The sequence below is a fragment of the Acomys minous genome, assembly GCF_964271855.1.
Source record: "Acomys minous genome assembly, chromosome: 13".
Lineage (NCBI taxonomy): Eukaryota > Metazoa > Chordata > Mammalia > Rodentia > Muridae > Acomys > Acomys minous.
Window position 1 is genome coordinate 60,499,408 of NC_140495.1, and position 282,772 is coordinate 60,782,179.

At 49.2% G+C, this 282,772-nt stretch overlaps 11 protein-coding genes and 1 long non-coding RNA gene across 31 annotated transcripts in view; 5 read left to right on the plus strand and 7 right to left on the minus strand.

Annotated features, from left to right (window-relative positions):
- Positions 1 to 8,944, minus strand: part of FRS3 (fibroblast growth factor receptor substrate 3) — a 15,407-nt gene extending 6,463 nt beyond the window's left edge. Inside the window, exons 1-2 of one of the 4 annotated variants that reach the window (XM_084753009.1) lie at positions 8,772 to 8,944; positions 525 to 668 (exon numbers count right to left, since the gene is read on the minus strand). The gene's annotated coding sequence lies outside the window, so the exon portion shown is untranslated. Of the gene's footprint in view, positions 493 to 524; positions 669 to 2,173; positions 2,254 to 2,351; positions 2,491 to 8,771 lie in introns of those variants that run through there. The other 3 variants (XM_084753007.1, XM_084753008.1, XM_084753006.1) reach the window with 3 other exon arrangements.
- Positions 2,656 to 9,353, plus strand: PRICKLE4 (prickle planar cell polarity protein 4; the record flags this gene model as incomplete). 5 transcript variants are annotated; one of them, XM_084753022.1, is made up of 8 exons in its annotated part: positions 2,656 to 3,047; positions 3,450 to 3,635; positions 5,404 to 5,547; positions 6,491 to 6,598; positions 7,262 to 7,399; positions 7,709 to 7,912; positions 8,383 to 8,587; positions 9,031 to 9,353. In XM_084753022.1, exons 3-8 carry the CDS (start codon positions 5,416 to 5,418, stop codon positions 9,351 to 9,353), a joined length of 1,110 nt encoding a protein of 369 aa, XP_084609148.1. In that variant the 5' UTR covers positions 2,656 to 3,047; positions 3,450 to 3,635; positions 5,404 to 5,415. The 5 variants fall into 5 exon arrangements, with proteins under 5 accessions (XP_084609148.1, XP_084609151.1, XP_084609147.1 ...); XM_084753021.1 differs by having other exon boundaries at positions 2,657 to 3,047; positions 3,450 to 3,631; positions 5,397 to 5,547; XM_084753023.1 differs by having other exon boundaries at positions 2,657 to 3,047; positions 3,454 to 3,631; positions 5,397 to 5,547.
- Positions 9,354 to 9,828: 475 nt separating this feature from the next.
- On the plus strand, positions 9,829 to 11,105 carry TOMM6 (translocase of outer mitochondrial membrane 6). The gene is made up of 3 exons (XM_084753052.1): positions 9,829 to 9,963; positions 10,557 to 10,657; positions 10,840 to 11,105. Exons 1-2 carry the CDS (start codon positions 9,836 to 9,838, stop codon positions 10,651 to 10,653), a joined length of 225 nt encoding a protein of 74 aa, XP_084609178.1. The 5' UTR covers positions 9,829 to 9,835; the 3' UTR covers positions 10,654 to 10,657; positions 10,840 to 11,105.
- Positions 11,106 to 16,857: 5,752 nt separating this feature from the next.
- On the minus strand, positions 16,858 to 74,752 carry USP49 (ubiquitin specific peptidase 49). Of its 11 annotated transcripts, none has more exons than XM_084752992.1 (10): positions 74,500 to 74,640; positions 58,054 to 58,137; positions 56,026 to 56,093; positions 54,017 to 54,089; positions 26,370 to 27,750; positions 23,599 to 23,803; positions 18,860 to 18,968; positions 18,157 to 18,211; positions 18,006 to 18,074; positions 16,858 to 17,243 (listed from the first exon to the last, which is right to left on the minus strand). In XM_084752992.1, the coding sequence occupies exons 5-10, from the start codon at positions 27,720 to 27,722 to the stop codon at positions 16,941 to 16,943; spliced, it is 2,094 nt and encodes a 697-aa protein (XP_084609118.1). In that variant the 5' UTR covers positions 27,723 to 27,750; positions 54,017 to 54,089; positions 56,026 to 56,093; positions 58,054 to 58,137; positions 74,500 to 74,640; the 3' UTR covers positions 16,858 to 16,940. The 11 variants fall into 11 exon arrangements, with proteins under 11 accessions (XP_084609118.1, XP_084609115.1, XP_084609114.1 ...); XM_084752989.1 differs by lacking the exon at positions 58,054 to 58,137 and adding an exon at positions 73,347 to 73,428; XM_084752988.1 differs by lacking the exons at positions 58,054 to 58,137; positions 74,500 to 74,640 and adding exons at positions 73,347 to 73,428; positions 74,096 to 74,255.
- Positions 74,753 to 80,078: 5,326 nt separating this feature from the next.
- Positions 80,079 to 92,191, minus strand: MED20 (mediator complex subunit 20). Of its 2 annotated transcripts, none has more exons than XM_084753033.1 (4): positions 92,109 to 92,191; positions 89,902 to 90,056; positions 83,607 to 83,860; positions 80,079 to 81,349 (listed from the first exon to the last, which is right to left on the minus strand). In XM_084753033.1, the coding sequence occupies exons 1-4, from the start codon at positions 92,165 to 92,167 to the stop codon at positions 81,134 to 81,136; spliced, it is 684 nt and encodes a 227-aa protein (XP_084609159.1). In that variant the 5' UTR covers positions 92,168 to 92,191; the 3' UTR covers positions 80,079 to 81,133. The 2 variants fall into 2 exon arrangements, with proteins under 2 accessions (XP_084609159.1, XP_084609160.1); XM_084753034.1 differs by lacking the exon at positions 92,109 to 92,191 and adding an exon at positions 91,788 to 91,936.
- A 116-nt stretch (positions 92,192 to 92,307) lies between these two features.
- BYSL (bystin like) lies at positions 92,308 to 102,643 on the plus strand (the record flags this gene model as incomplete). The annotated part of the gene is made up of 7 exons (XM_084753015.1): positions 92,308 to 92,572; positions 95,926 to 96,082; positions 99,580 to 99,718; positions 99,997 to 100,130; positions 100,824 to 100,984; positions 101,095 to 101,197; positions 101,672 to 102,643. 7 exons carry the CDS (start codon positions 92,308 to 92,310, stop codon positions 102,015 to 102,017), a joined length of 1,305 nt encoding a protein of 434 aa, XP_084609141.1. The 3' UTR covers positions 102,018 to 102,643.
- Positions 102,644 to 104,031: 1,388 nt separating this feature from the next.
- CCND3 (cyclin D3) lies at positions 104,032 to 110,304 on the minus strand. Its single transcript, XM_084753051.1, has 5 exons — positions 109,938 to 110,304; positions 108,847 to 109,062; positions 106,194 to 106,353; positions 105,557 to 105,693; positions 104,032 to 105,133 (listed from the first exon to the last, which is right to left on the minus strand). The coding sequence occupies exons 1-5, from the start codon at positions 110,133 to 110,135 to the stop codon at positions 104,966 to 104,968; spliced, it is 879 nt and encodes a 292-aa protein (XP_084609177.1). The 5' UTR covers positions 110,136 to 110,304; the 3' UTR covers positions 104,032 to 104,965.
- Positions 110,305 to 113,089: 2,785 nt separating this feature from the next.
- LOC311581086 lies at positions 113,090 to 198,558 on the minus strand. Its single transcript, XR_014773649.1, has 5 exons — positions 198,487 to 198,558; positions 182,400 to 182,548; positions 121,561 to 121,640; positions 118,984 to 119,095; positions 113,090 to 113,225 (listed from the first exon to the last, which is right to left on the minus strand). It is a non-coding gene; the product is annotated as an uncharacterized lncRNA (long non-coding RNA).
- Positions 198,559 to 201,691: 3,133 nt separating this feature from the next.
- On the minus strand, positions 201,692 to 204,108 carry LOC311582226 (small ribosomal subunit protein uS2-like). The gene is made up of 2 exons (XM_084755148.1): positions 203,200 to 204,108; positions 201,692 to 202,883 (listed from the first exon to the last, which is right to left on the minus strand). Exon 2 carries the CDS (start codon positions 202,627 to 202,629, stop codon positions 202,048 to 202,050), a length of 582 nt encoding a protein of 193 aa, XP_084611274.1. The 5' UTR covers positions 202,630 to 202,883; positions 203,200 to 204,108; the 3' UTR covers positions 201,692 to 202,047.
- Positions 203,028 to 219,168, plus strand: TAF8 (TATA-box binding protein associated factor 8). Its single transcript, XM_084755147.1, has 9 exons — positions 203,028 to 203,115; positions 204,615 to 204,771; positions 205,924 to 206,022; positions 206,321 to 206,383; positions 208,912 to 209,036; positions 212,663 to 212,810; positions 213,473 to 213,615; positions 216,913 to 217,052; positions 217,310 to 219,168. Exons 1-9 carry the CDS (start codon positions 203,074 to 203,076, stop codon positions 217,320 to 217,322), a joined length of 930 nt encoding a protein of 309 aa, XP_084611273.1. The 5' UTR covers positions 203,028 to 203,073; the 3' UTR covers positions 217,323 to 219,168.
- A 22,949-nt stretch (positions 219,169 to 242,117) lies between these two features.
- LOC311581055 (uncharacterized protein C6orf132 homolog) lies at positions 242,118 to 278,372 on the minus strand. Of its 2 annotated transcripts, none has more exons than XM_084752978.1 (5): positions 278,052 to 278,372; positions 267,380 to 267,486; positions 249,585 to 249,654; positions 243,849 to 247,125; positions 242,118 to 243,441 (listed from the first exon to the last, which is right to left on the minus strand). In XM_084752978.1, exons 1-5 carry the CDS (start codon positions 278,194 to 278,196, stop codon positions 243,324 to 243,326), a joined length of 3,717 nt encoding a protein of 1,238 aa, XP_084609104.1. In that variant the 5' UTR covers positions 278,197 to 278,372; the 3' UTR covers positions 242,118 to 243,323. The 2 variants fall into 2 exon arrangements, with proteins under 2 accessions (XP_084609104.1, XP_084609105.1); XM_084752979.1 differs by lacking the exon at positions 278,052 to 278,372 and adding an exon at positions 264,610 to 264,939.
- The window catches only part of CIMIP3 (ciliary microtubule inner protein 3), a gene marked incomplete at its 5' end in the record, with an annotated part of 25,779 nt that continues 21,205 nt past the window's right edge, over positions 278,199 to 282,772 (plus strand). The window contains 2 exons of the mRNA XM_084754336.1: positions 278,199 to 278,395; positions 281,769 to 281,856. Coding sequence (XP_084610462.1) covers positions 278,199 to 278,395; positions 281,769 to 281,856 — 285 coding nt within the window. The remainder of the gene's footprint in view (positions 278,396 to 281,768; positions 281,857 to 282,772) is intronic.

Consider the following 282,772-nt stretch of genomic DNA (forward strand, 5'->3'; position numbering starts at 1 on the left):
CTCAGTGGTAGAGGAGACACTTAAGGAGGAGCCAGAGTCAATTCCCAGCCCTCCAAAACGCAAATAGCTAACAACATGACGAGTTTCCTTCCCAAGGGCCAAAGCAGAGGTAAGAGACCTTTTCCCTTCAGGATACTGGCAATTAGATGACGACATGTCACAACAAACAGGTTTCTGCCTTAATATGGAGAGGACACCATCCAGACCTTTGTGACCTAAGGGAAAGAGACACACACAGACAGATCCCGAACAGCAGTTTTGTTGTTGTTGTTTCGTTTTTAACGCTGGAAATCCAACCCAGCGCTTCATACCTGCTACACAAGTGCTCTCGGCCACTGAGCTACACGCCTAGGCCCCAACCAGCGGTTTTAAGAGGTTTACTTAGCTGCAAAGACATCATGAGGCAGGTGGATTATCCAGGAGCATCTGCTGCTGCTTGTAGAACCCCAGACCACCAGCTTGCTCATTGCGCTCTTCCCACTTTAACTAACTCTTCAAAGCAGACGCCTAGTCACAGATCTTACCTCACCCAGGCCATTGGGGAGCTGACCACGGGAGGGACATGGGAGAGGATTCCCACTTTATTCCCCCTGTCCTTGGTGGGGTGTCATGGCAAAGGGTCTGCAGAGAAGTCAGCCGGATCCCTGTGGGTCACACGTGGGGCTCACCTAGCACAGGAGACAGAAGACCACACATTAATGGAGGCCTATGCCGATCCTGAGCCCCAACTCTCCCCGAAACAGACCTGTTCTTAGTACCCCACCTGAATGTATCTGTGCTAGGCCCTAGTGGGTAGGAGAGACAATCGAACAAACCAAACCAGTGGATGAAAGGACCGCAAATTCTTAGTCCTGAAACAGACTCTGTAGGACCCAAAATGATGCTCTCCAAGATGCCCTGTACCCTCATCGGAAGCCCCTTTGAATCCTGGTATAAGTGCCACTCAGAACTTCACCTAGCTGGGCAGCAGAGGCAGGCAGATCTCTGAGTTCAAGGCTAGCCTGGTCTACAGTGCCAAGGCTACACAGAGAAACCCTGTCTCAAACAAAACAAAAACAAAAAGAAACAAACCCAAACAATGACAAAATAAAAAGCCCCAAAAACTAAACAACATCACCTGGCCTTTGCGGAGAATTTTAACCTAACAAAAAGCTTTCTTCCTCAGAACAATATAACAACATGATGGTACCTCAGTGAGAGCAGCAGTTTATGATTCTAGAAACTGACATTTTAGAATGTTCTGTGGCTATTATCTGGGGGTAGGGGGCCCTGTCTTTCTCCCTCCACCACCTCTAATTCCCACCCCTAGGTTTGTTTGTTTGTTTTGTTTTTTGAGGAAACACCTGTCAACTATGAAAGTTCTAGCTGAAGTAATTTCTAGAAGCAGACATTCATCTGAAAGCTGGACAGACTTTCTGTTCTAATGTCAGACAGGCCAGGAGACAAGAGGCAATTTTTCAGATTATCTGAGCCCTAGGCAGATGAACCAACAAACCAGGACTCTGAAGAAAGCCCTTGAAATCCCACCTTCCTGTTCCAGGAAAACAGTACTTCCCACTGTCCCCCCAAGCCCTGCATCCTTGAACACCCCACACTCCTGTCTAGCTTATTCTTTGGAGGGAGGAAGCAAGATGAAGGACGTTGCGTGCAGGCTAAAAGCAGGTATTGAAAAAAATCACGAGGGGGTGGTGGTGGTGGCTTAACTATCAACAGGGAGTTGGGAGAGGGGTGTGAAGTCAAGAGCTACTGGATGCCAGATGGGTGAGGGGCCCCATTTCCCCGACGCCCCTCTTTTTGAAACATCAAACACGTTTTCATATAATCCATTGAGGGGAATTGCATTGGGTGGGCTAGGGGAGGCTATGTCTGAGGTAGGTAAGGATTGGGGGACAGGCAGTGGATGAAGGTATGATGTCTGAAGATGTACACGAAGCCTTGGGATAGGATGAACTCAAAAAGCATGAAAAGGTTGGGGAATTTCAGGACGATGACTGCGGAAGCCTTTGGGCCACTGAGGGGGAGAACGATGTGACTGTGGGCGTTTCAGAGGGTTGGGAGAGTGAGAGGGTTCGGCCGGATTCTCAAGACCCGAAGGTGTAACAAGGGGGAGGGGAGAGGGTGGGGTCAGGGGAGCGCAAGGCAGAACTGGTTAACAGGAGATATTTCTAGATACCCAGACGGAATGCGGAGGTCGCCGCCGCGCTCCGAGCCTGGATCCCCGCCCCCAACCCCCGGGTCCGCCGCTAGCCGGCCCGCTTGGGGCTTTCTAAGGTAGGAGCGGAGACTGCGGCGCGGCACGACGCGGCCTTTGTAGAGCCGCCGGGTCCCCGCCCCGCCGCACCCCGACTCACATCGCCCCGCGGCCCGGGCGGCGCCGGGCCCCGCTCCCGGGTCCCGCTGCAGCAGCCGCCGCCCGCCCGCAGCTAAGGCCTCCCCGCCCCGCCCCGCCCCGCGCCCGCGGGGTCGGAGGTCGCTGGCTGCACCAACGAGACGCCGCGGGCGGGCCGACCCGAGCCGGGGCGACCGGCACGCAGCCTAGAAGGTCCCTTTGGAGGACTTTGCAGTCGTGGGGGGGGGGGGGGGGGACAGAGAGCATGCGCAGACGCCAGAGGGCGCTCCGGGCCGGTGACTGGGACTCCTGAGGGGCGTGGCCTGCCTCAAGAAGGGGGCGGGGCCGGGGCGCAGAGGTAGGCGCAACCTCAAGCAGAATGGAATCAAGAGAGATAGCAGAGTGGATCTGAGGAGACTGAAGCAGGACAGGACTCGGAATCCTGGAGGGGAAGTGGCGAGGGACCGCTGGGGACAAAGAGGAGGAGCTGGAGAGGCCCGCGGAGGGGGCGGGGCGAGAGACTAAGGACTGTGCGCGGCGTGGCGGTGGTGCATCCCGTCGCAAAAGTCCACGGATGCCCTGAGACCCACGAACGATTCCCTCAGTCTGAAGGACTTGGGCCGTGGCCGACGGCGGGGCGCTGGCGCTTAGCCACGCTGAGACCCTTGCGGACCCCACTCTTAAACCTGCAGCTAGCTAGGGACCCCAGGCGAACTCGGTAAGTGCACGTTGAACCTCCACCTTGCGGGGGTGGGGTGGGGGACCGGCAAAGTTCTAGGAAAACTTTGTGTTATGCCGAGAGGCCACTTGGTGAAAACTACACTCTCCTCTCCTGTCCCTCTGGTTCAGGGACATCTTCCCATGTCTCCTGCTGTCCAGTCCCTAGGGCCTCTCGGGCACATCCTTCTAAGAACAGGTGTTGGTTGTTTGGGGAGGTCGACAGTCGCCCTAACCCTGGTTGCATCTAAGGGGAGAGACCGGAACCAGTGTTGGGCTGGGAGGAACCAGCATGTTAAGATGGGGTCCAATGGTAGATGGAGGTGCCTTAGGTTGCCCTGGAGTGGGGGGCAGGAAGAGTGTTGGGCAGGGGTGTGTTTTGTGATAGTTATTCCTGTACTAGGCAGTTCCATGCACACTAGAACTAATCTGGAGCCCCAGAACCGCTCCCCCCATGTCTTGTTGCAAGGAGCAGAAACGGTGCTGCTAAGGAGTGTGGCTGTTCCTAGCTCTGTGTGTGGACAGTCCATCCTGGCCACCTTCCACAGGAAACCTGATCTGAGGGACAGAGCAGGAAGGAAGCAGGTGGGTGTGGAGCCAGGAAGGAGGGAAGGGTGGCACTGAATATTTGAAGGGGGACCAAGGGGGGGTGCTTGGAGTTGAGAGGACTCTGATGGTTATAAGCTAAACCTGTATGCCACCCCAAAACCCAATGATTTACTGTTGCTCCTTCTGAGCCCAGCCGCTGTCAGACGCCATCGCAGCTCTGCTCTGAGGTAGGCTACCTCCCAAAACTTCCTTAGCCTTCTAGTTTGATTACTAGTCAGAGATTTGTTTGTTTGTTTTCAGCTGTAAAACAGGTTAGGAGAAGCTGCTTCAGTGGGTTGTAAGAATGAGCCATATTATGGAACATTCTAGAACATTTACTGACACTGAGTAAACATAAAACTTTGCTCTGGCTATCCCCATCCCACACAGCCCTACCCTTCGCCTTCAGTGCATGTGCACGGACCCTGTTCTTTCTGGTTACATTTCTTCTGGCTCCCAAGCCTGTGACCTCATTGAGAGCAGGGCTCATCTTTTCTCTACTTCAGTAGTTAGTCCCACTCAAAACCACTATGATCCCATCTCGACTGTGGCTGAGAGGGGCACTGGGACTAGCCACTAAAATTGCTGCTGGAAAGCTAGGTGTGGTGGCACATGCCTTGGATCTCAGCACTTTGGAGGTAGGGGCATGAGGATCAGGAGTTCAAGGCCAGCCTTGGCTCTGTGAGACCCTGTCTCAAAAAAAAAAAAAAAATGCTGCTATAAAGGCAGGTAATATAGTTTAGTGGAAGAGGGTTTACCTGGTTGGTGGGAGGCTATGGGGTCCAGTAGAGACAGAGTGAATGAGTGAACACAAAATTTTCCTGTACCCTTGAGGTGTTTCAATTAGATGAGGAAACACGGGGTGCTAAGTTGGGGCCACTGACTATGCTTCCTTTAAGAACTCAGGGAAGAGGCCAGGTGGTGGTGGCGCACGCCTTTAATCCCAGCACTCGGGAGGCAGAGGCAGGCGGATCTCTGTGAGTTCGAGGCCAGCCTGGTCTACAAAGCAAGTCCAGGACAGCCAAGGCTACACAGAGAAACCCTGTCTCAAAACAACAACAACAACAAAGAACTCAGGGTACAGGCCTAAGAAGCTGAGGAGGATTTAGCTTCTCTGAGGTGAGGAGGCCTTTAACCAGGTCCCCAAATGACCTGGCTGGAAATGTGCAGGCTGAGTAGGGTTTGGTGAGGAGACAGGTCCAGGAGAAGGGTGCACTGAGAGATGTGGGAAAACTGAGGTGAGTAGGAGGGTCCAAGTTGCCCAGAGGCTCATGGGAGATCAAAATCATTTCTTCCACTGCTGCCTTTTCTTCTACTCCATCCCAGCTTTGTAAGGCCCAAGAATTTGAACTCGGTAAACTGAGGGGCTAAAAAAATCTGACTTTGCCATTTATCAGCTTTTGTTGTTGTTGTTGTTGTTTTGGAGGGGGAGGTTCAAGACAGGGTCTCTCTGTGTAGCCTTGGCTGTCCTGGACCCACTTGGTAGACCGGGCTGGCTTTGAACTCACAGCGATCCACCTGCCTCTGCCTCCCGAGTGATTAAAAGTGTGCAGCACCATGCCCAGCCCGTTTTATCAGCTGTTTGACCTTGGGTATATATCATGCTCTCTGAGCCGCAGTCTGGCCATCTGCAAGATGGGGACAGTGTTACCCTAAGTCAGCTGTTGGCGAGACTGTGAGATGGCGTTTGTAAAGCACTTTGCACTGCCTGGCATACCGGGAAGGCTTACTGAATGAAGTGTACTGGTTTTGTCTTTTGCAGGCAGCAGAGACTGTCACCAATGTCGGCTCAGAATTCTGACTGGTCCCTCCCACAGGACAGTCCTGTCTTCAAGGAGCCAGATCTACCAGTCAACTCGGACGGTGACTTGGGCCACCAGCCAGTGGAAGGCTATGAGGACCCCTCTGCTCAGGTTGTAGGGGACCACCATAGCCTCACCTCCTTCCCCTCTCACCAGCCAGGAGATAATTTGCATTTCCCTATTAAAACAAAACCTCTGTTAGCCTGGTGTGATGGTGCGCACCTTTAGTTTCAGCACTCAGTGGCAGTGGCCACGCGAAGCTCTGTGAACACGAGGCCGGCCTGGTCTGTATATTGATAGTCAAGTTCCAGAACACCGGGGGCTACAGAGAGAGAGACCCTATCTCAGTCACACCCCCCAAACTTTGCTTATTTAGTGTGTGTGTATGTGTGTCTGTGCGTGCTCGAGTGTGTATATGAGTGCAAGCATGTGTACGTGGGTGTTTGTGTGCAGCAACCCGTGTGGAGGTCAGAGGGACAACCTGTGGCAGTCAGCTCTCTTCTTCCACCATGTGAGTCCCAGGGGTCACACTTAGGCTTAGCGATAAGTGGCTTTACCTGCTGAGCCATCTTGCTGTCCCCTGCCTTCCCCCACTTTGAGATAAGATCTTGCTGTGCAGCCCCGAACCTTCGCCCTCCTCCCTCAGCCTCCCCATGGGTGAGATTATAGGGATCCAAGGGCCTTCAGCTTTGTCACTTAGTAGATCTTCTTTCTTCTCAGGACTTGGGGGGGGTTTGACTTGAAAGGCATTCCCGTAAACATATAGCACCTCTCTCCTAGGTCTGGTGTGAGTTGTCAGAGTACAGGGACTTTGGCCCCAGGGAGAGAGTGACTGGGAGAGCTTCCACTGTGTGGAAGTGGTGCTGGGGTTCCTTCCAGGGGGACCACAGGTCGGCATGGCCCTTCTGTGGTTGCTCAGTGGAGGACTGGAAGGGTTTCCGTCTAGTGGAGAGGGGGTGCTGGGGAGTTGTAGGTTGGAGGAGAGCTGATCAGGGCAGGGAAGAGAAAGGGGGAAACCTAGCCTCCCTTCTTTTCCTCCGGTGTCTCTCCTCAGGTTCCTACGTGCTCCAACTTGGGACCACCTTGCCTGGATATCAACCAAGTTTCCAACTGGCCTGGGTGTCGGGCCCTCCTGCAACAGCTTCCTCCACAGGACAGTGATGTGGGTTTCCTCTCTGATCCCCGCCCCCCCCCCATTTTCTTCCCTCCCTCTCCCCACATTGTTACTGTGTGGAAAGAATCTTAGCCTAGACTTCAGGGGGTATGACTGAAAAGCCCAGCTCTGCCACTAGCTGGTGGAAGTCACCCCCTGATCCCCCAGCCCCCCAGCCCCCTACACTCCCCCCTAGTCTCCACACCTAACGCCAGGTAGACCAGTATCTGCTCTGCGATCACAACGCTTAGCTCAAGAGCAAATGGGAGGATAGACGTGAGCGCGGTTGAGGCCAAGAATGGAATGCACAAATGTGAAAGATGACTGCCTGGTGTTTATTGCGGCCCCGCCTAAAGGTTTACCAATCACTCGGGGAGGCAAGACAGCTCACAAAGCAGAGAAAACACAGCACTGAAGGCGGTTCTGAGGTCTAGTGTAATGCGAACAAGAGCCAAGCTGTCTGGTGACAGTACAAAGTGCTGTGGGTCCCTGAGCAATGGCCACTTCCACCTAAGGCATTTAGCTGCGTTCTCCTGCCTCTTTTTCGAGCACATAAGCCATTCTTTCCCAAGGTTCTACCTCGCTACGGCCAGCATCTAAGCTTTAGAGGACTTTTCAATCCTAGTAGTGTTCTCACCTGAGGTCTGGGTGCATGGGGACCTTTTTCGGCAGGAGCGCTACTGTCTGGCCCTAGGGGAGGAGGAACTGGCCCAACTTCGACTCTTCTGTGCCCAGCGGAAGCAGAAATCCCTGGGCCAGGGGGTGGCCTGCCTGCTACCTCCCCAGCTTGAAGGACACACCTGTGAGAAGGTAGGGAGCAGGGCTCCCCTCTCCGTTCCTGAACCTCCCCCTTTCTCTACCCTTTTGCGGGCTCACTTCTGTGGAAGGGGGCTTTGGGGACTTTAGTGGAGAAGGGGTTTCAGGATCTCGGTGATTTAAAAGTAAATGTTAGAGAAAAATGGGAGGCAGGTTTTGGGGGGGGTTGGTGGCATCTCTGGTGGAGGTGGGCTTGCGGCCACGGTACGAGACTGGTCAGATTGGGGGTCGTGCTTGGGAAGAACTGGGAGATGGGCTATAGAGGGTTCAGATTCTGACCAGCTCAGCGCCTCTGCTTGGCAGTGCAAGAAGCTGCTGAATCCAGGAGAGTACGGAGTGTTCGCAGCCAGGGCTGGTGAGCAGAGCTTCTGGCACCGGCCCTGCTTTGCCTGCCAGGCCTGTGGCCAAGCCCTGGTAAACTTCATCTACTTCTACCACGACGGCCACCTGTACTGTGGCCGTCATCACGCAGAGCTGTTACGACCTCGGTGTCCGGCTTGTGACCAGGTACAGCACTAAGAAAAGACACTAAGGGGAATGCTTCCCTGGGGGACCTGCTGCCTTTATTTATCTCTGCTCCGTCCCCCCCACTCCGCTCCCCCCCCCATAAGCAGAGGCCCTTAAATTAGTTTGGACTCAGCGTTTCTGGATTCCTGAGTAGATATTTAATCTCAACATTATGCCAGATCGTCAATGCTGTGCTTTCCCATGCTAGGGGACCTTAACGTCAACCTGAAAACTCAGGGGTCCGACCTGTGCCACCTGCTACGCGCAGGATCCGGCTCAAAAACCAGCCACCCTCCCTGAATCCAAGAGTGACAAAGTACTTCAAATCGTAATGCCTGTGGGCATCTGTTAGCGTTAAAGGGGTATAAGGCATGGTTATTGAATGAGTGAGTGAGTGAGTGAATGAATGAATGAATGAACGAACGAACGAAGAAACGAACCAATCACTCGTTTCCCTTTCCCTCACCCAGCTGATCTTCTCCCAGCGCTGCACTGAGGCAGAGGGACGGCGCTGGCACGAGAACCACTTCTGCTGCCAAGACTGCGCCGGGCCCCTGGGTGGGGGGCGTTATGCCCTGCCGGGGGGCAGCCCATGCTGCCCGAATTGCTTCGAGAGCCGCTACAGAAGTGCAGGCTGTAGCTCAGTAGAGGCAACGGAAGGGCAAGCGTCCCTCGGTAAAGGAGGGGACAGTGCAGATCTAAAGGGGAGGGGGCGGCGCCTTAGGCTTAGCATAGAAGGGGGTAATTTCTCGGGTCGGAACTCCTCGCCCCATTCCCACGCTGCCCTGCCCGCTCCAGCAACGCCCCGTCCTCCCAACCGCAACCCCCAGACGCGAGCTTTGGGGCCCGCAGCTCTCACCGCGCGTCCCTGGCCTGCGCTCTCCAAAGGCCTCCTGAACCCACCCGGCGGGGCTGCGGCGCTGGACTCACTCCCGGGCGGGGGGGACGCGGTCGCCCACTGGTGGATGGAGGCGGGGGCCCCAGGGGCAGACTGGCGGCAGCGGTGGCGCGCACGGCACAGCCCGGGGCGGGGCGGGAGGCTGCACGCAACCCTGGCCCGCCTCTTGAACTGGGACTTGGGGGCTCTGAGATGGGCATTTCTGACCGGTTCGGAACAGGGGGAGAAGGATCGGATCCAAGCGTTGACTGGAACCGTGCCTCCTCGGATGACAAGATCATCTCCGGAGCTGCGCTTCCCTCTGCAGTCGCCAGCCTCACCCTGGAAACCCCGAGTGGGGCGTACAATAGGCAGGCTAGAGACGGCCCACCGAGACCCAGAAATCTCAAAGAGGACAGCCCCTGCCCGACCTGCTCTTCTTCCTCTGAGTCGGAACCCGAAGGCTTTTTCTTCGGCCAGCGCCTTCCAGGTCCCTGGAAGACCCCCGAAAACCTCCAAGCAGACGTTAGAGACATCTCCAGGAAGCACTGCACCATTTGTTAGTGGTGCGGTCCGGAGATCGGGGTAGTGGAAAGGGGGGACCTGGGAAGGGGCATAACAAGGCTGTCCCGTGTAAAGACCCAAGACTGAAGGCAGTCGGGCACGAGGGACAGTCCCATTCGCACTGCACGCTGTCTGATATGCAGGAAACTTTCTTGGGGGTACACCACTGCATAGAGCCTCCAGAGTGAGCTATCCCCTATCCCCAAGGGCTGTGCTAGCCCAGCAGCCAGGCACCTTGCTTAAACTAACGGAGTGGTAGCGTAGCACAGGTAACCAACACCAGGTGCCGGGAGGTGGGGCCAGGAGCAGGGGCTCCACCTCCGGCCTGGGTTTCAAGCTTTCCGAACTCATGGACCCGGTAAGGGGCGTGCCTTCTCGCTCCTCCCTCTGGCTGGCGGAAGTGTGGGATCGGAAGTTGCGCGATCGACTTGCGCCAACCCGATCTGCCGCTCACAGCCAGTGTGGATGTGTTTGGTGCTGGTATGGCTTCCAGCGGGGTGACTGTGAGTGCCGCCGGCTCGGCCAACGAGGCCCCCGAGGTTCCCGACAACGTGGGAGACTGGCTCCGCGGCGTCTACCGCTTCGCCACAGATCGGAACGACTTCCGGAGGTAATCGAGCCTGGCGCCTCTCCGGTCCTCACAAACGTGTGTTTCCCTACCTGGTGAATCTGGCGTGCGCAGGGGTTTTGTCGCATTGAGAACGTAATAGTCTCGTGGTGGCTTTTTGTGTTTTGTGAGCCGTCTGTCGCGGGGCTTCCAAGGTATTCGCCCTGGGCTGCAGCGATGGCTCAGCAGGTGAAGGCATTTGCCGCCAAGCCTGAGGACTTAGTTCGATCCCTGGGACCAGCAAGGTAGAAGGCGAGATCAACTTCTGCGGGTTGTACTCAGACCTCCACACGTGCACGCGCGCGCACATGCATACAAATAAATGAATGTAATATTTTTAGAAAGCCACCTTAACCCAGAAGGCAGGGAAGAGGTGCCAACGCATAAACTGGCGTTTCAGCCCCGGCAGAGTGCTAAGTCGGCATTTGCTTGTGTTAGAAATAGGTGTGAACTTCAATTTCTCATAGGCTTATTAGGAGACAGCACTGTACCAGATGTCCATCAGAACTTCCGGAAGTGGTGCCTTCTGGAAATTTCCAATGGAATCGGACGAAACTCAATGACCTTAGGGTTAATGAAATTTATTCTCTACCTAGGAACTTAATCCTCAATTTGGGGCTCTTTGCTGCGGGAGTTTGGCTGGCCAGGAACTTGAGCGACATTGATTTGATGGCACCTCAGCCGGGGGTGTAGCCAAGCAGGTGACTTCCTCTTTCCCTATTTCGTGAGTCCTAAAGGACAAGGGCAGCAGTACGTTCTATCAGCTAGGCAGAGCAAGTAGAGAAGAGTCTTGGTGTAAACCCTTGCCCCTGGGTTTCTTGGTGCAAGCAGTTCCTCTGTGTTTTCTCACTGCTAATGCCACCTGTTATCTGGTTACAGGTAATGGAACTCCTGTGTGCTCAGATTTTCCAAAGACAGCCTACTGTCTATGACCACAAGATACTACTCCGGGTGGCATGTGAAGTTGACTCCCTCTCCTTGCCTGACCCTCCACCCCCTGGTCAGCCCCCAGCTTCAGCTGAAATGTTGCTTCTGCACAGACGTGTGCAGTTCCCAACTTTTTGTAGAGGGTGACCTTTGCCGTTGTTCTGAAGAGGAGTAGGAATTGTTCTTTAAAAATATTTCAAATAAAGCCTACACACAAAGACAGGTGTTTTATTCTTTTAATAAGAAATTTCTTACAAAAACAAGGTGTAAAAAGTCAGTTTACAAAAATCAAAAAACATGATTTGTATTTCACACTCAAGACACAGACATGAACCCCAAACATGGATTGCAATGGAGATGACTTGCCTCATTTTAAAAGGAAAAGGGGCATGGAGACAGAACCACCTACCCCACAGGGATGCAGACATGCCTCATCGCCGATTCTTGGGGTTTCTACTGTTGAGTGAGCAGGCCTGGAGGAAGGAGGTGTTGTTGTTTGGCATTTTAGTTTGCCAGGTGGGTTTTCTAGGCACCTGGGAGGCATTGTTATTGGAACAGTGAGATTTGGTGGCAGAAGAGGGCCGCAATGTGTGAGTGGAGGCAAAGGTGTCGGTGGGCACAAGGAAGCAGCTTCCTTCACAAAGAAAGATGTTCCCTATCCCCAGATTGATGCTGATGCCACCGTCCGGTGTTCTTCCTGTGTGTGAAGGGCTCCTGTGGCCATGGAGACAAGCTCCCCATCGTTCAGTCAGTTTACCAGGTGTTTAGAAACTGCTTTTATGTGCTGGGCCCAGTTGGAAGTAGTCGTGGATTACAGAGCACAAGTACGGAAGGATCGCTGTACCTGGGCCACAGCTGCGTCACTGTTACAGATGTTACAGTTAGCTCACTAAAGGTGAACAGGACAAAGCAGCCTTCCTGGACCTGCTGGCATATATCTCACTCAGTCAGTCTCTGGGGCCTCATTGCAGAAAACTGTCAGAAAATAATTTATTTGGCATGGGGAGGTAATTAAATGATTTCTTTAAAAGACAGGGTCTCTATAGCCCAGTGTGGCCTCAAACTTAACGACATAGTTGAAGATGGCCCTGAACTGCTTACCCTGCTGCCTCCATGAGTCAGGGTTAGGATTCTAGGCTTTACATGTCTGATACTCTGAGAAGTTCAATTCAGAGATTACCAAGAAGACAGGCTGGGCCTGATGGCACACCCTTAATCCCAGAGGCATGTGGTCTCTGAGGCCAACCTGGTCTAGTGGGCTAGCCAAGGCTACACAGTGAGCCTGCCTTCAAGAGGGATGGGGAAGCAAAGGGAGACAGGGTCATGAATGTAAGGATAAGGCTTAGCTTTGAAACCATTACTCCCACAGCCCCAAAAAGTGACTTGGGAGCAGCTTTTTAAGCTTTATGATAGCTGTAGAGCCCCACATGCCCTTGGCTAAGCTTAGGAAATAGCAGCCTGAGTTTTGCAGGAATGAAACCTTAAAATGTGCTATGTGACTTTATAGCTGAGAGTTCTATTTAATGAAAAAGATTTCCTAAGTTAAAAACCAGATCTAGCCACGTGTGGTGGCGCACACCTTTAATTCCAGCACTTGAGGCAGAGGCAGGAGAATCTCTTGAGTGCGAAACCAGCCTGGTCCACAAAGGGAGTCCAGGACAGCCAGGGCTACACAGAGAAACCCTGACATGAAAAACAAACAAACAAACAAAAAGACCCAGGATCTATAAGAATTAATTCATGATAGTTCAAAGCATAATTGAAATGACTTTTCATTCAAAGTTTAAGGTTTCATTTCAAGTAACTTTACTGTCGCTTTTGAAGCCATAGTGCTGGTTTGGCAGTTTCATTTGACCTAGTTTAGTGGAGTTGGGCGGAACCCAGGCCCCACGCCGGCTAGCTGAGTGCTCTAGCAGTGAGCCCATTTCCCCAGCAGCTAGTTGTGTTTTAAATGAAACATGTCAAGCTAAGTATGGACAGAGTCCACAAAAGTGACCACTTACTTCGCAGCCCCTAAGCCGTGGTGTAGTTAGAGCAGGTACAAATGAGGAGGAGATGAACCCTACTGTCTGGAGAAGGCGCTTCCCACTGACAAGAGCCATCCGTGAGACCCACACTTAGCAGGTAAAAACTCAAGTGCCCCTAGAAAATTTTGCCCCAGAGATAGGACTCTTCACCTGACTAGTTCAGGAACTAGGCCGAGGGACCAGTTGCCAAGGCTGTTTGGATGGTAAGCTTTGGTGAAGTCTCACAAACCAACAGAAACGTAAGGTTGGAGTGAAAGAACCAGCTGCAACCAGTCTGGCTGAACAGACTGAGGCTACTTTCCACAGCCACTTAGCACCGTCCCAGTTGGCATCTACCCAGAAAGTGGTGAGGGTGGCGCTGACAGAGGCATCCTTTTTACATCATTGACTCTGCATATTACACAGTGTACTGGCTTCTCATAGCATCTGAGGGTGTGCAGGTCAGGGATTGTTTCTTACACTGCTTCCTGAAGGTTTGTGCAGGAGAACCCTGGAACTAATGAAGATTCGTTGCCATCGGTTACCGAGCTTCAGTCGTGATTTAGATGAAGGCTTTTCGGATAATTTGTGCTCGCCTAACTAACTGGAAACGCTCCTACTGCTGCAACCCCAGATGGAGATGTGACACACATGCAGGAGAGGCGCCTTCCAGAAAGGGCCAGCCTGAATGTTTGATGTACACAAGGGGCAATGGACAACAGTGCTGTGCCTTGAAAGAGCTGTTTGATGGGTGATTACAAATACAATTTTGGACATTAGAACTCTAGAACTTGCTGGTAAGAACAATTTGCATTCATACACAGATAGGAATGCTCTAAAAATCTGATAGCACATATCCTTTAAACACTACAGACCCACCTGCCATGACATAACAGAAAAGAACCCTTCCCCTTTTCAATCTCATGCAAACCATAATTAAGTACAAGGCACCAAATTTTATGAATTGTATAAAATTAGTTCACAAAGCTTTATCAGTAAAACAAATTTCAGATCTCTCTTTTTGCCCACTCCCCCAGATTTCCCCCCCCCCCCCCCCCCCCCCCAGTTTTCATTCTGCGTTACTACTGACCTCCCGGCTTACTCTGGGGCACTGCCAGCCACTCCACCTCATTGGCTCATCCCCTGAATGTGGATGGAGCTGAAGGCAGAGAGAGCCAGCATAGGGAATTCATACAATCATGGACTCTAGAAGCCTTGCCATTGTGAACAAAAATAAACTCTGCTACTGAGTCCATAGGACACATTAACACTTCTACAGTTTCCAATTTGATTCATGACGTTTTAAGAGACATCTAGAAGTTCTTTACCACGTGGCACTGTCCTCCCCTCTCAGCCAGAGGGGCTGGATTAAAGCTGGCAAGAGCTCTGCCTGCTATTTGATGAGAGCTGCAGTTCCTGGCGCCTAGGGTATCCCTGCTGTTTTTGCATTAGTACTGGTGCAAGCATGAGGGCCAGGCCAGACTGAGGTAAGAAGTCATTTTTGAGGGCTGGAGTGTATTCATCTTGGCTGGCTACAGCAGTAAGTAAACACACCAGCCAATGACAAAGGGTTCACAGCCTGAGACTGCCGCTGGGAAAGCAGCACCTGGTGTTTGACCTGGAGTCAGTTAGTCAGTCTGTCTGTTCTTTCTTTTCTCTGTGATGCAGCCGACACAGCGCTCTGCTTTGGCTGTGCACTGACTGACACCAGAGGCAGAGGACAGCACAGCACAGCAGCCCCAGCACTGCACAGCTCTTCTGTAACAAAGATCTTAAGCACCACTCCCTAACTCATGCTACTTCTTCTGGTGCCTGAGGTGCTGTCTGTGGTTGCAGTGGCACCTCATGAGGGTGGCTCAGTAGAGACAGCTGGTTTCAGTTCCATCTTAATTTAAGTGATTTTATCATCCTCCTCTGTGGGTGTTCAGCACTGGCTTTATAAAAGTCCCTTATTTGCTTACCAGTCCTGCTGATAGCTGCTATAAAACTATTTTTTAAAACTGACTTAGAATCTTTTAGTATTCCTTTTAAGTGTTTATACTAATTAATGTGTTTCCCCTCTGGACAGACACATCTGTATTCTCTGCCTACAAATTCTCGTTCTAGAAAAAACAACAGGGTTTAAGATGAGGCACAATCCAGTCTTGTTTCCTTTTTTACTCTCAACAGTTATTTTTGTTTTTCAGACAGGGTCTCACAATGCAGTCTCAAACTCATGGTCCTGCTGCCTGAGCACTCAGTGACTGCTGGCCTGACAGAGGTGGACCACCACATGTGGCTTTGTTTGTTTGTTTTGTTTTTGTTTTTGTTTTTTTTTTTTAGACAGGGTTTCTCTGTGTAGCCTTGGCTGTCCTGGACTCCCATTGTAGACCAGGCTGGCCTCCGACTCACAGAGATCCACCTGCCTCTGCCTCCCTAAGTGCTGGGATTAAAGGCGTGCGCCACCACCGCCCGGCTCTGGCTTTGTTTTTGAATGGGCTTTCCTACCATGGTAACAAATCACCATCATGCCACCTTAGTAATGTGGACTTCAGGGGTATAGCTTTACATCAAAACCTCAGACAATGTGGGCAACCGGGACACTTTAAAACAGTGTCCAGGAGAGGAGGAGGCCAAGCATGGCCCACAAAAAAGCCTGCAATAGACAATAAAAACAAAACAGCACAAAAATGCCATACGTTATCGCTTCCAAATAAAAGCTAAATATCACAGAAACCTCACAGTGTTGTAAAAAAGCAAGTTTAAATCTAGCATGCCATCCCTGCCAGGGTGAGCCATTTTCTGCCTGATTTCTTCCATGTCTTGGTGATGTCTGGCAGGCCTACAGAGGAGTCCACCTCAAACGAGGGCAGCAGTAAATGCTACACATACGCCTGGGAAATGCGCTGCCTCCCTCAGCCTCACTGTCCCTGTTCCCCACCCTTTCAACTCCCTTCAAGTGACAACTGTGCTACCTGAATTCAAACATTAACATGAGCTACTTAATCAAAAGAGCATTCATAGGGGAGGCTGTGGGGCACTGCAGAAAGAAAGAGGCTTTACTATATGCTCAATAGAAGGAAGGCTCTGGGCACTCACACTCCATTTAGAAATGGAGCGAATTTTAAAGATGTGTTTTTACTAATACTAGAGTAAAAGACAGGGTCTTGCTCTATTCCTCATGGATAAGCGGTCAGTGAGCATAAACAGTAGACTGGGAACAGAACAGGCAAGGGCCATGAGCAGGAACTGGACACGTGCCAATCCCTTAGGGAGGCAAAAGCTCCCCAACCTTGCGGACACCGGTGTTCTAGGTGCAGGATAGTAGCTGCATGCCATACAAGGTGAGACCCTAGGGGCAGCAGGTGACAGACAGGCCCCACCCACCTTTACTGCATCCTGAGAAGACTTCCACAACTGACCCAAAAACCAATCCAAACCAAACCCTGACTGCATCACAGACCTGAGCCAGGGTCCTGCTCGAGAGCTGGGGAAGTCAGCAGTGTCCATGACTTAACAAGCGCAGACTGTGCACTGGTCTCTGCGTCCTTCTATGACTGACTCTTCTTCAAAAGGAAGAGCGGCCCTTGCCTCAGTCTCACCGTGTGATGAGATGACAGCAGCAGCTCGGGAGAAGCCGGCTGTGAAAGCCTTCCCATTTGGCATGGGGAAAACTGCTCCGTGCCCCTCACTCCACTCTTCAACTGCTCTCCTGAGAAAGGAAATCTGCAGGCTGTGATCCTTGATGGTTACCTTTTTGTGTGAATAAATCCTATGACTTCCACTTTGGAGCCAGGCCTTCCCACCAGCTGCCAGCCCAGGGCCCGCCTCGGTGCTCTGTGCAGTGCTGCAGGGAGGTTCTCTCATGACAGAGAAGACAGGCACGGTTGCTCTCCTGGCTGGCTGACTACTTAACCCTCTCTCCTCTACCCAGACCCCTCCACTATCCAGAAGCAACCGACAGAAGACTCTTCATAGAAGTTACTCCTTTAGATTGGTTTTATGAAAGGAGGCAATTTCCATGTTTTCAAAAGGAAGTGACTACCAATTTTTTTGACGAGGCAGGAATCAGGGCATTGTTTTCCCTGACCCAGTGAGGCAAACCCAGTAATCCGTTACTGTGGCAAGCCTTATTTCCCACAAGGAAAAGTGGAAGGCCATTTTGATGCCTGCCTCCGAGTCAGGGAAATGTGTATGTTCTGCGTTCATCCTTGCTGCTGGACTGCACCTGAGCTCGGAGATGGGGTTCTGAGAGTTTTGTACTGCCCTGAACTGTTCTTCGAGTGTAAAAAAGAATGTAGGCCTGGGTTTTGCATACTTCCTCGACACTGCATACATCCAATTTTGAGTCATTGCAGTGGACCCAAAAACCTAGGAAGCCAAAGGAGAGAAAGACAATGACAACTTGATTTACATTTTTAGACAGCTACAGCTAGGAGATCCCAGGGAGAGGACAGTGGGGGAAACAGATGGACAAGTGAAGGACACCAGGCTCCCCAGAACCACTGCCGCTCAGCCCACCACAGACCACCGCAAGTACTCTTGCCTACAGTATCGACTGACCAGTATCGGTTTCTTCTAACGCCTCCTGCGAGGCAGCCAGGACATGAGGGTTAAGCACGGGCAGAAGGGAAGAGAAAGGGAAGTAGAGGGGGTTGATAGCAGTGCTTGTCTGTAGGCTTGGGCCACATCAGTGCAGCAGCTGGAGACTGCCCTGGGGGAGGGCTGAGGCTCTCCTGGAGGGGCCCTGACACCCACACTCCTCAAGGGAAGGGAGTGAGTAAGGACACAGAAAGTGCCCTAAATGTCCTCAGAGTTACTGAAGTGAGGCTAGACAGTTGTGATGTACCTGTCACCGTGAAGCCCCATCCTTTCTGCATCACTGAGAAGGCAGCTGAGCTCAGCAGTTATCACCGCCATAGCACTGATCTAAGTGCTTAGATATGGGGGCTCCGGTCATTCCAGCATAACCTCATATCCTTACTAAACTCCACCCTTCATAATGCTTCTCGCTGAGTGCTAATGTGTTTGTCCCTAGCTGACGCAGGGGGATGGAAATAATGGAAAGCAGTAAGATGTGAACAAACCAACCCCTGTCCCTGGCCCCGACCCCACAGAGTAAAGCGCACGCACCTCCCTCTGTGTTGTAGCAATAGGCTGTGTAGTGTCCTGAGCCAAACCCTTTCCCGTGATGCATGACCACTGCGGAGAGATCATAGGCAAAGGTCTCTTTGTCAAGAGAGGAGAGCATGTCCCTGCAGCAGTAAGGTTCCATGGTTAATACCTGGTCAAAGACGACATGGACCCCAATCTTCTCCCGATGGTTACGGCCAGACCACCTACAACATAGAAATGGATTTCTTGCTTGTGAAGGCTGGTACAAAACAGTTAAAAAGGGAACTGAGAAAATAGCTTTGGTTTTCGCTTTTACTTTCTACTAATCAAAATCCACGTGGATATCTGCCATGAAAGTTCCATGGAGTATTCGAACCCACAAACCCTTAAAGAAGCAATTTAGAGCCCAGCCATGGTGGCAATTGCCTTTAATCCCAACACTCAGGAGGCAGAGGCAGGTGATTCTCTGAGTTCGAGGCCAGCAGGGTCTATGGAGCAAATTTCAGGACAGCCAAGGCTACACAGAAAAACCATGTCTTGATGGCCTCCCAAGAAAAGAAAGGAAAAAAAGCAGTAGTTTAGGCATGGCCTCTGTACAGTCTACTGACTGCCCCTTTCACTGGTTATTTTATACTGCATCCTTAAGATGAATTTGCATAAACAAGGCTGGGAGAGTACTGGCGGGCATTGCTGCAAGCTAGGAACGAGACAGGGCGAGAGCGCTCAAGCCCTGGCTGCTGGCTCTAACATCAGCTTGTCTTCCTGGGCAAGCATGACTCTCCATGGCAAGTGCGAGGCCCACAGGAGCAGCTTCCCTTTCCCAAAGCCACATCTGTCCTCCAAGCCCTTGATTCACCGATGCCAAAGCTCACCTGAATCTTTTAAGGTGTAGCCGAAGGACCTGAGGTAGTCTGTAGATCATTAACTGCTTTCTAGCTTCACTCAGAACAAGGGGTTTGGGGTTGGATTTTCGACGTTTGCCTACATGGTTTGAAAAGGTATAAGACAGAGGTGGTGAGGAACGTCGTCTACAGTCAGAAATTAGGTGATAACCTGACACATCCGAAACAACTCTGCATCCCCAGCCTCACGGGCCTGATGCAGTGGCTCTGCAGTTGTGGCTAAGATGAAAGGAGTAACGGGACCCTGAGGAAACTCTGAGAGTGGCAGCTTTGCACTGACAGTGAAGCCGAGGGGCCGGCGTGCTAGCCTTGGCGTCTTCCAGACTTCTTTTATGTGGCAGTCAGCTACTGGGCTCTTACAAACAGCCAAACCTGATCCCGACACAGGTGCTTTCAAATGTTTGCCATCAGCAACTTCCAGGAGTGGTGTGGGCTCAGGATAGTACATTCCAGGTGCCGTGGCTTTTTTATAGACTGTAATAGGTGGCTGCTATCACAGCGCACACACCGAGGTGAGCACACCAGGACCCCATGCTTTCACGTTCCTATCATTTAAATGATCGTGCACTGTAAGTCTGAACGGCGTTTCCTTTACACCAGTGAGTCCTAGCCGCACTTCCCACGAACAACCATCTGTATATCAAGTGAATACGTTATGCAACACTCTGAGGCCCAGCTCCCTCACCAGGAGATATATTTTTGTTTTGAACGTTATACATATTTGGGGCTTAGGAAAAAGATAATAAATTATAATTAATAAAGAGCAGACAATGAAAGCAGATTTTGTCCCACATGTTTTGCTTATGGTATACACAAATGTTTAAAAGATAAACATTGGTCATTGTGATGGTTAATCTTGGCTGTTCCCCTTGATATACCTGGGAAGAGGGAACCTAATTAAGGAACTGCATACATCAGACTGTCCTGCGACCATGTGAATCTCCTTGAGAGCATAGCCCACTGTGGGCTGCAGTACCCACAGGCAACTAACTGGCCTAGGTGGTATAAGAAAGGTAATTGATGGGGCTGGAGAGATGGTTCAGTGGTTAAGAGCACTGTCTGTTCTTCCAAAGGTCCTGAGTTCAATTCCCAGCAACCACATGGTGGCTCACAACCATCTATAATGTGATCTCATGCCTTCTTCTGGTGTGCAGGTGTACATGCAGGCAGAACATTGTATATATAATAAATAAATAAATCTTAAAAAAATAAGAAAGAAAGGTAACTGATTTGAGCCTGGAAGCAAGCCAGTAAGAAGCTTTCCTCCACGGTTTCTACTTCAGGCTCTTCCGTGGGTTCCTTCCCTGCTGTCCCTGCTGTCCTTTTATGATGGACAGTAGAACCTGGAAGCCGAAATCATCCCTTCTCCCCAAGCTGCTTTTGGGCACAGTGTTTATCACAGCAACCGAGAGCAAACCAGGACAGTAGTTCTGTGGTTTTGTGCCATAGTTTTTGAAGTGTTTCTTTTTCTTTTCTCTCTTTCCATCTTTCCTTCCTTCCTTTTGTTTTTTGGTTTTGAGAAAGTTTCTCTTTCTTTTTTAAAAATATATTTTATTAATTTATTCATATTACATCTCAATTGTTATCCCATCCCTTGTATCCTCCCATTCCTCCCTCCCTCCCTCCCATTTCCCCCTTACTCCCCTTCCCTATAACTGTGACTGAGGGGGAACTCCTCCCCCTGTATATGCTCATAGGGTATCAAGTCTCTTCTTGGTAGCCTGCTATCCTTCCTCTGAGTGCCACCAGGCCTCCCCATCCAGGGGACGTGGTCAAATATGGGGCACCAAAAGGGTTTCTCTTTATAGCCATGGCTGTCCTGGATCTTACTCTGTAAACCAGTGCCTGCCTTTGTCTCCTGAGTGCTGGGATTAATGGTGTGTGCTACCACTGCCTGGCTGACTGTGTTTCTTATAGGCATGGTGGGAAGGCAGCCAAGTTTATCTAGTCCAAAGGAATAAATGCTGACTCTCATTTTGATTCTAAACTACTGACTTGTAAGTGAAATGGCTCCTCAAAGCCTTAGGAAACAGAAAAGGGGTAAGTCTTACTCTCAATCAGGGACCTCTGAAACACTTATGATTCACTAGAGGTAAACAGAAGGGACACAGCATTCTCGGGCCACCTCTCTAAGCTGTTGCTCAGAGCGCTCAGAACAGAAAGCATGGCATGTGACTTCAAGTCCTGTGTGTGGCATGTGTGTAAACAGCACTCTGTGACAGCGGGACGTGGAGGGTTAGCAGACAGCATCAGAGTGCATATGCTGCTGGAGGACCTTGACCATGACCAGTCATGCCCTGTGGGCTATGCAAAGAAGCATCCAAACAGGGGCGCGCCCTATTCTTCTATTCCTGTTCATCAGACTTTTGCAAAGGGCCGCAGCTCTGCTCAGGAAGCTGGCAATGACCACAGCCTGCAGCAGAGGGAGTATGTGAGCTAAACTCTGGCTTTGTTTCCCTAAAATGAAATTCATAAAGAAACAGAAATCAGTGGCTCAGTTGAGACTGACCAGATTTGTGTCTGTTTAATTAAGGTAAGATACAGAGAGAAAGAAGAGCGGTGCCCCTTAGGCACCCACAAGCACCGAGCCAGGCAACTCAGGCCCGCTGCAGCTTTGCTTCTGCAGTACCAGCATAGAGAAGTCCTGACCAATTAGCACAGTTAACTACCAGAAAAGAGTAACTTCTAGAAAAGCAGAGTATTTCTGGCCTAATCTGTCATATCTAAGAATGACACACGTTGTTAAGGCCCCTTTGTTACAGGTAAAAGGTTCTGGCTGGGCATGGCTGCACACACCTTTAATCCCAGCACTCAGGAGGCAGAGGCAGGTAGATCTCTGCGTTTGAGGCCAATCTGTCTACAGAGCAACTTCCAGGACAGCCAGGCTACATAAGAAAGAGACCCTGTCTCAAACAACAACAACAATAACAACAACAACACAAAAATAAAAAACAAAATAACACCCCTCCAAAAACCCAATGTATATTCCAAATTATTATTATATAATATTATTTTGAATCTAGGTTATTGAATTATCCATAATTTTGTATTTTTCATTTCTAAATCTTTGTCATAAAATCCAGACACTAGGGTTGGAGACATTGCTCAGCACTCAGAGTATTGGCTGCTCCTGCAAGACAACCCAAATTTGGTTCCCAAGGCCCACATGGCAGCTCACAATCAGTTCCAGGAGATTTGAAGCCCTCTTGTGACTTTTTTTTTTTTTTGAGACAGGGTCTCTCTGTGTAGCCTTAACTATCCCGAACTTGCTTTGTAGACCAGGCTGGCCTCAAACTCACAGCGATCCGTCTGCCTCTGCCTCCCGATGCTGGGATTAAAGGCGTGTGCCACCACTGCCCAGCACCTCTTGTGACTTCTAAGAGTACTGGGTGTGCATACAGTGCACAGACACACATACATGCAAATAAATACATCTTTAAACACCAACACCAGCATAAGCTTCCATGTACTTGCTGTGCCCTTGCATCTGAAGAGGCATAGGTACTACTGTGGGGACACAGAATGGCCTGCACACAATGCTCGTGTAATCACACAGAAAGAGACCCAATTTAAAGTAAACCAGTAACACAGAGACACTTCCTTGTGGCTTTCTCTGAACTGCAAACTTTGCAAGCATGTGAAGAAAAAGGCAGAAAATATCTATGAGGCTGTCAGCCATTCACCATGTGCCAAAAGATGTGCGGCATTGGTTTTATGTACCAACGCTAAAAATCACATTGTGTGTGTGTGTGTGTGTGTGTGTGTGTGTGTGTCAGTATGTGTGCAGATGTCTGTTCATGTGCCTGTAGAGGTCAGCTCCTGTTATTCCTCAGGAGACATCCATGTTTATTTTTGTTGTTATTTTATTTGAGACAAGGTCTCTCACGGGCCTGGAGCTTGCTAAGTAGGCCGGGCCGGTGGCCAGCAAGCAACAGGATCCATATGCACCTGCTTCTTCAGGGCTGGGGTTTGCGGCACACACCACCACACCGGCCTCTTTTTATTATGTTATGGGGCTCCACCTCAGTTCCTTTTTGTCTGCAAAGCAAATCCTTTACCACCTGAGAAGTCTTCCTAACCCTATCATACCATCTTTTAGCATACATTTTAGTAGACTTCAGATCTATGGACTCAGTACAAAAACAGACTTTCTCAAATGGCATCTAGCACCTAAATTTATATTAAACAAGAACGTGAGACTACATGTGTGCGCCTAGCGCCCTGTAGCATGATGAAGGTATGTACTAATATTCTCATAGCCCCTGCTTCATGAGCCGCTTTCACACACTTCCCAACTAACTAAGGTTAATGAGAAGTGGTCAAAGGAGGCACAATCCTTAGGCTATTATTGTTAATTAAGAAGTATGAGCATGTACATGCGTGTGTGTGTGTGTGTGTGTGTGTGTGTACAGGTGTGCGTGCTATGGCAAGCAGTTCTCACCACCCACCTTTTTGTGGGTTCTAAGGATTGAATTCAAGTCACTAGGCTTGTGTCGCAAACACCTTTACCCCCTGAGCCAGCTCACGGCCCAGGTCTGTTTTCATATGTGAAATCCATATTAGTTATTTATAGATGGTGAGAAAAAGATCCTGAAGAGATGGTTTAGACCCGTGTAGTGCCATCAGTGTTATTTTTGACTAAAGGGTCAAGAGCAGCTCCTTCAACTGTTTTGCAGTTGCAGGCCCCGCGCCTCTCCATGCATACTCACTGTTACACTGGTCACAAGCGTAGATTCTCCCCTCCAGGGCCTCTGTCTCAGTGAACTTGGCCAGCATCTCGGTGAGCAGGCACTCTGTCTGATTCAAAGGGACAAGCCCCTTTTCTATGCAGTGGTAGCGTTCGGGGAATTCCAGGGACAGATCCCAGAAGGGCTCAATGGTATTGGATTTATAATTGCATGATACACATGTGACCTAGAATGACAAGATTGGTTTGCAGATTATATAGTTTCTATGTTTCCCATATAATTTTGCTTGTTTTATAGAAGACATTTAAATTCACCAACCACTTCCCCCAAAAGGTTAACAAGAACTTAATACCATAACTAAAAGCACCGGAGTATACGATGTGTGCTTGCATTTCTAACTTTATGTAACTAATTAGTTGTAAAGCACCTCTGCTTTCTTCCAATGAATGCTGCCTCATAAGAGACGGCAGGTTACCTCAGAGTTGTTGAAGGAATTGGGCTGAGAAAAACTGGCAGGACACTGTCTGCTCACCCCCAAATTCCTCCCTTTCACTTGTCCTTCCACACAGCAATATACTTTCCCCTTTCCTTTCTCTCTTTCCTTCCTTCCTTCCCCTCTCTTTTCTCCTATACCCCCCCCCTTTCTTATTTTTATTTTCCTCTGACTATGTATTTCCTACTGGCCTGGAACTCATTATAGAGCTCCACTGGCCTTGAACTCTGGTTTCTCTTGCCTCAGCCTCGAAAGTGCTGTCATGTTCACACATACGCACCATCACACCTGGCTTACCCATTTCCTCTGGCATCCAGCCTGCAGAGCCTCAGATGCTGTGCTTAGACCTCCTCTCGCACTGTAGTATTCCCAGATGCCATTTATAGGCAGAAAAAGAGGAGGCCTGCTTCCCTTCCTAGCCTACTCATGATTTTTCAGAATCTTAATAACTGAAGCACGCTACCTCTGCAACTTAGTGTAGAGGCTTTACCCAAGTCTCTTTAAGTTTCCCACCCTTTAGTTTTAAAAATCTATAATAATTCTTTCTGTGCATATTTTTATAAGGCCTGGGAACTTTTGCTTAGGTCTTGACATGGCTAAAGATCCTGAGAGTGAAAGGCAATGGGACATGAAGTCTGTAATCTGACACTTAGGAGGCGGAGGCAGGAGGACCAGAAGTTTGAGATCATCCTTAGCTGTGTTGCTAACTCAAAGGATACTAGGTTACTGGAGACCGTATTTGTGTGTGTGTCTAGGGATGGTGGTGGTGGTATAGTGGTGGTGTGTGTCTGGGTGGTGGTGGTGTGTGTCTGGGGGTGGGGGTGGTGTGTGTCTGGGGGTGGTGGTGGTGGTGATAGTGGTGGTGTGTGTCTGGGGGTGGTGGTGGTGGTGATAGTGGTGGTGTGTGTCTGGGGGGGGGGTGGTGTGTGTCTGGGGGTGGTGGTGTGTGTCTGGGGGTGGGGGTGGTGGTGATAGTGGTGGTGTGTGTCTGGGGGTGGTGGTGGTGTGTGTCTGGGGGGGTGGTGTGTGTCTGGAGGTGGGGGTGGTGGTGATAGTGGTGGTGTGTGTCTGGGGGTGGTGGTGGTGGTGATAGTGGTGGTGTGTGTCTGGGGCGGTGGTGTGTGTCTGGGGGTGGTGGTGGTGGTGATAGTGGTGGTGTGTGTCTGGGGGTGGGGGTGGTGTGTGTCTGGGGGTGGTGGTGTGTGTCTGGGGGTGGGGGTGGTGGTGATAGTGGTGGTGTGTGTCTGGGGGTGGTGGTGGTGTGTGTCTGGGGGTGGTGGTGGTGTGTGTCTGGGGGTGGTGGTGGTGGTGATAGTGGTGGTGTGTGTCTGGGGGTGGTGGTGGTGTGTGTCTGGGGGTGGTGGTGGTGTGTGTCTGGGGGTGGTGGTGGTGTGTGTCTGGGGGTGGTGGTGGTGTGTGTCTGGGGGGATGGTGGTGTGTGTCTGGGGGGTGGTGTGTGTCTGGGGGTGGTGGTGGTGTGTGTCTGGGGGTGGTGGTAGTGTGTGTCTGGGGGGTGTATGTGTCTGGGGTGGTGGTGGTGTGTGTCTGGGGTGGTGGTGGTGTGTGTCTGGGGGGGTGGTGGTGTGTGTCTGGGGGGGTGGTGTGTGTCTGGGGGGGTGGTGTGTGTCTGGGGTGGTGGTGGTGTGTGTCTGGGGTGGTGGTGGTGTGTGTCTGGGGGTGGTGGTGGTGTGTGTCTGGGGGTGGTGTGTGTCTGGGGTGGTGGTGGTGTGTGTCTGGGGTGGTGGTGGTGTGTGTCTGGGGGTGGTGGTGGTGTGTGTCTGGGGGGGGTGGTGTGTGTCTGGGGGGGTGGTGTGTGTCTGGGGTGGTGGTGGTGTGTGTCTGGGGTGGTGGTGGTGTGTGTCTGGGGGTGGTGGTGGTGTGTGTCTGGGGGTGGTGGTGGTGTGTGTCTGGGGGGGTGTGTGTCTGGGGTGGTGGTGTGTGTCTGGGGGGGTGGTGGTGTGTGTCTGGGGTGGTGGTGGTGTGTGTCTGGGGGTGGTGGTTATTGGCAGTGGGAAGGAGGCTTGCTCGGGGCTTTGGCATATTCCCAACTACTTATAGGTAGAAGAGAAGGCTCTTTCAAACGACTTTGGAAACAGTGTTCTACACAAACTGTCCAGTTTTGTAAACTGGACTGATTAAAGATCTGGACAGAGAGAACACCCAAGGTCACCTCCATGTCAACTATAAAGAACCGTCTTCAAACATGCAGAGCCACAGCCAGTACTGGCTAGCCCAGGGATCTGGACACCAGGCTACCACCCGAGCCTTCCCCCCTTGCTGCGGGTAGGCACACACCCACCTGACTGAGCAGCTGCCCGTGAAATATGGTGTTCACCACCTTTAAGACTTGCTTGGTGAGCTTCCTCTGGGAGAAGGGGATGAGGATCCGGCGCGTGGAGCCCTCAGACTCAAGTTCCTGCTGCACCTTGTGCAGCAGTTCACAGAGAAATTCCTGTGCGTCCTGCTGGTCGTAGCCACGGAAGGCAGGGATCAGGCTCCACACGGAGTGGAGCATGGCAAAGGGTGACACCAGCGCCCACTTTCCAGACCACATGACTCGGAAGAGGGTGTGCAGTTCATGGCAGAGGGAAATGTGCTTTGAGCTGGGTTCCTTGTTCTGAATGAGCTCCAGGCTCCTGCTGATGGAGGCTCCGCTGTTCCAGTAGAGGCCCTGAGGTTCACACCCCTGGACCCGGTCACTCCTTACTGACAACTCGGCGGCAGTGGCAGAGCTGCTTGCTGGCCTACCAGAAAGCTGAGCCTTCCCGTTGGTGGCTTGGGGAAACAGGTGCTCGGAGGTGGAAGGGTCGAGGTTCAGGAAACATTCCCGGAACTTCTGGAGGTGGCTGAGCACCTGGAGGATGGAGTTCATGTAGCACGTGTTACCCAGGTTGCGCAGGCCGGTGACACCTGGGGCCACTGCCGGCTGTCGACGCGGCTTGAGGGCGGCCGCGGACGTGCGCCGGGAGGTAGCGAGGGTAGTAGGGCGCACGGCCACGGGCTCGGGAGCGTGCAGGAGCAGGCGCGCACTCTTCCGCGGCGGGGCGCTGGCCAGCTCCTCCAGCAGCCGCCGCTTGACCTGACGCCGCCGTTGGCGCGCTGCCTCCTTCTTGCGCTCCAGCGCCTCCTCCCGCCGTCGCTGCTCCAGCTGCGCGCGGCCCCGGGAGCTCTTCTCGAACCACAGCCGCAGCGTCTTGGCCAGCAGGCGCTGGCGCCGGTACCACAGAGCCGTGAGCATCTGCGGCTGTCCCTGAGGAGTGCGCTGCGGCGGGACCACATCCTCGCCTGCAGCTGTGGACCGCAGCGTGCGCCCACGCCTCGCGGGCAGGTCCTGCTTTTGGCCTTGAACCGCCAGGAGGGAACTTCTCAGCAGCTTCAGGTCTCCTTCGGGGTTGTCATTGAGCACGTAGTCCTTGCACAGGTAGCAGAACACGTAGAGATCCCGGACCTCCATGGCCAGCGGGTGTCCGGTCTCTTCAAAGTGTTTTAGTGCATGGTTTTCAATGTAGCGGCCGCAGGCCACGTGGGAGCACTTCAAGCAGGCCCACGCAGACTCAGTGGTGGCACACTCCAGACAGCACCACTTCTGAGGATTCAGGATGGAGTGGTCCTGGGCCAGCCGTAACCGTCCCACATGTTTGCATCTATCCATGTTTTAGTGCAGTCGCCACTCTCTTAATCTGGCACCACGGAGCCCCCCAAAAGGAAACAAGAAAAAAAAAAGGCAGAATTTCAGCAAAATATTTTCCTAGAAAAAGGGCTGCAACTGGCATTTCTGTACAAATCTTAGTAGTTTTTAAAGTCAAAAATTGTCCCTTTGAAAGTTGAAAGTGGTATTTCAAGTACCACCAGGAGAGACAAGAGCCTCAAAACCAAAGCAACACAACAATCTTAGGTCAATTTCTCTGTGTGTTTCAAAGCAAAGGTATAGAATAAGGGAAAGGCAGAAAAAGAAACTCACAGGACACCTAAGGAGGCCTCAATTTCAGTAACATTGTATAAGCTGGTCTTTCAAAAGAGAGCACATTTGTAGAAAGGATGGCAACACTTACGTCTTTACTGAAAGGCAAACACACAGATGAATCTGATGGGACAAGAATGGTGCGGTTACTGGGACAACAGTGTCCCAGCCAACTACCCACCCAGACACAAGAAACCAGCAAACAGATGCAGCCTCCTCCGCCCCGTGGCCCAGACTGGCCTCAAATTGGTGACGATTGCCCTGCCTCAGTAAATGAGAGCTCTAACATTGCCGTGTGTGTGTGTGTGTGTGTGTGTGTGTGTGTGTGTGTGTGTGTTGTGGTTTTTGTTGGTTTAGTGACAGCATCTCACTATGTTTCCCTGGCTGTCTTGGAACTTGTATGTAGACAAGGCTGGCCTCAAACTCAGAGATCCACTGCCTCTTGAGTGCTGAGATTGAAGGTGTGCACCAACACACCTGGCTATTTTATGTGCGTATGTGTCTGTATGGAGATTTGTGCTCATGCACATGTGTGATCACAGAGGCTAGAAGTCAGATTCCCTGAGCTCTGAGTTTCCCAACTGCTGAGCTGTCTCCAGCCTCAGCTCTCACAAGTGACCTTTGCCCTCTAGTGATTCCTCGCCTTCCGTTTCTGAAAGCAACAAGTGTACACTAGAGCTCTATAGCTAAGCCTGATGCCCTGAGTCCAGTCCCCAGCTTCCGTGCGGTCATGGGAGAGAAGTGTTTCTCCTGACCTCACGTTCCGCCGTATAACCCGATAATGGAGCACACCTTCCCCTGTGCAGCCCTTCCCCCAGCCCAGCTCTGTCGTGGGTACTCACACCTGCCATATGGCAGAGCGCATCCATCCAGGAAAACACGAGGTCTCTTCGCACCTCACCAACCGTCTCAGTTAGGCAGACGAGCTTCTCTAAAGCACTGCCCATCTGATCTCAAGATGACAATCCCCCAAAAGTGATACGAAAGAAAAACAACCACCTTGTCCAATATAAGACGGAGTAAAAGGCATGGCTTTCCCTCCCACACACATCCTGACCACTTTATTTCCGAATGGGCGCAAACCCCAGGAGCAGAATGGGTAATTCATTTTGTATTTTTCTGACATGTCCATCCCGCTCTTCATATTCTCAAAGGTCACAACAATTCTAAGTTTTCACTGGACACATACATCATCTAGTGTGGCCGGTACTCAATACTCCAGATGAGCCTGGAGTGTGGCTGGCAAAGAATGGGCTGCAGCTCAGTGGCTCTGTACTGTTGAGCAGACCAGCTGCTTTGTTCAATGCCCTGCACACCCAGGTTCATGTGCACATGGGAAAGTAGAGCTTTCCCAAATTAGTATAACCAAATTAGTATTTGGTGTTATTTATTTATTTATTTATTTATTTTTGGTTTTTCGAGACAGGGTTTCTCTATGTAGCCTTAGCTGTCCTGGACTCGCTTTGTAGACCAGGCTGCTCATGAACTCACAGCAATCCTCCTGCCTCTGCCTCCTGAGTGCTGGGATTAAAGGTGTGTGCCACCACACCTGGCGATACTTTTATTTTTTATTTTTGAGATTTTATTTATTTAATATTATTAATACAGTGCTCTGTCTGCATGTACACCTACAGGCCAGAAGAGGACATCAGATCTCATAATAGATGGTTGTGAGCCACCATGTGGTTGCTGAGATTGAACTCTGGACCTCTGGAAGAGCAGTTAGTACTCTTAACCTCTGGGCCATCTCTCCAGCCCGATGTTTTTAATTTTTAGTTTGTGTATTCACTCTTTCCTTCCTTCCTCCCTTCCTTTTCTTTTTCTTTTTTTAAAAGCATGGTCTCACTCCCAGATCAGGCTGCCCTTGGACTTGTGGCAATTCTCCTGCCTCAGCTGGTCAAGTGCTGGGATGTCCTAGTTAGGATTAATATTGTTATAATAAGACACCAATACCAAAAGCAACTCGGGGAGGAAAGGGTTTATTTCACACACACTTCTGGGTACCGGCCATCACTGAGGGCAGGAGCTGATGCAGAAGCCATGAGGAGTGCCAGTTACTGGCTTGCTCACTGTTTTCTTACAGAACTCAGGAATACCAGCCCAGGGGTGGTAACACCACCCACAGTAGGCTGGGTCCTCTCATTAATAACACGTCCTACTGGCTTGCTCACAGTCTGATCTTATGGAGGCATTTTCTCAGTTAGGCTTCCTCCTCTCTGATGACTCTAGCTTGTGTCAGGTTGACATAAAGCACATGGGACTGAAGGCCCAACCCACGATGCCACAATCCCACCACCTTATTTTTATGTAAAACAAAACAAAACTGAGCCTGTAGGTGTGCTTTGCTTGGTAACCATGATACTGTAGCTTCAATATCCCCGGTCACCATGGAGGAAGCCAAAGCTGATCAGCTGGGTATAAAACCAGAACCAACGTTTAAAATGATTCCACAATGAATATCCCTAAGTCTTAAATAGGATGCTGGAGAAATCCCAATCTTTGCTTTTTGTTCTGATGAGAAACTTCTAGATTTACAACATGCTTTTGTTTTTGCTTTGTTTTCCGAGACAGGGTTTCTCTGTATAGTTCTGGCTGTCTTGAACTCACTCTGTTGACCAGACTGGCCTCAAACTCACAGAGACCTGCCTGCCTCCTGAGTGCTGGGATTATAGGTGTGCGCACCATGTCCAGCTTAAAAATTGTCTTTTAATTGGATTATTTCAATTATTCTCATACAGAAAATGTCTTAGCAACAACTACATCATCAGAAAATTTCAAAGAATAAAATAGAAAACAAATTAAGGAAATCACTATAGAAAGATCTCTATTTTTATTTTTTATGTTTTTTCCCCCTCAGTTCTTACCGAAGGACCAAGGTATAATCCTGTTTGGTCTTGATAAAAGCAAATGGCATATATCCATTCTAGCCTTCAGAGAGAGAGGAGAGAGAGAGAGAGAGAGAGAGAGAGAGAGAGAGAGGGAGAGAGAGAGAGCGCTGACATTATGGTAACATGCTGACAGCCTTCACTTACATAAAAGAAACTATGTGGCATCATCAACATTTGTGATTCTGCTCGCTGCCATATGCAACAGTGCTGGGTATTTTAACTCCTCCGCTCACTAAATGCACTAGAATTGAGTCTCCACAAAGCCTACGGATTGTAGAGTTGATACAGTAAATTTAAGTGTTGAATGAGGGTTTTAAATTTTATTTTTTTAACTTTTGAGGATCAACAAAGCCAGGTTTATCACTGAGAGTCACACTGGTAAAGACAGGCCCTAAGGCCAGAGGAAGCCAAGTGCCCTTCAGCACCTAGGGAGCCGCCCTAAGCTCATGTGCTCCTTGCTGTCCCTCTTCTCTGAAGTTCAGCCAGCCCATGGGGCCACCTGGAAGGTCCTGGTGCCATTGGGATGGTGCCCCATCTTCTCCCATGCATCCTTCAGCAGTGTGAGCTTCTTAGGCTGGAACCGGCCTCCATAACCATGTCATGGTCAGTTTTCTTCCAGATCCCCACTTCTGGGCTCTTCTTTAGCATTTGTTGCAGAACAATGTGCCTTCGTGGGGGGGGGGGGGGCGGGGCAGTGATGGACCACTTTGTCTTGGTCTGCAGCTTTGCTGAACTGCAGCCCCTGCCTTGCTTTTAGGTTTCTGCATGGGGAACTTGTGCTGTCCCTGTGCCATGTTCCACTGCCCAGGTCATTTGCTTGTTATTACTATTTCATTCTCAAGGAATAGGAGAAAATATAATTTATTATCAACATGTAATAAAGAAAAAGGCGTTTAAGTGGGTATTGTGGTGTATACCTTTAATCCCAGTACCCAGACAGACCTCTGGTCTCTCAAGGTCAGCTTGGCCTACATAGCAAGTTCCAGGGCAGCCAAGGCTGCATAGAGAGACATTCTTCAAAACAAACAAACAAACAAACACAACAACAACAAACTATACCACAAAATAAAAGTAAAAAGTTTTACCTGGACATGGTGGCTCACACCTCTAATCCTAAAACGAGGGAGGCTGGGGCAGGAGGATCACAACAAATTAAGGGCCAGCCTGGGCTACATAGTGAGTTCTAGGCCAACCTCTGTTGACCAGAACAAAGAAAGACCCAGGCAGGCAGCAATGCAAGACTGTAGCTACAGTGAATCCAGCTTCTGTGAGAAGAGTGAATATAGCAAAGGTTGGAGCTCTTGGCTAAGGGGCAGTGTGTGTGTGTGTGTGTGTGTGTGTGTGTGTGCATGAGCACGGGGGTGGGTGGGCTCTGGCTTCTCTTTGCCTGTATTTGCATGGTCAGGCAGTGGGCTAGAGATACCCACAGTCAGAGCACAGCCTGGAGACCCTGGAGGTGCTGAACTCTGAGAGAGATTTAGAAGCCTTGATGAAGAATATTCTTTGATGCGCAGACCTGAGAGGTTTCAAAAGCCCATGCCCTTCCAGTCAGTGTTCTTTCTTCCTCCTTGTGAGATGTAAGGTGAGGTGTAAGCTCTTAGCTGCTGCTCCAGTGACATGCCTGCCTACCTGCTAGCATGCTCCCACCATGGTGGATATGGACAACTGTGGAACTGTAGGAAAGTCCCCAATAAACTCTTTGTCCTCCCAGTTGCCTTGATCATGGCGCTCTGTCACACTAGCAGAAAAGTAACTAAGAGAGCAACTTAGTGTGATCCTGTCTCAAAATAAAAGGTAAAATAGGGCTGAGTATATAAGTCAGTGACAGTACTTGCCCAGCATGGTTAAGGCCCCAGGCTCAATTCCTAAAACCTCAAGAAAAATAATCCCTAACTCTGTGTAGAGAGATGGCAGCTGAGAGCTGGAAACCAGGCTCTATGCAGCATTACATATGTAAACCTGCTTCTTCACGGCTAGTAGTCTAAATAGTTTGCTGGGCCGTGTCCGGAAGTCAGGAGACAGCTTTTGGAAACTGGTTCTTTCCTTTTACTATGGGTTCTGGGGACAGGACTCAGGTGGCCAAGTCTGCATGATAGTACCTTTACCTGTTAAGCCATCCCACTGGCCCAAGTTTTGTGGCTTTCTTTTTTGGATGTGTGTGCATGTATGTACATGATGTGTGTCTATGTATGTGTGCATGCTCATGTACAGCTCCAACATATTTGTGCCATCATGAAGATCAGGGGACAGGTGTCAGCCCTCACCTTCCACGTTGTTTGGGACGGAATCTCTTTGCTGTCCATCATGACGTACGGAGGGCTAACTGGCCGCAGGCTTCTGGGCATCCCCTGTCCCTGCCTCCCATCTTAGTACTCTCTGGTATTACAGATACGTGCCATCATGCCTGGCTTTCCATGAGTTCTAGGAATTCAAGCTCAGATTCCCATGCTTACAGGGCAAACACTTTATCCACTGACACATTTGCCCACCTCTCAGCTGCAGAGCCATCTCTCCAAGCCCAAGATGTAACTTTACAATTACACACGTGTATTGAGCTTGTGGGAATATATGTATGCCTGGTTTGTATGGAGGCCAGAGGACACTTTGTGAGAGAATTTGTCTCCTTTCATCATGTGGGCCTCAAATACCTAACTTAGAGGATCAGGTTTGGTGGCAACTGTCTTTTCCTGTCAAGTCATTTTACCAACCCCTTGAGATATAATTTATATCTTAAAAAAAACACAACAAGTATATATGTAAAGAAATTTTTTTAATGTTAATAAAATTTTAAAAAAAGAAAAAAGAAAAAATGACAAACAAAACCCTCACATATATTATGGGTGTGGGGAGATGGCTCCGTCAGCACTGTGCTTGTGTAAGCATGAGGACCTGAGCTCAGAGCGCCAGCATCCATGAAAAAGCTAAGCATACCGATACATGTTGGTAACTAGCTGTCGCTGGCCAACTGCTGACTCAGTGAGCTCCTAATCCTCTCTTACAAAATAAGGCGGAAGGGCTAGAAAGATGGTTATGAGCACTAGCTGTTCTTATAGAGGACGCAGGTTCAAGTCCTAGCATCTACATGGTAGTCCACAACTCCAGCTCCTGGTGGCCTGATGCCCTCTTCTGGCCTCTAAAGCCTCTGCACACACATGATGTAAAGACATACAAGCAAGCAAAACCTATACACATAAAATAAGTCTAAAAAGTATTTTTAGATAGCCTGTTGAACCTACTAGGTATCTATAATACAAGACTACCATGGTGGCAGTTAGCTGCCAAAAGTATTTAGTTTTGAGACAGGGGCCCTTAATGTAGCCCAGGCTGGCCTTGAACTTGCAGTGATCCTCCTACCTCAGTAGCATGGGCTACTACTCTTGGCCCAAGTGTATTTTCTCTGGAAAAAACAAACAAACAAACAAACAAACAAACAAACAAACCCAAAAACAATGCAAGCTCGAAACTGAAGATGCCAACAACTGTTTCCTTGAGTGCAGCCCAGGTAGTGAAACTGGGAGTCTCCTTCCCATATGGCTAAGGATGGCTTTCCACACACGGCCATTTGTACAGAAGACACATTTACATGTTAATAACTGCTGGCAGAAGCTAGGCATGGTAGCACAGGCCTGTAATCCCAGCACTGAGGGAGGTGGATTGCTATGAGTTCGAGGTTAGCCTGGACTACAAAGTGAGTCCAGGGCAGTGAAGGCTACACAAAGAAACCCTGGCTTAGAGCCTGGAGAGATGGTTCAGAGGTTAGGAGCACTGACTGCTCTTCTAGAGGACCTGAGTTCAATTCCCAGCAACCACATGGTGGCTCACAACCACCTATAATGTGATCTGATGCCCTTTTCAGGCATGCAGGTGGACATACAAGCACAACACTATACATAATAAATAAATAAATCTTTAAAAATAAATAAATAAATAGGTTTTAAAAAAGAATTTACAAAGTGATCCTGTGGAATAGCTGCCAGTGGCTATTCTAAGCCATGGGGACATTGTTAATGCTGTACACACTGCCTACCCTGAGCACACCTAAGTGTATCTGTCAGGAGAGACCCACTGACCTTTGCATGAATTAGCCACAGATTTTAAGCACTTGATTTCAAGAGTAAAGATGACAAATGTCCAAAGAGAGGCAGTCCGATAAACAGGACTACGTGTTAAATGCACACTAAAGAAGAGACCTGGACTTGACATGGAGACTAGTTAGGTAGCTTATTAGGGACTAACCAGAGTTGCTATCAGTCAGGACTGCAGATGTAGAACAGTTGGCAGAGTGCTCGCCTTTCCTGTATGAAGCCCTGGGTTCTATCCCCAGCATCCCTTAAATATATGAAATCCCAGCATTTGGGAGGAGGCAGAAGCAGGAGAGTCAGGGAGTCAAGGCCACCCTTGCTACAAAGTGAGTCTAGGCCAGCCTGGCTACATGAGACCATCTACAAATCTAAACAAAAGCAACAATAAGACTTCAGCCACACATGAAATCCACTAATTGTTTTTTAAAAATGCAGAAGGGGGTGGCTATGTGTGTGATTAAAAATACAGTATGTGAAAAATGGGAAGAATATTGTATTATATGTCATGATTGCTAGCCTAATGCTACCCAGAGAATAAAAAAGAAACTCATAACACGTGTGTCCTGTGGGAAATGTGGGTAGGGATGGGAAGGAGATTGTACCTTTTTCCCCCCTTTTTTTTAAAAAAAAAAGATTTATTTATTAATTGTATATGAGTGTTTTATCTGCAGAAGAGGGCACCAGATCACATTATAGGTGGTTGTGAGCCACCACGTGGTTGCTGGGAGTTGAACTCAGGACCTTTAGAAGAGCAGGCGGTGCTCTTAACCACTGAGCCACCTCTCCAGGCCTGAGATTGTACCGTTTGAAGGAGAAAAAAAAATATTTATTTTCAGAAAGGAGATAGCATTGAGAGACTTGGTAAAACACAAGCTACTCTTGTAGGGAACCTAGGTGCAGTTCCCAGAATCCATGTCAGATGGCTTAAACTGCCTGTAACTCCAGCTCCAGGGGATCCAATGCCTCTGGCTCAGTATACACACTGTACTGGCTGGTTTTGTGTGTCAACTTGACACAAGTCAGAGTCATCAGAGAAGAAGGAGCCTCTGTTGAGGAAATGCCTCCATGAGAGTCAGCTGTAACACATTTTTGTAAAAGGCACTTTTATTCTCGGAGCCTTATCATCTCTGTCTGCTATCCTACGCCTGGTCCTACAAGCTTCTAGCTCTGTACAATCTAACCTAGGCCTAGAATGTTTTCAGCCTCTGGGACTTAATAAGCTCACCATATAAAAACTATTTTAAAAAAATATTTATTATATATACAGTGTTTTGCCTGCATGTACACCTCTATGCCAAGAAGAGGGCACCAGATTTCATTATAGATGGTTGTGAGCCACCATGTGGTTGCTGGGAATTGAACTCAGGACCTTTGGAAGAGCAGCCAGTGCTCTTAACCTCTGAGCCATCTCTCCAGCCCAAGTTCACCCTTTCTTGTTCTTTCTGAACTCATAGCTGGTTGGTTCAACTCAGCTATTCTGGCTCAAACTCCTCTCCCAGCTGACTTATTCAATCTGGCTTCTTCTCTCAGCCTCTAATTGTTTTGTTTGGCCTCACACTAATTCCAGCAATCTTCTAATCTTCTGGCTCCTTCTCTGGTTCATTCTGTCTTTACCTGTGTCAGCTTGTTCTCTCATTCAACCTCTCTCTGTAAAACTCCTGGTAAAACTGCCTCTTCTCTCCCAGCCTTACCCCTTAAATAGCTTACCTTCCTCTCTTTTCTTGTGAAAGTTGGGTGTATCCTATTCTTTTAAATCTTTCTCTGATTTGTCATTTTCTTTTTTTGCCACTCAATTAGACATCACTTTCGAACATGGGTGCTTCCTTCAACAAACTAACTTTACCTTCATTGTTTGGGATTAAAGGCATGTACCACCACGCCTGGGCCTAAGCTTTTCTTTACCTGAAACTTGCTCTATGCCAGGCTGGCTGTCAACTCAGATCTGTTTGCCTCTGTCTCCTGGATTAAAGGTGTGTTTGTGTTCCAGCTAGATCACACAGACCTAGAAGGTCTTTGGATGTGACTTCTTGCCAGAGCAGCCATGAATTAAAATTCCTCTGCACATTTCCTCAATTGGTGGTCAATGGCAGGGGTGGTGGTGGTAAGCCCATGGTGGGTGGTGCCATCCCTGGGTTGATGGTCCTGGGTTCTATAAGAAAGCAGGCTGAGTAATCTGTAGTGTAAGTTTTAGTTTCTTTGTAAACTCAGTTATGTAAGTATGTTTTTGTTTTAATCCTAAGTGTGAGATTTCTGTTTGGGCTTTAGTATGTCCACTAATTATAATTGTCTCCTGTGGGGTGTGGTTTTTGCCAGCTGGTAATGGCCTGCCTCATATGGCAGGGTGAGGTCTAGGGCTCTGAGGGTAGCATATGGCCATTTGGAGGGACCAGAGATGGACAGTGTGGCAGCTTGGAGGTGGATGGAGACAGCTGAACGCAGTGGCTCTGAGGAAACTGCTTGCAGCCTTTACTATTGATGGTATTACCCCAAAGAACCCAACTGACCCTAAACAGCTGGGAGAAGTAAAGGGGTCTGTCTGTGCCCACTCTCCCTACTAATGTTCTTTCTCTCTTAACCAGGGTTAAGGAATTGGTGGAAGGGAGGTAGAGGCTTCAACACTCCCAAATAAAACAGAGTTTAAAAACAAGCGTCAACAACAAGCAATGTGGAGCAAGCCAACCCCCTCCCCCCCATGGCCTCTGAATCAGCTCCTGCCTCCAGCATCCTGCCCTGCTTGAGTTCCTGTCCTGACTTCCTTCAATGATGGACAGTGCTGTGGAAGTATATGTCAAATAAACCCTTTCCTCTCCAACTTGCTTTATGGTCATGGTGTTTCGTTGCAGCAACAGAAATCCTAACTAAGACAGAGACAGACAGACAGACAGACAGACAGACACACACACACATGAACAAAAGTGAACATTCAGGGATTAGCCAGGTGACCACTGTTAAGCACAGAGCAATATCGTTTACCACACTCTCATTAGGAAGCAAACTATCAGGGCAGGCAGTATAATGACAAAAGGCACGCAGTACCTAGGAAACTCTAGTTCTACAAGCTAGTCATTTCAGCAAGGAGCCCTCTCCTCACTCCAGCACCCTGAGCTTTGAGTGGCAAAGTCCAGCCCTCTTCAGCTCACCGCAGAGTTGCAAAACAAGCGAGCCTCCATCAGTGGAGTGTCAGTCATCTGACATTTCATATCCACCACGGTAGCATGGTAATTTCTCTTCTTCCCAGGGGCCAGACCCAAAAGAAGGGAATTTCTGAGGAGACTAATCCTAATGAGATTCTCCTTTCTCTTGTGGGACAGCTCCCAACAATAATTCAGCTTAGATGTCAGCATAGTTTTTCTTAACACCCAACAAACCTGTCTGAAGGAGGGAGAGAGAAAAGGGGGCTTAGGGAGGAGAGCTAGCTGAGGCGAGGCAGGCTCAGCAAAGGAATCGTCACATATTATCTGTATAAGTCGCTCAATCTAACCAAGACCCTGGTAGACTTGGCTAACGGTGAGCCTGTCTCTGAGGCAGGCTTTATCCTGGTGCCTCTACAGAGCCTGGAGTCCTATGGAACCAAGAAACCGGTGCTGTTTCGCTCAGAGAGTGTCATCTAACAAGGTATTCACAGTGAGGTCTTAAGCAATCAGAGAATGTGCTAAAATTAGACACAAGAAAATGTGCTATCTCTTCAAAATAAACTCTAAGGTTTTATCCAATATTTTCTACTTTTCTAAAGTCTTTCAAAGTTATTTAATAGCAACACAGAACAAGGATAGTAAAAGTCCAATTAAGATGTTAAATGCAAACTCCGCGCAGCTGAATTAAAGAGGCTGAGCTAGCCTCAGCTTGACCATCAGCAGGGGATGAACACTGGATCCCTGCACAATGTGCTGTGTGGCAGGAATATAAAAGGGCTTCTTTCAATAAGGTATAGAAGAGCGTCAATGACGTGAACTGTGCATGAACTCTCTCTCATGCCTGTGAGCACAGAGCACAAATCCAGTCAGCATGCTCAAGAGGTGAAGACTGGCCTGGCTCTCACACAAAAGCCAACGCTCCCAGGCAGTGTTCTTCTAGTTCAAGTCCCATGAGTCTCAGCACTCCTGCTGCTGTTTCCACAAAAACAAAAAACAAAACCAAAACATTCTTCCCGCCCTGCTAGCTAGTCTGTACCAAGGCAAACATACAATTTTACTAAGGAAACCAACCAAGGCAATCAACTGCTATTAACTAAGAGCAGCTCACCTCCTCTAGCAGGAACCAGAAAGCAGGATTGGGGGAGGGGCAGGGTATTGTCCTGCATGAGCAAACACAGGCAGAAAGAAGAGGGAGCAGTGCAGTGCTGGCTCGAGACCTCACAGAAGGAAGAACGAGCCTTGGTGCTGCAACATCATCGGTCATCAGAGTAAAAGGCGGGAACACACATGAGCCTTGTTGATTTCAGTCCCCACATCCCTCTTACATTGCCAGCATTACTGACCACATTATAAAATACCAACGAGGCATATTTATAACAAAGATCCAATAATAAGACAAGGTAGTCATTAGATTATTTGTTAATTGCCTAGTCTAGCCCCCAAATCCCAGGCTACAGTGATCCTCTTGTCTCAGCCTTACTGTGTGGACTACTGGTGTGCAGCACTATGCCTAGTTTAATACAGAATGTAACAGTTATGAGGAGGAGTAACTATTCTACAGCTAAACTTTTTGTGTATGAGTCACGTGTTCTCTACACCTGTTGTCCCCGTGAGTTTATTTTTTATATTACTTATCCTAGTTACTATTATCATTACACGTGTATATGGTGCGTGTGGCACCAGGGAAACTTTCTGTAGTCGGTTTTCTCCTTCTACTGGGGGTTCCAGGAACTGAATGCAGGTCCCAGGCTTGCACAGTAAATACTTTCCCCTCTGAGTCATTCCACTGGCCCTCACTCTCACTTTCCTTATTTGTCTGTGGTGCAATGGCTCAAACCCCAGCCCTTGCACATTCTAGACAAGCACTCTACTGTATAGCCTCAGGCCCTGCTTATTGTCTTAAGTCAATGGCTGCTAACAGCCCACACCCAAGGGTAAATAATAGCTTGTTTGAACCAACAAACTGTACAAACATTTTCACTCTATTTATCATTTGAAGAACTTACTACAGCTAATAAGAATTAAAATGCTTTGAGGGAATTACGAATTAGAAACATCCCAGGCCAAGACCATACCAACTTGTTATTCAATTCCAAATAGTCAATCGTGAAAACATATATAAGTAATATTATACTAATGAGCATATTGTCCTCTTGTAATATATATTCATATACACACACAACAGAAACACATATGCATATACATTTATGTATATAAAAATAAATAAGCCATGAATTTATCATCTCAAAAAAAAAAAAAAGAAAGAAAGAAATGAGCTAGGTGTGGTAGCACACACCCTTAATCCCAGGACTTGGGAGGCAGAGGCAAGCTGATCGCTGTAAGTTTGAGGCCCGGGTGGTCTACAAAGTTAGTCTAAGACGGCCAAAACTACACAGAGAAACTCTGTTTCAAAAAACCAAATAAATAAATAAATGTAATAATAATAATAATAATAATAATTTTAAAAAGTGTGATTAGGGAAAATGGCTCAGTGGTTAAGAGTACTTGCTGTTCTTCCAGAGGACCTGGGTTTGACCCAATACCCACATGGTAGATGGTTTACAACCTCCTGTAAATCTAGTCCAGGGGATCTGATGCCCTCTTCTGGCTTCCTCAGGCACCACACACACACATGGAATACAGATATACATGCAAGCAAAACACCCATGTGCATAAAAGAATTAACAAACTAACAAAAATTTTATAAAGAAAATGTGATTACTCACTTCAGAATTTGAATTATTTATTTACTTATGTGTTTGAGACAGGTCTCTTATGTATGTCAGGCCTCCCAAGTGCTGGGACACAAGCATGCCTGGTTTATTGGCCATTTTCTTTTCTCTGAAATATATGTTTACCAGCGATTCAGACAAGAACTTGCCAGAGCTAAGAATCAAAGTGCTTTGTAGGTACAGATATTTAATATTACCAGAAACAAACAGACATTACATAGTCCAAAAGATCAAGCAGCTGTTTTCAGTTGGGTTGTCCTCTCATTAAATGATTGGTATTCCTTACACATCCTGTACATAAGCATTCGGCAGATAGAGGTATTATCAAAGCCTTTTTTTGGTGGCCTGTCCTTTGTTTCAACTATCTTTTCATGCATGAGATTTCTAGTTGCTGTCTTCACATGATGTATTTTATAAAATCACGTTTTACCCCCAATGTAATAGAAATATCTTCTATAACTTACTGAGGTTGTTTACATCTATCAGGCTTTTTTGGTTTGCATGTCTCCTCTGCTGGCCCACTGGACTTGCCCCCTCCCACTACTATGCCACTCAGATCAGGAGAGACAAGTGTGCAAATCTTGCTGGCTCAAACCACGCCCTTTCTACCAACTGTCTTTCTTTCTTTCTTTCTTTCTTTTTTTTTTTTTTTTTTTTTTTTGAGACAGGGTTTCTCTGTCTTGTAGCCTTGACTGTCCTGGACTTGCTTTATAGACCAGGCTGGCCTTGAACTCACAGCGATCCACCTGCCTCTGCCACTTGAATGCTGGGATTAAAGGCGTGCGCCACCACGCCCAGCCTTACCAACTGCTTTCAATGTAATTTTGACTACTTTTGTCTCCATACCTACGAAAGCCCAAAAATTTTTCTTGAAAGTTCAACTGCAGCCGAGTGTGGTGACTCACATCTGTAGTCCCAATACTCAGACAGCCAGGGCTACAGAATTAGTTGTCTGTTTTAGAAAAGAAAAAGAGGGAAGAGGAGAGGGAAAGGGAGAGGAGGGAGGAGGAGAGGAGAGGACCTGGGAGATGACTCAGCTGATAAAGCGCTTTCTGGAGTTTTGATCCCCAACATCTATGTAAAAATAAGCATGGAGGCCTGCTTGTAACCCCAGGCCTCTCCAGAGGTGGCCATAGAGGGTTACGTGGGCAAGCTGGCTGCTGGACTACTGAACTTTAGTTCAGTGAGAGAGCTTGTCTCATAAATAAAGTGGAAAGTGACTAAGGAAAACATCCAGCATTCTCTGGCCTCCGTATGTACATATCTATGTATGCATGCATGTATGCACACACGCACGCATGTGTGTGCGCGTACACATACACATACACACACACACACACACACACACACAGACATTCAAACAAATAAACAAAAACCAGAAGAGATAACTAAACATTTAAAAGCAAGTTTTGCTCCTAACCGGGCGTGGTGGTGCATGCCTCTAATCCCAGCACTTGGGAGGCAGAGGCAGGTGGATTGCTGTGAGTTCCAGGCCAGCCTGGTCTACAAAGTGAGTCCAGGACAGCCAAGGCTGCACAGAGAAACCCTGTCTCGAAAAACAAAAACAAAAACAAAACAAAACAAAAGGAATACAACAGAAAGGACCCAGTGCTGATGAGAGTCTATACAGTTCATATGGAAAACCCTGGTTGGCTATTAAGCCAAATGGAGGCCTATTAGTGTGTGTCAGCTGCACTTGAGTCAGCTAACCCTGAAAGAGAAGCAGAGCCGAGCACCGTGGTGTTCTCTAGTGCACATGTTCTTGCTTGGCGTTCACGGCGTGTCTGTGTGTGTGTGTGTGTGTGTGTGTGTGTGTGTGTGTGTGTGTGTGTGCATGCCATGGTGTGAATGTGGAAGTCAGAGGGCAATGTTCAGGAGTCAGCCTGTCCTTTAACTGTGACGTCCACCAGCGCATTCAGATTAGGGCTCGCATGGCAAGAAGCACTTTATCTAGGGAGCCATCTCAGCAGCTGTGTAGAGGACCTGCACTCCATGATCATGAGGTGGACTGGGGGCCACGGCTGGGAGATACCCAAGTCAGTAGTGCTTGTCGCCCAAGCAAAGACCGAAGTTTGATCCCCAGACACACTTGCGTCCCAGCACTTTGGAGGAGGAGAGGAGAGGATCCCTGGGCCGCACAGCCAGCCAGGCCTGCTCAGACCCTATCTCAAAAACAAGGCAGGCAGCTCAAGGACCAGAGAGAGAACTCTGGCACGCATGCACCGCCCCTCCCCACCCCTGTGACTTCTGAGATTATTAATCTGGCGTCGTCACTGCAGAGCCCCTCTGGTCAAGGTCCTAACTGCCGTGGAATCCCACCTGCCAATCTGGATGAATGAGCTAAGCACAAGTCTTCTGAGAGGATTAAAATCCCCAGGAGCCACTGACAGGTCAAAGCACCCCGAGAACGAAGCCTGGCGTGTGTGCTCGTCCTCACTTTGAAATGGACGAGGCTGCTGGAACACAAGAACCACTATTATTTGGTCTGGTGTGCGGGTAGACAAGTATATTTATTATTATAGCTCAGGGTTTTATTATGTTAAATATGGTTGCTTCTCGGATCAAAAGAATAACAAAGCCAGGCTGATGAGATGGCTCAGAGGGTCAAGGCATGCTGACAGCTGGAACACCTGAGTTCAATCTCTGGGACCCAGGTGACAGAAAGAGAGTCAACTCCTGCAAGTTGTCCTCTGACCTCCTCTTGCCTGTGTCCATGTACACACCCACAAATAATGAAATAAATGCTTTTAAAAAGGAGAAAAAAAGTGGGCCATGGTGACTCACACCTTTGATCCCAGCACTCAGGAGGCAGAGGCACGCAGGTATCTGAATTTGAGGCCAGCCTATTTTACATAGTGAGTTCCAGGACAGCCAGAGTCACAGAATGAGACCCTGTCTTGAAGAGGTTAGAAAGGCGACAGCGGAAGCAGGCCACTGGCTCTGAGTCTAGAGCACGGCCTCCAGAGAGCCTCCCATGGGAGCTGGAGTTTTCTTTTGTACACTATTATTTCCTCACTAAGAGTATGTTTTTGTTGTTGTTGTTGTTGTTCCACAATTATAAAATGTTAATGGAGAATTTTTTTTTGTTAGTGTTTTGAGACAGGGTTTCTCTGTGTAGCCTTGGCTGTCCTGGACTCACTTTGTAGATCAGGCTGGCCTCGAACTCACATCGATCCGCCTGCCTCTGCCTCCCGAGTGCTGGGATTAAAGGCGTGTGCCACCACGCCCGGCCTAATGGAGAAATTTTTAACACTCATTAACAGGCACCAGTGTGATGGTTCGGTCAAGCCAAGCCAGCTCTTTCCTGTTAGCTCTGTGACTGACAAGTGATGTCCTCCAGCCATCAGTTTCCTCAGGAAACAAGGAATATTTCTGTTAGTATACTTGGAATTATCACACTATTCAATTAGTAAACAGGTAAGAAATGCTTCAGGCAATGCCGGGCACCATAGAGCTCAGGTGACAGTCACTTGATCAAGTGACACTCTGCCTCCCATCAGATCAGAGGTTGCTGTGAGCACACTGAGACTGACTAGGCAGCTTCTGCTGAGGTCCTGTTGGCAGACCCTCACACACTCCGCTTCCTACTGCCAGATGATACGGGTAACAGACCAAGTATGTCTGGGGAACTGGTTCCTTTGGGTTGTGGCTAGTTATCTTCAAATGAAACCCAACCACTTAGTTCTATGCCATTGAGTTATGTCTTTCAACTGTCTGCTTGCACTACCCGAGGCTTTGAGAACCTGCAGTGCTGATGAGCTCTGACACGTGCACTCTCTGAAAGCCCCTGCTTCACATGGCCAACTAGCTGCTGGGTGAACAGGGAAAAATCAAGCAGAATTTACTCAAGAAAGACTTTGAAGACATACTGAACTGTAACTTCAAATGGTCCAGCTCCACTGGGGACATAGACTCACAGTGGCAGATCCACCTAGGGGGCCACTGAGCATCTGGAGTCTTTCTTTGTGAAGAAGATGGCAGGTGCAAACTGTGCCAAGTGTGGAATGTGGGGCCTGCGGCTGTAAATCACAGGCTGGGATGTAGAGGATCTGCTGGCTCCTCAGCAGTTGCTGGCCAACGACTGTCATCTTCAACTGCAGAGGATGAGCTGTGACTCTGCATCTGCATTCTTCAATGGGTTACTTATTTTATTGCTAAGGTGACAGTTGGCCACAAGGCAGTTACCCATCTGCCTAAAAATTGAAAGCGGAGAGACTCATACACAGGGGAAAATGTACAACAGATCTGTTCCATTTTGTACTGAGCCATCTGTCACGCCGTCTCCTCTCAACCTTCTAGGTAGCCACCATAACCTTTTAAACACACCCTGAGACCCAGAGTCAGAAAGGGAGGCATTAGGAAGACTGGAACCGGTTCTTCCACCCTGACTGCGCTTCCTGCACAATGCCATGTGGCTCAGGAGCAGCTCAGGTGAGTCTCGAATCTAAGCCATTGTCTACAAGGTCCTGCCTGGCAGTTATGGTCGTGACCTGCAGGTTGAGCACCACTGACCTACCCAGTCTTTTGAGATCACTGTCACGCATGTGCTCTTAGGGGTAGGCCCAAGAGCTCCTAAACACCTTTACAGGCTTTCTCTCCTCGCAGGTCCAAGCCTCTGCCAGCTTTAGATAGCCCACTTATAATATTTTTCTGTGACAGCACTGACTTTATCCTTCTAGGAGTAAGGCAACAGGGCAGAGAAGGGGGAAAGGGACAGTTTCCTCCCGGGTTTGTAGTACTGCAGACCCTGCACTAGACAGGAGGGCCCTGCTTTGAGGTTCAGGCATCTTTGGGCTTCTGCACTATCGCTGCTCACACCCACAGCACTCGTGCCTGGGCACTGAGGTGTGAGAGTGGAGAAGTAGGACTCTCCCCTTCTGACCCGTCAGAACTAGAGGCTGCATGGGCAGCAAGACGGCTCAGTCTGAATGCCTTCTGCAAAGCCTGCCGACCTGAGGCTAATCCCCAGAGCCCACACTGGGGAAAGAGAACTGACTCCTACAAGTTGTCCTCTGACTTCTACAAACACACACCACAGAACAAGTGAGTGTAACACACATACATCAGAGGCTTCAGCCTGAAGCTCTCTGTCACGCCTAGTGCATGGCTGAAGCTGGTGCACTTCTGGGTTTGATTGCCTTGAGTCCACACCAGGGACCTCAAACCCTGCTCTCCTCTCACCCAGCTGCTATGACTAAACCCTCACACCGCTGCTCTGTGCCCTCTGCAGATTTCTGGCTACAATGGGTTGGGAGGCCATGTAGAACATGCTTACTTGGTCTTACCCATTACTAGAACCCTACAGGAACTTTTTTTTTTTTAATTCTCAAAATATAATATAATAGGCCTGAAGAGATGGCTCATCACTTGCTGGTCTTGGAAAGGGCCCAGGTTCAACTCCTAGCACCCATGGCGCCTCCAGCTCCAAGGGAACCAACAGGCACATAGCATGCATGCAGGCAAAACACCTATCTATAAAAAATAAAATAATCTTTTAAAAAGTAAAGCAATATAATAAAAAAAATTTAAACTAATAGTTGAGAGAGACATTTTCTTTTCTTTTCTTTCTTTCTTTTTTTTCTAAGACAGGGCTTCTCTGTGTAGCCTTAGCTGTGCTGGACTTGCTTTGTAGACCAGGCTGGCCTCAACAATGCTCCACCTGCCTCTGCCTCCCTGAGTGCTGGTTTTAAAGGCTTGCGCCACCACTCCCGGCTACAGGGACATTTTCTTTAGTGATGTAGTCAAAATAAATTTCCACTTACACCCTGCAAACAACCCTAGTAAAACTCACTGAGTCACCAAAAACTAAAAAGAGACGAAGCAGGAAGCAGGGCTAGTTAGTTGGAAAGGGGAAAGAAAACTAAGAGGAGTTGGAGGGGCAAGGAGAGAAGCAGGGGTGGTGAAGACGATGAAAATGCACTATGCGCATGTGTAAGAATATCACCATGAGACCATGCTGTTCTCAGTGCTCATAAACCACATGCCATGGATATCACCAACATGTGCCCTGACACACTTACACAGCTGTGCCTATGAGAGTTTACACAACACCACTAGGGGTACATTTATTGGAATTTGGGAGAAATGCATTATGAGCCCCTTTCACACTCCTGTCAGCAGTGCTTCCCTAACAAGTGGCATCTTCAATATGTCTCAGTATGACATTTGATAAATTATATATATGTTTTTAAATTTTGTATGGTTTAATTATGATAAATATTGATCATTTTCTGTTTTATGTGAACTATCAGTTCAAATATTTTTCTACTGGGCTTTGTAAAAATTGATTTGTAAAAAGACTGTTCTAAATGAGCTCGAAGTACTTATTTTCCAAGAGTAAGAGGAGAATGGCCTTTAAATTATATATTTAAAAATAGTTAAGATTAGACTGGGCAATGGTGGCACACACCTTAGTGACAGCACTCAGGAGGGAAAGACAGGTGGATCTCTGAGTTTGAGGACAGCCTGGTTTAGGGAGTAAATTCTAGGACAGCCAGGGCTACACAGAGAAAACTTATCTCAAATAAAACAAAATAAATAAAATAAAATAGAAAAACAAAAACTGGAATATTTTAAATCACCTTAAAAAGATGACAAATTAGCTGGGCGTGTGGCGCACGCCTTTAATCCCAGCACTCAGGAGGCAGAGGCAGGTGGATCCCTGTGAGTTCCAGGCCAGCCTGGTCTACAAAGCAAGTCTAGGACAGCCAAGGCTACACAGGGAAAACTTGTCTCGGAAGAGAGAGAGAGAGGGAGAGGGAGAGAGAATGAATGATGGCAGGTCAGGGGGCACGGTGCACACCTTTAATCCCAGCAACTGGGAAGCAGAGATAGGTGGGTCTCTGTGAGTTCAAGGGCAGCCTGGTCTATAAAGCTACACAGAGAAACCCTGTCTGGAAAAAGAAAAAGAAAAAAAGAGGAAAAAAAGAAAACAGAGAGAAGAGAAAATGAGAATGGCAGGGCTGGGTGTTGCTCAGGTCTTGCTTACTACACAGGGTCTGGCATTCTTCTTAGCACAGCAGAGGGAGGGAGGGAAAGAGAAAGAATGGAGAAGGGGAGAGAGGGAATGTCAAAGTGAATGGAAAAAATATGCACGAATGAATTTTATTTCCTTGATGTCAGGTGAACCAAAGTATCATATTCAAGTCTGGGAATAGTACATATGAAGTACTGAATTAAGGGGAAATGGAATTTTTTTGTTTGTTTGTCTTGGGTTTTTTGGTTTGTTTGTTTTGTTTTGAGACAGAGTCTCTATTGTGTAGCTCTGGCTCTCCTGGAACCAGATATATAGAATGGGATGACCTCAAACTCACAGAGATCCTAATGTCTCTTCTGGGATTAAAGGCTTAGGCTAACCCACCAGGCTGGAAACAGGGATTGGTTTTTTGTTTGTTTATTTGTTTGTTTTTCCATTTTTTTCTGGCTTTTCAAGACAGTTTCCATGTGGGAAATGGGAAGTTTAACAGGAGTGGATTTTGTGTTTAGGTGAAGCTAGAACACCTGCCATGCCTTTTTGACATCATCTAACTATCCCATGATTACACCATAGTCAGTCAACAAGAGCCACTAATTTAAGAAAATGAGCATCAGGCAGGTAGCACACACCTCTCATCCCAGTGCTAGGGGAGGGCTTGAGCTGCAAAATATGTACTTGAATATAGATAAAGTGTCAGGTCCTTTCTAGACTCAGTTCTTGTTTGAGAGCAGATACAAGGGGCAGGGAGATAGCTCCACCCAAAAGTGTCTGCCCAGCAACCCAGAGGGTCTGAGCTGGGTCCTCATCTCCCATGTAAAAGATGGCAAACATGGGGCTGGAGAGATGGCTCCACAGTGAAGAGCACTTGCTGCTCTTACAGAGGACCTGGGTTCAGTTCCCAGCACCCACATGGAGGCTTACAACCACTTGTAACTCCATCTTCAGGGAACTCTAACTAACCAAGGCCAGCCTGGGCTACACAGAAAGTTCCAAGATGAATAGGGATATACAGAGAAAACCTGTCTCAAACACCACACACACAAAGCTGGGCATGGTGGCGCATGCGGAGACAGGTGGATCTCTTGAGTTCAAGGCTGGCTTGGATTACAAAGTAAGTTCCAGGACAGCCAAGGCTACACAGAGGAACCCTGTCTTGGGGAGAAAAAAAAGAAAGAAAAGAAAAGAAAAGAAGCAGCTAGGCATGGTGGTACGGGCTTTTAATCCCAGCATTTGGGAGGCAGAGGCAGGTGGATTTTCTGTGAGTTGAGACCAATCTTGTCTACAAAGTCCAGAATTTTGTCCAGGACAGCCAAGGCTACACAGTGAAACCCTGTAAAACAAAAAGATACTAATATTCCCAAATCATCTGTTGCCTTTAGGTTTTTTTGTTTGTTTGTTTGTTTGTTTTTGGTTTTTTGAGACATGGTTTCTCTGTAGCCTTGGCTGTCCTGGACTCACTTTGTAGACCAGGCTGGCCTCGAAATCACAGTGATCCACCTGCCTCTGTCTCCCAAGTGCTGGGATTAAAGGCATGCACCACTACGCCCGGCCATCTGTTGCCTTTAAAAATAATTATCCAGGGCTGGAGAGATGGCTCAGCAGTTAAGAGCACTGATTGCTCTTCCAGAGGTCATGAGTTTAATTCCCAGCAACCACATGGTGGCTCACAACCATCTATAATGTGATCTGATACCCTCCTCTGGCTTGCAGGTGTACATGTAAGCAGAGCACTGTATACATAATAATAAATAAATAAATCTTTAAAAAAATTATCCAATCATTAATCAAGGAGATGCTCCCACAGACTTGTCTACAGGCGTTATGATGAAGGTGCTTTCTCAGCTGACTGTCCTCTTCCAGATAACTGTAGCTTGTGTCGAGTTGACAAAATACCCAGCTAGGACAGATACCTTCCTAAGGATGTCTCTCAATCCCTCTTCCTGAGCTTTGAGCAGTCAAGTGACACATTCTCTCTCTCTCACCCTCCCTTCCTCCCTTCATCTGTTCTTCTCTTTCAACATTTTTCTAAGACAGAGCTTCTCTGTGTAATAGCCCCAACTGTCCTGGAACTCACTTTGTAGATGAGGCTGGCCTCCACCTCACAGAGATCCACCTGCCTCTGCCTCGCTGAGAGCTGGGATTACAGACGTGCGCCACCGTGCCTGCTGTGGCCACCTCTTTTAAGCAGAAGACAATTGGACATTCCAGTTTTTAAGACATTAAGCCCAGCTAAGAGTAAATCACCTGGCAGGGAGCAATACTGAGTGGACAACAGCAATTTGATTTTTCTGATTAAAAGGCTTCTCAAATACCATCAAGAAAAGGGAGGCCAAATGCTCAATTAAAAAAAAAAAGCTTCTATTAAAGTGTATTTTAAGGTTAAAATAAGCACTAGATAGAGCCTGTGGTCATCCTTATTTTGAGTGTGAGCTCCTCTTTCCATTAGTACTCTTTTGAGATTCTTGACTGGCTGCGCTTAGCTCTGGTCGGATGGTGAGCAGGCTCTGACGCTGTTAGTTAACCTGCGAGTCATTATTGAGTGCCTCAGTCTAATGAGCCAAGGAATCTCTTTCTATTTAAAAGTCTCTAAGGAAATTACAGGGTCTTGAGAGCAGCTTGCCATGTAAAGAAAATCTCATACATGCAAGAACATTTTTCTTCAAATAATAAAAAGCAGTAGAATAAATTGAAAACTATGGCAAAATTGGCACTAATTTTGAAAGTAAATGAAGTCAAATCAGATTCAACAGAAATACTAAGCAGATCCAACTCTATTGCTATACTGGAGTTCCATTAGGATACTAAACTTCCCAAGTCATTTGTTGCCCTTTAAAAATAATTTTTAAAAAGTTACAAAATGTCAACTACAGTATCCTTGAAGCAATCAGGAATGTGAGACACTGAGTCTGTGTGTAAGATTTACAGGGATAGCCAGGCACAGTAGCACATACTACAGAAGGCTATGAGTTCAAGGCTAGCTTAGGCTATGTAATGAGACCCTGAATCTACACACACACACACACACACACACACAGTAACTGCTAACTCAGATTTCCCTGGTGAGAAGGCTATATCTGGGGCAACAAACTCAAACGCTGGAAGGGATATGGGCTCTAGCAAGGTTTTCTTTCTCTCATTTTTTTTCCTGCTTTGTTTGCAGACTCTTCCACAGGGCTGCAACATAGTAGATGTTTGGCTAGTATTATAAAATAAAAAGCTGTATGAGGAGGTGCTTTCCAAAGCAAAGAACATGCCACACAAAGAGGAGGGTCCCTGACTCCGGCCCACATGGGGCTTGCTTACTGCTCCCAGAAACCCTGCAGAGAGGAGTGGTCTCCACATTCCTACAAATGTCTTTAATGGCCAAGATTAATTAAGGAAGAGACAGGTTCGACTACCTACTTCTGCATCCAGTCAGATTCATATATGGAGCCTTCTAAAAACTCACTGCATGCCCAGGAGTGGATAAGGATGGAAAACAAACCATGTTCTTTATTGTTAATAAAATAATGTCAACCTCAAGCTGGACATGGTGCATATGCCTTTAATCGGGAGGCAGCACTCAGGAGGCAGAGGCAGGTGGATCGCTGTGAGTTCAAAGCCAGCCTGGTCTACAAAGCGAGTCCAGGAGAGCTAAGGGTACACAGAGAAATGCAATCTCAAAAAAACAAAAACAAAAGCAAAACAAACTAAACAAAAATATATATATAATGCCAACCTCATCACTCCTGAAAGTCTGAGTAATTCTTGGAACCCCTGTAAGACACTGCTAAAGAATAGAAATGGTGGGCTGGAGAGATGACTCAGCGGTTAGGAGCACTGACTGCTCTTCCAATGGACCAGAGTTCAATTCCCAGCACCCACATGGCAGCTCACAACTGTAACTCCAAGATCTGACACCCTCACACAGACATAACTGCAGGCAAAACACCAAAGCACATAAAATAAAAATACATAAATTTAAATAAAGAATAAAGAAAGCCAAGACATTTGATCAGTATTTCCAGTATTGATCAAATTGCCATTTGAAGAAAAGAAAAACCAACCAGTCTCTCTGACAAGACCCCAGAACAAAAACCACATATCCTATAACACACAATTACAATTTTTCTTTCCCAAAGACAAACAAAAATGATTTAGTTATGGTGACTTTTCTGGGAAATATTTGGCCTTCAGGCCTTATTTAAATTCACACCTTACTCCTAAGTTTGTATTGCAAACCTTACAAGTTTCTATTAACTAAACCACATTGCCCTGGTCAGCAGACAGCAGCAGGCCGACAGCTGAATCCCGAAGCTACCATTTAGAATACAACTTGGTTTTCTGCACCCCACCCCTTCCCCCATGTAGCTTGCGTGAACTTGCTATGTAAATCAGGCTGGCCTCAAGGGCCCTGCCTTCTCAGTGCCAGGATTAAAGGTGTGTGCCACAGCTGGGCTGAATCTGAACTCTTGATCCTTTGTCCTTTAACTCCCAAGTGCTGAGATTACAGGGAGCATGCCACCATGCCTAGTGCTCACCTTAAGATTAATAACAGTATCTGCCTGTCTGTGGGTGACAGAACTAAATGAGATAATGAATAAATCATTTAAAACATTGCCCAACACAAAAATACCAAATGTTGACTTGCTTATTTATTGCCCTAATACAATAGACTTGATGGTCAGAATAGATCAGATGACCCATAACAGTGGAAGAACACCCAGGATACACACCAGGGAACTACAAGAAAAAGATGTCTTTGCTTTCTCAAGTTAGGCAGTTTTCTGCATGACCTAAGCAAGTGGTGACAAGCAATGGGAAAGACATGAGAAAAATTTTCAGGGGCTGGAGAGATGGCTCAGTGGTTAAGAGCAGCAGTTGCTATCTCTACGGAGGATTTGGCTTCTAATCCCAACATCTGAGCTCACAACCACCTGTAACTCCGGTCCCAGGAGCTCCAATGCCCTCTTCTGGCCCCACGAACACCTAACACACACATGGTAAACAGATAGATATGTAGGCAAAACACTTACACAAAAACAAACAAATTTTAAAAACCATTACTTTTTCAAAGGTACAATGCTGTGCGATAAGAAAAAAGAAACCCCAAAACAGGGGAATGGTGCTACACCCCTGTTATCCCAACACTGAGAAGGCGGAATTAGGAGGATCCAGAGTTCAAGGTCACCCTCAACTCTATAGTAAATTCAAGGCCAGCCTGTCTTTAAAAAGAAATTCATGGGGTTGAAGTAATTCTATTGTCTTATTGTTGTGGATTGTTGCTTTGTGTAATATATCACCCCTGCTGTTCCATTAAAAAAAATTCTATACTCTTCCATTATTCAAAAAAAAAAGAAATTCATTCATTCATTCATTCATTCATTCATTCATTCATGAGGACTCTAGCCAGGTGTGGTGGTACAAACCTTTAATCCCAGCACTCAGGGAGGCAGAGGCAGGTGGATCTCTGTGAGTTTTAGGCCAGCCTGGTCTACAGAGTGAGTTCCAGGACAGCCAGGGCTCCACAGAGAAACCCTGTCTTGAAAAAAACAAAAAACAAAAGCAGAGAGAGAGGGCTGGAGAGCTGGCTCAGAGGTTAAGAGCACTGTCTACTCTTCCAGAGGTCCTGAGTTCAATTCCCAGAAACCACATGGTGGCTCACAACCATCTATAATGAGATCTGGTGGGCAGTCTCACACACAGGCAGAACACTATATACATAATAAATAAATCTTAAAAAAAAAAAAACAGAGAGAGAGAGAGAGAGAGAGAGAGAGAGAGATTACCACCTGACACACATCTGCAGTTGCTCAAGTGAACAAGACCCCATGGCGAGGCTGATATCACAGCAGCAGGCAGTATTCAGAGGAAAGGGGGTGGATAATTACTCTTGACAGGCCACGGCAGTGAGCACAGTCTCTAGTCAACCATCAATAAATCTCAAGCCTACCCAAGACTTGTTTTTAGCATTCTTGCAGGTCTCAAGGTCCCATTTTATCTTTAAGTATGACTGTATCTCCTCCTAGTCTCTGGTATTGAAAAATGTGCAGGGTTAAGATGGAAGCTGGGACCAGAACGTCAGAAGATCAGCAAGACACAGTCACAACTAATCACACCCGTAAGATCAAAGACCGGCCATACCATGGTGAGTGCCTCTCATAATCAGATTTTACCACAGCTTTATTCCTTACCCATTAAACAAGTTGTTTCCATCTTCTTCCATAGTATCACATGGTCACTGCTGGGTTGCCTCTTCTCTATCACCTACGAGGGGAAATAACCAGTCAGCATGGGCTGATAGACGGCAAGAGCAAAAGCAGCTTTGTAACATTTATTTGTAAATTTAGAAAAGGATTAGTATATCACAACACACTGAAATCCCTACAACTTTTTGACATTGACATTTAAAAAAAATAGGAAACAGTATGACCCATATTTCAGCCAAGAGCAACCAAAGATTCAGTCATTTACAGGGAGATGAGCCATAAAGGCAAGCATTAAGGGCCTTCTTCTGGGAAAAAACAAACGTCTGTAACGATCACACATTGTCTTTGCATATAACCTGAAACTGTCAGAACTGAAAAATCATGCTAATAAAAGTACTCCAGTGTCAAAGGCTAAGCTTATCTACGCACAAGTGAAATGCAGAATAGTTTAGAGCTGGTGTGAGACGACTCCTTGGTGTTAGCTGGGTTTATGACCTATATGTAAGCAGCAAGTATCTTTAAAGGCAACATATTCTGTACACAAGGATATTGCATTAAGCAAAGACAACTAACTACAGCTTATGAGTCCAATAAATTACACATGTGATCATTTTTTAGCTTTCAGATGCTTTACTTGAAAGTTAATAAAACTTGATTGGTTGTGCTGGCTGCTATGTAACAGGACAGCAAATCCTCTCTTTTATCAGCCTAATGGTGAACACAAGAATTCCTCTCAGAAGAAAGTTTCTTTTCGAAAATATGCACCCTTGATATGGGGCCCCACCTCTCAGGTCCGGTCCCCTTAGAGTGGGTGGTTCCTGGAAGAATGGCTGTCAAGATCCCAGAATGGTTGTCAAGAAAGGGAAATTGCTCTGCATTGTACAAGGCAAAGAATTTGTTGTTTTATCTCTAAAAGGGACTGGGAGAAGAATGTTGAGAGGGACGGAGAAGAAAAGAAGAGCCAGCACAATAGGGCAGAGCTGGGGCTGGGTGGGGGTGAAGAGCTCAGGCCAAGGACAGCTGACAGTTGTCGCATTAATGCAGAGCTGGCTCTCTCCACCTCTATTTTGCCGCCTTTCTTTAGTTAGGTATACAAACCCACAATGCCCTGTGTGAATAGGGCCTTTCTGAAATTCAAAGGCACCATGTTTCACATTTGGGTGCACTTGGTGCAAATCAGTAGCACAGGGCAAGAAAGACTGGGCCCACAAGGCAGAAGAGGTGCAAGACTGTGAAACTCTTGAATGCTTTTAGGAAGAACGTTATCTACTCTACATTATAGGCTGCAGGTCTGAGGCACTTACCCAGACAAACTACACTGACATTGTATAGACAGAGCCTCAAATTCAGACACCATTCCCCTCTCTCATCCAAACAACCTGACTTCCAAAGTAACAACACCCCTCCTCTCAAAAGCTAGTTACAGTTAAAGCCAAGTAATTTTAATTTAACTCTAGATGCTCCCTCCCCCAAACTAAGTAATCACCTCTACACTCAATAGTCCGTTGGATATGTAACCACATGGAATTTATGCTTAACATCCTTACTTGATGCTAGTCTAAAGGCTATGCAGGGCGTGGTGGCATACTCCTTGGATTCGAATGTTTTAGAGGCTGAAGCAGGTGGCTTTCTGAATTCAAGGCCAGTCTGCGCTGTGGTGCTTAGTAGCAAATGCAGGGCTTCCCTCATCAAATAAGCACTCTATCAATAACCTACAGCCTTTATGTTTCATCAGAGAAACAGAGGCTGTAGCTTGGTGATTAAGTGCTTGCCTGGGATGCTCAAGGCCCTCAGTTCAAATCCCACCACCATAAATCTCAAATGAGATCTGACTCTGTATTTCATTATATCCAATAAGACACTAGAAGGAACTGCTCCTCGATAAGGGTTGGTACAAGAGCATGGAAGTGAAAAAGCCTTAGATTTAGAATCAGGGGCTTGAGCCTATTGTCCAGGTTACCCACCTATGAGCCGTGAGACCTCGGACAACTCACCTATGGCTTGGAACCCCTGCACCTCCTCCATTATAATGGATATAACATCAGCTGTGCTCCCAAAGATGCTGCAAAGATCAATAAGAACTGGGTATAAATGCATTATAAACAGACAAGAACTGTACACATGTGATATTATTTTGGTAGAAAAGAACCTGGTACTTAAAAATTCCAGGAGCTCTGAGCAAGCTGGGATCAAAGAGCCAGGTCATCTAGGCAGAATTCAAAGAATTCCAAAATGCGTTTGCCATTTGGTTCTTCATTTTAGTTAAATAATATCTAGTTTAAACCAACAAGCTTCATAGCGGCTAAAGGACATAATTAGATGAGAATTCTAGACTGAGAATTTCTTCTAACTGAAAACTAAAGTAAACTAGAATGAACTAAGGGTGACGCTTAGTAGGAACACACCCATACTCGGTAGGTGTGAGCAGCCGCAGAGCAGCCACAGCCATCACCTTAGCCTGCACCACAGCTCACACTTATCACTTTGGAATTCTAATCTTACTTTTTATACCTCTACATAAAATAAATACTGTTAATTGGGAGAGTCTAACCTTCCAACATATAGTTACACTATTTTTAAAACTAATTCTGCCATCAGGCACTCCTTAGAAATACTAGAAAATGGGCTGGAAAAATGATTTAACAGCTAAGAGCACTCGTGGCTCTTCCAAAGGACTTGGGCTCAAATGTCAACACCCATGTCAGGAGGTTCACATCTACCTGTAACTTCAGCTCCTGGGGCTCCAGTGCCCTTTGTTGGCTCCCAAGGGTACCCCCCATAAACAGATGATATAGATAGATAGATAGATAGATAGATAGATAGATAGATAGATAGATAGATAGATAGATGACACTGGGCTGGAGAGATGACTGTTTAAGAGCAAAGGCTGTTCTTGCAGAAGAGCCAGGTTTGGTTCCTAAGCAACTATGTCAGGTGGCTCAAAGCACCTGTAATCGAGCTCCAGGCAACCCTCTTCTGGAGACCCTCTTCTGGAGACCCTCTTCTGGAGTCTGTGGGCCCACCTAGAAACACACAGACACAGACAAGGACACACACAGAGCTGCAACTTTAACAGGGAGGGGACATGTGGAGATGTCCACTGTAGTCCTACCAGACATCACTGCTGCTGGGGCGGTTCAGACACATTTGCTCTATCAGGTCTCAAAATGAGATAGGTGGCAGTGGCATTTTACAAAGTGGGGTCAGACTTCGTAAATTACTTGCCCCCCCCCCAAGGGAATAGACTGGGGCCAAGCACTTTACTGATGCATTCCAGTAACCAAGGAACATAGTTCACAGCGTGTGCCTACGGTTTGAAGTTACTGAACTAGGAGTTGTCCTTTTCCACAAAGCACTTTTAGAACTGACCAAGCAGAAAACAGTACAGTAGAAGTCTTTTTAATGCTTGATTTAAGCTCCTTAAAATATAAACATCGAGGTGGCGCACGCCTTCAATCCCAGCACTTGGGAGGCAGAGGCTGGCGGAATACTGTGAGTTCGAGGCCAGCCTGGTCTACAAAGTGAGTCCAGGACAGTCAAGGTTACACAGAGAAACCCTGTCTCAAAAAACAAAAACAAAAACAAAAAATAAATAAAAAATAAACATCGGGCCTAGTGTGGTGGCTCATACTGGCACTGCAGCCACTCAGGAAGCTGGGCCAGGGGAGATAGATGCTCCAGTCATGTACAGCCTTGACTACCTGATCTAGAGCCACCCTGAGCCACAGGATAAGACCCTAACTCTGAAAAGCAAAGGGGGAAAATCTTGAAAAATCTCGAAATGTAAAACATATACTTTTGTCAGTTTTAAAATTTACCAAAATAAGCCAGGCACGGTGGGGCATGCCTGTAATCCCAGCATTCAGGGAGGCAGAGGCAGGTAAATCTCTGTGAATTCAGGGCCAGCCTGGAAAGCAAGTCCAGGACAGCCAAGGCTACACAGAGAAACCCTGTCTTAAACCAAACCGAACCAAACCAAACCAAAAAAATCACAAAATAAACTGGGTTGTAGTAGCACATGCCTTTAATCCCAGTACTCAGGGGCAGGTAGGTCTCAGTTTTTGAGATCAGTCTGGTCTACAAAGTGAGTTCCCGGACAGCCAGGGCTACACCAAGAAATGAAATATAATTTAACAAAATAAGTAGATCACAATAAGAAAACTATTACTTAAATTTCACAAACAACAGTAAACTAAGAAACATGCGGTGATATGAGCCATGGATAGATGTAGCTCAGTTGCAGTAGATCCCTGGCCTAGCAGGCCTGAAGCCATGGCTTTAATCTTAGCATTTTGGAGTGGCAGCCACAGAAAGAACACGAGACTCTGTTGTAGCTCTGGACAGAAAAGTAATCACTGGTAAGCCATTTCTACTCTGCAGTATGGACGTTATCTGTGAGTTCAAGTCTAGCCTAGTCTACACAGGGAGTTCCTGACCAATCAGAGCTGCAAACTGTTAAGTCTTTTTTTTTTTTTTAAGTAAAATTATAAAGACTGCAAAGCAAACTAGGGTGGAGGATCTAAGACCACCAGAAGAACTCGGAATGCCTGTGAAAAGGAAGACAGCAGGCAAAACTGAAGAATGGCAAAAACTTCTACCTCTAGACTTCCACTCTGACTCCTGGTGGCCACTAACTGAGGCTGAGAGGTTTTCTCCTCCAGGAAGGTGACTGGAGAGACCCTGGGTTAGACATACCTAGGGCAGCACAGCAACGTCACGGGCAGGAGTGGTGAGAAACGTGCAGGGAGACAATGGTGTTCTAGGACAGCCAGCGCTGCACGGAGAAGCAAAGCAAAGCAAACCCCCAACCCAAAATGTTTATTCTTTCATGCTACTAAGGGGAGAGACTTTATAAAAAATAAAAGAGCTGGGAGATAGCTCAGCTGCTCTTCCAGAGGTCCTGAGTTCAATTCCCAGCAACTGCATGGTGGCTCACAACCGTCTGTAAGAGCATCTGATGGCCTCTTCTGGCCTGCAGGTGTACATTCAGATAAAGCACTCATTTACATAAAATACATAAATAATAAATCTTTAAAAAGAAAAAAAAGATGTCAGATCTTGCTAAATTAGCCTAAAGGTTAAAACAATGTCAGTCAAAATGACAACAGGGGATTGAGACTATCTCAGCTGTAAAGGGCTTGCTTAACATCAATGTACAAGGCCCTAGATTTGATCCCCTAGCACAGGAAAGAAGGGAGGATGGAAACGGAGAGGAATGAGGACAGGAAGGAAGGGTTCCACATATATTTAATGTAACAGAAAAAGCAAATCCGTAATACAGCTAAGAGGAAGAAATGTAGGCAATAACCTGGAATGCTGAGTCCAAGAAGCACAAATAAGGAAAATTTAAGGCTAAAAGTGATGAGTTGGACTACATGAAGTTCAAGGATGTGTATTCAATAAAGAACAACACGGAGTTAACAGAATACACTCAGGTGATATTCTGATGGTGCAACTGTGTATAGCTATGAAGTTTATAGATTATTATAATCATATCATTTCTAGTTTTTATAGGAAACAAAGAACACAGAGGCACCTCACAGAAGGAAAGCAATTCACTGAAGCATGAAGAAAAGCTCCAGCTCACTAGTGCCGTGCAGCTACACTGAGACATCACTCTAGATGGCAAAGGTAGCAATGTAAGTATTAGCAGTTTCAGGAACACCCTGCTTGTGGGATGGAATGTGATACATTCATTCAGCTCTTAACAGCACTTACGCCACCATGGCACTCCTGGGTCTGTATCCCAGAAATTCTAAATGATGTCTGCAGTATTGGGCTCTGCACAATTGCTACTGGTAGTATTGTTTGCAGTAGCCTAGGTACCCATTGCTATGGGGATCTATGTACACCACGGAATACTATGCTACACTTAAGACCAATTAGCTAAGTCTGCATCCAGCACAAATAGACCTTCAAAGAGTAAAAGTGAAAACCAGAGAAAGATGGCATTTCCAGGAGATTCCAAAGTCAAATTCTACAAAAGCAGAGTGAAACCAGATACTTTGTGACTAAAAATAAACACCCCTATTACAAAATATTTTACAAAGATGCATATAGAATTAAGAGTTTATATGAGACACATGACAAAAGAGTCTGTGGGGAAGGAATATAGGAAAGGTGAGCACAGGCCTTTGTCCTCTGCCCAAACCTTGGCAGTGTAAAGGTGCTCGTCTGGGCAGGCAGAGGCAGCTGGATCTCTGTGAGTTTGAGGCCAGCCCAGTCTACATAGTGAGTTCCAGGACAGCCAAGGCTACATAGTAAAAAATCTGTCTCAAAAAAACAAACCAAGACCTTGAGAGATGGCTCAGTGTTAAGAGTGCTGTCTACTGGTTCTGGTGACCTGAGTTCAACTGCCAGCACCCACAAAGCTGTTCACAACTGTCTCTAACTCCTGTTCCAGGGGATCCAACACTCTCACACAGACGTACTTGCAGGCAAAACACGAATGTATATAAAATACAAATAAATTATTTTTAAAAACAAAGCTTCCCAAAACTCAAAAGAAAACCACTTTGCACTCACACATACATTAATTTATGCAATAGAACTATCTAAAAACCTCTCACATGGCAAGAGTTACGTTTAATTCATTTTTCTTTTAATTTAAAAAGTCTGCTTTCGCTGGGCGGTGGTGGCGCACGCCTTTAATCCCAGCACTCGGGAGGCAGAAGCAGGTGGATTGCTGTGAGTTCGAGGCCAGCCTGGTCTACAAAGTGAGTCCAGGAAAGCCAGGGCCACACAAGAGAAACCCTGTCTCAAAAAACAAAAAAGTATGCTTTCATCAGGCATGCAGGGGGAAAGCAAATTACACTACCATACATATGTTTGTATATACATGACTACTAGAGTGAGAAGCTCACATGTGTATGCACACTGTACATTTTTTTTCTGTACAGGGTTCTCTGTGTAGCCTTGACTGTCCTGGACTTGCTTTGTAGACCAGGCTGGCCTCAAATTCACAGAGATCTACCTGCTTCTGCCTCCCTCAATGCTGAGATTAAAGGCATGCGCCACCACCAACCAGCTTTTTTTTTTTTTTAAGATTTATTCATTTTTATGCATACAGTGCTCTGCCTGCATGTTCACCTGCAGGCCACAAGAAGGCATCAGATCATATTATAGATGATTGTGAGCCACCATGTGGTTGCTGGGAATTGAACTCAGGACCTCTGGAAGAGCAGTCAGTGCTCTTAACCTCTGAGCCATCTCTCCAGCCCCTGCCCCCTCCTTTTTTTTTTTTTTTTTTTGAGACAGAGTTTCTCTGTGTCACCTTGTTGTCCTGGACTCATTCTGTACACCAGGCTGGCCTCGAACTCAGAGCGATCCAATTGCCTCTGCCTCAAGTGCTGGGATTAAAGGCGTGCACCACCACCACCCGGCTCCTGTGCTGCACTTTTTATTGTGGGTTTGCAAATGTGTGTGGCCTGAATGTGGATGTGGATATGCATGTGGAGGCCACGGTCAACACCATGTGTCCTCAAACACGGACACATGGTCAATGCAAAGTGACCCTCTACCCCACATCCTCTTAGGACAGAACATGAGGGTTAAAAAACAAACAAAAATCCTGTTACTTTCCCCCTTTTCTCTGATCTTTTTAGACAAGATCTAGCTCTAACCGCCCAGGCTATCTTAAACGTGTGGCTGTCATCTTGCCTCATCCTCCTCAGTGCTGGTACCCGAGGGCAGGCCACCATGTCAGGCTTTGTATTTCTCTTTTTATGTCAAGTGTATGAGTATAGAGCAAATTCCTGTGAAAGTTTAAATTCTAATAAGCATAGTCAAATTTTGCTCCAAGAAGTTTCCCTTCCTGACAGCAGTGTACAAGGTTTTCAGCTTCCCCACAACCGTATCCTAGTGGCTAGCACTGACTTTTAAATCTTTGTCAGTCTTACATGTAAAAGGGTAGTAAATTTTATGTTTCATTTTACATTCATAATTATATTTAAATGCTTAGAAGTACTACTGAGTTTAAAGCTTAGGTAGATTTTACAACTGTAACAGCTGTAGACTAATATGAACTGCTTATAGAAAAAAAAATCAAGGGCCACATTAACAGTATAATTGGGGAGGCTGGTTTTGCTTGACCAACTAGGGATTTCAGCATGGAGTATGCCGTGACATCAACCACAAAGGACACAGGTGTGTAATCAAGACATTCTTAGTTGCTTTCCACTTGGAATACAGTGATAAGCTCACTAGGCTCTGCCGCACATCTGGAACACTTGGTTCTACAGTCATGTATTCACTTTCCTCTTTATGCATTTACCTATTTTTGCCATTCTGACAGTAGAACCCAGGCCTTGTCCATGTTAGGGAAGTGCTGAACTATACACCCCAGCCTTTCCATCTCTTCTTCGCTGGTAATGCCTCTCTGATCAATACACCTTGATGACATTTGATATAGTGTTGCTTACAAATCTGATCTTTTCTAGGTGCTATAAAATACATAGGCGCAATTAGTATCTATGAGCATCCAATAAAATTAACATATAGGTAGCTACAAAGAACATAGAAAAACGAGCAGAGAAGTAAATGCTGGGGCCAGCCAACATGGCTCAACGGAACGTATTTGCCACCAACCCTCATAACTTCCATTTGATCCCTGGAACCCACACAGTGGAAGGAGAGAACCAACCCTCACAAGCTGTCCTCTGACCTCTATGAACAATATGTGGCCCACAACACACAACACTAAATACATTTTAATAAGAAATAAATCAAGAAAGAAAGAAAGGAAGAAAAGTAGATCTTAGCATTGGCTGTCCACATGGATACCCTAGACATTCTGGGAGTCTTCCTTAATGTGGTGGTTTGAATAGGAATGTCCCCCATAGGCTCATATATTTGAATGTTTGGTCATTAGGGAGTGGCATTACTTAAGGAGGACTAAAAGGTATTGCCTTGCAGAAGGAAGTCTGTCACACACCCCTCCCACCCCCGCTTTGGGGTTTCAGGAGCTCTTCCTGCTGCCTTCGAATTCAGATGTAGAACTCTCAGCTATCACATCTGTTTTGTGCCACTGTGTTCCCTAACAGACGATAGTGGGCCTCTGAAACTATCCCAAACTAAACACCTTCCTTTTTTAAGAGTTGCCATGGTCCTGGTGTCTTTCACAGCAACAGAACACTAATAGACCTGAAGAGTTATTTTTCAGCCAGGCGATGGTAGCGCACGCCTTTAATCCCAGTACTTGGGAGGCAGAGGCAGGTGAATCTCTGAGTTCAAGGCCAGCTTGGTCTACAGAGTGAGCCCAGGACAGCCAGGCATACACAGAGAAACCCTTTCTTGGAAAACAAAACAAACAAAAAGGTTGTCCTTTTAAGGGTTTACTTATTTTATTTGTATGTGTACATGCCTTCATAAGCTGTGTGCATTACATGAGTGCAGGTGCCCAAGAAAGCCACACTATGCACTACATTTATGCACCTGCAGAGGACATAAGGGGGCAATGGATCCCCCGGAGCTGGACCTGCAGATGGTTTTGAGTCACCCAAAGGAGGTCTTGAGAGCTGAATTCTGGTGCCCTGTGATGCTTAGGTATCATAGCTAAATGTTATTTTGAATCCCAGCTCACTCTGCCTCTGCCTCCTGAGTGCTGGGATTGCAGGCACACTCTATCTTGCCTTGCTGGGATCTGGAGTTTATAAAAACAAAGCACCAATTCAGACCCACATACTCCTAAGTGCCCACATAAATGAGCCGACCCTTTCACAAGTGCTGATTTGCCGTCAAAGGCCCACGATGACAAACCTATTAGCAATGATGGCTGAAATAAGCCATTCACACATTTTCTTACCCAATTTTCTTCATGACCAGCTCCAGGTAACATTTTTTTTTTTTCAAGGAGAATTGAATTGGCTCTAACAGGGACCTTGACCTTAGTATCCTGATAAATCAGTAGCTATTATTATAAAAATAAGCACCATAATTTATCTGCCATTCTAGAAGGATTTTAGCTCAAAACTGATAAACCAATAAACCTCTACCCATCCTTGCTTTAATTTTCAAATAAAATTTATACTGACAAGATAAACGAATCCTTCAGGCTATTTCAGAGTCAAATGGTCTTGGCTTTTAGCCCCTCCCACACAGGCCTGTGCTGGTGAACACACACAAATGACCCTGCACATCTTCTCCATGTCAGAGACTGAACGGAGGAAGAGACTAGGAGGCAGGAAGGAACAGGACCTAGATGTGACACATGCTAAAACTTAGCAATAATTTATATTTTGGTCACTCAGCTGCCTTTTGAAAAAGCTGATACAAGGGTAGAACCGCCTTTCCTTTGGAAAGCTGGGAGGCAGATACAAGCATCTTCCTAACCCACCAGCAATAGCGCTTGCTGCCCTCCACTCCCTGGCAGTCACTGGCTCAGCGCAAGCAGCACTGCTGGGTGGCTTCAAAAGACAATGCTGGAAGCCTGCTATTCTACTGGGCTGGGAGCAGCAAAGAGCAGTTTCCTGGGCTCTAAACTATGCAGAGTGCCCTGCTAATCCTCCCCAAATCCCACAGCACAGGGGTGGGGGTGGGGAGCTACACACAAACTATCAAACTGAACCGCGGGCAGTAGCGATGGGCTACAGAAGGTCCTAGTGTTCCTATATGTGAGGAGAGGATGATGGAGAGGAGAGAGACACACACAAGCCTTTCAAACCGTGCAAAAATTAGTTTTACCCTGATTCTTCTGATGTGCTTGCCAACATCTGCCCCCTATCATTTGTCAGCCCCCACTCTATGGAAGGCATGGAGTAGCAGGCATTTTCACACAGCGAGGCTGGGAGAGATGCTACCAGAGTGTAAATTACTAATTAGCTCAAAGGAAGACAAAGAGAGAAAATACCTGTCACAGAATGCTGTTTACAACTTGACACATAATAAAAACAACCCTGAACATTTCAGAAGAGCCCTTACTTTCCAGACTTCTATTAACATGTGAATGGAGAAGGAATGGTATTATAGTCTTTAAAAACTGTCCGTGTCTCAGAAACAATAACACATGATAGAAACAATGCTTCCCAAATAATTTGTAATTTTCTCCTCCTTATGAAAGGGAAGTGTTTCTAATTATTACAATCAGCTTTTATAAGGAGCTATATTTCATAGCTCTGATAACAGCTTAAAGAAAGGAAGAAAAGGAAACGACACTCCCAAGTTCTGTGTTTCATGTTTGTCAGAAAGCCCTATCAGCCCTCTGGCTTAAGTATTCACACCCGGAACATCATACAACGCTGGAGGCTGATTGGAGGTGAGATGGGGTCAGTTCATTTCAAGTGAAAACAATGGAAAAGACTCAAAATTTCTGTTGGGAGGTGGTGGCCATGTTACTATTTCTACAGATCACCTCACTGTAAGGCAGACCTATTTGTATGAATCCCAGTCGACGTTCCGGAAACAGCGCCCTGTGTATGTTGTTCCTTTCCAGCTCCTTGAAGCTGCATAAAGATCTTGAAGACAGGGTATCACCTCAAAGATTTCCTGGCACGGCTTAGCAGTTGTTTCTCACACAACCACTGTCAGGCAACATTAGCAGCTACTGTGTCAAGGGTGTGAGTTCCAGGAGGTTCCTGACAGAAAAGCATTCGACAACACATTTTTTTGCTCCTAGCAGGACCCTCCTACCTGTCATTCACAGGTGACAGACTCTTTCCCAGTATCTGCTAAAGAGAGCACACTGTATAACCTTACCACGTCCTCCTAAGAGTTACTTAGGACTAAAACCAGGTAGCTCAGGCTGCCCGGATGTTATGGTACTCCTTCTGCCTCATCTCTTGAGGGTGAGATTCCAGGTTTTGAACCAGTGCCTCTGACTTCTAAATTCAATATTGACAGCACTTCACAATAAGGGATCTAAATGAAATAAAATATATACCCATCTTATTCCCTTTCATTGTTTTCCAAGATTATTTATTTATTTATGGACAGGGTCTCTCTATATCTCACTGGATGTCCTGGAACTTACTTTGTGGACCAGGTTGGTCTCAAACTCACAGAAATCTTCCTGCCTCTGCCTTCTGAATGGGCCATCACACCCGGCCCCTATTTTTTTATGTACATGAGTGCATTTACATGTATGTATGTATGTAGGCATGTATACCACATGCAAGCCTTCCGTGCTAGAAGCCATAAGAAATCATAGGATCCTCTAGAACTGGAGTTATAGGCGATTATGACCAGGACTTACAGAGGTGCTGGGAATTGAACTCAGATCCTCTGCAAGAGCACTAAGTAATTTTTACCATGGATCCATCTCATCAGTACCTTCCCTTCCCTTTCTTTCTTTCTTAAACAAATGCATTTGTATTAATTTTCTCCTATATTACTTGTTTGAAAATACTTAGAAAATGAAGCAAATCAGGTGAAAGAAAAACAAGTAGTCGTTTTAAGTAAAGGCATATAAAATCTCTTCCCACCATTCCTGTAACTTTCCTCAAGACTGAAACACTGTAATAAAAATTCATAGTCATCAAAATATAGGTCACAGTAGTACCCCAGGAGTTAGACTCCCTGGCAGACAGACAGATAGGGAGAGTGACCACAGCTAGGTAATAAAGGTGTCAAATTTCCAAGCTGGCCAGCTTCTTCCTCACCCCCTAGACCTAGCAGCTTTAGTCTCCCCCATCAGGTCCCTGACTAGCTGGACAAACTCAAGGTCACGTTGGGAGGAGTAACTTAACAGTTTCAGACCAACCAACCGTCCTGTCTTCAAACTGACCAGGCCTAGGGGAGGGGAGGAAGACACTGCAGAGGCTTTGAAACCCCATCGCTGAAGAAGAGACCTTCAGCTGTATGCACAGGGCCTAGCTCTCTGTGGAGGGTGGGGGTGGGGTGGGGGGTGCTGCATGTGCTTCCTCACCCTCAGCAATGTCCAGGGTTCTTTTCTTTTGTTTTTCGAGACAGGGTCTCTGTGTAGCTTTGGCTGTCCTAGACTCGCTTTGTAGACCAGGCTGGCCTCAAACTCACAGCGATCCGCCTGCCTCTGCCTCCTGAGTGCTGGGATTAAACGCATGCGCCACCTGGCCAAAGTCCATTTTCAATGCTGATTTTGACTGCAGTGCTTGAGGTTTCTCTGCTGTTACCTGTTGAGCCCAAGCCAGACCCCTGGGCTATATCAGCAGCACAGGCCTAAACCTGCCGAGCTCGGAGGGTGCAGGCACGAGGTTCAAGAGTTCAAGGCAAGTTTCAGCTACGTGAAGCCCCGCTGCAAACAACAAATACCTTAAATCTCAACAGGTGTGGACTGGGACAGGGGCATCTCTGGGTTCAGGCCAGCCAGGGCTACACAGTAAGACACAATCTCAAAAACAAAACCAAAAAGTCACCAACAGAAGCTTCTAGTCACAATTTGCATGCTCAACAGCTAAGGCAGACACTCAGTCTCAGTAGTCTTGGCTTTCTGTCTGTCTACAGAGGCCTTACTGTGCAGCCCAGGCTGGTTTTGAACTTGTGCGTAATCCTTCTGCCTCCGACTACCAAGTGCTGAGACTCCAGGCGTGACCCACCACACTCAGCAAGCTTTGTTTTTAATTTTAATGACTAAATCGATCATTTCACCAAGTGAAAGCAGAGTACTTAGTACATTTTGTTTTGTTTTGTTTTGTTTTTCGAGACAGGGTTTCTCTGTGTTAGCCTTGGCTGTCCTAGACTCACTTTGTAGACCAGGCTGGCCTTGAACTCACAGCGATCCGCCCGCCTCTGCCTCCTGAGTGCTGGGATTAAAGGCGTGCAACCACCACGCCTGGCTCTTAGTACATTTTTTTAGACAGGCATACATTAAAAGGAAAATAGCTATGTTCCGAGCAGATTTTTCTTATGGAGGCATAACTTCCATTTTTCCTCAAATAGCAATAATCTTTGAACTGAGTCAAACTTCAGAAGTGGGCAGGTAATTTGCTATAGGAGGTAGAGAAATAACTCAGCAGTTAAGAGCACTGACTGCTCGTCCAGAGGACCTGGGTTCAATTCCCAGAGCCTCACAACTGTCTGTAACTCCAGTATCCAACACCCTCACACAGCAAGGCACTATAAAATTGTTTTGGGGTTGTTAGTTTTGCAAATTTTGGGGTGAAAATTGAGTAGAAGCATAGGAGAACCTTGCTGTGATACGTTATTAGGCGTCACCCTTGTGATCCTGGTCCTAGGTCCACCACATATAAAGAAAAAGAAAAGGGTGGCATAGGGTGGCAAGCTCCTGGAATCCCAGAGCTGAGGTGACAGAGAGAGGTTAAAAATTCAAGGTTAGCTGAGAGCGGGGAGCACATGCCTTTAATCCCAGTGCTCAGGAGGCAGAGGCAGGGGGATCTCTGAGTTCAGCTTACTCTACAGAATGAGTTCCAGGATAGCCAGAGAAACCTGTCTCATAAAAATGAAGTGGAAGAGCCGGGCGTGGTGGCGCACGCCTTTAATGCCAGCACTCGGGAGGCAGAGGCAGGTGGATTGCTATAAGTTTGAGGCCAGCCTGGTCTACAAAGCGAGTCCAGGATAGCCAAGGCTACACAGAGAAACCCTGTTTCAAAAAAACAAAAAACAAAGCAAAACAACAACAACAAAAAAATCAAGTGTGTGTGTGGGGGGGAAACAAGGTCATCCTTTTTCATACAGACAGTTCCAGAAGACTCTAGGCTGAGCTGAGCTATATGAAACCCTATCTTTAAAAAGGACGAGGAGGAAGAAGTGTTTGAGAACAGAATCACAGATCATTTAGAGATTGGAAAGGCAGCTGGGCATGGAGATGCACACCTTTAATGCCAGCACGTGGGAGGCACAAGACTGAGGAGCTGATGGGTATCAGAGATGAGACAAATGGCTATGTACACGAAGCACTGGGTACTATTCCCATTGTCAAAAATGAAAACAAAACAGCCGGGCGTGGTGGTGCATGTCTTTAATCCCAGCACTCTGGAGCCAGAGGCAGGCGGATCGCTATGGGTTTGAGACCAGCCTGGTCTACAAAGCGAGTCCAGGAGAGCCAACGCTCCACAGAGAGACCCTGTCTTGAAAAACAAACAAACAAACAAACAAACCCCCCCAAAAGAAACAAAATAAAGAATAACATATCACTAAGCTAACAATTGATAAAAATAGCATTTTTGCTAAAAGACTATTAGTGAGCAAATATGTCTTTGTAGAAATAGAGAAGGCACTTCATCTCAAGGGTCCTATATTTCACTACAGTAAACAGTAAGAATCCTGCCTCAGAACAGCTGTGAGAAGTTGGTTTACAACAGGATCTGGCACTAGAGGGTCACACAGCTCATTGATACCTTCCGTTACCAGGGAATAAGCAAGGTTTTCGTTTTTGTTTGTTTGCTGCCTGCTTATTTGTCTTTTGAGACAAGATCTCACCTTATAGCTCAGGCTGGCCTGGAACTTACTACATAGTCCAGGTTAGCCTCAAACTCCTGGAAATCCTCCTGCCTCAACCTCCTAGGTGCTGGGATTACAGAAATGGGTTACCATACCAGCTAGAGCTTTTGTAAGTGCAACAATAAGCACGCTTTTTTTCCCCCTAGTAAAAGACTGAGGCAAGAAGAAATAAATACAAATACATCATTAAGTGTATGCCGATCAGAAAAAAATATAGATTCTCCTGAAAATAGTTAAATGCTAGAAAAGATTACCTCCAGGGTTCCCTGTTGCCCCCTTAAATCTATTTAAAAAAAAAAAGGGATGACTTCTGATCTACCTGGGATGACTTAGGTGAGATAGTGACTAAAACTTCAGATAAAGGTCTCGTCCCATCCAAAGACTCTACAATTAACAACAACAAAACAACAACAACAACAACAACAAAAACGGTATAACCTACTCATCCAAATCTGAAAATATAAATAACTTTTATTCTTTTTTTGGTTGTTTGGTTTTTTGAGACAGGGCTTCTCTGTGTAGCCTTGGCTGTCCTGGACTCGCTTTGTAGACCAGGCTGGCCTCAAACTCACAGTGATCCACCTGCCTCTGCCTCCCAAGTGCTGGGATTACAGGCGTGCGCCACCACGCTCGGCAATAACTTTTATTCTTAGCAAATAAGATCATAACCAGAATGAAAGTTAAGTTCCATTGACAGCTGGGTGTGGTGGCCAGTGCCTCAGAGTTTAGGCAGGAAGACTGCCATAAACTTAAGGCTAGCTTAGACTACACAGAGGTTTCAGACCAGGCTGGGCTACAGTGTGAGGTCGAGTCTTAAAGCAAAACCAGAAAACTAGGCAGAACGCGTCTTTACTCCCAGCACAGGAGAAGCAGAAGAAGGTAGATTGCTATGAGTTCATGCCAGCCTGGTCTATCCAGTCAGTTCCAGGTTAGCTAGGGGCATCCAGGGAGACCCTGCCTCAAAACAAAACAAAAAAAATTAATACCCGGTGAATAAAAGAAAACACTGTCAAAACCTCACATTGGAGTCCGTATGGTAAATCATAATGTCTGAATTAAAAGATGGTCCATCTTCAGCCAGGCATGGTGACCCATCTCTTTAATTCCAGCATAATGGAAGCAGAGGCAGGTGGATCTCCGTGAGCTGAAAGCCAGCCTGGTTAACACAGGAAATTCCAAGCCAACCAGGGCTACTTGAGACCAGTGTCTCATGAACAGAAAAGAGCATTCATTTCCAGTTTTAGGAATGGAGTTGAGGGCTAAGAGTGCAGCTCTTGGTAAGAGTGTCTGCCCAGCATGTGTGACACTCTGGGATTCACTACTAGCACAGAGCAAGGAAAAGAAAGGAAGTGGGGAAGGGAGGAGGAGAAGGGAAAGGGGAGATGGGGGGGCACCAACGTGAAACAAGCATTCACAACAACAGTCAGTGGCTTAGCACACTAGAGCAGAGTAAAAACAAAAGGCAGGACTCAAAGGAGCCCCTCCTTTGAATGAACTTGTAGCTTGTATTTTCAGACAGACATACAGATCGCCTCTAGACCACTGCATCATAAAAATGGCATACCTTAAACAGAGTACCACACAGTTGTTTAAGGCAGTACCTTAAACAGTCCAAACACAGCTACAGAGGCTACAGAGGCATGTGCACGTACCTCACAGAAACAGGCATCTCATATTAAGGCTACTTTTCATTTTCAAAGTTATTAATTTCCAGACTAATCTCAAAATAAGCAGCAAAAATGTTATTAAATTTTTTTTCTGTAAGATGCTGAAATCATTACCTACTTTGAATCTGCCTAGCTGAATTCAGAAAATAAACCATAAGCTTGCCCTTAGCACTGCTAACCCAGAGTTCTGATTTTAAATTATACACACACACACACACACACACACACACACACACACACAGAGGGGGGGGGGAGTTCTGATATCCACAAATCAAAAGCAAACTTTGCTAACCCTTACCAATGCCAGAATCCTAAATTTTACCACGTATGCAAACATCACCAAACAGGAGCAATCTAAAATCACACAATTTTGGAAAAGGAGGCTAGGCTTTTCTTTTTAGAGACAGTACTAGTCCAAGAGGTGGGTATTTGCTTTTACTTCTGTATGCTTGTTTCAGACAGACTCTCATGTAACCCAGGCTGGCCTCGCACTCACTCATGTGCTGCCCCTTCTACCCTGGGAGTACTAGGACAACAGGCAGGCACTCCCAAGCAGTGCTAGGGATCCAACCCAGGCCTTTACAAAGGCTGGGCAAGCACTCTACCAACTGAGCAAATACCCAGTCCCCAAAATAGGGGTTGATGACGACGTCCTGCCTTGCTGAGAACCAAGCCCAGGCCTTGCACATGCTAGACAAGAGCGACACCACCAGCAATACTTGCAACCTCTTCAGGACTTCAAGGGGAAACAGTACCATGTGTATCCAAATGCACACCATTGAAATAACCTTTAGAACAAGACTAACAAGATGGCTCAGTGGTTGAGAGCACTTGACTGGTCCTAGATTCCCAGCACCCACACATAGCTCACAGCTGTCTGTAACTCCAGGTCCTAGGGATCTGACTCCCTCTTCCGCAGCAATCCTCTGCAGGCACCAGGCATGCATGTGGTACACAGAGATACATGCAAGCAAAGCACCCATACATATAAAATAAATTTTTTTTAAATCTCAAAAATAGTTTGTCCCTCCCCAACACCTCCTGAAAGGAAACTCTGTATTATCTTTCAAGTTATTAAATGAAAAGTAAATATTCAATATTCTTAGATAAATGTAACCACTTTAGAATGCAAATCTTTAAAACACACTACCAAGAAAGAATGACCTAAATTTTGTCCCCAAATTCTCATCTTCCCTTTAATCTACAAAATGGCCTTACAGGGCCTGAGGGATGGTTTACTGGGCAAAGGAGCTTGCTGCCAAGCCTGGGGACCTGAGTTCAATCCTCAGTATGCACATCATGGTGGAAGAGAGAACCAACTTCAGCAAGTTGTCCTCCACATACATACAAATAAATACATGTAATTATTTTAATTAAAAATGAGTCTTACAAACCTGAAGGCTGTAAAGAATATGAATATGCCTTTCCAATTTGCAATCATAGAATAAAACATGCAGCGAGGCTGCAATCTTATGGCATTTGTTTTCATAAAAGGTATTCAAAAATGTTTTATGTAATTTAAAACATGAGCCCACCGTTCTGAACTCTGCACAACTCTCCACACTACCTTTCTTTATTACAGTCTTCAAAACTGGGGAGTAAGAAGCTACATCATGAAAAATGTCCCCCACAAAGCTGAAAGCAGCATAGAACTCAATGCCCTCAGAGCCCTGACTCAACCTTCTCCCAACCCCAAACTTCTCTGGTTGGTTACTCCCCTCTCTCTGAAATGATTTCTCCATATTCCTCAGTTGCTGAAAACAATTAAGCAGAAATCTGGCTGATTAATGAAAACAAAAACAGTCATATCTTTCTTCCCCAATGGGGCACTCTTTGATGGAAAAGAAAATGCTGCCGATTAGACACCCTGCCCAGCAGGTATAAAACTGTTTTACCAACCACCCAAACTATCACATTACACAGGCACATTGTAAATAAGCACAACTCAATTTACCCTTTAGCACATTAGTGACTAGTGAAATCAAAAGGGTTTTAGCACCCAAGGCTGGTGATTTTTTTTTTTAATCACACAAGAACAAAATCAAGTAAAAATGGGTCTCATCTTTTCAAAGTGGTCGTGAAAGTGAATTTTCAAGCAATGACTGGATTCCAGACTCCTTGAAGAGAGAAAAGGGTTTCTGGAATTTCCTACTATTAGGGACAAAAGAACTTACAAATTCAATACACATTTCTCTTAACAAAGAACTCGTGTGCTGCACCCCCACCTGGGCCCCTACTTCTCAGGTTTTCCCCTTGTTTCTTGGTCCCCTTTCACTCACCATGGTTCCTTATCTTCTGCACCAAAGGCCCCTACACTGGATTCTTCACTACAGCGTTTGTGCCCTGCCCCTTCCAGACCTCCTGGGGCACATCAGGGCAAGATGGACATTCGGTTCCCACCCCTGTGCAGCCCACTCCAGTTCTACCCCCATCAGGACTCCCCTAATCTCATTTCTCTATCCTGACTCCCCATCCCGTCCTTTAGATCCCAGGGCCCATCTCCTCCTTGCTCATCTTCTCGGGCTGCTTTTCATCCCGTCTTTTCACTCCACTATCTTTACCTCGCTGAACCTCTTTAATAAACAACCCCCAGGTTCCCTGTCCCAGATCACCATCACTCCTTAAACCCCACTTTCCAACGTCCTTTTCAGCTTTTTCTTTTTCTCCCAGAACTGTCCTATTGACGCCCAGCTCTCAGCTTGCTTTCCTTTAGCCCTTCCACTAACGCTCCAATTTCTGACTCCCCCTGGTTATGATCCAGTCTTTCCTGTCTCCCTCACTTTGCAGAATTTACACCCATCACCGGCTGCTGACCCACACCTAGCTGATCCCACCCCAGCGGATGCCAGCCTTTCAGCTCATCTCCAGCTCTGCACTAGTTCACACCCTTGTCACGTCTGGCTCTTAATCACTCTCTCTCTCTCTCTCTCTCTCTCTACTCCCAACTACTACCCGGCTCTGCTCCTTCCTTGTCTTCCACTTGGAACTCTTCTGCCTCTGGTGCACCCCTCACCCCAACACTACCCACCTGCCAAGCCTTGCCTCTTCAGAACCCCTGCTCCTAGCCCTGACCCCGGATCCCTCTTCCCAGCCCCGGGCTTCCTAACCTCATCCCGGGGCCAGCCTGGGTTTCTTTCTCACTCCTCTCCCCGGCTTCTAGCCCTTTCTCCTAATCCTTCTCATCTCCTACTCAGCAACCCCCCCACCCCACCCCAGCCTGCCTTCCCCTCTCTCCCCCCAAGGCTTTCACCTCAGAACCCAGACGTCGCCCACCCCGCCAAAACGCAACGCCCGCGCGCCGGGGCTTGCGCCTTCGCTGTCGCCGCCCGCCGTCCCCGCCCCGAGCGCCCCGGGCCCGCCGGCGTCGCGGCCCCGCCCCCTGCCGCCGCTCCTCCCGCCCGCTAGGCGCGCGCCGCCTTTGTCGCCCCTCACCCGGTGTGTTAGGGGATTTTTTTTTTTCTCCTTTAAAAGGGGAGGGCCGGCATGCCGGGTCCGCGTGTCCCCGCCTCCGAATGTCTGCGCGGGTTCCCAGCCACCGCGGCCCCCCACGCCCCCCGGGCCGCCCCCTCGGCCGCTCCGCCGGCCCTCCGCCCCCTCCCCACCCCCCTCTATTTACCGCCATCATCAGCACGCGCGAGCTGTCACCAGGGCGCAAGACAAGCGAGCAGACCACGCCCCTTACCGCCCATTGGCCCGCCTGCCAGAGCCCCGCCCCCGGGGCCCGCATTGCGCCAACGGCGCACCTCCCGGCCGCGACCCCGGGCCCCCGCGCCCTTTCCGCGGGTTCGCGCCGCAGGAGCCGAGCTTCAGGTCAGCGGCGGTGGCGGGCCGCGTGCGAGGCAGAGACGCGCCGAGCGGCGCGGGAGAGTCGCCGGCAAAGTTTGGTTGAGGCTCAGGAGGGTGCAGAAGAAGGTTTCTAGACAAAGAGACTCTTAAAGGTACAGAGTCTAGTGTCTGGCCCTCCTCCTTAAAGGGCCAGGCGCTCTTCTGACACAAACACACACACACCCCTTTTCCGTCCATGCATCCCCGATTTGTAAAGAAATTCTGCGCGAGTTCCGCGTACTCCGCAGCTTACCTTTAATACTATGTCTCACTGCTCCAAAGAGGCCTTTTCCACTTCCGCGTGTATTTTTTCTTTTGTTTTGTTGTTTTTCACTGTGTAGCGACAGCCATGGAACCTGGGATTTCCCGAGGCAGCATTTGCAAAAGTTACTCTTGGCGCCCAGCGCACACGTGTGGACTTTTGCCACTGATGACCCAGGCGGTATTCAGCTGTTTTAGGAAGATCCTTTTCGACGAGAGAGGGAAAGGATCATCGCCTCCAAATGGGGACTGAGAAATAAATCAGACCTAGGTGGCAGTGGCCCTAAGGACTTCGGAGAGGGATGACGTCCATTGTGAAACAGAAAGACTCTCCCTTGCAAGGTAGGCAAGCTTCCTGGGCACATTGTCCTGACAGACTTGGCGGGGCGGGGGTGGGGGGTGCCTCCAAATAAGATAAACACGGTTACAACACCCAAGACAAGGCTAAGGCAGGTAAAGACATTTTTAAAAGAAAAACAAAATGTGTATTTATCTACAGTGGTTCAAGGCTCTACCTCTGTAAATATGAAGGAAGCAAAAAGGGCAGAATTTAATAAAATCAAATGTGGCAAAACAATCAGGAGGCAGAGGGATGATATTGCACTCTTTCTTTCTTTCTTTCTTTCTTTTTCGAGACAGGGTTTCTCTGTGTATCTTTGGCTGTCCTGGGCTCACTGTGTAGACTAGGCTGGCCCCGAACTCACAGCTATCCATCTGCCTGTGCCTCCCGAGTGCTGGGACTAAAGGCGTATGCCACCACGCCCAGCTTTGCATTCTTATATTCTGTAGATGGCATAGTGAGTTCAGGAAGAGTTTTGATTAAGTAACAAGACCTGTCCCGAATGTAGCATAGGCAGGAGCCTGAGGACTAAGGGCCTGGGATCAGTTCCCATAGTGATGACTATAAGAGCTCTGGGGACTCAAGATCCCTAGAGCCGAGACTTAGTGCTCCCTGCTGTAACCTGTAGTAGCTCTTTTTAAGGAATACTAAGTTGTAACTCCTTAAATGGAGTGAATGTAACAATAAAAACTTTTAAAAAGTGTTTCTCCCCTCTTCCCCAGTTCCTAACAGCTTTCTAGGAGAGGACTGTATCTTATTCAGCCTTCCCTAACAAGGTGCTTTCCTGAGTGAGGATTCACTTAAAATTTGAGGAAGTTGTAGGCTTAGAATAGCTAGGGGCAAGACAGTCCCACCACTGTGAGCACACATTTCATCTTTCCTTCTTGACGTCTGTGCCGCTGGGGAAGGCTCTTAAGCGCCTTTCAGAGGTTCTCTGAGACCCAAACTAGTTTTAAAATATATTGAAAGTAATCGGCCTTTGTTGTTGGAAAGTCACTTGATAAAAAAAGGAGTAAGAGCAAAGCACGATGGTGTAGTGGGTAAAGAGGCTTGCTGCTGAGCCTACATTTCCGGCTCCATCCCCAGGATGCGCATGGTAGAAGAGCGCAGGCTGTCCTGACCGCCCCACCAGAAACACTTAAGTGTAATTTAAGCAGGGGTGTGTGTGTGTGTGTGTAATGCCTCCAAGAGGGTCCAGCACAGGAAGCACTCAGCAGCACCACGCCTGACAACCTGGATTTGACTCCGGAAGTACATGGTGGAAGGAGAGAAGTGATTCCCAGACATTGTCCTCTCACAGCAACATGCATGTGCACAGACACAAATACAAATAAGTGAATACAGGTTTTTTTAAAGGCTTAAAAGGAACAATGAATACAATTGCTGTTCCCTTACTACAAAAGCCAAACCAACTTTAGGAAATTGTATTAACATCCAAGTGTTCTTTGATGGCACCATATAAACACACACAAACACACATGTATGTTTTAACATGCATAGACACACATGCATGCATGCACACACACACATACATATAAAAATGTAATGTTTCACTTCTATCTTGGGTTAAACACGAACAGTTTTTGGTTCTAAGTAGACATCTCCCCAGGTATGGAGGCACACACCTATGCTTCCAACTTAGGTCCAGAGTTTGAGGTCATCCTCAGCTCCATTGAGAGAAGTCAGCCTAGGTAAATAAGATTCTGTCTCAAAAATCAAACCAATTAAAAACCCAGGGAAACCCAAAATTAAATATATTTTGTTGTTTGCTGCTTTTGTGAGGCAAGGAAGATACCTGAGTTGTAGGCCAGCCTGGGGTATGTCATATGTTCTAAATCAACCTGGGCTACAGATTGGTCTGTCTCAAAAACTAACAACAACAAAAACTCAACATTTATCCTAGTCCACAGATGATCTATACAACTGTGTTCATTTACTTGGTTGCAAAAATTACTGTGGAATCACTGTGGGTTGGAGGCCAGGTGTAGAGTACATAACACTGTGTGCTACAACGACATACCTTGTTTCTAAAAACCAAAGCTGGAACAACAGCATCAACCAGACATGTGGCCCGCCCCTTTAATCCAGCACTCAGGATGGGTCTCTGTGAGTGTGAGGTGAGCCCTGCATGCATAGCCAGTTCCAGGCCAGGCAGAGGCACACAGTAAGAGTGTCTTAAAGGCGAGCCCCCCTCCCCCCTGCTACTCAACAATGACTCCATAACCTGCCAGGTTCCCTTTCTCCCTGCAACCCCTCTGGCTCTAATTCTATCAACTTTTGCATCAACTTCTGTGGCCAGATACTACTCATTTGCCTTAGTGGCTAACTTTCCACCTTAAACAGTGCAGTCATCACTATGCTAGGCATGGTGGTATACACCTTTAATCTCAGCACTTGGAGGCAGAGGAGGCAAGCGGATCTCTGTACATTAAAACGCCAGAGACAGGCTGGGCAGATGGCTCAGTGGTTAAGAGCATGGCTGCCCTTGCAGGGGACTTGGATTTGACAGTACCCCCAGGAGTGCTCACAACCATCTGTACCTCCAGTCTCAAGGGATCTGGTGCCCTCTTCTGGACCCTGTGGGTATGCACGTGGTACACAAACATGCAGACAAAAATTTTTTTTAAAAATTAAAAAATATGTCTCTGCTTCCTGAGTGCTGGAGGATTAAAAAAGTGCTAGGCTAAATTTAAATTGTCTTTTTAACAGACTCCAAATAAGGTTCAGTAGAATTTATATTAGCCTTAAAAGTTAGCCTGCATGGGGGCTGGAAAGATGGCTCAGAGGCTAAGAGCAACTGTCTGTTCTTCCAAAGGTCCTGAGTTCAATTCCCAGCAACCACGTGGTGTCTCACAACCATCTATAATGAGATCTGGTGCCCTCTTCTGCCTTTCGAGCAGAGTACTGTATCAACAATAAATATGTAAATCTTTAAAAAAAAAAAAAAAAAAAAGGAAAAACGTTAGCCTGCATGGAGGTAGAGAGACAGCTCAGTGGTTAAAACTGTGTGCTGCTCTTCTAGAGGAACCCAGCTCCCAGCAGCCACGTGAGGTGGCTCCCAACTGCCTAGAACTCCAGCTGCAGGGGATGCAATGCCTCTTTCAGCCTCCTTGGGCACTATATTTACATTTAGACAACCAAACACACACATACAGACACACAATTTTTAAAACATTTACTATGTGATAGGGCTTGGGACTGGGATGTTGGGAAATGAAACAGAATGCAAGAAAACTGAGAATCTTTGCCTTAAAACAGTCAGTCAGTGAAATGCTTGCCTGACACATGAGAATCCACATAAAAAGACAAATGTGGTGGTGCACACCTTTAATCCCAGCACTCAGGAGACAGAGGCAGGCAGATCGCTGTGAGTTCGAGGCCAGCCTGGTTTACAAAGCAATTCCAGGACAGCCAAGGCTACACAGAGAAACCCTGTCTCAAAAAAGCAAAAACAAACAAACAAACAAAAAACAAAACAAAAAGGCAAATGCAGAGGTATACATGTGTAATCTCAACGGATTGCTGTTGCTTGCTGGCTGGCCAGCCTGGTCAATCAGGAGCCCCAGGTCCTAGTATTTATAAAATGGAGCTAAGCATCCCCACGCTGCTTAAATTTATACAACCCCAACTTTCATTCACCTTGAAACTTCACAAATTATGGAAGACAGCTGTGACCCACAGTATCTAAGAAGCCTCGTCCACACTTGCACATGAACGCCTTCTCCCCAGTCAGTTCAGTGCTGCTGTCTGCCAGCAGAGCCATCACCTGCTCCGCTATTAGGAGGTGTTCTGCTTAGCAAGCTTTTTTCAGTCCTGCATTTCCATTAGTAGACAAGGACGAAGCAAAGTCCCCATTCTTTAAGCGTGCTCTCATGTCGCCAGGTTTAAAGACAGTCAAGTCTGAGCTCAAAAGGAAAAGAGCCAAAATGAAGGGAGTGTCGAGGCAGCTCAGTAGTTAAGAGCACTTGCTGCTCTTGCAGAAGACCTGATTTGGTTCCCAGCACCCAAATCTATGACAGACACAGTATCCAGAGGACTTGATGCCCTCTTCTGGCCTCCAAGGGCACTGCACACTCATGCATACCCCACCCCAATTAAAAACAAAATCTTTTTTTTTTTTTTTAAGATTTATTATGTATATAGTGTTCTGCCTGCATGTACACCTGCACACCTGAAGAGGGCACCAGATCTCATTATAGATGGCTGTGAGCCACCATGTGTTTGCTGGGAATTGAACTCAGGACCTTTGGAAAGACATGTAATGCTCTTAACCTCTGAGTAATCTCTTCAGCTCTTAAAAACAAAATCTTAAAAAGGAAAAAAACAAAACAAAACACTGGGAATGTGCAAGTAAGGCAACTACAACCAACAAGATGTTAGATTGTTTTCGCTTCTCTTTATCCTTTATGGACTGACCCCCTTCTTGTGTAGGAGCTGAGGGTCCATATTTACCACACTTAACATCTGTTTTCAGGAACATGTTGCAAAATTCTGCCTTATTCCACAGATGGCTCAAGGCAGCCAATAGAAAGTCCAAAGTGGACAAACTGCAGCAAGACCACATACAGAACAGAAGCCAGAAATGTAATATTTTTGTACATTTTATTGTAGTATCTAAAACACCTCAATTTTTAAAGAGCAAAATTAAAATAAACAGTAACAACAAGAGCAAGGGAAAGTAACAGTGAGCAGTGTGGGTAACCGATCCTACAGCCAGGAAGGTGTGATAAGCTTTCCTGCCAGCCAAACCTAGGAGGTAAGCGTGACCAGGGCCTCGCAGCTGCTGCAGAAACATGCTGTGTCTTCTGAGCACAGACTCTTCACTGGAACACTACACTCCGTACAGCAGCCATTTTCCCAAGCCTGTCTACAGGTACCAAACGTCAGCCTGGTAAATGTCTCTGTACAGGTGTGAGGTAGGTAAGCAATGTCAGGGAGGAAGGTGGTAAGGAAGACATTCTGGGTGACTGAACAGTGAAACATAAGCAGCCGAGTTCCTGCTAACCCTGTAGACTTCATCCTGCTCTGGGGAACTGATTAACTCTGAATTATTAGCTGAGAAAAATAAAATGTGTAGTACGACCCTGTGCTTTTGGTTCTGCTACAGCAGCTTGGCCTGTGGGTTCACATAGTTCAAAACAGAAAGGGAAAATGCCAAGGTTCAAAGCAACACTAGCAGATTCAGTTCTGAAATCACCAACCAATGGATCAGAAAGCAAAAGCAGTCAGGACTGCTACCCAACCTCCAGGAGAGGCCAGCCGCAGCCTCCAGCAAACGTGTTGCTCCATTCAGCACAGGCACACACAGCAGTGTGGCCACTGCAGCCTATACCAAATCCTCAGGACCTGGGGACACACCCAACTCTCATGCTGGCGCGGACAACCCTGTCCTACCTTTCACAGCAGGACAGTTCAGGCTTCTCCATTTTTCCCAAGTACCATTCTTGAGGACAAGCCAAATCCAGTTAAGGCATGAAGTAAAAAACCCAGCTGTGATGGGGTCAGGAGGGGAGTCCAAAGCCCCAGAACACAAGCTACAGCTGCACACCAGCTGGGCCGGGGCCCAGGACCCTCAGTACAGCACCTGCTCCTCTTGGCAATACCCTGGTGACAGCTCAGCAGGCAGGCCACTGCCAGTCACTAACGGATCCCGGCCACTGGCACTTGCTGCTGTTTTCGGATCTTGTTGAAGAGTTCCATGTACTGTATCATGGTATCTGCTGGCCCATAGACAGCATCATGTCTGTTCCCAAATACTGTGGGGGCCCCTGGCGTGTGGCTACCGAGAAAACTCTGTAGGAACTCGTGCAGGAGGCTCCAGCAGTCACTAGCCACCACACAAGGGCCATACTCCACCTGGGACAGAAGAACAGACAGCAAAGGTAAGGACAGAGATGAGGCTGGCTTCTTTCCCTCCTGCCACTGCTACCACTGAAAGTCACAAACTGAAAAGATTAGAGAGTGCTGGCCTTGGAGGTCCCTGAGAAGAAACTGTCACTAGGATTCTTCTCTCTACCTAGGATGCTTCCCAGACTCCCTTTCCTCTGGTTTTTACTTTGTGACACATCTAGCTGTGCAGCTCAGGCTCAAACGCACAGTCCTCTGGCTTCTGTCTCTCAAGAGATGAGACTGTCGGCACGTGCCACCACTACAATCAGCAAGACTCTCAACAGCCAAATCCCTAAGCCAAATGCCTTTCAGGGTAGTTCTAAACTAACTTTAAAAAAGTGTGTGTGTGTGTGTGTGTGCGCGCGCGTGTGCGTGCTTTGCTTGCTTACTAAATAATACATTTTCAAAAGCTTATATCTTGTTTTATTGTTTTTTAAAATCTCAATGCTGGACACATGGTAGGTTATGTATGGACTTTCACTCTAAAGCTGTCTACCACCGTACTCCTCGTATGCCATTTTCAATACCTACATATTTAGGTTCAAAGATAAAGGCTATCAGCCAGTAAAGATGTTTGTCAGCAAGCCTTCAAACCTGAGTTGAATCCCCAGGACTCAGATGGTAGGGAGAGAACCGATGGCTCTCATTTCTACACATGCCATGGCATATGCACACCTATACCCACGATAAGTAAGTGTAGTAACTTTTTTTACTAAAAAACAACTATATCAGCTGGATGTGTTGGTGCACACACCTTTAACCCAGCACTCGGAAAGCAGAGGCAGGCGATCTCTGAGTTCCCTGCTAGCCTGGTCTACAAAGCGAGTCCAGGACACCCAGGGCTACATACAGAAGCCCTGTCTTGGGAAAACAAAAAACAAAAAGGAAGCCGGGCATGGTGGCACACACCTTTAATCCCAGCACTCGGGAGGCAGAGGCAAGCAGATCTCTGTGCGTTCAAGGCCAGCCTGGTCTACAAAGTGAGTCCAGGACAGCCAAGGCTACACAGAGAGACCCTGTCTTGAAAAACAAACAACAACAACAATAAAACAAAACAAAAAAGGAAAAAACAAAAACTAGATGAAGGCATCTCATGCACATTACTTGCCCACCAGAAAGCTGATAGATGCCAAAAGGAAAAGTATAGTTTTATCCCACAGCTCTGGGGACATCTCATAAAACATACTGAGGGACATGCAGGCACACGACTGACAGCCTGCCTCCCAAACAACCCTCAGAAAGCTGTCTATCCGGCCCTTCTTGGGAACGGTGGCTGGGCTCGGTATCCTTGCCCCTCTGCTTTCCTTGACCATGCCTTCAATTTCCCAGTAAGTGAGCCCCCTGAGCTAGACAGCCAGGCATGGTAGCACACACCTGTAATCCCAGCACTCAGGAGGCAGAGGCAAGCGAATCACTGTGAGTTTGAGGCCAGCCTCGTCTACAAAAGTGAGTCCAGAACAGCCAAGGCTATACAGAGAAACCCTGTCTTGAAGGAAAAAAAAAAAAGCTAGATGAACCCTGTAGTTGGTTCCTAGCACCCACATGGACTAACAACTTTATAAAATCTTTGACTCCAATTCTGGGCATCAGATGCCCTCTTCTGGCCTCTGTAGGCACTGCAAGCATGTGTACACAGACAATACATGCAGGGAAAATAAATCTAAAACCAAAAAAATCCCTTAGAGAACCAGGCGGCTCACTCCTATAATCCCAGCAAAGTAAGACCATGCCTCAACACATATGCAAACATACATATTGTTTCTTTTTTTCTTTTTTGAGCCGGGGATATAGCATTGTGTTGGTACACTGCTTGCCTAGCAAGCACAAAGGCCTGGTCTGTATCTTCAGCACCATACAGACCACACATGGTGAAATATACCTGTAATTCAGGAGGTACAGACACAAGATTTAGAGTTCAAGCCAAATGAGACTGTCTTAAATAAATAACCTAAGAAAGAGGCTGGCACACTCCCATAATCTCAGCACTCAGGAGTAGAGGAGAGGACCATCGTTTATTATCCTTGGCTACACAGTAAGTTCAAGGCATGAGACATGAATCTGTCCCACAAACCCCCAACAAAAAAATCAGGCAACCAAAAGATCCCTGTGGTAGAGGCAGAAGAGATACTGAAGAGTCTACGTGAACTAAGGGGCTGGGAACACTTCCAGACTCCTTACTGTGCCATCCATAGCATACCCTGCTCGTCCTTCCCCAAGGTCTTACCTCCACAGAGATGCCACGGGCACTGGGCCCCATTGTGACCGTGCCAACCTTCACCAGGAAGTCACAGTACTGGTAGCGGGTCCCCCGGGTCTCAATCTTGCTGGCCTTGGCACTCTGAAAGAAGCCCTTGAGCTTCACCATGAGCACATCGAAGTTGGTGTCGGCAATAAGGCAAGGGCCGTTTTCAAAGAGGGCAAAGCAGCTCAGTGGGTACTCAGAGTTATGCATCACGTACATCAGCTTCCCAGCCTGGCCTGCAAGGGACAGATGGCCCACTCATCATCAGGACTCCCGTCAACACACCCCAGGATGGTCAAGTGTACCACGCCAGGCTAGCTGGCAGCTTGGTACCCTGGCAGTCTGAGATGGGAAAGGATCCTTAAATGACACTACCCTATTCCACAGAAGCTAGGTAACCAGAAAAGCCAGCCAGATTACAGAGGCTAAACATACCTGAAGAGCACCAGAGGGTTCTGGGGGGGGGGGGGGGGTTAGAACAGTTGTATGGTGAGCTCATAAATGCTACTTTATCATAATGATTGACAATCCATAGAGACTTTTGTTTGTTTTGTTTTTTGAGACAGGGTTTCTCTGTGTAGCCTTGACTGTCCTGGACTTGCTTTGCAAACCAGGCTGGCCTTGAACTCACAGTGATCCACCTGCCTCTGCCTCTCTACTGCTAGGATTAAAGACATGCGCCACCACCGCCCGGCCCATAGAGACTCTTATGTGATAGCATCTATAATAAATAAAACTAAGGGCTGGTGGTGCTTGACAATAGGCACTGGCCTAGCCCCACGCTCCAGCCCTAGCTCCTGAAACAGAAGTAACACCACCTGGTATGCCTCTCTGGCCCTTGCCAATGCCTCCTTTGATTTTTGTGGTTTTTTAATTGTTTTTTTTTTTTTTCAAGACAGGGTTTCTCTGTGTAGCCTTGGCTGTCTTGGAACTCGCTCTGTAGCCCAGGCTGGCCTCTGCCTCCCCGGGGCTGGGAGTAAAGGTGTGCGCCACCACAGCCCAGCCTTTTGCCACCTTTGAAATCTAAATGCTCTTACAGAGGCTTTGGATTAGGGAGCCTGTGAATGGCCAGGCTAAGATGTGGGCCACAGTCAAGCTTAGGGAAGGCCTTTACAAAGCTAGCAGTGCCCCCTGCCGGTCAGGGCAGATGTTTGCCAATGTTGAATGTGCTCCCAAAGGTGGCTTGCTTTCCTTAGTTTGTACTTTCTGGTGCTAGATATGGACTCCAGAGTCTTGCACATGCTCAGTCAGCACTCTCCACTGAACAGAGCCAGCCCACTCACTGATTCTACTGGTGTGCGCTCTCTCTCTCTCTCTCTCCTTTTTGAGATAGGGTTTCTCTGTGTAGCCTTGGATAGAACTCAGAGATCCGCCTGTCTCTGCCTCCAGGGTGCTGGGATTACAGGCTTGTGTCACTGTGCCTTGGGTTTTGTTTTGTTTTTGTTTTTTTAAGATAGGGTCTTACTATGTATCTTTGGAGAGTCTGGAACTCTCTATGTGGACTAGACTAGCCTCAAACTCAGAGATCTACAGGCCTCTGTCTCCAGAGGGCTGAGGTTGAAGGCGTACATATACCAGACACTTGGTTCTAATCTCTTCTTTTTCAAACACTTATTTTTGTGTTTCGGTGTGTGTACACACATCATAGCACTCGTGTGGAGGTTAAAGGGCCACCTCCAGGAAGTCAGTTCTCTCCCTGGGTGGGTCCTAGGATCAAACTGAGGTCATCAGACTTGGCCTCAAGTGCCTTTCCCTGCTGAGGCTTCCTGTCAGCTCTTCTACAAGCTTTCTCCAACGAGGGAGAGCTACAGATGTATTTGTTAACATAGGACTTGACAAAACAATGAAACCAAAATTCCCTTTAATACACTACAAGGGAGAACAGATAAGCACACTTTGAAATACTTTCTATACACCTAAAACTATCTTCAAACCCTGCCTGCTGCCCTCCCCTCCTCCACACACCCTCCTTCTAACCCTGCCTGCTGCCCTCCCCTCCTCCACACACCCTCCTTCTAACTTGACGTCCTTCTCTGTTTTTCCTCATTACTCACTGAGTCTAATCTGTCTATATGTACATTGGTATGGGGCCACCATCTTACTCTTTGACAAGGTCTTTCACTGAACCTAGAGCAAAACTGTCTGGGCCAACAAACCCCAGGAATGACCCTCTTGCCTCCACCTTCTCAGGTCTGGGATTAGTCATTTGCTGCTGCACCCAACTTTTTCTTTCTTCCGCCCCCCCCCCCCCCCCCAGCGTCTCACTATATAGCTCTAGCTAGAACTCTGAACTGGAACTCACTATGTAGACTGGGCTGGCCTCGAACTCACAGAGATCCTGCTTCTGCTTCCCAAGTGCTGGGATTAAAGGCCTATGCCACCAGGCCTAACTGCACCCAACTTTTAAAGTGGATTCTAAGGATCTAAACTCAAACTCTTGAACTGACTAGGCCATCTCCCTAGCCCCTAAAGACTTTTTAAAAAATGTACATGTATTTGTGTTGGGGACAGGCACACGTGTGTGACTCAGAGGGAGCACTTGGGAAAGTCTGTTCTCTCCTCACATCATGGGTTCTGGGGATAAAACTCCCGTTGTCAGACTGTGGCAAGTACTTTTATGTCCTGTCATTGTGCTACCCCCCCCCCAAAAAAAAACTTTTAAAAAGATGGTCAGGAGCCCACCACATAAGACAAAAGTGGCTCCAGCCTGTGATCCCAGCACTGAGGAGCTTAGATGGGGATGCAGGGGAGGAGCTACAGAAGGAAGCCTAGTCTCTGAATAGTAAGTACCACACGGCAGCTCATGAGTACTCAAAGATGCTCAGGCAGTACGACTGCCTCAAGTATACGCATATACACACATGAAATAAAAAGGTAGACAAATAAATGCACACGTCTACTCTGAAAACTGAGTGGGAGCTGGGACGACAGCTCAATGAGGACCTGAGTTTTAGTTCCCAACACCCAGGTAAAAGGCCTGCAAGGCTGTACGTGTCTGTGATTCCAGCACTGGGGGGCAGCCAGGTGGATCCTAAGAGTTCCCTGGCCAATAAGCCATCCAAAATGGCAAGTGTCAGTTCAGTGAGAGACGAGGCACAACCAGGCAGAGAACCACAGACCTCACATCCAGTGTCCTTTTCTAGCCTTCACAGGTGTGAGCATGCACAGCTCTTACACTCACATTCAAGTGCATGGCCCCCACCAAAACAAGACAAAAACACAGCAGAAACACCAACACACAAAGAATAAGGCAGTGATAGTTCAGCAGGTAAAGGTGCCTGCTGCCAAGCCCGATAAGCTGTCTGATCCCTGGGGTCCACATGGTGCGAGGAGAGCACAGACTCTGGAAAGATGGAATGTACGAACTTCACACCCATGCCATGACAAACACAACTATGCACGTGTGTACATACACACACACACACACACACACACACACACACGAACTTCACACCCATGCCATGACAAACACAACTACGCATGTGTGTGTACACACACACACACACACACACACACACACACACACACACACGCACGCACAGGAACTTCACACCCATGCCATGACAAACACAACTATGCACGTGTACACACACACACGCACATGAACTTCACACTCATGCCATGACAAACACAACTCTGCACGTGTGTATACACACACACACACACACACACACACACGAACTTCACACCCATGCCATGACAAACACAACTCTGCACGTGTGTATACACACACACACACACACACACACACACACACACACACGAACTTCACACCCATGCCATGGCAAACACAACTACGCACGTGCATACACACACACACAGACACACACAAATACAGAATAAATAAAACGGTCTGGTAATGGTAGTCTTGCCTAGTGTGCATGAAGACCTGGGTTCTACTCCTAGCACCATGTAAAGTGACCGTGGTGATGTACACGATAATCCTAGCGCTAGGGATGAAAGGAGGATCAGAGCAATCATCATCAGCTGCACAGCAAGGGCAAAGCTGGCCTGAGCTACACAAACCTTCTCTCAAAACCTTAATTAGAGGCAGCACTCAGGAGGCAGAGGCAGGTGGATCACTACAGAGTGAGTCCAGGATAGCCAAGACTTCATACACAGAGAGACCCTGTCTCAAAAAACAAAAACAAACACAAAACCTCTAATTAGTACAAAATAAAAATGTAAAAAGGGTGATTACCTGAAAGACCAGAAATCTCAGACTCTAGCATAAGATGAAAGGAGCAAGGAACCTAAAAGGAGGGAGCAGAGGAGGGCTTCTGTCCCACAGGGCAGGGAAGATGGCAGCCTAGCAGAGTTAAGAGTGTCACAAGAGGCTGCATGGCAGTGCTGCACACCTTTAGTGCCAGCACTTGGGAGGCAGAGGAGGCAGATCTTTAAGGCCAGACTAGTCTACAGAGTGAGTTCCAGGGCAGCCATGGTTACACAGAGAAACCCTGTCTCAAAACAACAACAAACACCAACCCCCAAAAAAGAGTGGAACAAGAGGTGGGCACCATAGCTCAGCGGTTCTTCTCACTGACTGTTCTGTCAGAAACTAGAGTTCAGGGCCCAGCCTCCACACTGGGTGGTGCACAGGCCTGTAACTCCAGCTCCAAGGTATCCTATGCTCTCCTTTGGCCTCCAAAAGGCACCATCTACATAAATAGATACAGCCAAGTGTAGTGATGCACTCCTTTAATCCCAGCATTTGGGAGGTGGATCTCTGTGACTTCAAGGACAGAGTTACATAGTGAGACACTGTCTCAAAAAATAAAATAAATAAGTAAAAATGAAGTAAAAAAATTCTTTTTTAAGTGTAGGAAAGAGAGCTGGAGAGATAGCTCAGTGGTTTAAGAGCACTGGTTGTTCTTCCAGAGATCTGGAGCTCAATTCCCCACACCCACATGGTAGTTCACAACTATCTATAATATGATCTGATGCCCTTTTCTGGTATGCAGGTGCACATGCAGATAGAGCATTGCATATTTATTATTAATACATACGATAAGTCTTTAAAATGTAAAAAAAGGAAAGAAGGAACGATGGCAGGCAGGAGTTAGAGTCCAGTGCCTTCCCTGGACTGAACTGCCTCTCTGCTGCCACCTGCTGGACTTAGCAGGCTGTGTACTGACCTCCAGCTCCCAGCCCGTCCTCTGCACTGCCAATTCATACCTCAGTTTAAAACAGCCCTCAGACTCACTCAAAGCTGATCTTAGTCTGTTCTAATTACACGCCTGATTCATACTACAACAAGCTGCACTGCCTTGAAAATTTGAAGAGTAACTAAGGGTCTGTGTGAGTAGGAAGCGGGATTGAACCCAGGGCTTTGCGCATGCTTTCCACATGCTCTACCACTGAGCTCCAACCTTGGGACATTGTTTTTTAATATTTTATTTTTATGTGTATAACTGCTTTGCTTTCATGTATGTCTGTGCACCACTTGCACACCAGTGTCCAAAGAAGGCAGAGGGCATTGGATCCTCTAGGACTGGAGTCACAAATGGCTATGAGCTGCCATGTGGGTGCTGGGAATTAAACCTGGGTCCTCAGGAAGAGCAGCCAGCTGCTGAGCCATCTCTCCAGCCCCTAGACTATTCTTCAGTGAAGAAAGAACTTCTAAAGCCGGACGTGGTGGCGCATGTCTTTAATCCTAGCACTCAGGAGGCAGAGGAAGCAGGCCTGATTTCAAGGCCTGCCTGGTCTACAAAGTGAGTCCAGGACAGCTAGGGCTATTACACAGAGAAACCCTGTCTCAAAACAAAAAACAAACAAACCAAAAAAAAAAAATTAATAAATCCAAAAACAAACAAAAGAAACGGGTGGGGGGAGGAAAAGAGATCGAGCAGTTCCAGCTATTATGAACAAGTTTTGTTTCCCAAGGAAGGCTCTCCTTCACTAGCCCAGGCTGGCCTTGAGCCCAAGTTCAGTTCCCCGCACCCATATCAGGAAGCTCATAACTACCTCTAACTCTAGCTCCAGGGGAATCTGACACCTCTAACCTCCTTAGGCACCCGCACTCATGTGCATATACCCCCACACAGGGGCACAAGTGCATGCACACATACATACACACACTTAAAAAATAAAAACAAATCTTTAAAGAAACCAGTAGGTTCAACTGCAAACTGACCACCATTGTCTAAGACGGAACAAGAATGACTGAATTCACAAACACATTCTGCCTCGTGCAAGACTGTTACCCTTAGCAGAAATGCAAACAGGCGTCAATGAACGCCAAGCTAGGTTCCAACATCTGCTCACAGCATCTACTGACCTTGGCTGCCCAGAGTGGAGGCAGCTGTGTGGTAAGTCTCACAGTCCACACAAAACGTTCCTTGTTTCTCGGCCCCAAGCATCTCCAATTTCCTGGTGAGTAGCTCCACCGTCTGCTGGACACTCTTGCCCTCAGCCACAGGCATCTGGGACACACTGAAAAACAGAACACCAAGTCAGCAGTATCCAGAGCCACATGCTCTGGCTAAGGCACTCAGTCCCCAGCAGGGCTAGGAGTTACTACCTCAGACAACACTCACTCCAATCCCCACCCCTTCAACCTGAGAAAGGAAGAGGCCCACGGTCCCCAAGAGTTCCCGACAGGCAGAGCACAGGGCTCAAGTGTCTCACCCTGGGACAGTAAGCTTTCACCATACCAGCATTCCCGAAGGAAGGCATGTGTGCCAACCTTTAAGTGATCAAGCTAGGTAGTACAGCAGGTTCATGCTGCCAACCTGACAGAATCGCTGCTTGTCAATAATCCCCGATTATTTGTGGGAGACAAGGTCTCATAGTGCAGCCAAAGCTGACCTGGAGTTCACTACATTAGCCCAAGCTGATCTCACACTTTTAACAATCCTTCTGCCACTCGCCCTCCCATGTGCTGGAATTACAGGAGTGCACTTGGCTGAGACCTATTTCTTCAACTGTGAATAAAAAATAACAGCGATGGCATTTAACTGTATGAAAAAGTCAAAACAAAACAAAAAAAAAGATAAAGTTGGGCGTGGTGGCGCACGCCTTTAATCCCAGCACTCGGAGGCAGAGGCAGTTGGATCTCTGTGAGTTCGAGGCCAGCCTGGGCTACAAAGAGAAACCCTATCTCAAAAAGCCAAAAAGAAAACAACAACAACAACAACAACAAAAAACCCTTGTGTTACTTTATGATCAATTAGGTAAATCTATCAATGGAGAGCCAGAAAGTTACCAAAAACTGACACTGTTGACACAAATTCTGGGATTCTGAGAAAGCTGAACCCATACTGTAGGCAAGGAGCCTCTTCCCAGCGACTGCCTTCTCTGTACAAAGAAGCCCTGGTGGACAGGCACTGGCGGAACTCTCCTGCAATCCCGGGATGCAGGGGGCAGAAGCAGGTGGTTTTAAGTCACATAGCCTGGGTTACACCTCGCCTATTTAAGTGCTGATATTTTGGAATAAATGCTCCAGAAAGCATGGTGCTGGGATCTTACCTACCACATCTTTTAATAAATTAGACTTAAAACATGTTTAAGATAAAAGTAGATCCAAACGGGCTCAAACACGTAGGAAGTGGCTTGTCAATAGTTAATGTGCCTGGACCCGCATCTCCAAACTCCCAAAGGCTCCTTCCCCTTCCTTCTGTCACTAGACCCAATAATTTAAAGTGGCCAATTCAAAGTCAGGCTGTTATAACTGAAAGCAAAATATAAAAGCCATCTTCTCAGAGGGGCGTGATGGCGCACGCCTTTAATCCCAGCACTCGGGAGGCAGAGGCAGGTGGATCACTTTGAGTTCGAGGCCAGCCTGGTCTACAAAGCGAGTCCAGGACAGCCAAGGCTACACAGAGAAACCCTGTCTCAGAAGTCATCTTCTCGCGCTCTTTTTATCCCTGCCTGCATTTTAACTCCTAGGCTAGAAACCTTATTTCCAACCTTTGGGTTGGAAGAAAGAGAAGGTACAACTGCTGGCGGGGTCTTTGGGATGACGTGCTCGCTTTGCCAAAGGGGTGCGTCTGGGGAGGAAGAAGCCCCCACACGGTGTCCCCTGATCCACACAACCCGAGGACATCATGGTCAGCCCTCGAGGAACCTAGAACCTCGGTCACAATCCCACCTCCCGGGCCACTATAGGCCCAAATGGCCTTCACGACCCCAAGCTCCGCCCCACAGAAGCCCTTGAGGTCCTACCAAGTCACTCCCATGGCGTAGGGTCAAAAGGTGGCACTCCCAAATACTCGAACTCAGAGAATCTAGACGTGCACAGGAAGGGTAGCCACCTAACATAAAAACCGGTCGTAGACGGGGCTCCGGAAGTACGTCAATAATAAGCGCCACGGCGGCACGCCCACAGGAAAGGAGCTTCTCGGGATACTCCAGCGGTTGATACTCTAGTACGTCATCGGTCCGGCTCCTCCCCAAGGCGCGCAGCACTTTCACAGGACACTCTAGGCTACTTTCATGAATTCTAGAAAAGGTGACTCGGACATCTATCTCTTCCGGACAGATTACCTGAGAATTTGGGGACTCCAGCTCCAGGCCCCGGAGCATTCCGAGAGATGATGGTACATGATGAACTTCCGGCCTCCGAACGCTCGGGGGCACTGTGATCTCTCAGCGACCTCGCGCCCAGAATACAAGGCGCAAGCGCAGTCTCGGCTTTGAGCCGGCTTCGCACGTGTAAAGCTTGTGGGCAAGCTTTTTGAGAAAAATGCCCAAATTCAAGGTGGCCCGTGGGGCCGGCAATCAGGAGAAGCATGCACCTCTGGCTGAGCAGATTCTGGCTGGGAACGCAGTGCGCGCGGGGACCCGAGACAAACGGCGGGGACGCGGGGTCGAAGAGGAAGAAGAGTACGTGGGACCCCGGTTGAGCAGACGGATTTTGCAGCAAGCCCGGCAGCAGCAGGAGGAGCTCGAGACGGAACATGGGACTGGAGAGCGACCGGCAAAGCCGCGAGAACGCGCCACGAGGCTGGGTAAGTGACACGGTTGGAGTGGTGGGTTGGGCCGGGTTGACACAGTCCGGATGGACACTGGGTTGGAATTAAAAAGAACAGGCGGCTTGGCTTTGCTGCGTGGTCCTTCACCTCCACCCCAGGCTTCCCGAACCCAGTTAAGCCAACAGAAAGTGATCTCTCACACCAAGTTCTAGCATGCGCGTTTGAAGTATTTGTGGGCTGCCTGCGTAATGCTTTGAACTGTACTGCGTTTAAGCAGCTGATACAGAAATAAGATGTTCGTCCCTCCGGTTAGCGCCGGAACGTTAAATTGATAATTAGAGCAATATATTCCAGCCAGGAACGTCGATACTCGCCTGTAATCCCAGCACTCGAGGAGTTAAGGCAAAACAAGGCCTTCTTGGCTACATAGGAAGTTCCAGTTCAGCCTGAGCTACATGGTATAGCCCTGTCCTGCGAGAGAGGGAAAGAGAAAATACTCCTTTTTTTTTTTTTAGGCTTATTTACTATTTATGCAGTATTCTGCTCGAATGTGTGCCTGCACACCAGAAGAAGGCACTAGATTCATTATAGATGGTTGGGAACCACCATGTAGTTGCTGGGAATTGAATTCAGGACCTTTGGAAGACCAGACAGTGCTCTCAACCTCCAGCCCGATGATAATCTTATTAAAAACAAAAACAGGCCGACATTAATTCTGTAAGGCAGGTGTCCCAGATTCCATACCCTTGTAAGACCTGAAAAAAAGCAAACAGGAAAGTGATAGGAGAAAGGAAACAGTGTTGTTTTGGTGTTTCTCAGTGTAGCTTTGGCTAGCCTGGACTCGCTTCGTAGACCAGGCTGACCTGGAACTCACAGAGATCCGCCTGCCTCGGCCTCCCCAAGTGCTGGGATTACATTTTTATTTTATTTGTCTTAAAAGCAGTATTGACATAATTGAATATGGCTTCATTGTGCCCCCCCCCCGTTTGGTTTTTCGAAACAGGGTCTCTCTGTGTAGCCTTGGCTGTCCTGGACTCACTTTGTAGACCAGGCTGGCCTCGAACTCACAGCGATCTGCCTACCTCTGCCTCCCAAGTGCTGGGATTAAAGGCGTGCGCCACCAGGCCCGGCCTTCTTTGTTGTTTTTAAATGGAGGATCGTGGAGCCCAGATGGCCTCAAACTGTATGTGGATGAAAATGACCCTGCACTCCTGATCTTGCCTCTTTCCAAGTGACAGCATAATAGGAGTTTGATACCACACCAACCCTTTAAAACTTTTTTTTTTTTTAATTATGAAACTGGGTCTCCTTAAGTTGTTAATCCTGGACTTGAACTTGCTGTGTGACCAAGGCAGGCCTTAAGCTTCTGGTCTTCCTGTGGAGCTAGCAGCAAATTCCACTTTGAAACCATCTATTTGATGACTACTTCCAGCTTTTTCCCCCCACAAAGCTCTTCCAGGGAACCCACATCTTTCTACCCAGCTGTCTACCTGACATCACCACATTGAAGACTATTTATCTCTAGTTTGCTGTGTCTGAGACAGAAATTATGACTTCTTTCCCAAACCTGCTCTCACCTTGCTCCGTGGAGTCTGTCAGCACATTAGCCTTCCACTGTTCAAGGCACAGTGTGGCCGCTCCTCTTTCTCTCTCCACATCCGATTTGTCAGTAAATCCTGATGGCTTTGTCTTAAGATTATATCCAGAGCCAGACCACTCTCCATTAACTTGGAACATCCTCCTTTTAAGCTACCACAATCTCTTCCCTGAATCACCATGGTGGCATCCTAATTGTATTCTGTATCCTCTGTGGTCCGTTCAATAGCTAGAGGTCAGTGGCACCCTGTCTGGTGTGCCTCTGTTCGGGGTCTGCCCACCAGCTAGGGCTGCTGAAGTCCGTGCTTTGAAAGCATGAGGCCCTTCTTTCCCTCCATAGCAGCTTGTAATCCCAGAGGTAGGGTGGCAGTTCCGGGGGCAGCCAGTCCAATCAGCTAACCTCAGGTCCCAGCCAGACCCTCCATGGCCAGCATGGCGTCATACACAACAGACGAAGCACCTAGCCCACAAGTGTCAGCGTCCGTCTCCTCACCTCTCTTCCCTATTTGTTTCACAGCACTTGTCTTCCTTTGCTTGTTGACAAATCTTTATTTCGTGTGCGTGTGCGAGGCGTGATGGGTGTGTAGAAAACAGGAAAACTCTCAAGAATTGGTCCTCAACTCTTTATAGTACTTGTTCTTGCCGAAAACCTGAGTCTGGTTCCCAGTGTTCACTTGGCAGAGCACAGCTGTCTGTAACTCCAGTTCCAGGGGACCAGCTGCCCTCTTCTGACCTCTTTGGGCACCAGGCACACTCATACACATAAAATACAATAAATAAAACTAAAACAAACAAGAAAACCTTGGTTCTCACTGGACATGCTTTGCATACTCTCCTGAGCACTATATACACAATACACGCTTAATTCACTTCTGTAGCAGATGACCTGTTGTTGTGTAATTTCAGCTCCTTTGATTTGTTAGACTCTTTCCCGGGTGCCTTGCCAGCTATGTGTGGTGTTCCCAAAGTCAGCCAGGTGTGCTGGCACATGACTTTAATCTCAGCACTTAGGAAGCACAAGCAGCCAGATCTCTATGTTTGAGCAAGTCTCATGACAGCCAAGGCTACAAGGTCAGACCCTGTCTCTCAAAAAAAAAAAGTCAGGGTTCAGTGTTAAGCATTGTGGTTCGTGTTTGTGATCCCAACACTTGGGAGGTGGAGACATGAGGCCCAGGGATTCCAGGTCATGCTTGACTACGTAAGTCAGTGGTTTAACTGTGTTGTTGGGTGGAGTCTGAATGCCACTGCCAGCCTTTGGCTTTATGCTTCCTTTCTGGCTCTGGCTCCTTAATGCCCAACACTTAATATCAAAGTCCTTTTCCAGGATATGGATCATACTCCTGCTCCCAGATCTCTCACACAAAGCCTCCTCAACCTCCATCCTCATCTTAGTGCCTGTGGTACATCCTGCCTCTACCATGGTTTCAGTTTTAGCACATGATGCAGCTCTTTTGTACAAGCAACACAGCGGGGAAGAAGGCGCAGTCGGGATCAGGACTAACTGCTATGGGCACATTAGCTCTTCTGCCCCAATTTGAATTCAGTATAATGATCTTGAGGTTATCTGGACTAACAAGGTTACACATTCATAGTATAGGATGGGTCCTCATAGATCAATGAGGATGGCAAGTCAACCATTATTTACTGGCATCACTTTATCCCAAGTCTCTGGGGACAGAAAGATAGTTCGCAGCTCTCTCTGTCCTTCCTTGTGCTCAAGTGCATAACTGGCCCCCTCGGCATGCAGTACACGGCTGCCCAGCATGCTCATCGCTTCATCTGCCTTCTTTCAGGCGTGCCACAGGATGGATCTGATGAGGAGGATGAGGAATGGCCCACCCTGGAGAAGGCGGCCAAAATGACCGTGGTGGACCACCAAGCAGAGGTAGTCGTGGACCCTGAAGACGAACGTGCCATCGAGATGTTCATGAACAAGAACCCTCCCGCCAGGTAAGGCTGGAAAGGTGGAAAGTTCCCACAGAGCACAGCGTTTGGGCTGAGTGTTGCCTGCCAGCAGTGGACCTTCTGAACGGCACTGACCCAGACTCAAGCTGTCTGCCCCTTTGCCTGCCTGAACTGGAACTTCCTGCGTTACCCATCTCCGTTTTGCATTGGGGGATCCGTCTGTTGCATTTGTTCTTGGGCTGTTCCTCTTCTATCTTAGGTCTCCTTTAATTCGGGGCTTTCAGTCTCTGGTGTTTGGGCTGGATAACTTTTTGTTTGTTTGTTTGTTTGGAAGCCAAACCCTGAGGATCTTTAGCAGCTATCTCTGATATCTCCCCCTCGAGATACCAGTTGTGAACAAATATTCGAGGAATTGCCAAGTGTCCCCAGAAGGGTAAAACTGTCGCCAGGTAGAAGAGCCACAGATTTATCCCTGGCTATTATAAATGCTACTTCCAAATGTGCGGGTATTTAGGCTGCCTGTGGTCAGGTTCTTTTTGTTGTCTGCTTTTGGTTTTTTTGAGACAGGGTTTCTCTGTGTAGCCCTGGCTGTCCTGGACTCACTTTGTAGACCAGGCTGGCCTCGAACTCACAGAGATCTGCCTGCCTCTGCCTCCTGAGAGCTGGGATTAAAGGTGTGCGCCACCACTGCCTGGCTTGTGGTCAGGCTCGTGAGCAGGTGTACCTGGCCCAGGGGAGAAGAGTGAGTCCAGGGCAAAGGGCCTCACCCAGTTTACTCTTTAGAGTGTGCTGTAGTCCGTCTCTTACCATTAGCAGTAATGTGAGATGCAGAGTGGCTTGAGGACACAGAGTGGAGAAGAGGCCGCCAGGATGGATGTCTGACAGAAGCGAGTGTGTGGCCCGGGTGCCTGTCCCCCAAGGGGCTCTCAGGCAGCACCTCGTATCTGCTGTCTCGTGATTCTGACAGACTGAGCAGAATGTTTTCTGCACTTTGCAATAAGTAAGCAACAAGGTGGTTGAAAAGGCAGCTGGGGCATTCTGAGCACTGGCTGCTGGCATTTTCAGAAACCAGGCCAGGGTCATTGGGACCACAGCTGTCAGGCCGTGTAATCTAGGGTACATTGAAGGTACTGCGAAACACCCAAACTGGGAGATGAAAGGCTTCAGTCTCACCCTTTCCCCATAAAACCTTGAGGCCTTGGTGAGTTGTCAACCTCCGAGCATCAGTCCCCACATCTGTGTCTAGGAAATAAAAGCACCTCCCACTAGTGTCATGCAGACCGTAAGACACAGATCCAGGGAATCTATTCAGTGCTGCCTGACACAGAAAAAGGTAGCAGAGAAACTTTTTTTTCTTTGTGGTGGTGTAGGCTAGAACCTCATCCATGAAAGGCAAGTTCTGTGTGAGTGAATAACAGCCCCAACTGAGGACAATTTTAAGTACATCTCAGTGGCCTCTAAAGATGCCATTAGCAGACCACAACCTACTATGGTGGTAGTTTGTTAAAAAACTTTTTTAGAGGCTGGAGAGATGGCTCAGTGGTTAAGAGCGCCGCCTGCTCTTCCAGAGGTCCTGAGTTCAATTCCCAGCAACCACATGGTGGCTCACAACCATCTATAATGTAATCTGATACCCTCTTCTGCAGATAAAGCACTCATATGCAATAAATAAAATAAATAAATCTTCGAAAACAAAACAAAACACTTTTTTTAGCCAGGCATGGTGGGCACATGCCTTTAATCCCAGCACTCAGAGGCAGGCTGGCCTCGAACTCAGAGCAATCTGCCTGACTCTGCCTCCTGAGTGCTGGGATTACAGGCATGCGCCACCACGCCCAGCTGTTGTAGCCTTCTTAATGGATCAAGCTACCTGGAGTCTTGGCAGGTAGTGGAGATGTGTGGCACACCCACGAGGCCAGAGCTCCAATTAATGTATTATTTGGTTGGTTGGTTTTTTGGGACAGGTTTCTCCGTGTAGCCCTGGCTGTCCTGGAACTAGCCCTGTAGACCGGGCTGGCCTTGAACTCATAGACCTGCCTGCTTCTGCCTCCCAAGTGCTGGGATTAAAGGCATGCACTACCACCACCTGGCTCAGAACTCCAGTTTGTACTTAAGGGTGCTCCCCCTTCCGCCCACAGTGCTTGGTGTGCTTGAGGTAGGCAGCCCTCACTACGTGCTGGCTCTGGACTGACAGTTCCGAGGGGTGCACAGGCAGTCTTTCATTTAACCCTTCAGTTAACTGTACAAGGTAGTCCTTTACTGTCACCACTTTACAGCTGAGGAAACTGAGGCACAGAGGAGTAAAGTGACAGGCCCAATACGAGACAGGGGATAGAAGAAGCAGGACTGACACCTGAACAGAACTGACCTCAGAGTCCAAGGCCTTAACCTCCTCCCCACTGCTCACTTTGCCTTAGATGGCAGAGGCATTCGGGTCCTTTGCTCTCTGCAGCAATTGGTGGTGGCTAAATGGACACAGAGGAGCTGAGGCTGCAGAGTCATCCTGGCAGGGCAGGGTTTGTGATGTGCTCACTCCTGGCAGCACATAGACTAACACTGGAACAATAACAGAGACTAGCATGGCACCTCTGCAAGGATGATGTGCAAGTGTGTGAGGCATTCTTGATTTGATTGGGGATGTTATGTGACTCTCCTGTTAAAAAATGATTAATATTTAATGTTGAATTATTATTTTAGTAAAATCAGCGGTTACTCCTTAACCAGCTTTATACCCAAATAACCACACAGAGAGCCTGGGATCTATGTGATTAGCCTAGAGCACAATGCTGCACAGTAATTACTCCATCCTCAGTCTCCGTGCTCCAGTTCTGATTTCCCACTTTATACTTGGCTTTTTACTCATAGCCTAGGTCTGGCTCATTCCTCCTTGTGGCTCCGTCCTCTCCTTCCTTCTCTTTTCCTCCCCTGGATCAAGATGTCCCACTCTATTCTCTGTTATTGCTCAGCATTGGCTAGTTTGTTTTTATTGGCAACACAGAGAACAAATAAATGGTGACTACATGTTTACACAAACTTGAATCAGGAGAATAAGCATCACAATGCAATATCCTGATTGATCCAGAGAGTGGGGTAGAGAAATCAGCATTTGAATGAACAAGGGTAAACTGTACCCAGTCCACAAGAACATTATGCCAACATCTCTCCTTTTTTCCTTTGAGACAGGATCTTACTCTAGTCCTGGCTGGCCTGGATCTCCCTATGAAGACTACCACGCTGGCCTTAAACTCACAGAGAGCTACCTGCCTCCCGTTGGGATTAAAGGTTTATGCCGCCACGGCTGGCTTTCTTTTTAATAAACAGGAACCAGGCAGTGGTGTTGCACGCCTTTAATCCCACGCCTGGGAGGCAGAGGCAGGCAGATCTCTGAGTTCGAGGCCAGCCTAGTCTGCAAAGTGAGTTCCAGGGCAGCCAGGGGTACACAGAGAAAAACCAAAAAGTAAATCCCTGAAGAGGGTGAGGGGATTTTAGAGTTCTGTGGGAAGTGACCCTTGCCCTTCCCGCTCCTCCTCCTGTCTCCTTAGACGCACCCTGGCCGACATCATCATGGAGAAGCTGACTGAAAAGCAGACAGAGGTGCAGACTGTCATGTCGGAGGTGTCAGGCTTCCCTATGCCGCAGCTGGATCCCCGGGTCCTGGAAGTCTACAGAGGAGTTCGGGAGGTGAGAGCTAAGAGGGTGGACGTGGTGGGATGTCCTGACAGGAGGGTGGGCTTTCACCCATGGCCTCTGCCAAATAAGCCGTGGTGACCAAGGACAGGATTGGGACAGGGTCGGGTCTTGTGCTGCCCCCTACTGACCCTGGGAGTCCACTAAACTCTGGTCACAAGAAGAATGAGTCTTTCTGGATTGTTTGGAAGATAAGTGAGGCTGTGCAAAAGACAGGGACAGGGGCCTAGGACCTCAACTATGGATGTTGATTTTGCTTCCCTTGTCCCCAGGTATTATCGAAGTACCGCAGTGGGAAACTGCCCAAGGCTTTTAAGATCATCCCTGCACTGTCCAACTGGGAGCAAATCCTCTATGTCACTGAGCCTGAGGCCTGGACTGCAGCTGCCATGTATCAGGCCACCAGGTGGTATAGATGGACCAGGATGGCTGATGTGTGGGGCAGGGGTGGGGTGTGCAGGCTCTGCCTGCCTCAGCCCTTCCATTGACCCAGGGCTCTCTGCCTTAACTTTTACTCTTGGATTTCCGGCACCGAGTCCTGTGGTAGACTTCAATGAGAAGAGCTTTTAGCTTCCATGATACCGCCCTGGTGTGGGAAGGTAGCTTGAGACTTCTGGTCCTCCAGGTGATCCCAGGTTCCTCATGCTGGGGAAGGAGAGCAAGCAGCTGAGTAGCCAGCACGGACTGGCCTGGGGAGTAGCTCAGGGTGCCTCACTTAAATAATGCACACAGGGCCACAGGCTCCAGCACCACACTTAAGAAAAACAACCAGTGGCCGGAGAGATGGCTTGGCGCTTAAAAGCACTTGTTCCCGAGTACCTGGGCTCGATTCTCAGCCACCCATGTGGTGACTCACAACCATCTCTAGCTCCAAGAGATCTGATTTCTCCCCTGGCCGCCATGGGCACTGGACAATATATGGTGCGCAGGCGTACATGCAGGCAAAATACATACAGACATAAAATAAACTAAACACTAGAAGGACAAGTCCCACATACCCCTCTGAAATGTGTCTTAGTATAAAACCTCCTGCTTGTACCGCCCACGGTGAGGCTCAAGGGCCAGGCTCTCTTGTGACTCGCAAACTCCCACCTGCTAGGATTTTTGCCTCTAACCTGAAGGAGCGTATGGCACAGCGCTTCTACAACCTTGTCCTGCTTCCCCGAGTGCGAGACGACATTGCTGAGTACAAGCGACTCAACTTTCACCTCTACATGGCACTCAAGAAGGCCCTGTTCAAGCCTGGAGCCTGGTTCAAAGGTAAAAACCCAGAAGCAGGGATGTAAGGGGGCGCCAGAGCTCTCGCTTGGTGAAGGGCACTTCACTTCCCTCACCTCAGACTAAAAGTCACTGCATCTAACTCTGCCTAGGAATCCTGATCCCACTGTGTGAGTCTGGCACCTGTACCCTCCGAGAAGCCATCATCGTGGGCAGCATCATCACCAAGTGCTCCATCCCTGTGCTGCACTCCAGGTAGTGTGGTGAGGTGGAGGAGGGCTGGTCAGCAGAGAGCCATGTAGTGGGGGGTGCCAGAGCTTGGGCACGAGTGAGCTATGATCACCCAGGGGCTGCGGCTTGTGTAAGCCAGTGGGTGTGCGGTTACTCCCAGGATAGAAGGTCTTGACGAGCGGGAGCCTAGGACCTGGTACATAGGAAGTGCTCAGTAAGTAGTGGAGTGATGGCATGAGTGAGCAGACTCTCAGGAGGAGCGTGTGATAAAGGTGGGAATGGCGAGGCATTTGGACACGCCTGTAGTTGAATACAGAGACTGCTTACTCTCCAGGCCAGAGGCAGGGCTGCGGGGAGGATGTATAGACATGGTGGAGAATCTCAGGAGAGTGGTAATGCATGGCTGACACCCTTGTGAGTGCTGTAGGTAAGCGTCAGTGTGGGGAGGAGCCTTCCCAGCATCCCTCCCGTGGCCCATAATTCCACCTTCCCTCTCAGTGCGGCCATGCTGAAGATCGCAGAGATGGAATACAGCGGTGCCAACAGCATCTTCCTGCGCCTGCTGCTGGATAAGAAGTACGCGCTGCCCTACCGGGTGCTGGATGCCCTGGTCTTCCATTTCCTGGGCTTCCGGACAGAGAAGCGCCAGCTGCCTGTGCTCTGGCACCAGTGCCTTCTGACATTGGCACAACGCTACAAGGCTGACTTGGCCACAGAACAGAAGGAGGCCCTCCTGGAACTGCTTCGCCTGCAGCCCCACCCACAGCTGTCCCCTGAAATCAGGCGTGAGCTTCAGAGTGCAGTCCCCAGAGATGTGGAAGACGTTCCTGTCACCATGGAATGAGAACAGTCACCTGTCTTGGTCCAGGGGACATGGGAGGACCCCAAGTGGTGGCCCAAGATGTAAAGACCTAGGTCAAGGTGCTGAAGGGTTACCATGGCATCTGTGGCTCCAGTTCTGGGCAGGGAGGACTCAATCTGGCTTTGGCTTTCTCTGCCATTCTAGGCTTTGGTCCCTGCTCACTGGAAGCTAACTGAAGTTACCCCAGCTCAACACCCCCCACAACCCTGCTGTCACGTGGTCTAAGGACTGCTCTCTGCAGTTACTGTATCAGCTGACTGGTTTGTGGATAAAACAGGCAGTTATTTATTGGAACGTTTGTATTTTGGTACAACCCCTGGAGGCTCCTGCCTCTCCCTATAGCTAGAGGTGGGGGGTCTCTTGTGGCTCCCTGTGGCTCTTCTCTGTTCCCAGTTCAGAGGAGTGGGTTCTTAGTTTCCACAGAAGCCTCATCCTACCCCTTAGTTGGACAGGTTGTCTTTTTTTGTCTTTGTTTTTGGAAACAGGGTTTCTCTGTGTAGCCTTGGCTGTCCTGGACTCACTTTGTAGGCCAGGCTGGCCTTGAACTCACAACGATCTGCCTGCCTTTGCCTCCCAGAGTGCTGGGATTAAAGGCGTGTGCTACCACACCTGGCCAAGGTTGTCTCTTTAGACTCTGCTTCCCTTATTCTCTGCAAAGAGGAAGTTGTGTGTGTGTGCACGCCCTGCTCACCTTTGACATGGCATCCGGTCATGGGCTGCTTTGGGGACCACCAGCCTCTGCTACCATAGAGCTGTCCGTTGGGGAGGTAACAGGCTATATGGGAGGAGCAGGCCCATCCTTGAGGACAGTGACACAACAGCAGAGTCAGAAAAGGTCAAGTGTACTTTCCTCCTAGGGTTCTGAGCAACAAAGCTTTAGGTTGGCTGACAGACCCGGTCAGGTGCCTGTGTCTGCCTGACGAATAAGCAAAGAACAGTCTTGGTTGGTTGGTTTGGTTTTGGTTTTTTTGAGACAGGGTTTCCCTGTGTCACTTTGGCTGTCACTTTGTAGACCTGGCTGGCCTGAAACGCAAGAGATCTGCCTGAGATGGCTCAGCCTTTAAAAGGCTAGGCCTGCAGCCTTTCTATTTTTTTTTTAATGGCTTTGGAAATTTTGCCTGTTACTCTGGTTGCAGCCAGGCACGAATCTTTAAGTTAGAGGCCAGCTGCTGCTAGCTAGTCAGTAACACCCTGCCTCGCCATGGTAGCGGCGAACACTGCATCACTGCTGACTGGCTGGAGGCATCCTGTCACGCCGCCTTTGCTTCTGAAAAAGTGCATCTGTTCCAGTCCAGTTTGCGTAGCTGGAAACAGTTCCAGTCTTGTTTACATGTTAGCTCATCTCCGAAACATAAGGGAAATGCAAGGAAAACTGCACCTGGCTCAGCTACATTACTCCCTATGCTCCCAGCTCTAGCAGTGTGCCTCTTTGCAGTCCTGAGGATGGGAACCAGGCCTGCCGCCTCACTAGGGGAAGTGTTTCCAGCCACACCCTAACCCCATTCATCCGGTTTTGTTTTTTGATGCACATGAGCACTGTGCCTGCATGGCTTCAGATCCTCTGAGGCTGGAGTTACAAATAGTTGCAAGTGCTGAGAATCAAAATTCCAGTTCCCCAGAGTAGCCAGTGCCCTCAGCTGCTGCTCCCACTCCCCATGGATGGTTCTGGAGCAGGATTTTGCCGTGCAGCACAGGCTGGCCTAGTACGTCTTCCTCTGTCCCATGAGTGCTAGCAAAAGATGGCCACCATCCCTGAGTACCTCCAAACTTGTGTGGTTTTACATAAAACTAAAACTGTCCAGTCCTGTTTTCCCATGAGCCCTCTGGGGCATGGTGGCCACTCCTTAGCACTCTAGTTTGTAGAAGTGCAGAGAAAGCAGAAGGCCATGTTGCCTCAGCACTGACTACCTGACCCTTCCAAGAGTGGCACCCCCTCTGCCTGAGACATCTGGCTCGTGTCTCTCCCAGCTCTACACACAATCCCAGTGACCGCAGGTACCAAAGCCAATTTTATTCCGAAATCTTTATTAAGGCAGCATGATAGAAATGGGCCACCAGCCCAAACCTTGTGGCCTGAGGAAAGACCTGTGTCCATAGGGCTTGCTCACTCTCCGGATAGCGCAGTCACCTCCACAGCACCCATCCCTTCTTAAACCCTCTGCTGGGAGATGAGGTGGAGGGCTAAGGAGAGAAAGGCATGGCCCCTTCCCAGGCTGTAGCAGCTCCTGGGCCACAAAGCGCTAGCAGAGGGCAGGGAAACAGCAGCCACCAGGGTTACCACTTCTTGCTGGATACAGGCCTCACTGTACCCTCTTACAGTTGTAGTCAAAGCAATAAATTAAAATGACCATCAGCACCCCCCTCAAGATCCCTCAATCCCAGAAGCTAAGCAGAAAGCAAAGCAACAATTTGGGTTCTTGCTCTTCTGACCAAGGCCTAGGCTGTTCCCTCTAAGAGCCGTTGGGAGTCCAGATTGCACGGTGGCCATCTTAGGTTGGCTCTTCATGCAAATCTTGTCAGGATGCTTGAAGGACCTGAATCCAAATGCAGTGACCCTAGGAGGGACACCACCTTTGGAAGGTCCTGGGGCGTTTTGGCAATTAAGAAGATAAAGAGCCTCAGAGGAGGGCCTCCAAAAGGAGTGCTGGTGTGTGGGTGTTACCTGTCTGAATTTCTCTGACCAGCAAGACCCAAAGCAGCCAAAGCTGGTCCCGTGGGCTGGAAGAGGAGCTGACTGGCCATGCTGACACCCTCATGACCAGCCAGCCCCTTAGTGCACACTGTGGGGATAGGCAGGACCTGGCCCCTTGGGCTTTGTAAGGGGAAGAGCCCCCCTCTTCAGATACGGCATGAATTGTTCCTACAGGCAGGGAGGGGGTGGCAGGGGCCCCTCCTCTGCTTGGTGGCCACCTGACGGGGCCTGTCCCAAGCTACAGGTGGATGGCTGTGACATCTGTGGGAGTGCTGGTCTGACTGGGCCCCTGGCTGCTAGAGCCCCGGGGGGCTTTAGGCACCGGGCTGGGGACCGTCTGGGCAGCTTCCCTGAGGCTCTCCCTGAGCGCAGCTTCGATCTGCTCCTGACAGGCACGCAGGCAGTCCTAAGAACAAGGTCATCCAGATGAGATTCTCCCACACACAACTGACAACAGGCAGGTGCAAGGGAAAAGGCCACCACCCCTGTGCACCGGGAAGTCTGAAGAGGTTAGGCCACAGCCCAGCCCAGGAATTGGGTCTTTAGTTCTCAGAAACTGGCAAGAGGATGTGGCAAGGGTGTGAGAGCAGCCCTGCATCTGACACCAAGTCCCCCACCCCTGGCCTCAGCACATCACTTGGGCAAGAGAGGGGCATCTATGTGCAGTGAGTGCCCTTCACCCCACCCAGGCCTCTACAGACTGTACCAGGAGATAGGCACAGAAGCAGGCAAGGGTGTACAATCGGAGTTGGGGGGTGGGGGGCTAGTGCTGCCCTCTGCCGGGGATTCAGGGGAATAGCACCACTTGTGAATGGGGCCTGAGACTTACCACTTCAGTGCCTGTGATTCCTGCCAGAAACTCTGTGAGCTCATCTGCAGACATGGAGCAGGCACCTAGGCCTTGCACTGCAGCCCCAATGCTGCCTGTGGCAATCATGGATGGAGGATACATTGCAAAGGTGTAATCTAGTAAAAGAGAGGGAGCCATGAGAAGAGAGCCATCTTTATACTTCTTACCCCTGGTTACAACACACCAGGCTGCAGAAATACAGCACACTGGGAACCCACAGTGGTGGGTAGGGTGACTCGGGGCCAAGGGGAGAAAGCAGCTCCTAGGGAGGGGGAAGGGTTGGGGTGTGTGTGTGTGTGTGCACGTGCGCGCTTGCGTGCGTGTGCGCGCTTGCGTGCGTGTGCGCGCTTGCGTGCGTGTGCGCGCTTGCTCGGTGCTGGCAATCTGAGGCATGCACACTATCACTGAACCATTACATCCCAGCCCAGCAAAATTTCTATCTACCCAGGTTGGACCTGGCCAGGAACTAGAAAATGCCCACAACTCTGGGGTGAAGACCTTGGGCAAGTCATCTCTCCCTGTACTCCCAGGATCACCATAGATAGCCCTGAGCACTGAAACCGTCTCCTGGCCACTACTTACCCTTCAAACCTGACTTCCCCAGATTAGCTCTTACCTGTAGCACAGAGGGCCAAAAAGGTCTGGGCATGCTTTTTGACCAAGGCCTGCCGGTCACTGGGCAGAGAAAGGCGGTGCAGAATGAAGACCAGGAAATCATGGGCGATCACAGCAGCTAGGTCCCACTTGAGCTTGCCCAGCACCAGCACCTCCCATTCCTAGGGATTGGAGAATGAGCATCAAGTCAGTGGCTGGGAAAAGGGGTGAGCCTGGGACAGAAGGTTCACAGCTTTGCCTCTGGCTTCAGGGGCCGGCCCTGCGGAATAATGAGCTAGGGGCATTTACTTAAGCATCTATTGATCGTCGCCGGGTGCTAAAACGACATGGCTTGTCCCTTTGATCTGACCATGAATTTGAGGCTGGCGTACATAAATTGAAGGAAAAGAACTCTTAAATTCCAAGGGCTTGGAATCCTCTCCTTCCCCAGCCCTGCATCTCAGCCGGGTCTTAAAACACTAGGAGCATGAGGCCACTCCTAAGGTTCCTCAAAGGGGAGGTTGCCCAACCCAACCCACACCCCTACTGTGGGACACAACAGGGGTGGGTCCTGTCTCAAGACAGAGAGAGGCCAAGACAAACAGGATGAATCCAGATGACCCCTGGGGAACCTATCCAAGCCTACATAACCATTAAGAGGCCTTAGAAAGAGGCTAAGGAGCCCCAAGGCCAGTCAACTTTGTCTGAAGTTCCTAGACCTGGCCTGACTTGCATTTCCGAGTTGCACACAGGAGGATTTCTTCATTGTTTTATCTCAGGAAGGAACTCATGGGTTTGACTCTTCATTGAGGTAGAAATGACAGCCCCACCCAACCTCTTCCAGGCCCCCCAGCAACAGCTGTCCTTCTCTTTGTCCCCATGACCTAGGTGTCAGCCCCAGGCTTTTTACAGGACCCCACAGAACCAGCCTGGGCTAGAGGTATTAGTAAGCCAAGGCTTAAATTCTGCACCCAGGGCTTGCCATGGTAACCAAACAGCAATAGCCTCCAGGGAAGGATCCAAGAGGCAAGCAGGAGTGTGTGGGTTCCTCATTGGGGTCACCCTCCCCGATATCCAGAAGACCCAAGAGCCCGAGCCCTACTTCAAGAACACAGTGGCTGGCAGCATACATCTCCTCCCTGGTTTCAAAGACGCTCTGGTTGGAATTTTCCCCTCCTTTCTTGGGCCCCAGCCTCTGCTGTGCATGGATTTAGACTGCTGGAGTTCTTAGAGGTCCCTCACAGCCCTGACCGCAGGCCACTCACAGCTCAGGCCTTGAGTAGGAAAAAGACTTTTCATATTCTAAAAGACTACACACATACACACACACACACACACACACACACACACACACACACACACTCATGTAGACCACCCTAATCTCTTCCCAAAGAGGAAGTTGTCTACCCCCCAGCCTCAATCTCTCAAATAAAAAAAAAAATCATCTTGCTCCCTGGGCTCTGGAAACTACTAGATTCGTCACAAAGAGGCTGCGGGGGCCTCCCGGATTCCCGACTCAGGCCTCCCATCCGTGAGAGCTCCTTGAGAGGAAAAGGAATCCAGTTCCCCGACTCACAGCAGTCAGGGGCCCCAGTACCCTAGCTTCCCAGCCAGCCAATCACATTAGTCTGCCTGCTGCCCTCCTCCCTAGGAGATGGGGCCCAGAGACTCCTCTCAGGGTCAGGAAAGGCTTGGCCAGCCACAGAGCAAGGTGGAGGGAGGGCGGTGCCAGCTCACCCACCCTCTCCCCCAGACCCTGTGGGAGATGATGTTCAACGCTCTCATCCAGATCCAAGCAGTTCCTTCACCTCCTCCCTAGACTCCTCCGGGGCAGGGCAGAACCCAACCGATTTTTGCCCCGCCTGGAGGAGCCCAGCCCAAGTTCCCAGCAAGAGGCCCCAAGGAGCCACTTCCCAAACCACAGGAGTGACAGCAGCTCCCCACAGGGTTATGAAAGCCCTTGGTCTGAGTGGGAGGGCCAAGGGACCAGCATCATTATCACATCGGAAGCAGCTGCAGCTCAGCTCCCTGCCTGCCTGTCGCAGCTCTGGCCTTTGGCTGAGAGGCAAAAGGAGAGAGACTACTTCTCCGGCCCAGAGCAGCTGCTCCAGTTTTTCAGAAGGAAGACAAGTAAGGGAGGGTTAAGAAGGAGCTGCGTGTGTCTTTGGGGACAGAAAGGAAAGGGATGAAAACACCTCAGCACTTCCTTCCAGCAGTCAGGGCTCGGCTTTAATCAGCTCTGGGAGGCTTTTCCATCACAAAGTCCACACGGGGATAAAGACTCATGCAAGGCAGCCCCCTCCCCCACGCGAAGCACATTCCACTCCGGTGGGGGTGTTGCAGACATGCCCTACTGCTGCCAATAAATAACTCACGGTGGCTCTGTAAACCTGGAGGCAAAGTACTAGTGTATAGACCCGCAACCGGACTTGTCCTGGATCCCCACTGCGGTCAGGGGAAGGGGGTTCATTTAGTTTAACGCCTGCAGCTGAAGCGCGAGTACCACACCACACACGGCTTTTGTCTCACCCTAGTTCTTTTCCAAAATACTAGCCAGGGGCGAGGTGGGGGCGGGGGTTGGTAAGGGAGGGAGTGATTGAGCTTGGCATTCCTTCTTCTAGTACATAGGGCGACAGTATGTTGAGAGCGGGGGCAACGGGGGATTCCACACGCACCCGCAACTGCCAGGGAGCCACCGCTTGGTCCGTATAGATGCAAAGCTTCTCAATAGTCAGGGGCGTGGTTTCGCGCAGCTTGGAGGCCAGCAACAGGCAGACGGTACCTAGAAGCTGCAATTGCGCCTTTCGGGTGGGGACGCAGGACAGGTAGCGATCCAGGTAGTTCATGGCCAGAGGGAAGACATCCTCCTCGCAGCGCTGCTCCTCACACACCTGAGGAATGGCGCACGAGTCACGGCTAGGGAAGGACCAAGTGAAACACGGCAGCATGGGGGGTGGGGGGTGGAGGGAGAGTGGAATGTGGAGCAAAAAAAAAAAAAATAAAAGGATAAACTTACAGTGACAAGTATCAATAACCGAGGAGGATGCGCCCTCCCCAAGGCGACCCCCCCCCCCACTTCCTCTGCATGGTCTCCTCCCCGCCCCGGAGTGGGGGGTGTAAAAGCGAGGAGCCCATGCTCACCAAGGATTCTAGACTCCCCTCCCCCACGGCGAGCGGAAGGGGGACGGAAGGGTCACCTAGAGAGAATTGGGACCTTACCCTCATTACCAACCCCCCTACTGCACACCCACTCCCAAGGGGAAGGGAGGGAACTCCTGCCGCGGTCTCTCCCGGACTTTTCATTTCCCTGTGGACCGGAACCAAGCGCGCGCCACCCCCACAAGCTTCCCCCGCCAGAACCCCGCGACAGACACAGGAACCAGCTCTGGGGCGAAGGCGGCCGAGCCCAGGGTTTCCCAAACACGCTGTCCAGAGAGCACCGAGCGAGGAAGGAAGCAGGAGACACCGAGAAAAGCCGGAGGGGAAAGAATGGCCCTTAGCCCGCTTTCCCGACCCAAAGTGAAGCTTGGTTACAGTGCCAAGTAACAGAAGAAGCCGATCAGGATTGGGGAAGGGAAAGGGACAGAACGCAGGCAGCTGGAAAGGGTGCCTGTGTGAAAAGGCCAGGCCCTGCAGTCTGGGCCGCCCAAGCATCTTGCAGATTGTGGTCGGGATCCTCAAGCCGGGACTGGGCAACTTCGATTTGCCCAGACCCGGAGGTGGGGGTGGGGTGAGGAGAGAAGAGGGGACCCAATCGGGGCCTTACCTCCAGCATCCAGTACGCCAGCATCTTCCGCATGTGGGGCTTGATCTCCTTTTGCACGCACTGGAAGTAGGAGGCTCGTGGCACATAGCGCTCCTCCAGGCGGAGCAAACTCTGCAGGACCCGCTGGTCCCCCAGCAGCTGCGGGTCGGGCCCGGCCCGGGGCGCATGCCGGGTGCCCTCGCAACACAACAGCTCCATCCTTCGACGGCTCACGGGCGAGAGCAGGAGTGCGGGCTGGCGAGTCCTTGGAGAGGCGACGCGCGTTGAGGGAGAGCGCGGGGTGCGGGCGGGTCTGGCGCTGGCGCTGGAGCTGGCACTGTGCGGAGAAGCCCCAGCCCGCCCGCCACCCGCGCACACCGCTTCCCTGACAGGCGCCCCGCCCCTCGCGACGATGTAGCAACCGTGGAATGCTTCGACGTCACAACGTTCTAAAGGGGCGGGGCCGAAGACGGAAAGGGCTGGCGGGCGCTATACCCTCCCTCCCCGCAGCCTCATTGGTCCGCTGGGCTCCGGCCCGCAGGCTTCCGGGCCCTCGGGGCCCTCCTAACCAAGAGGGTAGAGAGAACTTTTCTGGGAGAAAGTCCTCTTCCCCATCAATGGGCCCTTTAGCGACTCTAGCCACCCAGGAAAGAACTAGTCGCCAAGTTAATTCGCGTATGCGCCCCATTTCATTGCTCTAGGGAATGTGGCAACAGCTGCGTAGTTGGGTCACTTCCCCCTAAGGTGGGTTCCAAGAATAGACTGAGTTGGGCTTTATTTTATTTGTGTGTTTGTTTGTTTGTTTATTGTTTCTCGAGATATGGTTTCTCTGTGTAGCCTTGGCTATCCTAGAACTCACTCTGTAGACCAGGCTGGCCTCGAACTCAGAGATCCGCCTGCCTCTGCTGGGATCAGAGGCACGCGCCACCACGAGTTGGACTTTATTTTGCACTGTTAAGTCTTTCAGGAAACCTGGCTCCAGAATCTTATCTACTTGTCGACGAGTTCTGCAGGCCTGCAGCAGCATCTGGTAGCTGATCAAAACTGTAGTTTCTGGCCAATTCGATGACTTAGAGGGTAAAGGATCCTGGCACCTGAGTGATCCCTAGTACCCACATGGTGGAAGTGGTCCTCTGACTTCCACACGTGCATGTGCACGTGTCTGCACCCCCACCCCGTGTGCGTGCGCGCGCACACACAAATTATACAAATGAGAAGAAAAAGAAGAAATGCAGTTTCTCAGGTTTCAAGGTTGGTCTTGGAAGTATGAGCAGTGTTGGTCAAAACCAGCATATTAAAAGCCATTTCAGAGCTGGATGTGGTGGTGCAAGCCTGTAATCTAGAACCAGGGAAGTGATGGCACTCTGGGAGTCATCGGGGTGGGTCCACTACACAGACACTTCAAAGCCAGGCTGGGGCAATCCCCCCCCCCCCGCCCATCTCCACCCCCCCACTACGGACTCGCGTACAAGAGAGAGAAGCTGCGGCTATATCTCAGGTGACAGAGTGCTTGCCTAGCATGCTCAAAGGCCAGGGTTCAATCCCCAGCACTGTAGAAACCAGAAATGAGGCCCCACATCTGGAATTCCGGCACTTGGGAGGTGGAAACACCAGGATCAAAAGTTGGCTACCTAGCTGGGCATAGTGGGGCACACCTGTAATCACAGCACTCAGGAGGCAGAGGCAAGCAGATCTCTGTGAGTTCGAGGCCAGCCTAGTCTAAACAGCAAGTCCAGGACAGCCACGGCTTCACAGAGAAACCAAAAAATTAATTCATTAATTAAGAAGTTGGCTACCTAATGAGTTCAGGACTAGCCTGAGTATATAAGAGCCTATCTCAAAAAAACAAACATAACAACAGCAACAATAGCTTATGACTTTGAAGCTGACAGTAAATTTCCAGACCAGCTTGGACTAGAACGAGACCCTGTCTGTGAATGAAACAAAACAAAAATAGCAAGAGAATGCAGAATTGGGCATGATGGGCCATGCCTGTAATTAAACACCTGGAGGGGCCAGGAGACCTGTGGAGAATTCCAGGCCAACCAGACCCACATCAGAAGACTCAAAAAGCCTGAGGGTAGTAGCACACGCCTTTAATCCCAGCACTTTGGGAGGCAGAGGCAGGTGGGTTCTGTGAGTTCAAAGCTAGCTTGGTCTAAACACAGAGTTTTAGGTCAGCCAGAGCTGTATCATGAGGCTGTGTTTCAAAAACAAAAATAGCCGGGCCTGGTAGCGTACGCCTTTAATCCCAGCACTTGGGAGGCAGAGGTAGGTGGATCTCTGGGAGTTCGAGACCAGCCTGGTCTACAAAGTGAGTCCAGGACAGCCAAGGCTACACAGAGATATCCTGTCTCGAAAAACCAAAAATCAAAAACAAAACACCAAAAAACAAAAATAGAAGAAAATAAGGAATGAGGAAGAGAGGAAGTAAAGGAAGGAAAGAAGGAAGGAATATGTCACACAGACACTGCTCTCTCTGCTCAGCCCAAGTGAGCTTTAGAAAAGAAAAGTACAATATATACACAGGGAGGCCAGGCCCTCCATACACTAGGCACTGAGGCGAGGGGTCAGAATCCGCCACTGCAACCTCATATGGGAAAAAAAGGAAGAAAGTCACCACCCCAGTGACTTCTTTGCTCTGATGGTGTCTTACTGTATAGCCCCACGCTGACCTTGAACTCTCCCTCTTCTTGCCTCAGCTTCCCAAGTGCTGGGATTAAAGGCATATGCTTATTCCAAACTGTACCAAAAAAAAAAAAAATTGAGGAGGGCACATTTTTTAAGACAGAGTCTTATGGAACCCAGGCTGGCTTTGAAATTAATATTGGAGCTAGATTTGATCTTCCTGCCTTTACCTCTCAATTGCATGCACTACCCATACTAACATCCTATTGGTCTTTTGAGACAGGGTCTCACTATGTAGCGCTGACTGGAGATAGACCAGGATAGCCTCCAGCTTGCAACAATCCTCTCAAATTCTGGGATTACAGGCATGCACCACCAAACTTCCTGTCCTTGAGGGCAAAGACAAAGTCTGTGTAAACCGTGTATCTTCCGGATACACCACCTCCCGGTAAGCACCAACAGAAATGGGTCTTTGTTTGTTTGTTTGTTTTCGAGATAAGGTTTCTCTGAGTAGTCTTGGCTATCCTGGGCTCCCTCTGTAGACCAGGCTGGCCTCGAACTCACAGCGATCCACCCACCTCTGCCTCCTAAGTACTGGGATTACAGACCTGTGCCGCCGCGCCAGGCTAAGTAATGGGTCTTCAGTTCACATACTGTATGCGCCTCCAGAATGACACATACCTAAAATGTAATAAATCAATTTTCGATCACAACAGCCTTACAGGAGGCACATGGTGTTGCCCATTTGTTGGATGCTATACTCAGATGGACTTAAGTTACCATCAAAGTAATTTCTGGAGACAGGCTGCAGTCCAGTCTAGCTCTGGAGCTCAAGCCCTTGCAGGAGTGGGCACTGAGGGAGGGAGACAGAGGGAAAGAGGTATGCTAGGGCTCAAAGCTAGGACTTGGTACACACTCAGCAGCTGCCCACAGCCGTTGAGGTACCTGTCTAACCCCGTGGCTTCTCTGCATTTTAATAAGCTTGGGGACCATTTTATTCGAGTTTGGAAATAAAACAGGGGCCAGGCATGGTGACGCACACCTTTAATCCCAGCACTCGGGAGGCAGGGGCAGTTGGATAGCTGTGAGAGTTCAAGGCCAGGCTGGTCTACAAAACAAGCCCAGGACAGTTAAGGCTAACACAGAGAAACCCTGTCTTGGAAAAAAAAAAAGAAAGAAAGAAAGAAAGAAGGAAGGAAAGAAAGAAAGAAAGAAAGAAAAAACAGGCAAGGCAGGAAGAGCGAGATGAACTGAAGAAAAGAGAAAACCTTGCCTTTTGAGTTAGGATCAGCAATAAAGATCTTTGAGCATCCATAGAAAGGAGTGGGAGGGTCTTCAGGAAAAAAACAACAAACAAAACAAAACAAACACCAGGGAGAAATCCCATAGTGCCAGGGCAAACATATTTTGGATGTGGAAGAATGAGGGAAATGAGAAAGTAGCGGGGCATGGTGGCGGCACATGCCTTTAATCCCAGCACTTGGGAGGCAAAGGCAGGCGATCGCTGTGAGTCTAGACATCGAGTCCAGGAAAGCCAAGGCTACACAGACAATCCCTGTCTCGACAAACAAAAGTGTGGAGGCTTAGCAGTGGAGATCTGGGAGCACTAGCCACCTTAGCAGGGAAGATCTGGGAGCACTAACAACCTTAGCAGGGAAGATCTGGGAGCACTAACAACCTTAGCAGGGAAGATCTGGGAGTACTAACCACCTTAGCGGGGGAGATCTGGGAGTACTGGCCACCTTAGCAGGGGAGATGTGGGAGCACTAACCACCTTAACAGGGGAGATCTGGGGGCACTGGTCACCTTAGCAGGAGAGATCTGGGAGCACTGGCCACCTTAGCAGGGAAGATCTGGGAGCACTGGCCACCTTAGCAGGGGAGATCTGAGAGCACTGGCCACCATAGCAGGGGCGATCTGGGAGCACTGGCCCCCTCATTCTATTGCCTCCTGTGCTGTCCCATGGATGTGGGTTGACTCATTCTCTGCTAACCTATTAACTGAGAAAAGGGACCCAGAGGCAGGTGATCCCAGAAGCAATCTTGGATAGCTGCTGTTCAAGAGCCCCTCCGTCCCAGGCTTTCAGGGCCAAAGCGCAGGCCAGCTACACAAAGCTGGCTGCTGAGGGAGCAGGTGGCTCCTCAGCGGGACTCCTGTGAGGTACACTGACCTGCCTCACCGTCACTGCTCCTCAACGAATGAACTAAGAATTCAAAGCACCAAAGCAAGGGCTGGGAATGCAGCTCAGTTGGCAGGTTGGTTGACTAATATGCATGAAGCCCTGGGTTTAATTTCCAGCACTGTGTGACACCAAGAAAAACTGGGCAAAGACAGGTGTAGTGACGCACACTGGAAATTGCCACACTCAGGATGTGAAAGCAGTGAGATCAGAAGTTCGAGGCCAGCGTGGGATGCATGAGACTCTATCTCAAAATAAAGAAAATAGGAAGAAAAGAGAGAGAGAGAGAGAGAGAGAGAGAGAGAGAGAGAGAGAGAGAGAGAGAGAGAACTGAATGTGGTGGGGCACACAACCTTTAATCCGAGAGGCAGAGGCAGGTGGATCTCTGTGAGTTCGAGGCTAGCCTGCCTCTACAAAGGGAGTCCAGGACAGCTAAAGCTACACCAAGAAGCTCTGTCTCAAAAAGATTAAAAGAGCCAGGTGTGGTGGCGCACGCCTTTAATCCCAGCATTTGGGAGGCACAGGCAGGTGAATCACTGTGAGTTTGAGGCCAGCCTGGTCTACAAAGCGAGTCCAGGACAGCCAAGGCTAACACAGAGAGACCCTGTCTCAAAAAAAAAAAAAAAAAAAAACCACGCAGAGGGACAGCCACTGGGAGTAAATCAAAGTGCTTTGGGCCAGGTGCACCCAATTAGGAAGTTACTCAATGAAATGGTAAATTAGAGGAGAGCTGGGCTACAATGTCACGAGCCAGAGGGCAAGCCCGGAGGAAGAACACTGTGACTCCTTCCTCCTCCCACTCCCTCACCTCTCAGTCACTGGAATGTCTCCACCTGAAACCCAGAGGGGCAACAAAATGACAGGTGAGGCCCCTTGCCTCACAGGTACCTTCAGACTCACTGTGACAGGGACAAAGCAGGTCCAGGACTAAGATGAGGGGATACCACCCCAAAACAAGAAAGTGGACAAAGCTCTGGTATGAGGCCACTTGAGTTCAAAATCTGGTTCCATGCCCCATGACTCTGAGGAAAGAATGGTTCTGTCTTGTTTTAGAGAACAAATAAAACAAAGAGGAGAAAGTATAGTAAAAAATGTATGTTGGGAGCCAGCTAGTGCCTGTAATCCCAGCACTCGGGAGGCAGAGGCAGGCCAGTCACTGTGAGTTCGAGGCCAGCCTGGTCTACAAAGTGAGTCCAGGACAGCCAAGGCCACACAGAGAAACCCTGTCTTGAAAAACGAGAAGGAGGAGAAGAAGGAGAAAAAGAAGAGCAAAAAGCAAGCAAGAAGGTTGGACTTGGAAGGCAGAGGACAGCCTTGTCTACAGAGGGAGTCTAATCTGTTTCAAAAAACCAAACCAAGCAACCAAACAAGCAGAAAAGAAAGAAAGAAAGCTGGGATACAGCTCACTGGTTGAGCACTTATGTTGGTTTCATCCCTCATGAGCCCAGAACAAACAGGACAGTTTCCCTGGTGCATCCCGAACACTTAGGTGGTAATTTTAGTAGATCCTGCTTTGCCAAATACCTTCTCTAAGGCTAGGACTAGGAGCTTTAACACATCTGCTTTGTGCTATTAGATGCTGTTGGTGCACTCTGAGAGGCCCAAAGGGGATATGACACACACCAAGGGCAGCTACCCCAGCAAGTGACTGCCCACGCCACCCCAGATCCTGAGCTGGAGACCAGCACGCACACCTGAGGCCAACTTTCTGGTGCGTCGTCCCACAGCGGGTTCCAGGAACCGAACCCAGGTCTCTAAGTTTGTCCAGCAAGCGCTTTTTGCCTGCTGCACCATCTCAACCGAACCACCTTGCTGGTCCTTTTTTTCTTCAGATAGCATCTCATGTAGGTCAAGTTTGCCTCTAACTTGATGTATATAGTTAGGGATATAACCTTGAACTTCTTTTTCTTTTGAGGCTGGGGATCAGGTAGCTCAGGCTAGACTTAAACTTGACACAGCCTGATACCCCTGCCTCTACCTCCCCAGTGCAAGAATGATGGGGCATTGCACTGGGAAGCACATGTCCAGTTCGGGTACACTGGTAAACACATGTCCAGTTCACATATCGCTGGGGAGGGAACCCACAACTTCTACACACTAGGCACCTAGGCAAGCGCTCTAGCAAACAAGCTACATTGTATACTCCCTACGTTTTTGTTTTATTTTTACCTTTTTTCAGACAAGGTTCTTCTGTGTGCCCTGACTGGCCAGGGGCTCACAAAGTAGCCTAGGTTGGCCATGCTCTGACATCAGCTTCCCAAGCAAAGGGATTACAGGTGAATGCTACCACGAAGATACATTCGTAACCACTGTGCTGTGGTACTGGGGCCGCCTCTGCCATCTTTGCAATAAAGAAAGGGGCCCAGTGGATTCCCAGAACCACTGTCCCTCCTGGGTCACACCCCGGAGCTAAAGATTAACCAAGCCTGAGGCTACCTCTGGACTTTCTGTGATGAGGGAAGTAGCGCCTATTCCTTATCGACTAAGTCACTTTCACTCTTCTCTTATATGTATATAACATACTGTGTAAGAATATTAAAGGATTCCATCACTTACATACCTGGCTAGCCTTCACCTACATGTCGGGCTAGCCTCCAGTAGCAAACAGGCTGAGTCTTACAAACATTCAAAAAAGGTGTCATCACCAACTCAGAGAATGTCAAGACAGGTGACTTCTCAATTAATTTGATTTTATTAACTTTTATTTATTTTGATTGTACATGGTACTCACACCTTTTTATTTTTGTTTTCATTTTGGTTTTTCAAGACAGGGTTTCTCTGTGCAGCCCTGGCTGTCCTGGACTCTCTTTGTAGACCAGGCTGTCCTTAAACTCAAAGAGATTAGCCTGTCTCTACCTCCCAAGTGCTGGGATTAAAAGATTAAAGGCCTTTGCCACCATGCCCAGCTGGTAACTCATACTTTTTCTAGACAGGGTTTCTCTGTGTAGCCTTGGCTGTCCTGGACTCACTTTGTAGACCAGGCTGGCCTCAAACTCACAGCGATCCACCTGCCTCTGCTTCCCGAGTGCTGGGATTAAAGGCGTGCCACCACACCTGGCTTGTAACTCACACTTTTAATCCCAGCACTTAGGAGGCAGAGGCAGAGGGATCTCTGTGAGTTTGTGGCCACCCTGGTCTACATAGTAAATTTCAGGCCAACCAAGGCTACATAGTGAGACCCTGTCTCAAAAAAAGAAAAAAACGGGGGGCGGGGCGGAGTGGAGGGCTGTGGAAATGGTTTAGTGGTTAAGAATACCTACTGCTCGCCAGGCAGGCTGGCCTCAAACTTAAGAGATCCACCTGCCTCTGCCTCCCTAGTGCTGGGATTAACATTTATATTTTAGTGCACACCTTTAGTCCTGGCCATAGGGAGGCAAATCTCTGAATTTGAAGCCAGCCTGGTCTACAGAGTGAGTTCCATTCCAGGACAGCCAGGGCTTCACAGAGAAACCCTGTCTCAAAAAGCAAACAAACAAAAAAATAAACATTTTAAGTCTAACATTCACTCCACACAACCTCTGTTCATAATTTATAAGTCACTACGAAATGCAAAAATAAAATAAGTGGAGACGGAACAGGAGTGGGACCTACCATAGAGATCTTTGGAAGACTCCACCCAGCAGGAGATCAAAGCAGATGCTGACACAGACAAACTTTGGGACAGAATGCAGGGTTTTTAAAAAAAAAAAAAAATCAATAAAATAAAGTGCAGCACCAAAGCCAGGCTCTCTCTTCAGAGCCATCACTTCAGTATATCCAGTAGGCAAATGTGGTTAGCATCTCTGTGAACAAGCTCAGGGGTACAGAGAGACAAGAACTGGAGATACACTGGGCCTGGTGGCGCACGCCTTTAATCCCAGCACTCGGAGGCAGAGGCAGGCGGATCACTGTGAGTTCGAGGCCAGCCTGGTATACAAAGTGAGTCTAGGACAGCCAAGGCTACACAGAGAAACCCTGTCTCAAAATGAGAAAGAAGGAGGTCACATCAGGTCCAGTCTGTCCCCATCTGTGGCAGTGCACCCAGAGGCACTTCATGGGTAATGCCTGGGGCCATGACCCCACTTCAGAGAGGCATCCCAGGCACTCTCTGAGTGACCTGCCCTAGCTCCTTTCTCTTTCGCCTTCTCCCCCTCCCTCTTCATGTATCTTTGTGTGTGTTTGTATGGCGTGTGTGTGTGTGTGTGTGTGTGTGTGTGTGTGTGTGTACAGGCATACATGTGTCACAACACATATGAATAAGTCATATTCGGAGGGTCTCACCTTCTCCTCTGTTAAGATCTCGATTTTTATACCCTGGGCTAGCCCACAGCAGTGCTGCTGTTTCTCCTTCCCATCCCTCCGTGGGCACACTGGGTCTGCAGCTGTCTCTACACTGAAAGGAGAGCAGGATCAGACAGTCAACGTCACCCTGAAGTAAGTGAGTGTGAAACCAGCCTGCAATATATGAGACCCTGACTCAAAAGCAAAACATACCTAAGGGCTGAGGTATAACTCCTTGGTAGAACATCTGCCTAGCATGTTGGAGGCTCCAGGTTCAATCCCCAGCACAAGGGAAAAGAGAAGCAAGACCAGTATATGGACAGAAAGGTACCCTTAAGGGCATGGATGCAAGCCCGAAACCGCTGCCATGAGAGATGTTGATGTGACTCAGTAGTAAGGACATGTGCTGCCAAGCCCAAGGATCTGAGTTCAAGACCCATATGGTAGAATGAGAGATTCAAATCTCCTAAATTATCCTCTGATCTCCACACTCATATCATGATACCTCCCCCCACATTCACGCACACACGCACACATACTTAACTAGTTAATTAACGTAATTTTAAGCCTACAATTGCAGTACTGAAGAGGCAGGCAAATGTCTGTGAGTTCAAGGCCAGTGTGGTCTTGACAAACTGTTTCAAAAGCAAAACAAACAAACAACTCCCTCCCCCAAGTTAAAAAATAGATAAACGAATAAAAATAGTAATATATCATGATTAAGTTGACTTTATACTAACTACATGCTGCCTTACTGATTTTCTTCTTTTTTTAAAAAACTGGAGCTAGCATGACATTCTGTTACTATACTTCTGGGGGGTGTGTGTGTGTGTGTGTGTGTGTGTGTGTGTGTGTGTGTGTGTGATGAGACACAGGGTTTCCCTATAGAGCCTTGGCTGTCCTGGAACTAACTCTATGTAGATGAAGCTGGCCTGAACCTCACAGAAATCTGCCCGCCTCTGCTGGAACTGATGGTGTGAGCCATCACCATACTCAACAGGGTCCTCACACTTTAAGCCCTGGGGCCATCTTGGATTTCCTCCTTGCTTTGATTTCCTGATCCGGTCGCTGCCTGGTGGGAACAAATACCACTCCCTTCCATCTTAGATGCTACTTTTCCAGTCCAGCCACTCCTTTCACTCATTTGTTTATTCGTTTGTTTTGAAACAAGATCTCACCCAGTTCAGTGAGCGCCTGCTCCTCCTGCCTCCACTCAAGCGCAGCACCGGGGCCGTCCAGACCGTACAGGTTGCTCAGAATCTGCCACCAAACAGATTCCTTCACAGCAGAGAAAGGGGGGATGGCATTAGGAACCTGACCCCATGGTCTGATCATGTCCCATGCACACCTGGGGTTTGCTTAAAGTCTTGACGTTCTGTCTCAGAAAAGTACATACTTCTGCATTCTGGTCCATGATATCGCCCTAATTATTGTAGTGTAAAGTTATTGCTTCTAACAGAAAAATAAAGAACATTTTATTTCTTTTTAAACTGTTTTTTATTTTATATTTATTTATGAGGGAGGCACACACATCACTGTGTTCTTTTTTCTTTTCTTTTTTTTCTTTTTTTGGTTTTTCGAGACAGGGTTTCTCTGTGTTAGCCCTGGCTGTCCTGGACTCACTTTGTAGACCAGGCTGGCCTCAAACTCACAACGATCCGCCTGCCTCTGCCTCCCGAGTGCTGGGATTAAAGGCGTGCGCCACCACGCCCGGCATCACTGTGTTCTTGTGAAGAAGAAAAAACAACGTATAGGAGTTTGTCTTCTCCCACTACTGTGGGTCCCAGGGATTGAACTCAGGTCCTCTGGTTTGGTGGCAGCTATCCTCACCTACTGAGCCATCTCCTTATGGTTTTAAATACTTTGTTGCTGTGTTGTTGTTGTTTGGTTTTGTTTTTTGAGACAGGGTTTTTCTGTGTAACAGCCCTGGCTGTCCTAGACTACCTTTGTAGACCAAGGTGCGCCACCACAGTTTGTTTTGTTTTTTGTTTTTTAGGGACAGGGTTTCGGGCTGGTGTGGTGGCACACACCTCTAATCCCAGCACTTGGGAGGTAAAGGCAGGTAGATCTCTGTGAGTTCCAGGCCAACCTGGTCTACAAAGTGAGTCCAGGACAGCCGAGGCTACACAGAGAAACCCTGTCTCAAAAAACAAACAAACCAACCAACCAAACAAACAAAAACCCGGAAAGATGAACTCCAAGGAAGCTACATGGCATTCAAGCGGCAGAGGGTTTCGATGGTTTCTTTTTTTTTTTTTTTTAATTTTGGTTTCTAAAATTATTATTATTATTATTTTAATCTGAGTTGAAAGTCTTAAGTCCCCATTGCTATTGCAGAAATTTTCTTGCACCCCATCTTCGCTCTGCTCCTAGAAAGATCCCGGACTGGTGGCCCAAGGCCATCAGATTAATCTCTCAGTGACACCTCTTTCATCCCAGTCCAAGGACCTGCTTATCAGGTCAATTTATAAGTCAGCCAGCCTGGCTTTTAAAGTTCTCCTTTGAGAGGCCCCAGCTGCCCTGTTCAATGTTATCTGGCCCGCAGCACTCTAGCCCACCTAGGACCTTATCGCTCACCACTGCCATCCTCCTCCTCCTCCTCCTCCTCCTCCTGAAGGTCTTACGGGTCGGTCCACAACTTCCAGAAGCTTTCAGGGCTGCAGGATGAAAGATCAGGGACAGCAAGTTAGGCGTTGTTGTTCTACGTTATTCTATTGGTTGCCTATAAATACATCCTCTTTGTCCTCAAAGACTCAGAACTTGTTGTGTGGGGGTGGGGATGGTTGCAAAATTGGCTAGCCTGTCGGAAGAGCCAGAAGATGGATGCTCAGGCAGTTCTCTAAGTAGATGGTCTTTCTCCTTATCTGGCTCCAGCTGGCCATCATTTGTACTTGCACAGTGTAACTTGAAGTTCCCTCATATCACAGGCTTTTGTGGATTTATTTTATTTTATTTTATTTTTTGGTTTTTTGAGACAGGTTTCTCTGTGTAGCCTTGGCTGTCCTGGACTCACTTTGTAGTCCAGGCTGGACTCGAACTCACAGCAATCCGCCTGCCTCTGCCTCCTGAGTGCTGGGATTAAAGGTGTGCGCTACCATGCCCAGCTTAATTTTTTTTTAAAGTTTGAAATTGGTTATTAGTAGCCAGGAGGTGGTGGCACACACCTTTAATCCCAGCACTCAGGAGGCAGAGGCAGATTGATCACTGTGAGTTCGAGGCCAGCCTGGTCTACAAAGGGAGTCTAGGACAGCCAAGGCTATACAGAGAAACCCTGTCTCGAAAAACCAAAAAAAAAAAAAAAAAAATCAGGGCTGTCAAGATGGCTCAGTGGGTAAACACACTTGTTGCCAAGCCTGAGACCTGAGTTCAAGCCCTGGGACTCATGTGGTACAAGGAGAGAACCCTACAATTGTTCTCTTCTGACCTTCACACCTATGCTGCAGAAACTGTGAACCCCCACACATGTAGATGCAGAGAAGAAAATAAATGTGATTTAAATTAAAAGGGTGGGATGTGTGTGTGTGTGTGTGTGTGTGTGTGTGTGTGTGTGTGTGTGTGTGTTGGCTTGTACTTTTGATCCCCACATCTTTAGGAGGAAATAGGTGGATCTCTGTGAGTTCAAGGCCAGCCTAGTTACAGAGCAAGCTTCAGGAGAGTCAGGGCTGCACAGTGAAACCTTGTCTCTAATCAATCAATCAATCAATCAATTTCACACCTCCCCCCAAACTCACTAGTTTCTGCAAGCAACTTGCTCAGGAAGCGTGTGTTATGCATTCACAGCCTCTTGCACTATTTATGGAGAACCTATTAAACCTAAGATGTTTCTGCGCCATGAAAAATGCCGAGGACCAGAGACCCTCTACCTTTTGTGTTTAAAACGAAGTCTTATGTGCACCTCAAACTCTACACAACCAAGGATGACTCTAAATCTCTGATCCTACCCCTACCCCTGCCTATTAAGTGCCACTATGACTAGCACAGTCAAGCGTGTGTGTGTGTGTGTGTGTGTGTGTGTGTGTGTGTGAGAGAGAGAGAGAGAGGGGGGGGGGTGTCTCACTAAGTCATCCATGCTGACCTCAAGAAATCAAATTTCTCCTTTAATCCCAGCACTCGGGAGGCGGAGGCAGGCAGAGGATCTCTGCGAGTTCAAGGCCAGCCTGGTGCACAAGGTGACTCCAGACCAGCCAGGGCTATAAGAGAAACCCTGTTAATGAAGCATGTCTAGCTTTAGTACCAGGATGCTTGCCTGGCATACGCAGGGCCCCTCATCAAATCCCCAGTATGGACAACAAAGAACCGCAAACATACAATTCAGAAATACAGCACCAATACCTGCTCCAACCTGTACAGACTCTGAAAACATTATCCTAAGGACAGAGGACAGAGCCAAAAAAGACTACATGCCGTCAGATTCCATTTACATGAAGCAAACAGAGGAAATTCTGCACAGCTGGGCGGGCTGGCGCACGCATGTAGCCCCAGCACTGGAGAGATGGACCAGGAAGATCAGTGGTTAAGGCCATCTGTAGCTATGTAAAGAAAATTGAACTCTACAGGGACAAACATAGGTACAGGAGGATTGCTGGGACTCACGGCCAGCCTAGCCAAAGGACCACAATCTCCAAGTGTCATGAGTGTCATGAGAGAATTGGTCTCAGGACAAATGAAAGAGAAAGACGGAAAAAGCAATATCTTCCTCTGGCCCCCAAGTACACACCTGGACACACACTCACCCACACCCACATCCACACACCCACCCACACACATACAAATGCAGAGAGAGAAAGAAGAAAAAAATAAGTGCTTCAGTCTGGGTAGTGAGCTGATGGTCATTTTCTCCCTCCCTCCCTCCCTCCCTCCTTCCCCCCCCCCTCTCTCCTTCTCTCTCTCTCCTCTTCTCTTCTGTCTCTGTCTCTGTCTCTCTTGTTTTTGTTTTTGTTTTTTGAGACAGGGTTTCTCTGTGTAGCCTTGGCTATCCTGGACTCACTTTGTAGACCAGGCTGGCCTCGAACTCACGGCCATCTGCCTGCCTCTGCCTCCCGAGTGCTGATGGTCACTGTCCATGGTGGGTTAACATGAATGATTGACAGCACAGGGACTCGCGCTCGGGCCCCGACTCTCCTCTGCCATTTACTCATTCAAGAATGACCCGGAGGACACGGTCCGAGGCCCCATCTACAAATGAGCTAGTAAGCCCTATGTCAGGGAGGCTACAGAACACCACAGGAGCGCTAGAGCCCCAGCAACCATGCTGGGTGTGGTTAACTATTTGCAGATACTTACTTAACACCGGCAAACGTGGACTGAAGCCAGTGAGATGGCAGGTGAAAACTATGCAAGCCCGACAGCCTGGGTTTGAGCCCTGGAAGCCATATAAAGATGGAAGGATCAGGGCTGGAGAGATGGCTCAGAGGTTAAGAGCACTGACTGCTCTTCCAGAGGTCCTGAGTTCAATTCCCAGCAACCACATGTTGGCTCACAACCATCTATAAGGAGATTTGTATACATAATAAATAAATAAATCTTTAAAAAAAAAAGATGGAAGGATCAAATTAATTCCACAAAGCCGTCCTCTATTCTCCACACGAAGGCCATGGCACACGCACCCCATCCCTACACATACGGTACGGATTAAAAAAAATTTTTGGAGGTGACAAGATGGCTTATTGGGTGAAGGCACCTGCCACCAAGGCTGAAGACCCTGGGACCCACATGACAGAAGAAGAAAGCTGACTCCTCCACAAGTCGTCCTCTGTGACGTCTGCATGCATGCATGCCGGGACACACAAATGCGTGCGTGCACATACAAATCAAGATATGTAGTCAAATACATTTTCAAAGTGGGATACATGGGCTAGAGAGATGGCTCAGCGGCTAAGAGCACTGACTGCTCTTCCAAAGGACCTGGGTTCAATTCCCAGCACCCACATGACAGCTCACAACTGTCTGTAACTCCAAGATCTGACACCCTCACACAGACATACATGCAGGCAAAACACCAATGCACATATAATAAAAATAAATAAATTATTTTTAAAAATGAAAATAAAAATAAAGTGGGATACGGGGTGGATGGCTGCTGGGCGGAATAAGGGATGAAGCAAGTATAAGCAACTCAAAATCCGGAGCGCAAATTCTACCCGTGCCTGATGATGAGATCGCACCTGTCCAAAGATGGACTTCACGCCCCAGGCAAAGCGGGCAGCTGAGGTCACATCGCTGTCCACTCGGCTTGATCCTTGGAGCTCTGTGCTCAGGTGCTGAGCCCCTGGTGCTATCTCTGAAGAATAATGGGGATCAGTCAGCGCTCCCACTTTGTGGTTTGGTTTGTTTTCGGAGACAGGGTTTCTCTGTGTAGCCCTCGCTGTCCTGGAATTCACTCTGTAGGCCAGGCTGGGGGCATCTCCTCTTTCCTGAGCTCCCCTCCAGCAGACGCAAGCTGAGCACATGGCATGGCAGGGAGAAAGACCACGGAGGCAAGCCCGGACTCAGCAGAAGCATCTGCTCCCTGGGCAGATAAGAGAAAGGTCAGCTCTCCTCTCCCCTGCTGCCACCGCTGAGACTTGCCCAAGAGCCCCAGAGATGCCTTGAGCAACGCATTCTTTCCCACCCCGACCCCCATCGGGGAGATAAGAGTTCCATGGAGCCCAGGTTAGTACTGAACTGCATCATACGACCGAGGGTGACCCTGACCTTCTGATCCTCCTGCCTCTACCTCCTAAGTGCTGGGATGACAGGCGCACACTCCTATACCCTGCCATTCACTATTTTAGCTTCCTCCACTCTTTTCCCGGCTTTTCTCCTTTCGGATACACCTTGAAGAGTTGCCCTGTTCGACTCACTCACTCAGCTTTCCTGTTTCCCCAGCTCCAGCCTCCAGCCTCACCCGGATGGCACACTGATGCTCTGTAGCCTGGATACCCTGGATCCAGTGGCCCATCTCCTCGGTTTTGTGCACCAATTAACTGGGATCTGTTGCCTGGTCCCAAGCTATACATGTCCACACCATTGTCTCTCAGCCTCTCCTGTCCCATCTGCAAGCAGGTCCTGCGCCACTGCTTCCAGGAAAGCTTCTGGAATCTGGCCCTTCCACTTGCTGCTCAGGCACTCCTATCTTAACACTTGGACTGCTGTGGCAGTCCCTCTGTCTCCAGCTGCCACCTCTAACCTGTGTGCCCCACAGAGCTCCTCAAGCAGTCTTTCAAAACCTTTGGGAATGCACATGCATTCTTCGCTTCTTAAAAACCTCAAAACCCTTACCACTACAGGATAAAGGCCCCCTAAGTTTCAGAACCACAGATCTCTAGCTTGAAATATGGCAGTTAGGCCATGAGAAGAAAAAAAAAAAAAAAAAGAAGAGGACAGGGTAGGCAAAGGCTGCCGTGGTGTAGTGATCAGACCCCAGATTCTCTTCCCCAACATAGATGAATCTAGACTTGGGGGCCATTGAATGTGCCTAGCGTTGACACTTTGCTTAGCTCATAAGACTTGTGTCTGCCTAAAACCCTTCCACTTCCCCATCTCCACCTAGAAAAACCCTGGACCCTTTAAGGCCAGCTGCAAAGAATCTCAGTTCCCTGCTGAAATGTTTAACAGGGGTGAGGTGAAACACAGAGGCAAAAAAAAAAAAAAAAAAAAAAGGAAACACAGAGGCCACCATGAAGGCTTACCAGTGCCAAGAGCCTACACTTCAGCCAGGCATGGTGGCGCACGCCTTTAATCCCAGCACTCGGGAGGCAGAGGCAGGTGGATCTCTGTGAGTTCGAGGCCAGCCTGGTCTACAAAGCGAGTCCAGGACAGCCAGGGCTACACAGGGGAAAAAAAAACAGATACTGCAGAGCCCTATTCACAGCCTCACTCTCTGTGGCTGCCTCAAAAAGGGCAGGTGCCAACTCTTTCTAAAGAAGGTCACAGAAACATACACAGAGCAGAAAATGTAAAGCTAGCAAGTGATCCAAAACCTACTACTAGGCAACCGACCTATGTTCGTCTTCACCGGGATGTCAAACCCCAGCACAGTGACAGTGTGGCGAGCTTCAGGGTACAAGAGCAAGGTGAGGGAAGGGATTGGATGGGAAGGCAGGAGCCACCATGACAGGGACTGTGCGGGCAGGAGAAGTTGAACAAAGCCCAACAGCAACAAAACACTTTGTTTTGAGTCAGAGTCTGTGTAGCCCAGGTTGGCCTTGACTATAAACCTTGGGGTACCCACGTATCAACCCTGTCCATCAGCCTCCCTAGCTAAGGTTCCAGGATTTAAGAGCAAATTGTGCATATTGACTTTCAAGACAGTGGCCAGGCGGTGGTGGTGCACGCCTTTAATCCCAGCACTTGAGAGGCAGAGGCAGGCATATCGCTGTGAGTTCGAGGCCAGCCTAGTTAACAAAAGCGAGTCCAGGACAGCCAAGGCTACGCAGAGAAACCCTGTCTTGAAAAACCAAAAAAAAAAAAAAAAAAAAAAAAAAAGGACAGTGTCCCATGTAACCCATGCTGGATTCAAACTCTGGATCTTCCTGCCTCTACCTCTCAAATGCTGAGATTACAGACACAACTCACTATGCCCAAACTGAAGGCTTAAAAAAAAAATGGCATTGGGTGGAGGCAGAGGCTTTGTCAGTTGCAGGCCAGCCTGATCTACAGAGGGAGTTTGAGGTCAGTCAAGGTTACATATTAAGTCCTTGTCCCCAAATACACAAGCATCACATAGGAATTATAGTACAATATCACCACATATGCACTGGAGTTCTAGTACTCTGTGCTGCAGCACAGGAAGGTAAGGGTTAATAGTAATTTACTATACATTTTAAATTAGTTAAAGGGTTTAAATCAAAACCAGAAACTGAGTTCTAAGCACTTAGGGTCTGGAGACATATAAGTAGAAGCCATTAAAAAGGCTCTTGAAAAAGAAAATCACGAAAAATTCCAAGAGCGCGGTGAGCACGGCACGCTGGGCCACACTCTGGATTATTTAGAGGCTGAAGTCGATTGATGGCTCAAGGCTAGCCTGGGCTACACAGCAAAACAGGGTCTCAAAACAACTCACAGGAAAACGTCTCTTTTAAATTGTGTTTGTGTATGTGCGTGGGGTGCATGCTATATATGTGGGGGCAGGGGATCCCTGCGGTTTGCTTGTGGAAAGTGGGGTGCATCTGCCTCATTACGTATGGGAATCAGAGGACAACGTGATGGAGGGGGTCCTGCTTGGGTTTCGGGGATCAAACACCTGCCGTCAGGTTTGACAACAAATACCCTTTCCAACAGAGTGCCAGGGCCAGGCTAGAGGGAGGAAAATCTCTAAGAGCCAAGCAGGACTGGGAAAGAAAGTGTCAGTCCTATGTCGAGCACAGTTCTCTCGGGTTCGTACCGAGTCGGGCCCTCTGAAATCCTGGTCACAGGAAGCTGCGGCTGAGGTAGATGCTGTCATGTTCGGAATGTGGGAGGGTGTACAGCAGCACACATGTACATTTACAGAGGAGGTGGAGAGAGAGGCCACCAAAGGGAGGTCAGCGGGAACATTTTTTTTTTGTCAGACCACAAGGCCTCCTGAGTCGTTGGGGGCCCGGACCCCTCCCTCCATAAATCTCAAAGTATTGGGTTGGACTAACTTGCCCTTCACAGACCCACGCCCAGGACACATTCTTGCTTTAGACATGCTAACAGAGGCCAAAGGGTAAAGGTCGAGGCTTGCTCAGCCTCACAGCCTTTGTGTCTCTCTCAATCAGTTGCATATCTCTGCTCTGACCCATTCTGTACCGTTTCACATGGGAGCTCTCTTCATCTCAGGTTCTGGGAAACTGTCCTCCACACTGACTTCCCATGGTGATGTGGGATGTGACCACATACATGCGCCAAGTAGACTGTGAGATCGGTTCAAACAGGGGCTCTGCTGGGGCAGCACGGTGGCCATAGCACTTACGCTGCCGCAGTGTGCGTGTCTGTACAGCAGGGCAATCTAGACTGCCTGTGGGTGAAGTGGTTAGGAAGGTGAGGGGCTGGGGGGTGGGGGTGGCGCACACCTTTAATCCCAGCACTTGGGAGGCAGAGGCAGGCAGATCACTGTGAGTTCGAGGCCAGCCTGGTCTACAAAGTGAGTGCAGGAAAGCCAAGGCTACACAGAGAAAGAAACCTTGTTTCGAAAAAAAAAAAAAAAAGGAGACAGGATCTCATGTAATTCATGCTGGTCTTGAACTCACTATGTAGGAGAGGATGACCTTGAATTCTTGATCCTCTTGCCTCCCTCTGCTTTCACACCAGGATCACAGAGTACTGAGAATATAGTTATGGGAGACCATGCTGTGTGTGTACATGCATGTGTGTGTATAAATGCCTGTGTGTACGTGTGCATGCATGTATGTGTGCATGTGCGGGTCCACGTGTGCATGTGCATATGTGTATATGCATACATATATGTATGCGTGTATGCGTGTGCACATGTGTGTGTGCCTGTGTGTGTGCATGCGCACGCGCGCGCGCGCGTGTGTGTGTGTGTGTGTGTGTGTGTGATGGTGTCACTAGGTATCCCAAGTTGGTCTTGAATTCCTGCCTCATCCTTCCAAATGGTGGGATTATAGATGAGAGCCACCAGCCAGACATGATCCCAGATCGATTCAGAAACAGAGCTGGGAGCTACAGGGCTTCTAGGCAGGACTCAACCCTCTTTTTCTTTTACCTCTGGATAAAGAATGCATCTTCCACAACTGGGCCTGGCAGTGGATGCCTATGAACCCAGAATTTAAGCATTAAGAGGCAGGAGGACCAGAGATTCAGGTCATCCTCGCCAGACAGTGGATTTGAAGGCGACATGGGCTACAGAGGCTCTATGTCAAAAAATAAAACGAAATAAATTCAGTCAGTGTATGGATCTTTGGGAGTTCAAGACCAGCCAGGTCTATATAGCATAGTCCAGGCTGGCCAGATACACATAGTTAGATCCCATTTCTCTCTCTCTCTCTCTCTCTCTCTCTCTCTCTCTCTCTCTCTCTCTCTCTCTCGCACATAGTTAGATCCCATTTCTCTCTCTCTCTTTCTCTCTCCCTCTCTCTCTCCCTCCCTCCCTCTCTCTCTCTCACATAGTTAGATCCCATTTCTCTCCCTCTCTCTCTCTCTCTCTCTCTCTCTCTCTCTCTCTCTCTCTCTCACAGCTCTAATTGTCCTGGAACTCACTCTATAGACGAGGTTTGCCTCAAACTCACAGCAATCCACCTGCCTCTGCCTCCCAAGTGCTGCCCGACAGAGATCCCATCTCAAAAACAGAGAAATCTGCTTGGCCATGGTGGCACAGCCTTTAATCACAACACTAGGAAGGCAGAGTCAGGCAGGTCTCTATGATGAGTTCAAGGACGGCCAGATATATGCGCGCAGGCGCGGGGTGGGGGGGGGGCGGCGCGCACACACACACACATCTTGAACCACTCCCCCAAAAAACAAAACCAAACCCACAATTCATTGCATCAGCAAGCTGCTTCTTTGGTGGATGCTCCAGCCATTCCACATTGGAAATTCCCAGGGGGACAGCCCCCTCCTAAACTGGATATAATTATTCTCAAATCAACAATCTATTGAGTCAAGCCTCTTCATCCATAACAATAATCTTATTATCAGAGGGCAACTGGAGTTTCCTAATTTATTAATGTATTCTCTCATTTGCAGTTGCCCCCTAAGCTCTCCACAGCGTGAATAATTGAGAATTCACAAAATCCTGGGGTTGGGCTAGGACAGATGCAGAGAGAAAGGAGCCAAACATAGTGACTCATGATTACAACCCCAGCCTTTGGGAGATGAAGTCAGGAGGATCAGCAGTTCAAGGTCATCCTCTGCTGTGTAGCAGTTCAAAGCCAGCCTGGGACACAGGAGACCCTGTCTCCAAAAGGAAAGAAAAGAGAAGAACATCTAGGTGCAGTGGAACGCACGCACGAGCACACACACACACACACACACACACACACACACACACACACACACACACCTTAAAAGAAGTCATAGATTGTGTATGGTGGCACAAGCCTTTAGTCCCAGCAATGAGGAGACAGAGGTGGGTGGATCTCTGTGAGTCTGAGGCCAGCTTGGTCTACACAGTGAGCTTTGGGGCAGCCAGGGCTACGCAGAAAGACCTATCTAAGACAGTGTGTACGTGAGTGCCTGTTTGAGCATGCGTTTGCTGGTCTAGGGAGATAGTGACGTGCTCACCTTGTAAACATAAGGACCCAACTTTGATGCCCTCCAGAAAACATGGAGATATGTGCATGTAATACTATATCTTAAAATATATTTCATATGTCACAAATGTGTTTTAATATATTTTTGTCTTTTGTTTTGTTTTGTTTGCTTTTTGCTTTTTGAGACAGAGTTTCTTCATCCTGGACTCACTTTGTAGACCAGGCTGGCCTCGAACTCACAGTGATCTGCCTACCTCTGCCTCCCAAGTTCCGGGGATTAAAGGTGTGCGCCACCATCGTCTGGCTTAATATATATTTTAAAGGTGACTAAGAGAATACCAATATATTTAAACAGAAAATAACTTTAGCCCAAATTAGATCTTCCTCAGCAAAATCAGATCCTAGAAGACCTTTTGGGGTTTTGTTTTGGTTTGGTTTTCGAGACAGGGTTTCTCTGTGTAGCCTTGACTGTCCTGGACTCAATTTGTAAACCAGGCTGGCCTCGAACTCAGAGATCCTCCTGCCTCTGCCTCCCGAGTGCTGGGATTAAAGACTAGCCTCATTTTAGAGGCAAGTAAACAAAACACAGGGGAGTGAACTGAGCTACCCGGGTCACAAACCCAGTAAGAGGTGGAGGTTGCATTTGAACCCAGAGTTTAGGATCTTGGACTAAGTAGATTAGAGCAGGACAGACTGGCAGCAGCCAGAACCAGGGACAGGAAGGAAGGAGGCTGCTGTTGTTCCGAGACCCAGTGAAGCCAGGCTCGCGGACACAGCTGACCACAGCCCTCAGACTCTGGACTCCCCGGCAGAGGACTGAAAGCCTTGGAAAGTAAACTTGCTCCAGGAAGACAGCACATTTTTGAGGAATCTGTGTTTCTGTTGGGTCATCTCTGATTTCAGACCCTTGGTATCTTGGTCACAGGGAGCAGCTTGAAGGAGACAAGAGGCGGAGGGAGCCTGGCTGGCAGTTTCTCTCTGGGAGCCAGGCTGGGAGACCTACTTGGGTTTGGGAGGTGGGAGCTTTCTGCCCTGGAAGTCTGACCCGCCCCACCCCCACCTCCACCCCGAAACAGCTCCTTGTCTTTCTGACCAAGAAGCAGTGAATTCCACTGCCTCGCTGCCTCATTCTCCCCTGCAGCTCATCAAAAATATGTGATGATATCAAGGGGCTGGAGAGAAGCCTTAGCGGTTGAGAGCCTGTGGTACTCTGGAGGAGGACCCAGGCTCAGTTACCAGCACCAACCCAGTGGTTCACAACCATCTGTAACTCCAGTCCCAGGGCATCCAAAAAAATTCTTCTGGTCTCCCCAGACACCAGACAAACATACATGTACATATGGTACACAGACATGTATGCAGGCAAAACGCTCGTATACATAAAAACGGTATTCAGTACATAAGCAACTCAGTATCTTCAGATCTCCTATACGAATGAAAGAACAAAAGAAAAAGGAAAGGAAAAATGACTGGTCCCAGGTTTCGGCACCAAACGAATGAGGAAAAGGAAATAAAAAGAAAAGGAAAGGACATGACACCTCCTGGGTACGGTGGAGAAGGATGTTTATTGTAGATGTGTGGGAGAGCATAGCCGGAGTCAGAGACGGCTGCGGGAGTCCAGAGTGGACATAACCCTGAGGCCTGGGGAGAAGGGAAGACGAGAAGAGCAGGGGAAACAGGTGTGGCAGCCAGGAGGCCCAAAGGCACAAGACAGCAGGGAACCAATATGGTTGGATTATATAGGGAAGATCAGCCCAGCCCCTGGGCTGGAGAGTTCAGGGTAGGAGGAGGCAGGGGTGGGGTGGGAGGTGGGATGGGGTGGGGTGGGAGGTGGGGTGGCGGTGGAGGTATGCCAGCTAGAAGGGCCCTACCGTAAGAGGTAGGGGCTGAGATACTGCAGAGAGAACCTAATGGCCAGAGTCTGCTTTGATATACCCTAAATAGGCAGCTCAGCCATTTGTACAAGTTGTGAAACCTAACACTATGGAAGGTTTATAACAGGACGGCCTAAGATGTGGCTGTCAGCCCCACCACTTTTGAGCATGGATAGGGGACCGGGCCTCAGCTGCTTCGTCTGTACGATGGGGTTATCCATTTCAGCACACCGAGGAAAGAGGGACAAGGACTGTGTCATGCAATGGGCAATCCATGGACAGTCACAGAAGTCCTAACTAGACAGACAGACAGACTCGGTCCCACAAGTTAAATGCCAGATTAGCACAGGTGGCAACCGCAAGTTCCTACACACAAGGTCTCCTCCGAGAACCACTCACAAATCGGTTGCACGTGTTACAAGCAGTGGTCCACCCAGCATCTCCGGTAGGGCCCGGGCAGGCTACATGTGCCCAGCTCCCAGGCAATTGCTGGTGCATACTTAGAGCAAGGAGGACCACATCTGGAGGTCACTCGGAAGTCAAGTCATCTTTAAGCCTCGTGATGGGCACTCTGGGACTACCCAGCCCCTGGGGCCTACATCCCACTGTTGGTGATTGCCGCGCCCCATCTTATATCCCCAGCTGGGAAGCATGGCTGTTAGCTGCCCTCTAGCCACCTCCCTCCCCGCCCCCAGGCTGGATCGCTATAAATGCTTGTGATGCTTTTTCTCATCCTGTATTTTATGCTGAATTTCCTTTGAAAGATCAGACTGGGTCTCTGAGACGGCTCAGTGGGTAAAGGCACTTGCTGCCAAGGTTGACGACCTGCCTACCTGACTCCATCTCCAGAACCCACATGGTGAAGAGAGAAGACAGATCTCCACAGGTGCGCAATGCACGAGTCCTCTATTGCCACCGCACACACAGAATGAAGGAAGGAATGTAAAAACAATGTGTGTGTGTGTGTGTGTGTGTGTGTGTGTGTGTGTGTGTGTGTATTTTTTTTTTTAAGTTTTTTAGTTTTTTCAAGACAGGGTTTCTCTGTGTAGCCCTGACTATCCTGGAACTCGCTCTGTAGACCAGGCTGGCCTCGAACTCACAGAGATCCGCCTGCCTCTGCCTCCCAAGTGCTGGGATTAAAGGCGTGTGCCACCACCACCTGGCTTGTAAAAACAATTTTAAGGAAGGTTCCCGGTGGGGTGATTCACTCCTGTAATCCCAGTACCAAAACTTTGGTTTAAGAAGATAAAAAATAAATTTAAAAGGTCCGAGATTGATAAGAAAGGAGTTTATCTTTCCTTCTTTTCTCTCTTTTTGATACAAGATCTCATCCTATAGCCCAGGCTTACCTGGAATCCAGGCTAGCCTGACAGAGATCCTCCTGCCTCGGCTTCCTAAATGCTGGGATTAGAGATGTCAGCCATCATGTCCTACTTGGCCTTTTCTCCTTCCTTCCCTCCCTCCTTCCTTCCTTTCTTCCTTCCCTCCTTCCTTCCTTCAGTGCTGGGGATTGAACCCAGGGACCCAAGATGCCAGGCAAGTACTGTACCACTGAGCTACACCCCTAGGCCCTGTAAGTCTGTCCACAGTGCAGGCCATCTTCACTCTGTCCAGAGTGCCAGAGACAGGAAACCGTGCTGGAAAAGATTGTTTCTTGCTGACTTGACACAAAATGCTGATATTAGGGGTGATAACACTTAGCAGAGAGCAAAGGGTGTGAAGTTTCCCCAATGCGTGGTTCCTGAAGACAAGTCATCGACCAGAATACATGAAACTCCATAGTTCATATGTGCCAGAACATGTGAAACTCCCTGGTTCGTATGTGCCAGAACACGTGAAACTCCATGGTTCATATGTGGAAGAGCCTTTGATGGTGGCTCCTCCAAAACTCAACAACAATCTCAGTACTTAATAAAATGTTTTTGAGCCAGGCGTGGTGGCGCATATCTTTAATCCCAGCACTCATAGGCAGAGGCAGGAGGATCGCTGTGAGTTCAAGGCCAGCCTGGTCTACAAAGCGAATCTAGGACAGCCATGACTACACTTTTGAAAAACCAAAAGAAAAAAACAACAACAACAACAACAAGGTTTTTGATTCTATGAGTTTGAGGCCAGCCTGGTCTACAGAGCAAGTTCTAGGCCATCCAGAGCTGTTATACAGAGAAATTCTGTCTTCTCTGGAAAAAAAAACAAAAACAAACCAAACAAACAAAGCCACACAAAAAACCTAAAAACCAAACCCAAAAATGTTTTTGAGACAGCTTCTTACTCTGTATCCCAAGCTAGCCACAAACTCCATGTAATCCCCCTGCCTCAGCCCCCTACGAACTGGGATTACAGGCATGAGCCACCATAACTGGCTACACCCCTAAGGTGTATGGTATTGTCAACAATGACTTGGGAAGCTCAGGTAAACTTTTTCTTGTTGCTGTTACTTCCGTTTGTTAAGGTCTGGGTTTCATTATATAGCCTTGGCTGGCTTTGAACTTACTTTGCAGACCATTCTGGCCTCAAACTCATGACAATACTGACTCATTTTCCAAGGCACTGTACAAAGTCCAGCCTAAAATAACTCTTGTCTACTCCCCAGCATTCACCTCAGGTGAGTCACAAACCCCTGTAACTGCAGCTCCAGGATACAGGATGCCCCTGGCCTCTAAGGGCACCTCCATTACACATGGCCAAACACACACACACACACACACACACACACACACACACTTAAAAATAAATCTTGGGAAGCCGGGCGTGATAGCACACGCCTTTAATCCCAGGACTTGGGAGGCAGAGGCCGGTTGATCTCCATGAGTTTGAAGCCAGCCTGGATTACAGAGGGAGTTCCAGGACAGCCAGAGCTGTTACACCGAGACACTCTGTCTCGAAAAGCCAAAATAAAAATAAAAAATAAAAAATGAATCTTGGGAAGCCAGGCATGGTGGCATATGCCTTTAATGCCAGCACTCAGGAGACAGAGGCAGGTGGATCTCTGTTAGTTTGAGGTCATCCTGGTCTATACAAAGCAAGTTCTAAGACAGCCAGGGCTACACTGAGAAACCCTGTCTCAAAACAAAAACAAAAAACCCAAAGCAAAAAAACAAATCTTGGGCTTGCTCCTCACCACCTGCAATCAGGAGAGCTGGCCCTGCCCCCAGCCTAGGCATCGCAGCAGAGCCGGCCCTGGCGGTGGCAATGAGAGACAGCTGGCAGGCTGACCAGCTCAGTTACCACCCAAGGCCCAGAACCAGGGTTTAGAGTTGGCCCATTTTAACATCTACATCATCTGTCAACTGTCTGAACTTGTGAAAGGGCTGGTCCTGCTGAATCAAAGCTACAGGATCGCCATGACACAGGACAACAACAGGACAGCTGGGAGGACTTCTGGTGAGGATCCAATATTGATGCTGTCACAGAAGCCAGAGTCCTTGAATCAGACCAAATGACTCATCGCAACAAACATTTGCAAGGGAAGATGTACGGAGAGAGGTGTATACTGTGTGACACACTAGTTTCCATGACTGGGGTGCATGATGTGAAACTCACAAAGAATCAATAGAAGTTAAAAAATAATTATGGGACTGGAGAGGCGGCACAGCAGTTCAGAGGGGATTTAGTTGAGAGCACCCTCAAGGTAGCTTACTTTAATGACAGTTCTATGGGATTCGGTGCTCTTTTCTGGCTTCTTCAGCTCCTGTGCGCACATGAGCACAGGCAGGCACGTGCACACAGACAGATATATAAACCTTTAAAAATATTTATAAAATCCCTTTTCTAAACTGTCAACCATACTCTCCATTTATGTCCATACATATATACATCTGCATATATATATATAAATGTATATAGTTATTCATGCAAGATACTTTTTTTAAATAGACAGTCTCTTCATGTAGACCAAGCTGGCCTTAAATTCACAGAGCTCTACCTGTTTCTGCCTCCCAAGTGCTGGGATGGTGTATGTATGCACCATGTCTAAGCTAATTTTTTTTGCTAACTTTTTTATTGTAAGGAAAGTATTTATAAAATCAGTATAATATGGGAGCGGGGTGTGGTGGCACACGCCTTTAGTCCCAGAACTCTGGAGGCAGAGGCAGGAAGAAATCTGTGATTTCGAGGCCAGCCTGGTCTACAGAGTGAGCTCCAGGACAGCCAAGGCCACACAGAAAAACTCTGTCTCAAAAAACAAAAAAGTTACCAAGAAGAAACTTGATACCCTGTGAGCATATTCAGGGAGAGGAAGTCCCCCTCAGTGACAGTCATAGGGGAAGGGAGTAAGGGGAAAATGGGAGGGAGGGAGGAATGGGAGGATACAAGTGATGGGATAGCAATTGAGATGTAATATGAATAAATTAATAAAATACATTAAAAAAACAAAAAAATTAGAAGCATCTCATTTTATTCTCCCAAGCCTATACAATAAGTGTTTATTATCTCCATTTTGTGACTAAAGAAACAGAAACCTAGAGTTACTTAGGATCTTCTGTATAAATAAACCCAACAGAGGTAGTGCACATCTGTAATGGCAACACTTGGGAGGTTTGGCAGCATTGCAAGGTTGAGTGAGGTCAAGACCCTGTCATAATAAATAAATAATTAGTTATTTTTATATAATATATGTAAATACATATAAATTTGTTTGTAAAAATAGCAGAAACAAAGCCTGGGAAGCTCTCAGTACAACGCTAAGGATGCTACATAATAAGTAAGTAAGTAAATGAACAAATAAATAATGCATTCTTGAGGCAGATGCAGGAGGCTTGTGATTTCTAGGTTAGCCTGGGCTAACAGGACTGTCTCAAAAGATAAATGAAACAAAACTGATGGGGCAGCAAGATGGCCCCTTGGGTAAAAAACACTCTCCACACAAGCCGCAAGACTTGGCTTTAATTCCGAGAACCTGTGAACTCACAAGCACACTATGCCACACATGCTCAAAGTTCCATGTCCACAGCACACAGACGCAGTCCTGACACCGTACAGAAAGGAGGAAGGCGCATGCCTGGTGTCCTGCGCACTCTCCACTTTCTGTAAGTGAGCTTGTCTGCGTATTGTAAGTGATGAAAAGGTTCCTGTGGCTTCTGGGAGGCATTTCTTCCTCCTTAGGACGCCCCACCCCTTGCTTACTGAACACCATAAAGGCTGTAACGAATTCCCGAGAATTACTATCATGTGCCCAGGGAGCTCAGGCAGCCCTGGTTTCTGAGGTCATAGAGCCTGCCGAGGTAGCTTGGATAAAACCTGATTCCTCAGGGAAAGGTGCTTGCTGCCAAGCCTGATGATTTGAGTTTTATCCTTGCTATGGCAGGAGATGAAAACTGACTCAAAAACTGTTTTTTGAGGCCTCCACATGCTAAGGTGCTAAGGTGAAGAAAATGAGGAAATAAATAATGTAATTTTTTTTTCAGTGTTGGCTGGTAATGTCACATAAACTTATTTGTAATGATAGCTGGGACAGAGCCTGGGACGTGCTCAGTGCAAGGTGAGGCTGCCATGATTGAAAAGCATCATGGTGAAAAGCATCATGGGTGTGGTTCATCTGATGCTCCTGGGCCTTCTTGTCACTTGGACCTGAGATGGAGGAGAACGTGTGTGTGTGTGTGTGTGTGTGTGTGTGTGTGTGTGTGTGTGTGTGTGTGTGTGTATGTGCGAGCGGCAGGCGGGGAGGGATAGAGGTTAACGTCTGGTGTCTTCCCAGCTGGTTTTCCACCCTTCCTTTGAAGACAAAGTCTCTCACTGATTGTCTAGACTAAGTGGCCAGCAGGCTCTGTGGATTCACCTGTCTCCATCCACCCTGCAGGAGTGTTAACTGAGATCATCCCCACCCCGCTATCTTATGTCGGGGGGCTGGGGATCCAAACTCAAGTCCTCATCTTTACTAAGCAGACACTTCATCCACTGAGCCACCTCCCAGGCCCTGGAAGGTACAACATTAAAGGAAACACTTGAAAGTGGCATTGAGTTGAAGGGGAAAGGCAAGACACAGGATGCCAGATGGCCGCACATGGCTGAGCTGGGAAGAGAGTGGTCCCACCCTGCCCTGGCCCTCCCACACGCGCCTGGGAAATGTCAGTGAGATGTTGGGCTGGAAAACACTAAAGAACACTACAGGACCCAGAGAGGGAATTACAAATACTTCTGAAATGCGTCCCAAATCTCCTATCTCGGCAAGCGATGTGAAATCCCTGCCGAACAGCGGGCCGTCTGTTCTTCTTTCCCTCTGCCCTGGCACCGTTACTAATCAGAACTTCCTCTCCTGCTCAAGTGGTCGACTCCAGGCCTCCAATTCCAGCCTCGGAAAGCCTTTCCACAAAGGAGTAAGCTGATAAGCCCAGCTACATTCCTACCATTTCCCTCTCTCCCTGAAAAAATAAAAAATAAAAAAACAAAAATGGAAGCAACCACAATGTAGGAGGCTCAGCAAGTGATGTAATCCGACAGTGGAATGTTATACATAGCATCAGATAGACTACTTTGTTTTCTCTTTTAAGTTTAATTTCGTGTGTGTGTGTGTGTGTGTGTGTGTGTGTGTGTGTGTGTGTGTGTGTGTCTGTGTCTGCACATGTGTGCTATGCATGGGAGACCAGAGGACAACCTTGCGTTTCATCCAAGGAAACATCATCCATGTCCCTTGACACAGGGTCTCTCATTGGCCTAGAGCTCACCTAGCTTTCATTAGGCTAGGATGGCTGGCCAGTGAGTCCTGGGTCCTCTGCCTCCCCAGCACCGGGATTACAGGACATACCATGCCAAGGTTTTCGCATGAGATCACACTCTGGTCCTCACGATGGCATGGTGAACACTTGACTGACCGCGTCCCCGCTACTTTGTGGGTAGGTTTTGTTTTGCTTCTAACTTTGAATTTGTCTTTTTTTTTGGGGGGGGGCGATTTTTGATACAGGGTTTCTCTATGTAGCCTTGGTTGTCCTGGAACTTGCTCTGCCGTCCAGGCTGGCCTCGAACTCATGGAGATCCACCTGCGTCTGCCTCCCAAGTGCTGGGATTAAAGGCGTATGCCACCACCGCCTGGCGAATTTGTCTTGTTTTTGAGTGCCTTGTTTTTATCTCCCAAGTGCCGGGATTACATGTGGTTTATGCGGCGCTTGTGATGGGACCCAGGACTTCATTCACACTAGATAAACACTCTACCAGCTGAGCCACATCCCCAGCCCCAGGGGCACTATGTCTATAACATTATGTATGAGTATGTTTTAAATTTTTTTTTGTAATTATGTTTATATGTGCGTCTGTGTGAGGGTATGTGCATGTGACTGCAGGTGCCCCCAGAGGGCAAGAGGGGTCAGACCCCCTGAAGCTGGGAACAGAAGTGGGGTCCTCTAGAAGACCAGTCTGTGCTCTTAACTGCTGGGCAATCTCTCCGGCCCTAATGATCTATGTATTCTGAATGAATAATTCAAGCAGCCATGAGGCCTAGGGGCAGAGCACAGCCCACGTCCGTAGTCATGGTACTCTGAGCATATGCAGGCTGGTCTCAGTCCTTGCTCAGCATTCACGGGGCCCGAGGTTCAGCCCAAAAGACTGAATGGACAGGTGGGTGAGAATCAGAACTACTGTGCACATAGAATAGAGTCGTGGTTACCAAGGTGAGTTCTGGACTTGAACATGGTTTGGTTCCCAGAAGTCCGAGGTACCAGCTGTGTGGCCTTGCCGGGTGTCTGTCTCTCTGTCTTAGTTGGACATCAGAAAAATGACAACAGTAACAGGATCTCATTCCACAGTCAGACTCTCTGCCTGGTTTTTTCTGTTCTGTTTTGTTTGTGGTGCTGGGAATGGAAGCCGGGGTCTCACACACACTAGGCAAGCCCTCTCCCTCCAGCCCCCACCTGGTTTACATTCTAGTTCTGTCGTTATTATTATTATTACTAATTATTATTATTTTGGTTCTGTTACCTTTTGTTTTGGTTTGGTTTTTGGTTTTTCGAGACAGGGCTTCTCTGTGTAGCCTTGGTTGTCCTACACTCATTTTGTACACCAGGCTGGCCTCGAACTGATCCACCTGCCTCTGCCTCTACCACGCCCAGTGGTTCTGTTACTTTTTAACAGCTCTACAATCAGAAAGGTGGGAAGGTCTTCTCTCCCCTGCCTGTTTGCTCACCTATAAGCAGGATATCCCACACAAAGACTGGAGGCTGAGAGGGTTTTTGTTTGTTTCTTTTCTTTTCTTTAACGTGTGTGCATACATCATGTGTATTTGGGTGCCCTCCCGGAGTGGATGAGGCTTCTCTGGGGTTGGTGTTATAGGCAGTTGTGAACTGCCTCCCATGGGTTCTGAGAACAGAGCACTCCCTTCTGCTAAGCCATCTCCCTTGCCCTCCACCCCTACCCAGCTCCCTCTCCCTCCACCCCTACCCAGCTCCCTCTCCCTCCTCCCCTACCCAGCTCCCTCTCCCTCCTCCCCTACCCAGCTCCCTCTCCCTCCTCCCCTACCCAGCTCCCTCTCCCTCCTCCCCTACCCAGCTCCCTCTCCCTCCCCCGCTACCCAGCTCCCTCTCCCTCCACCCCTACCCAGCTCCCTCTCCCTCCACCCCTACCCAGCTCCCTCTCCCTCCACCCCTACCCAGCTCCCTCTCCCTCCTCCCCTACCCAGCTCCCTCTCCCTCCCCCCCTACCCAGCTCCCTCTCCCTCCACCCCTACCCAGCTCCCTCTCCCTCCACCCCTACCCAGCTCCCTCTCCCTCCACCCCTACCCAGCTCCCTCTCCCTCCGCCCCTACCCAGCTCCCTCACCCTCTCAAAGGAAACAGCTGGAGCTCACTTTGATCTGGTTGGAAAACATCAAGCAGAGCTCAGAACACCATACACGTTGGCAACAGGGTGTGCAGCTCAGCAGTTATACAGAAACCCAATGCCAGTTTCCAGGGGGCCCCTGAAGGAGGGTCCCTGGTGCCCATGCTACTATTCAACAACAGCCCAAGTTAGAAAGGGTCACAGAGGGGCAGCCACCTGTTGAACCACAACCTAGTTTACTTCTCATATTGATTCTGCCTCTGGTAAGCTCGGCCACTACTATCAACTGAACCCTGACAGGGACTTGGGGTACAAAGATGGTTGGCCGATCTGATATTTCGGTTGAGCCTGTTGGGAGTCTCATGTCATCCAAGCTGGCCTTGAACCTGCTAGGTAAGCTGAGGATGACCGTCAACATGCTGATTTTTAGGAGGTAGTTTCCAGCTCAGTGCTGGGACCACTGGCGTGTGTCATCACATCTGCCCTATCAGCTTCCCACAGTGCTCCGCACAGAACTGACTTGGGGTAATTTATAATACACATTATACTTTGCGCAGCAGTGGTACCCTCCTTTAATCTCACCCAGAACTTGGGAGGCAGAGGTGGGCAGATTTCTGAGTTCAAGGCCAGCCTGGTCTACAGAGAGAGTTCCAGGACAGCCAGGGCTACATAGAGAAACCCTGTCTTGAAGAAAAAAAGTGTGTGTGTGTGTGTGTGTGTGTGTGTGTGTGTGTGTGTGTGTGTGTGTGTATTTCGTGTGTCCAGTCTATATGAACCATGGGGAGGTGTCGAGAACAGCTCTGTAGGGTCAATTCTCTCTTTCCATCTTGTGGATTCGGGTGCCTGAACTCAGATTGCTGGGTTCACATGACGAGCGCCTTTAACCACTCAGCCCTCTGGCAGCCCCATTTCTAGAGATTTATTGCTATTTTCTGTGTATGATCTGTGATGTAAACCTTAGACATGCCTGGTACGCACAGAGGCCAGTAAAGGGCATCAGATTCCCTGGAACCAGGATTATAGGCAGCTGAGTCATCTGGTGGGTATAAAACCCAGGTTTTTGCTGGCCTTGGTGGCACACACACACCTCTAACCCCAGCACTCCAGGAGGGAGAGGGAGGTGGATCGCTGTGAGTTCGAGGCCAGCCTGGTCTACAGAGCAAGATCCAGGACAACCAGGGCCACACAGAGAAACCCTGACTCGAAAAACAAAACAAAACAAAACAAAAACCCAGGCTTCTGGAAGAGCAACCAGTGCTCTTAACCACTAAGCCATCTCTCCAGCCCCACGCTATATTATAATTAAAAAGCTTAAACTGATATGATCATTATAATTCACACACATAATATTTAATCATTTATTAGTAGCAGTTGTATTTTGTTTTCTACTTTTTTCGAGACAAGGTTTCTCTGTGTAGCCTTAGCTGTCCTGGATTCACTTTGTAGACCAGACTGGCCTTGAACTCACAGTGATCCTCCTGCCTCTGCCTCCCAAGTGCTGGGATTAAAGGCGTGTGCCACCATGCCCAGCTGGCTGCCTGTTATTTGGGGGGCTACAGGGCAGCAGTCCATAAGACAGACAGACTAAATCATTGTCAGGCAGGTGTATGGAAAGAAACTAAATTCAGCCAGGTATGGTGGTGCACGCCATTAATCCCAGCACTTGGGAGGCAGAGGCAGGCGGATCTTTGTGAGTTCAAGGCCAGCCTGGTCTACAAAGGGAGTCCAGGACAGAAAAAGAAAAAAAGAAAGAAAGAAAGAAAGAAAGAAAGAAAGAAAGAAAGAGAAACCAAACTCAGGGGTGGGGAGAAGGTGGCAATGGGCCATTCATCACTCTCTGGTCCCCACCCAAAGGGCTCCTGCTTTCAGATGTCCCAATGGAAGGAAAGGACTAGCTGACACCCTCAACTGAGAACTCTCAGAGAACCTGCTTAGACCAAATTATTCACCTTCCCCATGACTAGTTTCCAGAAATTTACATTTCAAAGACCAAGAAAATCCCCCCCTCCTCCAAATTTAGAGACCAACAAGTCAGGGTTATTACCAAGTCAAGTTATTAGGGAAAGAACCTAACATGTATGTACATAGTTATGTCTGTATGTACGCACGTGTGTGTGTGTGTGTGTGTGTGTGTGTGTGTGTGTGTGTATGCATGCATGTGTGCGTACATGTATCCTTTAGCCAGGACTTAGATCAAAGGAAAGGACAGTAAATGAAATGAATTTGGTATATTTTAAAAACCCAGGGGGCTGGAGAGATGGCTCACTTGTTAAAAAGACTTGTTGCTTTTGCAGAGGACCCTGGCTTAGCTCCCAGTACCCACATGGCAACTTAAAGCCATTTGAAACTCAGGTTTCAGGGAACCCATCACCTTTGTCTCACATACAGACAAACTTATAAAGAAATAAGTAAATATAAAAAGAAGAAGAAAAGATTTACACAAACAGGCAAATCCTCGGGGGCCAACAAGGTGGCTCACGGGGTTTTAAAAAACACTCGCTGCAAAATAGGACAACCCCCAGTTTGACCCCTAGCACTCATGGTGGAAAGAGAACTGGCTTCTGAAAGCTGTTTTCTGACCTCCACATTTGCCTCACAGCATGAGTGTATCCACACTCATGGACACAGACAGACAGATGCATGCACCCACAGAGACAGACCGCACTGAGTAATAAGTAAAGATGAAAAAAATTTAAATACTAACTTCAGACTGGGAGTCATCTCTTGAACTCTTAGCACTTGGGGGATTAAAAAAGGACCAAAAGGGTTGGGGTTTTTGTTGTTGTTTGTTTGTTTGTTTTTAATGTAGCCATGCGAGTGTCATAGCCTGTGTGTACAAATCCAAGGACAGCTTTGTGTACTTCCTTCTACCTGAACACGAAGTCTAGGAATAGAACCCAAGTCTTTTTTGTTTTTCCCAGGACGAGGTTTCTCTGTGTGGCCTTGGCTGTCCTAGACCAGGCTGGCCTTGAACTAACAGAGATCCTCCTGCCTCTGCCTCCCTAAGTGCTGGGATTACAGATATGCGCCACCATGCCTGGTATTGGAACTCAAGTTTTTAGGCTTGGAGGCAAGCTCTCCTACTCAGCGACCCGGGTGGCTGGCTCCAGAATCAGAAAATTCAAGGTCATCTTTGGCCAGCCTGGGGTGCACGGGAACCCATCTTAAAAAACAAAACAAGATAAAACAAATACGTCCATATGTAGGGCACGATGGTGCATCCCTGTAATCCCAGGGCTACACAGTGAAATCCTGTCTTGAAAGAACAAAACCATGTTCATTTAATTGATGAAAACTGATTTGAGGGACTGGAGAGATGGCTGAGTGGTGGCTGCTTTCTCAGAGGACCCAGGTTCAATTCCCAGCACCCACATGGCAGCTCACAACTGTCTGTAACTCAAGTTCCAGTGGATCCGACTCCCTCACACAGATATTCATGTAGGCCAAACGCCAAACGTACATAAAAATAAATTAATTAAAATTATTACATTAAAAAAAAAAAAAGAAAAGAAAACTGACTTTAAACCACAGACTTCTACGGCGGCCTTGGCTGGTCATGTTACCACTTTTCTAATCTTCTCGGGTGACAAGGGTTTACAAATGTGTGCCTGTGTGTGTGTGTGCGCGCGCTCGCGAGGGCATGTGTATATTATTTGGGTGTGCTGTGCATGGGATGTGTGTGTGCAGGTGTGTGCACCCATGAGGAGAATGTTATGCTAGGCATCTTCCTCTATTGCCTTCTGCCTTGCTCCCTTGAGACAGTGTCTTTCCTGAGCCCAGAGCCAGCGGTGTGTAGGCTAGTTGATTCTCCTGGGTCTGTCCCCACCCAGGGCTGGAGTCACAGGTATGCACTGGGCTGTATCTACCTTTTCAAATGGATGCTGGGGAGCTGAACTCGGGTCCTCCTATTTGTTCAGCAAGCCCTCTCAAGACACATCCCCAGAGATACATAACATCACATCACATCATCGTATGTATTTGCATTTTGTTTCCTCTTTTCTCTGTCCTTTTTTTTTTTTTTTTTTTTCGAGACAGGGTTTCTCTGTGTAGCCTTGGCCTGTTCTGGGTTCATTTTGAAGACCAGGCTGGCCTCCAACTCACACAGATCTGCCTGCCTCTGCCTCCCAGAGTGCTGGGATTACAAGCATGCCCCACCACACCCAGCTCTCTCACTATTTTTAGTTTTCTTCTGTTGATTATTTTTCTAAAACAGAGTTTACCTGTGTAGCTCTGGTGGTCTTGGAACTTGCTCTGTAGGCCAGGCTGACTTGGAACTCAGAGATCCCCCCGCCTCTGCCTTCCAAGTGCTGGGATAAAGGCTTGTACTATCAGGCTTGGCTTTCTCTCTGTATTTTTTACTCGTGTGTGTGCGTGCGTGCGTGCGTGTTTCAAGACAGGGTTTCTCTGTGTAACCCTGGCTGTCCTAGACTCACTCTGTAGACCAGGCTGGCCTTGAACTCACAGCGATCCACCTGCCTCTGCCTCCCAAGTGCTGGGTTTAAAGGAGTGTGCCACCATGCCCAGGCTCTCTCTGTGTTTTCTAACCCTACTTATTATTTATCAGGATGGTGTATATGTGAGCACATGTGCCATGGTACACATATGGGGTCAGAGAACTACTTTGTAGAATCAGTTCTTTCTACCATGTGGGTTCTGGGGTCATCGGGATTGACAGCAAACTCTTCTATCTACTGAGCCATCTTGTCAACCCCTCTGTAACATTTTATTAACATTAATATAGTTAATTTATATGTTGCTACTCAGCATTCCGTTATACAGCCATATTAACTGGACATCAGAGGCAGGCAGGTCTCTGAGAGTTCAAGGTCAATCTTGTTTACTCAGCAAGACCCTATCATTAAAAAGGGAAAAAAAAAATTGTCTTTGAACTATCAATGTCGAAAATCTGAAAGAAGACCCTGGAATTAGTGAGTAAATATAAGCAACACTGAAAGACATAAAGTTACTTACAAAGCAACGTGTGATGACGCAGGCCTGCAGTCCCAGCACTCAGGACGAAAAGACAAGAAGACTTTGCAAGGTCAAAGCCAGTGTGGAACTGACGGAATGGCATGCATTTGAAACCTCAACACTGGGGCTGCTGAGGGGCGGTCGAGACTTCTCAGCCAGCCTGAGGCATGTAGCAAAACCTATCTTGAAAAGGGATGGGTGGACCAGGGCTGGTGATGGTAGAACACTGGTTTTTTTGTTTTTTGTTTTTGTTTTGTTTTGTTTTAGAACACTGTTTTGGCATGAAGGAAGCCTGATGTCCCATCTCCAGCACAACATAAACCTCGAGTGCTGGTTGGTGCACGTGTGTGGTCCCATTCCTAGAGTGGTGAAGGCAGGAAGATTAAAGATCCAAGGTCATGCTCAGCTACACAGGGGCATAGCCAGTAAGGGCTAAATGAGCCCCTATTTCAAAAAACAAAAGCCAGTTGAGAAGGGAGAAGAAAAACATATGGGTAAACAAGCTGGCCACTGTTTCACGGGGCTTCCTAGTTTTTTTTTTTTTTTAATAAATAAAAAGGAGAGACAGGTATTACAGTCATATGATATGCAGGAAGAAATTAGTCTCTATAAGGTATGTTTCTCTCCGAGGTTTTCCAGCATTTACGTGGAGCCTAGGAGAGCGTCCCACTGGGGAAATGACTGTACTTTATAAAACTTTTTAATTATGCGTTTGGTTGGTTAGTTTTCCCAAACAGAGTTTTTCTCTGTGTAGCCTTGGCTGTCCTGGGACTCACTCTGTAGACCAGGCTGGCCTCGAACTTAGAGACTATCTGCCTCTACTTCCTGAGTGCTGGCATTAGAGGCCCAGCTATCTGTTCATTTTTCAACATGGTCTTATATAGCTCTGACTCTCCTCAAGTTCACTGTATAGGAGAAGTTTGCCGTGACCTCCTGACTCTCCCACCTCCATCCCCAGTGCTGGAGTTAAAGGTATTCTTACACCATGTCTAGATGTTTCCTGACCATATGCCTGGGTCACATCCTTGCCAGTGCCCCCACCTGTCTGTCTTTTTCCCTCCCCTGGCTTTGTGGTGCCCGTCTCTTCCTCCTGATGTGCAGGGCTTTCCTGAAGCACAGGGTCCTTTGCTACAGAAGAAACCCAGTCAAAAAAAAAAAAAAAGTAGGTCTTATGCAGCCACCAACCTCTTCAGTGTCACAGGGAACCAGTCAGGATAAGCAGAGTCATCATAAAAAGAAACACAGAATCTGGCTCTGGGATCGGGAGGAGGTGGCAAGAGTACAGATCCAGGTGTAAGGGAGTCGCATGACAGCCCTGGGCTGAAACAGGTAGCTTGCGAACAGAACCAGGCTAAGGCTTGGGCTCGGGAGCCAGGTGTGGACAGTCACTAAAGTAAGTTTTACCTACTTTGCCAATTACCTTAAAGCCCAAATTAGGCCTAGCAGGGGAGTGTGGCTGGATACAGCCGAGCACTGCTCAGAGCAGCCCACAGGATGGAGAGGCTGCCCATCAAAGGGCCTCTCTCACCTGCCACTTTCTCACTTCCAGCAGTCACTCCTCTCTTGTCCCCAATGGCGACAGCATCCACACTTCCCTTATGCCCGTTACTGCTCTGCACTATTTTTTCCTTATGAGACAGGGTCCCATATAGCCCGAGATGGTTGGCTAAATCCATCTCTTATAGAGAGCTAAGGATGACCCTCGAAATTCTGATCCTCAGGAAAAAACATCCCTTGCAGTTCACTGCCTTTTGGGGGGGGGGGGGTGAGGATGAGGTCTGGCCCTGGACCTGAGTTTGAATCCTGAGAATCCGCACAGAAACCAGGCATGGACCATGCGCCTGTGAACCCAGCCCTCTGGGGTGGGGGATGGGAGGGGGCAGGAAACAGAGAGGACACCACCCCCCCAGAAGCACAAGGCTAGCTAGTCCAGAGTACACAGAGGTCAACTGCAGAGACCCTGCTTCAAACAAGGTACGAGGTGAGAACTGACACCCATGGCCGTCCGTTGACCTCCACGTGCAGGCTGCGGCATGTGTACCCACACTCAACACAGGAACACATGCCTATATACACGCATCTCACACTCACACACCTGTGTTTTTAGTACATTTACCTTAACAAATACAAAAAGCATAGTCCATGAGTTGGTTAAACCAGGGCTCTGAGGATGTACATCAGAAGGTCAGTGTTTGCATGCATGACAGCTTAAGTAAGATCGACAGCACCACACAACCGAAGTGCAAGAGCCCACACCTACGATGCCGGCTACTCCGTGGCTACAGGAAGTTTGAGGCCAGCCTGGGCTACAGGAGACTGTCTTAAACAAACCAATGCCTCATGGGTAGGGCGAGTATTTCTTTCATTTTTAGGTCTCACGTAATCCAAAATACCCTCAAACTTGCTATGTGGCCAGCAAGTACTCCACCAATGGAGAGCTACATCATTAGCCCACAGGTGGGAGTTTTAAAGCATTCTTTAAAGTCGTACATGAGTCAAATAAAAAGTTTCAGCTGGGCATGGAGGCGTACGCCTTTAATCCCAGCACTAGGGAGGCAGAGGCAGGCAGATCGCTGTGAGTTCAAGGCCAGCCTGGTCTACAGAGCAAGTCCAGGACAGCCAAGGCTAACACAGAGAGACTGTCTCAAAAAACAGAACAAAACAAAAAGTATGGGTGATCCATGCCTGTGGCCTCAGCTACTTCTAGAGGCGAAGGCAGGAGGACTGTTTGAGCCAGGAGTTTAAGGCCAGTTTAGACAACATAGTGAGAACCTGTGTCAAAATCAAGCAAAGAGTGCTGGGCGGTGGTGGCGCATGCCTGTAATCCCAGGACTTGAGAGGCAGAGGCAGGCGGATTGCTGTGAGTTGGAGACCAGCCTGGTCTACAGAGTGGAACCAGATCGGATCAATTGCTGAGGTGTCTACACTAAGACCCTGACACCCCACATTTAGGTCCCTGCCTAAACAAACAAACAAATGAACAAACCCTTATATCCATAAAAGGTTCAAACATGGGGCCAGAGAGATTGCTCCCCAGGTAAAAGTGCTTGCTGTCATGCTTGGTAATACATTCCATTCTCAGGATCTGTATGGGAGACTCCTCCTAGTTGTCCTCTGATTCTCACACATGCACACACACACACACACACACACACACACACACACACACACACACACACACCAGACAGAGAGAGAGAGACAGACAGAGACAGAGACACAGAGACAGAGAGAGACAGAGACACAGAGAGAAATGGAAGAAGAAGAAAGAAAAAACTCGCACAAGGATGTTCGTAGATGTTTAAGAGCTCCAAACTGGAAGCAATCCAAATGTCTGTCAACACGGGGACGGATAAACAAACAGCACACACACAGCCATACATGGAATGCAACTTGGGTCTGGAAAGGAACAAATCGCTTCTGCACGCCACGTACAGGCTCAGCCACACTGGATGCAAAACGCAAATACACTGCCAGATCCTATTTAGCTGAAATTCTACACAAAAACAGTTTTACTTCTGGAGGCGACGTGGAAATTGATCCAAAACGGGCTCCGTAGAGCATTCTGGTGATGGGAATGCCCCATACTTTGATTTGAGTGACGGGAACGTGGGTGTTTACATTTGCCAGAGTCCACAGGCTGTGGAACTGTGTGTTTTGTATTGTGGAGAGCAAATAAAGAAAAGCATTTATAAGCCGGGTGGTGGTGGCACATGCCTTTAATCCCAGCACTCGGGAGGCAGAGGCAGGCGGATCGCTGTGAGTTCGAGGCCAGCCTGGTCTACAAAGTGAGTCCAGGACAGCCAAGGCTACACAGAGAGACCCTGTCTCATAAGATTTTTTTAAAACTGCACAAATGGGGGCTATATGGCCTTAAATGCATACATTAGATGCGTCTGCCTCCCCGAGGGCTGGGATTACAGGCGTGCACCACCACGACTAGCTGTAATTTTTGGTTTTTGGTTTTTGGTTGTTTTTTCATTTTTCAGGACAGGGTTTCTCTGTGTAGCCTTGGCTGTCCTGGACTCGCTTTGTAGACCAGGCTGGCCTCGAACTCACAGCGATCCACCTGCCACTGCCTCCTGAGTGCTGGGATTAAAGGCATGGGTAACCACCGCCCGGCTATTTTTTGGTTTTTTTCGAGACAGGGTTTCTGTGTGTAGCCCTGGCTGTCCTGGAACTCACTATATAGACCAGGCTGGCCTTAAATTCAATCTGCTTAACTCTGCTCCCCAGGAGATGGGATTAAAGGTGTGTGCTACCACCGCCAGTCTAGAAAAGAAATTCTAAAAAAAGACCCAAAGTTGGGGCTGGCGAGATGGCTCAGCAGTTAGAGTAGTACTGGCTGCCCTTCCAGATGACCCTGGTTCAATTCCCAGCCCCCACATGGCAGCTCACAGCTGTCTCCAGTTCTAGGAGCTCTGACACTCTCACTTCAATGCACATAAAATAATATTAATAAATTATATATTTTAAAAAGAGCTAAAATTGGGGCTCCAGTATTGCTCAGTGTAAAGGACCTACCCATTACCCTCATAAACGCTAGCTGGTGGACAAACTGGGGCAGAAGGGACCCAATTTCAAATCCTCCTGCGTTAGAAAGTGGGTTTAAGACCAGTCTGGACAAGCCGGGCATTGGTGGTGCACCACGCCTTTAATCCCAGCACTGGGGAGGCAGAGGCAGGCGGATTGTTGTGAGTTCAAGGCCAGCCTGGTCTACAAACTTGGTCCAGGACAGCCAAGGTTACACAGAAAAACCCTGTCTCAAAAAAAAAGACCAGTCTGGACAACTTAGGGAGACACAGTCTAAAACAAGCAAATAGCAAGGTAGGGCTGTGACGCAGACAGTTGATGGAATGCTTGCCTGACTTGTAAGGCCCTGGGGTTCCTCCCAGCATCTCAGAAGTAAACCAGCTGTGGGGCCCTGAACTGGCGTGGTAGGTGAGCACCAGCCTCCAGGCCTGCTGACCTGACTGCAACTCGCAAAATCCACACACTGACTCCCATAAGCTACCCTCTGACATGTGCATGCACTTACACTTACACACAAGAGATTCTCCTGCCTCTGCCAGCCCCCGCCCCTGCCCCCCCCTCCCCGCCATCTTTAGTTTTGATGAACCAAAGTCTTGCTTTGTTCCCCACGCTTACCTCAGAGGCCTAGATTTAAGAGATCTTCCAACCTTAGCCTCCCTTGTCACCGGGGCTCTGTCACTGCACCTACACCTGCAATGCAGTTTCATTCATTCATTTCTTTCTTTCTTTCTTTTCTTTTCTTTTTTTTTTTTTTTTTCCCAGACAGGGTTTCTCTGTGTAGCCTTGGCTGTCCTGGACTCGCTTTGTAGACCAGGCTGGTCTCGAACTTACAGCGATCCGCCTGCCTCTGCCTCCCGAGTGCTGGGATTAAAGGCGTGCGCCATCATGCCCGGCCTCATTCATTCATTCATTCATTCATAACTTCCTTAATTCTGTGCTTCATTTATCCGGTTTATTAACTCTGGGTTGTTTCCCCCCAGCGCTGGGGTCTGAACTTTAGGCCTCACACATGTGAAGCAAGCGTTCTGCTAACTGAGCTATCTACCCTCAGTCCTACCTTTCAGGTGTTTTAGACAGGGTCTCCCTAAATTGCTTAGTCAGGTTGGGTTTGAAATTGGGGCCCTCCTGCCTCAGTCTGCCCACTAGCTGGGGTTGTAGGCTGTTTGGATGTCTAACAGGAAACACGATAGGAAGCTGCAATTCCTGTTTGACTGATGGGCTGGTGGGTGGCCGCAAGGGCCGGGCAGGTCCAGTTACAGGAAGGACCAGAAGCCCGGCGGCCATGACCTTTAGGGAGGCAGGTTTTACAGACTGGAGAGAGGCAGGGGCTCAATTCAAGGCGTTCAATAGTGAATAAGGAAGTAGCCCCAGACTGGAAAGCCTCCAAATGTGTAACAATCAGAGAGCCTGGCTGAACAGCCCCAGTACCATCTCCAGAAGAAATGATGCTGTGTCCACACACAGACGGGGCTTCCCAAATTAGGTGACGTAAAGCATTTGAAGACACAAACTGGCATTTATAGAGATGACAATAATGAAAGGCCGTGCGTGCGTGTGCTGCGAGCCCCGGAGAGTCTGGAGAAGATGGGAGGCCTGCCTGCAGAGGCTGGGTTAAAGGCTCCGGGTCTTTTTTGGAAGTGTCTTGACTGGCAAAACAAAACAAAACAAAACAAAACAAACAAACAAACAAAACACGCCCTGTTTCTTTAAAATAAAAGTAGCCCGGATGAGGAAATGAGCCAGCAAGTGAAGGCCACTCAGTGGAGGAAAGACAGTGACAGTTAGGAATGAGGTGTTGGAACAGCTGGAGGAGCCTGAGAGCCTGAGGCAGTGGTGGCACAGGCCAAGGGGGAGTTGGGTGGATAAGGGAGGTGGGGGACCCTCTTCTGTGTTCTTTATAGAGTCAGTCATTCTCTCCTCACGTTTTTATTTTCTTTTACTTTGCAACAGAGTGTTATATAGCTTGGGGTAACCTGCAAAGCCCCTATATGCCAAAGGTGACCTTGGATGCTTGATCCTCCTGCCTCAGCCTCCTGGGGTTACACATCTGTCGGCACTGCCATCTTTTTGGTACTGTTTGCTAAGTTTTCTAAATCACAGTTACTAATGTCCTGTGTAGGTCTGTGGGCATGGGCACCACAGGAGAGGCCGACTTAAGGGGGTGGGTTCCTTCCTCCTACCACATGGGCCTTGGGAACTGAACTCAGTCTGTCAGGCTTGTCAGCAAGTGCCCTTGCCCAGTGAGCCATCACCAGGGCCCCATTTTTTTTAAAACTGAATGTATTCATTGTCAATTTATGCATGTACATAATGCGTTGTTTGCTCTCGGCCATCACTTTCTCTAATCTCCCTCCCAATCCTGTTATTCCCCCCCCCCCCCCCCCGTCTTCTCTACAAGCCCATTTCTCATAGTCACGCCATTTTGATTTGCTTTGTGACCTTCAGTGTAATCAGGTACTGTGTGTGGCTACGGGTCTGAAACTATGTCCTGGAGGCTGGCGGACTCCACACAGTGACAGCAATGGTTGTCCCTTTCCTAGAGCCCCTCAGTCGAAAGCTCAGTGGGGAAGGGTAGGGCCCCCTGGGCTCCATTTGTTTTAATTACTTTAAGTTATGTGTACTTATGAGTCAGTGTGTGCAGATGTGCACGTGAGTGCAGGTTCCCTCAGAGGCCAGGAGGCCAGAGTCACTGAACCCCCTGGAGCTGGACTTATAAGCAGCCAAGAGCCACCTGACATGGTGCTGGGAATTGAACTGGGGTCCTCTGCAAAAGCAGTAAGTGTTCTCAGTCATCCCTTTAACACCCCCATCTCTTTAAATTAAAAAATTGAGAAACAAGACAAATCCAAATTGTCCAGAAGTAGAAAAGACAGGTATACATTGCTATAAAATAAAACAGGACTCCAAGCCCCACCTCCTGCGCCCTATGATTGGCAGAGCATGCACTGCTTTCTGGGACATTATTACATAGCCTAAAGGTGTTTTTTCGTTTTGGTTTGGTTTGGTTTTTTGTTTTTCAAGACAGGGTTTCTCTGTGTTAGCCTTGGCTGTCCTGGACTCACTTTGTAGACCAGGCTGGCTTCGAACTCACAGCGATTCGCTTAACTCCGCCTCCCGAGTGCTAAAATTTATTTATTTATTTATTTGTTTGTTTTGGTTTTTCTAAACAGGGTTACTCTGCTTAACCCTGGCCATCCTGGAACTCACTCTGTAGACCAGGCTAGTCTCAAACCCAAAGATTCATATGCCTCTGCCTACCCAGTGTTTGAATTAAAAGAGGGCACTGCCACAGCTACCACCACCCGGCTAAGTTTTTAATTTTATAGTCTTAGTTTTTAAAACAATGAGACAAGGTCTTATATTATAGTCCAGCCTGGCCTGGAACTATGTAGCACAGGCTAGCCTTGTACTTGAAGCTATCCTCCTGCTTTCAGCTTTTCCAGTGTTGAAATTATAGGACATAAGTCACTATACCTAGCCACTGTTTTTGTTGTTTGTTTGTTAAATATTTTATTTAAAAAATATTTTAATAGTTGCTGGGTGCAGTGCCTGTAATCCCAGCACTCAGGAGACTGAGGCCAGCCTAGTCTACAAAACAAGTGCAGAAGACAGCCAAGACTACAGTCTCAAAAAACCAAATATATATATTACTTTTAATTAAGCATATATCTATGTGCAAATATGTATATTCAACTACCTGAGGAAGCAAAAGGTGGGTGTAAGGTACCCTAAACTGAGTTACAGGCAGTTGTCAGCTGCCTGACGTGGGAACTGAACTCAGGTCTTGAAGAGTAGTTCTCTCTCTCTCTCTCTCTCTCTCTCTCTCTCTCTCTCTCTCTCTCTCTCTCTCTCGGTTTTTTGAGACAGGGTTTCTCTATGTAGCCTTGGCTATCCTAGACTCACTTTGTAGACCAGGCTGTTCTGGAACTCACAGCAATCCACCTGCCTCTGCCTCCCAGTAGTTCATACTCATAAGTGCTGGCTGGACACTGTTTTCTTCATTACAAAGCAAGGCACTTGATGAACTAGAAGCTAACAGCAAATAGCTGAATTTGGTGCTGTAAACCCATACTCCTCGGGAAAGCACCTGGAAAACAGCAACAGGAGACTCACCTTGAGTTTAAAGCCAGTCTGGTCTACACATCCAAATCCTATCTTAAAGCAAAATAAACAATGCGTGGGCTGGGTGTGTCGGTCCATTTATTGAGTGCTACCCTAGCATGTACCAAGCCCTAGGTTTGATCTTTAGTGTTACATAAGCCAGAGGAGCTGCCACATGCCTGTAACCCCAGCCCTGGGGAGGGAGAGGCAGAGGGAATCGGAAATTCAAGGCCATCCTCAGCTATACAAAAAATCAGAGCCAGGCGCAGTGCCGCACACCTGCAATCCCAGCACTTGCAAGGCAGAGGCAGGTGAATCACTGTGAGTTTGAGGCAAGCCTGGTCTACAAAGGAAGTCCAAGACAGCCATGTATACACACAGAAACCCTGTCTCGAAAACAAACAAACAAACAAACAAAAAACTAAATAATTAAATCAGGGCTGGAGAGATGGCTCAGCAGTTTGGCTGTTCTTCCAGAAGACCCAGGTTAGATTCCCAGCAACCTCACAGCAGCTCACAACTATCTGTAACTCCAATCCCAGGTAAAGGGATGCCCTCTCTGGCCTTCATGTATTCATTCATAGGCACACACATGCAGGCAAAACACCCAAACACATAAAAATAAATAAATATTTTTTAAAAATTAAACAAGCCCAAACACACACACACACACACACACACACACACACACACACACAAAACACAAGTTTCCCTCATTTTTCTCAAGGTGCTGGGGCAGGAATCCAGGCCCACTGAAAGCTAGGCTAACTAACCAACACTCTGCCACTGAGCTATATTCCCAGCCCTAAAACCTCTCAACAGAGGGCTGAAGAGGTCCCGCCAGCCAAGCCTTTTTGTCTATGTACGTGCAAATACTTCTGTAAGCATTATTTCTCAGTCTGTAGCTGTTACTTTTTGCAAAATCGGGAACATTTGCTACTTGGAGTTGAGCAATGCCTCTCTCACACATCACTGTGGGTCCCCCCCACCCCACCCCCAGGTGGCTGCAGTGGGATTTGCTTAGTGCTTCTGACTGGCTGCCCAGCATTCCACAGCACAGGATGAGTGAAAGGTAAACTCCAGAGAAGACAGGGGCATCTCTTTTTCCAGGGCTGGGGGATTCAACGAGAAATTCAAGTGGTGAGCAGTATTGCTCAGAAGGGCAGACCAGGTGGAGACAAACGGACAAGGAAGATTTCTCTGCTACAGCGGGTAGGTGCGTGCATGGGGGCGTGTGTGCATGCGTGTGCACATGCGTACGTGTGCGTGTGTGCGTGTGTGAATGCCTCAGCATGGCTGACAAGGTAGCCAAAGACCTTATGGAAACTGGTTCTCTGCTTACACCCTGTGTGTTCTGATGCTCTGACTTATGGCTTTGCAGCAAGTGCCTGTACGGCCATCTTGAACGCCCAGGAGAGACCGGAACTCGCTGTGTATGTCACTGAGGACAGCCTTGAACTCTGGTTCTACCTTTTCTTAGGCCAGATTCCCCCTCAGAGTATAAACAGGACACAAAGAACCTCAAGGGAAGAGGCCACCTCTGGAGCCCCTCTTCCTTGAGTGGTCTGCGGCAGGTTAAGTGTGGTCCCTATCCCAGCAGGAGGAGCACCAACCATTGACCAGCGAACACAGCAATGCCTCCCTTCACTCCCACAGACTCACACTCTCCAAGCCAAGCAGGTCCAGGCTCAACTTGGAGAATCTTTGTTCTTGACTCATTCTGAGTCCAGTTCTGTCACCATCCACACATGCCCTTTCTCTTAGGAGACCAGGAGGAAGCCTCAGAGAGATGGTTATTCAACTACGGCCTTTAGTGCATGTGGGCAGAGCCCGTAGGCAAAACCAGGGACTAGGCCATCTCTAGAACAACTCACCCTTTTTCCCCTAGGGCTTTCCTAGTTTTCCATCCCCCTCTAAATAACACAGAACAGGAAGGTGGCAGTGGCACACACACTCAGCCATCCGCATTCAGTCCTCTCCCTGAGGTGCTGGGGCGGGGCACGTGACAGGGAAGGGAGGGAGGCTTTTGAAGGGAGGAGGGGGGAGGGAGGAAATGGGATGTGGCTTTGGTGTGGCTGGGTTGGGGGGAGGGAGCTGGATGGAAAGAGGGAGGGGGAAGAAGAATGTCCTCATTTCACCCAGCTGGTTGGCCAGAGGCACCTGTTCTGAGGAAAGACACCAAAACCCCACAGCAATGAAGCATGGCCCCTCCCCACCCACAGGGGCCTCTTCCCGCACGGCCCAACGGACAGGAAAACTGTGAATGAGTTCAGGTGGCTCAATGAGGGCAGGCAGAGACAGCTGGGCTCCTCTGAGAGCGTGGAGCAACTGTCTTCAGTCACCCCAGGGCAAAGTCGCATGTGGCTGTGTGGTTTGGTACTGAACCAGGCATGGCTGTCATCTATACTGAGGAATCTCAGGTTAGGAAGCTCTAGAAGGTTCCACGGCGGGTCTTCGTAACAATACCTGGTCCTCCTCCTCCTTTTCTAATAGATCTTATTTTATAGATTTCATTTAGAGCAGTGTTCGGTTCACTGTGAAAATGGAGCCTTGGCTTGTCTCCATAGGAACAGACATTGCAGCTGAGGCCTGTGGGATGGACCAGTGGGTCACGTGCTTATGGCGAAGCTAGGTGACCTGAGTCCAGCTCCTGGTACCCACACCCATGGAAGAAGAGAAGAACCTCCTGCGAGTCTTCTGACCTCCACATGCCTCCTCCCCCCAAAGAGATAAAATAAAAATAAAATGAAAACCAAACCACTGCAGTAGTTCAAGGAGATGGTCATATGTCATATTTGATTATCCAATGATGGTTGTGTCATTTATTTTTATTTTGTGTATGTCTACACATTTACATATATGTGGGCATACATGTTCAAATACATATGCCAAGGCCAGAGGACAACTTTGGGTGTTGTTTCTCAGAGGCCACCAGCCTTATTTACTGAGACAGGGCCTCTCAGTGGACTCTGACTGGCCAGCCAGCAAACTCCCCCAACAATCCTCCTGGCTCTGCCTCCCCAGCGCTGGGATTCCAAGCAATGCACTAGTGGACCCAGTTTTTTTTTCACTTGGGTGCTAGTGTTGGAACTCAGTCTTCATGCCTGAGTAACTGACCATTTTATTGACTGCGCCATTGTGTCTTTTTGACACATTCTCCTTAGGAGGTGCTGACACACTGGGCAGTGTGGAGCCTCCTCTGGGGAAGGCAATGATGGTGCCCGCCTCTTAAGATGATTGGACAAAGAAGAAGGCAGCGACCCCCAAGTACCTACCTACCAACCCAGAGTGGAGGACGCTGCAGTTCTGGACCTGAACAGACATCATGTAGCACCCCTTCTGCAGAGGAGGAGAGCAGAAGATGCCTCAGTGTAAAACTGAGGCTGTCGGTGGACAAGGGACGCTCCTAGCCCTGTAAACGTCAGAAGGGAGATGGGTGAACATGGGCAATGAGCATGCGCACTGCTCATGGGCAATGAGCCGCCTTCTACCAGGAACTCAGGGAGGAGTTAAGTAAAGAGCGAGGCCCAGGACGGCCATGTTGTCTGTCCTTGAGCACAGATGCCACGTCTGGATTTTGCTTGTTTGTTTGTGTGGGTGGCTGGTTGGTTGGTTTGGTTCAGGTTTGGGGTTTTTTTGTTTGTGTGTTTGTTTGGTTGGATTCTTTGGTTTTCTTTCTTTCTTTTTTCTTTTTGGTTTTTCAAGACAGGGTCTCTCTGTGTAGCCTTGACTGTCCTAGACTCACATTGTAGACTCGAACTCACAGCGATCCACCTGCCTCTGCCTCTCAAGTTTTTTTGTTGTTGTTGTTTTTTGTTTTTTGTTTTCAAGACAGGGTCTCTCTGTGTAGCCTTGGCTGTCCTGGACTCGATTTGTAGACCAGGCTGGCCTCAAACTCACAGCGATCTGCCTGCCTCTGCCTCCCAAGTGCTGGGATTAAAGGAGAGTGCCACCACACCCAGTAGATTTGGGGTTTTGTTGTTGTTCTTTGGGTGTTTTTGTTTCTTAGTTTGTTTTTGTTTTTTGTTTTTTGAGACAGGGTTTCTCTGTGTAACAGCCCTGGCTGTCCTGGAACTCTTTGTAAACCCTTGAGAGTCTCCTGCCTCTGCCTCCCAAGTGACAAGGAAGACTCCAGGCGTGGGCCACCATACTCAGCTTCATGGAGAAGTTTAGAGCTATAATTAGACGGGTAAATGAAGCCTACCATTATCACCCTTGCTGGGAAGGAAGGAGCCTGAGGCACATGGGAGAGAAAGGCAGGAACTAGGCCAGTCTGAGAAAGCAGACCTGCCCACACCCCATGAGTAGTCACTCCCCTGAAGGGATAGGCTAGTGGATGCAGAGGGCCTACGTACAAGGAAATGCAGGACCAGGCTAGGAAATCGGGGTGGAGGGGTGGAATGGATTGCTCCCCCAAATGGAAAAATGAGGTAGAGGGTGTGACAGTTTTCTCCCCAAAGCTCCACCGAAGATCTAATCCTAAATCTCAGAACGTGGCCAGCTCTGGGGGCAGAGATCCTTAAGACGAGGCTGTCCTGGAGCAAGAAGGGCCCCGCATCTGATAGGACCAGCGCAAGACACAGGACTTCTGAAGACAGAGGCAGAGATTGGAGCAAGCCAGGCAGCTACAAAGCCCAGGAGTGCCCGGGGCCACAAGAAGATTGGAAAACACAAGAAGGCTTTTACTGCAGAAGCCTCACAGGGCCTGTTGTCCTGCTCACACTTTATCACCCGGCTTCTGGCTTCCAGGGCTGAGAGAATGAGCGCCATTCATCGGACTCCACACAGTTTTAGAGGACGAGTATGGATGCCCCGGAAGTAAACAGCGGGATTAGCACAGACATCCCCCGTAGCCGTTTCCATGGGCAAACTGAGCCAGATAAATAAACCAAACTGGATATTCGCTGCAGATCTTAGCTCAATAAAGAGGCTTTGCAGTTCTTTGCCTGGGGACTGGAGATGTTGCGCAGTTGATAAGATGCTTGCGTAATGTGCTTGGAGTCCTGGGTTCAGTCCCCAGCGTGAAATAAACCCAGCATGGTGATGGACACCCGAAATCCCTACACTAAGGGGGTGGAGGCCGGAAGACCAGAAGTTCAGGGCATCCTCAGTTACAGTTGAGGCCAGCCTGGTCTTATAAAAATAAAAGGGTTTTTGTTGTTGTTGCTTGAAAAAGAAAAGAAAAGAAAAGAAGTTCTTGGGCCAGAGAGCTGGCTCAGGAACTAAAGGCTGCCACCTGAGTTCCGTCCCCAAGACCCACATGGTGGACAGAAAGAAGCTACTCTGGCAAGTTTTCTTCTGACTTCCACACATGCGGTGTGCCACACAGCCTCCCTCCCCTCCCCTTCCCCTCCCCTCTCCTCCCCTCCCCTCTCCTCTCCCCTCCTATCCTCTCTGTGGTTACACATAAATACATGTTAAAAGATATACTTTTTAAAGATCTTTGCCTGCATCTGCACAGGCCTGGAGTTTGGTTCCTAGCGTCTACATCAGACAGTGCTCAGCGGCCACGAGGGTCTGTCCTCCAAGAGCACCTGCACTCTCATGCACACACCTACACACAAGCACATACAAATACCCATATTTTAAAAAATCAATTTGTTTTTTATTTCTGAGACAGGGTTTCTCTGTGTAGTGCTGGTTGTCCTGGACTGGTCTTATAGCTCAGGCTGGCCTTGAACTCACAGAGATCCCACCTGCCTCTGCCTCCCTGAGTGCTGGGATTAAAGGCGTGCGCCACCATACCTGGCTCCATACTAAAATTTTTATAGAGTGTTTATCTAGTATGTGTGATGTCCCAGGTCATATCCCAAGTACAAAAAAGAAAAGAAAAAGTTGATGTCATAAAAAACAAACACACTGCTGGGCAGTGGTGGTGCACACACCTCTAATCCCAGCACTCAGGAGGCAGAGGCAGGAAAATCTCTGAGTTGGAGACCAGCCTGGTCTACAGAATGAATTCCAGGACAGTGAAGGGCTACACAGAAAAACCCTGTCTTGAAAAACCAAAGAAAAACAAAAAACAAAAAACAAAATGAATAAACAAACAAACAAACAAACAAACATAGGAACCATTCCAGTTTATGGAGAAATAGAAATAGGAGAAATGAATATAATTTGGGACCTGGAGTTGAGATTAGACAATGGTATCACATAGATGTTACTATCTTGCTTTTATCTTTCTCCTATATATTATATGTACATATACATATGCATGCATGCCAACGGCAGCATGGTAAACAATGCAAATGGGTCTGGAGAGATGGCTGATGAGGTAAATCATTTGTCAGGTGTGAGGAGGATGCGAACTTAGATCCCTAGAGCCCAGTTAAGTCCGGGTGCAGCAGCGTACCTGCTACTTGGGAGCTAAGACAGGTGGGTGTGGAGGCAGGAGAATCGCAGATGCCCACGGGCCAGCCGGCTCGGTGCGTGCAGTGGCGAACAACAGGAGACTCTGTCTCACACAAGGCAGGGGAAGTGACAGCAGTGGCTGTCCTCTACATACCTGACTCTGTGTCAGCACGCCTGTGTTGCACACTCACCCACCCCCAGGAACACACAAACACATCCCACACATGGGCACACACACATGCATATGCACATGCGTGCGCATGCGCGAGCGCACGCGCGCACACACACACACACACACACACACACACACACACACACACACAGCAAATATTAAAGACTGGCATTTGGGCAATCTTTGTAAAGACAATAGGGGACATTTTTAAGATTGATTTGTTTTTAGTTTATGGGCACTGGTGTTTTGCTTGCATGTATGTCTGTGTGAGGGTGCCATATCCCCCTGGAACTGGCGTGGCATGCATTGTGAGCTGCCATGTGGGTGCCGGAACTTGAACCGTGGTCCTATAGAAGTGCCAGGACTCTTAACTACTGAGTCATCTTTCCAGTCTCAGGAGAAAAATTTTGGTGCAGTTCCTGCAGCTTTCTCCTAAGTTTGAAAGTATGTCAAAATTTGGTGTTTGTTGCCCAGTCCTGTGGCTCCTGCTCAGCCTCGTCATGTCTTGTCTGTTGAACTTTTCCTTAACCCTTTGAAATTCTGGGGGCCCACATCTGAACCCAAAACCAAAGGAAGGGATGGCAGTATTCTGAGAACTTTACATTTCTGTGTGCTGGGGGGTCTGTATGTCCTTCGTATGTGCTATTCACAGAGCATGCCCTTGTTCGTCCTCTCTGGTATAACATGATCACAGGAAGGCGTCACACAAAGCATCTAACCCAAGCTTCCACCAACCTCACTGCATCTCCATTAATGTGACAGAAGAAATCGGGCTCTTCTCTTTCTTTCTTTCTTTCTTTCTTTCTTTCTTTCTTTCAGACCAGATCTTACTATGTATGACCATGTCTAACACATTCAGTTTTTCTTTCCATTTTCTGTTTGCTTTCTTAAATTATTTATTTATTTATTTTGGTTTTTTTAAGACATGGTTTCTCTGTTTAGCCTTGGCTGTTCTAGACTCGCTTTGTAGACCAGGCTGGCCTCGAACTCACAGAGATCTGCCTGCCTCTGCCTCCCAGTGCTGGGATTAAAGGTGTGCACTACCACACCTGGCTAATTTTTTAATTTTTAAAATTAATTAATTAATTTATTTATTTATTTTTGGTTTTTCGAGACAAGGTCTGTCTGTGTAGCCTTGGCTGTCCTGGACTCGTTTTGTAGACCCAGCTGGCCTAGAACTCACAAAGATCCACCTGCCTCTACCTCCAAGTGCTGGGATTAAAGGCATGCACCACCACGCTTAAATTTTTTTATTTTTTGCTTTTATTTCGAGACAGGGTTTCTTTGTATAGCCCTGGCTGTCCTGAAACAAGACCAAGCTGGCCTTGAATTCACAGAGATCTACCTATCTCGGCTTCCTGAGTACTGGGATTAAAGGTGTGCGCCACCACTGTCCAGCTGGTTTTCTGTTTTCTTATTCTAAACTTTAACCTTTCCCCCCCTTTTTTTTCTTCTTGAAGACAGGATCTCATGTAGCCCAGACTCGTCTCAAACTCCTAATCATCCTGCCTCCACCTCCCAAGTCCTGAAGTTACAAGTGTGTCCCATCTCCATTCAGATTATATGAACATTGTGTGTGTGTGTGTGTGTGTGTGTGTGTGTGTGTGTGTGTGTGTGTACATTCCAGCACTCACTAGTCAGGGCGTGCCCATGTACCAGTCAGAGACTTGGTTCTCTCCTTCCACCATGGACTGACTTGGCAGCACCGGCCTTTAGTCACTGAGCCATCTCTCCTGCCCTCAGCTCTGAGGGGTTTGTTGTGGGTTTTTTTTGTTTGTTTGTTTGTTTGTTGTTTGTTTTTTGTTTTTTTGGTTTTGATTGTGGTACTGGGGATCAAAGCTTGGGTCTTCTTCGTGTGAGGCAAAAAACTTTACCAGTGACCACATCTCCAGCCCCCTGAGGTTCACATCTAAAAGCCACATTAACTTGTTGAGGAGCAGACTAATGCATGGGGCTGCAGAGCAGGTGCTACAGGCGGAGCCAGCCGTGAAGGAGGCATCTCTGAACCAGGCAGAGGAGGGAGGAGACACGCCCTGGCAGCACAGAGGGGTGAGGCTGGCTTCCTCTCCTTGCCCAGGCTCCCCAATGGGGCACCACCCCATCTCTTCTGCACTTTGCTGCACTTTCCATCCTCCCCCTACACCCACCTCCCTGCCCATCCCCCCTCCCTGCACCCCAAGTCCCCTGCCTCAGCTGTCTACTTAATCAGGACCCTACAGCTTCTCCAGCAGGGAGTGGGAGCCCCTGGCACTTGGGCCAAGGAGGGGCCCCTGATAAACAGCTGGAACCCTTGTTTGCAGAATCTGTCATCTCTAAAGGAAAAACAGAAACAAACCACCCAATGGGGTGGTGGGGGTGATAGGGCTGACGGAGTTGATAGCGAGGCTCGAGTCTCACGGTGGCTGGCAGCCTCCAGACTGTCCTCCAGCCTCTGCATCCAGGAGTTTCTGTTATCACAAACACATCTGCTCTCCCCAAAGACCTCCCTGATTGGACCCCCAAATCTCCCTATCCCCTGAAACTTTTCTATGTACCCAATGTAAGATAATCGCTGCCAACATTATAAACGTAGCCTAGTGTCTACGGGTGTCTAGTCGGGTATTTAGAGGTCAGGGCAGCCAGAAGGTTCTAGGAGTCAGGCCTTCTGTCTCCTGAGCCAACACAACACTTAGGTGATCGTAGAGGACTGAGTCAAATAGGAGACATACTACATACGAGTCCTAACTATCTATGTACTGGGATTTTGAGCCTGAAGACCTGAGTTCAGATTCCGAGCACAGATGTAAACACTCGGTGCTACAGAGTGAGCCTGTAACCCCAAAACTGGTGCAACAGGGACAGGAGGCTCTCAGGGGCTTGTGTTCAACAGTCTAGCCAAGACAGCTAGCTCCAGATTCAGTGAGAGACATTGTCCCCCCCAAAATAGGAGGTGATGATAGAGAGAAAACACTCAATGTCAGCCTTGGCCTCTACATATACACATATGCACACATTCACATGTCCACACAGACTCTATGTACTAGCATAAAGAAAACAGTTAAGCCGGGCTCAGCTCGGTGGCGCACACCTGTAATCCCAGCACTCAGGGAGGCAGAGGCAGGCGGATCTCTGTGAGTTCGAGGCCAGCCTGGTCTACAAAGTGAGGCCAGGACAGGCAAGTCTACACAGAGAAACTCTATCTTGAAAAGTCAAAAATAAATAAATAAAAATAAAACAGTTTAAAAAAACAGTTTATTAATGTCAATCTTCACCTCTACATGTGCACACATCACACACACACACAATCTAAATACTGGCATAAAGAAGATGGTTTATTAAAGTATTACATAGGTAGAGACCAAAGGCTGGGGATTTCAAATTTTTAAAAATATTAATTAGCATCTTTATTATTATCATCATCACCATGTGGCTTTGGCTGTCCGGAACATACTCTGTAGACCAGGTTGGCCTCGAACTCAAGAGATCCGTCTGCTCTGCCTCCTGAGTGCTAGGATTAAAGACATGTGCCACTACTGTCTGGTGTTTTTTATTCTATTTTTATTAATTATGTCTCTGTATCATGTGCAGGTGTGCAGGTGCCATAGTGTTGAATGTTGAGGTCAGAAAATAACTTTTGAGAATTGATTGCTGCCTGGCAGTAAAGATGGTGCCTGCAATTAATCTCAGCATTTAGGAGGCAGAGGCTGGTGAGTCTGAGGCCAGTCTGGTCTACAGAGCAAGTTCCAGGGCAGCCAAGGCTATACAGAGAAACCCTGAATCCTAAACAGAGAGAGAGAGAGGGAGAGAGAAAGACAGAGAGAGAGGGAGAGAGAGAGAGAGAGAGAGAGAGAGAGAGAGAGAGAGAGAGAGAGAGAGAGAGAGAGGCGTGGTAGTCACACCTTCAGACCAGTGGGCCCTGGGGCTTGAACTCAGGCCATCAGGCTTAGCTGCAAGTGCCCTTTGCTGCTGACCTATTTCCCCAGCCCTTAAATCTTATATGGTAGCAATAAAATGTTGACTAGGGAAGCCACTCGTTCCCTTACGCTCTGCTCTTCTAATGCTGTTGGGAGAGTTTACTTAGCAAAACAAAACCTGGAAAGGAATCCCACCAATCTTCTCACTATCGCAGGAGGATCCTAGGTGCTAAGGAAGGGCTGTCGGCCTGGTTTACTGCAGTGAAGGACAGAACCCTGGTCCCATGCCTGCTGGCTGAGTACTTTACCGCTTATGTCCCCAGTGTGGGAGCCTTTTTTTTTTTCCTCTTACCATTTATCTGTTCGATTATGTGTTGGGTTGTTTTTTCTTCTTTTTATTAATTTTGTTTCTATTTTGTGTGTCTACGTGCATGTGTGTGGGCATCCACACCAAGGTGCGCATGCAGAGGTTAGCGGACACCTCTCAGGAGACAGTTCTATCTTCCACCATGTGGGTCCCCGGGATCAAACTCTGATGATCAAGACTGGCAGCAAGCACCCATGTGCTGATCCAACACACACACACACACACACACACACACACACACACACACACGAACACATGAACATACAAGAACACACACTCCATATACACACACTCACACACAAGATGTTAGGGGGTTTTTGTTGTCATTTTTTAGTTTTTTTGTTTTGTTTTGGTTTGGTTTGGTTTTTGGTTTTTCAAGATAAGCCTGACGGAGCTGATAGCAAGTCTTGAGTCTGGACTGTCCTGGACACACTTTGTAGACCAGGCTGGCCTGGAACTCCCAGAGATCCGCCTGTCTCTGCCTCCCGAGTGCTGGGATTTTAGTTTCTTTAAAAATTACTTTGTGGACCAGGCAGTGGTGGCGTATGCCTTTAATGCTAGCACTCGGGAGGCAGAGGCAGGTGGATGTCTGTGAGTTCAAGGCCAGCCTGGTCTACAAAGCCAGGGCTCTGTGTAACAGAGGAACCCTGTGGGTAGGGGGGGGGGGGTTACTTTGTGTATTTGAATGGTTCGCTTGCTTGTACATCTGTGCACCGCGTGCTTGCCTAGTAGCCTCAGAGGCCAGAAGCATCAGATCCCCTGAACTAGAGTTAAGTGTGGTTTGTGAGCCACCAGGTGGGTCCTGGGAACTAACTTTGGGTTCTCTGCAAGAGTTGTCATCGTTCTTAGCCTCTGGGCTACCTCTCAAGCCCTAAATACCCTTTTAAAAGAAATAGTGTGAAATGCAACATTGAGTATGCAAAGTAAGCCCAGCCAGTGATCATACATGAACTATATCTACAGTTCTACATTAGGATAAATGATGCGCGTGCATGCACGGAGAAAGAGCTCACAGAAACACACAGCGACGCTACCGGCCTCAGACTCACAGCAATCCTCCTGCCTCAACCTACTGAATCCTGGGAATAGAGGAGTGAGTCACCACTCCTAGATCACATACCAAGCCTAAATATTCTTTTTCATGATGTGTATGGGGAGGGGGAAGACCATGTGCATGGGTGCTGGTGCTCATGCAGGTCAGAAAAAATGGAGCCACTTGAGCAGGAGTCATGGGCAGCAGCGAAGAGAGTTCCATTGACTGACTACGAGCACAATGCCTAAGGGGTGGACTGAGCCTCATCCTAGCATGGAAGTACCAGGTGGGCTGAACTTCTGGGGGAGTCTCTAACAGGCCACGAATGGTTTCTGAGCGATGGAAATGCTCTGCTACTAAACTCCACCTCTTCCTGCCCTGTTCCTGTGTTCCTAAGCCCCACCCTCGCAGTATGGCAGACAGAGCCTAGGGCTTGCTACTGCTTGGACCACACCCCCAGCCCTCTAGAGTTTTTTTATTTTGCTAAATTGCCTGGGCTGGCCTTGAACCTGCGAGCCTTCAGCGTCAGCTTCCCAGCTTAGGTGGGGTCACAGGCTTGAACCACTAGACTGGCTTTTAGTTTTCGGTGTTTAGTGAGTATGTGTTTAGGATGCATGGGTGTCAGGTGTGCACATCCAGGAGGTCAAAGCAGGACACCGAGTGGCTTCCTCTGGCACTTCTACCTCATTGCCTTGAGATAGGCTGTCCCACTAAACTGGAAGCTCCCCCAATTTAGCCAGGCTGGCTGCCCAGGCAGCCTTTCAGATCCACCTTCCTCTGGCCCCCACTTCCAACGCTGGGGTTAAAGGCATGTACCTGTGTGTTCCCCCCCCCCCTCTCTCTCTCTCTCTCTCTCTCTCTGGTTTGTTCTTGGTTTTGTTTTTGAGACAGGGTTTCTCAGTGTAGTCCTGGCTGTCCTGGAACTTGATCTGTAGACCAGACAGGCCTCGAACTCAGAGATCAGTGCCGGACTTACAAGGATGAAAGGCACCCCGTGTTTTCTTTATGTGGGTGCTGAAGATTTGAACTGAGGTCTTCATGCCTGCAGATCAAGCTCTCTTACTCACTGAGCCACACCCCCTCCAGCCCTATTTGTTCCTTTGAGACGGTGTCTTACTGTGTAGTTCAGGTTGGCATTGAACTCAAGGTGCCCGTGCCTCTGCCTCCCCAATGCTAGGATTACAGACATCTGCCCACCATGTCTGGCTCCAGTATTCTCCCTCCATTTCTTTTGTGCCCCCCCCTCCCCCGACTGTCCTGGAACTACTACAGTAGATCAAGCTAGTCTGGCACTCACAACTGTCCTCCTGCCTCTGCCTCCCAAGTGCTAAGATTACAAGTGTGTGCCATGGCTTCCGGCCCACAGCTTTCATTAAGGGAAAAAGATTTATTATTTCTTTTATTATTTTGTTCGTGCACATGTGTGCCATGGAGAGTACACGCCATAACACACACGCAGAAGCCAAAGGACAACTCTGTGGGGCCTGTCCTCTCCTTCCACTTTACCCTGCTGATGGAGACTGAACTCGGGTTATCAGACTTTAAGGGTCCATCCATTGCTATATGAAGGTGACTGGATGGTGACATAAGCAAATCACCATCTATTCTGTTTAATGACTGCAACAGTCCTGGTAAGATGTGTTCTGAGACTCAAATTCCCACAGGACTAGAGTGACTTGGCAGCCGGCTTGCCACCTCCTTACCGCCTCAGGATTCTAACTCAAGTTAACATGAGGCCATTATTTTCCCCCATCTTACATCACGACGGGCGAATAAAAAGGCTGAACAAGCGAACAATTGGATCCCAGGCCTGCAAAGAAAACCACTCAGCACATATAGAAAGGGTGGAGGCGGGAAGGAGATACAAGAGTAAATGGAAAATAAAACAAGCAATCGCTTCGTTACCACTTCCTCAGGGGCTGGGTCACGGCTGCTAACGGTGTGCAGCAGGCACACAGTCTGGCATCCTCGCATCCACCCAGACACATGCAGAGCTATTTATTTACTTCCTCTGAGGGGTAAATAAAGATCAAACCCAAACAGACTCCCCCAAACCGCCAAGGGTCTTCCCCAGGTGTTGGCGAAGCACTTGCCCAAGAGAAGCCGCAGGTGGCTGTGGGCTACAGTCACCCCCACTTGCCTTTATGCATATGTAGGTCTGGTTCACCAAAGAGGCCCTGGGTACAGTGGGGAAGCAGGGAGGGGGAGGAGGCAGGGCACGGCTACTTCACCCCTCTTCCGGCACCGACAATGACAGCTGCAGCACCCCTTAACCCAACTGGGGGAGATGTGCAGTGACTGGCCAAGTGGCATGTATGGGCACCATCAGAGGTGTGGGAGCCTCCTACTGGGCCAGGCAGTCAGTCCTTCCATTGCTGAATTTGGGGAGGGGAAACAGGACAAGGGTAGGACGAAGGACACCTCCAGGAAGCAGGGGGACAGAGACCCACGTGGGTGTACAGTTGATTAGTTGATTTGGACTTGTTTTGGGGAGACAGCGTCTCTCACTGTATAACCCTGCTTGGCCTGGATTAATTATGGAGACCAGATCAGCTCCAAACTCAGGTTCTAATGATTCTGCCTTCCAAGTGCTAGGATTGAAGGCCACATGCCACCATACTTGGCTTGCTCTTTTTCTTTCTTTCTTTCTTTCTTTCTTTCTTTCATTTTTTATTTTGTTTTGTTTTTCCAGACAGGGTTTCTCCGTGAAGCCCTGGCTGTCCTGGCTGGAGAGATGGCTCAGTGGTTAAGAGCACTGACTGCTCTTCCAAAGGACAGGGTCCAATTCCCAGCACCCACATGGCAGCTCACAACTGTCTGTAACTCCAAGAGCTGGCACCTTCACACAGACATACATGTAGGCAAAATACCAATGCATATACAATAAAAATAAATAAATTATTTTTTTAAAAAAAGAACTAAAATCTCAATAACCAGGAAAAGGAAAGTAAAATACAATAAAATAGGGCCTGGAGATATGGCTCTCAAGTTAAGAGAGCTTGCTGTTCTTGGGGAGAACTTGAGCTCAGCTCTTAGCACCAACATTTGACTCACAACCGCCTCAACTACAGCTCCCAAGACCCACTGATGAAACACACGCACATGGGCATATACATGTGCACACATCATGAGGACTGGAGAGATGGCTCAGTGATTAGGACCCTGTTCAGTTCCCAGCACCCCCGTGATGCCTCACAAGCATGCATAATTCCAGATACAGGGGATCTGACACCCTCTTCTAACCTCTAAGGGCACCAGGTAGGCACATGGTACACAGGCAAAACACTTATACATGCGAAATAAATAAATCTTAAATTTTAAATAAATATTTTATTTATTATTATTGTGTGTGTGTGTGTATATATAATGCTTGTGTGTGAGTACAGGAACGTGTATCCATGTGTGTGTGTTCCTGAGCACATGCATGCACGCTGATCATATATGCATGCATGTATGTATGTGTGCGCTGGCATAAGTTGGGGATAGGTTCTTTCTTCCTGAGGATTAATCAAACATCATCAGACTTGGGTAGCATGTGTATTTGTACTTGAACCATTCCATCTACTGCTAGCTACCTGCATGTACCTTACAGGAAAAAAAAATCAGATGGACTCCCTTCTGGCTAGATTTTATATTACTATTGGCCATGAGTTCAATATTACGGAGTTAGAAAAAAAACTTGGGGGGATTTAATTTTCTTATATTTATTTAATTAGGGGTTTTTTGTTTGTTTGTTTTGTTTGGGTTTGGTTTGGTTTGGGTTTTTAAGACAGGGTTTCTCTGTGTAGCCTTGGCTGTCCTGGACTTACTTTGTAGACCAGGCTGGCCTCGAACTCACAGAGATCCACCTGCCTCTGCAGTGCTGGGATTAAGGCATGTGCCACCACGCCCAGTGTCAACAATAAATTTTAAGTAGGTGTCTAAGCAAAAACACACAAAAATGAAGAGTGTGAACTGGCCACTTGACAACGATGTTATGAACTCAGCCCTGTGTGCTCCCCGGGAACAAGCTCAGCTGTCACCAGAGCAGTGTTCACGTGACTGTGCGGAACAGGAGCACACTCACACGGAGGACTGACTGTCCTGTAACAAAGCCGGACATAGTGCCGCATGCCTTTATTCCCAGAGCCACCCTAGCTGCACCGATGGGTCATGTGGATCTGAAGGGTTCATTGATTGATTCCGCCTGGATCCCTGGGTTTATAAACACAGCACGAGACTAAAACTCTTGTCCACATCGTCATCATAACGGCAAACATGTGTTCTGTAGCAACAACCTAATACTTAGGCAACGATTTGCTGAGGGCCAGGCGCTGATCTGAGTGTTCTACGGATCTACAGCTTCTAGGCTGACTACTCTGCAGCTAAGTGCTGTTACAGTCCCCACTTTACCGACAAGGGCACTGAGGCATAGGAACACAGAGGGGTTAAGAACTTCCTGTCAACGCCTTTAATCCCAGTACTTGGGAGGCAGAGGCAGGTGGATCTCTGAGTTTGAGGCCAGCCTGGTCTACAGAGCAAGTCCAGGAGAGAAAACGCTACACAGGGAAAACCCTGTCTTGAAAAATCAAATAAATAAATAAATAATAATAAAAATAATAATGATATTAATTCACTGTGGGCCAGGCACGGTAATGCATGCCTTTAATCCCAGCACTAAGGAGGCAGAGGATCTGTAAAATAGAGGCCAGCCTGGTCTACATAATGAATGAGTTCCAGGAAAAAAAATAAATAACTTATATGGGGACAGGGAAACAAGGTAAAGTGGAGAAGTGAGTTTCAAGTCCCAGCACCAAGGTAAAAGGAGCTGGGTAGCCGCACGCGGTGGTGGCACATGCCTGTAATCCCAGCACTCGGGAGGCAGAGGCAGGTGCATTGCTGTGAGTTCGAGGCCAGCCTGGTCTACAAAGCGAGTCCAGGACAGCCAAGGCTACACAGAGACACCCTGTCTAAGGGGGAAAAAGAAAAAAAGGAGCTGGGTGTGGTAGCATCTTTAACCCCAGCATGGGGCAGTACAGGCAGATGCCAGGGGCTTGCTGGCCAGCTAGCCAAAATGGTGAACCCCAGGTTTTCGGAGAGATCCTGACTAGATAGATAGATGGACAGTGATAGAACAGATACCCAGTGCCGGCCTCTGGCTTCCGCACATGCGCACTCTTGTGTGTGCGCACACATAGATAACACATACAGAGAATGAACTTGGGGGTTAGAGAAAAAACTTAAAGGTATAGCATTTGCTTAGCACTCTATCAACTAAACTGCATCTCCATCCATGAAGAAGAACCTTTTAAAAACTATAAACAGGCCTATACTATCCACCTTTAATCCAAGCACATGGGAGGCACAGGGGCATAGGGACAAGGGTACAGAGAGACAGGGACATCCCTGTGAGTGCCAGGCCAGTCTGGTCTACATAGTAAGTTCCAGGCCAGCTATGGCTATGTAGTGAGAGCCTGTCATAAAATAAAAAGGGGGGAAAAAAGAAGGAGGGAGGGAGGAAAAAGAAAAGAAAATCCGCCATGGAACGCCCTCTCTTGGGTCCCAGGACTCCTGAGTGACAGAGGAGAGAGGCTCGAATGTTCATCCCCCTCAGCCATGTCAGAGGCGCTCAGCAGCAAGAGAGCAGCTCTGAAGTCTATGCAGGAGGCAGGCAGAGCCTGAAGGAGGCCACGCTAGGGGGGATAAAGGGAAGGCTGTGTGAGACGGGCCAAGGCACGCAGGCAGACAGGCAGTGGGTCTGGAATGCACTGAGAGAGGAAACAGGGAGCTGGGAGGCTTTCTGAGGAGGTGAAGTCATGGGGCCTCTCTTCCAGCCAAGCCAAGAGGGGCCCAGGAAGCCGAAGGGAGGCCCAGAGGCCTCACAGAAGTGTTTCCACAAGGAGTTCCACTTCATGCTGGAAAATAGGGGTGTACCTGGTGAAATGGGGATCACGGGCGGTGGGAATAAGAACTCCTACTCAATAGAAAGAAAGAAAGAAAGAAAGAAAGAAAGAAAGAAAGAAAGAAAGAAAGAAAGAAGACAGATAGGGTTGGAGGCCTGAAGGGGGCCACTGCCCACAGCCCATGTGAGGTCACTCACCTCTGCCTGAGAAATCAGGTCACATGCTTGGTATGAGAAAAAGGTAAACCCACAACCTCAACGTCTATCCCAACCAGTACTGCAATCCACACAGTGCTCCAAGGTGGAAGGCATCCAGTTCCCAGCTATGGCCTTCCACAGGCCTTCTTGGCCTTCCTTAGGGATCTCACAGTGCGCTCACGCTCTCCCCCCACCCCCCTTTTTATTTTTGAGACAGGGTTTCTCTGTGCAGCCTTAGCGGTCCTGGACTTGCTTTGTAGACCAGGCTGGCCTCGAACTCACAGAGATCTGCCTGCCTCTGCTTCTCGAGTGCCAGGATTAAAGGTGTGCGCCACCACGCCCGGTTTTTGTTTTTGTTTTTTTGAGGCAGGGTTCCTCTGTGTAATCCTGGCTGTCCTGGACTTGCTTTGCAGACCAGGCTGGCCTCGAACTCACAGAGATACACCTGCCTCTGCCTCCCGAGTGGTGGGATTAAAAGCGTGCGCCACCATTGCCTGGCTTCTCACAGCTCTCTGATAGCTGGTAGGGCCTAGTCTGTCCTCTCAGGGGTAGCAGGAGGACCAGGAAAAGCTGAGGGCTCGTAAATTCCACACTGTAAGGGACCATGCCTGTCTTTTTCCTTCCCTTTCCTCCACACCCATGGTAGCTATTCAATAAATGCGTGTGTTCCTATGGCCTGTCGCCATCTGGCCACATAGTGCTTTCCTCTGCGCAGCATTTTCCCTCTTATGTCTGGTGTCCCATCCTCCTTGCTTTAGCCCCGCCTACCCGCCTCTGACCCTTTCAGAGCCTCTGTTACCAGATGCCCCACGTGACTTGCAGGTCACCCTCTCAGCAGCTTTACAGAAGTATGGGGATGTGAGCTCCACACAGGAAAGAAAGCCACATCTGTTCTGATCCTGGGGCAGAGAGGGCTAACCTCTTCTCTAAAATTCATTCCCCCAGTTTGTACCTTTCACCTAGAAGCCCCATGTTTATATCTCCCAAGCTCCCTGGAAGCTACCTATGGCAAATATACATAATTAACCAGAGTTCAAGGTTATCCTCGATACACATGGCTTGCTTGAGTCTAGCCTGGGCTACATGAGACCCTGTTTCCAGGGAGATGGGAATAACATGATCTGGATTTTTTTTTTAAGATTTATGTTTTAGAGCCAGGCATGGTGGCTCATGCCTTTAATCGAAGCATTTGGGAGGCAGAGGCAGGTGGATCTCCTAGTTTGAGGTCAGTCTGGTCTACAAAGTGAGTTTCAGGACAACCACAGAGAAACCCTGTCTCAATAAACAAAAACAAAGCTGGGTGTGGTGGCGCAGGCCTGTAATCCCAGCACTGGGGAGGCAAAGGCAGGTGGATCTCTGTGAGTTTGAGGCCAGCCTGGTTTACAAAGCAAGTCCAGGACAGCCAAGGCTACACAGAGAGCCCCTGTCTTGAAAAACAAAAAAACAAAAAACAAAAAAACAAAACCCCAAACCAACCAACCAAACCAAAAAACAAAACCAAGCAAACAAAAAAGATTTATGCTTTTATAATTATGTGTGTCTCTGCCTGGGTATGTGCATCCAAGTGCTGGTGCCTTCAGAGGCCACAGGCGTCAAAAGAGTTGAAGGCGTGGGCAGTTGAACCAGCTCAACCTGGGTGCGAGGAGTCAAACTCAGGGCGTCTGTGAGCAGGGTGCTCTCTGAACCAGGAGCACATCTCAGGCCAGATCTGGGCCAGGTTTGGGTCATGTCTTGAAAAGAAAGGACAGAGGTGGCAAGAAGGCTGGGGGGACAAGGATGCGTGTATGTAGCCTCTCTCCCCTAGCTCTCCTTCTCTGCCCTCTGCCACTCTACTAGGCTTCATGACACCCCAGGTGGATGCACTCCCAGAGCATGGAAGGGGAATGGGTTCCCAGGACTGCCCAGGAGTCAGGCCACCTGCTCAACTTACATGTAAGAAATTTGTATTTTGCCAAGTGACTATCTTGAGATTTCTTCTTCAGAAGGCCGATACTGGAATAGTCTGTGGACTGCGTAGCCTAGCCTAGCCTGGAACTCAGAATATACACAAGCCTGGCCTTGAACTCACAGAGTTCCACTTGCTTCTACCTATCCAGCACGTACTGGAATTTAAGGCACACACCGCCATGCCCCACTTTTTTTATTTATTATTTTCATTCTGAAGATTGAACCCCTGATCTCCTACACAGTAGGCATCTGCTCTACCACTGAGCCGCCACACAACCTTGAGATTCTTTTTGTTGTTGTTTTTTGTTTTTCAAGACAGGGTTTCTCTGTGTGGCCTTGACTGTCCCGGACTCGCTTTGTAGACCAGGCTGGCCTCGAACTCACAGAGATCTGCCTGCCTCTGCCTCCCGAGTGCTGGGATTAAAGGCGTGCGTCACCACCGCCTGGCTGAGATTCTTACATACAAGTGGGGGCTCCTAGCTACCTGGAGCTGGGATTCATTTATGGAAACTGCTGGCCTGGGATGACAGCAGCTACATGAGCAAGGATATGCCTAGAAGTCTGTTAAAGATATAGACCTTGGGGGGTCTTGGGGGCTTCAAGGAGTCCGTTGAGCCCAGTGGTGTGGGAGCATGCCATGTGGCCATCAGTCAGAGATCAACAGCAAAGTGAGACTTTTGCGTAAGTTCCCACCAGGCCCTAGGGGAGAGGGGACATGCTTGCGTCTTTGGGCTGCCTTCCTGGCAGCAGCCAAGGCTCCTGATGTATCTCCAAGCAAGCACCTGCCTGCTGCCCCTGGATCTGCCCCCTGGACACCCAGGCTAGAAGCCATGTGCAGGCTCAGGACCACAGAAGTCATCGGTCCATTCTCCGCTATCAGCAGGTGAAAGGTGCTCTCCATCCACATCCCCCCACATCCCCCAGGCCCCCCACGCCCACCCCCTGTTCTTCAGCACCACCAAGGCTGCTCTCCGAGGCTGACAGAACCGTTCAGGCACAGAATCCGGCAGCTCAGCCCAACGTCCCAGCTTATGTCAGATGGAGAGTAAACGGACAGCCCTCCTAATACATAACCTCTTGGACCATTTCTCGGCTGACTTCTCTTCCGTGTGAGAAAAGGCTCTGATGTGCTCGGGGGAACCACGTGGAACTGGATCCGACGGAGGAAGGGGATAAAACGCTGGGGGAAACAGGCAAGTTTCAGACCTGCGCCCAAGACTGCTCACCCAGTCACCCCGAGCAGATGTCTTAGCTTCTCCAAGCTCGAGTCTCTCCTTTGTACAACAGAGCTAGTAGGGACTGCTCGTGGGTTTGCAGGGAGAATTAAGAATACGCATTATGAGCCAGGCGGGGAGGCGCACGCATTTAATCCCAGCACTCCGGAGGCAGAGGCAGGTGGATCTGTGAGTTCAAGGCCAGCCTGGTCTACAAAGCGAGTTCAGGACAGCTAAGGCTACACAGAGAAACCCTGTCTCAAAAACAAAAACAAAAACAAAAAAGAAAGAAAAAAAGAAAAAACAAAAACAAAAAGGAATCCACGTTATCACCTGGGGGTATAGCTTAGTTGGTGGAGTGCATACTCAGTGTGCGCGGTGCCCTGGGTTCAATCCCCAGCACCGCATAAACCAAGTGTAGCAGTAAATGCAGGTAGCCCCAGCTCTTGGCAGATGGAGACAGGAGGATTGGAAAAAAGTTCAAGGTGTCCCTTGGCTACATAGGGAGCTAGGGGCCAGTCTGGGCTATGAGACCCTGTCTCAAGGAAAAGCCAACAAAGTACCTATCGTTAGGCAGTTATCACCAAAACCTGGCACACAGTAGGTGCTCATTTAATAACAGATGGTCCTGCTGTGGAGACAGGTACGAAAATGTCACAGGTAGAGCTGGATTGAGAGATGAACCATCTTCCCAGTGACCAGGAAGAGAGCAGAGAGGTGAGGAAACCATGAAGAGGAAGAGAGAGGTCTAGCTCGGGGTGACATCAGGGAGGGAGACAAGAGGACAGCCCCGCGACGGCCACACCAAGCATGAGAAAGGGTGGGGGAGGCACCGGAGGAGCCTATCAGCCGCCCGCAGCTCATACAATCCTTATGCCCATCTTGTGCTTGTCCCCGCCCTGGAGCCTCTGCCTCCCCCTGCCGCCCCCCAGTTGGCCACCCTCAGCGCCACAACCCTTGCTGCCACGCTGTCAGCTGCTGTCTCTTGCCTCACGCTCCTTCCTGCCCGAGAGGGCAGAAGGGAAGCAGCTGGCCTCCAAGCCTTGGAGGCCGGGGCTGCCTGTGGTGGTGGGAAAGAGCCGTGGCTCTGGAGACAGGCAGGCTGCAGTGCCGCTGAGTGATCTCAGCGAGTCGGTGACTCATCTCGGGCTTCGTTTCCTTGTCTGTGCAGTACGGATAATAGGGCTGTTAAGACGAAGAAAGGAGTCCATCTGCGTCTGGCATACAGCGAGTGTTCAATACATGCCAGTCACTACCAGGGCTGGCTTCCCGGACCTGGATACACTGTGCTCTCCCGAGGCTCGGCTAGGGTCCCCAGTGCACATAATGTCCCACCCATGCCATCCAGAGATTCTTATGTACAAGCGGCATTCGTTCGTTTATGGAAACTGCTGGCTACATAAGCAAGGATGTGCCTAGCAGTCTGTTGAAGATTTAGACTCGGGAGGCAGAGGCAGGCAGATCATTGTGAGTTCAAGGACAGCCTGGACTACATGGTGAGTCTGGGACAGCCAAGGCTACACAAAGAGACCCTGTCTCGAAACACCCCCCCCCAAAAAAAACAAACAAGATATAGACCTTGGGGGGCCTTGGGGGGCTTCAAAAAGTCAGTTGAGCACAGTGGTGTGGGAGCATGCCATGTGACCATCAGTCAGAGATCAAGAGCAAAGTGAGACTTTTGCATAAGTTCCCACGGGGCTCTAGGGGAGAGGGGACATGCTTGCGTCTTTGGGCTGCCTTCCTGGCAGCAGCCAAGGCTCCTGATGTATCTCCAAGCAAGCACCTGCCTGCTGCCCTCTGGATCTGCTCACTGAACACCCAGGCTAGAAGCCATGTGCAGGCTTAGGAGCACAGAAGTCATCAAACCTTCTTCGGGACAATGGAGACACTTCCTGGTGACGCCCAGCGCTTTCCTGAAACCCTGCATTCTTCAGATTGAGACTGGTTATGGGGGGTATCACTGAAGAGGGGGTGTTGATTGCTACTTACTGTAGCCCCAGGAGCTGTCCTGGCCCTGGAGAAAAGGCAAGTATTAGCTCCTTGTGGCTCTTAAGACTAAAAGGCCCCAGGCTAGCGTGTGTCGAAATAAATCGGGGATTGGTTGGGGCAGTAGCAAGAAGCCTCAGGAGATATGGAGCATTTGAGCCTCGAAGGTCCCTGGAGCCAGGGTGCCTTCGGGCATTACACTGAGTGATGAACTCCCATAAGCCAGTTCGGGAGGCCCCTCACAGGAGCCACGTCGGTCTCCTCTCTGTACTGAGTTTCTGGGAGGCAGGGAGCAAACGTCACCAGTCCAATGAGTACTCTTCCATTAGACCCCAGGTCCTGCCTCAGCCTCCTCAGCTTGCCTATCAGAGCTTAGCCCCGTTCTGTTTCCCAGGCCTTCCTAGATGACCCAGGGGAGGGGGAGTCTGAGGGTGGCCCAGCCTGGGAGATGGGGGCTGGCCCTGGAAGAGGCCCCTCTCTTTCCACCTCCGGCCACCTGTCTTGAGTCCTCAGCCCTCCCAGACAGCTGGAGAAAGGCCCCTGGAGCCTCTGCCTAAGGAGGGGCCTGATGTGGGAACAAGGCTCCCAAGGAGCCGAAGCCAAGGCTGAGGGGAGGCCCCCAGAGCTGACGGGGATGCCGGAGTGTGCGCGGATGGGGGCGGGGTGCGCTGGGGAGAAGCAGGGATTGGGGTGGGATCACAGAACGGAATGCGAAGCTTGTTCTCCCCGGGGCACAGCTGTTTATTTTGATCCCCTTGTCAGCTGCTGCCTGTTCCTTATCTCAGGGCTCAACCCAGACTCCACCTCCTCCTCCTCTGTTGCTGAGCTGGGGAAGGCAGACTCCGCGGGATGCTGCCCCGCTTCCGGCTCCCACCGCAGTGCTTCCCCACCCCTCCACCCTTGCAGCTCCAGGCTGCTCGAAAGAAAGGACTGGAGGAAGCGAAGGCTGGCTTTCTTCAGGCGTACTCTGAGCCCCTCTGAGGGTAACCGCCCCCTCATCTGACTCCACCCACCCCAATTGTCATGGTGGCCTGAGCTGGTCACCCCAGAAGTGTCGGACAGACCACTGTTTAATTAGTGTACCTGGACTTGAAGAGCTGGCAGATAGTTGGGGGGGCGGGGAGGCCTGGGAGTCCACACCAGGGCGGGCGGGCGTCACAGTCCACACCAGGGTCTGGACCATATTGGGCCCTGCATTGCCAGCTTTACTCTAAGCTCCTACAGTTCCCAATGAAATGCTACAAACTCATGACTCTTTTCCCCATAAGCTCATGGAACAGACTCCTGGTGTTTTCCAGTCTTCCTGTTATTATAGAAACTGGATTTTTTTTTTTTGAGACAGAGTCTCACATAGCCCAGGTTACCCCCAAACCTAACAGGTACCTTAGAGGACCTTGAGACACTGATCCTCTTGTCTCTACAAATCCTGGGATTATGTGGCACTGGAGGGTTGGGGGGGAAGGGGAGGCAGGGGCTGTCAAACCAGACACAGCTGTAGCTGGAACTTTTTTGTTTGTTTGGTTGGTTTGGTTTGGTTTTTCAAGACAGGGTTTCTCTGTATAGCTCTGGATGTCCTGGAACTCACTCTGTAGGCCAGGTTGGTCTCGAACTCATAGACATCCACCTTCCTCTGCCTCCCAAGTGCTGGGATTAAAGGCACGCACCACCACCGCCCGGCCCTTCTTCCTTCCTTATCTGGGGATATGATCCAGTCCCTGGGCCTCTACCACTGAGCTCTACCCCAGCCCTTTCTGAAGAGAAGGTTCCCCACAGTAAGACACCGGCGGCGGGGGTACAAATATGGCGGCTGAGACTCACTGCAGGGGTAATCATATCACTTGAAGTTAGGTTTTCCTCCTTTCCATTGGCTTATGTCCTGTCACCTTGATTGTGGAAAGTCCCCTGTCTAATTGCACTGCCATCTGCTCCTTATCAGAAATCCAGAAACCAGGCCCCTGACCTGTACCACAGAAACCTGTTCAACTGCACCAGGCCCAGCTGGGCAGAGGTAAGAGTCAGCTCCCTGTCGGGCCCTCTCTCTACCCTCAGGCACTTCTTCAGTTCTGTCCAAGGCGCAGTCTCCAGCCTTCCTGAAGAGTCTCTGTGGGAGTTCCCGGAGTCTATACCCTTTGCTTTACTTTGGGTAAAATGTTTCTGGGGCTACCAGAACCTCAAGTTGCAGCTTGACCCTCCAACCCCATCCCGGACTCAGGGTCTTTCCCATTACAAGACGGGATGCTTTCCCGGCTCCTCCTGAAGTCATGAAACTAATTTGAAATTTTTATTATCATCACATGCGTCTGTGGATGAGTGCATACCACGGAGTACATACACACGGAGGCCACAGGAACCCTTCCAGGAGCGCTGGAGATCCAACTCAGGTGCTGCGGCTTGTGCAAAGCCTCACAGGCCCTGAAGCTAAGCTTGACCACTATGTTTTACAAATGAAACAGTACAAGAGATTATTTTAAAGACATCAGAAGTACATCTGCTGTAGCAACATAAGCACATTACAGCGGATCTTGGTTTTTTTTTAATTTTTAATTTATACATATTTGTGTGTTTCTGTACATGTGTGGACAAAATGGTTTAAGATGAAAATATTTCCACAGTTTGTTTTATTTTAATTTGGTTAGGTTCTTTTTTTTTTTTTTTTTGGAACAATGTCTCCGCAGCCCAGCATGGCTACAGACTTGCTATGTAGGCGAGCAGGACCCTGAGTTCCTGATCTTTCTGCCGCTGCATCCCAGAAGCTGGGATTACAGTGAGCGCCACCATGCTCAGCTTAATATTACTAGTTCTGAAAAACAGTTCGAGGCCAGGAGTGCGGCTCAGTCCACAGAGTGCGTGTCTCACGTAGCCCAGACTGGTCCCAGCTTCACCGTGCAGCCTAGGACGCACACAAACCCTCCTGCATCCTCCTCCCAAGCGCTGACCCTGTCTCAAAAAGGAGGGGGAACAAACACTTCCCTAATTGCTTGGTTTTTGTTTTTCCGAGACAGAATTTCTCTGGGTAGCCCTGGCTAGTCTGTTCTCCCTTTGTAGACCAGGCTGGCCTCGAACTCACAGCTATTGCTTTCTTAGCCCGGCGGTGGTGGTACGCACCCTTAATCCCAGCACTCAGAGAGGCAGAGGCAGATGCAGCTCTGTGAGTTCGAGGCCAGCCTGGTCTACAGAGTGAGTTCCAGGGGAGACAAGGCTACACAAAGAAACCCTGTCCTGAAAACCCACAAAAAGGCTTTCTTAGCTGGGTGCAATATTGTATGCCTTTAGTCCCAGCCACTTGGGAGGCAGACATAGGTAAACCTTTCCAGAACTCTACAGAGCTAGTTCCAGGACAGACAAGGCTACAAGGGAAACCCCATAGTTTTTGTTGTTGTTGTGTGGTTTTTTTTGTTTTGTTTTTTGAGACAGGGTCTCTCTGTGTAGCCCTGGCTGTTCTAGACTCACTTTGTAACCTGGCTGGCCTTGAACTCACAGCGATCCGCCTGCCTCTGCCTCTCAAGTGCTGGGTTTAAGGTGTGCACCACCATGCTTGGCCTGGGAAACCCCATATTGAAAAACCATCTTACCCCGCCCCCGCAACCTTCCACAAGAGGATGGTGTATTTCAAGATCCATTCTTGCTTTCCCCCTTTCATAGCTGGACAACACCCGTGTCCTAATTTAATGAGACTTAAGGTTATCTGCCTCTTTTCCTCCTGATGTTACTGTCTCTATGAGCTAAGTATTCTGCCAGGACACCGTTGTGAAACTTGCTTGTTTTGTTTCAACTACTTTGAGACAGGGTCTCCTTAAGTTGCCCAGGCTGGCCCTGAACTTTCAATCCTCCTGTCTCAGCCCTTTGAATAGCTTGGATTACAAGCCGTGCCCCCCCCCCCCTTTTCCCCCCTCCCCACCAGTCCTGCCCTGCTGTCCTTGATTCTGCTCACCCCTGGGCTGGAGCACACAGCCTGGCAGGGGAGAAGGAATGCGAGCAGCTAGTACAACACAGACCACATACCTCATCGCAGAACTATGCAGGGTGCCTCGCAGGGGGAAGTGTGGCTGACTCCTTCCAATTCCTACCAGTTCCCCGGTTCTGCAGCTTCTGAGGCCTTCAAAAATCAGTGGTCAGATGGCTCCCTCACCTCCACTTGTGCGGATGCCACCCTATGGGATGGCAACGGTGTGGGATCACTCAGGAAACACACCCAGAGGTATTTCCAGAGATCCAATAAAAGGATCTCCTGACCCCTCCCTGAACGCAAGTGGCACCTTCTCATGGAGGGGATGTCCCTGGACTGAATCAAACGGGCAGATAAGCACCAGCATGCCTCTCTCTCCGCTGCTTCCTGGGCACAGAGGCACTGTGACCAGCTGAGTCTCACCCCCAAGGCTGCTATCTTTCCCCCATCATAATAGACTAGAGCCCCTCAAACAGTCAGCCCCGAGAACACCTTCCTCCCCTAAGCTGCTCTCTCTCGTCAGTGTTTTGTCACAGCATTGAGAAAAGTAGCCCACACCCCAATTTCAAGGCTTGTTGTGATTTTGTGGAGATTCCCCCTCACTCTTCCCCTCCAGCCTCGGGAGTTGTTCTGGAACCACTCAGGCCACGTGACTTCCTTATGAAGCCCCAATGGCTCCCTCTGAGCGCTGAGCCAGGGCTAGATAAACTTCCCCTCTCAGCTTCTTAGCTATTGTTTCAAACATTCTTTCCACCTTGGTGTCCTGAGGGGACCACTGTCCTCTCTGCTCAGTCCTCAGGGTCCCCACTTTGTGATGACGTACCTGTCTGAGGCTGGATTCACCCTTAGGCATTTAAAGAGAGCTACAAAAATGTAAACTAAAGCCATGTGTCTCATTAATTTCTTGTGCTTGGAGATTATCATTGTATTTAAAAATAAGATATTAACCTGCAATGAGTTACTGTTGTTTTTAAGGCATTAATAATAAGCGTTTAAAATTACTCTCATAGGCCAGGTGGCGCACATCTTTAATACCAGCACTTGGGAGGCAGAGGCAGGAGGATCATTGTGAGTTCGAGGCCAGCCTGTGAGTTAGAGGTCTACAAAGTGAGGCCGGGACAGCCAAGGCTACACAGAGAGGCCCTGTTTCAAAAAACCAACCAACCAAACAAACAAAAAATAAAATAAAATAACTCTCATATGCAGGGGCTATGGGAATATATATGTGTATATCTATGTGACACCTATAATCCCAGCACTGGGGTGGCAGAAGAAGAAGGATTCTAAATTCCAGGCCAATCAGGACTACACAATGAGATGCTCTCTCAAAAACACTAAGGGCTAATTGTGCTCAATGTCACACAGCTGTGATCTCAGTACTCAGAAGACAAGAGTTCAAGACCAGCCTTTATATCTATACACACCTACACACACACACACACACACACACACACACACACACACACACCATCCCAAAACAAGACAAAATAAACAAAAAAAAAAGGCTGGGAATGCGGGTCATGGTAGAGTGTACATCCAGCCGTGTGAAAGGCCCTGGGTCAATCCTCAGCACCAGAAGGGGAAAAAACATTGTTAGCAAAGAAATAATGATTGTTATAAAACTAACAACTAAAAAAAACAAAACAAAACAAAACAAAACAAAAAAACTAACAACTATTTCTTAAGGGAATAATCAGTAACATCACACAAAGAGAGTAAGAAATGAGCCCCAAAATTGTCATCAAATATAAGAGAAAAGTGGTTATTTCTATAATATGACATCAGGTTTAAAAAATGGCACAATCAGAACTATTCTTAGTATTTCATTTAGTTGTTTGCTTGTGAGATAGGGTCTCACTACGTAGCTCTGGCTGGCTAGAACTTACAAAGATTCGCCTGCCTCTGCCTCCTGAGCTCTGGCATTAAAGATGTGAGTGAGACACACTCTCAAGTAGAAAACTGATTTTAATTTGTTTGTCTCTTTTTTTCCTGGTTTGTTTGTTTGTTTGTTTTTGGGGTTTTTTTGGTTTGATTTTTTGAAACAGGGTTTCTCTGTATAGCCCTGGCTGTCCTGGACTCACTTGTAGGCCAGGCTGGCCTCCAATTCACAGTGATCCTCCTGCCTCTGCTGCTGGGATTAAAGGCGTGCGCCACCTCACCCGGCCTGCTGTTACTTTTTGAGACAGGGTCTTGCTCTGTAACCCACCCGCATATTCTCTGGTCTTTTGAGACAAATATTAAGAGCTGAGTTCACAGGGATTATGGAAATTCCATATAACACCCATCTTTTGTTTTACTTTTAACTGCTTTTTGAAAACTCTTTGAGCTGGGCATGGTGGCGCAAGCCTTTAATCCCAGCACTTGGGAGGCAGGACCAGGCCGATCTCTGAGTTTGAGGCCAGCCTGGTCTATACAGTATAAATTCCAGGACAGTCAGGGCTACACAGAGAAACCCTATCTCAGACAGACAAACAAACAAACAAGTCAACAAAACAGAAGCCCCTGCTCTTCGATGACCTCAGACTCGGTGGCGCACACCTGCCATCCCAGCATTTGGAGCCGCGTGTTTGAGATGAGCCCTGGACTACACAGAGAGAGTTGAAGAAGGTTATTCTAGCCTGCGAAGAGATGCTCTCTCAAAAATCAAAACCATAAGCTGCTCTTGAGTCACTTCTCACCAAAACCTCTTCTTGGGGCTGTGGATTATGGCTCAATGGTTAGACACTGCTTCCATGTCCCCTAGCATGGGAGCCAGGGACACACCAGCAGGAAATACAAAACCAAGACCTTTCTTCTTTCGTTTCCTCACATAACACTTTCCAGTGAGAGGAAATTCCCAGTGAACCTGCCTAATGTTGTGCAAACGTAACCAATCCTTCCTCCAAACTCCCACAAGGCTGCCACCCAAACCCTTCTCGGGGCCCTGCTAGCCCACAAGAGTGTGCACAGTGAACTCCTAAGCATGAACACTTAACAGTGACTAACGCAACTGTGGGGGACAATGGTTGATCAAAGAAGCCTATGTCTTGTTTGCACAGGGTAGTGCCTGATCCCCGGCTCAGCACAGATTTGAACAAAGACTCGGCTGGGTATCAACAGAGAAAAACTAGCCATGCTAAAGATTCTTAAGTGAGAACTGGGTTGCACAAGAAGATTAAGGTTATTTTAATAATGTATTTAGAGAGGGAGGCTGGCTTTTTTCATATAGGGTCTCAAGTATCCCAGGCTGGTCTCGAACTCAGTATAGAGCCAAGGATGACCTTGAACTCACGATCCTCCTGCCTCCAACTCCCAAGTACTAAGTTTATATAGGAGTAGACCATCATGCCCTGCTTTAACAGTTTCTTTTTGGGGGAGATGGAGTGGAGGATTAAGATTTGTTACTAAATATGTATGTGTGTCGCTATACGTGCACACACACACACACACGTGTGTGTGTGTGTGTGTGTGTGTGTGTGTGTGTGTGTGTATACACGTATGTGAGTGCAGTGCCTGGGAAGGCCAGAAGAGGGCATCAGATTCCCTGGGGGCTTACAGGCTGTAGTGAGCCATCTGACTCGGATTCTGGGAATCCGCCTATAGAAGAACAGCAAGTGCTCTTAACCACTGAGTCATCTCAGCAGCCCCATAACAGTAGCTTTGATGTTTTTTTCCCCTGACTTTGAACCCAATACTGAATACATCATAACACTACTGTATGTGAAAAACAGACCAATGAACACTTTCCAAACCTGTGCATATTTTAGATGTTGCTAGACGAATGTATCATGGGACCGGGCCCTATACCTAGGTAGTCCTGTCCTCTGGACGGGGCGTGTGGCATTTTTCCCTAGGCAGGACTGCTGCCCGTCTCTAGACAAACTGTGGGGGACTTCAAACCTTCCTCAAAGGGCAAGTCACTGGTTCAACCCCAGGAGCTGGCTTAGCGATGAACTTGAGTTGTGCCCTCAGCTATGGCCCCAGTGCCACACCCCAGTAAAGCTGTGATGGGAGAGGTGGAGGAAAAAGAAAATGAACGTTGGAGGTGGGGGGGGGGGCGGGTCAGAAGAAAACGTTTGCACCTTCATTTCAGTTGGGTGGCTGTGGTCTGGCTGATTCATCCAGGGCTCCACAGATAGGTCACAGCCCCAGCTCCACCTAGCAAAGCACACATCCACCACTACCCACTCCTGCTTCCGGGTCCTCAGTGACACCTGACCTGCCAGCTGGGGCAAGGCAAGGCCATCTTTGGTATCTGGTTTGGCCTAGTGGATGTTGCTGGGGTTCTGGCTAGGAGACCTAAGGGATCCAGGATGCCAGGATGCCCTGGCATGCTCCTGGTAGGGGACAACACACTCCCTGCTTCCAAGACACATGTGCATGTCACTCAACATCAATCCAGAAGCTCCAGTCCTCCGCTTTGCTTGCCCCAAGACCATGCACAAGGCGCTGTCTCAATGGGGACCCTGGTGTTATCTCCCACTCCCCTGATGAGTGTGAACTGCCAACCAAGATGGCCTCAGACTCATAGAGAGCTACCTGGCTCTGCCTCCCCACTGTCAGGATAAAAGGTGTGTGCCACTAAGGCCTCTGCCATGGGACTCTAATACTGACCTCGGGCTAAGTTATTTGGCCTCTGCACTTCCATTTTTTTCTGTGTGAAATATGGAAGGCTTTATGAGGCACTTGTTATGTGTGCACGTATGTATACACATGTGCAGGACCCAGGACAATCCCTGGTGTCACCCACAGGAAGACCGTCACCTCCTCTGAGGCCTGGAGATCACCAGCTGGGCTCGACTGCCTGTCCAGCAAAGGGAGCCCCTAGGATTCTGTCTCTTGCCTCCTTAGCCCTTGATGCTATGTAAGGCGTTTTCACATGCACTGTGAGGATCAAAGTCAGGCCTTCATGCTTGTGAGCCGAGCACTGTACTGACTGAGTTATCCTCCAGGCTTTTGTTTTGCTTTGCTCATATGTACCCAAGGCTGACCCCAAGTCTGGGGGCGGGGGTGACCTTGAATTTCTCATTCTTCTGCCTCTACCTCCAAAGTGTTGGCTACACTCGTGTGCCCACATCCAGTTTTGTGTGTTCCTGAAGACTGAACCCAGAGACACATTATGCCAGGTCTCTACCAACTGAGTTACACCCTCCAGCTCCTCACAGTATTAGCGCAGAGAATAAGTAACAATCGCGCTAACACACATACACATTTACCATGAATTCACTTACTAACGACCTGAGTTCGAGCACAGGAACCCACATGAGGGAAAGAGAATGACACCTTGTGCAAATTGTACTCTGATTGCCAAGCACACACCCGCCCACTCCCCCCCCCCCCATTTGCACACCTCACCAACACACAAAAATGCAGTTTCTTTTTTAAAGAAAGAAAAACAGTGAAGGAATATCCACACAGTGTATGGCCATGGGGGAACACCCTAATGGACTCTTTGCAGCTGTGTCCGAGGAAACTTTCTGATGACCACCCAGAGGCATCAAGGTCAAGTTTACTGGTTACGCCAAGTCTGAGCCAACTCCCAAAGAGAATGCTCTCTCCAGAGAGCCGGAGATCTGAGAGGCAAAATCAGCTTGTCTTATGGGCAGAAGTAAAGTCAATCAAAGAAAAGATGGATGCTGCCCCTAGGACCAGCAGGTACCAGCTGAATGGAAAGCAGCTCTTCTTCCACCTAGTATGCCTGAGGCCACTGACCCCAAGATCCTTTCTGTTGGGGTTTGTGTGTCTGTGGGGGACACGTCTTATGGGGGAGCTCAGGGAAAAAGAAAAGGCAGCCTTGAACTTCTGGGACAGCTGCTGGGAGAACACAGACCTCCCTCCTCAACCCCCCCTCCCCAAACCAATTTAGTGCTGTTCACTGGCTGAAGAGCCAGCCTCCTTGGGGGTGGGGGGGTAAAGGGGGTGTGGGTGTCGGGGGTGGGGGTGTCGGGGGTGGGGTCCTTATTCAAACGGACTCCAAGCACCACAAGCTCCACAAGCTAGAGCTCAGGGAAGATTCTGTGACAGCAGACAGGAACCTTCAGGAGACAGGCGGATGGGACCCACAGGTGCCCCCCTCTTCCCCTGCTGGGGCCCCCCTCCTCCAGCTGGAGCCTAAGCTGATGCTTAAGGCCTGCATCTGTCTGAGGCCCCGGCCCTGACTTCCTTTCCCAGAACTCAGGGAGCCCAGGGGAGGGGCAGGGAGGAGCAGCCTGGAGAGAACCGGAGGGAGGGTGAGTTGGAGCAGAAAAAACGCTGGGGCCAGAATTGGGAGTTTCTGGGATGGCCCCAACTTCAAGGACTCTGTCCAGCCTTCTCCCCACAGGCCAGAACTTGCAGGTCTATTTTTAATTCTAGAACAAAAAGGGCTGAGGGGCTGGGGCCGGGTGGCAGAGCATTTACTTAGCGTCCACACCAAGACCTGGGATCAGTCTGCAGCACCGTATGATCTAGGTGTGGTGGTGCGTGCCTGTAATCTCAGCACTCGGGAGATGGAGGAGGATCAGAAATCCAAGGTCATCCTTGGCTACAGAACAAGAGTGAGGCTAGCTTGGGCTATGTAAAAACCAAGTCATCGTGTCCCCTCCCCCCACCCCCTATCCCACCCCTCACGGCCCACAGGGTTTCTCTGTGTGTATAGCCTTGGCTGTCCTGGACTCGCTTTGTAGACCAGGCTAGCCTCAAACTCACAAGTGCCTCTGCCTCCCCAAGTGCTGGGATTAAAGGCGTGCGCAACCACGCCCTGCATAAAACCAAGTCTTTTTGTTTGTTTTTCAAGACAGGGTTTTCTCTGTATAATAGCCCTGGCTGTCCTAGAATTCTCTTTGTAGACCAGGCTTGGCCTCGAACTCACAGAGATCTGCCTTCTGGGATTAAAGGCGTGCGCCACCACCCCCTGTGTAGAACCATATCTTTTTTTCCCTTAAAGCCAATATGCATGGCGTGTAATAGCACACACTTCTAATCCTAGAACCAGGGAGGCAGAGGCAGGCTCTGTGAGTTCAAGACCAGCCTAGTCTACAAAAGGAGTTTCAGGTCAGCCAGAACGACCTTGTCTCAGAAAAACTCTGTGTGTGTGTGTGTGTGTGTGTGTGTGTGTGTGTGTGTGTGTGTTTAATGGAGCCATAGGCAGGATGAGGAAGAAAGAAGCAAGCCTAGTTTTTTTAAATCTCCCATGCCTACCCGAGGTAGTATAGGCTGGGAAACGGTGCTAACATATGAAGACAGCAATTGTCACTCACTCATAAGGATCGAAGCCTTGCCTAACACAGGGCAGGACTTCGTAGTCTCTCTTAAGTCCGATGCAGGTTAGGCTCTGTGCCCTGAAATAGCCTGTGCTTCATTTTCTCATCTGTAAAGGCAGAAAAAGGCCTGTCTTGCTAGGGCTGGGGCTCAGTGCCTTTGAGCCTCAACATGCCCCACCCCAAGATGCTATTTCGCATACAGTAAGTATTTAGCTAGTATTAGCTACTGTGAGGGAGAGATGACAGATGAAGAAACAGCAGGCAGAAAGGAGCCTAAGCAAAACTAAAGCTGGGCAGCTTGGCCACCTGGGACTGCTCTCTGGCCACTCCACCACAGAGGGAAAATGAATACTGAATGGCCTTTGGGGCCAAACAGCCCTACCAGCTGAGCTGTGCAGAACAGAAGCAAGAAGCCTAACCTCCCTGTGCAGCGATGGGTTTCCTGTCCCCTGTGTGGAGGGCTGGGGGTTAGGAAAGAACAGATTATTGAGTGCTTGGAAATACTAGCCAGACACTGCTCAGGACCTGTTCTCAGATGCCTGTGGCCATCTTGCTCACCCTGGGCTGTGTCTGCTGTGTTCCTGTAGCCCACTGACTGTATGGTTTTTAGTACACACACACTCTCTCTCTCTTTCGAGACAGGGTTTCTCTGTGTACTCTTGGTTGTCCTGGAGTAGCTTTGTAGACCAGGCTGTCCTCGAACTCACAACGATCCACATGCCTCTACCTCCCGAGTGATGGGATTAAAGGCATGCGCCACCATGCCCAGCTGTCTCTTTCTCTTTCTGAAACAAGTTCTCACCCTGTAGCCCTGGCAAGCTTGAGCTTGCCACGCGTAGAGCAGGCTGGCCTCAGTCAGACTCACTGAGATCCACCTGCCTCTACCTCCCCAGTGCTGGGATTAAAGGCCTGTGCCATCTAGTCTGGCCTTTTATGGCTTTCTTAAGGGTCTGACCGGAAGCAGTAAAGACCAGGCCCTGTGCTGGAGGAACTAGCATCTTTCCTCTGTTCCACTGCTCTCTAATCTCAGGAGAGGCTGCTGGGGGAATTTTACCCAGTGTAAGAGAACTGTTCGGGGCTGCAGAAGGCTAATAGTTTCAGAGAGGTGTGGCTTCCGAGGTCCCTAACAGGCAACAGGCTATAAGTGTCACACCCTTTGAAGGGTAGGAACGGTAGCTTCCCTGACACGCTGGCGCTGGCGACACTTGGGCCCCTCTGTGGCAAGGACATAGGAAGGTCAGGAGTGGAGAGAGGTGTGGGAGGGCCCCTGCCTGGGGAAAGGAGCATTCTCTCAAGCCTGCACACTTGGGCCAGAGCCCCTACGAGCACATTTTATGGAGATTCTGCCGGGTCCGGTTAGAACAACGCTCTGTGTAAACAGCTGGGAATGGGGTGGGGACAGAGGTCCCAGGAAACCAGCTGGCGCCTGAAGGTCCAGGTGGGGGTTCTTTACCCTAATCCGAGGGCCCCTGAAGCGACACGCTGGGCTTACAGCTCCATCTGGTGGACAAAATGTGAATCCCACGGACCAGGGCCGGCGGCTGGCGGAGTGATGACGCAAGGGGGCCTCGGTGAGTAACCCAGTTTCCAGGCGGAAAGGGGAGGAGTCTCCGCCTTGACACTCTGGCAGAGGCCCTCAGTGCATGCGCTCTGGACCCCAGTGGCTGGGACTCACGTCACCAGTCAGGGATCTCAGAGTTATTTGTTAGAAAGTCCTCACATTTTTGCCAAAGTGGGAGTGGTACTTTCAATGCCCGTCATCCCTGCTCTCAGAAAGAAAAGGATTGCTACAAGTTCAAGGACAGCCAGATCTATTTACGACATTATCAGGGTTACATGGTGAGACTCAACCAATGATGAAGACGACGACGATGGCGACGCCGATAAATCAAAAGGGTTAAAAAGCAGAACAAAACAAAAAAATCCAACCACTCAAGAAAAAAAGTTATGGAGCTCAAGAGACAGGGAAACGGTCACAAACTTGTCTTGTTCATGCGAGTGACCCAAATTCAGTTCTTACATTGTGTGGGTCACAGCCTTCAGACACTTGCATTTATGTGCATGGATACACACAACCACGCGATTAAAAACAAACATTATAAAAAAGCTGATGCTTAGCCGGGCGTGGTGGCGCACGCCTTTAATCCCAGCACTCGGGAGGCAGAGGCAGGCGGATCGCTGTGAGTTCGAGGTCAGACTGGTCTACAAAGCGAGTCCAGGACAGCCAAGGCTACACAGAGAAACCCTGTCTCAAAAAAACAAACACACACACACACACACACACACACACACACACACACACAAAAGCTGATGCTCCCCAGAACTACCTCAACCATTTAACCACGTGACACACCTCCTTCAGCTTTCTGACATCTAACCTCACCTTTTCCATGCTGCCTCGATTGATTGATTCACTCACTGATTTGAGACAGGGTTGACTCCACAGCCTAGGCCCCTCCGACTTCCGATGACCCCTCCTGCCTCAGCTTCCTGAGTTTTGGGACCACAGGCATTCCCACCAATGTATTTTACTTAGCTGTCCTTTTACTTAGTTAGTTAGTTAGTTTTTTTCAAGACAAGGTTTCTATGTAGCCCTGGCTGTCCTAGCTCACTCTGTAGACCAGGCTGGCCTCGAACTCAGAGATCCACCTGCTTCTGCCTCCCCAGTCCTGGAATTAAAGGTGTAGGCCACCACTCCCACCTTGTCCTTTAAATTTTATTATCATCATCACCATCATATTTTAATTTTATTTATTTATTATGTATACAGTGCTGTCTACACATACACCTGCATGCCAGAAGAGGGCACCAGATCTCATTACAGATGGTTGTGAGCCACCATGTGGTTTCTGGGAATTGAACTCAGGACCTTTGGAGGAGCAGTCAGTGCCTTTAACCTCTGAGCCATCCCCAACCCCTGTTGGGGGTTGGACAGCCTCTCCAAACCCCTGTCCTTTCTCTTTTTTTTTAATTAAAAATATTATTTATGTGCTTTTCAGGTGTGTGTAGGTACCTACAGAGGTCCAGAGAAGGCAACACACCCTGTTAAGCTGGAGTGCCGGGCAGTTGTATAAACTATGTAAAGTGGGTGCTGGAACTCGAACCCGAGTCCTTTGGAAGAACAGACAGTGACTGCTCGGAACGGCTGAGTCATCTCTCCAGCTCCACCGGCTGTTCTTTTCCAAGACTACTGACTTGCACACAATCCCTTCCCATGCTACCCCAAGCCCTCCCCGGCTCCATCCCATCACACCGCATCATCAGTATTGTATTTTTGTTTTGAAATATTCTACAATTTTATGTGTGTGTGCGTGGTTTGTCTGTCTTTGTCTGTGTACCACTTGTGTGTCTGGTGCCCACAAAGGTCAGAATGAGACGGAAGCACACTGTGGTTAGGTAATACTGGGGGCAAATTCCCAAGATGGAGGTTTTCTTCCATGTCCTTCTGACTTGAGACAAAAGCCCAGCAGCTTGAAACAAAGCCTTTGCTGGCTTTTGTCTCCCACCACAGACCCCCTGCCGATGGCCTAGCTCAACAACTTCAAGACAGGCCTGGGGCCAATCAACCATCCTCTGTGAGTTCGAGGCCAGCCTAGTCTACAAAGTGAGCCCAGGACAGCCATGGCTACACAGAGAAAACCTGTCTCAACCCACCTACCCCACCCTCCATCCCCCCTCCCACAAAAAAAATTGAGCAAGCCCAAGTTAGGGAAAAAAACTCTTCAGAGACACAAAAGCCTCCAGCCCTAGAAAAGAGACTGGATTTCTCAGCTTCCTGAGTCCCCACTCTGCTCTGCAGGGGTCTTTCTCTCCTTGTATCTGCTGGATGTGTGTACTTATTCTCAATAAATGCCTTTCTTCTGTCTGCTGCTGTTTGCCCGAGATTTCTCCGATGCTATCTGCGGCACTCGCTCAAGATGTTTCCTGCTCTTTAATTTTTTAACCCGCAGAGAAAATGAAGCCGATCAACACTCGTAGACCTTAAGAAAAAGGCGTGACGGGGGGGGGGGCACGTCTGGAGAAATGGCTCAGCTTTTAAGAGCACTGTCTGCTCTTCCAGACAGTCCTGAGTTCAATTCCCAGAAACCACATGGTGGCTCACAACCATCTATAATGAGATCTGGTGCCCTCTTCTGGTATGCAGGCAGAACACTGTATACATAATAAATAAATCTTGAAAGAAGGAAAAAAAAAAAAAGGACATCAGATCTCCTGGAACTGCAGCTACAGACGGATGATTATGAGTCGCCTTATGAGTGCTGGGATTCGAACCTGGGTCTTCTGGAAGAACGGCTGTGATTTTCTGTTGTTTCTGAGACAGGTTCTCTCTACATAACCCTGGGCGTCTTGGAATGATGTAGACTCAGAGATAACCTGCTTCTGCTGGGATTAAAGGCACGCACCAACACACCCAGCTGCAACGTTATATTTATTATATTTTATTTTACATATATGGGTGTTTTGGCTGTGCATGCAGGTGCCATGTGGATGCCGGGAATTGAACCCAGGTCCTTTGAAAGAGCAATCCGTGCTTATAACCACAGAGCCATCACTAGTCCCAGCGGGACTATTTAAATGCAGAAAAGATCTTTAGATCTTCACTTCTATCTATCGATTACTAAGGGCATATCCTCTGAACTGCAGTAGATCAACCTTCAACTCTGAACTCTGCCACCGGGGGAAACTCTGGTTTTCTTGCTGATACATTAGAGACAGAGGTATGCACTGCCTAGAATTACGGTATCAAATAAGAAACACTTAGAGGGGCCCTGGGTACACCACGTGGCCTCTAAGTGGCTGTCTGAGCAGCATTCCCCAAAGCCAAAAGGCTCAGGACGCAATTGCTGTGAGAAAGCCAGGAGCCAAGACAAGAGACCACACCAAACTGAAACACAGCTTCCAGCCAGTCTGATTTCAGCAAGGGTGTCATTGGTCCAGCAGCGTGACCAGGACAGGAACTGACAGCTCTTTGAAACTCAGAGGATTTAAAATTTAAAAGTCTTTGTGGGCAAGATAAACACACCTCCCGCTCTGCAGGGAAAGGGAAACTTGGCCGAGGTCCCGGAACTTTCCCCACCCACAAGCTGCCCTAAACTTCCTCTTGTGGTTTTTCAAGGGTACAGCCTGTTCTTCCCTAGCAAGAGGGTGGAGGACAGGGGGGGCGGGCCCTGGGCTCCTCAGCGAGCCGCACTAGGAGCAGAGAGGAAGGGCTGGGAGTGGGCAGTGGAGCCTCTGTCTCACTCCTCAGCCCTCAACGCCTAGCATCCACACCCATCTCAATAGTCACCCCTTCTGGGGATCAGTGCTTAGCTGGGCTTTTTATTTATTTATTTATTATTTATTTAATGTATGTGGATGTTTTGTCTGCATGTATGTCTGTGCACCATGTGCATGTGTGGCGGGGACCAGAAGAGGGATTCAGAGCCATTTGTCCAGTCCCATAAAGCCCCTCTTTTAAAAGGCAGGGTCTCACTATGCAAACCAGGCTGTCCTCAAACTCAACTGACAGACCTTGGCCTGTCTCTCCCTCCTGTGTCCTGGGATTATAAATTTGTTTTGTTCTTTGTTTTGTATTGCTGTAGGTACAGAGACCTGCATCCCCAAATCCGTGCAGAGAGTTCCTAGGTGAGACAGCGTTTCAGAGAGGAGGCGGAGAAAATAGCTAGAACTCAGCGAGGCTGCCCTGCAGAGGGGTTCGTGTCACAGGCACTGTTGCGACCCGACCCGTGGGAAGTAGGGCCCCCGACACCAGGGCCCTGCTTTTCATGAAGCAGAAACAGAGACTTCAAGGGGACAGTACCTGAAGCTTCTCCACCTCTACACCATCCTCTTAATCAGACACAACGTCCTTGATGTCTAGGGTGTGGGGGTGGAAACTTGATTGTGCGCAAGGCAAAGCAGGTGTGGTAGCACAAAGCCCACAACCCTGGCACACTTGAGAGGTGACACAAGCCAGAGAGACAAGAAGTTCAAAGTCCTGCTCCGCTACAGAGTTTCCAGCCAACTTGGGGCAGGAGACATGTCTCAGTTGACAAGGGGGACGAAGGAGCAAAGTACTCGGCTGCACTCGCGAGGGGCTCTGAGTTCAGATCCCAAGCAAGCACGTCGTAAAACCTGCAACTGGCTGTAATCCCAGCACATCGAGGGGACAGGGGAGGAGACAGGGGGATTCCAGGGACTAGGGGCAAGGGCTTCCTGGCAGGCCAGTCTAGCCCAACAGCAAGTTCCAAGTTCAGTGAGAAAATCCATCTCACAAAGTAAGGTGAGGGCTGGAGAGATGGCTCAGTGGCACAGAGCACTGGCTGCTCCTCCAGAGGACCCAGGTTTGATTCCCAGCACCTACACGACAGCTCACAGAAGTCGATCTCCAGGTCTAGGGCTCCAGCACCCTCTTCTGTGGGCACTAGGCCCACATGGGGTACACAGACATAAACACAGACAAAACAGCTATAAACATAAAATAAGTACATTTGTGTGTGTGTGTGTGTGTGTGTGTGTGTGTGTGTGTGTGTGTGTTTGAGACAGGGTCTCTCTATGTAGCACTGGCTGGCTTGGAACTTGTTATGTAGACCCTGGCTGGCATCCAACTCACAGAGATCTGCCTGCCCTTCCCTCCCAAGTGCTGGGACTAAAGGTGTGTAACATCACACCATGTGAACACCACATCCACACAAGAATGAACAATAACTCTGTGCTATGCTGTCCCCGGAATCCTGAGCAGACCTTTGGGGGACTCGCTGTAAACCGTGCTAGCATCCAAGGTCTTCTACGAAAGAGACCTGCTTTAGGCCAGTCACACAGGCTACATCACACGAGACACGGGACAGTGCAAGACCGCAGGCTCCCTTTAGGCAGCACCTAGCTACTGCACACTCTACGTGGCTAGTTAAAGAGGCAGGCTGACCTGGTACCTGTCATCCTAGCACAGGCTAGGAGACTGAGTCAGGAGTGGGAGTTAGAGGCCAGCCTGAGCTAACAGCAAGATCTTGTCTCAATGGGGGAGGGGGAAGAGGGAAAGGACAGGATCTCCCAAGTCATGGATTTAAAAGTCCATCTGTGACATCCTTTTCTTTCTTTGTATGTATGTATGTATGTTTTTCAAGACAGGGTTCCTCTGTGTAGCCTTGGCTGTCCTGGACTCTCTTTGTAAACCAGGCTGGCCTTGAACTCACAGCGATCCACCCGCCTCTGCCTTCCTGAGTGCTGGGATTACAGGTGTGCACCACCATGCCTGGCTCCTTTTCTTTATTTTTTTTAAAAAGAGATTTATTTATTTTGCTTATGTGTATGAGTTTTGCCTGAATGTATGTTTATGTACTATGTTCCTGTGTGGTGCCTGCAGAGACCAGAAGAGGGCATCGGACACCCTGAAAGTAGGTAGTTGTGAGCCACCACCTGGGTGCTGGGAACTGAACCTGGGTCCTCTGCAAGAGTAGTGAGGGCTATTAACTATTAAGCCATCTCTCTATCTCCCTAACATTCATTTCTTGCTCCCTCTTGAAGGAGATCTCTTCACCGCCTGTGCCCAAGTTTCCTTGTCTATAAAATAAAATTGGAATTGGGCTAATAGTAGTTGATGATTTAACACAGCTATTAGAGAAATGAGATGCTACATCTGAAGTCCTTGCACTGAAGGCGCCATGTAACTCTGCTAGCATCCCAAGTCCTTGAGGAGGAGAAACGTACAAGAAAAAGGGTTGCAGCCGTGGATGCCATGCATGGATTCAAGGGCTGAGTACAGACTGACGCCCTGAGGGGAGGCTCAGAGACACTTTCCATTTCTAGGCTCTGTGGCTAGGAGCTCTGATTTTAGTCCCTGATGTCCCCAACGTTGGCAGTGCGGGGCCACAAGAAAAAGGGTCAACTGAATTGGTAGGTGCGCTGTGCTAAAAGAGCCAGAAAGCAAAAGAGCTAGCTACTCCTCCACCCAGGACACAGAGGAGGGCACAGTGGTGACAGGCAGGGGACAGGGCTTGTTGGAGGAAACAGTCCAGATCCAGGATGGTGTGGACTGGGCTACCATCCCCCAGGTAGGCCCTCCCCACCCCCTGCATCCAATCAGGAGTTCGGGGGCTCCAGCTCTGTGGCTTGTCTTTTCCAGAATTGCTCCTGTTTGTTCCTACTTCTTTATGCCTGGGAAGGGAGTGGAACAGGTAGGAACTGTTTCCCGGTTACCAGGATATCCCAGTGCCCAATAACACCACTGCAATTCTGTCTACCTCTGGGGAAACGGTACCCCAGAGACTTCCCATCTAATCCTCTCTGAGGTCAACAGCCACTTTCTGGAAAGCAAGCCAAAACGTCCCCTTCCCAGCCGGGAACCCTCCTTTAATCTCTGCACCTGAGACACCATCTGTGGCTGAATAAATCGGCAGCATATTTGATACCTGGAACAATACCAAGCACACAGTAGGTGCTCAGCCCGTCAAGTGAATACTGCATCCTTCCAACAGCAGCCCACTTCACCAGTTACTCCTCTGGTCTAAACTTAGAAGATGCAGGAGGTTGACACCTGGTACACATCCGACACACCCTTCAGGACCTCTTGGGAAAGTTCTGTCCTCCCCACTACCCCTCCTCCGGGGGCTCAAACGCTCTACCACCTCTCTAGCGGCCCTGGTCTGCCCTCCAACCCCCAAAGGTTGAAATACGCAACTTGCACATCAGCCTGGAGATGTGAAGATGACGTGCACCCGTTTAGGAAGCTTGACCACCTTTGGTGATTTCTCTGACCCTCAGCTCTGGTCAAAACATCATACTAAGTGGCAAAGTGGCTAAAACCGAAGTGAAAGCGGCGGCGCAATGACCCATTGAACCCACCCACCTGCTATCTCCACCTCTAGATTTTAAGAAGTAACATCCCAGGCAAACCTGGCGATGCTGACATCACATGTATTCTGGCTTCTCCGGCCCCGAAGCCTACCTTTTGGCAGATGAGCCCCCGCCCGAGCTCGGATGGTGGCCTCAGGTTCTCTCTCGCTGCGGGACATCTGTTTTGGGGCAGTAGGGGTGATCACAACCGCCAGCCGCGGACAGGACAAGGGGCGTGCACTCCGTTTCCTGGGCACCCAAACAGAGCGAGTGTCCGCCCCCACAGGCGCGGAGTGTTTACAAAGTCTGTGCAGCATCGCAGATCGCGAGCTGGAAGCTGGGCAGGAAGTGGGGACGAGGGGGCGGGCGAGACAAAAGAGCTGAGTGCTGGGCTCTGCCTGGGTCTGGTCTCTGATACCCTCAACTCCGCAGCCAGGAGGCGGTTCATCTAGCTCTGAACCCTACTCCACCGCGGGGTCTACAGACCCAGATCCTCAGCCTCAGGTGGCGGTGGTGGGGGTGGGGGTGTGGAGGGGGTGCGCCTCCGCCAGGCTCGTGTGTACAAACCCCAGAGGGATGCCTTCTGGGCATCTGCAATTACGGGTGCTCTGCTGTCCAGGAAGTAAACGGTAAGCCTGAGCTCTTAACTCCTACCACAGCGCCAGGCACTGCAGACACCTGTTACCTCACCCCTGTTATTTCACCTCACTTATCACATGGTTGGGGGGGGGAGGGGGACAGGCACAGTGAAATTAGGTCACGTGGCCAGAGCCTGAGGTTGGGATTCAAGCACAGCGACTACATCTGGCCAGGCAACCCTCCTTCCCCCTCCCCTCCAATCAGGATGGATACGGAGAGGCAAGATCTGGCCTCCAACTCATAGAAATCCGCTTCCCTCTGCCTCCCTAGTGCTGGGATTAAAAGCATGCCGCCACCATGCCCCGGCTGGTGCAAGCTTTCTTGCTCGCTTAGCAAAACCTTGCAGGCTGAGGACTAGAGGCAACAGTGCAGGAGACTCACCCAAGGACCTTGGTAGTAAGACTAAAAAGCCTGGCCTCTGGCATAGGCTGTTGGCAGAGTACTTGCCTAGCATGTGAGAAAACCCTGATTTACGTGGAGCACGGCACCGAAATACTGTAACTCCAGCACACTGGAGAAGGAATGGGACAGATAATCATGGTAAGATGTTTGTCTCCGTCACTGTTCTAATGCTAAAAGCAACACTATGACCAAGGCACCGCCCACAATAGGAAGTATTGCTTGTCTGTAATCCCAGCACTCAGGAGGCAGAGACAGGCAGATCTCTGTGAGTTCGAGGCCAGCCTGTTCTACAAATCGAGTGCAGGACAGCCAAGGCTACACAGAGAAACCCTGTCTTGAAAAACAAAACAAACAGACAAACAAACAAAAACTGAAACAAATAAAAACAGAGAGGAAGAAGAAAAGCATTTACTAGGGGCTTGCCCCAGTGACACACCTACTCCAACAAGGCCACACCTACTAATCCTTCTCATGTAGTAGGGCACCCTAGTAATTTAAGCATTCAAATATATGAGCCTATGGGGGCCATTCATAACCAAACCACCACAGTGTTCAAGGTCATCCTCAGCTAGATAGCAAAGTTGAGACCTGGCTGTAGATCCTGGCCTGCAGGAGACACAGGCCGACAGAAAACAAGACAACCAGTACTAATACCCTCTCTGAGAGAGGGGAGATCACTGGAACTGTGCTGGGAAAGCTAAAAATCAGTAAGGGGTGTGTGTGTGTGTGTGTGTGTGTGTGTGTGTGTGTGTGTGTGTGTGTGTGTATGTGTATGCCCCCAAAGGCTAGAAGAGGCCTTGATGGTGTCACAGGCAGTTGGGAGTCACTCAACATGGGTGCAGGGATTTGAACGTCAGTTCTTTGCAGCAGCAGTGTGTGTTCTTAACCATGAAGCACTTTCCCATGCATTCTTTACTTTTAAAAACATGTGCTTTGGTGTCTTACCTGCACGTATGCCTGTGTGAGGGTGTCAGATTCCTCAGAACTGGAGTTGCAGACTGACAGTTGTGAGCTGTCATGTGGTTGCTGGGAACCGAACCCAGGTCCTCTAAAGAGCAGCCAGCTCTTTTTTTTTTTAAGATTTATTTATTTATTATATTTACAGTGTTCTTCCCACATGTGTGCCTGCAGGCCAGAAGAGGGCACCAGATCTCATTACAGGTGGGTGTGAGTCACCATGTGGTTGCTGGGAACTGAACTCAGGACCTCTGGAACAGCAGACAGTGCTCTTTACCTCTGAGCCATCTCTCCAGGCCCAGCCAGCGCTCTTAAAAGCTGAACCATTTCTGCAGTACCCCCAAAGTTGTCATCAACTTTTTCCTCCTCCTTTTTTATTTATTTCTCTTTTTTTTGTTTGTTTGTTTTGTTTCTTTGGTTTTTCAAGACAAGAGTTTCTCTGTGTAGCCTTGCTGTCCTGGACTCACTTTGTAGACCAGGCTGGCCTTGAACTCACAGCAATCCACCTGCCTCTGCCTCCCTGAGTGTTGGGATTACAGGTATGTGCCACCACGCCTGGCTCCAAAGCACATTCTTAAGTGTATTCTTCCCGAGAAACTATTTCATATTAATGGCTTTGGTTTTTTGTTTTGTTTTGTTTTGGTTTTGGTTTTGGTTTTTCGAGACAAGGTTTCTCTGTGTAGCCTTGTCTGTCCTGGACTAACTTTGTAGACCAGGCTGGCCTTGAACTCACAGCGATCCGCCTGCCTCTGCCTCCCGAGTGCTGGGATTAAAGGCGTGCGCCACCACCGCCCTGCTAATGGCTTTGTTTTTCTTTCTTTCTTTCTTTCTTTTTTTTTTTTTTTTTTCTGACAGGAAAGGTCTCCTTATATAGTCCCAAACTGACCTTTAACTCATTACATAGCCCAACCTAATGGGACTGCAAATCCTCTGGCTTCAGACTCAGAGGGCTGGGATTATAGGCCGCTGGCTCCTGGCCAAAATAGGTGCTCCCCCTTTTTTGGTAGTTTGTTTTGTTTTCTGTTTTTCGAAACAGGGTTTCTCTATATGGCCCTAGCTGTCCGGGAACTCGCTCTGTAAAACAGGCAGGCCTCCAACTCACAGAGATCCGCCTGTCTCTGCTTCACAAGTGCTGGTATTAAAGGCGTGTGCCACCTCACCTCCCAGCTCAAAAGAGGTTACTTTTAGCTCAGTGCAATCCACAGAGCACTTTCCAGATCTCTCTTTCTCTCTCTCTCTCTCTCTCTCTCTCTCTCTCTCTATATATATATATATATATATATATATTTTTTTTTTTTTTTTTTTTTTTTTAACTTTTAGGAACTTTATTTTCTCTCCATTTCCCCCTTTGCTCAGGTGTCTCCAGAGCAACGCAGGACCATTCAATGATGACTCCAACCCACTTTGTAGCCTGCACTGTGGGAGCTGCTGACCAGTCCTCAGTGGCTGGCTGGGCACTCCAATCCTCAGTGGGGAACTGCTGGATGGGCACGGAGGGCACCTGCACACCCTCAGACCAGTCTGCCACCTCTGGCTGAGCCTCTGTGAACTCAGGAGCTGGCACAGTCCATTCGCCCTGGAATTCCTCCTTGGTCACGGCCTTCTCGGCAGCAGCCTGCTCCTCCTTCTCAATCTCCGCTGGGACTCTGTAGAAGTAAAGATCAGCAATAACCTCTCATGGGTGCTCACGGGAGATAGTGCCTTGCATGCGGAGTACTTCCTGGGCCAGCATCCACCACATCAGACCCACTGAGCGAGCTTCCTTGTTGCATGGGATGGCAACGTCCACAAAGCGCAGAGGAGAATCCGTGTTGCACAGAGCGATGGTGGGCAGGTTGATGTAAGAGGCCTCTGTGAGGGGCTGGTGGTCAGCCTTGGGGTCGGTCACCACTAGAAGCCGTGGCTCCCTGAAGGCTGCTTGGATCTGGTTGGTGAAGGTCCCAGGTGTGAAGCGGCCAGCAATGGGAAAGGCTCCAGTGGCAGCAGCGAACTTCAGCACAGCTCGCTGGCCAGTGCTCCAGGAGGAGATGACGCTGACGTCAGCGGGGTTCTCAATGGCAATAATAGCCCGAGCTGCAAGCAACAGCTTCTCCCAGGGCCTCTTCATATTTATGATGTAGACACCATCACTCTTCCTTTTGTAAATGTTTTGCTCCATATGAAAATCAGGGTTGGGGCCCCCTAAGTGGGTTCCTGCCCCAAGGAATTTGAGGACATCCTCCTCCTTCATCTGCAGGACATCAAGGGCTCCGGACATTGTGTAAGCTTCCGTTTCAGTTACGACGGGAATCAAGAACAACGTTGTATGGACCCGTCCCTGGGCAGCGCGGAAAGTCTCTCTCTGTGTAAAGATTTATTTATTTATTATGTGTACAGTGTTCTACATGCATGCATGCATGCATACCTGCACGGCAGAAGAGGGTACCAGATCTCATTATAGGTGGTTGTGAGCCACCATGTGCTGGGAATTGAACTCAGGACCTTTGTTTTCCAGATCTCTTGCTGAAAGACCTAGGAAAGTTTGTCTCACACAAAGTCAAGCAAGCTGGGGTCTTCCAATCTACTCCGCCCCCTCCCCTCACTTTTCGTAGAGCTTTTCAAAGAGGCAGAGCACCTACTGGCCCGCCTTTCGCCACTTCCCCACTCCCACAACTACAAGTCCCATCGTCCCCCGCGCTCACGCGAACTACGCGAGAGCAAGATGGCCGACACCACGGCGGCTGGGCCTAGTAGCTCCGGAACGGTAAGGCTGGAGAGGCCAAGGCGTAAAGCCGAAAGAGGTTGGGTCCTAGGGTTCTTTCCTATGATCTAGGGCACAATCTCGTACCGAGAAACCCAGGCCCACTCGGAGATCGGAGAGTATGTCACGCTACTTGGTAGTTGGCGACGGCATCCTAAATTATTGCACCTAAGACGTGATTGGCTCTTTCCCTGCTGAGCCCGGAACACCTTCTGATTGGTCTGAAGAGGCTGTTTTTCATTCTCTCACTGGCCAGCCAAAGTTGGAAGGGAGTCCCTTTTCAAAATATTTACCTTCCTTTCCTTTCCTTGAGGTTGCTTCCTAGCCCTCTGCATCTGGTGTTGTTACTGTTTTAATTTTCCTTGCTAATGGTGTGGTGATGGAACAGAAGGCAGATTTATTGGTTCAATCCCACCATCCAAGTAGATATTCGCTCTCTTTTCACTTCCCTCCTGCCTGCCTCTCCCTCCCGAGTGTTGGGCTTTAAAGGTGTGTCCACCACCACCCTAGCGAGTGTATATATTTTTATAATTTGCTCCATGAAGATGTGAAGGGGATGTCGGGCGTGGTGGCGCAACGGTTTTAACCCTAGCACTCGGGAGAAAGAGGCAGGCGGATCGCTGTGAGTTTGTGGCCAGCCTGGTCTACAAAGCGAGTCCAGGACAGCTAAAGCTAACACAGAGAGACCCTGTCTTGAAAAACAAAAACTACAACAACAACAAAACAAAACAAAAAGATGTGATGGGGCTGGAGAGATGACTTAATGGTTAAGACGGACTGTTGCTCTTCCAGAAGACCCGAGTTTGGTGGAGTGGCTCACAACCACCTGTAACTCCAGCTGCCGGGAATCCAGCAACCTCTCCAGGCTCCCGGGGGCACTTGCACTGAACGTACATATACACACACAACACATATACATTTACATGTTTGTTTTTTGAGCAAGTAATGTTTATCCTATTGGAAGTCTCTGGATTTGGATCCTCAATTATTATTCATTTGGTAAGATTTGTAAGTCTAAATATTAAACACTGATAACTAATTTAACAAATGACTTTTTACCAAAAAATATTTATTTATTTATGTATGTGTCTATACACTGTTCTGCCTGCATGTGTGCCTGCCAGCCAGAAGAGGACACCAGAACTCATTATAGATGGTCATGAGCCACTATGTGGTTGCTGGGAATTGAACTCAGGACCTCTGGAAGAGCAGCCAGTGCTCTTAAGCTCTTAAGCCATCTCTCCAGCATGCAAGCGAGAACTTTTGCTATCCAGGCCAAAGTTGGTACACGCCTGTAATTCCTGTGCTCGGGTGGAAGAAATGAGAGGATGGCAGTTTCAGCTTAGGCTACGTCTCTAGCATGGCCAGTCTGAAAAAAAGAAGAAAGAAAGGAACAAAACAAAACAGGACATTTTTGTTTGCTTTTGATGGTGTGTGGACTCTGTGCTGTCATCCTGCCTAGTGGCTAAGAGTCTTCTCTCTCTGGGCCTTCTGATGTCTAGAGACCAGGAAGTAAACAGTCCACTAACCCTGCTGATAACTACCACCTGGCCCGGAGGCGGACTCTGCAAGTGGTTGTGAGCTCCTTGCTGACAGAGGCAGGCTTTGAGAGCGCCGAGAAAGCGTCTGTGGAAACCTTGACGGAGATGCTGCAGAGCTGTGAGTACCAAGGAACACTAGGCCTTCTTTCTCCTTTACAGAGCCCAGCTCTGTGAACTCCATCTCAGAGACTATAACTCCTCTTTTCCTGGAAGACTGTTAAGAGACTCAGTTTCAGGCCGAAGAAACAAAACTTGTACCCACTGTAGAATAAAACTACTTGTTTTGATGTTTGTATGTGTGGGAGAGAAACCTGTAGCAACGTTATCCTTTTAAACATTTACGGTGGTGTTAAGTGCACATTCGCCGTACTATGCAACCCTTGGCATTATCCATGCCCAGAAACCCGTACCCCTGAACAAAACTCACTGGTCTTCTCCCTAGCCCCAAGAACTTTTGTCTACGTTCCATCTTTGAATTTGCTTTGTGTGTGTGTGTGTGTGTGTGTGTGTGTGTGTGTATCATACCTTTTTTAAACTTTATTTACTTGTGTGTGTGTGTGTGTGGTCGGGACTGCTTGCATGACATCACACACATAATTGGAGGCCATAGGAGAGCTCGTGGGGATCAGTTTACTTCTTCTACCATACAAGTCCCAGGATAGAACTCAGGTCATCGGCAACAAACACTTTTACCACTGAGCATCTCTATGGCTCTGAATTTGCTTTTTGTGTTTTTTCCTCATTTTTCTCCATTTTTCAGATAAATGGAATCTGAAAATATTTGTCTTCCTATGCCTGCCTTATTTCATTGAACATAATGTTCCAAAGTTTATCCATGTTACAGATTCCATTTCACTTGAAGAATGTGATTCCTTTTGAAAGCTGAATACCGACTCCATTGTGTAGCTGGGTATAGTGGGCACATTGTCATCCCAGCCCATGGGAGGCAGAGGCAAGAGTATCAGCAGTTCAAGTCTCCGCTACACATGGAGTTTGAGGCTATGTGAGAGCATGACTCAGAGCTAACAGAAGCAGCCCATTGGATGCGTGCACCCCCTTTGGAGTGGCCTATTCATCTGTCAGTGGATAGATAGATTCTTTCCCACTTCTTGAATTCTTGAATTCGTGCTGCTGTGTGTGAGTGAGTGTGCACAGTGCCTGTTGGAGCCCTGCCTTCGCTCATTTGGGACAGTATAGAGATGAGAGCTGGTGGCTTACCTGGTGATCTTATGTTGAACTTTGGAGGAACTCTAGCCTTTGACCCTTGTAGACATCTCAGAAATTGGGAGAAGTGCCAAATCTTACTGCGAGCACACAGCCAGGACGCAGCCCACGCTGTCGGACATCGTGGTCACACTGGTTGAAATGGGTGAGTGCTCTCTAGCTTCCGGTGCTTGCTCATCTCTGAGTCGGGGTCACCAGGGAGGGAGGAGGGCCTGGGGTTGGGGTGTCTGTGGAGTATTCTTGGATTCCCTCCTGTCTTGCCTGATTCGCTCCGTAGTTTAGAAAGTTATGAGGAAAGAGCCCTCCTCAGCCCTTGCTGGGGCATTCTGCGGGGCAGAATAGTGGCCAAGTTGGGAGTGTAAGTCTCCTTTCCACACCGTTACCTTGCCTTCTCATGTTCGGCATCCTGTGGCCAAGGCAGTGATGGGTTTTCTTGTCCCTAGGGTTCAATGTGGACACTCTCCCTGCTTATGCAAAGCGGTCTCAGAGGATGGTCATCACTGCACGTAAGTGGCTTGAACCCGGGTACTTAGTAAGTACTCAGTGGAAGGATTGGGCAGCCATCAGAGGGGCGGCTGTTTCCTCAGTGCAGGCTCCTCCAGTCTTTGGGGTGGTCAGCTATCCACGGCTGACTTTGTCTGGGCAATGAGGTTAGGATGTAAGCTCAGTCGGCAGACAGCTGAGATGCTGGCTTGCACTTCAGCCCCGAAGAACTGACAAAAACACTAGGAGCCTGGGAAAGCTCTTGCTCCTCTACATCAGAACTGGAAAACTCTGTGGTCGACGAGCAAAATACAGCCCGCTGCTTGCTTTCGTCAATAACATTTTACTGGCATGTAGCTGTGTTTTCTTGTCATCTGTGATTGCTTTCTTGTTGTGAAGGCAGTTTTGTGGCTTGTACTATCTGAACTGCTGCTGTTTGGTGGTTACACCTGTAATCCTAGCACTGGGGAGGGAGTGGGGGTTTGTTCTAGAGTTCTAGTGTACGTGGACTGCAGAGTGAGGTCTAGGCTAGCCTGAGTTAGGCAAGACTCTGGCCCAAACAACAAGCAAACAAAAGAAATCTAAAATAGTTGTCATGTATTCTTTTATGTAAAGAGTTTAATTCTGCTTTAGATGAAAGTGGGTCCCTTAAGCTAAGTATGGAGTAACTGCTTTAGTCTCTAGGACTTAGGGGAAGATGCTGCACTTGTTTCTTTTTTGTTTGTTTGTTTGTTTTTGTTTTTCAAGACAGAATTTCTCTGTGTAACAGCTCTAGCTGTCCTGGAACTCTTTGTAGACCAGGCTGGCCTTGAATTCACAGAGATCCATCTGCCTCTGCCTCCCAGGTGCTGGGATTAAAGATGTGTGCCGCCACTGCCTGGCTCTGCACTTGCTTCTTCTTTTTTTTTTTTTTTTTTTTTGGTTTTTTGAGACAGGGTTTCTCTGTGTAGCCTTGGCTGACCTAGACTCGCGTTTGTAGTCCAGGCTGTCCTCGAACTCACAGCAATCCGACTGCCTCTGCCTCCCGAGTGCTGGGATTAAAGACGTGCGCCACCACGCCCGGCTGCACTTGCTTCTTAAAGTCACATTTTTGCATTGGAATCTTTTTAGACATTGCATGTGTTTATTGTGTGTGTGCGCACACACACATGCCATGGGGTCAAGTGGAGGTCAAAGGACAACTTTGTGGAGTTGGTGGAGTTGGCGGTCTCCCTGCACATGGTGGGTCCTGAGATTGGCTGTGGTGGCGGGCACCTTTCCCCACCTCACCACCTCACCATCTGCACTGGAAAGAAGCCTCAGAAAGCCAGTCTCCTTCCTGGCTTGCATTTGTTAAGCTCACACTTTCCTCAGCTCAGTATTTGTTATTTGGGGTCTCTAAACAGTGTGTGTGTGCTGGGGATTGGACCCCAGGGCCTCCTGCATGCTGAGGTTAAGCTGCTCCTAGTGTACCCAGCACCTCTGGAAAGACAGCCAGCAGTGCATCATGAACTGTCCGTAGTGAACTTCAGCATGGCTTTTTTTTTTTTTTTTTTTTTTTTTTGGTAATTTTTTTGAGACAGGGTTTTACAGTCTTACCTGGCTCAGCATGTGTTTTTTGTTGTTGTTTTGTTTGTTTGTTTGTTTTGTTTTTGGGTTTTTTGTTTTGTTTTGCTTTTTCTTTTTTAATAAGTTGCTGAGCTCAGAATCTCACTCTCTGTACTAGTTAAGTTTGTTTTGTTTAAGATTTATTTACAGCCAGGAGAGGTGGGCATGCCTTTAGTTCCAGCACTCAGGAGGCAGAGGCAGGTGGATCTCTGTGAGTTCAAGGCCAGCCTGGTCTTCAAAGTGAGTCCAGGGCAGCCAAGGCCTCAAAGAGACACCTTGTCTCGAAGAACAAAGCCAAAACCAAACTAAAACCAAAACCAACTTAATTTACTTAGGTATTTGAGTGTTTGGTCTGCATGCCGGAAGAGGACAACAGATCCCATTATAGATGCTTGTGAGCTGCCATGTGTGTGAGTGCTGGGAATTGAACTCAGGACCTCTGGAAGAGCAGTCAGTGCTCTCAACCACTGAGCCATCTCTCCAGCCACTCAGCATATTCTTCTTCTTCTTTTTCTTTTTTTAATTTTTATTATATATTCAGTACTCTGCCTGCATGGATACCTGAAGGCTAGAAGGCATCAGATCACATTGTAGATGGTTGTGATCCACCATGTGGTTGCTGGGAATTGAACTCAGGACCTCTGGAGGAGCAGTCAGTGTCCTTAACCTCTGAGCCATCTCTCCAGCCCTCAGCACATTCTTTTATGTAGTGGCTTTGGTGAGAAGAGCCACTTTCCTGTTCATGCAAGAGGTTTGCAGGCAATTGTCACAGATTGAAATAGCAAGCACGATTACCTGGCAGGACAAGGCACTGTATGCTAATCTGGAAAATTACGGAAGGCCTTTTATCAATAGAAATACAAGGTGCTTAATTATGGCCCTGTGAAAAGAGGGGGATTTGACAAAGACTGTCATGTGTAGAATGCAGGGACTGGAGAAGTAATCACTTGTGATTCTGTTGCAGCTCCGGTGACCAATCAGCCAGTGACTCCGAAGGCCCTCACCGCAGGGCAGAACCGGCCCCACCCACCACACATCCCCAGCCATTTTCCTGAGTTTCCGGATCCCCACACCTACATTAAAACTCCAGTGAGTAGTCGAGCCACCAGGGGCTGTGTGTTCTGTAAAACATAGTTGATGAAGGGTTACAGATGAAAGTGCAATTTCCTAGCACACGCCTTAATCCCAGCACTCAGGAGGCAGAATCAGGTGGATCATTGTGAGTTTGAGGCCAGCCTGGTCTACAAAGTAAGTGCAAGACAGCCAAGGCTACACAGAGAAACCCTGTCTCAAAAAACCAAAAGAAAAAAAGAAAGAAAGAAAGAAAGAAAGAAAGAAAGAAAGAAAGAAAGAAAGAAAGAGCAATTCAGTTCTCACTGTGACATCCCTACAGACAAGAAATATTGTTATGGGGCATGGTTGCTCATCTCTGTCATCCCAGCACTGGGAAGGCTGAGGCAGAAGGGTTGCTATGAGTTTGAGGTTAGCCTGGGCTACAGAGTGAGACGCTGCCTCACAAAGAGAGACAAAGGGGAGAGCTGCACAAACTAAGGCAATATGGCAAGGAAGAGTTCTGATTTTTACAAACAAATGTGTGTGTATGTGTGCGCACCTGTGCCCACAAAGGCCAGAAAAGGGCATTGGATCCCTTGGAATTGGATGCAGGTCCTGAGAATTGAGCCCAGGTCCTCTGTAAGGGCAGCCAGTGCTCCTAACCACTGAGCTATCTCTCTAGCCCCCAAGAATTATGATCTTTAAGTTGCTTCCGGAAGACTAGTTAACAAACACCAAACTTCTTAGCCACACAGAGTACAGCTGGGGGGCTGTTCCACTTGTTTGGGGTGATCTTGGTGAGATTACAGGCTGCTGTGGTGGTTATACACATACTTTTCTGGAGTTTCCAAATTTCTTATTACACAAAAGTCATTATTTGTTTAAAGATTTTTTTATTTATTATGTATACAGCGCTCTGCCTGCATGTACACCTGTAGGCCAGAAGAGGGCATCAGATCACATTATAGATGGTTGTGAGCTACCATGTGGTTGCTGGGAATTGAACTCAGGGCTTCTGGAAGAAGTGCTCTTAACAACACAGAAGTCATTTTGAACCAGGAAAAAGTTACTTGAAATACACAGATTTGTTGCGTGCCACGGAGAGCCGACTGTAATGTATTTGTGTGGATGTGCTTGCCTGGCAAGTTGATCTTCCCTCAGGCACACTGGTGGGCCGCAGATACAACTTCCCACATTGCCTTCAGCCAGGAGTAAACGGTGCAGACTGTGGGACAGGTTTTCAGGGAGTGCAGGATTCAGGGAAAGAATAGTGTAGCCATTGGCCTGGAGTGCAGTCTCAAGAGTGTTCCGGGGCTGCCATGTGAAAGGGCTACAAACTAGATGACTTAGAACAATAGAAGTGCATTATTTCACTGGCCTAAGGGCCAGAATTTCAGAATCAAGATCTATCAGAGCCACGCTCCCTCTAAGACCTGTAGGAGAATCCCTGCTCACCTTCCGCCAGCTGAGGGTGTGCCAGCATTATAGGTGTGTCATTCCAATCTTCCTGTCCCCATGTGATGCTGGCTTTCTACTTCTACAGTTAAGATACCTTGTCAAAAAAAAAAAAAGTTATTTGCCTGGCAGTAGTGGTGTCTGCCTTTAATCGCAGCAGTCAAGAGGCAGAGGCAGGCAAATCTCTGTGAGTTTGATCTACAGAGTGAGTTTCAGGGCAGCCAAGGCAACACAGTGAAACCCTGACTTGAAAAGCCCATCGATCAATCTTTTTCGTCTTTTCATGTAGTGTTGGTTGTTGGAGACAGAGTCTCAGGCAGCTCAGGTTAGCCTCCAGCTCAGTATGCCGTTCAAGATGCCTTGAGACTCCAAGTGGTCCTGCCTGTCCCTCTGAGGTGCTGAGATCACAAGTGTACATCATTCCTCCTGCGTCGAGGTGCTTACGTATAGGAATAGTATCACTGGCCTAGGATATTAAAGTACAAGCCTGATCCTTAGATCAGTTTACTATAATTCTTTAATGGTTCTCCTAGTTGAAAGTTTAGATCCAAAAGATGTGGCCAGGCATGGTGCTACTTGCTGTAATCACAGCATTTAAGAGGCAAAGGCAGGAAGATCTCTTGTGTATTAGGCCAACCAGGGCTACACAGTGATACCCTGTCTCCAAAGAAAGAAAGAAAGAAAGAAAGAAAGAATGAATGAATGAATGAAAGGCTAGAGAGAGGACTCAGCATTTAGGAGTGCTTGCTGCTCTTCCAGAGGACCAGAGTTCAAGTCCCAGCAACCATATTGGGCAGTTGACAGCCATGGGTAACTAGTTCCAGGGGATTTGCCATCCTCCTGTGGCCTCCAAGGCCCCTGCATAGATGTGAGCACTCCCGTCTCTCTCTTCCTTTCCCTCCCTCTCTTTTTAATATTTTTTTATTTGTCTTATGTGTATAAGAGATTTTTGCTTGCATGTATAGACACATATATATCACATGCATGCTGGTTCCTAAGGAAATGGTCAGTCTCCATGTGAGTGTTGGGAATAGAACCCAGGTCCTTCACAGGAGCAAATGCTCTTAACCACTGAGCCAATTCTCCAGCCCTTGAAAATCTTTAGGAATTCAAAATCTCCTTTCTGTTGTGAAGAGCTGTTGTTTGGTCAGTATTAACATGTCATTTCTAGTCGGGTGTGGTGGTGCACGCCTTTAATCCCAGCACTCGGGAGGCATAGGCAGGCAGATCACTGTGAGTTCAAGGCCAGCCCTGTCTATAAAGCGAGTCTAGGACAGCCAAGACTACACAGAGAAACTCTGTCTCAGAAAAAAAAAAAAAGAAAAGAAAAGGAAAAGAAATAAAATGTCATTCTGCCTCTGTAGTTTAAAATATTTTGATGGCCTTTTCATTCTTACTGGATCTTGGGCGTCTCTGCAGAGGTGGCCAGCAAGGCGCTCACTGGTAGACTCTACTGTCCTTGACCTTCTCAGCTGCTCTTACAACACAGCCTCAGCCTGTTTCTCTTTCCTTCTTAAAACTTTGTTTATTTCATTTATCTGTGTGGGTGGGCGCTCGCCCCCAGTGTGTGTGTGTGTGGTGTGCACGGATGTGTGGGGATCAGGGGAGAACCTTAGGGACTTGCTTCCTCTTTGAACCACGTGGAACAGAGTTTAGTTGGTCAGGCTTGGTGAGTGCCCTGACCTGCTGAATCATCTCGCCTTCAGTCTGTATTTTACCCTCCCTCCTTCCGTCCCTCCTTCCCTCCCTCCCCAGACGCCTCTTTCTTAGACCAGGCTGGCCTTGACCTCACTGAAATCTGCCTGCATGTCCATAATTCTAAGAGACTCTTGGACCAATGTGTCTATTTGAGGAGGTGGATTTAAAACAGCAAGATACAGTAAGCAAATGCACACGGGCCACACTGTGGGATGCCAACTTACTCAGAACAGAGATTTCCTGTTAGAGCTCCTTGGGGTGTCTAGTCTTCCTTGAGGATGTGTGCCTTACACCTAAGGCTAGCGGCCGTGGCAACTGGGCAATGACGCAGTCAGCTATGTAGTATTTGCAGTTTTCTTAATACTGGGACACTTTTTTGTCTGCTGCTGTTCACATAGCTCTGCTCTAATGTTATTTAGCAGGTCATGGTCTCAGAAGGACATAGCTGCAGCAGGGCAGGGCGTGAGGAGAGCTGTAGAAGGCTCAGCCTGCTGTTTGTCTCCTTCTAGACATACCGAGAGCCGGTGTCTGACTACCAGGTGCTGCGAGAGAAGGCTGCATCTCAGAGGCGAGACGTGGAGCGGGCACTCACCCGCTTCATGGCCAAGACTGGCGAGACCCAGAGTCTCTTCAAGGATGACGTCAGCACCTTCCCCTGTGAGGGGCACCCCTGTTCTGTTGTTTGAGATATCACACCATCTTTCCCCTCTCTCAGTGGTGGTGAGAGATGAGGGGTTTTCTCTAGTACAGTTTATTTTTCAGAGCTAGGTTCCTTCCCTCAAGTTCCAAGACCCTATTCCTAGCTGATGACTCCCAAGCAGAGAGGTTCCTGTATGTTGGCCGCTCAAGGCAGTGACTTTATGTTACATCACAGGTAGCTGGGTCCTAGGCAGCAGAGGACCGCCCATGGAAGTGGTGGCCTAAGCGGCAGGAGGAACACTGGCGTTTGTAGCCAGTTGCTCAGCAGTGTTCTTTCTCCAGCCCTACCTCATTTAGGCTTTGTTGACTAAGTCACTCACCTCCATAGGTGACCTTAGGTTATGCAAAGCTGAATGGGGAGACTGGCCCATGCATTGAGTGAGGTCCACTCGGCGCCTGCTGTGTGCCTGGCTCTGTAGTCATTGTGGCCAAAGGTCACCAGGTGCTAACCATTCCCCACACGTCAGACCCGTCAGTTAGTAACCCTGGCTTTGCCTATGCAGAACAAGGGGCTTGCGGGAAAGGGAAAATAACTAGCTCAAGGTCGTGGTGACTAGGCAGCATTCAAACTGGCTCCCTCTGGCTGCTTTACAGAGTCATGTCTCTCTTTTAATTCCCAGTGATTGCCGCCAGACCTTTCACCATCCCCTACCTCACAGCCTTGCTTCCCTCTGAGCTGGAGATACAGCAGATGGAAGAGACAGACTCTTCGGAACAGGATGAGCAGACAGACACAGAGAACATCGCTCTTCATAACAGCATGGTGAGTTCTTCCCTCTGCCTGCCTCACAGTGCCCCCCAGACTATTCCATACTAGGCCCCTACCCCCGGGAACCGAACAGGGTCTGCCCCAGGTCCCTGGCTGTCTCTTAGGAGCTTGCATGATGGGCCTATGTGACTACTCCTCATCCCGACAGACACATCCTCAGGAGTCACTCATTTAGCAGATACTGAATGAGCACTGCCTGGTCCAGACACTGGTCAGGTGCTGAGGAAGCAGTAGAAGGCAAGACAGACAAAGCCCTGCCCCAGCTGTGGAGGGGTCGGGGCATTAGAAGGTACCGCTTGAGTAAAGCCCTGAAGAGACCAAAGCCTGTTCGTGGCTCAGGGTGGAGTTTCCAGACTGTGGGCATAGCACTGAGGTGTGTTTGTAGGGCCAGCCTAAGCTAGAGTGAGCTAACTTGTGGTACCCTCTGCTGTTTCAGGCTGTACAGAAACATTCTTTTATACAAAGTCCAATAAAAGGATAGTTATTAGGACTTGTTACTATTCTGGTAGCCTGAAAATGTAATCACGTGTTAGAAAACTTGATCCTGCCTCTGCCTACCAAGTGCTGGGACTATAGCAGGGCATACAATCCCACCTCACTTGATGATCAGTTATAAACTGTCCTTTTTTCTCCTGATGACAGAGTGTCTCTCAGGGACTGGTGCTATGGGACACTTTAACCCTGACCTTTTTCTCCATGTCCTTGAGCATAGAGCAACTGTTAGTTTCAGAGTGGTCAGTCGTTTTGTTTTGTTTTGTTTTTTCTTATGCTTAAACTAGCTGTCTTGTGCAGACAACCCAGAAATTTAAATTTTTCCTCTTCTATAAAAAATGGTAGCAATCATCTACTTAGTGAGTGCATGTTTTGAAGTGAGCTTGTGTCTGATACTATTCTGGCTGCTCAGGATAAAGCAGTGACCCCAACAGATAAAACCTCTGCCTTTTGAGAGCTTGTAAAGTCATCTCTCACGTGTTGAAGCTGAAAGTGCTGTGGACAGAACAGTACATAGTGAGGATAGAGGCTCTGCTTTTCAATATAGTACACTCAGGGTGGACCACCAGGAGAGGAGAGGTGAGCCAAGCCGCTCTCTGGGGAAGAGGGTCCTTGTAGAATGTAGTGATGGCTTCTGCCAAGGGCTGAATGGACATTAGTGGTTAGAGTGGAGAGGCAGGGAAGGGCGGACTTGATGGGGCCAGTTGTTTGAAGAGCTGGGTGAGGAGAGTTGCAGGAGGGTGTGGAGCCAGGGAGGGGACATCTCTTAACTTCTGGAAGCATCCCTGGTGTCTGTGAAGAGAGTGGGCCTGAAAGGGAATACTGCTTTGTTAGAAAGCTGTCACAGTGACGTAGGGCAGGGACAGGAATGGGTCCTCCTCCTCAGGTAGTCCCAGCAGTGGAAGGTCTGAGGGTATCCATAGGTAAAGCCAAAAGGATGTCCTGAAGGATGGGACTTGGATGACAGCAAGGAAACAAGTATGGTTGCACAGCTCACGGACTCAAAGCATCTAAAGAATGCTAGCTTTTTCCCCACAGTGGGAGGCTTGGGGTAGGGCGCCTGAGGAAAGCTGAGGCTCACGGAATGTGAGGTGCCTACAGATGCTTGTATGAAGTGGATATTTGAGCTGGGAACTGGCGGTGGGAGAGAGGACAGGTTGCAGTTGGACTTGGAGCCTTTGGCAGGGAAGCAGAGTGGACAGCCATGAGACAGGCAGGGTTGTTGGTGTGCTCCAGCTGTGCCCAAGTCTCACCTCTACACTGGCCCAAGGAGCTCATGACAGATCCCTCATATTTCTACAAACCTTTGAGTCAGTTGGCTGTTTTGCTTCCTGTCTCAAGGCTACCTCTGCCTGAAGAGGACCAAAAAGTAGCGTTTCCACAAGCTGTCCTTGGTAGAGAGACACCTGATGTCCTCATTTGTGGGACTCTTCACGTCACTCCCACCTGGTGTCTGAGCACGTTTGAGGCCTGTGGGGCCTGTGAGGAGCTTTGGAGCCGGATGTGGAGGAATGGTAGATGCAGGGAGTGGTGGGCAGTGCCCTGACAGGCAGGCCAGGAGCTGGGTCTGCACGGCCTTCCCCGCACTTGGCCCCCATCAGTGTAGTTGGTCTTACAGCTCTTGTTTTGGAGATGGACTCTCCGGTGGCTGGAGGTCCACCCGCAGGGTTCAGTGTGGAAGGAATCAAGCATGTGTACTTAAAGGGAGGAGCAGTGTTAATAGGGTAGTGAGGGTATATTGTGAAACCTAGAAGCCATGCAGAGTCTTCAGGACCAGAAAGCCAGAGACTGGTGTCTGCACCCCAGGCCAGCTGTCCCTTGAGAGGAACCCTTTATTCTTTTTTTTTTTTTAATTTTTATTTATTTATTTTTTTGTCATCTGCTTGGGGTCTGAGATTTTTAAACCTCCCACTGGAGAAGAGGACGCCTTGATATGTCACCAGGGGGCGCTGCTGGGTCAGCCTCTGCTCACTGCTAGACCTGAGTGGCCAGGTCAGATTTTTGGTGTGGTTATTTCATGTCCTGCCCCTGCTGCCACTGCTCACTTTAAAGAAGCACAAAAACAAAGACTATGGACAATAGAGTAGAGTATAAATACTAATAAGGAAAGAAGAATCAATTACCCATGCTTCCAGGACAGTTTCTATATTTAATTGAAATTCATGCTGTTTAATCAGACTTCACTAAAATGTAATAAGGATCCTGACTGACAGGTCACAACATCATTAACAATATGCACATGTGGGTGTCTGTGGACCCTGCATTGTTTTGCTGAGCTTCACTTCAGGATTCCAGAAGGTTAAGGCTCCGGAATATGCTGGTTCATTGGTTCCTTGTTGCAAATGCCAGAAATGAGAGCTTTGGGGAAATGTGTGAGGACTTGCGTTAGTTTGGGCCTGGGAGGAAGAGAGCCTTCCTGTGCACTGACTGTTCTGGCCCTGTGTCTCTTACTTTAAGATATCCATAGTCACTTCATTTTAGCCTCCCATTAAGTCAGGCTTCCTCCCTGAAGCACATAAATGCTAAGCCTCACGCCCTGTCTCCGTTCTTTATGTCCCTACCTTCTGAAGATGCCGAGGACCCTGGAGTATTTCATTTTGTCAGAGTTCATGGTTTTTCCTTTTATAGCCAGCCACTGCCCAGGTCTCATTGAGTTAGGCAGAGATGGAGACACTAGAGAGCAGTGGCTCCTGTCTTGTCATTTCTTAATAAAGAGGCACCGAAGGTGGTTCTTGTCGTAGACACAGTCTCTTTCCTCATGCCTATGGTGTTCTGCTTTATTCCTCCTTGTGCTCAAAGGACGATTCCGGAGCTGAGAAGGAGAACGCCTCTGTCCTGCAGCAGAGCTCCTCCTTGTCTGGCAGCCGGAACGGGGACGAGAGCATCATCGACAACCCCTACCTGCGGCCGGTGAAGAAGCCCAAGATCCGTAGGAAGAAGTGAGTGGGAGGCTGGGGTCCAGCCTGCTCCGCCTGCTTGTTTGCTCCTGGGTAGCAGTAGGCTCGCCAGTGGGTGTGAGCTTGGCGAGCACTGCTTGGGCAAGAGGACGTCTTCCTCTGCTTCTCTTGCTTGGCATCTGCTGCTCTTTGGTGCCTGTGTCCTGCCGCCAAGGCTGCCCTGCCAGCCCAGTGCTGCCCTGCTCTAGGAGAGCAGGGTGGGGCCCCTTGGCAGGCTCTATGGCTCTTCTTCTTTCTAGGTCCCTCTCCTGATCTGAGAAGGAAACTGCCCTGTAAGGGGGATACCACATTCCTGGGGGATGAAACCACAGAGGGAAGAAGGGGACATCTTTCTGCCCGTGTCCTGGCTACATCATTTCAGGAGGCATCTTCTCTGAAGACAACCTGTTTTGCTTTGATGTGTGGGTTGAGGAGGAAGCCATGGTGCGGTAAAAACTGCTCCATCCCTTTGGCCATAGTGTTGCAAACAGGACAGGAGACTGCTGCCTATTTCATTGACTAATCACAGGACTTGATTCCTTTGGAACCTGGAGGGCCAGGGAAAGTGGCAGAAAGGGAAGGCCCACTGCTTCATACCCTGCAGAGAAGGCTGCCAGGTGTCTCTTCTGGAGCACGTGGATCCTTGTCATTGACCCACAAAAGTCATGGCACTGATTTACCCACCCAGAACCTCATTCTCATCTCTCTCCTGGGCCCCAAGATCTCTGCTAGCTGACGGAACGGGACTTTGACTCTCTCATCATGTTGGAAATAGGCCCACATGCAACCTTGGTCTGAGGCTGCCAGAAGCTAGGAGCACGTGTGTTAAAGTGGATGACAGTGGCCAGCATTTGATTAAAGCTGACCACATAGGGGCCGTCCCCCTTGGAGTGTGTGTTCCAGCCACTTTTTAGGATAACTGGTTTGCCCAGAGCCTGGGATGTACTTAGTTATCTCAGGGTCTGAGAGGAGCCATGGATTGTCAGCACCAGGAAGAGGATGAGCAGGGAGGTGGTAGGGAGAGCGAGGCTGAGCTGGCAAGTGCAGCTGGTGGTGGAAAGCCACATGCCCACCTGCTGCAGGGGCTAAGCTCAGAGATCTCAGGAGTGCGCGTGTTTGTCAAGAAGCAAGTCTGAATCCACCCACCCCTTCCCTGGAGAGAAGACGCCAAGCCCACACTTCATGCCTCCAAGGAGACACTTGTCAAGTTGGTGTCTTTGGCTGGCTTTGAAGAGAGGTATTGAAAAACCAAACTCAAGGAAGAATGCCAGTGACATTGGAAACTGACCTAAAGTGACTGTGTTGACCTCGGGTTGGAATGCTGAGCACCCTGTTCAGTCCTTCCCTGCCTGCGCCACCTTGGCGGCGGCTGCTCCTCCTCACCTTTCTCTCCCCTCCCCTCATGTTTTTGAGACAGGATCTCACTCTGTAGCCCAAGCTATCCCACAACTCCCTGTGTAGCCAGGCTCAGTGCTCCCTCTGCCACATGCTGCAGTTACAGGTGTGAGCCACATGCCTGGCTTGCAGTCAGTCGGCAGAGGCTCCACCTTCCCTGCTGGCCCCTGGGGTCTTTGGTCCCTTTGCCTGGAGGAAAAGAGCTCTGTGTCTGGAGTCAAAGGAAGGACAAGAAATGGTGGGAAAGTGAGCTCCCCCAGCGGTGGACCAAACAGGGATTTCCCCTTGTGACTCACAACTTCCAGGTCAGAATAGGAGTGACCTGTGGATGCTGAGAGCCTGGGATGCACTTGGCAACTCATGGCCCTGTCAGTTGAAATCCAGTCAAGGCCAGACCGGAGGTAGCACACCAGTGTTGCCATGTGTCTCCTCAGCACATCTGCACTGCCCCATTGTCACTTTCTGAAGCTGTTGGGTATGTTGTTCAAGCGGGGCGTGGGAGGGGGTGGTTGCCCTTCACCTCAGAACTGCACCACTGCTGTTTCTCTTGGAAGAGAGCTGCTGGGACAGTGACCTGAATGATGTGTTGAAGTATGTAAGTCTCAATGTATATGTGTGTGTAATATATACATATATATATCTATTTTTATAAGTTGGGGGAGTCTTCTTGGAGAAAAAATAAAGTGATTGATGAAAGGTCTGTAATAAAAATTCATAATAAAAACTTTGTAGGTGGATTGAATGTAGGGCCTTTCAAATGGTAGGCAGATAGGTACTGTCCATAGCTTCTCCTGTGGCTTTATTTAGACGAGTGTTCTGGATGCTGAGTGGTGGTGACGCACCTGCAGTCCCAGCATTTGGAATACTAAGTTCAAAGCCAGCCTGGATTATGTAGTAAGCCAGAGCAAGCTGCTGTTTTCTGTTTTAAGATTTTTAAAAATTGTGTGTGTGTGTGTGTGTGTGTGTGTGTGTGTGTGTGTGTATGCGAGTGTGTGCTTGGTTTCCTCAGGGGTCAGGAGAGAACGTTAGGTACCTAGAGCTGGGGTAAGAAGTGGTTGTGAGCCGCCATATGCTGGGCCTGAGAGCACCAAGTGCTCTAAACCCCTGAGGCATTTCTCCAGGCCCAGGCTTTTAGTTGTTTTCTTTCTTTAAACGACCAGGGTAGTCTTGAACTTACTAACTTACTCTAACCTAGGCTTCTTGAAGTCCTCTTGCCTCAAGCTTCCTAGGTAGCTGTGACCCTTGGAGGTGGAGTTAGAAGAAACTGTGAGCTGCCAAATATGGTTGCTGAGATTCCATCTAAGAGTCTTGGGAAGAGCAGCCATCTCCAGCCGCCCCCACCCGCTTCTTTTAGTCTCATTGTATAGCCCTGATTGGCCTGGATCTTGCCATTTGGTCTAGGCTGGCCTTGATTTATTCAGTACACCCCCAGTGTGTGTGTGTGTGTGTGTGTGTGTGTGTGTGTGTGTGTGTGTGTGATATAACCCAGGTCCCTGTGCATGCTAGGCAAGTCCCCTCCGCTGAGTGACACGCCCATCTCAGTAGAGGGTGGTACTCCTGCTAGCCACAGTTCTGTTTTACACATGCCAAATCACGAACATACACATAGACGCGAAAAGCAAATGTTGTTCCGGCCTTTGCAGCCGAGGGCACAGAGAGACTCGGGCCTTCTGCTCCAAAATCTACTACTTCCCTTACATGCCTTCTGGTGGTTGTGATTCTGTCCCTCTAGTGCACTGGTCACCACCGTGTACTGAGTAATGCCATCACACACCCACATGTGACTGGCTCACCGCTGGGAAGAGAACCTGGACATGGCTCCTCTGCAGGGCGCCTTCAGTCAGAAGTGCAGGCTGCTCTGGAATACATAGACTCCATCTCTCTCTCTCTTACACACACACACACACACACACACACACACACACACACGTCAGTCCTCCCTCCACACACAAACACTGTACACACACACACACACACACATGCCAGTCCCCCCTCCACACACAAACACTGTACACACACACACACACACACACACACACACACGGTAGTCCCCCCTCCACACACAAACACTGTACACACACGTGTGCGCGCATGCCTCTTCACATACAAGCATCACTCATGGCATCCCCTTACTCCAGAAATAAAAAAATCTGTCCATGAAAGGTGCAGCTTGCACAGTGACTGGATCATGCTGTGGCTCCCCTGCATGTTGGTTCATCCATCCTTGGGGTTCTGCTCGAAGTCAAAGGACTGGAGGTAGAAACCAGCATCTCCTGGGTACAGGGCACAGGGAAGGACGAGGCCTGGGAAAGTGGAACTCGGATCTAAGAGCAAAACCCAGAAGCTGTACCCTGCCCCACCCCCTAAACTTGGGGTTGCTTTATTGCAAAGGAAATGAGGGTGTGCGGCTTTAGCTGAGTGGCTCTGGGCCTAGATAAAAGTTGAGGTGATTTTATCTTAGATGGAACTGATAGGCTTGTGGGCCATCACTGTATACACACACACACACACACACACACACACACACACACACACACACACACACACACACACACACACACACAGTCACTGGCGAGGCTTCAGGGTGTGTTGAGGGGAATCTTGTTGGAATAGACAGCCCACTCCTGAGCACTGCTGAGCACCTGGTGTGGTGCGGTCACTTCTGCAGCCAAGCCTAGATGTCCACTGCCAGGTGCTCTTCAGACCCTGGGTCAGTCCAGCCTCTGCTAGTAAGTTGTCACTTCCTCCTTGACATTGTTCCTTTGCCTTCCGTGCCTTCTGTCTTTGGTCAACAGCTTGGTCTTCCTTTCCTTTGATGGCTTTTCCCTTGAGCCTGCCTGACCAGGGAGGGTCCTGGAAGGGCCACCTCTCACCTCAGGGACATGGATTCTCTGCTCCTCCATGTAGGCTTTGACATTTTCCAAACCTACTTTATTTGGGGTTCCTTAATGCTTACACCTGCCTTCCAGCCTACCTTCCCTACATCGGAGAGAAAAGAGGTTACTGGGAACAGGAGAAGTGGACCTTTTTGGACCCAGTTCCTGGGAGCGATTCCCCTGGTGTAGCTGGCAGGACTTCAGCAGATTTCAACCCAAACTTGCTGCTGGAACCAGCAACAGCAGCCAGAACCCAGAGCCCTGAAGCATTCTCTGGAGTGGTTCTCTCTAGGAGCATCTCAAAGCAGAGCCTTGAACAGGCAAACAATAAAGACCCAAAAACTTCCTGGTTTGGGCTCATATGTGTTTCTCCTCTCAGAGTCTGTACTAAAATGTGTTTCAGCTGGCAAAAAGCAAGCCCCTGTAGGAGGTGGTTCATCTTCTAGTGGATAAACATCACCTGTTCTCTCAAGTCTGTTCCCCATCCCACACCTGGGAATCAAAACAAAAACAAGTTTACATCCACTACACATCCCCCTTTCTATTAAATAAACTATATACAACAAAATTATGAGACTTATACAGTAAAAGTTGCAATCTTGGAGAAATTATTCCTCTATCCTATCCTACTGAGCCCTATTGTAGTATCCAAAGTTTTCCTAAATCACTTTATTACAATTTACACTTATCAACCCCTAAACATGTTTTTAGCTCTTAAACTAAAGCTTTTGGCTATCTAGTCTTCAACCCCATCAGAGACTTAAAAGAAATATTATCTAATATGTAGGAAGCACAGACGAGCAACTTCCAAAAGTATAGACAGGGACAGAGAGTTGACTGCATGGACAGTCACAGGTTTGTTTGGTTTTTTTTGTTTGTTTGTTTGGTTGGTTTTGTTTTTGGTTTTTTTTTTTTTTTTTTTGCTATCGTTGGGTCATCCAGTCATCAGTGTACTGAGCCAGACTTTCCTGTGACACAGGAAATTTGAAGGACTGGCCCACCTAGTCTCTGCAAAGCTGGACAGCCAGTTAGTGCCATGCTTGATCACAGTTTGGACAGTCAGTCTGCTATCAGCAGTAGAGTTAAGAACAGTCCCTAGGTCCAGTGGCTGTTCTGCCACACTTGTTTCTTTGATGCTCATCATCTTCATTGAAGCAGACTGGAGGTGCTGCCAGGAACAGATGTGTCTCTCTGAAAAGCTCTATTATTAAATGCCATATTCTGTAGATCTCTATTATATCTATTTTCTATAGTGCATCATCATATTTATTCTATGTATCTATTGATCAATCTACTTACCTATCTCAGGATATTTAAATAGACAAGCATCACTTGTTTTTAGCTATGCACTATCTGATTACCCTTCAAAACATATACAGGAAACTAAATAAGGCTTATTCTGTAATTAACTAAACTAGTATCTAACAAGACTACAAGCAAGATTTATAAGTGACTAACTACTAACTTGTATCTCCAACCATCCTGAATGGTTTGTAATAGTTAGCTCTCGTAAGACTAGAACTTTAAGCCAGGTATGGTGGCCCACACCTTTAATCCCAGCATTCGGGAGGTAGAGGCGGGCGGATCGCTGTGATTTCGAGGCCAGCCTGGTCTACAAAGTGAGTCCAGGACAGCCAAGGCTACACAGAGAAACCCTGTCTGGTGGCGGGGGGGGGGGGGGGGGGGGAGTGAAGGCAGGAATGAACTTTGCAACAGCAGTTGTGATTTTGCCAACACCCTGAAGCAGCATCTCTCTATCTTCAAAACCTGTATCTTCCTCCACAACATTAGAAGTTAAGTTGCCCATTGTACCCAAAGCATATTGGGTGCCATCGGTAGGCTTTGACCTTTTCCAAACCTACTTTATTGGGGTTCTTTAATGCTTATACCTCCCTTCCAACCCACCTTCTTCTACATAGGAGAGAAAAGAGGTTAATGGGATCAGGAGATGTAGACCTTTTTAGACTCAGTTCCTAGGAGTGATTCCCCTGGCATAGTCAGCAGGATTTCAGCAGACCAGCAGTTCAACCAAAGTTGCTGCTAGAACCTGGAGCAGCAGCTGGAACCTGGAACAGCATCTAGAACCTGGAGCCCCAAAGTGTTCTCTGGAGTGGTTCTCCCTATGAGCATCTCAAAGTGGAGCCATGAACAGCCTTCTGACTATGGGGCCTCCGCCCCCTGCCAGGGCAGACTTCCCTCTTCTGCCCATTCTCGCTCCTGCAGTGAGACTGCACATCCTCCCAGAGGCCTTCCACCCCAAGTCCAAACTGCTCCACGTGCAAGCCTGGCCAGTGAGGTCCCCCTACCGGCCCTGCGTTCTTGTGGGACACTTATTCTCCTATTCGTGTATTTAGCAAAGCGTGAGCTAGGGCCTCTTGTGTATGCTAGGCTCTGTGCCAACTCTCGGAATTCTGTGGTGAACAAGGCATAGTTCCTGCCTCCAGGGAATCCTAGTGGGAAGCTATACAAAACAAATCTAAAGGCGATATAGGCTGCAGGGGGTACCGGCTGCACTTCCTACCCTGTGAGGAGACGCCTTCATGCAGCTCCTGGATCTGCACTTGACTGTTGACGTCTGCCCCTCCGTCCAGCCCTTCAGCCTCTCCCCCATTTCACCCTTCCCAGCCACTCAGCTGACAAGCAGCCATTGAGCTTCTAAGAGTGACCATTTGGATACAGACACTGGCAAACAGCACAGAGTGGACCTAGGACCCTGCCTTCCCAGCGCTTACAGTGCGTCTGGGGACGGAGAGCCCACAGCACACATGGGATGTCAGTCCAGTGGTGCCCTCAGAGCCTTGAAAGGGAAGGAGGACTGTCCATGGTGCCAGGATAATTTGAGAACTGGAAGATGAGTAACATAAGAGCCATAAGTGATAAATAGTGTACAAAGCTTGGACTAATAATTTGGGGAGAAGGCAATTGCCAGAGCCCTCACAGGCACTTCAGAACAGAATGCCCCGCCTTCCACCTGACTTCTTTCAGGGTCTCTGACCTGTTGATGCAGGCCATATGAGCGGCTGCCCTCTGGGGCAGAGTTCTGGGTGACTTGAGGTGACTCTGGCAGGGAAGACAATGGCAGCACTTGCCACAAAGTGGGGGGCAGTGGGAGTTACTGCAGGAGCAAACAAACAAACAAACAAACAAACTGGCCTGAGAAGAAGCATGAAATGCAGGCGCTTTTCTGGGAAGGGAACAGCAAATACAAGCACACTCTTGGTCAGAGGCAGGCGTGTGTGTGTGTGTGTGTGTGTGTGTGTGTGTGTGTGTGTGTGTGTGTGCCCCTAGACTGTAAACAGGAAGAGGGTCAAGGACGGTCGAGGAGGATGCTCCCTGCTCTGGCTTGACAAAGGCTCGGGATGCTGTTCAGAGGGAGATGAGTAGGCACGGGTAGGACTGAGCATTCTGGCTAGAGGGAGTGTGAGAAACACTATTTCTCTCTGTCAATTCCACAGTTATGACTTATGGTGGGGTAGGGGGTGGGGCAGCTATCAATTAAGGAACTGAGGCAAATTAACCCCAGCCCCAGAAAGCCAGAATGCACCTGTACCTCAGGAGAGGCAAGAAACACAAACCTACTGATACCTGGATGACACCTTCCTGCGCAGGCCTCTGTTGCCAGGGAGACAGATAAACACACAGGAACCTGTCTGACCTCCTGTGACCAAGAGAAAGGAGAAGGGTGTGAGTGGAGGGCTGGCCTGAGGCCTGACGCCTCTGTTGAGATCTCAGTGAGGTGGGGTTGCCTGATGAGGCATTGGAAGAGGTGAGTAAGCAGGAAGGGGGCGGGGCAAGTAAAGTGCTGGGGAGCTGGCCTAAGAGGCTGGGCGTCAATGGCCAATCCCGCTTGGCCCTGAGGCTCTTGCCCCTCCTGTCACATCTCTGTGGAGGCCAGTGTGGTGTCAGTTGTAAAGGAGCCTTTGCCCTTGTGAGGCCGGATTATACTAGGCTGTTGTGTGTGTGTGTGTGTGTGTGTGTGTGTGTGTGTGTGTGTGTGTGTGACATTTCTGCCACCCCCCAAATCAGGACCACCCCAGTAAGGGGTGGCTGGGGCTGATGAGCCTTCTTGTACACTCTCCTCGCCCCCCCCAAAACTACGTAATTTCTCTTCCTTTTCTGGAGCTGGGGATCAGGCACCCAGGACCTTGTGCGTGCTAGACAATACTCTTTACCACCGAGGGCCAGCTCCTGCTCAGAGGTATGTCCCGGGCGCCACCAGGTCCTCAGAGGCTCTCACCAGTGTCTTTGTAGGAACAGGAGCCTGAGCCTTGTCACGCACTGCCGCCTCTGAGTTCCCTGGTGACAGCTTGATCATTCTGTTTCACTCAGGCTCAACCCGAAGCAAGTGCTTGAGTCTCCGAGCAGCCAAAGTCCAGCTTCAGGTGTGGAGGCCCCGGGCTGCAGGTGCACATTTGTCATGGAACCTTCTGGCACCGGAAACAAACTCAAGGTATTGCCCCTCTTGGTGCTCACGACTTAGGCCACCTCCACTTTGTTTGCCTCATGGTTCCTTCTTTCTTAGAAGTAATTTTATTTAATTGTAATAGATAATGTATATATACAGCATAAACTTTAAAAGACAGAAAAAGATATAATAAAGATCTTCCCCCTCCCCCACCCCAGGCTCTCAGGCCTCGTCCCTGGGGGCTACTGATGAGCCACGATGGTTTTATGTTTTCTTGTGTGCACCAAACACATATGTGTGTCTTTCCCTTTTAGCACATGATAGCTAGTGTATAAATACCATGTTTTCTCCTAGTGCTTAGGGCGTCTTCCATGTCAATAATAAAGAGTTTTTGATTCAAAGATGCATAATGCTATGACATAGGTGTGACTCATCAGGTGACAGGGCCTTTACACCTGCTTTTTGAGGATTTGTTTATTTGTTTGTTTTCAAGACAGGGTTTGTCTGTATAGCCGTGGATGTCATAGAACGCTCTCTGTTAACCAGGCTGACATCAAACTCAGAGATACTCCTGCCTCTAGCTCCTGAGTAGACTCAATGCGTGTGTCACTGTGTCACCATGCCCAGCTCTCTCTCTGTCAGATTTATTTTTAGCCAGGCATGGTGGTACTCATGACTTTAATCCTAGACCCCAGAGGCAGAGGCAGGTAGATCTCTGGGAGTTCAAGACCAGCCTGGTCTACATAGGGAGTTTCAGGACAGTAGAGTGACTCTGTCTCAAAATATATAAATACATAAACAAATAGATTTATTTTTAAGTGGTGTGTGTGTGGGGGGGGGGGTCTGTGCATGTGAGACAAGTACCTGCTGGAGCCAGAAGAGGGCGCCAGATCCCCAGGTGTTGGAGAGATAAAGGCAGTTTGTAAACAGATGTGGGCACTGAGAAGGAAACTCTTCTGGAAGAACACGCATTACATATCCTGTCTTCATCTTAAAGGTTCATCTGTTTCCTTTTGTGTATGAGTGTTTTGCTTGTGTGTACATATGCGTACCATGTGTGTGTGGAGTACCCACAGAGGTCAGTAGAGGGCATCAGATCCCCTGAACTGGAGTTACAGATGGTTGTGAACCACCACGTGGCTGTTGGGAACTGAACCTGGCTCTACTGAGTCATCTTTTCAATGCCCCCCTATTGTGTGTTCATTCAGTGACTAGCTCCGTGTGTCACTTGTTGCATATGCCTGCTAAACGGGTCACCCAGGTCCCTGCCTCTGTGCCAGCCTCCTCACCACGCCAGTGTCTTGAGATTTGTGAAAATGTACTGGTTTGGTAGAGTAGGAAACAGTGTCTTGCTGGGATTTCATTTGGATGGAGTCAAGTTCCCTCATTGTCACAAGTAAGTGTGTGTGTGTGTGTGTGTGTGCTGCGTGGGGACTGACTCACCATGGCGTGTGTCATGGCATCTGCAGAAGTGTGCTATGGTACCTGGAGCTCAGAGGAGGCTGCACAGTCCCTTTCTGGGCTGGGGCTGGTGACAATTGAGTTGGACGTTCAAGTTGACCGTGTCAGATGAGGAAAGACCGTCTGGGCAGAGAAGAGAAAACAGAACATAGGTGAGTGGCAAGGACCGAGCGTGGAAGTCAAGGCTGGAAACAGACCCAAGAGCTCTGTGCTCCTTGCCGGGGAGTTTGCAATTTGATCAGAAACCAGGGTGCGCTGTTTTGTTTTCTTTATGATTTTGCTGTCCTCAGATTTTCTATGGAGGTGAGGATGGCGGCTTTGAACTCAGAACCACCTGTGTGCGCCTCCTTAAGTGCGGGATTACAGATGCTGCCTGCACCTGGCCCAAGACGGTTTTTGTTTTGTCTTTATTCCTATTGCTTGTTTGCTTGTTTGTTTGTTTGTTTGTTTTGATACCGGGTTTCTCACTTAGCCATGCCTGGCTGTCCTGGAACTCACAATGTAGACCAGGCTAGCTTTGAACTCACAGAGATCCACCTCTGCCTCCCCAAGTGCTGGGATTACAGGTGTGCCCACCACACTCAGCTTCCTGTTGCCTCTTAATTGTATTTTTATTACATCTGTTTATTTATGTACTGTGTATATGTGAGCATATGTATGCCACTGTGAATAGGTGGGGCCAGAGGCCAGCTTTCAGGAATCAGTTCTCCCCCATCACGTGGCTCCCAGGGATCCAACTCAGGGTGTAAGTGTTCGCAGCCAGTGCCTCCACCCACTGAGCCATCTCACTGGCTCCCAGGATGCTGGGCACGGTGATAAGCACTTACACAGATCATACCTCATTCCTCGCTCTCAGCCCACGAGTGCGGAACAGTCATCCTGATTTACACAGGTGTCACCTCATTTCTCAGTAGAAGAGGAAATGGGCTTCAAAGCTAAGCAGCTTGCATAAGGTCACCATGCTGTCAGTTGCTAGGTGGGGTGGGGGCAGGCACCTTCAGGGCAAACCCCTGTGTTAAGGTACCTTCACAGTGGTGTGTGGTTGTGTGTGGTTGTGTGTGTGTGTGTGTGTGTGCGTGTGTGCGCATGCGTGTGCCTGCTGAGGCCAGAAGCAGGGGTCAGAGCCCCAGGAGCTGGAGTTATAGGCATCTGTGAACTGCTTGATAGCAGGTGCTGTGGTCTGAACGCCGGTCCTCAAGGCTGATGAGCAAGCACTCTTAATTGCTGAGGCATCTCTCTAGTCCCTGTGTGGTTTTTAGAGAAGGAATATTTGTGTCCTTCACAAATTCAGCTTAAGATCCTAAACCTTGCCAAGGTGATGGTATTAGGAGATAGGGATTTTGGAGAGGTAATTAGGTCACCAGATCACCGCCTTCCTTCATGCATTAAGACGCCTATAAACCCCCCAAGATGGCGCATGCTTTTAATCCCAGCACTTGAGAGGCAGAGGCAGGAGGATCGCTGTGAGTTTGAACCCAGCCTGGTCTACAAAATGAGTCCAGGACAGTCAAGACTACACAGAGAAACCCTGTCTCAAAAAACCAAGAAAAGAAAAGAAAAGAAAAAAGACTCCTATAAACTCCCCAAGGTGCGCACGCCTTTAATCCCAGCACTCAAGAGGCAGAGGCAGGCAGATCACTGTGGTTCGAGGCCAGCCTGGTCTACAAAGCAAGTATAGGACAGCTAAGGCTACACAGAGAAACCCAGTCTCAGAAACAAAACAAACCCCGAACAACAAAAAACAAACAGGGCTGGAGAGATGGCTCAGCGATTAAGAGCACTGCCTGCTCTTCCAAAGGTCATGAGTTCAATTCCCGGCAACCACATGGTGGCTCACAACCATCTACAATGAGATCCGGTGCCCTCTTCTGGCGTGCAGGCAAAACACTGTGTAATTAATAAATAAATAAATTAAAAAGTAAAAAATTAAAAACAAACAAACAAACAAACGAAAGACTCTTATAAGAGAGGCCCTAGAGGGGCCAAGGCTGCTGCTCAGTGGCAGGGACTCACGCAGCATGCCCGAGCCGCATCCTCCACCTCAAACATCATCAAAACCAGAACCGTCCACTCCTGTCTGCCGCTTGAGGACAGAAAGCTATAAACCAGAAAGCAAGCCCCCACGGGACACCCGTCTGCCTAAATGTCAGGGTTCAAAGCCTCGGGACCTGGAAATAAAAACCAAGTTTTCTGGTGTCCACAGGTCTCCATGGGTGGAGCTTTGTTCCAGCAACCGAGCAGCTTGAGACTGCCAAATGCCCTCACCAGGGTTGTGGGGCATTAGCCTCCCTCCAGGAGAAAAAAGAGCAGGTTTTTCCACAGTCAACACCACGTGTTTTAATCTCCTGCCAATCTGATAAGTGAAAAACAGCATTTCAGCAGCATTTCGTTTTATGCTTAATGAAATGATGGAAGGACTTTTCCCACAGAGCCGATGTCTGAGATAGCATCCCTGGTAGACAGCCGTGCTGAGGAGTGAGCCAGGATGCTCTCTGAACATGGCGTTCTCACCTTCCTTGAATGCCAGGCAGCAGTCAGCCAGTCATTCTGGCCAGGAATTACCCTGGAGTGCATATGTGTGAAGCTAGCCACTACTGAAACCCCGCCTTCTCGTAGGGTTGGGGTGGGGGAGCTCCCCTCTGCTCCTCTCCAGAGCCAGCATCGCCCCTCCCTGATTTTCCGTTCTCTACCTTCCTCAGGCCAGAGTCACTTTATTTATTTATTTATTTATTTATTTTGGTTTTACAAGATAGAATATCTCTGTGTTAGCCGTGGCCGTCTCAGACTCGCTTTGTAGACCAGGCTGGCCTCGAACTCACAATGATCCGCTTGCCTCTGCCTCCAGAGCTGGGATTAAAGGCGTGCGCCACCACTTTCTGGCTCACTTTATTTATTTTAATTAAAAAGATTTACGTATTATTATTTTATGTGCATATATGTCTGTGATCTGTGTGTGTAGTGCCCACAGAATCAGGAAGAAGGTATCAGACCCACTAAAACTGGAGTTACAGACTGCTGTAGCTGCCACATGGGTGCTGGGTCTTTTACAAGAGCAGCTGCTGCTCTTAACCACCAGAGTCATCTCTGCAGCACCCCACCCCCACCCTCCCTGTGGGGTTGTTACTATTATTATTATTATTATTATTATTATTATTATTATTATTATTATTATTATTATTACTGTGCTGACTTTATTCTTTAGGTAAGAGTTTGGACCGGGCTTGGTAGTGCACACCTTTAACCCCAGCACTCAGGAGGCAGAGGCAGGTGGATCGCTGTGAGTTCGAGGCCAGCCTGGTCTACAAAGTGAGTCCAGGACAGCCAAGGCTACACAGAAAAACCCTTTCTCAAACACACACACACATACACACACACACCAAAAAAACCCAAAAAAACAAAAATAAAAGTTTGGGTAAGGTCGGGAAAAAACAAGGCTTTCACTCCTACCCTCACTCTCATGGAATTATTTTTGAGGCAACTTTTTTTTCAAGACAAGGTCTCATGTAGACCAGGTTGGCCTTGAACACGAAAGCTAGCCTTGGGATCAGGAATGGTGACGCATGTCTGAAAACCCAGTGCTTAGCAGGCAGAGGCTGGAAGGTCAGCTTTAGCTGCGTTTTAGTTTGAGATAAGCCTGGGCCAATGAGACACCGTCTCCAAACAACCAAGCTGGCCTTGCACTTCTGGTCCTCCTGCCTCCAGCTCCTCAGTGACACCATGCCCAGCGACTCGGAAACTCTGTGGGAAGTTTTCTAGCTGGACAATTCCTGCCCTTTTTTTCCTGGGTGTGTGCGTGTATGTATGTATACAGTGGTGGTATGTGTGTATGTGGTATATGTATGCCCATGTGTGTGGTATGTGATGTGTGTGGTGTGTACGTGGTGTGTATGTGGTATGTGTGTATGTATATGTGGTGTGTATGTGGTATGTGGTGTGTGTGTATACTGTGTATGTATGTATGTCATGTGTGTGTGTGTGGTATGTGGGTATGTGTACATGGTATATGGGTATGTGTATGTGGTATGTATGTGGTGTGCATGTGTATGGTGTGTGTATGTATGGTGTGTGTAGTATATGTGTATGTATTTTGTATGTATGTGTATGTGATGTGTGTGTATAGTGTATGTGTGTATGTCGTGTGTGTGTGTGTGTGTGTGTGTGTGTAGTATGTATGTATGTGGTATGTGTGTATATATATGTGGTGTGTGTATGGTGTGTGTGTGTAGTATGTGTGTATGTTTATGTGGTGTGTGTGTCTAGTATGTGTGTATGTGTATGTGGTGTGTGTGTGTGTGCATGTTTATGTGGTGTGTGTGTATAGTGTATGTGTGTATGTGGTGTGTGTGTGTGTATGTGATATGTGGTATGTATGTGTGTATGGTGTGCTGGTGTGGGTTCCATTCCTGAGAGGAGGTAATAGGATGGTCAGGGACTCACCTGATTGCTTTCATCCCTATTGTCTTTTTTTTTTTAACTGTATCTTTTTTAAAAAAAGATTTATTTATTTATCATATATTACACATACAGTGTTCTGTCTGCATGTATGCCTGCACGCCAGATCTCATTTTAGATGGCTATGAGCCACCATGTGGTTGCTGGGAACTGAACTCAGGACCTCTGGAAGAGCAGCCAGGGCTCTTACCCTTTGAGCCATCTCTCCAGCGTCCTCCCTATTCTCTTGAGACAGGCTCATGGAACAAGGATCCTGCCATGTTTTGGCTGAGCTGGCAGCCAGCAAGCCCCAGTGCTCTTCCTCTTTGTGCCCTTTCTTCCTTTTCCAGACTTCAGGCATGTGCAGGCATGCTGCCTTAAGCGGTGCTGGAGAGCTGACCTCAGCTCCTGTGCCTGTGCAGCAAGCTCTCTTCCCCGCGCAACGCGCTGAGGTTAGACGCAACACGGCCACACCCAGCTCTTACGTGGCAGGACCCAAATGCAGGTCCTTGTGCACGCACAGCCAGGGTTCTTGCTTGCTGAGCTGTCTCTGCAGCCAGCTACCCTCTTTTAGTGGCAGTTTCAGGGCTCTGAAAAACCCCGAGAGGATAGAACCTGTCGCTATTTGTTCCAGTTTTCTGCTTGGACTCCTGGGAGAAACATCAATCTAATAAGCTTCCCTGTTGTTAATCAATAACTATGTTCATACTTTTTACTATGTAATAACTTAAAGGCACTTTATCTTGGGGGGGCGGGGTGAGACAGGATTTCTCTGTGTAACAGCCCTGGCTGTCAGGTTGGCCTGGAACTCATAGAGGCCCGCCCGCCTCTGCCTCCTGAGTGCCACCATCTGGTTTTAAGGAAACTTTATAACAAAACAATAAATCACAAAAATATATGAAATTAAAAAGCAGAGAGGGGCTGGAGAGAGGACTCAGCAGTTAAGAGAACTCGTTGCATCTTGAAGCGGACCAAAGTTTGTTCCCCAGCATCCGAGTTAGGTGGGTCACAGCTGCTTGTAACTCCAGTTCCAGGGATTGGTGCCCTTTTCTGGCCTCTGTGAGCATTTGCACTCATGTGTGCTTCTCCACAGTCACAGACAGACAGATACAGAGACACACAGACAAACACATACATAAAGACTCAAGTTTGAGGGCACACATCTTTAATTCCCACACCCAAGCGCAGCCAAGGCAGGAAGAGGGTTTTTGTTGTTGGTTTTTTTAAAAAATGTATTTATTATGTATACAGTGTTCTACCTGCATATACACACCTACACAGCAGAAGGGGGCCCCAGATCTCTTTGTAGATGGTTGTGAGCCACCATGTGGTTGCTGGGAATTGAACTCAGGACCTTTAGAAGAGCAGGCAGTGCTCTTAACCTCTCAGCCATCTCTCCAGCCCTTTTTGTTTTTGTTTTGTTTTTTTTGTTTTTTTTGTTTGTTTTTGTTTTTGTTTTGAGACAGGGTTTCTCTGTATAATCTTGGCTGTCCTAGACTCTCTTTGTAGACCAGGCTGGCCTCAAACTCACAGTGATCTGCCACCTCAGCCTCCCTAGTGCTGGGATTAAAGGCGTGCACCACCACGGCCGGCTAGGAAAAAGGTTTTTATGGTGTGGTTAGAGAAGGCTTGCCCGCTCCGGGAGGCAGACATTGAACCTAGACCAAATATCTGGGTCAAGGCCTTTAGGCAGAAGTGACCTTAGCAAGAGGGGACTCAGCTCAGCTGTGCAGTTGTTAGAAGTGAGGTGACACCAGACAGAGGTCCATGGGAAATGCTGGCTTGGCAACTGGACTCAGGGAAGAGCTGTGAGGTCATCGGGGTGTGGATGGGCACTGCACACGTCACCTCTGTTCTTCAGCTGAACTTTGTGGGAATCCAAGGAGAGAACCCCACAGGCTGAGGTTCTTTCCACTGTATTCACAACTCAAGATCGGACTCTTTCTGGTTTTTTGTTTTTGTTTTTTTCCTCAGTGTGGTGGCCCAACCTTTCCTGTCCCTCACTAGCACCCCTAGACATATGTGCATATGGTAATAGGGATCGCTGACTATGAATGGTGTTTTCCCTGGTAAGACCTGGGTGTCCAGGGTCCCCTAGGCACCTCCAGCCAAGCTGAGTTAATGCGGAATACGATTTGTTTTTTGTTTTTGTTTTTGTTTTTTTGGTTTATTGAGACAGGGTTTCTCTGTTTAGCCTTGGCTGTCCTGGATTTGCTGTGTAGACCAGGCTGGTCTCGAACTCACAGCGATTTGCCTGCTGGGATTAAAGGCGTGCACCACGGCGCCCAGCCTTGTTTAGTTTTTTTTTTTTTTTTTAAGATTTACTTAGTTATTATTATGTATACAGTGCTCTGCCTGCATGTACACCTGCAGGGCATCAGGTCTCATTATAGATGGATGTGAGCCACCATGTGATTGCTGGGAATTGAACTCAGGACCTTTCAGAAGAGCAGGCAGTGCGCTCAACCTCTGAACCGTCACTCCAGCCCTGGGAATGTTTACTGGGGACACCGAGCGTGGTGATACACTGCTATAATCCCAGCACTCTGGAAGCTGAGGCAGGAGAAAGTGCACCATCTGCCAGGTGTGCTAAGCCACACCTCCAGTCCTATAATGAGGGCAGTAGAGGCAGGTGGAGCTCTGTGAATTTAGTGAGACCCTGTCTTAAAACAAACAAATAGTTTGCTTGGGCTGTAGGGTTCCCAGCCCCCACCTGATGCTCAAACCATCTCTAATTCTGATTCCAGGCAATCAGATGCCCTCTTCTGGTCAGCTCCGGCACTGCAACGCTCATGGTGTACATCTACATGCTGGCAAAACACTCATACACAGAAAGTAAATCTTTTTTAAAAAATAAAAAAGAAGCCAGGTGTGGTGGTGCCCACCTTTAATCCCAGCACTCAGAAAGCAGAGGCAGATGGATCTCTGTGAGTTCGAGGCCAGCGTGGTCTGCAAAGTGAGTCCAGGACAGCTAGGGCTGTTATACAGCGAAACCCTGTGCCAAAACAAACAAACAAACAAATAACAAAGTGGGACTGGATGAATGATATGGTTAATAGAATTCTTCCTTAGCAAGAACAAGGGTCTTGGGTTCAATTCCCCAGCACGACATAAACCGGGCATATTGTCACACATGTCTAATCCCAGCACTTGGGAGGTGGAGGCAGAAATTCAAGGTCATCCTCAGCTACATAGACACTTCCGGGTTAGCCTGGGCTACATAAGATCGTGTCTCAAAACACACCTGTCTCTCTCACACCCACACAACAAAAGTCCTGTCAAAACTTAGGCGAGGAGACAGCCGGGTGCCTCATGTAATAATTTGAATGAGGAATTGGAGGCGGGGCTTCAGAGCTCTTCCGCGTTAGCCACCAGGAGCTGAGGAATTGGGGGCGGGGCTTCAGAGCTCTTCCGCGTTAGCCACCAGGAGCCATATGGCCTCTTGAGCCCACTTGGAGTAAGTGCACCATCTGCCAGGTGTAATCTTTGATGATCATGAAAGAGGCAGTTTGCCCTCGAAGCATTCTCTCCAGCAGGATCAAGCATCTCTAAGTATCTTTGCCAAAGTGTAGTAGCCTCACACTGGCACGCCTTCAGGGCAAGGTACCACAAGACCAGACTGCAAATGAGACTGTGTGGGTTCTTTCTTTCTTTCTTTCTTTTTAATTTTAATTTTTATTTTATTTTGTTTTTTCGAGACAGGGTTTCTCTGTGTAGCCTTGGCTGTCCTGGACTCGCTTTGTAGACAGGGCTGGCCTCGAACTCACAGCGATCCACCTGCCTCTGCCTCCCGAATGCTGGGATTAAAGGCGTGTGCCACCACGCCCAGCCCATGGTTTCTTTTATGATTTTTACTTATTTATTTTTAAGACAGGGTCTCATCCCACTGTATAGCCTTACTACGTAGACTAGGTTGGTAAAATGTTTTTGTGTGTCTGTGTGTGTACGCATGTGCACACGCATGTGTGCTGCACGTACCAGAGCACTAAGTAGTGAGGAGACAACCTCAAGCTCAGGCCGGCAGGTTTTGAGGTGAGCAACTTTATCCACTGAGCCATCTCTCCAGTCTGGGGTGTAGCGTTTCCCAACCTCAGAGCTGCTGACATTTGGGGCTCAGTTCTGGGGAACACCTCTGTGCACCTTAGCCTAATTATTAGCATCCCTGGCCTCTGCCTAGTGAAGGCTGGTAGGTGTCTCCTACCGGGTCTGCAGACATTGCCACTGTCCTGTTGGGGACCGAGGTCAACCCCAAGACTGGGAGCACTACACTTAAATCGACAGCAGGGCTGTGTGTCCAGGTGCCAACAAGAAACTGCTGGGGAAGACACACAGGCAGCAGAGGCTTCCCGAGCACTAGAACCTTCCTTGCCCCAAACAGTAGAAATTCTCTCAACGCCCAGGAGAGGGTTTCAAAATCTTCAAAGCCTGGCGCGACGATTTACACAAGAATCCTGGCTCTGCTCGCTAGCAGACCTTGGGACAGGTTTCCTCACCATTTGGTGACGAAGGCACTTCTGTCCAGGGGTTGTAAGGAGGACCGCAAGAAAGGACATGGAGGAAGCAGTTGTAACAGTGCTCGGTTCTGAGCCAGCTGCAGTGAAGGCAGCGCCTCTGCGGATGAGGCTTCAGCGTAGGGAGTCCTGTGGAGATGCCTTGGGCTGTACACCATCAGGGAAGGGGGAGAGAGAGAGGGCAGAGGGGGACTGCCTATGCTTTCAGAGGTCCGGAGCTGCCGTGATCCTCCAGGACTGTCCCGACTGAAGAAAAGGATTGGTCAGCAAGTGAGGGGCGTGGCTTGGGGCGCGTCTCTCAAAGGAGACAGTTCCTGGGGACACAGTGAGATCAGCAGGGGGGGCGGGCACTTCTGGCATGAGGTTTGAGGGCGTCAGGCTGGGAATGTCGCTCAGTGGTGGAACACTTGACTGCACCAAGCATGCATGGACGCGGCTTCCATCCCTAGTACCACAAAGTGTGTGTCTGGTGGGGTGGGCATGGCGAAGGGACACTACAGAGTCCATCATGTGAAGGGACGCTTATGGAATTGAAAATGCCTCTGAATAGTGTGGATACCAGGCAGCCACTCACAGTCTAACAGTGTCTGTGTTCCTGGCTGTCCCCAAGCCACCTCCTCTTTTCCTTCTTCCTCTGTCCTTCTTGGAACTGGACTGGTGCAGGCACACCCACACCCCACCATGCTGCCTTGGAGGCAGAGGCAGAACAGGTTGGTCCCGCCTCCCTCCAGCCGTGTGTCCTGGGAAGGTCGGTTGCACTATGGGAACTGTAGTTTTTCACAGGGAGCTGAATGTGATTATCTGCTGAGAGGGCTGAAAGGACAGTTGTGCAGTGTGTACCTGCCGTACCTGGGGACCTGATAGAAATAAGTCTCAGGAGCTTATTTTCACAAGTCCCCCAGCACAGCCTGGACCTAGGAGAAGCCAGGTCAATCGACAACCCTTTGGGTCTAAATCTGAACTCAGAACCTCATCTGCCTGTAGGAAGTACAGACACAGATGAGTGTGCCACTGTATGTACACGCAGGGGTACTCACAGGGCACAGCTAGGGCACCCATGTAAACTGCATGGGGCTGCCCTCTCTTTCCCTCCACCCTGGGAAATCAGGTGAAAGTGAATGTCAAGAGCAATATTAAATGCCCAAATGGAGCAGGGCATAGTGGCGCACGCCTTTAATCCCAGCACTTGGAGGCAGAGGCAGGCGGATCGCTGTGAGTTCAAGGCCAGCCTGGTCTACAAAGTGAGTCTAGGACAGCCAAGTCTACACAGAGAAACCCTGTCTCAAAATACCAAATAAATAAATAAATAAAATAAAATGCCCAAATAATGTCACCAAAGCCCAGCAGCAGAGTGCTTATGTCTTAAGGAGTGCCTTTGTCAAGTGTCTGAATGTGACCCGCACACAGAGGGCTGCCCTCATTCCCCTGCGCAGCTCCAGTCCCAGCGCCACAGTGGGTCCCTGTCCCACACTCCTTTCTCACCTTCCTGGCTAAAAGCAACCAAAGCGGTCCCAAAGCAAGCCCACAGCGCCTGGCTGCCCAGAGCCTCTGGGAGGAGCTACAGGACAGGCCCCGCTCTCAACCCATGTGGGCCAGCTGACTAATGATGGCACCCAGCCCTGTCCACCCAGCCCTGCCCTTGAGCTGTAGAGATGGAAGGGGCCAGTGCTGCAGCGGAGAGGCAGGTGGGGTTGGTAGGTCAGGACAGGCCTGCTTGGCAGTTCAGCCCTCACCCCTTTGGCTCCAAAATTACCTCTATCTCACTGGGCTTAATCCCCTCCCCCACAAAATAAAAACAATAGACGAATAAAACAGAGTTGGGCATTTGGCACCCAGCACCGGGAGGTGCAGGCAGGAGAATTGGGAGGCTGTTCTCTGCTATGTAGCAAGTTCAAGTCTAGCCTGGGCTTTAAGACACCTTGTTTTGGCCGGGCGTGGTGCCGCACGCCTTTAATCCCAGCACTCGGGAGGCAGAGGCAGGCGGATTGCTGTGAGTTCGAGGCCAGCCTGGTCTACAAAGTGAGTCCAGGATGGCCAAGGCTACACAAAGAAACCCTGTCTCGAAAAACCAAAAAAAAAAAAAAAAAAAAAGACACCTTGTTTCAGCCGGGCATGGTGGTGCACGCCTGTAATCCCAGCACTCTGGGAGGCAGAGGCAGAGGGATCTCTGAGTTCGAGGCCAGCCTGGTCTACAAAGGGAGTCCAGGACAGCCAAGGCTAAAACAGAGAAACCCTGTCTCAAAAAAACAAAAACCAAACCAAACCAAAACAACAACAGACCCTGTCTCAAAAAACAAAAACAACAAGAACAACAACAAAACAAGCAAAACCAAAAAGAAAAGAAAACAAAACCAAAAAAACCCTGTCTGAAGTGAGGAGGGGCACAGATGTGGGGTCCTTATCTTCTGCCGAGGGAGGCTTCCTCTCTTCAGTCTGGCTCAGAAAGAGCTAAGCTTGACTCTCAAGGGATGCCAGCCCTGGGCTCCAAACACAGCCATCCTTTGGACCTGCCCTTGTTGCTTTAGACCAGGCAGGGTCACTGGGGTTGGGGTCACACAGTGAGGCTTCCGCGTTCAGACCTCAGCCACCCACGTATTGGCAGTGGAGCAGCTTTCCCCTTTTCTGCCTCATCCCCACTGTGCTGGGCAAATGGAAAGTGTGTGGGGCAGTGCCCTCGGGGGAAGGCTGAGCCGGGGAAATGGTCAGAGCTAGAAGGCAGGCAGCTGTGAGGAAACAGGAGGGCAGAGTGTGAGTCAGGTCGGCTATTTGGAGCAACTTGATTCCTGCGTTGGAGGCTCGATTTCCTCATCGCTGAAATGCAAACAGGAGTCTCCCGCACCAGTAAATGTTAGAGGATTGTCCTGAGCAACCAGAGAAGGAGCCACCTTTCAAACGGTCAGGGTTATGTAAGTGTCGGCAGCTATGGCTGACACATCAGGCATTGTCAGCCCTAAGTACATGGATGGGGAATGTGTGGAGGGCTCGGACCCAATAAAATGTAAGGCCCACACAGCGCAAGTCCAGACCAACTGGTAGAAACTCAAGGTCACAGTTTGTTAGGAGAGGTTCTAGCTCAACGGGTAGGAGAGCACCTACCTAGCATGCAGGACACCTTGGGTTCAACCCCCAGTACTACAAAAATAAAAGCAACAAGTACAACTTTACAGCTGGGCATGGTGGCCACTCTAGAAGTGGAGGCAGGAGAATGTGAGAGTCTAAGGCTGCTCTCTGCTATATAGCAAGATGTAGCCAGTATGGGTACATGAGACCTTGCCCAGGAAAAAAAAAGTGGGGGGAGGGGGGATGAAAATGTGGGGTCCTTATCCTGGGCTAATCTCCGTGACACCCTGCTATATGAGGGGAGAGAGGCCAGGTATGGAGACCCATCTCATCTACAGGCCTCCATGACCAGGCTCATTCCAGAGATGGAAGGACCATAAGAGACAGGGACAAGACCCTGAAAGACGGTTGAGGCCAAGCTGGAGAGATGGCTCAGAGGTTAAGAGCAGTGGCTGCTGTTGCAGAGGTCCTGAGTTCAATTCCCAGCAACCACATGGTGGCGCACAACCATCTATAATATAATCTGGTGCCCTCTTCTGGCCTCCATGTGTACATGGAAGCAGAGCACTGTATACATAATAAACAAATCTTAAAAAAAAAAAAAAAGAAAGAAAGAAAGAGAGAGAGAGAGAAAGAAAAGAAAAGGGGCTGGAGAGATGGCTCAGAGGATAAGAGTGCTGGCTGCTCTTCCAGAGGTCCTGAGTTCAATTCCCAGCAACCACATGGTGGCTCACAACCATCTGTAATGAGATCTAGTGCCCTCTTCTGGCCTGCAGATGTACATGCAGGCTGAACACTGTACACGGTAAAGAAATGTTAAAAAAAAGAAAAAAGAAAAGATGAGTGGAAACCTGGAAACCAGCCGGCAAGGTTTCCATTCCTGTTTCCCCCAAGCCTCCCCCCAAAAACTTCCCAAGGAGGAAACCTGTGTGATCCTGCACCACATCTTGAGATGACTTCTCTGGTTCCGTTTCCCCATCTGAAGAAAAACTAGGATCAAGGAGGTGAGGTGGACAGAAACAGCTCTGAGGAGCGTGCCCAACAGGTCAGGGATTTGGGAAAGACACGACAGGGCTTTATGTAAGTTGCAGCAAGCCAACCATAATGTAAGAATATTACGCTGGATGGAGCCCAGAGGCTTATGCACACTAACAGCACTACATGGAGCTATATAAAAAAAGATGCCTTTTTATGTGACACAGGGTTTCCCTATGTATCCCAGACTGGCCTTGAATTCACAGTAATCCCTCTATCCAGATTCCTAACTCGCAAGAGATGGAAACCAAAGTGCTCTACCACTAAATCACATCTTCAGTCCCATTTTATATATACGTATATATATATATATATATATATTTTTTAATTTTATTTATTTATTTATTTATTTTTGGTTTTTCAAGACAGCGTCTCTCTGTGTAGCCTTGGCTGTCCTGGACTTGCTTTGTGTACCAGGCTGGCCTTAAATTCACAGAGATCCACCTACTTCTGCCTCCTGAATGCTGGGATTAAGATGTGTGCCACCATGCCCGGCTATATATATATTCACATATATGCATACATGTATACATATATATTATATGTGTGTGTGTATCTGTATATATGTGTGATTATTTATATGTATGTATGTGCATATATATTTTTTTTTTTTGAGAGAGAGAGAGATTCTCACTCTGTAGCCAACACTGGCCTTGAACTCAGAGACCTTCCTGCCTCTGCCTCCCAGGTGCTGGGATCAAAAGCATGCGCCTGCATCACTGCAGCCAGCCTTTTGTTTGTGTGAGCAGGGAAGACCTTTAGAAGTCAGAGGAGAGTGTGCTGGAGTCAGTTCTCACCTCCTCCCATGTGGATCACCAGGATCAAACTCAGGTTGGCAGACCAGCAAGCTTGCTTTAGCCCCTGAGCCATCTTAATGGCCTCTTTAAAAAACAGTACTTGGCGTTTCTGTGTGCTCCTTTTTGGCTGCACGCATGTGTGAAATCTGGCGGACAGCTCCAGCTATAAACCCTCTGGGAGACTGTCTACTTTTAAGCCTGGAGCTTAACAATTAGGGCAAAGCTGTGTAGCCAGCCAGTCCCAGAGATCCCCCTGTCTCAGTGCCAGGGTTGCAAGCAGGCTCTAAGCATAGTGTTTCGATGTGGGCTCTGGGGAGCATGCTGATAAGGCAAGTGCTTCATGGGCAGAGCCACACGTGTCACCCTACAGCTGGACTCAAGTCTGTCAGCTTGCCAGGCACGCGATTTACTAACCGAGCCCCCCCTCAAGTCTGTCAGCTTGCCAGGCACGTGATTTACTAACCGAGCCCCCCCTCCAAGCCCACTTCTCACCTTCTTCTAAGTTGTAATTATTTTTACTTCCATTCCCAGCCCCTGTCTTTGTTTGTTTGCTTCAGTTTGAGGTAGAGTTTCTTTCTTTTGGTTTTTCAAGACAGGGTCTGTCTGTAGCCTTGGCTGTCCTGGACTTGCTTTGTAGACCAGGCTGGCCTCGAACTCCCAGCAATCTGCCTGCCTCTGCCTCCCGAGTGCTGGGATTAAAGGCGTGCGCCACCACGCCAGGTAGAGTTTCATGCAGCCAAGGCTGGCCTTAAATTGTCATCTTCCTGCCTGTACTTCCTTAGTGCTGGGATTATAGGTTCGTACCATCATGCCAGGCTTTATAGACTATGCCCTGGCCCAGGACAGGAACCACATCAGTGTGTTGCCCCAAAAAGGAGCACAGGGCCGCTTCCTCTTCAGCACTGATGACGCAGGGTTACCATCAGGTCCAGAAAAAGACGCTGAGGTGCAGAGAGATTGCTTAAGGATGGTTTGTCCATTATCTGGCGTCACCTCTGGGCCCGGTCCCTGTGCTTGTGCCCTCCAAGATGAGCACCCCCAGCATCCCACAATGCCTGAGAAGCTCCACATTACCAACGTACAAGCACACAGCAGGGGCCAGTCCGAACTGGCTGTTTATTTCCCATGCCAAGTGAGACCCAGCCCTTTCCCACCCCACCCCAGAGCACTCTATTGCTGGGAGGGGGGCGGGCACACCCTACTCCTCAAGCCTTGATGCAGCAGATAAATTAGCAAAAACTCTTATAAAACCCCCGCTTAGGGAAAACATTTATAGACCAATGCTGTTGTTGATGGGCTTGGCTTCGTTGAACACAGGGAACCTGTCAGCCAGCCCGCGCCACCCGGGGGGGGGGGGGTTGTGCCACCTCATCTCTGTACTTTATCCACCTGAAGAGGCTCACCAGCTGTCCCAGCCACCTAGTACTGCAGCTGGTCCCACAGATCACCACGGCCCAACATCCTGCTCCCGCAGGGGCCTTCCTCATGTCTGGCCCCTGCTCATCTGAGGCAGGACACTTCTCCGCCCTTCCTTTCTTACCTGCTTTGACCTGGTCCCCACCTCTAGAACTATTATTCTTGGTACATTTGATATAGCATACAAACCAGGACACAGAATTCACTGGTATAACCCCCAGGTAGAGGACCAATGGTCACCCTACTGACAGGTCTCCCCTGCTCTTAACTGGCCCTAGTGTACTACCCTTGACTTTCCCAGACCCATCTCCATGTTTTCAGCACACTTCCTGGGCCCAATGCCCTGAACCAGGTCTTCAAGGGCCCGAATGGAAAAGCAAGCCTGAATCCTCCACCTCCCATCCCGAGCCTCTCAAGGCCTCCTCCTGTGTAAGTGCCAAGGCCAAGGAGCAACTACCCTATCCTTGGTCCTGGCCAGCGTGTAAGGCTCCTGATACAGTCTGCGTTGTGCAAGCAGTCTTGATCTCTCATCTCCAAGTAGCTAGAAACAGCCATTACCTGTTCAGGGTAAGGGGGTGGGGGGCGGTAGGAGGGAGGAAGGTTAGAGCCATCTGCCTACATTGTGAGGCGCTGACAGGCAAACACGGCCCAGGAGCGCCCCTCCCCCACATCTGCCAACAATCCTTAGCCAAGCTGTCCCTTGGTGCTTTCAGAAACAGACGGTTCCACAGACCTGTCTGTCTGCCTGTTTTCCAGAACAAAGGCTCTCAGTGGTGTCTGAGCTTCTGAGCTGGAACCTATAATACCTGCAGCAGCATCCCACCCCATCCCCCCGCAAAACAACTGCTCAGATCCAACCCCTAAAAGTCAGCAGTGTGAACCACAGCTCAGGAAGTGGCTTTCCGATGGGTCCCAGAGTAGGCATAGGAGATGGGATGCCGGGTCCCAGGCCTCACAGTGAACGTGTTGATGGGGCTTCCGTAGTGGCTGGTGCCGTGGGAAGGCCTGGAGGGAGTAGAGGGGAGAGCGGTGAAGGGTTATACGCAGCTGGCTGGCCCTCACCCTACCCACCTTCCCCAGAGCCGATTTTAAAATGTGACCGGATGGACCTCTGAACTCCAGGGTAGGACCACAGAACACCCTTGGTATCCTCTGTTCACTCAGACTCCTTTGCTCCCAGCCTGGACCTGGATCCATCTTTCCACCCGGGGCCACTGGGTCTCCCTTTCCTCTACCCTGATTGGAAGCCCCGAAAACTCCAGAGGGGAGTGGAGAGATGTGCTGACAAGTAAGGAACCAGCCAACAGCACCCTTCTCCAGGTATCTCGGCCATCCTCCCTTCTCTCTCAGTAGGCAGCAGGCCATCGCTTTGGTATTAACACTGTTCACGCACTCTTGAGTCCCCACCTCACCTGCTGCCTTTGGCAGGAACGAAGCCATAGTCCCCAGCTTTGCAGCTACTACCGCCGCCGCCGCCGCCGCCGCCGCCGCCGGGCGCCTTGTACTTGACCTCCGCCGCGCCCCGGGAGCCCTCCAGCGACAGCCTCCGTGTGTGCAGGCCTCCGGGGGCCGCGCGGCCAGCCGAGTTGACCCGTCGCATCTCGGGGCCTCCCGGCTGTGGCCCGAAGCAGTTAGGGGAGCTCAGGCTGCGGCCGGTGCCGCCGCGGGGCATCCCGGGGTTGCAGTGGGGTTCCCCGACGTACAGACGTTTCTTGATGAGCGAGCGTCCGCTGCCAGAGAAGCGATCTAGGCCCCCGGGGCCGGGGTATTGAGCGCCGGGGAAGCGAGAGAATCCGCGAGCCGGATTGGCCCCGGGGCCGGCGTCCAGGGACTGCCCCAAGTAAGAGAAATTGCTCCTGGGTGGGGACCCGCGACGGCCCTGATGCTGCAGCCCCGGGGCGGGGGGCTCGGGGTCGTTGCTGAACTCTGGTGGCGGCGGGATGATGTCAAAGCCGAACTCCTCCTCCCCCTCTTCTTCCTCTGCCCTCTTGTAGGAAGGAGAGGGCGGAGAAGAGAAAGACTTGGGGAGGGCGCGGCTCTGGGGTAGGCTTGAGGGAATATGTCCTTCCTGGGCCACAGGGGCAGGGGACTCAGCCTTGGTCCACCCGTGCCTGTGACCTGGCTCTGAGCCCTCTGTGTCTTGTCCCTGCTGGGGTTTCCACTGACTGGGTCCAGTGGGCCGTGCTGACGTCAGGTGGGAGTCCTCTGTCTCACTGGGTACCTTAGGTACCACAATGAAAGAGTTGGGCCGGCTACCTCTGTAAAAGATACTGTCGGAGCTGGCCTCTGCTTGGTTGCCACGGTCACGGTCACGGAGACTCCCCGGCAGAGAGGACCGTCCTATCGCAGTCCCTCCAGGCCTAGTCTTCTGGGCCCTCTGTCTGGCTGCGAGAAGCAGGGCCATAGGGGAGCCCCTTTCCACAACCTCCCCAGTCACCGGGTGTCTGAGGAGTTGGTCAGCAGGCTGGCCTGGGATGAGAGCTTTGGCTGGATGGCTTTGGGGCTCTTTTTCGTCCGCTAGTCCCCCTGAGCCTGTAGTCTCTCCTCTGGCCCGGGTGGGGATCACTACAGCGACCCCTCGGCTCTGGCTGTTCTGGCTGCGATGGGGTCTGTAGAGGTATGATGGCACCTCTTCTCCACCGGTAGACATTTTTGGTGGGAGGGCTGCAGGTGAAGGGATGCCATTCCTGGACAGTTGCGTGGCCCCTGCATTTTCTTGAGATTCTGGCTTTTCTCTCTGCCTATCTGCGGCAAGGTCCTTCTCTGCCAGCAACTGAGATGATGGGATGGCCTGCCCAGGTGTGTCCTTGGGTGGCGTGGCCTGCCCAGGTGTGTCCTTGGGAGGTGTAACATGTCCAGATGTGTCCTTGGGAGGTGTAGCTTGCCCAGGCGTGTCCTTGGGAGGTGTAACATGTCCAGATGTGTCCTTGGGAGGTGTAGCTTGCCCAGGCGTGTCCTTGGGTGATGTGGTCTGCTCAGGTGTAGGCTTGAGTGGTAAGGCTAGCCCAGGTGTGGCCTTATATAACATGGCCTGCCCAGATGTAGGCTTGAATGATGTGGCTGGACCAGGTGTGGCCTTGGGTGATGTGGCTGGACCAGGTGCAGCCTTGGACTGGAGTGTTGTGGCAGGCTGAGGGGTGGCAGACAGCTGGAGAGGGTTCTTGGTGATAGGCTTATGGGCTCTGCCATTGTCAGGCCCATTTTCAAAGAGTCTTCCCCCTTCCAGCCGGGGTTTGGGAGGCAGAGATGCTAAGCTGGGCTTGGCATCTTTCTCCGCTGAGGAGCCAAAGCGAGCCTCTAGCTCATTCCGGATCTGCCTGACGCTGGGAGCTGGAGTATCCTGGGAGATGTAGTCCACAGGGGGTAGGGCCAAGCTGCTGGTGGCTCCTCGCTCTGGCAGACTGTTGCTGGAGGGGCTCTTTTCAGGAGCACAGGGTTTTATCTTCTCAGGCAGGCTTGGAGGAGCTCCCTCTTCTTCTGATAGGCTGGTGTCCTTCTTGTTCTCCTTGTCCTTCAACGCCACCATGGAGACTGGCCTGTGGCCGAGTGACCGGTCAGCTCTCCTGGACCCACAGAGATAGGCTGCCAGTTCACTTCGAAGCTTCTCCATCTGCCGGGGGTCCCTCCAGTCAACAGGTTCTGATGGATCTGTGTCCTCCAGACTGGGGGGGTTGGGTTTGGGGTTGAGAGCAGGTGAGCCGGATCTGGGGGTCTTGATAAATCCAGAAGGCGGAGGGGCTGCCTGCTCAGTAGAGGGCAAAGGGGGAGCAGCTGGGGGCAGGGAGGGTGCTGGCGGAGGGAGTGGGGGAGCGGGTGGAGGCAAGGGAGGGGCCGGCGGTGGCGCTCCAGCTTGTCCATTTTTCTGGGGTTCAGACTGCTTGAGCCTCGGGCTGCCTGGTGTCTCAGGCCCGGGCTCTCTGGGCTGCTGTGCCTCTGGGGCCCTGTCTGGGTAAACCTGAGATGCAGGGCGGATATTGAAGCTGAGAGGCAGTGGGAGGTGGGTGGGGGTCTTCTGGGTGCCTTCCTCCTCCTCTGGGGAAGCCCCGGGTGCTTCCTGAACTGGGATAGATGAGGTCCTGACTGGGGTTGGGGGCGGCACCTTAAATGACCTGGGGAAGGTGAGGTGGGGCTCTGGGCTCGGCCCTAGAGATCTCCCCTTTAGTTCAGCAGGACTTTTGGGGGGGCTGGTTCTGGGGTCTTCTGGCTGCCTGCCATTGAGTGCTACTTCTGATTTCCACTTGATAATACCCCCGGAGGGGAAGAGACGAATTCCGGAAGTGTGAGGAGAGACTGGAGCTGGGGGTCCTGGGGCTGGCAAAGAAGGTGGAGGCGGGGTTAGAAAAGCTGCCGGTGGGGCAGGGGGGATGAAGTCAGGAGGCGTGGGTGTGGATGGTGGGGAGAGGGTAGAGGAAGGAGATAGGCTGTCCAATACTGGGGGCGGAGGCGGGGCCGTGCTGGGTGGGGGTGGGGGCTCCACCAGCAGAGGAGGGGGGGGAGGAGGAGGGATGGAAGGAGGTGGTGGTGGTGGGGGAGAGGAGTCCCCTGGAGGCTGTGAAGTGTCCTGAGGTGGCCCTGGGGCTGGGCCTGGGGGAGGTGGGGGTATGGATGAATCCAGGTCATAGTGTACAGGCCTCAGGTCGCTCACAGAGCTGTACAGCCGGAGGTTGCCGTTGACCAGTGAGCTGGTACCTGGAAGAAGGAAGGCAGACATAAGGAGATGAGCCAGTCCCGGCCTCTCTCCCTCTCTAACATTGCTTTCTCTTTCTCTCTGTTTCTCTTTTCTTTTTCTTTTTTTCTTCTTTTGGTTGTGTGCTGGGATTAAAGGCGTGCGCCACTACTGCCTGGCTCTCTGTTTCTTTCCTTAATGTGTGTGTGTGGGGGGTGGTGGGGAGTGGGGGTGTACCGTGGCATGCCTGAGTCCACCTGAGGACTTACGGGAATAAGTTCTTTCCTCCCACTATGTGGGTTCTGGAGGCTGAATTTAGCTCAGATTTGGTGGCTCCCCTTACCCACTGAGCCATCTTTCCCACTCTGTGCCTGGCACAGGGAGATGGGTTGGCCAAGGGAAATAGAGCCACCCCATTCATCCTAAAGGTTTAGGACAAGCAGCAATGACCCCCCACACACACCTCTCCCCATGACCTGAGCCTTCCCGGGAGTGGCCCCTTCCTGCTGTAATAGGGCATTTCTCCTCTAGGCCCTGACTCATGTAAGCCCATGTATGGAGTTCCTTGAGGTTACCTGTGGTTCCCAAAATGACCCAGGGGAGCCAGGTATGGTGGCACATGCCTGTAATCTCAACACTTGAGTTTACACTGAGGCAGGAGAATTGCCACGACTTCAAGCCTGGGCTACATAACGAGACAGTGTCTCAAATGAACAAATAAGAACCAACAATAAACAAACAAACAAATAAACGGGGGGAACTGGGGAGACAACTCGGTGAGAAAAGGCTCACAGTGCAAACATGAGGGCCTGAGTTCAGAGCTCAGCGCCCACAGGAAAGCTGCTGTGAGCCGAGGAAGCAGGCACAGGCCAGTCACTAGGGCTTGCTGGCCAGCTAGTATTGTCCAGCTGCTAAGCTTCAGGTTCAGAGAGAGACGTGGCCTCAGGAAAATAGGGTGGGAAGGGAAAGCAAGAAAACACCAGATGTTGGCCTGTGGTCTCCATGCACACCCACACTGACAGGTGCACATGTATACTGCATACACATATGCATGCTCACATATGCACACAGAGTTACACGTGCAAACTATACACACACACTAACAGGCATACGTGCATGCTATACACATACATGCACGTGCACACACACACAGAGTTACACACACACATACACACACTAACGGGTATACATGCATGCTACACACATTTTTTTTTAAGGAGGAAGGGGACCATAGAGAGAGGTGGCCAGTGGTGGGGAGCGGGACAGGAAAAAGCAATCTGCACACACAACTAACTCGTGCTTTTGGGAGACCCAGAGTCTACAGGAACACATTCTATCGCTTGTTTAGCATCTCTGCAGCAAGGTCTGGACTGGTGCATGGTGCAAGGGCAGAGGTGTAACCAGGGCAACGTGGCTACAGAGATGGACACCTGAGGAGCAGCCCGTGAAGAGAACACCTCCCTCTGTCACTCTTGTTTTCCCTTTTCCCTCCTCAAAATGTTTAGGAGAGGGCAGCAAGCCTGGAGCGGGGGTGCCTGGGAAGGCTTCTCCCAGCTGTCTGGTTCTGGGCGCTTGGAATGGAGCACTCGGGTGTCCGGACAGCAGTAAACAAAACAAACACTGACAGATACTCAGGCTAAAGCTTATTCTTGCTTTGTTTGGGCCTTGCTCATGCTGGGTGATCTTGGCCTCCTGTCTCCACACACTCTGCCCACTCTTGCTCTATGCCCAGCTCCCCCGAAACTTACTGGCTAAGGGGTCAGTCAACCCAACAGACAACCAACACCATACATACAGTAGTAAATCATTACCAAGGAGTAGGCAGCAATAAAAACAGCAGGAGGAGGTGCCATTTAATTAGGCAGGTGAACTTGGAGCAGGGGGATGGCAGGCGGGGGCTGCAACGCAGACAGACGCTGGGCTGAAGACCAGCCTGGGCTGGTTAAGGAAACCCCCTTGTGGCAGAGGCAGGAGGACGGGTGAGAAAACAGTGAATGAGATCCCAGGAGTCCTCCAAACCTTTGCTCAGGGTGACACCGGATGTCACTGGCCAGATTGAGCGGATCCCTCAACACTAAGTGGCTTCCGGCTGTGCCATTCGTTTAGTCCTCTGGAGATAGCGCTGCTGTTCCCAAGCAGGGCAAGTGTGGGAGGACAGGGCTAGTCAGGCTAGAGCTGAGGCAGATTTGTGTGACCTTCTGTTCTGCTATGACCTGGTGCCTCCCCTCTTCTCCCACTCCCCAAAGGGGTGTCAGTCAACCACGGCTCTCCCCATCTCTCCCAGCCCCACTGTTCTTATCATCTTGACCAGTGCCTAAGAGGCCTGAGGATTCCTTCCGGCTTTGCCTCCAGCTGTGGAGATGGAGCAGGTGCTTGGCGGCCTTTTGCTTTTTTTTTTTTTTTTTTTTTTTGTCTTTTGAATTCAGGGCCCAAGAAGGAAGGAAAGAAAGATGAAGAAGCTACAAAATCAGAGGTCTCTTACCTTCTTTGTCTGCAAAATCTTCTGGGACAGAGGGGGTGGGCACAGCCAGGCCATGGTTCTCCTGGGCATTCTGAAAGAGACCAGGGAGAGAGGTCAGGGGGACATGAGCAGACAGATTCCAAATCCCGGCTGTGAGTCTGTTGTATTGATGAAGAAACTTCGCAAGTATATGAAATCATTAAAGAGTGAATTCATTTATTTTGGATTAATTCACCCTCTGTGTAGTGCCCACAGGGGCCAGAGGATGACAAGCTAGTTACACAGAGTTGGGAATGACCACCTGGATGCTGGGAACTGAACCTGGGTCCTCGGCAAGAACAGTAAGAGCTCTTAACTGATAAAACCTTTAATCTCAGCACTTGAGAGGCAGAGGCAAGTGGATCTCTGTGAGTTCGAGGCCAGCCTGGTCTACAAAGTGAGTCCAGGACAGCCAAGGCTGCACAGAGAAACTCTGTCTCAAAAAACAAAACAAAACAAAAACAAAAAAAAAGGAAGGAAGGACAAAAACCTCAATTAAAAGCAAACCAAGGAGCCAGGCGTGTTGGCGTACATCTTTACTTCCGATGCAAGGCCATCCTGATCTACATCATAAGTTTTAGGCTATAGTGAGACCTTGTCAAAACACAAACAAATCCAACCAAAAAATTAAAAATTAAAACAACAACAACAACAACAACAAAACAAGAGCTGGTGAGATGGCTCAAAGGCTAACGTGCTTCCTGCCACGGCTGCTGACCTGAGTTGAGCTGACCTGGTGGTCTCTGGGCCCCAAAAAAGCAGGAGAGAACCAGCTCCTGGGAACTGTCCCCAGGCCTAACAGAAAGACCCCTGCAGGGCCTCAGCGGCCAAAAGCTAACATCCTGGTTCCGACCTCCTGTTTACTCCAGGGTTTCGTCGGGAATTTAAAGAAAAATGATTAGGTGGTGAAGCAGGGCCAAACGCAACGGAGCAGAGCGTGTTTACACAGCTGTCGGTTTGTGAGTCTATTTTGCATCCTACTTTCCCCCCCTCCAAACACACATTTCCATAGATCAACAAAGTGCATACACCTGCCGGTTTAAACATTGGCAGAGCACTGCACAGGCTTTTCAAGGGTCAGAGGCCTGGTCTCCTAGCATACCATCTCACACTGTAGTCTCTCCCCCAGGCACCCTCCCCAGCCACAGTCTATTCTTCCTGAGGCTGCAGGTGGACAAGCCGTATCTCTCTCTTTCGCACCCTCTCTCTCCCCCATTATTTCCTTTCTTTCCTACCTTCCTCGTCCTCAGAGTCAGCACCTAGCTGAAGAGGCTCCTGAACTTCCGGTTTTCCTGCCTTCACCTCCCCAGTGCTGGGATTACAGCTATCACCACCACCACAGTGGCTCAAGCCCAGGGCTTTGTGCATGCTAGCAAGGCACTCCACGGAGAGAGCCACGCCCCAGTGCCCCCTTCCTCGATGCTCCCTGTGCTGTGTTCACAACACAGCATCTCAGTTACCGCTCACTCGATGTCCCCTGTAGGCACCAGGTGAGGAAATGGCCACTCAGAAACATTTGAGAAGTAATTTAAAGCAGGTCCTGGACATTTTGCATCTCCACAGTTCTAGCTCCTTCTCTAAGGACAAGCTGAGCTGTACTTTGTAAATAGGCAAGAGTTGAAAGCTCTGGCTTTGGAGCCAGCAGCCGAGATGTGATCGGCCCTGTGACCTGGGCACAGGACTGAGAAAGATACTCCAGCTCTCTGTGCCTGTATCCCTGCCTGTGAAATTATGCTAAACCCAGAACATACCCATGTGCCCATCTGTGGTGGTTTGAATAGGAGCTTGCCCAAAGACTCGCGTGTGTGAACCCTTGGCCCATGGCGTGTGGCACTATTGGGAGGTGTGGCCTTGTTTGAGGAGTTGTGTCACTACAGAGGAGAACTTTGAGGTCTCATATGCTCAAAGCAGGCCTTGCGGGCGTTGGGGGGGGTGTCTCCCTGCTGTGTGTGCATCAGGTTGTAGAGCTCTCAGCTTCTTCTCCAGCACCACGTCTGCCTGCACGCCGCCATGCTTCCCACCATGATGATAATAAACTAAACTTTGGAAACTGTAAGCCAGCCCCAGTTAAATGTTTTCTTTATAAGAGTTGCCGGTGGTCAAGGTGTCTCTTCACAGCAATAAAACCCTATGTGCCGGGAGTGTGTGTGTGTGTGTGTGTGTGTGTGTGTGTGTACACCATGTGCACAGGAGCCCTTGGAGGTCAGAAGAAAGTGCCAGCCCCCTGGAATTGGAGTTATAGTGGTTATGAACCCCGCAGAGGCTGGAACTGAATACTCTGTAAGAGGAGCAAGTGCTTTGACTACTGAGCCCCTCTAGGTGGCTCCTGTTTTTTGAGACTAGGTCTCTCTATGTAGCCCTGCCTGTTCTGGAACTCACTATGTTGACCAGGCTGACTTCGAACTAACAGAGATCCACCTGCCTCTGCCTCCCCGAGTGCTGGGATTACAGGTGTGTGCCGTTGCCTCCGGCTGCAACTGTTCCTTTTTATATTCCTAGACAATTCTGATGACCTTGAAGCAAATTCCTTGTCAGCTACTTCAGTGACATACATGTTCTTTACTGGTCTTCTGAGATGCACTACACACATGGAAATTGCTAATAATCATATTGGATGATTGAAATGCTGATTTCTGTATCCCCCCATATCTGGTTACAATCCTTTTTCTGAGACTCTGTCTCAATGTTGTATAAAAGCTGCTCCCCAATTGTCCCCTGATACGCCAATAAAGCAGCTTACAGCCAATCACTGAGCAAGAGAGATAATAGGGCTGGACTTCCTGTTAGCTAGGCGATGAGTTAGGGAAAGTGGAGGATTAAACCACTGGAGAGGTCCAAGAGACACCAGGAGAGAGAAGCCGGAACAGGGAAAGTACCAGTATCTCCGGGATGTGCTCTGGGAGGAAGTCACATTAGCTTAGAGGGTTAAGAAGAGAGTAATGACTGCTCAGTTGTTGTGCTGTGAATCTTATTATTAAACAAATATAAGTCTCAATTATTTGTGTGATAGCCAGGTTAAGTGAGAAATAAACACAGCTTTTATAAAAATAACTCTAACACACTCTCTTTGATGTGATGGAGACCAGGGTTGAGAGCTCTGGTGACTCTCTAAAACGTAACTGGAAGTCAGAAAGACTGAGACTTAGCATCGAAAGTTTTGGGACTTGTTTGTGCTCAGTTTTACAGGCAGTGTGACTCTAGGTGGGCAGTGACAAGTGACTGTGCTGCTGCCCAGCCATTTCCCTTCCCATCCATGGTGGAGTTGGGAGCTTGCCCTGCAGTCTCTCAAGCCCCTTTGTGGAGCTAGTATAGGGATACTTAACAAACAAACAAACAATCAAGGTCTTGCTATGCGGCCTCACTTGCATTCCCTATCCCCCTGTCTCAGGGTTCTGAGTGCTGGAACTACAGTGTGCTGCTACCACAGGGATCCATTCAACTCTCCCTTCATAAGAAAAACAGCAAGCCATCCAAGCCAACCTCCCTGGGATCCAGGGGGCACCTGCTTGTACATTCTCTCTGCCTTTACATCCCTTGCCTTTCCTTTTTTTTTTAAAAAAAAAAAGATTTATTTATTATGTATACAGTACGCATCAGATCACATTATAGATGGTTGTGAGCCACCATGTGGTTGCTGGGAATTGAACTCAGGACCTCTGGAAGCGCAGTCAGTGCCCTTAACCGCTGAGCCATCTCTCCAGCACCCCCTTGCCTCTCTTGAGACAGGGTTTCTCTGCGTAGCCCTGGCTGTCCTGAAAGCTCCCCATGTAGACCAGGCTAGCCTCAAACTCAGAACTCCATCTGCCTCTGCCTCCCAAGCGTTGGGATTAAAGCCATGCCCCACCACCGCCCAGCCTGCTTGTTTGTTTTGAGGTGCTGGGGATGAACCCTAGATTTTCATGGTCTCAGTCCGCAGGTCAGGTGGCCTCAAACTCCTGTCTGAGTGCAGGATTATAGGCAGATACCACAACATCCAGCCCCGTCAGCTTCCCAGACCCCTACACGGAAGCTCAGGCTTGGCGCTGGCTCTTTAGTATCAGCCTCCAACACAAAGAAGGCTGGGGCCTCCTCACAGCAGTGTTGGAGGTCTTGATGTCCAGCGTTATCCCAGCTGGATCTCAGGGTTGCAAACCAAGCAGTCCCCAGATCTCCAAGGCCCTGCATTTCCCATCTTGTGGCTTTAGCTTTCACAGCTACTTCCATCACACAGGAGAAGAGGCAAATAAAAGCTCATCTGAATCTCAGCCTCCTCAGAAAAACAGATGGGGAGTTTCCTCCTTTGCGCTGGGGACCCAGGCTGCTGGAATCGAGAGCACAGGCCTAGATGGTGACCAGCTCAGTGTGGACAGTGCAGGTTTGTACAGTATCACCCTCATGGTGTCCTGACCCCTCACAGGTTAGGCACCGAGGCAAAGCCTCCTGAAGAAGAGGGCACGGTGAGACGGCTCGGCATGAGCATGAGGACGCGCGTTCTGATACCCTAGAACCCACACAAAGCTGGAAGCCATGATGAGCGCGCGCCTGTAATCCCAGCACTCCTATGGCGAAATGAGAGACAGGCAGAGGGGAGTCCCCGGAAGTGGAAGTGTGCAGCCCAGTGGGCCTGGCACAAGTGCTCTAACAAGAGACCCTGTCTCAAAGCAGCAGAAGGTGAAGAGCAACACACAAGGTTGTCCTCTGACTTATTTCCACACACATGCTGTGATGCAAGTGTGCAGCAGCCCCCCACAGACATGCACGTGCACGCACGCACACACACACACACACACACACACACACACACACACACACGCTCACACCCGGATAAAAATGAAGAGGAGGGCTTGGATGCTCTTACAGGCTCTGTATGATCCTGCAGTGGGGAGGGGTGTGCCATGAAGAGCACCCAGGGACAGTTGGCAGTCGCTGACTGTAAACACCTTACCAGATAAACAGTGTTTTGTCTAAACACTTACGTTCCCTGAATGTTACCAGAGTCACCGTCCCTAGGGAGTATGCCCAGGGAGGACTTGGGGATAAAAGGACACAATTTTGCTGGGGTGGTGGTGGCCTCTAGGGTAGGCAGAGACAGGTGGATCTCTGAGTTTGCGGCCAGCCTGGTCAACATAGTAAGTTCAGGACAGCCAGGGATATATAGAGAGATCCTGCCTCAAAAAACAAATAACAACAAAAGAGAACACAAAAGAAGGAAGGAAGGCAGGCAGGAAGGAAGAGGATGGATGATAACTCAAGGGGCGTGGAGCCTGGCATATGTGCTAGCGTTCCAGATCAGTGAGAGACTCTCACACAAAAGGTAGAAGACTCTGGGCCGGTTGGCTTACCTGTCTTCTTGACACAGCCTGGTTAGAGTCTCAGGGAGAGAGTGCCTGGAGCAGGCTGGCCTGTGGGGTATGTGTGGGAACTGTCCTTAAATCTAAGGAGACCCAGCTGGAGTGTGGGCAGCACCAGCCCCTGGTTTGGTGCCCTGGGCTGAATAAGGGTGAGCAACATGAACGCCAGGGCGCATGCGTGGTCCTCTGCTCTGGGCTGCCGGTGTGCGGGGGGGGGGGGGGGCAGCCGCCTCGTTCCCCTGCCGCTGTGATGTCCTTGGACTGTGGCCTGGAGCTATGAACCCAGTAAACCCTTCCTCATCGAATCTGCTTCTTATCGTCCCCCTGCTGTGTCACAGCGACAGAAACGAAACTAAGACAAGGACTGACACCTGCGGTTGCCCTCTGACCTCTACGTGTGTGTAACCACGTGTATCCACACACATTTAAAAACTTGGATCACACACACATTGAGAAGCCTAGTTGAAAGCCAGGCATGGTGGCCCACGCCTGGAATCCCAGCACTCAGAGAGGCAGAGGCAGGGGCATCTCTGTGAGTCCCCAGACAGCCAGGGCTACACACAGAAACCATGTCTGGAAAAGCAAAAGCAAACAAAACAGAACAAAAACTTAGCTGGACATCGTGGGGCAGAGCTATAATTCTAGGACTTGAGAGGTAGAGGCAGGAGGATCACGGTTAATGGCCCCCCGGGGCTCAATGAGACCCTGTCTCAGAAAAAGAAAGGCAAAGTTATATCTTTCTTCTGGGTCAACAAGATGCTGCCCAATTGGCACACGCCTTTAATCCCATCACTCAGGAGGCAGAGGCAGGTGGATCGTTCGAGGCCAGCCTGGTCTACAAAGTGAGTTCAGGACAGCCAAGGCTACACAGAGAAACCCTGTCTTGAAAAACCAACACCCCCCCCCCCAAAAGATGCTGCCCAGCAATGTAAGCCTGTAAACTGAGTTCAATTCCCAGAACCCCCATGAAGATGTGAGGAGAGAAGTCCAAAAAGTTGCCCTCCTCTGACCTGCAAATATGCACTTATGCGTCATATGTGTGTGATATAGGATATATATTTATATATACACGCACAACAACAATAATAATTAAATAAAAATCGTTAAGAAGGAGGGACGGAAGAGGGCCGTGGAGATGCTCGATGGCAAAACCTCTTGCAGGGTAAACCTGACAACCCAAGCGCATCTCCAAAAGCCACACGGCACCCTGGACACAGCGGCACGCACCTGTCACCCAGCACTGCTGCTGTGAGAAGGGAGGCGAAGACAGGAGGACTGACAGGGAGGTCTCAGGTCAGCTGTCCCGCCCACCCTGCATAGCGCCCAAGACAAGACCTGGCCTCAAACAAGATGCGAGGCGAGGATGACTCCCCAAACCTGCCCTCTGGCTCCCACGCATGTCCTGGCACACGTGCCCTGGCACACGTGTCCACACTCCCATGTCTCCAGACAAGAAAGGGAGAGAGAGAGAAGCCTGTCCTGTTTACCCTAGCCCTCCTCCTGTCCGAGCTGTTCTTCTGGCACTCTCCAGTTTTCAGTCATCTCGACTTCGCAGCAGCCCAGTGAGCCACTGAGTCTCTACAATGCTCCCTCTTCCTCGGCAGCGTTTCCAGGCGGTCCTCGTCCAGGACTCCAGAGGCAGAAGCCTCACTGTAAACTTGAGGCCACCATGGACTATATAGACCCTGGTTGATGTTAGTTTTAAAAAAACTGTGTTTGTTTCTCTTAGCTTTTTTCTTAATTTCTTTTTTATTTGATTATTATGTATACAGTGTTCTTCCTGCATGTACACCTGCAGGCCAGAAGAGGGCACCAGATCTCATTATAGACGGTTGTGAGCCACCCTGTGGTTGCTGGGATTTGAACTCAGGACCTCTGGAAGAATAAGCGGTGCTCTTAACCTCTGAGCCATTTCTCCAGCCCGCTGTTAGCTTTTTTCTTAACCCAGCTATCACACAAATAATGGAGACTCTTTTATATTTGTTTAAATATAAGCTTTACAACGCAATCTTGAGCAGTTTAAAGCTATTCTTAGCCTTCTATGTTATTTTGTCTCACTCCCAGCATGCACCTCAGTGATACTTTCACTTTGGAGCTTTTCTCAGCTCCTTCCCCCTGCTCTTTCTTGGACCTCTCCCATGGCTGAGTCCCCCACTTCCTCCTCCTCCCTGGCTGGCAGGAAGTCCAGCCCTATTCTGTCCCCTGCTCAGTGATTGGCTGTAAGCTGCTCTATTGGCACACCAGGGGACAATTGGGGAGCAGTGTTTACACAACACTGAGACAGAAATCAGTGTTTAAAACTACAGGATAACTTTCTGCCTACAGACTCTTCCTTCTTAAACCAACGAACAACAAAAGCGGGCCGAGGTGAGGTATCCGTTAGAAAAGTGCTTGTCAGCAAAGCGTGAGGAAGTGAGTTCAGAGCTCCAGCAGCCTTGTGGAAGCCAGGCATGTACCTTTAGTCCTCACACTGAGGAAGCAGACATGGGAAGCCCTGAGGCTCACTGGCCACTCAGCTTAGTAGAATGGATTATCATCCAGGTGGGGTGTGGTCGACATTGACACCTGCCCCCCCCCCACATGCTTGTGCGCATGCCCACATGTACATAATCAAGGACATACACCACACAAGGAGAAGAGCAGCACCCGGACCATAAGTCAGTTGGCACAGTGCTTGCCTGGAGTACATGTTGCGATGCTCTAGGTTGGATTTCGAGCTCTGCCAACACTAAGTATGGTGGTACACGCTGTAGTCCTGGCACTTAAGAAGTGGAGGATCACAGAGCTCATGAAGATCACCCTCAGCCACATAATGAGTTCTGCGTCCAGTCTTGACTGTCTCAACAATAAAAACAGAACCGCCATTACAGTTCGGTAGTGGACTGCTTGCCTGCTACATGTAAGGCCCTGGGTTCACTCTCCAGCACAAACAAACACCAAAAACAAACAAACAAACAAACAAACAACAACAAAAACCCCAGCCCTTTCACAAGTGGTCGCCTAAGACCATCAGAAAACACAGATACTTGCATTGCGATTCGTAACAAAGCTACAGTGGTTGTTGGGAATTGAACTCAGGACCTCTGGAAGAGCACGTGGTGCTCTTAACCTCTGAGCCATCTCTCCAGCCCTATTTATTTGGTTTTTTAAAGACAGGGCTTTTTTGGTATCTATCTATCTATCTATCTATCTATCTATCTACCTATCTATCTATCTATCTACCTATCTATCTATCTATTTATCTATCTATCTATCTATTTATCTAATCTACCTACCTACCTATCATCTATCTACTTATGTGGATTTTTGAGACAGCGCTTCTTCGGTTTTGCCATGGATGTCCCGGAACTCACTCTGTAGACCAGGTGGGCCTGCAACTCACAGAGATCCCTCTGCCTCTGCTTCCAAGGGCTGGGATTAAAGGCGTGCACCTCTATCCTCCACCCCGACCCCCAGCCCTATCTTCTTGGCAATCAAGTGGGAGTTAGCTTCCCTTCCCTGTGTAGTCTAGGGCCTTAGAACACTACGTTTACAGCTGGCAGTCACTACATAGCTACTGAAAGCCTCGCTCAGTGCATGTCAAACGCAGCAACCCGGTCAGTCTACACGGAAACCAGAAACGACGGGTGAGGAATGCGTGAAGCACAGAGCGGCTGAGGCCCCTCCTCGCCCTGGGTCAGGCAGCAAGTGGCTACAGCATGTGGTCTTCATGTTTCCTGTTGCCTAACTCAGTGCATGCTGTCACTGGCTGCAGCATGCCACCAGCCTGCTGGGGGGCCAGGTCAGCTGAGTCTCTCTGTATGTGCCTGACAAACTAACAACTCAACAAATATTTGTTGAAGGAGTAAGTTCCTGGGTGGCCAAGTGAGTGAGTGGGATGGAGGGTATAGGAGGAAGAAAAATCTGTGGTTTCTCATATGAGCTCAGCCACCAATCAGCTCAGAGCAAAGTGTGTGCGTGTTGTCTGGGGAGGGGGAGGAGGCATTCCCCTGACTCTCCCATAAACGTATCCTAAAGATCTCTTGACCATGCTGTTTTGTGAGGCTAGCTTATAAGGTGACTCAGGCCGCTCCACAGGACAGGGTGTTAGGACAGCCTACTTCCGAGGCCTCTGGGCAGTTGTCTGACTCCAGGGAGGAGGGTCAGGAAGGAGAGCTCTCAGAAGCTGAATTCCAGGAGCCACGGGCCAGCAGTCATAGGGTGTACAATATGTCTCTGTGAGTGTGTCCATGTGTTGTGTGTCTGTTTGTGTTTATGTGTGTGTGTCTGTCTGTCAGTGTGTATTTTTTGACCTTTTTTTTTTTTTTTTTTTGTTTTCGTTTTTGCGAGACAGGGTCTCTCTTTGTAGCCTTGATTGTCCTGGACTCTCTTTGTAGACCAGGCTGGCCTCGAACTCACAGCGATCGTCTGCCTCTGCCTCCCGAGTGCTGGGATTAAAGGCGTGCGCCACCATGCCCGGCTTGTCAGTGTGTATTTTTATGTCTGTGTGTCTGTGTATGTCTCCGGTGTATATATCTGTGGGTATCTATTTGTGTGTGTGTGCGCGCGCGCGTGTGCGCTGTGTCCTACTCAACTCAGCTCCACTCTATCCTTGGTCTCTGGCTCTGGTAAAAAAGCAGAATATCCAAGATGCTGCCTGTGGGGATCAGCCTGTGCCTCAGTGCACTGTGCTTGAGGGGTGGCCATCCACTTCTCCAAGGGCAACAGGCGAAAAGCACCGTGAGTGCCTGAGCCTGGCAGGACCATGCCCTCTCCGCATGTGGCAGGTGCCCTCACTCAGTGCCTGGGGCAGAGTCCAGCCTGGCTCTGTCAGTCACAAATGTCATGCAACTGGCCCTCAGCACTTCCTTGTCTCCCCAACCAGAGAACACCCCGAAGCTGTGGCAATGGACCGGCTCACCCCACTCACAGAGGTCCATGGTCAGTGCCTCAGCTCAGTGGAAGACATGGCCAGTGAACCAGCGCTCTGTCAGGGTTGTTAGGAGGGATCCTGGCGGGGAGTAATACCACTCTGAGAAGATCCAGGCTAATTTTCTTCCTTACTTCTGTTTCTCTCTTTAAAAAGAAACAAAGAAACCAGAGCCCTTATGTAGCCCAGGCTGGTCTTTTAACTCCATATGTAGCTGAGACTGGCCTTGAACTCCTGGTCTCCCTGACTTTACATCCCATATGCTGATTATAGCATAGTCACCATGCCCCACTACCTTCCTTCCTCTTAAATTACATTTGGGGTGTGTGTGTATGTGTGTGTATATGGGGTGTGTGCACACACTGTAGTGAGCTTGGAGGTCAGAGGGCAACCTGTGAGAATCATTTCTTCCTACCATGTGGGTCTCAGGGACCAAATTTAGGTCATCAGATTTAGCTTGTTGTTCAGGCTGGCTAGCCTAGTCTACAAAGCGAGCCCAGGACAGCCAAGACTACACAGAGAAACCCTGTCTCAAAAAACCAAACCAAACAAACCAAGCCAAAACTCAGTATGAGGCTGGAGAGAAGGCTCATCAGTTGAGAGCACTGACTGTTCTTCCCAGCCCATGTGAGGTGCCTCACAACTTTGTTACCACGGTTCCAGGGACCTAACGACTTCTTCTGGCCTCTGTGGACAAAAGACATACACACAGCACACACAGAGACAGTTAAAACGCTCCACAAAATACAAATAAATACACCCCCATAGAAAGGTTAAACAACAACAAAACCCCTCCGTGGGTTAGTAAGAGCTTAAAAATTCAGAAGCTCTGCCCAGGGCACGGCCCAGCCCAAGACTTCTCTGTATGGGTGGTTTGAGGAACTGGGTGTTTCCCTATGGTCAGGGACAAGTCACCAGGGCTCCCCTCTTGTCCATGTTGCTATCATTTTAGGATGGAAAAAAGAGGAAGGGAAAGAGGGAAGGAAGAAGAAACCATGAACAGAGGAAATAGCTACACACACACACATGCACGCACGCACGCGTGCACGGCTGATATCAGCTGCTCACCTGTACTGCCAGAGAGCGCTCAAGGAGGCGGGGCTCCATCCCACCCCACTGACCTCCTCTTGCCCTGGGACGCACATCCTCATGCCTGGGATTCCTGAGAGTCCAGCCAAGCCCCAAGGGTAGATCCCCAAGGGCTGGGTCAGAAAGCAAATGCGTGGCTAATCTTGGTGTTGGGGAGCCTGAAAAACCTTCCTCACCAGCTTCCTCCTGAGCCTGTCTGTGCCTGGGCCCTGGAGATGGCGCATGGAGCCGTGAGGGGAATGGGGTGGGGCGGAGAAGACTCTGCCCCACAGTAAGAGTAAGGCATTCTTGTGTCCTCTCCCAAGCCCACCCAGACTGGGAGTCACAAGAACATTCCAGGCACCCACAGTGCCTAACTGCGTGCAGCCCAGCTGGCCGCGCCTGGTTTGTGGGGGCCATATAGGGGTGTTGTAGAGCCCTAGAGGCTCAAGACAGGACGTGCTTTAGCCCCGAGAATAGCTGTGTGTCCTCCATTGCCTCCAGCTTCTCTGAATCAGACTCCCCAGTGGGTGATGTTAGCAATAGGCTCAATTGGGCCGGGGATACCTTCCTTGGTAGAGCACCTGGCGTACCACACTTGAAGCCCTGGACTCCTCACGGGATGTGCTCTGTCCTTAGAATGCTCTGAGTGCTGACTTAGCACTCTGAAAGCCCCGGGGTTTGATTCCCTGCACTGAATAAATCAGGCATGCTACAACACACCTCAGTAGAGACAGGAGGATCAGGAGCTCCAGCTTGGGCTGGCAAGATGGCTCAGTGGTAAAGGTCCTTACCACAAAGCCTGATGACCCGAGTCCAGTCCCCAGGACCCACGTGACGGCAGTTGAGAACTAACTCACACACATTCTTTGACTTCTAGACACACACAGAACACCAAGGCACAAGAGAGTGCACACGTACACTAAATAAACGAATGCATAAGAACTTGTAAAGCCATGCTTAGTGGAGAAGACCTCAACTTCAGGCCTGGGAGGCAGAGGCAGGTCTCTCTCGTCTACGCAAAGGGTTTCAGGCCAGCCAAGACTGAGTAAGTGTCTGTTTCAATAAATAATAAGAAAGAAAGGAAGAAATTAAGATTGATTATTAAAAGTTCAGGGTGGGCCGGGTGCAGTGGCGCACCCCTTTAATCCCAGCACTCTGGGAGGCAGAGGCAGGCGGATCGCTGTAGTTTGAGGCCAGCCTGGTCTACAAAGCGAGTCCAGGACAGCCAAAGCTACACAGAAAAACCCTATCTCAAAAAACCAAATAAATAAATAAATAACAAAAAAACAAAACAAAACAAACACCAAACAAACAAACAAACAAGTGATGTCAGTTGTCCCCCCCCACTCCTGCTTGCTTGGCTCCCTAGGGTCAGCGCTGTAGGGCCTGGCTGCTGCCACTGGGCCTCTGCCCTGGGTCTCAGCTCTCGCTCTTCCTCTAAGGAGTAAGTAGGGCCAAAGGAGCTGGTCCTTGATGTCCGCACTATTGTCTTCCAGACCTGATTCCAGACTTGTCTGCCTGTCCTGTATTCCGAGTCCACTTTTAATTCCTCTTCCTGTTCAGCCCTCCTGAGGCAGCCATGATGCTGCTGCATGCTCAGGACCCCAGGGGGCTAGCCAAGAGATAGGTGTTTATAGGTAAGGATGAGGGTATAGACGGCTTTGGAGTTTTGTGCTGGGAACTTTTGTGAGTGATGGGGGTCAAGGCGGGTCGGGAGGGGGTAAAAGCTCAACTTTACTCTCACTGCACGCCTCTGACACCTCTTACCCCATAACCTTTCTATTCAGCATCACCAACACGAATCAGTCCCAAACCACACTGCCTGGTCCAGGCCCCGAGTTTAGGGGCTGAAGCTGCCTTCAGGGTTAGAGCTCCCGGGTGACCAGGAACTAGAGGAGGGAGGGGACCCTGGAGAAGACAGGTCTCTCCTGCAGCTCAGGGATTGCCTCCCCTTGGCAAGGCCAGGCCTGTGTGACTCAGAGGGTAGGGCAACCCAGGGAGCTCTCACCGCCCTGGGCACCCCCGGACCTGTCCAGCCAGTTTGCCCATATTTACCACATGGGCATTTAATTTCTAATTTCTCATAAGCATCAGAGGGATCAGATGGGGTGCGGAGCAGAGGTTGCCCCAGAGGAGAGGGCAGCCAGCCCTCCAATCAGCCGTGGCTCTGGGCTGAGCTCTGGGAAGCACAGGGCAGGCTTAAGCCTTGAGTTCTGGGTTCCGTCTACTCTAGGAAATAGGGGAGAGTTTGCTCTTCCTGGGGCCTGTGGCAAAGACCCAGCTCCAACCTCTGCTGCTCTCTTTTTGTTTTGAGACTGTGTCTCTCTGTGTAGCCAGCCCTAGCTGTCCTGGAACTCACAGAGATCCGCCTGCCTCTGCCTCAAGTACTGGGATTAAAGGCGTGCGCCACCACGCCCAGTGGTTCTGACACTCTTTTTCTTCTTGTTATCGCTATTATTATTATTATTATTCTGTTTATTGGCTTTGTGTGCAAGGTGCCACACGAATATGTGGAAGGCAGAGGATGACACTCAAATGCTGGTTCTCTTCTTCCACCATGTGGGTCCCAGGGATTGGACTCAGGCCGTCAGGCTGGGCGCCAAGAGCCTTTATCTACTGTCCTCTCACGGGCCCAGGTCTCTGTTCTCCTTCACCACGCCGAGGGAGCAACACCAGGGAGCGAACGCAAAGTACGGTACACACTAAGCAAGGGCAGCGCCCCTAAGCCACACCCCAGCTCTTATTTACCTTTCTTTTGAAACAAGGCCCTGTTCCCTGTAGCCCAGACTCACATCCAACTTTCAGGACAACCCCCCCCCCCCAGTAGAGTAGCTGGGATCTCAGGCATGCACCATCATGCCCGCTGTGTGTTCCTAGCTGAGGTCCACCCACTTCTGCCGTCTGGTGGCTCTAAACTTCAAAGCCCCGAGGATCAGTGAGGTGGGTAGGCCTGGTGGATAGCAGCCCTCCTCCAGGAAGAAGGCTGATCTGTATGTGTAGTTTACCATGCCTCCCTCCCGTCCTATCATAGTCACTTAGCTCAGAAAGTCACAGTTGGGGACATCCTGGAGGACTATTTACATTAGCTAGCCCTACCAAAAAGCAAAGAATCAGAGGCCTGGAGAGATTAAGAGCCTGGTCCTCCCTCACTCCACAAGCCCAGGCAGGGCTGGGACTGAGGACAGGTACCTGATGACCAATCCCAAGGGCCCAGCCTAGTCACTAAGGAGCCCAAGGGTCCGGTTCATGATTGGCCTTTGCTTATGGACACCTGAGGAAGTTTTTCTTAGAGTGAGGACATTTGAGGGCTACTGCTTTTTGAACCTGTCCCCTTGGCTGGCTCTTGAAATGTACTGAAGATGAGGGGACACTCAGAAGATGGCCCAGGCAGAGATCAAGGACCCTTGCTGGGCCTGTCACCTCTTTTCTTGGGTGATACTGCTTTGGTGGCTCCCCTTCCTCACCTCTGGGCTGGGGTGGGGTGGGGTGGGGTGGGGGGGTGGTGCTTTCTGTAAGTGGAAGGGTAGGCTGAGGCCCCTAGGGGTTTAACACAATGCCAGGCAGAAGGGGCAAGGCTCTGGTACCAGCCCCTGACATGTGGCTGCGGGGGGTGGGGTGGGTGGGTAGGGAGATGGGGGGGTGGCGGGGGGAGTCTGTGTGTGTCTGTACATGTGTGTGATCCCACACACATACACACCTGAGGCATTGGAAGGAAGCCCAGAGCCTGTGGAAGGGGGCCTGAGATCAGACAGGAGAAGATGAACTGCTCAGCTGACCTTCTCCCAGAGCAGGTGGTGAGCGAAGCTGGAAGCCAGGCCTGTAACCTGAAGCAGGATCTGAGCTGCAATTAGGCCAAGGGGTCTGAATTTAAAGTGCACCAGAGGCGGCCTTCCGTGGGGTCTGAGAGTCCTCGGCTAAAACTCACCATAGACCCTTTGAAGCCATTTCATTAAAGGCCTCAAAGGGTCCAAGACCCAAAAGAAGCCACAGGACAGGGGTGGAGAACATTGTGATTCTGTCAAGGGTCCTGGAAGGAGAAGACAAAAGTTCCCAGGTGTGGCGTGGTTCCCAGGTTAGGGCAGCCTGAGGGGCATCTGGGCCCGGGGCTTGACCGGTATGGGGCTTGGGTCTTGGCTCTGCAGGACCATAAGCAAATCACTTCCCATCCGTCTCAGAGCTACAGCCTCTGGGGCTGGGAGGGGGGGTGGGGCAGGGGGGAGGGTTGTGGGAATTGCTTTGGGGTGAGGGTGGCTCTGCTCATAAGTATATGATCTCTGGAACTCTGTGTTAGCTGTGAGCACAGGGTGCGTGGGACAGGCAGGGGAGCTCCACCTGTCTTTCCTGGCTTAGCCAGCACTGAAGTAATGAGGTAAATGTCCCCTTCTGGCTTCAGTTCCAGCTCTGGACAGGACACACCCATGGACTTAACAGGCTTCAGTTGTTGGTGGGACCTGTGTCTCCTCTCCCATTCTCCAAAGCAGGGTCTTCCTGGTTGGTCCAGAAAGAATGCCCCCAGGGCATGTTCCCAGGAGGCCCAGTACTCCAGGCCTGAGAAGCCCTCCAAGCCTAGAACTGTCCTGAATCTTCCACAGGCCTTCCTAGGGTCTGCCTAGACTGGGGTTGGGGAGGAGGGCAGTGGGGACAGCAGGAAAAGCCCATAATGGGTGGGTGAAGATGTAGGGGACTGGGGGTGGGGGTGGGGCACTCGCTGACCCTGTCCTCACGGGTCTTGAAGTGGTGGGGGAGGGGCCAGGACACGAGGAGCCAGTCAGGACTTAAGAACTAGCCTGGGCACTGGTGTGTCATCTCTTTCCCACACCACCATCCCCAGAATGGGCTGTGGATCAGTGAGGGGAAAGAATGGACTCATTTCTAGAAACAGGATGGCAACCTCATTTCATCACTGCGTCCTGCTTGCATCTCCCAGATGTTGGGGTGGAGGGACAGCACCCCCACTCTCAGCTCTGCTTGTTTTGTAGTCATTTATTTCTTTTTAGTTTTTGTTTTGCTTTGCTTTCTAGGTTTTTCAAGACACTGTCCCACACATGTAGCCCAGGCTTATAGCCCAGGCTGGCTGTCCCTTGAGCTCGCCTCCACAGCCAATCTTTTTCACTTTTAAAGTGAATGCTCTGCTTGCGTGTACTCCTGCAAGCCAGAAGAGGGCGCCCTATCACATTACAGATAGTTATGAGCCACCATGTGGTTGCTGGGAATTGAACTGAGGACCTTTGGAAGGGCAGGTGGCGCTCTTAACCACTGAGCCATCTCTCCAGCCCCTCTTTTTCACTTTTAATAGAGGCCCTTTACAATCATTTCAAAATGCATTTCATTTTGACTGAACAGCTGTAGAGAACCCAGCGACTCTCCAGGTGCTAGACAGAACTATTTACCCAGTGGCTCTTTTTTCACAATTGCTTTGTTTTGGGTGGGGGAGAGGCAGCCCATACCACAGCCTGAGTGTGGAAGGCAGAGGACAAGCGGCAGGAAGCCAGTCTTCCCTTTCACTATGTGGGTTCTGGGGAATCGAACGTAAGTCCTCGGGTTGGCCGGCAAGCACCTTTGCCCACTGAGTCATCTTGCCATCACTCCTGAGGGTTCTTTGGGGGTTTCTTTCACTCATCAAAGAGAAAAATCCCAACTGTGGCCTTTAAGCTGTTTGTTTGGGGCCTGAAGAGACGGCTTACCGTTCTCCCAGAGGATCCATGTTTGATTCCCAGTATCCACCTGGCCACTCACAAGGGGCCTGTAATCCCACCCCTGGGGGTTCTGACGTCCTTTTCTGGCCTCTGTGGCCACTGTACATACATGGTGTGCGGACATGCATAAAAGCCAAACACCCACACACAAAAGTAAATGTGTGTGTGTGTGTGTGTGTGTGTGTGTATTTTCAAGATGTTTGTTTTGCTGAGTGAAATTGTAATCCCAGCACTTGGGAGGCAGAGACAGGAAAATCACTGAGAGCTCTAAGTAGCGAGTTCCAGGCTAGCCAGGACTAACTAGCAAGACCCTATCTTGGAACAGAAGGTCAGAGATTTGGGGTTCCTGTAGCTTCATAAACACAGACAAATCTGCTTCAAATGCCCTTCTCCCACGTCCTATGAGGAAGTTCAGGTGCCACCTCTTCCAGGAAGCCCTTCCTGACCGTCCCTTACCAATATGCTGCTGGCTGCCTCTGGCTGGCCGCTACTCTAACAGTGGTCACAGAGCACCTCGTAAAGCATCAGTGCCAACTGCATCATCACCCCGCATCCAGGGCCTGGCAGGAAGCCAGCGGCCATCCATCGGTGATGGTAAAATAAAAATAACTCCCGCTGTTCCTGGAGTTGGAGCTTCTCCCTACTCCCGAGCTTCCTGCGGTGCGCCTGGGCTCTGCCTCCTCCCGGAGCACCCAGTGGGTGAGGCTGAGGTGGCAGAGGTGTCTCATTTCTGGCGGGTGACTGGAGGTCTGGGCTCCGGGGCGTACTTACCAGGGGAATGAAAGTCAACAGAGGCCGGACTCTGGGGCGCGCTTTCAGAGTGGCTGTCCCGGACTCGCTCACAGTGTTGAACCGATTGTCTCCATAGTAGATCCCATCTAGAGGACAGAGAGACGATGGGGACCGTGAGATGGCGGTCAAAGAAGGTGACCAGGCCGATCCCAGCGAGGAAACCAGGCCTGGGGTTGCCGGCTTTGACTCAGCATCACCCTTCTAACACAGGGAGATCGCATGGGTAGGAGGCGTGCCGGCGGGTGCCAAGGCTGCATTGTGGACCGGACTTGGGGCTTTTGTCCCACAGCAGCCATCCCTCTCCTGAGGCCTTCAACACACCCTTCCTGTCCTTCACATTTACATAACACCTGCCCTGAGAGCTACGCCAAGGCCCGGGCCACCTCCCGTAGCTCTGTCACTTCTCTCAAGTGTTTGCCTTTCTAATCTGGAACAGGCAGATCAGAGGAGACACCTGCTGTCCGCTGTGGCCAACACCGCCTCTCTTGTACCCTCTAGGTCAAGCGCTCCCAGCCTGACACCGCCAGTGTATGTGTGTGAGTTTGTGTGTGTGCCCACCTGTCTTGCTTCAGTGTGCCCTTGACCACCGAGTGTGGAGGGAGCAACAGAATTTGTGATCTAGCAAAAATACATTAGCTGGGCGTGGTGGCGCACACCTTTAATCCCAGCACTCGGGAGGCAGAGGCAGGCGGATCGCTGTGAGTTCGAGGCCAGCCTGGACTGCAAAGCGAGTCTAGGACAGCCAAGGCTACACAGAGAAACCCTGTCTCGAAAATCCAAAAAAAGAAAAAAAAACATTAAAAAAAAAAAAAAAGAAGAATCTCAGCTCTGCCACTGACTGAACATGCCGTTTTACCTTCCTAAGCCTCACTTGTCCTATCTGTACAATGGACGTGATGGTGTCAACTTTATATAACAGCTATGAGGTCTAGATGCGGCCAGTACATAGAGGGACTGAACAAATGTGGTTCCTTCCCCTAAGAGTGCATGACACACGCTAAACCCTCCTGTTCCTCCAGACCCTGCTCTGGGCTGTGTCCAACAGCCATGGATGGACCTGTGAAACGCCACGTTCCTGCTCTCAACCAGTCTCCCCTGTGACCTTTGACACCATTGATAAGAATTCGCCATTTCCTCCCACGTTTGTACTGTCACATCCACAGGCCTCCTGCTCTATGGGTCATAAACACCGAAGGCCGTTGTCCTACTTAACAGACCCGAGGGAATGAGCGACCTTCTCCTCGCCAGCCATAGAGGAAAGAGGTCAGAATCCCAGTGAGATAAGCCCAGCGTAGTGGTGCACGCCTTTAACCCCAGCCCTCGGGAGGCAGAAGCAGGCGGAGTCCCAGGCCAGCCCAGTCTGCATAGTCCCAGTGAACCAGGATCCTGGTGCCTGGTACATGGAAGCAAGTGAGATTGCAAGAAAACCCAATCATTTATTCAAGAGGGACTGAGCTAGGCCAGTTCCTTCCCCATCAGGGAAAGGAGCATTGCTTCCCCAAGCCTGCTGACTTGAGCTCCATCCCCAGGACACATAGTAAAAGGAAAGAACTGATTCTTGCAAACTGTCTTCTAATCTCCATGTGTGTGACCTGCCATACGTGCTCGCGCGCATGCACCACATAAATAATATACATTTAAGATTTAAAATGTGTAATTTTACATTTGGGAGGCGGAGGCAGGCGGATCTCTGAGTTCGAGGCCAGCCTGGTCTACAGAGTGAGTTCCAGGACAGCCAGGGCTGTTACACAGAGAAACCCTGTCTCGGAAAGCCAAATAAATAAATAAACAAATAAATAAATTAATAATAAATTAAAATAAAATATGTAATTTTAAAAGAGAGACTGGGCTAGCCGAGGGTGGGAGGTCCTCCAGAAGAATCTAGGTTTTGGATATGACGAGGGTACCCAGCAATGGGACGAGGCAGAGAACATTCTAGACTCTCCGCCTCTCCAGAGGTGCCAGATAACCAAGTACCACCGTGTGCACCATTGTTCCTGGATGTAGTTCCCAGCGCTGCCTGGAGAGTTGTGAGTCTATATGATCCGCGCCCCCCACCCCCCCATCTCACAGAGTTCATGACCCAGCCTAGACCTCTGGGTGCTACTGCTGGCATTGCTGTGTGGTGGCTTTACCCGCTTCAAATACTGGTGCTTGAGAGACTGATGAAGGAGGAATGCCATGATCTTAAAACAAGCATAGACTACACAATGACTTTGAGGCTAGCCTGGGCTACACTGAGACCTTGTCTCGAAAACAAAACAAACACTTGGGCTGGTGAGATGGCTTAAGTGGGTAAGAGTACCAACTGCCAAGGCTCAGGGCCTGAGTTTGATCCCCAGGGCCCACACATACATATACATGTCACACACACACATACACACACACTGTGAGAAAGAGAAATCGATGTCTTATATAGCTTTGACCTGAAACTCAGAGACACACCTGCTTCTGCCTCCTGAGTGCTGGGATTAAAGGCATGTATCACCATGCCCAGGAAAAAAAAAAAAAAAAGCAAAGATAATAGGAAAGTAGTGGCTAGACTGACTGGCGGGTTCCAGGCCTTCCTCCAGGACATTAAGTCTCAGTCCGTGCTGTGCTAAGTGAGGACTGTGTGGCCACCATAAGCCAGGTTTATCTGATCACCCATTCCCTCCCCCGCCCCCCCAACTCAAGGTCAAGGACCGGAACTAAATAGAATGCTGGCAGCCCACCCTTGTGGAGTTTCCTCTTAAAGTAGCCTAACTCTGTGGGTCATAGGGTCAAGAACACTGGAGTGGGCCTTCCTGAAAAGCAGCCCCTTCCACAGTCCAGGGGAAAGACAGGGAGGGAGGAGAGGACAGGCAGGCGTGGCTGGAAGGAGGCTGGACAGGGCTCTAGACACAGTGACAGGGCTCAGTGCTGGAAGGGGCAGTGAGCTGAGGCCCCTCACCTGCCCTGACTCTCCCCTCCCCCCTCCACCCCACCCCCTCCCCCCTCCCCCCAGAGTGCCTGTAGGAGGGAGACATGCACTCAGACAGCGAAGCTTCCAGAGGAAAGGGGAGAGAGCCTTAAGGAGTGTCCTGGGCAGCTGAGCGTGTGTGTGTGTGTGTGTGTGTGTGTGTGTGTGTGTGTGTGTGTGTAAGCAAGGCATGCATCTGAACTGAACCCCAGACAAACCAAGGGCTGGGAAGACAGTCCCAGGTAAAGGCACTGGCTGGATGACCTGAGTGAGAGCCGTCCCTGGGACCCACATGGTGGACTCCTGCAAACTGTCCTTTGCTCCACACACAGGCGTTGAGGACATGGAAACACACACACACACACAAACACACACACACACCACTAAATCAAATGTAATTTTTCAAAAAGCCCAAAGAAATCACTAGCACATCATCATCTTCATCGTCATCACTGATTCCCCCTCCCTCGTTCTCCTGCTAAGAGTTTAAAGCTTTGAGCCTGAAATGGGTCCCGTCACCTATAAACTATAGGCACCACCTGTGCGCACGAGTGAGCATCATCAGGAAGGAGGCGGCCTCTTCCTTTCTTGCCAAGGTTCATTATGAGCTCCGATGCTTGGGGTTGCCTACTCCGCACAAGCACGCGCAATGACCCGAGACCCACCGTGGAAGGGACTGGACCAAAGCCATAAACCCCTGGTAGTGTCAGGGTTTGCAGGGTCCCAGACAAGCCTCCTATGGTACATGCAGTGTGCTGTCTCACATGGCCTGGGACTCAGGGCCTCTCCCTAACAGGCGTGGCTGGTTCTCCGGCCTGGGGTGGAGCACACATATGCCTCTGTATATGTGTATGTTACCCGGGGAATGCCCTCACCACAGGCTACTCACGGGGAAGCTGAGGACTCACCACATGCTGCTCGCAGACTCTGAATTCTTGTTTCCTACCCTTCCACCCAAGAGGAGGGGCCTCTGGAATCTTCTCTATGCCTACCCCCACAGAGCTCAGGTTGAAAGTCTGTTGGTAAAATGCTTTTCATTCCCAGGGCCCAAATCTAGCAATGGATCTCCACGGCCATTGAGGTCAAAATATTCTGAGACACTGACTTAGCTTGTATTGTCTATGTTCTAGATCAGTCCAACGTAGCAAGAAAATTAATCAGTCAATAAATTAACGGCTACCATATACTAAGCTGCTGATATTTAACATATATTAAGTATATACGATGACCTAGGTACTTCTTTTTTTTAGGAAAGGTCTTGCTCTAGCCCAGGCTAGCTCAGAACTAACTCAGTGGCTTAAGCTCCCCTGCCCTGGTGCAGGCACTGTTATTTATCTTGCAGTACTAGCGACTGAGCCCAAGCCTATGTCTCCTAGGAAACCACTTACCTACCACTGAGGCAAACCCAGAGCAGTAGGGTACCACACTCCAGGCCCTGGCCTTGCTCTAAGCTCTCAAGTGCCCTGTAGGTGAAATACTCTATAAAAGACATCATTTTAAAATGTGTTAGTGTGCACATGGTGTGTGAATGTGTTTATGCACGCGTGCACCACAGTGCGCATGCGGAGAACAGAGGGGAACTTTGTGGTGTCTGTTTTCTCCTTCCACCTTTACACGGGTTCAGGGACTGAACACAAGTGTAACATCACCTTTCCACCGTGAGCCATCTTGCCAGCCAGGGGACAGTCTCAGTTTTGATGAGGGACCTGAAGCCAGAAGAGACTATGCACCCCCACATCTGGTGAACAAGAGAGGCCAACACCCCAGGGCCAGCAACATGACTGGAATCTGACCCCTCCGGTCATAGCAGGGAAAGAATGCAGAGTTTGGGGGTCTCCTGTAGCTGATATATCCCTCAAGGAGGACATGGGAGGTATATCTGGGTTCACAGCTCAGTCTCTCTAGAACTTCCAGCACTTTCTCAGGCTCAGTTTCCCCACCTGTAGAGTGGGTATATTGACTCCTACATTTCAGGAAGCCCTTCCTACACTCGCAGCAGTGAAGCCATTTCGGTAAGAAAAGGGCTAGAGAGCCCCAAATTGTCAGGACCCCTCCCCAGTGACCTCTAGAGCACTGGCCACAGATCTACTGGATTTCAGGGGCTAAGGAGGAATGGTGTCTTCACTTAGGGGACTTGTGGCTTTGACCCAGAGTAACCTGGAACCCCCAAACATGCCTCTTCTTGCTTCTACCACACTGCAGACACACAGTGCAGGCCTGTACAGTGAGTGGGGCGGGAAGGTTGGGACGGCCAGTCTTCCACCGCTGGAAAGCACCTGCTTCTCAGGGCAGCAGCAAAGGGGTGGCCATGTGAACGTAGCTCACAAATGACATTAATGAGGCCCTTCCTTGCTAATTAGCAGGTTCACATGACAGGAACCTGAAAAGGCCAGTTTGTCCCAGCAAGCCCTAGCAGGCCTGACCTAAAGCACCCAGAGAGAGGCCTTTGTCCAAGGGCAGAGGGGACACTGAAGTTTCAGCTGGGGTGGGAGGGAGGGAGGGCCGGGGCTGGGGAAGCACGGAGCAAAGGAGACGACAAAAAAAAAACAGTGAGCAGCTCAAAAGGCTAGCAGACTGAAGTGAGCCCAGAGCAGCCAGATGACCTCACCTGGAACTTGCTAGAAACTCTGAACCTCTCCCATTCCACACCTGTCAAATTGCGAACTGTTCTCCCTCCCAACCCCCGCCCCTCACCCTGAGACATGGTTTCTCTGTGTATCCTTGGTTGTCCTGGACTCACTCTGTAGACCAGGCTGGCCTCGAACTCACAGCGATCCACCTGCCTCTGCCTCCTGAGTGCTGGGATTAAAGGCATGCGCCACCACTGCCCAGGAACTGTTCTTAACAAGAGCCCATGTGATCGGGTGCACTAAGATGCTTGGCCCCTCAGCACAATGAGGAGTCTTGATTTGGGGAGCTATGTAAGGACGGGTTTTGCCAGCTCAGGTGACGGGAACTGATAGGAAGGCTATCTTTCAGGTCAGGGATGGCCTTCATGGGAGAGCACTTGCCTAACATGAGTCAGCCTTGGGGTTCTATCTCCAACACCACAGAAGAAAGAAAAAAGTCACTATGACCATTGTTAGCTTATGGGCTATAGCTGTCTGCAGGGTCAATGAGGGGCCGCTTTCTGGAGTTAGCTACGGCAACAAGAGAGGTACTTCCATAGTGGGACCACAGTGAGGGCGAGAGAGGCCGAGGCCCACATGTATGTCTGGTCTGTGAGACCACAGTGAGGGCAAGAGAGGCCCACATGTATGTCTGGTGTGTGTGTGGTATGTGATGTATGTGGTGTGTGTGAGATGTCTATGGTGTGTATGTGTTATGTGTGTGTTGTGTGACTGTGTGGCATGTGGGCAGATATGTGTGGTGTGTTTATGTGGTGTGTGTGTATACTGTGACTATGTGGGGTGTGTGTGTGTAGTGTATGTGGTGTGTGGCCATGTGCATGTGTGTGTGAATATGTGGTGTATGTGTGTGTGTGAGAGAGATGTGTGTGGTGTATGTGATGTGTGTGTGATGTGAATATTTGGTGTGTGTGAGATGTCTATAGTGTGTGTGTATGTGTGTATGTGGTCCGTGTGTGTTAGGTGATGATGTGGCATGTGGGCATGTGTGTATGGTGTGTTTATATGGTGGTATGTGTATAATGTGAATATGTGGTGTGTGTGTGTGTGTGTGGTGTGTATGCAGTGTATGTGGCCCGTGAGCATGTGTGTGGTGTATGTGGTGTATGTGTGTGTGTGTGATGTGACTATGTGGTGTGTGTGTGTACTGTATGTGGCATGTAGGCATGTGTGTGGTGTGTGGGAGAGATGTGTGTGTATGTGCATGTGTGTGTGCATGCATGTGTGTGTGTCTCACAGTAGTGGAGGGTGCTGAACCACCAGGAAACCGCAGCCCATCTCTATTAGCACATCTGCAGGGTGTGTTTACTCTAGGTGACAGGAGTGTAAAGTGTGAAGGAGTCCCCTTTACACCCCCCCTCCCCCGCAAGGCACAAGGCAGCCTTCTATAAGCCGGTTAGAGCCCAGCCTTGGCCTCTCGGCTCCGGCTCCGGGTGGGTCACGGCTGGCTCCCCTCTAGCCTGGCCTGCTATGCAAAGTGTGTGTGGGCTGGGGAGGGGGCCTCAGGGAGAAGGATGCTGGAACCAGCAGCCACCGCCTGGAATGCTGCTAAGGAGCGAGCCACAGCTCAGCACACACTTAGGTCCAGTCTACTGTGTGCCCTGCAGGGGTCCACTGGAGAAAGCCAAGCGCTCAGCCACAGCAGGGGAAGGAAATCCCGAGAATTCTCAGAGCGTGGCTTACAAAGAACCTCCTGGGAAGGAGACACGTAGGGAATGCGTAGCGTCTGGGCCAGAGACATCTGTACCTGATGCGTGCCTGGAGCTGTGTATGGGAAGCATTGTTCATGAGGTAGAACTGGGCAGGAGAGCCCCACTTCCCATTGCTGGGACCAAGAGGATCAGCAGGCGATAAGAAACTCCATGGACTGAGCTAAGAGGCCACAGAGAAGTAAAGCAACAGGAAACTTGGGGAGCCTGGTCAGGGCTGCTTTGTGGTCCCAGTCTCTTATCAAAAGAGACTACAAAAATCTGTGAAGATTCGATCTATTTTCTCAAGTACTTAAAAGACAATCGCGCAGCCTTTTGAAGCTCTTGTTTGGGAGGCAGAAGGCTTAATTAGGATTGTGATTGCATTCAGTAGGGTTATAATCACCACACATACATGCTCTAGAAAAATTTACCCATAACCACCTGCGCCTGCTGGCGATCTTTTTTTATCTGCACCCAGCCTCCCCTTGTACAAACAGCCTGGGACCTGGGACGTGGCTGTAGCCGCACACCAGGCAGGCTCAATTCCCTCACGTATCTGGAGGTGGGTCTGTGATTCCCTCACCTGGCCCCCAGCACTGGGAACCAGGCAGAAGGGCACCGTCTAAGGGGCCTTTAGAGCTGGAGTGCCCCACCCCTTTGCAACCTCAGGGTGGCCTCTTCGTGCCTATTTCCTTTGGAGTGCAGCCACCTGAGGACAAGGAAATAGAGGAGGCAGGACAGGCAAAGTTCAGATCGGGGACGGGACAGGACGAGCCAGGCACAGTGGTGCACATGCTTGCAGTCCCACCTATTGGGCGGCTGAGGCGGGAAGATCGATGGAGTCCCAGAGTTCAGGGCCACCCTGGGCAACGTAGCAGGCCCCGTTGTTTCAACAAAATCAACAAACGGCTGCAATGACTTGAGCGTAACAAATGGTGATTTGGAAACCCGCTGGAGAACTTTCTGGAAAGGCTGGGCAGCTACTGCTTTAGACTATAGCAGTCTCTTGCAACCACTTAACTCCCCTTGGGGCGAGGGTGCCCCACATCAGGTACCCTGTATATCAGATAGTTACATTATGATTCCTAACAGTAGTAAAATTACAATTAGGAAATAGCAACAAAAGAATTTTATGGTTGGGGGTCACCACAGCATGAGACACTGTATTAAAGGGCTGAGAGCCACACTGAACAGGAAACACCAAGGCCCTGGGAGCTAGCACTACCGCGGACAGGTAGGTAAGGCTGGCGTACCCACTGCCATCCCAGAATTCCCCAGCACCAGTTGCTTGCCTCCTCAACCCCAAGCGCAGCAAGGAAAAGGGGTTCTCATGCCCGTGAGCACCCCAGGGAACACTCCAGAACACGGGAGAGCCATCCCCTGCTGTCCACCTCCCCAAACCCCAGCCCAGTGCAGACACGGCCAGGCTGAGTCAGCTGAAGGCGCAGCCCTGCCCTGGGGACAGGGAGGAGCTGTGCCCATAGATGACTGGTAAAAGCTGACAGGGTACCCTGTCCCTCTTCTCTCTCCAGGACAGATTCCTAGCAACAGGAAGCTCACAGAGAGGAAGTGTTGGGGGACTGTTCTGAGTTCTTTGGAGAGGAAGTGGTGGTGGTGGGGGGGCTGGTTCTTAAGGCAGATGGATACTGGGTAGTCCATGTCCCCCCCATCCCCCCCCCCCCCGCTGGGCCCCTTCCTCCAGAGTGAAGTCAGCAAGCCTGCTAAGAGTGGGGGCTCTGCCTGGGTCCACATGTTGGTTCTGGGGTACTGGAAATTCTCTGACTTGCGTGGTTGTGACGACCACACCGGCCTGTTGTCTACTGAGGAGCATTTGTTTGCTCCCTGTGGGAAGATTTTTACCATTTAAATCTTGCGATCTTGGACCAGTTCAGTGACCTTCCCTCTGCCTTCCTGTCCTCATCCGAAAAGCCATTAGGACCAAAACTCAGTGAGTCAACAGAAATCATTTTAGGAGAGTTTGCACCTAAGAAACGTACAGGATGTGTGTGTGTGTGTGTGTGTGTGTGTGTGTGTGTGTGTGTGTGTGAGACAGTTTGCTACTGAGGTCTTCCTCCATGACAGGAAGGTGGGGCATCACAGAGTGCCGGCTCTTGGAGCACACTTGCCTGCATGGGTGTCTTCAAGTTCCTAACACACACACACAGCCCCCCTGCCCCCCACTTGGCCTTGCACTCTTCCTCTTTGCTGCAACCTAGGCTCTGCTACGAACAACCTCCCCTCTCCACTCTGAGCCTAGGTCCTCTCAGAAGCATCTCCTTTCTTTCTTCCTCAGGTGCCTAAAAATTGCCTTACCACAGGAATGCCCCCCACCCCGGGTCCCCCCCCAAAAAAGGCAGGAGGACACACTGTCAGTTTTGTTTGTCTGCTGGTGAGAGATCTTTGGGTCAGGGATCTTGCGCTCAGCCTAGCCACCAACATAGTAATAGGGAGTTGACGAGAACCCACAGCATCAGCAGAGGGGGCAACGTCCCCTGTGGCCCAGTGCAGTGGCCACAAAGGTGGTGAAGGAGACAGGCACACCAAGGGAGCGATGGGTGACACACCTTTGTCTCCCTCCTCAGACCCCAGGATCACAGATCAAAACCAAGTCGTGAATATCTGTCGCCTATTTCCCCGGGTTTTCTCCTCAGTTAAGAGTGTACAAACTGTAGATTGAGGAAGAGATAGGGTGACCCATAGCCAGACCTGGGGCAAGGCCAATTTGGTTCCAGAAGTTTGCAAAAAAACCCCACACCACCCATGATTCGAGGGCTCCCTGCTCTCCACTCTCCCGCCTCTTTAATCTGAGACCATAGACAACTCAGACCCAAGCGGACCTAGTATGAGCCTGTGACACTGCCCCCCTCGCCTGCCCCCCCCCCCTCCACCCTGCAAACCAAACTAAACTAAATCGGTGTGCAAACGACTGGCAACTTGTTAACAGCGGCTTGCGCGGCTGACTTTTCTTCTAAACAGACAGAAATGCAGGGCTCCTGAGGCAAGCTCTCCGCGGGGCAGAGGAAGCGGAAAAAGGTGAAGGAGAGATGTCGCGATCTCAGGAATAATTCTGACTCAGAGAGAATGAGGATAGGCGGTGGGTTGCGAGACACAGCAGACAGCCACACGGACAGAAACTCCACCAAAGGGGTCAGGGATGGCAGGTGAGGGCGGCAGGTTTCGCCGGCCCCGCTTTAGGGGGTCCCTTGCACCTCTCTGACTGAGGCTGTGGCGCCTCCTCCCCCTTCCCAGGATCTCCTAGGCTGGTCCGCAGGTTCCAACGTGTCCCTGCCCCTGCCCGCCTTCCCAGCGCCCAAGTGACGCCAGAGCCGGGAGGGAAGAGGCGCCGTCAGGAGCCCTCCCTTGTCCACCCCGCACCCCGGGGGTGCACTCACCAAAGTCCCTGGTCCCCTCCTCTGGGGTCTCTTGGGTGAAAATCCAGGGTGGGTTGGTGGCGTAGAGGGACGTGGTGGAGGGGTTGGCATGCTTCTTCCCAAAGAGTTTGCTGAAGGTGCCCTGCATCGTCTGGTTCTTTTTCATAGCTGCTGGCCGCAGCTTTGTCCCCGAGGGAAGGACCTTCCTTCCCTCGCCCAGTCCCACTCCAGACTGAACTCCGCAGCGTCTTCCCAGGGGACACTACCAGGCCATGGCCCCCAGTCGCGTTCCCCGCCCGCGCACCCGGCGACAGGTGGTGCGGGCGCCGCCGCCGCTCACTTGGAAATGCGAGCTACCTGGACAGGTAAGAGGCTGCCGCTGGGACGTGGCCCCGCCCCGCCGCCCAACTCCCCGGGCCACATTCCTGCTTCCTTCTACAACAGCCCATTGTTGGCACGGTGAGCCGCGCTGAGGACCTCGCCCAGCCCACGCCCTGCTTGAGAGAAGAGCCGCCCCCTGCCCTGGGTTCCCCACGGGCACGCCCAGTCCACCCCCCTTTTCCTGGGCCAGGAAAGGCGGGAGGAGAGCTCCTTACTTCTGTGGGCCCGTCCTGGGCAGATCAAGGTGGACAGTTTAGAAATGGCTCTTGCGTTCCAGAAAAGGGACCTCCCAAGCTAAGCTAGCATGGGTGAGAGCATCCCGTGAGCCTTCTGACATGTGGGCAGGAGACTTCGATGACTGTCTGTGAAACAGCAAAAGACAGCAAGCAGGACTCCATAAGATGATGCACGCAAGTAAAAGCACTTGGGAGACAGAGACAGGAGGAGAGTCGTAAGTTCGAGGCTAGCCTGGTCTAAACACACAAAAAGTTATAGGCCAGCTAGAGTTAAGAAATTTCTGTACTACTCTTGAGACACAGAAAGAAACTATCCTCGTGGTTAGGATTCTAAAGAGAAAGATCTTAATTAAAAAAAAAAAAGTCCGGGTGTGGTGGTGCACGCCTTTAATCCCAGCACTGGGGAGGCAGAGGTAGGCAGATCTCTGTGAGTTCTAGGCCAGCCTGGTCTACAAAGTGAGTCTAGGACAGTCAAAGCTACACAGAGAAACCCTATCTCAAAAAGCATATATATATATATATATGGGTAGGGAGCAGGGTCTCTCTATTATATAACCCTGGCTGTCTTTAAATTTAATATATAGACCAGGCTGGCATCAAAGTCACAGAAATATTCCTGCCTCTACCTCCAAGCCTGGCCATATCTTTTGTTTGTTTGTTTTACCTTTTTGTTTGTTTGTTTTGGTGAGACAGGGTTTCTCTGTGTAGCCTTGTCTATCATAGACTCACTTTGTAGACCAGGCTGGCCGAGAACTCACAGCGATCCACCAGCCTCTGCCTCCCGAGTGCTGGGATTAAAAGCGTGCGCCACCACACCCAGCATGAAATAATCTTTTATGGGGTCTGGAAAGATGGCTCAGGGAGTGAGAGCACTGTCTGTTCTTCCAGAGCTCCACGAGTCCAATTCCCAACCACCACATGGTGGCTCACAACCATGTATGCTGGAACCTGATGCCTTCTGGCCTGCAGGCATACATGCAGATAGAGCTACCCATACATACACACACGCACACATACATACATACATACATACATACATACACACATACATACATACACACATACATACATACACACATACATACATACATACATAATAAAAATCTTTTAAAATCTTTAATTTAATCTTTGACAATTCCATATGTAAACTATTCCTCTTCCAGTCTCTACAACACCCCAGCCCAGCCCCCCACCACCACCCGCCCCTTTTTTAATCTTCTGGGTCTGGTTAGTGCCCATGCTGGGGTGTGGACTGATCTCACGGCCTGATCTTGGGCAGGTAACCACACTGTAGTCAGTCCCTGAGTGCCACGACCATGCCAGGACCTAAGCACAGCACTGGATATTTTGGCATCTTTTTGACATCGGTCTCTGTTCCTGGATTATTATTTTGAGATAGGATTTGACTATATAACTCTAACTGAAACTTTCTATATTGACCAAGCTGGCTTTGAATGTGTAGAGATCTGCCTGCCTCTGCCTCCACCTCCCAAGTACTGGGGCTAAAGGTGTACCACTTGCCCAACTGTGAATGCAATTAAACAAACAAACTTGGGGGGCTGGAGAGTTGTCATGAAGTAAAGAGCGCTGGGGCTGCAGAGGTGTCTCAGTGGTTAAGAGCACTGCCTGCTCTTCCAAAGGACCCAGGTTCAATTCCCAGCACCCACATGGCAGCTCACAACTGTCTGTAACTCTAAGATCTGACACTCCCACACCAACGAACATTAATTAAAATTAAATAAAGTATTTTTTTAAAAAAGCACTGGCTGCTCTTCCGGAGGACCTAGGTTCAGTTCTCAGCACCCACATGACATTGGACAATGATCTGTAATTCTGATTACAGGGAGCAGATGACCCCTTCTGACCTCAAGGGGCACTGTGTGCATGTGGTGCACATACAAACATACAGGCAAATACTCAAACATGTTAAAAAAAAAAAAGACAGGATCTTACTGTATAGCTGTGGCTGGCTTGGAATTTACTCACAGAGTCCCAAGTACCTCCGACTCCAGAGTGCTGGGATTAAAGGCGTGTGCCACCAGGCCAGGCATAAATAAAAACTTTTAAAGCATTATTATTATTATTGTATGAGTGTGCCTTCACATATCCTTGTGCACCAAATGCTTGCCAGGTGCCCTCAGAGGTCAGAGGGGGGACATTGGATCCCCTGAAACTGGCATTACAAATGGTTGTGAGCACTTTGTGGGTGTTGGGAACTGAACCTGAGTCCTCTGCAAGGACAACAAGTTCTCTTAACCCCAAAGCCAGCCCCATAAATAAAACCTTAACAAAACATATTTGGAGCTGGCCTGGTGGTTCACCCTGTAATTCCAGCTGTTTACAAGGCCGAAGCAGGAGAATGCAAAGGTTGAAACTGCTTTGGTTACATAGTTCAAATCTAGCCTGGGCAACTTAGCAAGACTCTATCTCAATTTTTTGTTTGTTTGTTTTGTTTTTGTTTTTCAAGACAGGGTTTCTCTGTGTAGCCTTGGCTGTCCGGGACTCACTTTGTAGACCAGGCTGGCCTTGAACTCACAGAGATCCACCTGCCTCTGTCTCCAAGTGCTGGGATTAAAGGCGTGCGCCATCACCACATTCGGTTTCAATGTTAAAATAAATAAAAAGTAAAATAGGGATGCATCTTAGTGCAAGGCAGTCCCCCAGTCTCGCTACATAGCCCAGGTTAGCCTGGACTGCACTGTCTAGACCAGGCTGGCCTCCAACTCATAGAGATCCACCTGCCTCTGCTTCAGATTAAAGGTGTGCACCACTACAACTAGTTAATAAGTGTAATTAAAAAACAAAAACAAAAACAACAGAAGCCGGGCGTGGTGGTGCACGCCTTTAATCCCAGCACTCGGAAGGCAGGGGCAGGTGGATTGCTGTGAGTTCGAGGCCAGCCTGGTCTACAAAGCAAGTCTAGGACAGCCAAGGCTACACAGAGAAACCTTGTCTCGAAAAACAAAACAAAACAAAAAATTGTCCTTTTCCTTCAAATGCCATTTATTTTTCAATTCATTGCCCACGGTGCAGTCAAGATCCACAGATTGCCCCTTCTTATTCTGACAGTTTAATCTCTCAGCTTAACAGTTCCCTGCCTGTTTGTTTATTTCCATGACAGTGATAATTCTGAGAAGTTCCCTTCAGCTTCAAGAGACCAGAAGAGCCATGCCTTCAGGGCTTGTCACTGTTTGGACATTGTTTTCCAGGTAAACTAGCCGGGCAGGGCATAATATCACTTGTGGTAGGGAGGATGGAATGGATTCTTACATTTGGGGGGTGGTGATGGTAGTGTTGGGACCAGAACTCAGAAGCTCAAACATGCTAGATGAGGTAGGAAAAGGTTCTGCACTGAGCCACAGCCTCAGCTCTGGGGTGAGGGTCATTTTAAAAAACATACCATGGGAACTGAGGGCATAGCTCAGCTGGTAGAGCGCTCAGGGGTCCAATGCCTTGCACCACACAAATCTAACTCGATGGTACATGCCTAATAATCCTAGCACCCAAGAGGTAGAGGCAGCAGAATCAGGAGTTGGCTTCACCGAAATTCAAGATCAATCTGGGCTACAATGAGGCCCTGTCTCAAAACAAGTAAACAACAAGCAACGATCAAAAGAAAAAAAAAAAAACCAAAAAAACAAAAACAAAAACAAAAACAAAAACCAAACAACAATTTTAAAAGCTTGTACTCTGAGCTGGGTATGGTGGCACGCACACACCTCTAATCTCAGCACTTGAGGAGGCAGAGGCAAGCGGATGTCTGTGAGTTCGAGGCCAGCCTGGTCTACAAAGTGAGTTCCAGGTCAGCCAGGGATACACAGAAAAACTGTGTCTCAAAAACAAACTTCTATTCTCCAGTTGTTTCTGGTCAGGGACTCATCTGTGGTCAACACTGTCCCCTCTGAGACCAGAGCAGTCTTGAAAACAGGAAGACTCAAGGACGACCTCCCAGTGGTCACGTAGTGTGTGGGAGAGTAAGGTAGGTTTTTTTCCTTTTTCTCCCTTTTTTTTTTTTTTATCCCATAAGGATCTTGCAATCTCATCAGGAAGACAGGCCTATGTGACTGGAGGTGGCAGACTGTGGATGACTAAGGCCAATGCTTAGTCCCTGACATATGTAGCAGG

Excerpts from the sequence above, each read along its gene's own strand:
- MED20 (XM_084753033.1), bottom strand. The coding sequence starts at position 92,167 with ATGTACCATCATCTCTCGGAATGCTCCGGGGCCTGGAGCTGGAGTCCC. Across the intron at positions 90,057-92,108 it reads TGGAGTCCCCAAATTCTCAG|TGTGTCCCAGATGCCTGTGG; the intron begins GTAATCTGTCCG and ends TCTGTTTTTCAG. Across the intron at positions 81,350-83,606 it reads CCCGTGGCATCTCTGTGGAG|GTGGAGTATGGCCCTTGTGT; the intron begins GTAAGACCTTGG and ends CTTCTGTCCCAG.
- USP49 (XM_084752991.1), bottom strand. The coding sequence starts at position 27,722 with ATGGATAGATGCAAACATGTGGGACGGTTACGGCTGGCCCAGGACCAC. Across the intron at positions 18,212-18,859 it reads CTACACCTTAAAAGATTCAG|GTGGTCTGGCCGTAACCATC; the intron begins GTGAGCTTTGGC and ends TCTATGTTGTAG. Across the intron at positions 17,244-18,005 it reads TTGCTACAACACAGAGGGAG|GTTTTTGGGTCCACTGCAAT; the intron begins GTGCGTGCGCTT and ends TTGGCTTCCTAG.
- LOC311581055 (XM_084752978.1), bottom strand. The coding sequence starts at position 278,196 with ATGAAAAAGAACCAGACGATGCAGGGCACCTTCAGCAAACTCTTTGGG. Across the intron at positions 267,487-278,051 it reads GGAGGGGACCAGGGACTTTG|ATGGGATCTACTATGGAGAC; the intron begins GTGAGTGCACCC and ends TCTGTCCTCTAG. Across the intron at positions 249,655-267,379 it reads TGTTGACTTTCATTCCCCTG|AATGCCCAGGAGAACCATGG; the intron begins GTAAGTACGCCC and ends GGTCTCTTTCAG.
- TAF8 (XM_084755147.1), top strand. The coding sequence starts at position 203,074 with ATGGCCGACACCACGGCGGCTGGGCCTAGTAGCTCCGGAACG. Across the intron at positions 203,116-204,614 it reads GGCCTAGTAGCTCCGGAACG|AGACCAGGAAGTAAACAGTC; the intron begins GTAAGGCTGGAG and ends TCTGATGTCTAG. Across the intron at positions 213,616-216,912 it reads TCGCTCTTCATAACAGCATG|GACGATTCCGGAGCTGAGAA; the intron begins GTGAGTTCTTCC and ends TTGTGCTCAAAG.
- LOC311582226 (XM_084755148.1), bottom strand. The coding sequence starts at position 202,629 with ATGTCCGGAGCCCTTGATGTCCTGCAGATGAAGGAGGAGGATGTCCTC.
- CCND3 (XM_084753051.1), bottom strand. The coding sequence starts at position 110,135 with ATGGAGCTGTTGTGTTGCGAGGGCACCCGGCATGCGCCCCGGGCCGGG. Across the intron at positions 109,063-109,937 it reads TGGCGTACTGGATGCTGGAG|GTGTGTGAGGAGCAGCGCTG; the intron begins GTAAGGCCCCGA and ends GCCATTCCTCAG. Across the intron at positions 105,134-105,556 it reads GAATCACAGGCACTGAAGTG|GACTGCCTGCGTGCCTGTCA; the intron begins GTAAGTCTCAGG and ends CCTTGTTCTTAG.
- TOMM6 (XM_084753052.1), top strand. The coding sequence starts at position 9,836 with ATGGCTTCCAGCGGGGTGACTGTGAGTGCCGCCGGCTCGGCCAACGAG. Across the intron at positions 9,964-10,556 it reads GATCGGAACGACTTCCGGAG|GAACTTAATCCTCAATTTGG; the intron begins GTAATCGAGCCT and ends TTCTCTACCTAG.